This window comes from Alosa alosa, chromosome 18 (assembly GCF_017589495.1).
Source record: "Alosa alosa isolate M-15738 ecotype Scorff River chromosome 18, AALO_Geno_1.1, whole genome shotgun sequence".
NCBI classification, from domain to species: Eukaryota; Metazoa; Chordata; class Actinopteri; order Clupeiformes; family Clupeidae; genus Alosa; species Alosa alosa.
The window spans coordinates 28,770,174-29,058,531 of NC_063206.1; the positions used below are offsets into that span (position 1 = coordinate 28,770,174).

The 288,358-nt window shown below is 41.1% G+C and overlaps 12 protein-coding genes, 3 non-coding genes and 1 pseudogene across 25 annotated transcripts; 4 read left to right on the forward strand and 12 right to left on the reverse strand.

Annotated features, from left to right (window-relative positions):
- Positions 1 to 15,574: 15,574 nt before the first annotated feature.
- LOC125311153 (gastrula zinc finger protein XlCGF57.1-like) lies at positions 15,575 to 20,696 on the reverse strand. Of its 4 annotated transcripts, none has more exons than XM_048268927.1 (5): positions 20,444 to 20,696; positions 18,535 to 18,787; positions 18,237 to 18,289; positions 18,031 to 18,094; positions 15,575 to 17,906 (listed from the first exon to the last, which is right to left on the reverse strand). In XM_048268927.1, exons 1-5 carry the CDS (start codon positions 20,633 to 20,635, stop codon positions 16,174 to 16,176), a joined length of 2,295 nt encoding a protein of 764 aa, XP_048124884.1. In that variant the 5' UTR covers positions 20,636 to 20,696; the 3' UTR covers positions 15,575 to 16,173. The 4 variants fall into 4 exon arrangements, with proteins under 4 accessions (XP_048124884.1, XP_048124885.1, XP_048124883.1 ...); XM_048268928.1 differs by having other exon boundaries at positions 18,719 to 18,790; XM_048268926.1 differs by having other exon boundaries at positions 18,535 to 18,790.
- A 7,187-nt stretch (positions 20,697 to 27,883) lies between these two features.
- On the reverse strand, positions 27,884 to 45,693 carry acss1 (acyl-CoA synthetase short chain family member 1). Of its 4 annotated transcripts, none has more exons than XM_048269772.1 (14): positions 45,136 to 45,684; positions 44,734 to 44,830; positions 43,823 to 44,022; positions 41,433 to 41,608; positions 41,044 to 41,196; positions 39,688 to 39,835; positions 38,157 to 38,294; positions 37,319 to 37,411; positions 36,197 to 36,309; positions 33,475 to 33,601; positions 33,257 to 33,384; positions 33,107 to 33,170; positions 29,037 to 29,158; positions 27,884 to 28,941 (listed from the first exon to the last, which is right to left on the reverse strand). In XM_048269772.1, exons 1-14 carry the CDS (start codon positions 45,476 to 45,478, stop codon positions 28,762 to 28,764), a joined length of 2,082 nt encoding a protein of 693 aa, XP_048125729.1. In that variant the 5' UTR covers positions 45,479 to 45,684; the 3' UTR covers positions 27,884 to 28,761. The 4 variants fall into 4 exon arrangements, 2 of the variants coding, with proteins under 2 accessions (XP_048125729.1, XP_048125730.1); XR_007196496.1 differs by lacking the exon at positions 27,884 to 28,941 and adding an exon at positions 30,346 to 30,433 and having other exon boundaries at positions 29,074 to 29,158; positions 45,136 to 45,693; XR_007196495.1 differs by lacking the exon at positions 27,884 to 28,941 and adding an exon at positions 30,341 to 30,433 and having other exon boundaries at positions 29,076 to 29,158; positions 45,136 to 45,693.
- Positions 45,694 to 59,528: 13,835 nt separating this feature from the next.
- On the reverse strand, positions 59,529 to 61,969 carry vsx1 (visual system homeobox 1 homolog, chx10-like). 2 transcript variants are annotated; one of them, XM_048270039.1, is made up of 5 exons: positions 61,545 to 61,969; positions 61,155 to 61,233; positions 60,915 to 61,038; positions 60,613 to 60,793; positions 59,529 to 60,391 (listed from the first exon to the last, which is right to left on the reverse strand). In XM_048270039.1, the coding sequence occupies exons 1-5, from the start codon at positions 61,936 to 61,938 to the stop codon at positions 60,138 to 60,140; spliced, it is 1,032 nt and encodes a 343-aa protein (XP_048125996.1). In that variant the 5' UTR covers positions 61,939 to 61,969; the 3' UTR covers positions 59,529 to 60,137. The 2 variants fall into 2 exon arrangements, with proteins under 2 accessions (XP_048125996.1, XP_048125995.1); XM_048270038.1 differs by having other exon boundaries at positions 60,601 to 60,793.
- A 21,328-nt stretch (positions 61,970 to 83,297) lies between these two features.
- On the forward strand, positions 83,298 to 95,372 carry entpd6 (ectonucleoside triphosphate diphosphohydrolase 6). Of its 2 annotated transcripts, XM_048269030.1 has the most exons (15): positions 83,298 to 83,387; positions 83,462 to 83,583; positions 83,978 to 84,269; positions 85,247 to 85,323; positions 85,459 to 85,602; positions 87,396 to 87,471; positions 89,426 to 89,461; positions 90,167 to 90,255; positions 91,565 to 91,641; positions 92,572 to 92,636; positions 93,233 to 93,334; positions 93,821 to 93,961; positions 94,167 to 94,223; positions 94,751 to 94,863; positions 95,235 to 95,372. In XM_048269030.1, the coding sequence occupies exons 3-15, from the start codon at positions 84,014 to 84,016 to the stop codon at positions 95,307 to 95,309; spliced, it is 1,308 nt and encodes a 435-aa protein (XP_048124987.1). In that variant the 5' UTR covers positions 83,298 to 83,387; positions 83,462 to 83,583; positions 83,978 to 84,013; the 3' UTR covers positions 95,310 to 95,372. The 2 variants fall into 2 exon arrangements, with proteins under 2 accessions (XP_048124987.1, XP_048124986.1); XM_048269029.1 differs by having other exon boundaries at positions 83,368 to 83,583.
- LOC125311202 (barrier-to-autointegration factor-like) lies at positions 95,186 to 97,800 on the reverse strand. 3 transcript variants are annotated; one of them, XM_048269032.1, is made up of 3 exons: positions 97,684 to 97,800; positions 96,265 to 96,421; positions 95,186 to 95,980 (listed from the first exon to the last, which is right to left on the reverse strand). In XM_048269032.1, the coding sequence occupies exons 2-3, from the start codon at positions 96,388 to 96,390 to the stop codon at positions 95,834 to 95,836; spliced, it is 273 nt and encodes a 90-aa protein (XP_048124989.1). In that variant the 5' UTR covers positions 96,391 to 96,421; positions 97,684 to 97,800; the 3' UTR covers positions 95,186 to 95,833. The 3 variants fall into 3 exon arrangements, with proteins under 3 accessions (XP_048124989.1, XP_048124988.1, XP_048124990.1); XM_048269031.1 differs by lacking the exon at positions 97,684 to 97,800 and adding an exon at positions 97,297 to 97,425; XM_048269033.1 differs by lacking the exon at positions 97,684 to 97,800 and adding an exon at positions 96,762 to 96,902.
- pygb (phosphorylase, glycogen; brain) lies at positions 97,508 to 139,900 on the forward strand. Its single transcript, XM_048269028.1, has 20 exons — positions 97,508 to 97,750; positions 126,509 to 126,610; positions 127,288 to 127,366; positions 127,600 to 127,703; positions 127,871 to 128,002; positions 128,851 to 128,962; positions 129,748 to 129,830; positions 131,886 to 132,029; positions 132,296 to 132,388; positions 133,626 to 133,772; positions 133,930 to 134,093; positions 134,288 to 134,402; positions 134,523 to 134,624; positions 134,713 to 134,860; positions 135,190 to 135,248; positions 135,357 to 135,498; positions 137,713 to 137,920; positions 138,213 to 138,347; positions 138,539 to 138,605; positions 138,922 to 139,900. The coding sequence occupies exons 1-20, from the start codon at positions 97,508 to 97,510 to the stop codon at positions 139,084 to 139,086; spliced, it is 2,544 nt and encodes an 847-aa protein (XP_048124985.1). The 3' UTR covers positions 139,087 to 139,900.
- A 2,781-nt stretch (positions 139,901 to 142,681) lies between these two features.
- Positions 142,682 to 164,295, reverse strand: abhd12 (abhydrolase domain containing 12, lysophospholipase). The gene is made up of 15 exons (XM_048269257.1): positions 164,260 to 164,295; positions 163,133 to 163,311; positions 152,964 to 153,019; positions 151,521 to 151,643; positions 149,514 to 149,619; positions 148,790 to 148,909; positions 148,261 to 148,291; positions 147,831 to 147,876; positions 147,560 to 147,689; positions 147,127 to 147,164; positions 146,169 to 146,248; positions 145,986 to 146,068; positions 145,148 to 145,226; positions 144,702 to 144,829; positions 142,682 to 144,185 (listed from the first exon to the last, which is right to left on the reverse strand). The coding sequence occupies exons 2-15, from the start codon at positions 163,300 to 163,302 to the stop codon at positions 144,152 to 144,154; spliced, it is 1,224 nt and encodes a 407-aa protein (XP_048125214.1). The 5' UTR covers positions 163,303 to 163,311; positions 164,260 to 164,295; the 3' UTR covers positions 142,682 to 144,151.
- On the forward strand, positions 164,059 to 166,453 carry gins1 (GINS complex subunit 1 (Psf1 homolog)). Its single transcript, XM_048269258.1, has 7 exons — positions 164,059 to 164,520; positions 164,701 to 164,765; positions 164,853 to 164,951; positions 165,048 to 165,138; positions 165,297 to 165,413; positions 165,864 to 165,938; positions 166,073 to 166,453. The coding sequence occupies exons 1-7, from the start codon at positions 164,446 to 164,448 to the stop codon at positions 166,139 to 166,141; spliced, it is 591 nt and encodes a 196-aa protein (XP_048125215.1). The 5' UTR covers positions 164,059 to 164,445; the 3' UTR covers positions 166,142 to 166,453.
- Positions 166,224 to 194,498, reverse strand: ninl (ninein-like). The gene is made up of 29 exons (XM_048269259.1): positions 194,257 to 194,498; positions 192,846 to 193,057; positions 192,573 to 192,669; positions 191,024 to 191,217; positions 186,903 to 186,969; positions 186,468 to 186,658; positions 185,304 to 185,459; positions 183,474 to 183,641; positions 182,621 to 182,757; positions 182,016 to 182,156; positions 181,354 to 181,528; positions 180,386 to 180,496; positions 179,920 to 180,009; positions 178,990 to 179,137; positions 178,680 to 178,748; positions 178,466 to 178,587; positions 177,807 to 178,165; positions 176,204 to 177,210; positions 175,469 to 176,108; positions 174,747 to 174,851; positions 174,576 to 174,645; positions 174,152 to 174,436; positions 173,756 to 173,848; positions 173,501 to 173,647; positions 173,067 to 173,216; positions 172,784 to 172,897; positions 172,165 to 172,374; positions 168,395 to 168,508; positions 166,224 to 167,412 (listed from the first exon to the last, which is right to left on the reverse strand). The coding sequence occupies exons 2-29, from the start codon at positions 193,026 to 193,028 to the stop codon at positions 167,221 to 167,223; spliced, it is 5,535 nt and encodes a 1,844-aa protein (XP_048125216.1). The 5' UTR covers positions 193,029 to 193,057; positions 194,257 to 194,498; the 3' UTR covers positions 166,224 to 167,220.
- A 1,893-nt stretch (positions 194,499 to 196,391) lies between these two features.
- On the forward strand, positions 196,392 to 211,378 carry aifm2 (apoptosis inducing factor mitochondria associated 2). Its single transcript, XM_048270576.1, has 9 exons — positions 196,392 to 196,498; positions 196,869 to 197,050; positions 198,849 to 198,964; positions 199,106 to 199,225; positions 199,362 to 199,454; positions 199,680 to 199,788; positions 203,213 to 203,365; positions 204,491 to 204,691; positions 210,770 to 211,378. Exons 2-9 carry the CDS (start codon positions 196,876 to 196,878, stop codon positions 210,919 to 210,921), a joined length of 1,119 nt encoding a protein of 372 aa, XP_048126533.1. The 5' UTR covers positions 196,392 to 196,498; positions 196,869 to 196,875; the 3' UTR covers positions 210,922 to 211,378.
- Positions 211,379 to 214,123: 2,745 nt separating this feature from the next.
- Positions 214,124 to 217,308, reverse strand: elovl6l (ELOVL family member 6, elongation of long chain fatty acids like). Its single transcript, XM_048269849.1, has 4 exons — positions 217,043 to 217,308; positions 216,552 to 216,683; positions 215,337 to 215,488; positions 214,124 to 215,203 (listed from the first exon to the last, which is right to left on the reverse strand). The coding sequence occupies exons 1-4, from the start codon at positions 217,141 to 217,143 to the stop codon at positions 214,758 to 214,760; spliced, it is 831 nt and encodes a 276-aa protein (XP_048125806.1). The 5' UTR covers positions 217,144 to 217,308; the 3' UTR covers positions 214,124 to 214,757.
- A 9,127-nt stretch (positions 217,309 to 226,435) lies between these two features.
- Positions 226,436 to 274,133, reverse strand: LOC125311291. Its single transcript, XM_048269187.1, has 8 exons — positions 273,785 to 274,133; positions 250,244 to 250,288; positions 250,001 to 250,141; positions 246,855 to 247,166; positions 244,721 to 244,861; positions 241,572 to 241,883; positions 240,562 to 240,702; positions 226,436 to 226,816 (listed from the first exon to the last, which is right to left on the reverse strand). Exons 1-8 carry the CDS (start codon positions 274,131 to 274,133, stop codon positions 226,509 to 226,511), a joined length of 1,749 nt encoding a protein of 582 aa, XP_048125144.1. The 3' UTR covers positions 226,436 to 226,508.
- A 10,758-nt stretch (positions 274,134 to 284,891) lies between these two features.
- LOC125312133 lies at positions 284,892 to 285,007 on the reverse strand (annotated as a pseudogene).
- A 342-nt stretch (positions 285,008 to 285,349) lies between these two features.
- Positions 285,350 to 285,468, reverse strand: LOC125312167. Its single transcript, XR_007196578.1, has one exon. It is a non-coding gene; the product is annotated as a 5S ribosomal RNA (ribosomal RNA).
- A 60-nt stretch (positions 285,469 to 285,528) lies between these two features.
- Positions 285,529 to 285,647, reverse strand: LOC125312164. Its single transcript, XR_007196575.1, has one exon. It is a non-coding gene; the product is annotated as a 5S ribosomal RNA (ribosomal RNA).
- A 59-nt stretch (positions 285,648 to 285,706) lies between these two features.
- LOC125312170 lies at positions 285,707 to 285,825 on the reverse strand. Its single transcript, XR_007196581.1, has one exon. It is a non-coding gene; the product is annotated as a 5S ribosomal RNA (ribosomal RNA).
- Between the last annotated feature and the right edge of the window lie 2,533 nt (positions 285,826 to 288,358).

The following is a 288,358-nucleotide window of genomic DNA, read 5'->3' on the forward strand; positions in this document are numbered from 1 at the left end:
GCTTACCACATTAATGACAACATCTCTCCCTTCTGTGGCAATCTCGTTCCGACTGAGGTAAACAGGTCCCTCCAACCTGCATGGGCTCAGGATCCTAGAGAGGTGTAGAGCTTGGGTAGCAGGATGCGGTTGGAGCTTCAGTGGACAATTGGGGTGGACCTTGTTCCCGGCGATGCTCACGCAGTCGATTATCAAGCTGAATGGCCTGAAAAACCAGAGCCTCAAACTCCTTGTGAGGACCTGCAGAAGCCAGTCCTTCCTTTAGGGTATCTGACAATCCATGATGGAACACCAATATGAGGGCCTCCTGATTCCATCCACACTCAGCTGCCAAGGTCTGAAGGTGATGGCATAATCAGCTACTCCCCTGGCTAATCTGCTATGCCCCTGGCTAAATTGCAGGAGCTGTTTGGCCACTTCTTGACCCACTTTTAACTGGTCAAAAACACGCCACATTTCTTCATTGAAAGCCCTGTAGTTAGAGCAAATTGGGCCCTGTTGGCCCCAGATAGCAGTTGCCCAAGGCTTTGTCAGTTGCAAGGGTTATTAAGTAGGCTATTTGGGATCGGTTAGAGGTATACATGGAGGACTGTAATTCAAACATCAGATCACATTGTGTCAGAAACTTTCGGCACCCATCTGGATTACCATCATATGGGCAGCCGTTGCCTACTGGTTAGCACTTCGGACCTGTAACCAGAGGGTTGCTGGTTCGAACCCCGACCAGTAGGCACGGCTGAAGTGCTCTTGAGCAAGGCACCTAACCCCTCACTGCTCCCCGAGCGCCGCTGTTGATCTTAAGTTACCCTGTAGTTTTGTCAATCAACACCACCAGCTGGTTCCGTGAGTCTAAGCTAGGCTAACAGCTGCCGTCTTTTGCTAACAACAACAAAAGTTGTTGTTTTGAGGTTTGTGATATCTATGGTTTTCAATGAGAACCAGATGACCCAACAGTAGAGCTAGATTATTTACAGAGGAATAATTACTGCTTATTACTGCAATTATAACTGCGATTATAAAAAAAAAACTTGTCTACTTCACACAATTTAGCTACCTTGGAGTTAATCTTAGTCCATATGCAGATAGCTCGCTAACAGTATTCTGTCCTGGCTAATACGTGAGCTGTTTATGTAGACAGATAGCTAACAAGAAAACTGCAACACAATGAAATTTACACAATGTTACCAATACAATAAAATATGTGCCACAACACTGTACACTTTCCTTCTTACTTTTCAGGTTATAAATCATGTAAGTAGTAGTACAACACACTATTACTTAAACTAACTAAAACACATCTTTCTCCCAGTAGCTTATGCTCACACAGGTAAGTAGCAGGTAAGTAAGATTTAACAATGGTTCACACACAAACATAGCTTATAGTCTGAGCGAGGCTTGACAATGACCTAGCTGTTTAAATAGCATCCTGCTAACGCTTGCTAACTCGAGATTAGCAATAGCCTAGTTGACACGGTTTTATAACTTAAAATAAATGTCTGGAACACCACCTTGGACATTACAATGTCATAAAACAACTAAAATAACAAATTACATGAAAAACTCACTGTTGGTTCCGCTCCCAGGCTCAGACAACAAACTCTGTGGAGGAGCACTTAACCATGCTTGCACACTGGAAGTGCCTGGTAAATAAAGCTGCAGTAACATAAACCACCACCAGGTGAAACTAAATCCCTCCCATTTACTGACAGGAGTCAGAACAAACAGACTTGATAACTACTAGAAAGACCTGGAACAATGTTGAAAATACCCAAAACCTTGTGTGGCAATAACGTGTTTTATCTATTATATTATCTTATTTTATTATTCCAGGTGCCAAATCTGATGACCCGCTGTCCCCTGATTGGGTTCCATCTGTCTTCTCTCACACCCCTGCCACCAAAAGGAGGAAGAGGGAGAAAGACATGGAAAGCTTGTCCCATCATTTCTATTTTGGCCACAGAGAGAAGAGCTTCGGCTGTCAATGCCCATGATATTTAGACAAACTTACCCTAGATGTGCCTGCATAATTAGTTTATAGAAAAACCACACTGTAACACACTGTAAATAATAATAATTAATGAATATATAACATTTTATAAATTACAATAATACATGTATTACATTTTCACTTTAAATACCTAACAGTACAATTCAAAATTTAGCACTTTTCCTTTGTTTTCTTTGTGCACGCTTGCGTTTTGCCAATTCCTGTTTGCAGACACTGAAATTCAAAACACTAAGATCAGTAGTCTACAAACAACTTCTGTGCATGTACAGTCTCTTACAGATTTCTGATGTACACTACATGTGAGCACACTTCACCTAACCCGGCCATACAGATGCAGTGGCCAAATCGAACCAGTCCCTCCTTTTCCACAGCAACCCAAGCTGTCAGAGGCGATTCATTCGAGCTGTAGAAATTATGTAGCTAACATACAAAAAGGTTTTAGTTAAATAAAGTATATCAAAGCTACACATTTCTTTCCTTTTTTTAATTAGGTTACCATAATGTAACCTAAACATATTATGTTTACATGTGGCATCACATGGGTAGACAAATCAGATGAACTTCAAGCTGTTCGTCCAGCTGGGTTTCACTTCTAAGTGACGGTCATACATTTTCCTGTCATAGAGACAGTTGACGTGCATAATTTCAGACTTATGATTCGCTGATATTATGTTTCATGTCAATCCTGTAATCTTAACATAAACGTGCTTACACGTTCGCCAGTAGGTGGCGAGAACGCGTTATTCTGTACGTGATTTGATATGAGAAGAAGAATACATGGTGAATGAATGACACGTTACTGTTGTACTGCGTCTACTTATTACTTAGTTACTTTGCATGCATACTATCGTACACTTATTACTACTACATTACAACCTAACAGATTGCTAACAGGATGATACGCATTTCGCTGCCCCAACTGCTCTTGTCTGTTGTCTGATGCTATATGTGGAGTGGATAAGCACTAAGCAGGAAGGCTACAATGTTGACATCCTGCTATATATGGTACAGTTGGCATAGGTTTTTTTTAACTACTTATCAAGCTGTCATTCGCCGGCAGACAGGGTGTACATATTCAGATGAAGACTTCATCACACGATGGAACAGATGTCACTTTGTGTAACTTATAGCTTCTAGCTACAAACATGCAAACATTAGCAAACGGGTAACGTTAGCTAGCTAACTAGTAACACTCACCTTTTATGAAGATATTCCTGTTTTTCACCTCCCATACGACAGCATTATTAACCCATCCACTCTTGAAAAAAGATAGTTATCTGTACTTTTGTAGGCTTTCATTTTTTGTGCGGTGTAAGGTGACGGATAACCTGACCCTCGCCAGATGAATTTCGCTCCGCCTAGCTCAACTCATCCATCTGGAACCAATCCATTGAAGTGTTGCTTCAGAAGGCTGGGCCTAATCAAAAAATGCTTGCATATGATTGAATAAGCCACTTGTCCGTCATCTATTGATGTGCTACTTCAACCACTCACATCGAAGCCAACCCATGACGCTGATAACAGTCTCACGGTCGCTTCTCCACTACGTCACATCTATGAAACTCCCGCCCTGCGTCCTGATTGGCTGAACCAAAAAGTTGGTTGCAGAAATCACTTTCAATGGAAGAGGTCCCAGATGGATGTGAGTGAAGCTAGGCGGAGCTAAGCGGAACGAAATTCATCTGGCTAGGGTCAGGTTAGGTGACGGATTCTCTGGTATGAGACTTTGCCAGCGTCAAAGCAATGAAAACATCAGCGGGTGCTGTGTAATGTTATGGATCACACGTTGCGATTAACGTTATGTTAATCTTTTCTTGATATCTATTTTAACATTTGGTGACATATGGTCTAAATAGTTAATTGATTGTAGTATTGGAAATCTGCAAGGCTGCAATTCAATTCCCCTGGCTGGCCACTGTTCGTCACCATTTTGTTAGCGTTTCTTGCCCGCCAGGTATCCATGGTAATCACGTGACTGCAAAGTATGAATTGAGGGTTTGGGCATGTGTGTCCATGGTAGCTACTCCAAAACTGTTTAGAGTAGCCACAATGCATTCCATATCCATGAGATTTGTGGGGGTGGCTCCTGTGGTATCTGCTGAGTCATTCATGGCTTAGTCATGTAAGTAAGTAAGTTCTGACTCTTTACCTATTGAGCTATCAGAAATAGGATTGACTCAAGTGCAGACATGATGTAGACAGTAAGTCTTTATTCCAAACAAGGTATCTTTTTCCAAAACCCACAGGAGATCACAAAATCCAACAAAGGGAAGATGACCCAAACAGTGGCAAAATGGCAACTCAAAATAGGTAACTCCACAACAGTACCTTAACAAAGTTCAGTTCATTAGTTTAGTCCAAGAAGTATCCCTAACAGGGCAATCCAGGTGAATAATCCAAAACACAGTCCGAGAATGAAGAGAACCAAAGTGACAGTACAGTGTTCCGTAGCTAGGCTTGACAGTGTCATACAGCAATGTCAAACAAAGACTAAGCAAAGGGCATGGCAGGAGCAGACGCATGGTCACATGACAGAGACAACAAGACACAGGTGAGTTGAATAACATGGAATTGAGGTTAACAAAGGTACGCAACATAGCATGTATTCTAACAAATGGCCACCAGGGGCTGCCAATAGTCCCAAAAACATGACAAATCCCAAAACCATAAATAAAAACCAGAATGCTACTAACACCAGCAGCACAAAGCAAACATCTGCAGAAGCAAAATAATAACAAAATCAATCAAACTGATAAACACACATCCATGCATCCATACTCTAGAGATTATACTACTGTGTAATATATTTTTTTCAGCAGACGGTCACATAACATAACATAAGAAACAACCATATTGTTGAAGGTGAAGATGCAGGCAGTGAATGATAATATGTTTTATATGACATGTGCCATATGCCACTCTGAGTCTGTTCCAATGAAGAGAGAATATTCAGAAGTGCCTACTCTCACTCAATAACAGGAACTGAGCAACAGTTACAGCGTTCAGGGGCTGAGAGGGAAACTTTAATCACGGCATCTGCTTCTATCATTAATCAAGGCTATAAATATCATTAATCACAAAAAACGGGTTTAATTTAGGCTTGCTTCCACACTAAATATTTTCAAAATGGATTCATTTTTAGCTTTTACTACTGCAGTCTGAGTATGTGGGATCTAATGGCTCCAGTGGATTCATTTTCAAAAAGGCAATTCTCTGATTAGGATTAAGTGAAATCATTTATCAAGTGTGGCTTGTATTGTTTTCTGCTCCACTAATTTACAGGCCATTTAAAAGTGAGGCCTTGCCCTCAGCTACTGCACATAATGGGGTTGTAAAGTACAGCCACAGCCCTGCTAGGTTTTTGGTGTGGAGACAGACCGAGATTAAAGTGAGGGCACTCTGAAAAAAAATGATTATGTATATAAATCACACAATTAACTCGCCATCTTGGAAGATATCAGAAGCCAGAGGAGTTTGGTCTGCATTTATCATTCAGGCTTTGAGGATCCCAAAGGTGAGATCAAATATTTTATCATTAACACACAGCACAGAACTGATAACTGAGACCTGTGTGCTGGTATAAAGAGGATTCCCTATATGCTTTCACTCACACTCATGCTAGACATGATTAGACATTCTAGACATTTTAGATATGATTACAGGTACAGACATTATTGTCTATGCTGTAAATTGTACATCACAAAGATCCCTTCCTACTGTTGTTGCATCACTCCGACCATAATGCACCTGTCTGTGCCATTTTACCATCTTTTTCCATACTTCAAGACAGGCCCTATGCTCACGAAATTCCAAATTTGCCTCGGTGCAGCCACTTTCTCTCCGGTGGTGGGGAATTCTGCACACTCCTCGGGGCTGATTCTCCATGGCCCACTCTAATCATCGGGCCACGTCAACAGAATGCCATCAGGTTCTTGCCCTCCTTTGAGGGAAGGTGTGTCTGGGGTCATTTCACAGCAGAATTTCACCCTTGGTTACACTCCTCACTGTGTGGTTTGTGGCTGCCTGGCCTCTGTACTGAAGGGGGTTTTCCTGTCTCCCACAGTCTTGTCAATGACAGGAGCAAAATACAATAGGCTATTTCACACTCTAGGGACTACAGAAGAGGACTAATAAAACAACAGTTCTACAGAAGAGGACTAATAAAACGGTTCTATATATAAAAACTGGCTATGTTTCAGTCTGTTCATCACTTTTACTATGGGAAACCACAGGCCCAAATCTTGATTATGGGCAGGGGAGGGCACAGATGTGATAGCCAAAGCAGTGAAGCAGTGAAGCAGAGGCAGATAGACAGTCAGACAGACAGACAGAAAGAAAGAAAGCACAGGTCAAAGAAAAAGGCAGAAAATGAGAGGCAAGGAGCATGTAGACAGCTCAGAGAAATAGTCGGAGAAAAAGAAATCTTTCACAGAGGCTGTCATCCAGAGAACCCCCAGGGAAGCAAGAGGCACCCAGCCAGGGCTCCCACTCCTGCATTGTGAATTCAAAGACAAGCTCTCTCTCTCTCTCTCTCTCTCTCTCTCTCTCTCTCTCTCTCTCTCTCTCTCTCTCTCTCTCTCTCTCTCTCTCTCTCGTTGGACTGCAGGAGGCTTACCAATTCTGCCGAACAGACAGAAATAGGAGCTAGATGTCACATAACAGCCATTTCTGACAAGAAGATTTTCATTCAAGTGGTCGCTATCCAAAAAATAGCATTTAGGGGGCATAGTATTATGCTGCCTCCATGGCAGCAGAAGCTGCTGTTCGTATTGGTACGTTGAGAGGAAGAATACAGGTGATTAGAGGTATGGCCCACCAGCTGTGAGATCGACAATGGTAAAATGGTGGGGGTATCGATTGAGTTACGTCAGCAGAGAACAGACACATAATGGCACTTCACTGTTTACCTTTGGCACACACTTACACAAATTGGTCACGCGGGACCTGTCTGGGACTACAATACAAGGTCGACCAAAAAAGTGGACCGATATCAAAACACTGCCGCGTTGTACCCAAAGAGCAGGATCAGCCGTCTCTGACATCCATCCCAACTACCACCCACCCCGGGGAAATCATAACGTTGCTAACAGCCTGCGAGCCAATCAAAAGCCCTCCCTACTCAACAACGCCCAGAGTTCCCCCTGCACATACCATCCAATTAGAGTGAGCGGCTGCATTCTGTCCTGTAACCCCTGGCTCCATCCCCTTTGTCTTTTTAGCGCCCTCTCATCAGACCCGTCTCTCTTTCTCTTCAAAACATCATCACTCTGTCAGTGAAGAAATGAAATGAGAACATGAGAACATCCATCCTGCCTCCCCTCCCTACACGTGCCATCTCAAGGGGCGCTGTTAAACTGTTTGCCTATGCATGGCATTGGCAGGGAACTCAAATTAGAGCAGCAGCAGGGCAATTTTTGAAAAGAGCCCAAATCAATGGAGTGGTTGGTATGCAATGTAGCAGCGAGGTGCAGGTCTTACTGTACATTAGTGACTCTGCAAGCCTACATGTGTGTGAATGTGTGTGTGTGTGTGTGTGTGTGTGTGTGTGTGTGTGTGTGTGAGAGAGAGAGACAGAGAGAGAGAGACCACATTACCATAATATGACAATAGCACACAGGGGAAAAGTTATGGAACAAAAATGTGTTTCACAGAGGGGCAGACTTAGGATCCAGTACATAATACAAAAAGGGTAAGCCACTCTGTCAAAAGGGGTTTCATTATATTGAGAGAGGTAGGGGGGAGAGGTGCTTACACAGTAAGAGGCATGCAGAAGATGAACTGGATGTAACTATAAGGTGTTAAGCTACGCTAGATTCAATCAGACAAATCAAGAAGTTCTCTGTCAAACAGTTTGTGATTAATGGACAAAATTAGAGTGTGGTGAAATGGGAAAGATTGAGCAAACATTTCCATGGACACAGTAAAACCTTACTACAAATGAGTGAAAGTCAATGACAGTATGTAAAATGAAAGAATTCCTAAACCAGTCAATGCTCGATTTTCCTCCAGATAAGAGGTTCTCCTCTGTAGTGAGTGAGGAGTGTAGTGTCAGTGAGGCGTGACTTTGCTTGTCATTTATATTGTATCAAAAGGTCTCCAAATGTGTGTCCAGACTACTTGTTTTTATCACCTCAACCTTCCATGCCCTTCTTCAAATATTAATAATCGCCCAGAGAGTTGAAAGTTGAAAAGTAAATCTGCTGCCTGAATGGACAGATGACACTTGACCCGTATCATTGCTTCTATCATAGAGTCCTCTGACAAAGGCAAGTGCTTGCTATCAACAGGAGTACAGTGGCACTCCCATTGTGCGGCTTTCTGTTTTGCTCCATGTTAAGTAAACAGTGATGGTAAGTGCACAGCTGCTGTCACGAAGCCACAACTCACATGAGGTCAGAGAGGTGGGCCTCTCGTGGAGGCAGAGAGGCAACCACAATGTGATCCAGTAGATAAAACTGATGAAAACACTGATATATCATTAATATGATGCATGTGAATATGTTATGTGTTAGCATACTGTATAGGACGGTGTCTTGTGTAATCCCGCTGGATTTTCTTGTGAAAATTGATTATTTTGCATATTTTGCTGGTATAGAGTCTAAGATTTTGATGTATGTTTATGGATGTAATTTAACATTATCTCATTAATTATGCACTAATTTGCATACATTTCAATTACAGACATCTGAATATTGAATAGTTAACATTGGATGTAGTCAGGTTCAGGTTTGCCTTCAGAACTTTTTCTGGATTCAGAGCCTTATAAAAGAATGGTTTGTTCAAGCGCCAGTCCTCGGTTATGCCGATTTCAGTCGTCCCTTTATCTTAGAGACGGATGCCATGCAGGATTGCCATGCAGGATTGGGGGCAGTTCTGTCACAGGAGAAGAAAGAGTTACGGTGACCAATAACCGTAGGGCTTGTGGCCAAGTGAGAGGAACATGTCAAATTATAGTGCCATGAAACTCAAACTCCTTGCAGTCAAGTGGGCAGTCACAGAACAAATTTGCGAGTACCTCCTGGGCAACAAGTTCACCATGTACACTGACAACAATCCCCTCCAATACCTGCGAAATTGGGCGCTCTGGAACAGTGCTGGGTCTCGCAGCTTGCCCTCTTTGATTACAACATCAAATATCGTCCTGGGACAGCTAATCGCAATGCCGATGCCCTTTCTAGGCTTCCCACAAGCCCCACTAACACTTTTTGGGAAATCTGTTAGCCACTAAGCCTTTGGAGATAATCGCCATTGACTTTACTCTCTTGGATTTGGCTAACAGGACAAGAGAATGTTCTGGTAGTCACAGATGTTTTCTCAAAGTTTACCCAGGCCTTTCCCACCCCTGATCAGAGAGCTTCCACCGTAGCTAAGATTCTAACTGAGAGATGGTTCTATGTGTATGGCGTGCCAAGGAGAATCCACTCCGATCAGGGGCCCAGCTTTGAGGGGGAGCTGTTGAAGCACCTGTGTGACACCTACATCATAACAAAGACTAGAACCACCACTTATCCTCCAGAGGGGAATGGTCAATGTGAACGTTTCAACAGGACACTTCATGACTTGCTCAGGACCTTACCCCCTGAAAAGAAGCGTAAATGGCCCCAGTTGCTCCCTCAGCTCCTGTTCACCTATAATACCACTGTGTACCAGTCCACACAGCACTCCCCATACAAGCTGATGTTCGGTCAGAAGCCACAGTTACCAGTCGACCACCTACTTGGAAATAAATGGAGGTGACCACGGGGACAGTCCACTGACTGATTGGGTGGTGCAACATCAAGAGTACCTGACTTCTGTCTATGCTAGTGCTAGGAGACACTTAGAAGAGGCTGCGGCATATTGTAGGCATGGTGGTCCTGACACCGTACCCAAATTACCACCTGGCACTCTAGTCTTTTGCAAGAACCATTTTCACAGTCGCCACAAAATCCAGGATACATAGGCGTCCACCAAGTATGAAATTGTGGAGTGTCTGGATGGATTTGGCAGTTGGAAACCCGTTTAGGGTAGCCATAGTCCACACTAGGACTAGTGCTTAGCATCACAGTGACCAAGATGGTATCAAGTCTAGCCATGATCAACTGTCCCAGGCTCATTTGGAGGGCGTACCAGATGTCCAACCCTCACAAACAGCGCCAGCCACCCGGCAGTGGCACCATTTAGCACAGACACTTTGGAAGAACCAGAGAGCTGGTTTTCCAATTGTGCGCCCCCTGGAGGAGTTGGGTCTGGACCCTGATCCGGTTCTTTCCCTCCGACGTTCCACTCATAATACTGCCGGACAGCATTCAAACCCCTTCCACCTCCCACAGTCTGTTTCACATGAATTCTCTGCCAGTGTAGCAGAAGTAAATGTTATCCCATCACCTTCAGGCCTTGGCAGTAGATATAGTGCCTATAAAAAGTCTTCACCCCCATGCTAAAGTTGAATAAAAAGAGGAATAAAAAAAAAAAACATCTTTTGGAAATGGATCTTAATGCCTTAATTAAAAAAATGAGGAAAAATCCAACCTTTAAGGACACCAATTGTCTATGTGAATGAACAATGTATCGTAAATAAATAAATGGGCAATTCCACGGAAAATTTACTTTTTGTCACATCCATAACGCCAGTGAAATGCCTTGGCATTTGTATGATGTGAATGATAACATTCATTTTTCGTGCATTTTTTCTCATGTACATTCTTCAGCCAAAAATAGCAAATGCTCAAATTTAATGTAATCATTCACATCATACCATACCATCACATTTTATTGGCGTTAAGGATGTTACAAAAAACATAATTTTCCATGGAATTGCCCAAATGCTTCTTCAGTAAAATACAAGTATTCACACCCCTATGTTTAACCTATGTTAAATTCCCATAGAGGCAGGCAGATTTTTATTTTTAAAGCCCATTTATTTCATGGATCCAGGCTGCTATACATCCTGATAAAGTTCCCTTGGCCTTTAGAATTAAAATAACCCCACATCATCACATATCCTTTGCCATATTTCCCGATTGGCATAAAATCATCTCTCAATGCAAATCAAACCAGGTATTAGGCTAACTGAAATAAAACCATCCCGATCTCTAGGCCACAGTTTGCCTATTTTCCAAACACAGCGTACTGTACTTATGGAGGGGATATTGCATTGTCTGACAGAGAAATGCATCAAACATTTGTCCCTTTCCCCTCATCTGTCTAACCCGTTGCTACAATGAAATGTAGTTACATTAAGAGTGTGTGTGTGTGTGTGTGTGTGTGTGTGTGTGTGTGTGAAAAACGCAAACTCAACGCCTGAGAAACTGTGGGTGTCTTTAGGGTCAGCACCCATAGTGGGCTGATCTAATAGGCTTGCTGTGATGGTCAGAGCCTTTTGCAGAGGTCATGATGGGTACCATCAGCCAGATAAACACACACACACACACACACACACACACACACACACACACACACACACACACACACACACACACACACACACACACACACACACACGTCTCAGTGCAGCTTGCAAGATGGCACATCAGTGGCAGACACCATGAGATGCATCTGTGCAAATACTCAGTTAGGCTGATAAAGGACAGTCCATTCATCTTAGGAGGAGGGGACACCTGCGTGCCTCATTCTTCTGCATACTGTGCAGAGTGTTGTTTGTACCTCTTTCTCTCTATGCAGCTGCTGGTTTAACTTCACTGCTAATGAGCTGTCACACAGTATCAACATCAACAAAAACAATTTCCTTGTTGAAGAATCTGCTTAAACAGACATCTTTGTCATCCATTAAAATGGGCCCTAACATGCTGATATTGAGCAATAGTATGTGCACAAAAGAATGGAATGACATTTACCTCTATTTCCCCTTATACATCCTCGTCCTTAAATAGTCCTACATGTATGTCTGAATCTCCTGTAGCTGGCAATGAAGATGATAAACTGGGGAATGAAAGGGAGAGGAGGAGAGACCAATACGTAGGCCTATTACACAATTACATGTGTTCTTCATCAAGTAAAAAGTAGGCTATATTACCGAGCTTCAGATTCAAAACAATTTTATGTTCCAAATGTTGATTCCACAACAAGTTAACACTGAGACCCTTTCAACTGACAGCACCAAGGTATGCTGTTGAAGAATAACAAAAAAATAGGCCACGGACAGAAAAACACATGAATTTGTTCATTCTGAAGCAACTCTGATATGATCAAAGCCAGCACTGTTTTGCGCTCCCAGCATTAAAAGGCATGCGGGAAATTGCTGTGATTGAATTGAGTCGGAGAAATCACTGGCGCTAATGCCACTAACAATAAGGACGTGTTCCACCAGGAGAGCATGAGAGCCTGACTAAAATATGAGACTTGCAAGTGTTAGCTGAGCTCTGAGGCTGCTTAATGCAGAAATTGGCAGAGACAAGGTAAGATGTATCCCACCCTTTGATCTCCTAGAGACTCGCAGTAAGCTGGTAACACCAGGTTTACTGATTCCTTGAGATGCAAGTAACTGCAGCTCAAAGTGGGACGAGAATGGCACTAATGTGACTGACTCACACAGGAGAGCAGTTTGCATGGCTGTGTCGCTGAAGGCAAGAAGGTAAATGACCTAATGTATCACCGCCCCTGTGATTGTGTTGATAGCATGTCCACCAGACCAATTATTTCACTCTAGTTAAGGCACACATAAATGCTGTGTGCCAGACACTGTGCCTTATGTCAACATTAATTAAAGTGAGATCACTTTAACATTTCCTCTTTCTTAACTTTGGCTGTGTTCCCAAGGCTACCAGCATCAGCAACGACGATCACACTGGCAGTTAGTGGAGTCCAGGAGTGCCACACATCAGCCTGCATGGTGTAAAAACAAAAATAATCTCAAAACCCTTTTAACATGGCACCACATCAAATGATATGCTTGTCTGCCCCAGGCAATAAACTTAATTAATAAACTAATGCAACAACTCATTAGATTTGACTGTTGAAGTGTCAGTTCTTGCTTACTGAAACAAACAGCAGGATTGAAACCAAAAGACTAATGAATAGAGAGCCTTTGGTGTCCTTTCTGGACCGCAAGCCGTGGTAATGACTTATCAATAGGCAACTCTTGGTCTCTACATGTGCAGCTTAGTTCAATTTTCATCAGATGTTCTGAACACGTTTTCAAATTTCAGTGTAATAAAGCTGACATGGGAATCCTCTTGTTGTAGTCTCACTTTAAGATTCTACAGTGTTATATAATTATACTGTATAAGAGTAGGCTACTAGACCCCAAAGTTATAACCTTTCTTTATCTTTATTTTTATATGATGTTGTTTTCCACTGTGGTCTCCACAATGTGGGGTCCAGACAGCTGATATACAGTATTACCATATCTTTGATTTTCAACATCAGATATGCTAATTTCAACTATTTATAAATGTGACAAGCTTCAGCAGGAACAAATCCAAAGCAGGCAATGGACAGCATTTGTAGGCCTGCGGTGCTTCATTTTATGGTAAAATAAGTATCCACATGTCTATCCTACCAATCCTGGGTCCTCTTTTTGTAACCTTAAAGACCATGAGAAGCAGGAAAACAATTTACAACAAAGTTCCACAACCCTGCTTATATAACAGAATATAAAATCTTATCTTCACATTTTTAAACCATGAGAATTTCACATCAGCGCCTCTGAAAACAGTAGCCCATATGCCAACTCCCTTTGTGTGCCTACCTAGCTTCAACTCATCTACTTCTTACATATGAATACAGCTCTCATGACAGTGCCACGCTTTCGTTTTGATTAAAGTTTCATTTTCTTCTTGAACAGATGAAAGTTTTCCTTGCACATTGTGGACCGAGTTACAGAGCGAAGCCTCTCTAATTGCAGCCGGTACACGGCCTCGCACGCATGCTATCTCTGAATGCAGCACACAATCATTGTTCAAGTTAATGGTTTTTGTAAACAGACGGATAATTTCCACCACAAAGAATCTCGATCTCAGTTAAAACCATTTCCTTAAGAGGCAACTGAGCTAAAGGAAACAGCAGAAGGGCTGGAATTCAAAGCACTGTGTCTTAATGGATGAATTGAATTTCTTAGTTTTATTTCAGCACTGTTGGCTGTGAGATGTTTTTTTTACTTCATAGTTTGTTTTAAAAGTTTTTTTTTTTTTTTTTTTTTTTAATAAGCCTAACAATCCAGAAAACAACAATCTGCAGACTGCAGACAGACTGCATGAACTGTATTGGCCTATAATCAAAAACCTAGCTCCATAAGAGCTCTTGATTATATCAGAAGAATGTTACAGCTCTGCACATACAAAAAAAAAAATATGACCGCTTCGCTAGCGGCGGTCATAATAAGTGGTGTGTGAACATTTCTGGCTGATGTGAGTGATAGCTTTTTACTGGCCAGATGTAGTTGGCCAATCAGTCAGTGTAGTCTTATGCTGGACCAGCTACATGTTCAGATTGAGATCAAATACTGTGTTACCGTAGGTTGCATTAAGACACATCATACGAAATGGTGTAAACACTGCAGCCAGTGATTTGCACAGCCTTCCAGTGCATCTCTGTCTCTCGCTGACAACGTGCGGCCATGCCATGAATGAGTGCCACCATAATAGAGCCCATATGCTGCGTGACACGAGGGGATGGCTCACGCAGGGAGAGTGCATGATGAGAAGTGGGCTGCACGAGGGGATGGCTCACGCAGGGAGAGTGCATGATGAGAAGTGGGCTGCACGAGGGGATGGCTCACGCAGGGAGAGTGCATGATGAGAAGTGGGCCGGTCATGGCTGCAGGGGTGGTCCATGTGTTCAGGTTCCTGAAGACTTGCACCACACCACTGTGCCTGCTTTCCATAGGCCTGAATTTAATCACCACTTCTGAACCTAGTTAATTAGAACTGTAGTGCCACGCTCTGCATCAACAGCCTATGGGACATGGCACCTGCAAAGTTCAGAAGTTCAAGTGCAAAACTCTAAGACATCATAATGCCACAGTTTAAAAAAGGTGAATGTGATGAATGTGACACTAAATTGGACCCAACGAGCTACTATTACATGAATGGGTTCCAGGCATTCATCATTGGAGTGAATGGGGGGAAGCGGCCCATGGATCTCAATTACACAGCTCAGTTCTAAGAGTTCAAACTTTCAAAATTTCAGCTGACTTGTCACAATCGTCCACCCAGAAACTCCAACCTGACCATCAACAGAAGGGCAGAGCAGTGAATGAGTTCCAAACTGCGTACTTAGCAGAACCCTCTAGGGTGACTTTCATTTTCCTCAACGACCAATTTATTTGACACAAATTTAAAACCAAGTCACAAAAAAAAACACTTGAGGGTGACATCCTCTCCAAAGCCGTGACTCAATACTGCTCTCTGGTGGTTACCAAGGTTCAAAACAAGCAAAACAGAGTGCAATGAAAATGCATTCAGCAACATAACATGTTTTCACAGTGCTTACAAATATAGCATTCCCAAACTATTTTTGAACAATGACTTACACTCTAATGTCAATCTTATGCCAATGACAATCTTAGCCATCATCAGTGCTCCTCGTATCTTCAAAACACAATAGAAGACAAAATAATGTCAAAAATAATAACACTGTGACTTTATTGCCTCCACAGGGAATAGTAGTAATAATAGAATACAGTGTATTCTTACATGTAAAATCTTATAATCCAAAGTAAATTGACAAAGTGACATCAACTTATTATAAATAAATAACTGTTGACGGTTGATGGTCACACATGTCCAAATCTTGAGTCACAGGCTGTATTGAGTGTCCTTTTTTTTTTTCAAAAGCTTCAGCTTGTCACAGACAGGATTATTCTGGATGAAACTGATCACCCAGCAAAGCCCCTCCAGTTTGCCTATCCCTAGTTGCAGTCCAAAAACTCTGCCTGCTTTCGGTATTAAGAAAATACATTAGCATTTATGTTTTTGCAAACAACTGCATCGGAACCATATAGCGTACTCTTATTTTAAAGAGTAGGCTTATGCCTTATTCATTAATTAAATCATCTCATATAGTATCTTAGCAGGTGGTTGATTGTCTAATACAGAGAAAATATTATGTGATACTGTTGATTACAATGAAATATCTTGCTTGAAAAAAGACCTCATTATCAGACAAGTTTATGTACTAACTTCGGCTCACCCACAGAAACAACAAGCAAGGACTTGCAATAATCACTATTGCAGTGAAACAGCCTTTATGTCACCGGCACACTTGTGATACGTCAGAGTCCTTTGAGAGGCAAAGCTCTTTCCGCAGCGGTCACAGCTAAAGCGCTTCTCGCCCGTGTGGACCAGTAGGTGAGCCTTGAGGTTGTTGGCTTGCGTGAAGCGCTTACCGCACTGGTCGCATGCGAACGGCTTTTCCCCCGTGTGCACCCGCATGTGGCGGCTGAGGTTCTGCGCCACGGTGAAGCTCCTGCCGCACACGCCACAGCTGTGCGGCCGCTCGCCCGTGTGCACGCGCTGGTGGGTCTCCAGGCTGCCCTGCGTGATGAAGCTCTTGCCGCACGTGGGGCAGTCGAAGGGCTTGCCCTCGCTGTGCACCAGCCTGTGCATGTTGAAGTAGCTGAGGGAGCTGTAGCCTTGGCCGCAGACGTCGCATGTGAACGGCTTGGTGGGCCGGTGCACCTGCCCGTGGGCCTTGAGCGCGCCGGGCGTGTAGAACTGCTTGCCGCAGTCCTCGCAGGCGTGCGGCCGCGCAGCGCCGGCATCGGTGTGGGTCAGCTGGTGCCGCTTGAGGTAGTTGGGCGAGCGGAAGCTCTTGCCGCACGTCGGGCACGTGTACGGCTTCTCGCCGCTGTGGATCCGCTGGTGGACCTTGAGCGTGTGCAGCTGGTTGTAGCTGTTGCCGCACGTGTCGCAGATGAAGCCCTTCTCGCCGGTGTGGAGGCGGCGGTGCGCGCGCAGGTGCCCCGACTGCGTGAAGCGCCTCTGGCACACGTCGCAGCTGTAGGCCTTGGCGCCCGTGTGGATCTGCTGGTGCCGCACCAGGTTGGCCCCGATGCTGAAGCACTTGCCGCAGATCTCACAGCTGAAGGCTTTCTCGCCCGTATGAACCCTTTGATGAGTGTTGAAAGCGCTTTTCATACTAAAGCTCCGGCCACACTTCTCGCAGGTGTATGGCCTCTCGCCCGTGTGGACACGCTGATGCGATTTGAGCCCACTTTTTTGGCTAAAGCATTTCCCACACACGTCACACCTGAACGGCTTTTCTCCTTTGTGAATGGTGAGCAAGTGCACATTTAAGCTACGGCGAGCCGTAAAGCTCTTGCCACAGGTGCCACAGGTGTGGGGCCTCTTTCCCGTATGAATGACCTGGTGGGTCCGCAACTCCTTCACCTTGGGGAAAACCATCCCACACAGTCTGCACCCGAACCTCTTCTCTCCTTTGTGATCGGTCCTCCAGTGAAGCTTCAGGCTGCACTTGGCTGGAAAACTGACCCCACAGAGGGTGCAATTGGAAGTGCTCTCCCCGTCAAACACCACCTGGTGTTCCTTCAGGTGACTCTGCGTGCCAAAGATTTTGCTGCAGTAGGCGCACTTGAAGCGCCGCTCGCCCTTGTGCACGGTGAGTTGGTGGACGTTGAGGCTGCAGCGAGTGGTGAAGCCCTTCCCGCACTGCTTGCACTTGAAGGGCTTCTCGCCCGTGTGGACCACCTGGTGGGCTTTCAGATTGCTCCGCTTGCTAAACGCCTTTCCGCAGTGGCTACAGCTGAAGGTCAGCGCTGGTTCGACAGGGCCGAACTTCCAGACCCTTCCACGACCTCTTGAGCGCTGGCTCTTGCGGTTTACAGATGGAGTGTCCTCATCCTGTCTATGCTGGTTTCCAACAATTGCATGGGGAGTGTTAAGCTTATTTTCAGTGTATTCCAGTGTTGGTGCAGCTTCTGCAGTGTTGGTCCTGGACACTAGGGAATTGAAGGGGAGCAAAAACACAGTATTATACTGTTTCACAGCCTTTTTATAGTCCCAAGTTTTTGATCTATGCCCTTCAATACACCTACACCTATTATAACAATTATACAAACATACCATTGCTCAGGTGCTGGGAGGTTTTCTCATTAGACAGCTCAGTCGTTTTCATGTTATCTGAAAACTGATGAAAGAAGATGAAAGTTACTTTGAGGGCAGCCCATCGTGTTTTACAAAAGATCAAGGACAGTTATGGGCTTAGAAGCTAAGCAGTTTGGTCAGAAATGTAAAAAAAAATTTAAATAAAAATGATTAAACAAACTTACTGTGTCTAAAACATCCAGCAGACCTTTATCACTAGATACTGTCTGGCACGTACCTGAAACAAAATGCAAAACACTTAAAAACCCTTAAAACTTCATGGTATATTTTGCATTATTTTGCAGATTACAGTGTAAATCAAATGTAGCACAATTTAACTTATAATTTCACAGTTGTTAGCTCTGGTAGTAAATGTTATTAGCTTAACTAATAATGGAAACTAATGCTTAAAAAAATGTGTGTCGGTAAAAATGGTGACACAATGAAGAATGTCATCGATCTTCATGGTCACATCAGACCTACCCAATGTCAGTCCACTAACTTGGACATCAGAGTTGCATGATTTGACAGTAGATTTGTTTCCATGTAGTCCTTCAGGGCAACATGTTATATATTCTGGCGTGCCTACCAGTGACAGAATCTTTGATCGCAGGGCTTCATATTTTATCTGACAATCCCTTGTTTCCAACTGTAGCATGGCACACACCTCCTGCATTAGAATGATGATTTTGTCCATGGCATCTCTGGATAGCCTTTCCAAAATCGACAACAGGAACTTCTGTTGACACAGAAAACATGTCCATCACAACGAACGATTCAGTGCATTTCCATATAACTGCAATGATGACATCCTAATTTGTTCACCTACATCAGAGACTTTGCCTATACAGTGGCACACTACAACAACAACACGTTACATTTATATTGCGCTTTTCTCAACACTCAAAGCGCTTCACATGGAAAGGGGGACCTCACTAACCACCACCATTGTGTAGCACCCACTTGGGGGATGCATGGCAGCCATTATGCGCCAGAACGCTCACCACACACCAGCTTGAGTGAGGGAGTGAATGAGCCAATTACAGTGGGGCCAGATTGAACGAGCCAGGTTGGAAATTTAGCCAGGACACCGGGGAATCCCCTACTCTTTGCGATAAGTCATTGCGTTACATCTCCATGTTACAAGCTGGTTTTATTTTTCATGATCCACCATTCTAAAACAGGGTTAAAATGTAGTTTGGATAATTACCAGACACTAGTGATGTGCCCAATGAAGCAAGGCTTCGGAGAATGTGTCAAGCAGAAAGGGGCGTGCCAGATGAAGCCCCGGTTCGAGGCTTGTTTCGTTTCCATAAAAATCACGTGACTGATGACAAACGAGGCCACAGTTTGTGAGTGTGACGTCTGAAGCTTCGTTTAGGACACACACCCACGTGACTGCTTCGGAATCTGACTCAAAGTCTTTGAATTGCGCAAACCCGCTCTAGTGTCGGAATGAGTTGTGTTGTATTGCAAGAGTCAGGCGAAATTTGTGGGTAGCCCTGTTTTATATAGGATGTTTTCTCTGTTTGGGAATTTACGTTCTTTTCTTTCCGGAAAATGTCCATAATCCATAATATCATGCACATAGAAATAAAGAAGAAATAGCCTAGGCCTAGCCTAAAGCTTTGCCATTTAGAACAATGACATTAAAACGTGTCTGTGTTGCAATCTTGTCTCAACTTCAATCATGTAATTTTTAAAGCAATACAGGCTAATTATTTCTATGTAGGCTTAACAATACTGGCTGAAATAATATTTTCCTTTTATTGAAAGTTTGATTCATGAAACGTCAAAACATGTCCGGCCATATAGGGTTTGGTTTAATTAGGCGCCTGGTCGTTTCCTTTTCACTCTCGTCCATAGCGTGTTGAGGTTGATAATACTTCGTCCTGATTCAGAAGCTAAGTAGTTTCTACAGCGGGCGTTAAGTGGATGGGAGACCGATTGGATCATTGACTGGGATAACACATGATTTCACGCCTCTACGGAAACACCAATCTTCACGTGATAACGAGTGACGGCATTATGTTGCCTAATCGTATTTTATTGTATTGAATTGAGACAAACAGAAATGCTAATTTCTTGCAACACTTTTAATGTAATGAATGAGAACATTTCGAAGCTTTGGCATTGTGTTGAACGTTGTAGGCATTCTTTTCAATAGTCCGTGGCTGCGATAATTTATGCAAACCACCAGATGTCGCTGTTTTCCTTGTCTTCCATGTTTCGAAGCTTCGGCACATTAGGGAAATGTGTCGAGTAGCGCTCGAGGCTTCATTTACCCATCACTACCAGACACTACTTGCCGTTTTTGGCAAACTCTGCATGCCATTGCCATATGGATCATGGACAAAAAGAAGCATTAAGAATGTTGGTAAAAATAACTCACTGTGAGTTTCTCATTGTCCGACTCCACTTCGGATGATGATGAATGACTTGCCTCTTTTTTGACTTCAAAGCCAGGCATCCCTTTGCATGTAACGTTTCCGACCACATACTTGCCTATTTCAGTAACAGCTGCCTCAACAAATATTTGTATAACGGCGGCTAACTCTCTTCGGAAAGCGCCTAGATGTGACATTTTTTAAACTAATTCTCGTAGTAGTATTTCTATATCTACAGTATGAACTGAACGACTATGTGGTTTGTTTACTCCGATAATTTCCGTAAAAACCGGAAGTACCGCCTTCCCTTTCAGACGTGTAGTGCCCTCTATCGATATGGAGGCATGGGACCTGTGCCATTTAGGCAGGCTTTTATTTAGAGACCGTAATAAAAGTCATCAGGGTATAGAGAAACAGTCAATACACCATAAGGGTATGTGCAAATTATGGAAAAACTAATTTTGGTAGGCTAATAGGTAATGAAGTGTTAGCCTACCATACAAGGCTGTAGGTTAGGCCTATAAATAATAAAAAAAAAAAATCCCCAACTGAGATTATTTGCCGGATGTGAGAATGAAGTTCCACTCAGTTTGCCTATATTATGGAGAATGTTTGTCCATGTTTGAGCAAATTATGAAGTGGCGTGGTATGGAGGCAATCAGCCTGTGGCACTGCTGAGGTGTTATGAAAGCCCAGGTTGCATTGTTAGCAGCCTTAAGGTCATTTGTACTCTTAGGTCTGCATGGTGTCTCTCATTTGCTTCATTGCATGGTGTCTCTCATTTGCCACACATTCTCTGGGGTTCAAGCACAGTAATGCCATAAGCAAACCAGTTACTAGCTGTTTGGCACTGTGTGCAGGTGCCGAGTCCTACTGGAAAAGGAAATCAGCTTCTCTATAAAGCTTGTCAGCAGATGAAATCATGAAGTGCTTTAAAATCTCCTGGTAGAAGGCTGCATTGACCCTGGACTTGACATGGTGGCTCTTGATGCAGACTCCAGCCTCAGTCCACTCTTTGTGAAGTTCCCCCAAGTTCTTGAATTGGCATTGCTTAACTCTACTTTATTCTCTCAAGGCTGCGGTCATCCTGGTTGCTTGCACACATTTTCCTACCACACTTTTGATAATATGCCTTGATATAGCACCTTGCCCTTTCAGCAATGACCTTCTGTGGCTTACCTTTTGAAGGGTGTCAATGAGTGTCTTCTGGACAACTATCAAGTCAGCAGTCTTTACCTACTTTGTGGTTGTGTTTACTGAACAGAGAGCTTAAAGGCTCAGAAAACTGACATTTCTGTATTATAACATATTTATTCTAATATTTTGAGAAACTGATTGTGGGGTTTTCGTGAGCTGTAAGTTGTAATATTTCACTTTATATCTAATTAATCTAGAATAATGAAATATTCACTTTTTTTTAAATAATTTAGATGGGATATTTTACACAATATTCTACATTTTTGAGACCCACCGGTATATTACAATGTTAGACTAACTACAACTACAGTTAGACAACTGTTAAACATGTCATCATTCTGATAGATAGATAGATAGATAGATACTTTATTGGTCTCAAGGGGAAATTCAAGGGTCTCAGTAGCATACAGACATAACACACAACATGCACTTACAGCAGAAATGGTAAACATAAGTATAAGTATAAACATATAACTAAACTCCACTGTACAATAAAGACAGTAGAAGATAAGACAGATAAGAAAACTAACAAAACTAAATACTAACTAGATGTACCGCATAGCGGTACAAAATCCGCTTAGTCCTGTACATCCGTTCCGCGAAAATAAATCACACTTCAATTTGTCTCCATCTTTTACTCCATCCCCCACTCTTGAAACTTTTGTGTATGCTTGTTTGGCATGCCTGAGTGTGTGTGTGCGGCTGCACAGAAAGTAGCCTACTGGTGCTGAAAAGGTGAATAGATTGTAGAATAGCCAAAGAAGATGTAGCATTGTTATAAAACCTTTAAAATCTCTAAACAATCACAAGTAGGGCAGTTCATCACAGTTCATCTATTGCAACTGGATTGATGAAAGGTCACTTACACCCAGGGGTGAAAGTAGTTTTTATTTCTTGGTGGTACTATCATATAGAGTCATAATGCGCGCGCAGAGCCCGCGCCGAAAATTTAACTTAGCCTAATTATTTATTATTTATTTACTTGTTTATTTACTGTATTATAGTCTACTTATCAAGCATTCACTAGGACTTCTTATCACTCTAGTATCACCCTTTAACCCACCTGTATCTGTTTTTGATTATGAATAAATTGCAAACACTTAATTTCAGCCTTTATTTATTTATTTAGCCTAGTTACTCTGCTCGCTCCCACTTCCAATCGTTTTTTTTATATAGGCTACTGTATATCATGAAACACGTTTCTTTGAGTCATGCCTTTTTATTTGGGAGACTGCAACATACTTCTGTCCGCTAAAACACTTTCATTATTGCTGCGCAAGATCTGGTTAAGCCGTACACGCGCTGTCTGTCTCTTGTCTCTCCAGCAAAACACTGCACACATAAAACCAGAATAGGCTATTTAAACATCAACATATTTTTCTTTAGCCTGTATGGGTTTTTTTTATTTGGGAGACTTTCCAAAAAACGTCCGTCTGCTAAAACACTTTGGATACCAGTGCACGTTGGCGCAATTACTGTAGGCTACTGTACGCGCGCTATAGCTTGCTCGTTGTCTGTCCAGCTGCACGGGAGGTTTAGACACAATTCAGATTCAGTTCAGAACAATGTATATGAAATATATTTTGGGGGAAACGTGTTGCTTCTGGTAATTTGACGTTAGCAGTTGTGTTGTCATGCTGAAAGTGCTATATTTTTTCAGAGACAGTATAGTTTTTCTTTCGGATGCGGTACCCTCTCCAAATATTTTAGTGGTACTCCGTACCGGCCAGTACCGGCTTACTTTCACCCCTGCGTACACCTTTAGGCTACATTGTATTTGGGAAAAGCAAAAGGTATCAGCTTAATGTTATTTATTTATTTATTTATTTATTTATTTATAAACAAAAACATCTCTGTCAGTTCCATGCCGTTTTCAACAGCTATCAAAAACAAAGGTAATTTTTGGATGGATGGATTTTTCGTGAGTGTTTCTTCTTCTACATAAGATTTTAGTCATCTTTAGTTCATGTAATACTTTATTGTCAATGCACAAATTAAGTAACAGTAGTCTAAAACGTTATTGTTAATGCACAAATTAAGTAACAGTAGTCTGAAACGAAATGCTGTTTTACATCTAACCAGTGGTGCAAATGACTGACATGTCCAAATGGGCCTTGATGAAATGCGTCGCTAGACTGTTCATACACATTTTAACGGGCCAAAGTTGAAGAGCTGTTGTCCGTTATTGTTCGTGCAAATATAGGCTGATTCATGTTCCCTTACATTGTGTAACTGAGGTCCATGGCTAGTCTGGCTTTCACCAGACCAAGCTCAATCTTTTAAGAAATCAAAAAATATATAGCGGGCAGATCAGGCTGGGTTCACCCAGCCTAGTCCATAGGCACCTGATATTGTTTAATTTTCCGATTGAGATATCCATGCTCTGGCTATTCTAAATGCAAAAATGCATCAGGGGGTTATGACAAAACTGTAACTAACAAACTAGATCCTAATAGAAAGCTGTTAGCTTCCCTAAGCTACAGGTAGGCTTATAAGGTAGGCCTATTTACAACATAAATTGTCAATAGGCTATGCTGGCGACACAAATAAAATCTCGTTTGAAACCAATGGCTTCGCCTTACGGTATCAAGCCGGACTTAAACTGCCATATCATTGGCGAAAAGTTGTAATAAAATTCACGCAGCTCCATGAGTCAAGGAAAGCACGAATGAAGTAGCCACTTCTAAATGGGACCCACTACACAGTAGCTTACAGTTTTTCTCAGTCGCTTTGGTGCTTTTTTCAGATCAGAATGAAAATTCTCATAACTATTAGTTCAACCTCCACAACATTTAGTCATTTGTGCACATCATAGTAGCAATTTCTCCTTTCTCTGAACAAATTGCAAATACTTTTGGACATGTATCAGTTGCTTTCATACAATTCTCTGCTGTTTTTTAACATTATCATTTGCTTATGTCATGTCAGTCAAAATGAACTATACTTATGAATGCTGAATAGTCGTTCCCACAAAACTAATAGTCTTCATTTCATTGCTTGAGTCATTACATACAAAATTGTTGAACTAGTTATCAAATTCTGTCACGGTGCTGTAGAATTGCAAAGAGCATACAGTAAAAATGTATGCATTCAGTGTCTTGTACTCACTTACTCACCTAACTACAGCAATGTGTAACTTTACTGTAGTTTTCAAATGGCTGTACAAGTACTGTATAGTGCTGTCTTGAGCATGTTCAGGTAGTGTCACCGAAGTTCTGACCTTTTTTTTTGCATTGGAAAACACTGAGAGAACTGTCATAATGAAAACATGACAAAGCCATTTGACTATCTTGTTCATAAACGATGGTGTCAAGACTTCTCATTTTGATGACACTGACAGTTTCATTGACATGAATACTTGCTTTTGAGGAATGGACTATCCATTTTGAGCAAGTGACGTGCTTTTGCAGGTCATCCACTAGGTTTTGCAGTTTGCACTAATTGCTTTGAGAATTGCACTAATTTTCTGTGCAAATGTTAATAGTGATGTGAGAAAAGCACCAAAGCGACTGAGAAAAACTGTAAATTAAGAAAGTCCAGGTGCTTGAGGGTGATCAAGCATAATATGCTTGTAGTGACAGGGCCAGGACTGGTGAGGTGCTAAAGGGAGTGAGTGTCATGGTGAAGGTGCAAACAGTAGTCCAACCATAGTCCTTAGTTATGTGTGCCAGGCAAGGTGCTCAAGAGAGTGAGTGTCATGGTGAAGGTGCAAAAAGTAGTCCAACATTAGTCCAACAGTGCAACAGTGCGAGAGTAAGGTCTAGACCAGCATAAATAATATAGACAAATAGAAGAGTAAAGTGTAATGTAGACAAGGTAAAATAAAAAAAACTATTTCAGTGCAAGAACAGGTTGAGGTAATAGGGTTATTATATATTTATTCATTCAGTATTGTATCAGAAGCCTGACCGCAGCCATTGATCATGTGTGCTAATATAGCATGAAAAACAGTGTAGCAGTAAAACAGTAGTGAAAACATTAGGCTGTGTACAATAGTAAAACAGTAGTAAGCAGTAGTGGGCAGTCAGTACTCAAAAAACATGGACATGGAGAGGGTGGAGAGGCAGACAGACTAAGCAGAGAAGTCTATCTCTCCTCTTCCCTTTAGTGAGGCATTGAACAGTTCAATGGCCCTAGGAACAAATGACTTCCTCAGCCTTTCAGTTGTGCATGGCAGTGAGCGAAGTCTCCAGCTGATCAAGCTCTTTTGGTTTTCGATAGTGCTGTAGAGCGGATGACATTCTTTGTCCAAGATGTTGATCAGTTTGTTTAGGGTCCTTTTGTCAGATATTGAAGTGATGCACTCCAGTTCAGCTCCCACTACAGAGCCAGCCTTCCTTACCAGCCTGTCAAATTAAGCCCAGCATCCTTCTTCTTTGTGCTTCCTCCCCAGCATACCACTGCATAGAAGAGGGCGCTGGCCACAACAGACTGATAGAACATCCTGAGGAGCTTGCTGCACACATTAAAGGACCGCAGCCTCCTCAGGAAGTACAGCCTGCTCTGTCCTTTCTTGTAGAGTGCATCAGTGTTGGCTGACCAGTCCAGTTTATTGTCCAGGTGGAGACCCAGATACTTGTAGGTGCTTACCACCTCCACATTGACCCCATCAATGGAGACTGGTAGCAGAGCGGGCTTAGACCTTCGGAAATCCACCACCATCTCCTTGGTCTTTGAAGTGTTTAGTTGAAGGTGATTGAGTTTGCACCACTGCACAAAGTCCTCCACCAGGCTTCTGTACTCCTCCTCTTGCTCGTCCCTGATACACCCCACAGTTGCAGTATCAGGCAAGACAGGACTGAAGAGAGCACAGTTCCCTGTGGCGCTCCGGTGCTGCTGATCACAGTGTCAGAGAGGCAGTTCTTCAGTCTGACGAACTGTGGTCGCTCGGTCAGGTAATCTGTAATCCAGGTTACCAGGTGAGTGTCCACACCCATCTGCAAGAGCTTGTCTCCCAGTCTGAGGGGTTGGATGGTGTTAAAAGCACTTGAGAAATCAAAGAACACGATTCTCACAGCACTTTTCCCCTTGTCTAGGTGAGAATGTGTCCTGTGTAGAAGATAAGTGATGGCATCGTCCACGCCCACTTTCTCCTGGTATGCAAACTGTAGAGGGTCTAGTGCATGGCGTACCTGGTGTCTGAGCATACCTAATACCAGCCACTCCATTGTTTTCATCACATGTGATGTTAGAGTGACAGGCCTGAAGTCATTAAGCTCACTGGGGTCTGGTTTCTTGGGAACGGGGGTGAGACATGATGTTTTCCACAGTGTTGGAACTTGTCCGAGACGTAGACTCCAGTTGAAGATGTGCTTCAGTGGCTCCCCCAGTTCAGCAGCACAGGCCTTGAGCAGCCTTGGACACAGTCTGTCAGGCCCAGCTGCCTTACGAGGATGGAGTTTTTTTAAAAGATAACTTACTTGGTCCGCTGAAATGATGGGGGGGATGAGTAGAGTGGAGGGTGAGGAGGAGGAGGGGTGCTTCTGTGAGGGTTGTCGTGTGGCTAGAGACTGATGGCCATTGGCTGAAGCCATTGCACTGGTAATGAGGTAGGGTGGGGGCTGGGGGATGGGCAATCGAACCTGTTGTAAAAGTGGTTCAGCTGGTTAGCCCTGTCCAGGTCTCCCTCCACAGAGCTGCTGCTCTTCTTAAGGCCAGTGATAGATTTCATTCAGTCCCACACCTCCTTCATGTTGTTATCTTGCAGCTTCTGTTCCATCTTCCTTCTGTAGTCCTCCTTAGCCTCTTTCAGCTTAATCTTGAGTTCCCCCTGTACTCGCCTCAGCCCTGCTATGTCCCCCTCCTTAAACGCCATCTTTTTCCTATTGAGAAGGGTCTTGACATTACTGGTTATCCAAGGCTTGTTATTTGGATAGCAGCGTACAGTCCTTGTGGGAACAACAATGTCCATACAGAAGTTCAGTCAGTAGTGCAATGTGTGACCTCCTCTAAGTCCTCTCCATTCAGTAGTACACTCCAGTCAATGGACTCAAAGCGGTCTCTCAAAGCCTCATCCGCTTCCGGTGTCCACTTCCTGAAGGTGCGCGTGGTAACTGGTAGCCTCTGAACTTTTGGCTTGTACATTGGCTGCAAATGAATGAGGTTATGGTTCGACTTCCCCAGAATAGAACGCTAAAAATTAATTTTAATTAATAAATTATGAAAAATATAGCCTAGATGTTTATTTTCAAAAGTTAGAAGGTTACACCGCATGCCAAGAATCACCCAATTATGTCATTAACATTAGGCAAGATTCCAAGACATTTTATTTAAATACAGAACATCATAAGGCATACAGAAATAGTGTCAAGGGGAGTATGTGCAAAAACTGACAAAAAACTAATACTGTTTTCAGTGAAAAGGTTTGTAGGCCTATAACTGTCCACAGCAGGTTTTTAGAGGTTTAGATTAATCTCATATTCTTTACAATTGTATACTTCATAAAGTAAAAGGTGATCCACGGAATAAAAAAATGTATTCAAGTGTATACAGTAAGCCTATCATCATTACTATAGATTCACTGAGGTCAAGATAACCCGGAATGTGCAGACTACATAGAAAAACGAAAATTAAGGCATTACAAAATTGTTACACGTTAGTGGATTACTGCATAGTGATTTATAAGGATAACTCTGAAATACCAAAGTTCAATCCAAATACATAAAGGCTAGCAGTGGTGTAGTCTACGTGAAATGCAGGACTACACAGTACTTAAAAAGCATCACCATCTCAGTATACCCACTAAAAATAGGCAAGGATACGTATTAACATTTGGAGTGGATCACAGTATACCCACTACAGCTAACTAGACTGCACCACAGTATACCCACTACAGCTGACTAGACTACACCACTGAAGGCTGGTTATGCTTATTAGTAATCCATGGATTAAAAACGTATCACAACTTGTGGTATGGATGCTGTTGGATATCCACTGGTTGTTTTGACGAAAGATTTGTTGGTATTCGGACAAAATTATGAATTAAAACCTGCAGTTGTACATACTGAAAATGTGTGCGTTAGGCCTACATTGTACTTTTCTTAAAGGTATAGGCTACTCTTGGTACACATGATTAAAATTGTGCGCAAGTAATTTCTTTCTCTGGGAAGAAGCTTTGCATGTTCCTTCATTTCTTCTTCGACAGCTGGCTCTTATACTGAATGTGAGTGTCTATAATTTCCTTTACAACTGATGGGTCATCCAGGGTGGACACATCACCTAGATTTTCCGTTTCCTCCATAGCAATCTTCCTGAGGATGCGTCTCATAATTTTACCCGACCGGGTCTTTGGCAGCCTTTTCACTATCTGTTGATGGGTAAGTAGTTACATTTAATACAGATTACAACAGATCAGCTCTACCATTACTTCACATAAACTAGTGCAGGTAGAACTATTCTTACCAAAAAGTGATCTGGAACTGCATATTTTGCTATCTTAGTGGCCACTAGGTCTTTCAGTTGTTTAACAACAGCTGACTGGTCCAGACCAGCAGTCTCTTTCAGGACCACAAAAGCAAAAGGCACTATTTAGAGAGAGGGGAAAGAGAGACAGGATGATCATTTTGCAAGTAGTTATTCAAATAACTATAATACATAAACCGATTAGAAGAAAACACCACAAAACACATAACACATAATAATAATAATTATAATAATAATTATAATAATAATACATATTATATATAATAATATAATTTAAATTAATGATGTTATTTTTACAATTGTATTTTGTAACCATCAACACCTGTGTCAATTAGGATGTTCTGATTTTCTCAGTCGCTTTGGTGCTTTTCTCACATCACTATTAACATTTGCACAGAAGTTAGTGCAATTCTCAAAACAATTAGTGCAAACTGCAAAACCTAGTGGATGACCTGCAAAAGCATGTCACTTGCTCAAAATGGATAGTCCATTCCTCAAAAGCAGGTATTCATGTCAATGAAACTGTCAGTGTCATCAAAATGAGAAGTCTTGACACCATCGTTTATGAACAAGATAGTCAAATGGCTTTGTCATGTTTTCATTATGACAGTTCTCTCAGTGTTTTCCAATGCAAAAAAAGGTCAGAACTCGGTGACACTACCTGAACATGCTCAAGACAGCACTATATAGTACTTGTACAGCCATTTGAAAACTACAGTAAAGTTACACATTGCTGTAGTTAGGTGAGTAAGTGAGTACAAGACACTGAATGCATACATTTTTACTGTATGCTCTTTGCAATTCTACAGCACTGTGACAGAATTTGATAACTAGTTCAACAATTTTGTATGTAATGACTCAAGCAATGAAATGAAGACTATTAGTTTTATTGGGAACGACTATTCAGCATTCATAAGTATAGTTCATTTTGACTGACATGACAAGCAAATGATAATGTTAAAAAACAGCAGAGAATTGTATGAAAGCAACTGATACATGTCCAAAAGTATTTGCAATTTGTTCAGAGGAAGGAGAAATAGCTACTATGATGTGCACAAATGACTAAATGTTGTGGAGGTTGAACTAATAGTTATGAGAATTTTCATTCTGATCTGAAAAAAGCAGCAAAGCGACTGAGAAAAACTGTAACTGTTGTGATGAAAATGTTTATGGGGGAGGTGTGACTGTTATACACCCCTGTTACCACAGGGTGATGCTACAGGGCCAAAGTTACATGTAGTTGAGTGAGAAAAAGGGCAAAGGGCCTTGCAAGGTTTTTATACCTTACATGGTATGCAAAAGGATAAGAGAATATTGTCTTTGTCCTCTTTATGTCTTTCATGTGTAAATGATTCATCCATGCGTCACACAAGAGCCTGCAGAAATATGAGAGTTCAATCATTCACTCAAGTAATGACTGTGACTGAGGGGCTATGGATGGACGATAAGACTTTGTTGCTAGTTGTCAGGGTCAGAAACACCCCCATGAGAAAGGTCCTGTTAAGAGTTTCCAGCAGATAGTGACACTGCACCACAGGGTCCACAACCTAGCTGTACTTGCAAAAAAAAAACACACATATAGTGGCAGCCATTTGTCATACTTTGACATATATGGCACTTTTGGTCATTTTCATGAGGAACCTTCATTCCAAGCATTATAAAGGGAAGCGTATCACTTTTTTTTTGCCATTCTTTTCTCTATGGATATCCACTGTTATTTCCTCAACTTATCTGTTGAGCCCTTTAAGGTACATAGGGTAACTTTTTGAGCAATATTGCTGAACATGACAGGTTATTAATTTTCTGATTGGATGATCAGAAGTTGCCTAATGATGATGAAAGATATCCAGATAAACGTCAGTATCAAAGGGAAAGTGCCCAAACACCACCAGGCAACACTGCACTTCCCAGCATTGCTTTAAACAGGGGTGTGATTGGCAAAGGTTAAAAACGAAGCACGGAGTGCCCCCCTAAAGTACACGGAGTACTTTAGTGTGCTATAGTTTTGGCAACCGTATACCGTATCTATACAACCGTATCTACACTTCATAAAATACATGGGGCAAATCCTATGCAAGGGTGGCACTAGAAAGGGGCCTTAAAGAAAGTATTTTTGGGCAAATACTAGGGGGGTCATTTTGAAAAATAACCCTTTAAATGATGACATCTGATGACTTTTACGGGAAGTATTAATACATTGAGATACATATAATTCAAACATTATAGCATATTACAATACAGCCTATAAGGCCTAAAGAAAACTAATTTAGAGCAAAGTAGCCTAGGCCTACACAAGATTAAACCAAATATGGCTGAAATATATAGGCCATCATGATCATTTTGCCAACAGTGACACAGAACCATGGATTTTTTCCATTTATAACATGGTTTGTTTATAACTTAAACCAACATTGAGTACATTATTTACTATAGGCCTACTTGATGATAATATATAGCCTGCCCCCTAACAGTCCTCTGGGCCTATACAAAATAGTGAATCATGTGATAGGCCTACTGATATTGATGCTGATTGAACAGATTTGTTGATATTTCAGTTCCAAAGAGAATCAAATTACATCGATTCCTCTCCTCCCAAAGTAACACTGTAGGCCCTACACCTCTCCTCCAAAAATAAATGGTAGGCTCTGTTTTAAGCTACTGCACCAGGATTGTGTAGGCTAACCGGCTACAACACTAGTTTTAAAAGCGCACACACTAAATGGAGAGCTAAGGTTAAAATGCGGACTGTGCCTTTAAATTGGCGACTTTTTATCTATCAGCACAATGCTATAGTAGGCTAGTAAGACGTTTACTAAGTATGCCAAAGCTTTGATCTCTTAGCACCGTCACCATAACATTATGTGTTCTCATGGTGAGATGGCATCCTGAAATATGTTTTAGACAAGGGGCGCAAGGTTCACCGAGGTGAACGGCTGGACAAACGCGTAAATGACAAGGTAAACTAAACAATGTAGTAGGCCTAAGGTAGACAGTATAAGTATAAGTATATATACAGTACTCTTTTGATCCCGTGAGGGAAATTTGGTCTCTGCATTTATCCCAATCTGTGAATTAGTGAAACATACTCAGCACACAGTGAGGTGAGGCACAGACTAATCCCGGCGCAGTGAGCTGCCTGCAACAACAGTGGCACTCGGGGAGCAGTGAGGGGTTTGGTGCCTTGCTCAAGGGCACTTCAGCCGTGCCTACTGGTCGGGGCTCGAACCGGCAACCCTCCGGTTACAAATCCAGAGTGTTAACCAGTGGGCCACAGTTGCCCACCCAGGCTTTGTGGTTAAAACTATGAAAACCTGTAAGGTTAGGCTAGTCTGTCACAGTTCTGTCTGTCACAACTTCAAGCACAGTTTACACGCGCAGCATCACAAGATTCTTTAACGGAAAATCCTGACAGCGAACCCGATGCAAAGCCAAAACGAGAAAAAAAAACTTCATACATAATGTCTTTAAATCAATTTGTTGACCTGTACTGTTTCATGGCTTCTGCTGACAAAAACTAGTTCGCCACACACATTCACACTGAGCATTCTTCAGAACGCAGCTGATCAACACGTCCCGACTACTTTCACTTTCAATTAAATAAACGGAATAGGCCCACTAGGCTACTTGCGGCGGCGTGATATTCGGAAAGGTGTGAAGCACAAAACCCGTCGTCATTGTCAGCGGCCTGTTATAACAATGGCCTGACTTATACAGAAATATAGTCTACCTCTCACCCACAGCCCCCTTAAAAAAAAACTCATCGGATCTATACGAATTGTGTAGGTCTTATTTTCAAGTCGAAAAAAAACGGAATTCCGTTTAAAAACAGAATTATCACACCCCTGTTTAAAAGTTGTCCTATGTAATAACTTTACTGTCTTTAAAGGTTTAAATGAAACCGTTCTATACCCACAAGAGCATTCTACAAGACATGTAACAGTTCAAGTGAATTAATGCAAATATTTGTGCCATACATGTTTAATTTCTATTAGCCTATACGTGAATGTCAAAAACACTGAATTGTTGCAGGTTGTGTTCTAACTTCTTACCTTCTCCTTTGATATCGTGTGAAATACCTATGACAGCAGTTTCAGGTACTTCTGGGTGTTCGTCCTTACACAGAGAAAAACACAAGTAACACTCATGCCATCTTTGCTATACATATCACAATGGTAGACCAACACCTAAAGTATGCTCACCAGGGCATCCTCTATTTCTGCTGTGCCTAAGCGATGACCACTGATATTGATAACGTCATCCATACGTCCTGTAATCTGATAGTATCCCTCTACTGACCGGTAAGCTCCATCACCAGTGAAGTAATGACCTGAAGAGTAATGTCACACAGATTAAATATTTCATTTTTTATTTGCAAAGGTGCTCAATCAAAGAGACAAGAGCCCATCCACTCACTTACCAGGGTATGGCTTGAAATATGCATCCACAAATCTGTCATGGTCTCCATATATGGTTCTGGCCATTCCAGGCCATGGCTGACTGACACAAAGTGCTCCAGTGACATCATTTCCTATGATTTTCTGTCCCTGTTGCAAAAGGATAAAATACCTATGTAATTATGTAATAATAAAAAAACAAGCAAAATTACCATTATGTTACAGTAAGGTTGCAATGTTAAAATTATACAGTGTGTGTGTGTGTGTGTGTGTGTGTGTGTGTGTGTGTGTGTGTGTGTGTGTGTGTGTGTGTGTGATTGAATAGAATAGAAATTGTAATGCTATACTAATATGACAGCATCACACACATGACCTTGGGGAAGACAACTTCCTCATAAACTGCTCGGTGAGTCCCAAAGCCTTAGATAAGGCAAAAGAGTAACAGCCTGCCTGAGGTCAAAGAGTGAAAAGGGTACAGTGACCACAACACCCTCAAAGCTGTCTAAAGCTGGTAATCGGGAGAAACGCACAGAGGCCCGTTTTAATTGCAAAGTGAAAGACGTTTGAGGGGAGGGAGGAGGTCCAGCGCAGATGTCAGCATAGGTCAACCCCAAGAATCCAGTCAACTGAATGATGTGATCTAGTCGCAGCAGAGATTAACACTTTATGGTCATTTTCCTAGTACCACAGTTATCTGGAGACTCTGGAGGATGATGGTCAATCAGGAAAACAGGATTTATTTTTTCAGTGATGCGCATCAAGAGAGAGACATATGTTGCACCCAAATTGGGTCCGTATCTGTAACTAGACAAGGAATATTCTAAACTTAAGTACGTGACCTCTTGTTCTAACTCAGAAGGCTGATCCTTAGACAGTCGTTAATCAGGAGGATCCGCACTTGCACTTGGCCAAATGTAAGCAGCCATACATGACAATGGGAAGTGTGAAAGCCCCTCTTTCCTGCTCACCTAGTATCTGGCTACGTTCACACCGCAAGTCGTAATGCTCAATTTGGATTTTGTTGCTCAGATTCGATTTTTTGTTTGGTTGTTCACATTACCTTTTAAAATGTGGCCTATATCAGATTCCAGTGTGAACTGTTTGTGGCTCCAAACTGACCCGCATGCCCAAAAGAACAATAACAATGACATCAGCTAACTCCCGCCGGTGCATAATTGTGATGTAGATTGACGTAAAAGTCAAAACGAGATACACATGGGTAGAAAATCACCAATGGTGAAGAAAGGTGAAGATAATAGACTCAAGTCCTACTCCTCAGACTAACACAAGGGCAGTTTAGTAGAGTTCCCAGGCAATACAAAATTTATGGCTGTTGTGAAACCACAGTTCAAAGTATTGTAAAGGTGACATTCCCAAAGAACAGCTTTGCCAAACGGTCACTGAGATCTTGAAAGAGTAACCTTTAGGACCTAATTAGCCTAGACCTAATTAATGGAGCCAACAGCGATTACTATTTTGTCTAAGCTACTTTATCTAGACATAAAACATTATTAAACAGTATAATTACTGCTACTATAATTATTGTATATAACTACTATATTATATAACCACTGTTACTATTATTACCGTACTATTAATAGTAATAGTATCTAGAATACTACAAAATGTGAGGATTCTGTTTAGTTAATTATACTGATGATCTGCTGTCTGAGCAGTGGACTGACTCTAAGTGGATAAGCATGCAACACCTGGGTGCAGCCAGTGCTTTGACACCATCATTACACCAGTACTGAGACAGAAGCCACAGAGGAATATAACTCATTACATATGCACTAATCGCCAATTCACCAATTTCCCTAATTGTCCTTAAGTTTTAATTAACCAATCAGCCATTCAGTAAGTCTTATGGTCACAAAATCAGGTCAATTTGCAACTGACAAATGTCTGAGTGGAGTAATGGTGACTCAGAAAGAAGATCCTTCAGATTTAGTCTGCCATACTTTAAATTACTAAATATACTCAGCTGTATATAATTCATATACAATATCTGTACACCTGAATAACTATATATGTTTTGTATAAATATTGCATATAAATGATATAACATAAGTATTCTGTAAGCCACCAGACAGCCCTTCAGGGTGAGACATTTGACCCAGTCTGTCGGGTGAACTAATCCCCAAAAACCCTCACTTCTGCCGCCACTGAACTCCCAGTCTCACCCCACAGAGCAGTTGGCACGGGCCAACATATGGGGGGCATTCTCCTCATAAGTCACTTCAGGACGTGGATTATCATCAACTGATTATCTGTCCCAGTTTAATAAAGTCTCCTTAACTCTAACCAACCCCCTCTTACCACCACCCACACCCCCACCATATCCGTCATACCCATCCCCCCACGCCTACTGAACCCCCATCCTACGCACCCCTCCTCTTGATCGACCCTTCTCTAAGCACACCATTCATCCTTCTATTCATAGGGATAAGAGGGGGGTTGGAGGGTGTGGAAACAATAAAAGCTACCATCCTTGAGCATTTTGTCTTTGCAAAACACACTTAATATTAGAGGAGTTCAGAAGAGATACTTCACACCTTAACAGAGATTGTTAAACAACAATTTACATTTGGAGTTGTACCAGTAATAAGATTACATAATTTTAAGTGATAATAACTACTGAACTGGCTGACATGAGCTGAACTATGTGAGAAACTATGTGAGTTCTAACATCTGACTTCTAACTTCTCCTGACAAGGGCCAAGGGTCAACTGTGAGAAAAGTCACCTTCTCTCCCATGAGGGCTGGCTCTATTCCAAAGAAAGGTCTCATCGCCATGGCAGGTCGAATTTCTGCTCCCTCCTCGGAAGGCCGAGGGGAAATGCACACACCGCCCGTCTCTGAGGGAAAGGAACAGAGTACATGTTGAGAAGGGAGGAGAGAGTTGGGGCAGAGGGGAAAAATAACACACTACTTGTATCACCTATATATCACTGGTTTCATCAATGTGCGTCAGTAAGTACTCCCTAGTCCATTGCCGTTTTCCATTAGACTTTGGACAAACATTATCCGTGACACTGTTATACAAAGATATAATGGTGCACTGGGCAGTAAGAGGCTAAAGAATATGATAACTGCTAATCCTGTCTGCTACCATTATGAGAGAAGGCAAGAGGTCCAACACTACAACACATTTCTACAACAGTTTTATTTACAATGTACAGTATATTATAATAGTAGGCTATAGAGATTTAAAAATAATCCAAAAGTTTAGTTTCCTAAAATGGACATTATTTTTTTCTCTGAAGCGTCCGTTTAAGGAGGCACTAAAGGGTTTTTCAAGGAGAACTGACCAAGACTAAGGGAGAGAGAGTGTGCTGGGAGGGGGGAGGGGGTTATTTTAATTCATTTTCAATAGAGGATGCAGATGTTCCACATGCTAATCGCAAATTAGAGCCAAGCCACTGACAAACAGAGTATCAGACAGACTTAATGCATGGCTTCACACGGAACGCACAACAAATTAAGTCAGGCATCTTGAATTTCCCCTGGGGATCAATAAAGTATCTATCTATCTATCTATGGCACTCTTTCTTCAAGTTCATCCACACTTGCTCGCCACCTCTAGTTTCTCTTCCATTTCTTAGCATAATTAGCTTTGTTGATTATGAATTTATATTAGTTTGAGAGAAGCCATCTGCTCTTTTAACTTACTAGCTCCTGCCTTTAATGCCTTTTTGTCAGCCAGTGATAGAGTGCAATTTCTGAGTTGCAGTCCAATAACACAGCTTAGAAGTTACCATGGAAAAAACACGGATTTACAAATCAAACTGATACCAACACTTTCAAAAGTCCTAATGGTAAATAATATTACAAATAACAATAGAAGTAATGAGAGTAAATCTTTACCCGTCTGCCACCAAGTATCCACTAGGGGGCATCGGCCATCTCCAACCACATTGTAAAACCAGTCCCAGGCTTCATGGTTGATTGGCTCGCCAACTAATTACAGTAACAAAGTACACAATCCATTGAGCATACATTAAATACACTTGACATTGTACTGTTGTTATGCACAAATCCATTTCAGAGTGTAGAGATATCATAACTTTGTAGTAGAATGTGAATGATACAATCTGGACGATCAGTTGTTTCAGTGGCTTGTAGTTACAAAGCTAAACCAAATCCAGTACTTTTCCACTGTGTACACAGATAAAATGTATTTCTGTCAAGTACAATGAATTGCTTTCATCGCTTGCATTATAACTGCAGTTTCTTTTATTTTAGTCAAAGTAATTGGATCCAAATACACTGGTTGAGTAGATTCATTGTCCACTGTTTAGTATTTAAGGACCACACTGTTGGCCTCCCTGCTGGCCAAAAAAGCTTTTGCCAGCCTTGAGTTCACAAAACACACGCTAAGAAGTGGCCCAGTGCACTGGCACTGAATCTGCCTTCTCTTTGTTAAATCCAGTGAGCACAGAGCTCATTAAAGCTCATTCCATGGAAAGGTGAACCTCAGATCAAAAACACTCCTGGGTAACTCATTAACCTGACCACAGTCATTTGTTTTGAAATTATTTTTTGATCATGGCACATTCTCTGGCACAGAAAAAATATCTCTTTGGTCCCTCTCTCCTACTGCTCTAAATGTCCCCTGTGTAATTTTATAAGGGTGATAAACAGTAGCTGCTAAGGGTACAATGTCCAAACGCGTGCTATAGTGGTACTTCCTGTTCTGTCTAACCTGAGCCGAGGGTTTTCAGCGAGGAGCGGTCATACTTCTTCACCCAGCTCTCATCGTACTTCAGTAGCAGGCGGATGGCTGTCGGGGCACCATAGAACTGATTTATCCCCAGACGCTGCACAGTCTCCCAGTATCGTCCTACAACAGGCCATCAAGACTTATTACATACATCACTTATCAATAAAAAATTAAGAACAATGAGGGATATAACACCAAAGCATACGATGATAGAAAATATATAGTGCAAAGGAACTCTGAGTATATTGTTCAATGACAAAAGGAAGTAGCTATTGAATCTTGAATCTTGAATAAAATTTGATCTAATCTAATCTAATCTATTGAGATTACATAATAAATAGTGATTACATAATTGGTATACATCGCTAATAGCAAGCAATTAAAGGGACACCAGGCAACGTTTTCGTGTTGATTACTCATCTTCGTAAGTCGGTATATGGTTAAATGACTCATTACAGGGCGAATGAAGACTCTCTCGCCCGCCCCTACTGCCTGTAGGAAGAATATTCCGCTTGCAAGTTCGTACCCGCCGACCGAAGCAGGATCAGTTTATATCCTGCATACAGCACAGAGGCAGGCTAACGAAACGCTAGCGATTGTTGCAAACGTGTGTATAATGGCAGAGCCAGCGAAGACGCAGCGAAAACCCTTGACGGAGGATGCAAAGAAAAAGGAAAAGAGCTTCAGACCGAGCGAGGGGGAGTTTCGTAGAGAAAAAGCATCAAGCTTGCCTGGTGTCCCTTTAATACATTTTTTGATAAAAAGCTTTTGAAAGTTAGGTGTTCTGTTGTGACTAAAATTCAAATTCTGTAATGAATGAAAGCATAACAGCCATAAGTGACAATGGGACGGCTTAAGGACCACCAGTACAACGAAATGCAGTTTAACATCTAAACAGTAGTGCAATCATAAAAAAATGCTTTTCTTTATAACAGTGCTTAAAAAAAAGACATAAAAACACAGATCATGTTAGTCCATTATTAAAGTGCATTAGCAAATAGTGCATTCTGTAGTTGTGAGGGATCAGACAGTCCATAGTCCATCATTAGTAAAGGCAGACTGCAGTATGATCATAGTGCTTTGTTGAGGTGCATTAATAAAGTGCATGGTGGTCAGAAGTAAAAGGAGTGCAAAAGGAGATGGGACGGAGCGGGGCAAAGAGTCTGATTCACAACTCTTTCAACCATAAAGTGCCACTGTCAATGAGTTATTGAGCAACATTGAGGAGTTTATGTCTTCATTGAAACTGAGGCACAAATAACAGCCAAAACTGATAAACAGGCACTATCCAGGCCCCTCAGCATTCGTCAACCTAAATACCACTTAGGCGGTTCTGTCAACTGACTGGCAAACTTTCTGTGACTGTTCAGAGAAATACAGATACTTGATACAAGCTGTGAGGATACATGGAATGTTTACATGGGGAACAGGGGAATAATCCTCTCTGGAGTATATGAGGCTTTTCAGACGCTCACAAAAGCTGCTGTTGACACAACCTGCACTGATATCTCACCTGGGTCTGGGTACACAGGTGTGCTTTCAAAAAGCACAGTGGTAGCACCGTTGCATAATGGTCCATACACAACATAGCTGTGGCCAGTCACCCAGCCGATATCTGCCACGCAGCCAAACACATCGCCTGGTCGGTAGTCAAACACATACTGCAAAGAGAAAGAGCCTGGGTGAGATTACGGTAGAGCAGTGGTCATATTGTGAGTATGATGTACTTTCACAGTCATAGCATTAACTGAAGCATGATAATATGTTGGCCTTATGAAGAACAAATAAGCCATTAATGAGCTCTGAAGGAAATTAGTTACTATCAGTGGAACATTTGTATAGTTCAACAAGCCAGTGTCCCCAAATAAATCAGCTTCATTCAGATCACATTTTGGCCGAGGATAAGAAAGCCCTGAGTCTGTTTGTGTGAGGAAACCTACACATGCATCACCATGGTGCATCTTGCTCATAGTGAGTGAGTGCTAAAAAAAATGCTACAGGTTTACCTGGCCCTCTGCCAAGAAGCCCAGAGTTTCAAGGGGTGATGTGGAATAAAGCAGCTTTGGTCTGTTATTTTATTCCAAATGTGCAGAGTGCCAATGGGACTGAATGAGGATGGGAAGCTAATGTCTGTTTGTGTGCCACTGAGCCGGTAAGCTACTTAGAAATTAGCAGCACATCACATGCGGATTCATCCATGCCGTGTTGTCTAACAGTCATTATAAACAACATCATGGTCAATATTATCATCACACAGCTTTGTTGCTGACAATCCAACCCCCACCCCCACCCATGCTCCCACACCCACACCATGACCTGGAGAGAAGACAGATGTTTCAGCGTGTCACAAAAACAAGCTAATTCTGTTTCAGAGAGGCCTAAAATCTGCTCCCGTATGGTGCATGGATGATGAGCAAGGTTTCTCACAACTAAGGGGGAACATAAGGCTGGAAGAACAAATGCTAGTTGTACACAACAGTTTATCGCTTAATCTGTGTGTTATGATCTGGTAATTCCAAACAGATTCAAAAGATATATCATATGTCACTGATCTGCTGAAGTCTTTCTTATGGTTCTTGCATCACACAACACATTGATGCATTCGATGTAAGATTGTGGAAAAAAAAACACATACAAGTATTGCAAAGCAAACCTCTTTGCATGTCATACATGCTCATGTAAATACAAACATGTTTATGACTGGAACGAAAATACTGTTGACATCATAGCATGCTTATCTTGTTTATGTACACACACAAGATCCATCTGGCTGGAGTCAGCTCAAAACAAACAAACAACACATGCATATTAGCTCAAAACAAACAAACAACTCTCAAAGACAAAGAGCTGGTCGGACAGGTGAACCCACCTGGTGAGTGAGGGATGCATAGAGAAGGTAGCCGGCCTGTGTGTGGACGATACCCTTGGGCTTGCCAGTGCTCCCTGAGGTGTAGAGCATGAAGAGCATGTCTTCACTCTCCATCGGCTCTGGAGGACACTCGGCTGACTCATTGGCCATAGCCTGAAAAACAAACAGACCCATAACATCACAGAAGGCTCAATTGAGTGGTTGGCTTTGAGTAGTTTGTTTTCACTCAAGGACCCTCAGGGGTCAGATTCCCATAAAATGAGCCAAAGTCCAAAGCTCACTTTTGTCTATATTTCAGTATGATCTTTGAGTAGAGCTTAAGCACACTTAGTCCATTTCCCAGAGGCATCTTGCCAGTGCTCTAGGGTTACCCTACAGTCTTACTGTACCTCTTCTAGTGGAATGTCCAGTTCCCCCATGTGGACTGTGTTAGTGGTCCTCTGAGCTACAAACACATGTGTGATAGACGGGCAGCTCTTCACAGCAGCATCCACAGTGGTCTTCAGGTTGATAACACGTCCCCCCCTCACGGCCTGGTTGCACGTGACCACGGCCTTGCACTGGGCTGGGAAGGACAGGCAAACCAAGTGGAGAATGAGTTAGCGCTCAGAATCCAGAGAATGTTCCGTGACATGCTTAAAATGCTCTCTAAGTTGTTCTACACATGCATACTCTGACTGCGTGCTAAATTTAGAGTGACCTTCAGATGGCAGTGGCCCAAAGGGGAATCTGCCTGTTGTCAGACCCCTACAAAGCTAAATTCATTTCCCTTTATTCTCAAACTGTCTGGCAACGAACCCCATACAATAACCCAAGTAAAAAATATATTATGACTGCATTTATCATAAAAACAAAAATCCTTTTGGAGGACGTATACAGTAGCCAGATAATTGTTGCTATGGGTTTAACCCTACATCATCTGTACATCTGTACCTCCCACCTCTTACCTTAAAGTTCCACAGCGGTTCAAATGCATTAAACGAGAGCTGGTTCCTATCTGATCACATCATGTCAGTCTCCAATAGAATTAGTGGGGTAATGCAGCACCTGTTTAATCTCATGCAAAAGCCACAAAAGCTCTGTGGCTAAAGTCAAGGAGGATGTTGCCACAAGCAGGGATAAACCAAGCAGAAAGGCAGGGATACATATTTCTGTTTAATCATGTTTAACCACATAGACATTTCTAGCTTGTAATGCACTATATGCATGGTACTGTACATGTTTTATCATAGTTCTGACTGCCAGTTAAATCAATATATTTCATTCCCAAAGGATTTTCACAGATTTCGCCGGTGATATGGTTGCCTTAAGGGCTAAGACACTAAAAGTCTTCAGTGATTTATTTTGTACTCCAACCCATTCCCCTGCATAAACATATTATGTAAGACTCTACCGTATCCTGCAAAGCGTACAGCCAGGTATTTGCCGACCTTGAGGGCCTGCTCTATTTCATATCCTCTACTGGTTTAGAAGTCTCTGGAGTACAGTTTAGATGCCACTAGGAAAAACTGGTCTTATGTCAGCTTTTCCTTTTCGGGAATAAGCACTGTGTCCAAAACACACCAGAACCACTTTTATCACTGCTTGATGTTCCACTTTAAACATGAACTTCTGGGAAGTGTGTACAGTGTTGACACATGCAACACTTATCACCCCTCTCAAGGTGAGAGGAAGAGTGAACTGTGCTAACTATGGAGATAAAATGTGGAGTAGGCTATATCTCATAAATATGCAGTGACCATTAATCTATTTTTGTAGGCACACATTTCAAGGTAAAAGGAAGTCTTAGTTGTTATGCTTGAAAAGGAGTTTAAAAACCCTGATAAACCTTAACCTCATTGTTTAGCAACTATGATGAAATTCGGTAATCCTATCATTTCGCAACAGCTGACACATTCAACAGAATGTTCCTGCCATTATGCATGCTGAAACATTGTTTCCTGTGCGTTACAAAATGTATTTCCACCGTTAATGTTGTGGTTTAATAATGTGAGGTCACGCTTATGTTTAAGGTTGTCAGCAGTCACTTTTGTCCAAAGTGATTTACAATGACATCAATAAACAGCTGAAAGTAAAGTCATATAGCCTAAATAAAACAAATGCTAATATTAGTATATTAGACTACAATGTAACAGATAACAAATAACAATAACCATAAATATAAACAAACCACAACTCTGTGGAGATACAAGGTAAACAAATGTTTTTTAAGATCTCAAAACTATTGCTAGAATTAGGTTAATCATTCCACCAATGAGGAATCATATACACAAGAGTCTTGACTGTGACCTTACTGTGTTGATGAAAGGCCAACATAGCAGACCCTCATCAGAGGACCACAATCGGCGAAAAGGGGCATAGAGCTGGATCATGGAATTAAGAAAGCAATGCTATGCTATGCTGGCTGCTATAGGAAGACAATGAAGAGTAACTAACAGAGGAGTTACATGTGTCTTCTTTAGCTAAAGATCAGATGTGCTGCTGCATTTTGAGTTATCTGTAATGGTGTCCCTACACAAGCAGATAGGTCAGCTAACAATGCATTGCAACAGTCCAGTTTGGAAATAACCATGGCACAAGTATGTTGTATGCTTATGAACCTGACGAAAACCTGCAACATTGAGATTGACAGGGTGTAATGACTCAATGCATATGATCTCTCTCTCTCTCTCTCTCTCTCTCTCTCTCTCTCTCTCTCTCTCTCTCTCTCTCACACACACACACACACACACACACACACACACACACACACACACTCTCTCTCTCTCTCTCTCCTCACCATCTTGGATCCTCCCTGCCAAAGCCTCTGAGCTGAAGCCAGCAAACACCACTGTGTGCACCGCACCAATGCGAGCACAGGCCAGCATGGCAGCCACTGCAATGGGCGACACGGGCATGTAGATGGCCACCTGGTCCCCTTTCTGAATCCCATGGCTTTTGAGAGTGTTGGCCAACCGGCATGTAGTCTCCAACAGATCCCTGTGGAGAAATAATGGAGATCCCGTATGCACAGGTTTGAAATAGTTGTCATTCGTTGAAGTTTATATACAATGTAATACCCATCTGTGGGTCTTCTGAAACTGTTAAGACCATGTCTTTCTATTATGTAAATCAACGTTGCCCTAATGAAACCCTTCACATTTTTCTTTACAATGCTCTGAGTGCCCAGAAATGATTTCCTTACAAACTTCATTCACAGTGAACATTGTGGGTTCAGCTATCTGTGACAGAGTCCCAAGTATCCTGTTTGTACTCTGAAACAGGAAGTTCTTAAGTAGGCCTACTATAGCAGTTAGCACATTTTTTATCTGCCAGCACTAGGAATGCATAGTGAGGCTCTGGCATGAAAACCTAACCATTCTGCCCCTAATACAACTAAAAATTAGGATCTTACATACAGCATAAACAATGTAGGCCTACAACACAAACATATTATGCTAAATACACTTGTGCTTATGTTCAATGTATTCTGTGACATGGGCTAGAATAGCACTTTGAACATGTAAACAATAACCATTGCCACAGCAGATCAAGCAAGTGTTTGCCTTTGCATAGCATTGCACTATAATCCTACAAGGTGCATCCAACAAATTGCATTAGATCAAGTTTGCATGCATTTATGTCTTATTAGTTGCAAGCAGTGGATTTCAGTTGGTTCTCTGACTGCACTTTAGTTTAACTTTAGTTTACCTGTAGGTCACTTTAACCTCTGTGCCAGGTTCATCTCTCTCCCACACCAGGGCGAGTTTATCGGGATGACTCGCAACGTGTACATCCAAACAGTTCACTGCCGACCAGAATATCACATGGTGAATTTAGCAGCCGTGACAAGTGCTTTGTCTGTTTAAACAGTGAACACAGTGCTAATAAGTTGATTAAAAATGTCCCAGCCTGATGCACTTTGCTAACGATAGATTTGTATTTATTTTGTGGAACCCGATCTTTAATAATGAAACAAAGACATGGATGTTGCGAGTAGTGCATAAAGTAACGGGTAAGGGTGTGGGGTTTTGGCTCGAATTGTGGTTACGTAATCGGGCTAAGAGAACAACTTGTATGGTAACATATCATGCATGGACTTGTTCTTATTACCAGAGACGTTCAGTTGTCCTCCAAGAAACCAGTTGATTCTTCCTTTAGAAATATCACAGTCCTTCACTTGGTCGAATGGCCTGATCCATGTTAACCTCTCTTTAGCGATTGATCCCCAAAATCTCTCTGAATTCTCCACTGACAGCTCGTACAATTCTGTGTATGTGCGACCAGCGAGAGTTGAGCTTAAGCGCGGCAGTAACTCTCTGTTCTTCACGCCGGTGCTTGATACTGTTCTCCTAAAGTGCAGAGGGACACATCTTTGGTAAGAGTCTTTCCTAAAGGAAACAGTCCCTTTGTTAACGAGAAATAAAACACTTGAACGGCTCCTATGTGCGGCCATATTCCGTCATTAATGTGGAGATCGCTGTCCAGTGTGCGTTATCAAGTTTTTACAGGCGGTGTAAGAGAGAGGAAGGCAGGGATAAGAAAGCGAAAGTTATCCGTTGACATCCCCATCTGTACCTCTTCAGCACTTCGTGTTTGAGCAATTGTGTTGCGTAAGAAAGGCGGAATAACTTGCAAGAACCCAGATCATTGAAATAGTCAGTAGCCTATGCAGCTGTAATCTTGAGGAACACCATACTTCTCTGTGCACAACAGCAATGTACTAGCATCGCTATTTTTGAGCAATTGTCAATTTATGCATGGGCTATTTCGTTACTAGATGTGTCTCAAGCAGTAGGCTAGAGCAGGCTATAAATTATGACACCATGTAGGCTACAAAAGCTTTGCAATAAGTATTCGACCAGTGTCACTTTGACTTATTTTGCCTGTAAATGAACATGAAGCCTAAGTAATGGAAAATAAAAAACATAGAATATGCAACCTGTTGCTCAAGCACAATAAAAAGTCATATACGTGGCACATTACTTTACACAACATTCCTTACAACAGAACTGTGCTGTCGCCTAGTGGACAAACATCTTCACTGTAGGCTACTTTCGTTTCTATTTGTGAGCATGTCAGGGAAGGCAGGCTTGGCATAGGCCAGTGTTTCTCAAACTTTTTCAGACCAAGGACCACTTAACTAATAAAAAGAAACTCACGGACCACTTAGCTAAAGATTAGACCTACTTCAACAGTAGGCCTACACAATAGGCCTACTCACTGAACAACCACCTTGCTAATTGTCTTTGCACCTTGCTTATTGTGTCAGAGGATTCATATGATTTAAACGGGCATATCTTACATAGGTAGTGTTGCAGAACTGTTTAGATTTACATACAAGTTGGTTCAATATGGCAAACAACTCATCTATATTATATTTTACCACGTCTGCCCGCGGACCACTTGGGATAGCTTGCGGACCACCATTCATTCTCACACTTTGAGAAACACTGGCATATGCTGATTTGGTACAGTTGTTCTCTAGGGCATGCTTAGAAAAATACCTGATTGGCCACTCGAAAATCCAAGATGGCGTCCATATTTCAAGATGGCCGCCAAAAATTGACCTGACTAGGCCTAAATGGTTTTTCTCATAGAAATGCATGTACTGGCTCAGTTTCACCAACGGTAACAGACAGGGGAGGATCCAAGGATTCCAACCGTACCTTTTTTTGTAGCCTACCGAATTTGGCTGCAGTTCCACCAGAGTTCCACTGGGAGTGATAGTGGACGAGTGCAAAATGAATGGGGGTCTATGGAGCTAGTGGCTAAATTTGTCTCTTTCACCTGATTGTCGTTGAATTGTATTATTGTTTGTAGTTTCTGCAAGTTCAATATAGATTATAGGTCGAAAGGTGTATGAATGAGAACTTATGTCCTTACAGGTTGGGTCATCGTTGCCCATAACACGCTAGCATTCTGCTAATGAATAACGTCATTCACATAAAGGCTTTTTATTTATTATTCTTTTAATAAGTGACTTTAAAAAATATAATACTCAGCAATGTGTATTTTCTTTGCCTCCCCTTTTGAATGCAACATTCAAATTACTAGACAAAAATGTATATCCCGAGAAAAGTGTATTTTAAGGGGTACTGCTCCATAGACTTCCATTCATTCTGCACTGGCCCACAAGTGCCCTCACATGGAACCAGAGTGGGAACTGCAACCAGTTCAGAAACTGGAGGTTTCCCGAGAGTGAAAGTTCTCCCCTTTATTAGATATTCTCTGACCAGACCCTCTTTTAACAGCTGTACTGTGGCTGTACTGCAGGCTCGGAAAATTAGAAAAAAGTTAGAAAAATAAGGCAGGGAAAAGACAAGTTTTCCCATGCTGCTTCCTCATCAAAAAATCTAAAGGATACTTTCTTGTATGTGATTTCTGCAACAGTGGTAGGCCCAGGGGCGCAGGAGATATTTTGAAAGTGTGGGGGACCAAATTGTGAACACAAACCCAAAGTGAGATCAGATTTCCAGATATCGGATCGCCACCTCTGGCCCACTTTCGACCATCATATTTTAAACTTGCCAGAATATTAAGATAATACCATTGATTGTTTTCAAAATATTTTTTGATAAAAATGGTGAAAACTGTGAGATGAGCACAACGCCAGATCTGCCCTCAGACCAGCTTTTTGCTATGTGCAATTCTACTTTTATTTTATTTTTTTAGATTTATTTCACACTACTAGGGCCAATGGTAGAATACTAGTCACTACTTGGGCCAATGGTAGAAAAAAGCAACATGGGATGTTGATATTTTATGAAGCCATGAATGAATCATCATGCCTATGATCCAAACATAGACTACATGATCAAATAGCCTAGTTTGGCCTACTTAAATTGTCTGGTATAAACCAAATCAACTCTCCACTGTGTGTTTGCAGTTAATATTTATGCAACGTTAGAACTTAACAAGTGTTGGCTTAACAAGTTACCAGTCCAGAACACACAGAAAATTGCAACAGAAAGTTGCCTTTATAATCAACTATTTGTTCCAACAGCATTTAAACAAAGCATTTATAAAATTGAAAAAAAATTGCATAAGAAGTAAAATAAAATACTGTTACTGTAGTACATTATCCCAAAGAGCTCCCCACGTCTGTGACAGGCAGACGTGACACCGCAAAATTTTCAGCTTGTTTATACCCCACACTGAACGGATAAGAACGCTAGGCCCATCACTGGGGTGTGGTAGCCTACTCTCTGGGATTTATGCACCAAGGTATGATTCTATTTATAGCAGGACAAATAAAGGCAGGTTCCCATACAAGACGGGGTAACAATTGCCTACCATACCAACAATTGCCATCAGTCCACTAGAAGACATTGTTTCGATTTAAGTCAATGAAATAACACCTCTTCTTAATATTTTATTATATGTTGTATTGTAATGTATTATGTTAGTTGGATTAATAGCCTACGGTTGGCAAAGAGTCATTTTTCCACCATGGGTCTCCAACACATGTTCTCAAGCTCATTCTCTTGCCGTCCCTTTCGAGCTAATTGCCAGAGGCTGAAACACAATTGTTGCGACTCAAGGCATTCCAGCCTACGAATTTTATAAAAAAAAGTACTAAATCATGCATAATTAAACAATAACTCAATTTAGGCTACTTGGCTACGCAAAAAGGTTTCCATTACAGCACAACCCCTATTCAATGAAGGGCTGCCTTGTCTCGCAATAAACAGCAGTGGAATTCCCGACACTTTTTCAACTGCATGAAACTTAACAGTGAACCATCAAATATCTTCCAGATTTCAGTGCCCATCAGTCCCAACATTTAGCAATATAATCAAACAGTCCAAAAGTAGGCTAAATTAAATCCCAAACCAAACCAAAAATGCTTTTGATACCGGTATGCCGCTCCAAACGAAACGCATGTCTAAATGCAGGTTAGAAATATTTAAAAAAGCCTGCTTCGAATACCAGCCTGACTCAAATAAAGATGATGATGAATGATTTATGCTAAGCAAGTAGCCTGGATTATTTTATGATTGTTAGTAGATAAACTTGCTTCAGATATCCAACAGAGTGAATATGAGATTGTGCCGTCTTACAGTAGCTGTAGATGGCTGTGGTTAGTGATGTGATGCTGTTAATGGGGAGTTTTACATAGTTAGCGCAAATCCTATATGTTTATTTAGCGTACCTATAAGGCTTTTTCTCCTTATCAAAAGTGAGGGGGATGACAGTTGTCTCTTCAGCACTGCGGGGGACATATCCCCCACATATCCCTACTGAAAATGTGTTGATAGGCTACTTGTTTTTTGCTGTAGTGTAGACCAATGTCACATAGCCTAGTACAGAAAACACTTAATTGATGTGATATAATGATGACTTGTTAAATGGATGGCAACAATAGTTTATTAAACATCATAGTAATTTATTTTGTAAGTCATCAGGAAGGAAATTTAAACCATATCCAATGCAGACAAAATTCTGCGATATCTTCAGTATGTCACTTCAGCTGGTTTGTCCGGAGTTGTCTTTTCGAGCTCCTCCCAGCTCACTCTGGCAGATCACGTGAACAGTCAGGCACAATAGCAGATAGCAAATCAGATTGGCAGATAGCGGACCACTGGTGGTATGCCGCCGGTGGCGTGCCACTTGTGGTCCACCGTTGGACCACCATCTCTTTAAAGTTAACTTGTCATGAATATTAAGAACAGTTAATAAAACTAGAAAAGCATTTCCTGAAGGAAATACAGTGCATGAAAATGCTAAAATATGATGTAAAATATCATACAGAGTAAAAACAAACTATATTGGTTGCTAGGTAGATGAGGTTTAATATAGTTGGAATGACTGAACAGTTAAATAGGTGGATAGTTTATATGGTTAAATTATTTGCTAGGTAGATGAGGTTTAATATAGTTGGAATGACTGAACAGTTAAATAGGTGGATAGTTTAAATGGTTAAATTATTTAGGTAGATAGTTGACTATAACTGACAGTTGGAATGGCTCTAACGTTTGCTAGCAGTTATGCTAACTACGTTTCTAATCATTTTGTCAAAAAAGATAACTATTCTAACAATGCTAACTAGCATGCTAACTATACTAACCATGTGACTTAGCTAACTTAGCTTATAATTTTTAGTAGTTATGCTAACTATGCTAACTAGAATGTTAACAATGATAACATGCTAACTATGCTAACCAAGTGACTTAGCTAACCTAGCTAATCATTTTTAGTAGTTATGCTAACTATGCTAACTAGCATGTTAACAATGTTAACATGCTAACTATGCTAACCACGCAATTTAGCTAACCTAGCTAATCTTTTTTAGCAGTTATGCCAACTATGTTAACTAGCATGCTAACATGTTAAAATGTTAACTATGCTAACCATGTTACTTAGCTAACTAGGCTAATCATTTTTAGCAGTTTTGTTAAAAATGCTAACAATGTTAATATGCTAACTATGCTAACCATGCTAACTAGCTACAGTAGGTAGGAGTCATAGTTGATGACAAGTAACAGTTACAATGGCTGAACAGTTAAAAAGTTCAGTAGTTTAAAGGGTTAAATTGTTTAACAGTAAAATATTGTAGTGAGGACTTTTATTTTGAAACAGTTTTTGGCAGAGGAAGCAGTTGAACAGGATGTGTAGTCTTAATAGGGCCAGTTTGTATGCTTAAAGCCTGAGACTGGCAGTTGATCCAGGTGGCCGGAACACCTGGCCTAGGATTCTAATTGCTTAACGGCTCTATTGTGATGTCATCAGCCCATGTTAAGTCTATGGGGAAATTTTGAGTAGTTTTTAATTAATAGTTTAAAAAGTATAAAAGTTACAAAGTTGAAAAATACAAAGCCCACATGTCCTAAGTAAGACCTACGTAACATTGTTCGAATGAAGTTTCTACGTTAAACGGTTGAAGCTGCATTAACTGCGTTAGAAGAAGAAGAATAAGAAGCAGAAGATTTTCATGCACTGTAATGATATATGGAGTATAACTGAACAAATGAAAAATATTTTAGACCAATAGTGTCAAAATATTGGACAATTTGTCTGCAACCCGCCAGCGGACCGCCAGAGAACCGATGAGCAAAATGCCAGCGGACTGCCAGCTCAAGTTCAAGTTGGGTTTATTGTCATATGTATTTAGTAGGCTTACAATACAATGAAATGCATTTTGCTCCATCACTCACATGCAGTATAACAGACAAGGAGACATATAACAGACAAAAAAACAGACATAAAGTGTATAGTGCAAGACAGAAAGTGCATCAGCTATTCAACAGTCTGACCGCCTGTGGAAAAAAACTATTACTGAGACGGGTGGTGCTGGATTTAATGCTCCGGTAACGTCTCCCGGATGGTAGGGGAGAGAACAGAGCATGAGCGGGATGATTGGGGTCTCTAATAATACAATCAGCTTTTCTCTTGCAGTGGAAAGTGTAAATGTCGTGGAGATCAGGTAGGTTAGCATCAGTAATCCTGGCTGCTGACTTGACAACTCTTTTCAAATGTTTACGGTCATGGGAGGTTGTGCTCCTATACCACACTGTGATGCAAAAAGAAAGAACGCTCTCAATGGTGCATCGGTAGAAATTCTCAAGTGCTCTGGTACTCAGGCCAAACTTTTTAAGACGCCTCAGAAAATAAAGGCGTTGTTGTGCCTTCTTGAGGGTGCACTTGGTGTTCAATGACCATGTTAAAGTGTCTAAGATGTTTACGCCTAAAAAATCTGAAGCTGTCAACAATCTCTACAGATGCTCCATTGATGGTAATGGGAGTGTGATTTACTCTGGCCTTCCTAAAGTCAACAATGATTTCCTTAGTCTTATTGACATTAAGGAAGAGGTTGTTATTATGGCACCACAGGGCAAGGTTCGCTAATTTCTTTCTGTAGGCCATCTCGTCATTGTTGCTTATAAGGCCCAGTTAGTTAGTTTGTCATCCGCAAACTTTATGATGGAATCTGAGTTGTGAATAGCTACACAGTCATGTGTAAACAGGCTGTGGATAGCTACACAATCATGTGTAAACAGGCTGTAAAGTAAAGGGCTGAGACAGCAGCCCTGCGGGGCCCCGGTCCTGAGCACTAAGTTGGATGAGAGTGCTTTGCCTATCCTTACAGCTTGGGGTCTGCCCGTCAGAAAATCAAATAGCCAATTACAGATGGTGTTGCCCAGACCAAAGCCTCTAAGCTTCAGCACTAGCTTGGATGGGACAATAGTGTTGAAGGCAGAGCTATAATCAATGAACAACATTCTGACATAGGCATTTTTATTTTTATTTTCAAGGTGGACCAGGGCAGTGTGCAATGGAAGTGAAATGGCATCATCTACAGATCGTTTAGCACGATAGGCAAACTGCAGCGGATCGAGGGTATAACCATGAATGAAATAACCAGTTTTTCCAAGCATTTCATAATCACAGATGTCAAAGCAACAGGTCGATAATCGTTTAAACAAGAGACAGGTGTTTTCTTAGGTACAGGTATAATGATGGTTTAAACAAGAGACAGGTGTTTTCTTAGGTACAGGTATAATGATGGTTTCCTTGAAACAGCGGGGGACTACGCACATAGATAAGGACAGATTAAATATGTCAGTGAAGACCGGGGCTAATTGGGCATAACATGACTTAAGGACACGGGATGGAATGCCGTCTGGGCCGGCAGATCAGTCTCTGTTACCTGTAGGTCGACAGCATCGGGTGGCCGCCGCGCAGCTGGTAGGCCGAAAGGGCCTGTCACATTAACCGCGGCTTGCGCTATGAAATGCATTATAGTCAATTGTTTGCGCGCACAAGAACTGGTCTGCTCAGCAAAGCGCAGCGCTCGCCTCTCATTCTCGTCTCGTCTCTGAAAGACTCTAATGGTGCATTCATGCGCATGTGGAAAACATTTTTCCCAGTGAAAACATCATCATAATGTCACCTCATGCAGGAATAAGAGGTTGAAAACTGGGGGAAGATTGATTTTGCTAACTGAGTTGCCCAGTCACTTTTGTCATCACATTGTAGGTCATTTGTAGTCCATGTGGACTTTTATGTTCAACCATTTTAATGTGAACTTGGGAATTGCTGTTTTTGTCACTTGCATATCCTTCTTTCACAAGCATCTTACACCATATTTTTAAGCACTGTTGTTTATTTAAGATTAGTGAGCGTGTGTGTTAACCTTGTTGTGGCATCCATGTTTTTCACACATTCCAGGGTAAAGTACATGAACACTCGTAGTAGGAAAAACAACATAATCATGGACAGTCCCTGATAATCCCAGATGGCATGAACGAACCATAACCCCTTACTGTAAGTTTGGTTTTGATACATGAAAGTGTTGCTGAGACATGACCTCACATCTTGTTTGGCGGCATTGCAGCCATCTGACTCAAGTTTTTTTTCTTTCACTTAGACATACTCTGCCTAGCTAAATAGCTGAATACTGCGTTTCTAGTGGACGAATTGAGTGCTCGTAAAATACAGTTTATCCACAGTTTTTTTTTTGTTCCGTTCTGGGATGATCATTGTCTCATATTTGTTTAATACATTTTCTCAATAAATGTGTGGGCCTATTTGAATCACATCTCAGTTATAGTGCAAGCATCACATTACTGAAGAACATAACGCTAAATGTTATTACACTGACTAGTATTATAGTGACATATTTTTTCATTTATTATATATCATATAGTCATTTTTCCAATTACATTTTAAATGCAAATAACTGATAATGTAAATTCAGATCAGTGCTGCAGATACAGAAAAAAAACAGCCCTAAAAGATTATAATTTAATTCTGTTTGCGTTACATTACATTGAATCACCCATGTGAATAAGGTTATTCAATATTGTCTTCTCTAGAGGATTTAACAATGTACATGATTATTTGCTCTTTTATTTTCTAATAATGGTCAACAATGGTGCCATCATATAATTGTCATTTTGTGAAGGGGGGAGGTAGTGGGCTATGAAAGTGGCTCAAGGATTTGTCGGGTGTATTGTGATTGATGACGTTTTAATAGATGTAATACCCCTCATTCAGAGTGATCAGTCTGTGGGAAGTGGCTTTAATCTCAGTATAGTCTGTGTTTTTGGTTTTTCTTCCTCTTTCTAATCTGTTTTTCTTTTATCCATATAACGAAAACAATAACATATTTTATCTATAGTATGACATAGTTAACAGTAGGATCACCATTTATTATGACCGCCGCGCAGCGAAGCGGCGGTCATATAGGTTTAGTCAGATTTTTTTTTTTTTTTTTTTTTTTTTTTTTTTTTTTTTTTTTTTTTTTTTTTTTTTTTTTTTTTCGCATGTCCAAATTTCCGTCAATGATTCCTGGGACACTGAAAGACCGGGGTAGACAAAACTTGGTGGGCATGTAACCCCATATGGATAGCATGGAACCATCGTTTTCGTTTTGATCTGTAGCCCCCCCGCTGGACTGCACCCCCCGAAAGGAGGGTAGGGCAGACACAGTTTTCTGTGAATATCTCGAGAACCGTAAGGTTTAGGAGGACCATTATTTTTTTGTATGTTGATCTCAAGGGGCCATGTCAACGCATTCCATAACCACTCATTTCATGTATAGCGCCACCTAGTTAAACACAAAAAAGTAAAAATGAGGTGGTGTAATTGAAGGTATCTGTGACCTAACATAGTCAAAACTGCACGAAATTGGAAGTGTAGGATCATTATGACACCCTCTGTATGCACGCCAAGTTTTGTGGAATTCCGTTCATGGGGGGCCACACAATAAATTAATTTATGTTACTATACACCAACTGGCCTGTAGGTGGCCGGAGACAGTTTTCTGTGAATATCTCGAGAACCGTAGGGCCTAGGAGGTCCACCTTTTTTTTTTGTATGTTGGTCTTAAGGGGCATGTCAACCCATCCCATTACCACTTATTTCATGTATAGCGCCACCTAGTTAAAAATTAAAAGCATAAAATTAGGTGTTTTCATCTCAATGTCTCTGGCTGACAAGGTCAAAACTGCACAAAATTAAAAGTGTAGGATCATTATGACACCCTCTGAATGCATGCCAAGTTTTGTGTACTTTCGTTCATGGGGGCCTTACAATAAAATAATTTATGTGTACATTTAGTGACGTACACCAACAAGGATTCGGGACACTGAAAGACCGGGGTACACAAAACTTGGTGAGCATGTACCCCCATATGGATAGCATGGAACCGTCATTTTTTTCGTTTTCATCTGCAGCCCCCGCTGGACTGGACCCCCGAAGGGAGGGTAGGGCAGACACAGTTCTCTGTGAATCTTTTATGGTATGTTGGTCTCAAGGGCCCACATAAACCTGGCTCATAATCACTCATTTGTGATTTGCCCCCGTAAAAAAATGAAAATCAGTAGGATTAAAAAAGAAAGCCAAAATAAATATTCATCATCATCATCATGGCTGCATTTTCAGTATTGGCGAAGTAGTAGTCGTTTGTCCACTAGATGGCGCATCGTTGCAGTGAGGCGTAATTTTGTTGGAAGTTAAAAGGGGTTGGAAAAACAATGGACGCTTCATACAAGGACTGTAATTTACCGCAGCTTAACATCTAATAAGGATAGGGCGATGTTCACATGAAGTGTAATTCCCATTTCTTCTTGAAGCGAAATAAATCTGAGGATGTTTATCGGACATGCTTGGTTTTACTGCAGATACGTTAATCTTGTAATATCAATAAGGACCTAGGTAATGTTACCGTTAGCGTTGGTTGAGTGATGGAGGCATTTGATTTATTGCATTTGTAGAAAACTATAAATGCGGTTATACCAAGCAAATGTATAGCAGCACTGTTTGTATCTTCGACTGTCATTTATTGCACGCGTGCTACAAAATCATTCTGTGCAATGGAAGATTTACCAACGTTATAACCCGGTCTGATGCAGTTTTGCCTATACATCGCATTGAGACTGAGGCGCCTGTTTATTTTGTTTTAAGTGCGTGCAGGGTGTGAGAGGGGAATCGATGTGCTTTGATTACAGCTTGGTAGTTGTAGTCTGTGAAATTAAAAGCACGTGTGTGTGAAGTATCCAAACAATGACACCTTCATTTCATTATGGCTGTTTTAGCAAAACACCTTAAGCTACTGTGTAGTAGGTCCCATTTAGAAGTGGCTACTTCATTTTGCGCTTTCATTGACTCATGGAGCTGCGTGAATGTTATTACAACTTTTAAGCCCGCGATATGACAGTTTAAGTCCGCTTGATACTGTAAAGGCGTAAGCCATTGGTTTCCAAAGGAGATTTTATTTGTGTCGCCAGCATAGCCTATTGACAATTTATGTTGTCAATAGGCCTACCTTATAATCCTACCTGTAGCTTAGGGAAGCTAACAACTTTCTATTAGGATCTAGTTTGTTAGTTACCGTTTTTGTCATAACTCCCTGATGCATTTTGCATTTAGAATAGCCAGGCGTGTATATCTCAATCGGAAAATTAAACAATATCGGTGCCTATGGACTAGGCTGGGTGACCCAGCCTGATCTGCCCGCTATTTATTTTTGATTTCTTAAAAGATTGAGCTTGGTCTGATGAAAGCCAGACTAGCCATGGACCTCAGTTAAACAATGCAAGGGAACATGAATCAGCCTATATTTGCACTAACAATAACGGAAAAAAAGCTCTTCAACGTTGGCCCGTTAAAATGTGTATGAACAGTCTAGCGGCGCGCATTTCATCAAGGCCCATTTGGACATGTCAGTTATTTGCACCACTGGTTAGATGTAAAACAGCACTTCGTTTCAGACTAGGCTACTGTTACTTAATTTGTGCATTAACAATAACGTTTCAGACTACTGTTACTTAATTTGTGCATTGACAATAAAGTATTACATGAACTAAAGATGACTAAAATCTTATGTAGAAGAAGAAACATTCACAAAAAAATCCATCCATCCAAAAATGACCTTTGTTTTGATAGCTGTTGAAAACGGCATGGAACTGACAGAGATGTTTTTGTTTATAAATACATAAAAAATAAATAAATAAATAACATTATGCTGATACCTTTTGCTTTTCCCAAATACAATGTAGCCTACAGGTGTAAGTGACCTTTCATCAATCCAGTTGCAATGGATGAACTGTGATGAACTGCCCTACTTGTGATTGTTTAGAGATTTTAAAAGGTTTTATAACAATTCTACATCTTCTTTGGCTATTCTACAATCTATTCACCTTTTCAGCACCAGTAGGGTACTTTCTGTGCAGCCCGCACACACACACCTCAGGCATGCCAAAACAAGCATACACAAAAGTTTCAAGAGTGGGGGATGGAGTAAAATATGGAGACAAATTGAAGTGTGATTTATTTTCGCGGAACGGATGTACAGGACTGAGCGGCGGTCATATTTTGTACCGCTATGCGGTACATCTAGTTTTGTTACTCTTAGTGTTTTCAGTGCTTATACATTTGGATACAATATATTCGTGGGCATTTGCGTGTTTATATGTGTGTGTGTGCGTGTATTGCTTCAAGTGTTTAATTTCAATAGGCTATATTACACAAGACTATGCACTAGTTGTGTTTGTATATATATGGGCAATTCCGCACAAAACTGTCTCATCTATAACACCAACACAATGCCATGGTATTTAGTTGGCGTTATGGACGTGACAGTTTTGCGTGGAATTGGCCACATATATATATATGTGTGTGTGTGTGTGTGTGTGTGTGTGTGTGTGTGTGTGTGTCATATAAGCCTAGTTGACATCATATTTTGCAATCTTACTTGTTTGATTTTGTATAGTGGTTACAATGTAAATTACTTGATGGTCTCAATGTCACTAGGTCATGAAGGTTCATGTCAGTTGTTATCATAGATAATGTTTTTATAGTGCCATCAATGGTAAAATAACCATGCCATATAAGGAATGGCATTATTAGAGGCTGTATTGTCTAACTAACTATGCAGAAGAGATACAGTCAACATTTTCATTTCAAAAATAAAATGAGATTAAATGCTCTGGGGCATTAGGGCACAATAAGCAAACTAGGGGGCAGGGTGCAATTATGTGATTTGTGGACCATTAAGTGGGAATTATACATGATTATGCGAGGAGGGTTTTAAAGATTAACCTTCACATTTGAAATAACAAAACTAGATGTTATGTGTATCTTAAGGACCATAAACGAACTGGGGCAATGGTCATGGCGGTAAGTGTATTTAATAGCTGGTAAAGCCACCACAATAGGGCTTATGGAGCTCAAAGCAATGTGTCTAATGGTTTTGTATGACCTGTCAACAAAAGCATTCTCTGTGATAAACAATACAAGTCACTAAGGTTGAAAAACATTGTTTTACAAAGACAACCGCATTGTGCAGATTGTATTTGAAGAACAATCTGTATCACTTTTAGATGCACCAAGAGTACAATCTGTAACAATCAAACAATCTGAGCAATTAAATTGCCATTTGAAAATTATGAAAACATCCCTTCTTTCACATAAAAATGAAAGTGTAAACTCTTCTAATTATGGCACCCAATTGTACTGCCCAAGAAAAAACTTCCTTCCCATCAGGCTTGTGCAAAATTCCAGAATTGAATTAAAACTGGCTCTTAAATTCCAATTCAATTCTTGAATTTCACTTGCATTTCAATTGAGGTAGCAAACAGGAAGCAGAATTGCAATTTGAAATGTGCACAACCCTGCTTCCCATATCATTCTGTTCATCAGTTCTTGAAACAGTTTTGAACTTTGCTGTTTGCTGGAGGTTCAGATGGGCCATGACGAGTTAAAGTAGGTCCTCCTAATTGAGACACTAAGAAGGGATCTTTCTCAAAGGGTGCGATGGACCATTTGGATGTGTACATCCCCTGTGTCATTCACCTGCAGAAAACAATTAATTTTTCGTTCACTCGTTGGAGATTCAGACTTTCATGTCCGTCATCTCTGACTAGTCCAGCAATCCATGCAGACTTGATCACCCCTAATGTCCATAAAATGAACTGAGATTGTCCTGTTAATAAACCAAAACAAATGCCCTTAAAAGTTCTAAATGTGGTTGTTGAGATGACGTCTGAATGGCCACACAATGCTTTTAAAACATCAACAATGCTGAATGAGTTTAAGCTAAATCCAGCATTAGGGTGTCATGTAGCCTGGCATCATGGGTCGTGGAATGACCCCATTGCTCATGACAACAACACTTGAAACTATATGCCTTCACAATTATAATTTTTTTGCCTTCAAGGAAAACCCCTTGTTTATTTTTTTAAAGGGGTTTTCCTCGAAGGCACACACATGGTTAATGCTTATAGGGTCACTGAAACCAACAGGAATAAGTTATCTATATCACAAAGAAAATATTGTGAGGATTTCTTTGTGGTGCTGCTGAATTTTACAGGCGTTGTGTCAGATGTCTTTCCTTGTCATTATAAGTGCTCAGTCTTATTTGTGAGGTCCTGTTCTTCCTCCACTCTTCCTCCATAGCCACCCTTCTATTAGGTAACTCAAAAGCTGAAGAAATAACAATAAATGGATTAATGGTTATACTACGGACCGGCTTTTTAAATTAAGATACATGTACAACAAAATGCATAGCATATATATTTTATTTGTCCACATGTGTTTGGTTGATTCTGTTGTTAGTACATTTTTCTCTTGAAATTTTATACATGACATTCAGCATCAACACAATTAAAGTGCTTTAGAATTGGGCTCATGGAAAAGACTTGGAAAAGAAGTATTTGAGGTGCCAGGTGTGTACCCTAAATATTGACAACACAACACAATAAAACAGGTGGCAATATGACTATACCCAGAATTTCCACTGTGTCTTTAAATCGCCAGAGTTGTCTGATTACTTAACTGAAATAACTGAGTCAATATTAAAATGATCAAATATAAAGGGAACTTTAAGAGGCTAAATCCAAACTCTGGAATCAGTAGTGCCCTCACCACTAATTGACAAAACCAGTATGGCTTCTTAAGTACTAATGATTGAAACAAGAATGAATAATAACAATAAACATCAAACTCTCATATTTGAAACAAAGTGACTTGAACAATGACAATTAAAAAACAAAATACAAATACATCTCTAGAAAAGATGATGGGCGACTTGCCCAGAGCTTGAATAAATTAGTCCTCAAGTTGATATCGTTGCTCATAGTCCGTATTCATTCATTAAATAAGAAAAATATTTAACTTTCGTTGTCAGAATCGCTGTTCGTATCATTGATCTGCGGCGTAGTTTTCAAAGTGCTTTTATTCTCCTGTTTGGAAGTGCTCGATAGGTCAATAGCCATGTCCTCCACGTCTTCTGTTGCACTGGCCCTGTTCGACCAGGAAATGTCGCTGTCCTTCCCCTTTGCCTCTTCGCTGTATGAGTCGGAGTGGGTGGACTCCGGAGTACCGGGAGACTTCTTGGTCATTTCCAACGACTTTTTGTGCATTCCTACATTGAAGGAGAAAGTACATTGTTATTTCAAAGTTAAACGTGTATCGGAATATTCTGAAACCACAAATAAAACTGTAGGCCTACTTATTTATTTACCAAAAATGCATTTTACATGGTATACTTGAATCACTTTCACCAGACGTCTCAGCTATGTATTCATGATTAAATACATATTTGAGTCAAAATTATTAATAGAGGTGAACAACCTGCTGGCTCACCTAGAAGCCAGGGAGCACACGAGCCCATCATGCCGCTTTTGGCGGAGTTGATAATCGATTCCGGTAAGGGGATGGAGTGGCGAACCATGGCACCGTAGAGGCCGTACTCTGCCATAACGCTGCTGCGTCCCCAACACTTCTCCCTCTTCCTCCACTTGGCGCGGCGGTTCTGGAACCACACCTGTTTCAAACACACAGGGTAAATTTTAAGCTGTTCAAGGATTTAAGGATTGATTATCTTGCTTGATGTTGTTGGCGCAGTTTGTAGGCCTTTGCCAGACGTGATTTTGACACGCAATTACCTGTATCCTGTCCTCTGGTAATTCTGTCTTCATTGCCAACATTTCCCGTGCGTAAACATCTGGATAATGCGCTTCCTGGAAAGCCTTCTCCAGCTCCTCCAGTTGATGAGAGGTGAATACGGTCCTAAACAAATAAAATCCATTAAAAACACAGTTCAGTGCATTTTACTTTTCAATCCATATCAACACATTAATGACATCTCAGTTTTTGTTCAGAATAGAAACGTGAAGCAAGCATACCTGTGCCTCCGTTTCTTCCTTTTTTGAGAGTTTCCTGAGTTTTTGCCATCGTTTCTATCTCCAGAGAGGCAATCGTCATCTGCCAGAAAAAAAAATAATTGAAATGACAATCCTGCTTTTTTACTTAAAGGGAATAAAATAAACTTCCCAAGCCAACATGTCCTCGCAGACAAACACCAAATAGGCCTACCAATAAATGATAAACACATATATTTGTAGGCTATTTAGTTTCATGATTGTGAAAAACTAATGTTAGATTATGAAACGTTACAACTGGTAGCGAATGCCAGTTTCAGCACCGCTACAATCATGGCTACAGTGGACAGCTCCAAGTATCTCGGTTGACCAAAATAAACTAAAGCGTGTAATTCGATAGGCCAAAATAACTACCAGAATAGGCGTCTCTCTGCTGCTCCAAGTTGTGTATGAATTGACTCTCAGTCCTGGATTGAAGAAGAGGTATGTGACTTGGTAGGAAACACGGAGCGCCAGGTGGTTGCTGAGCCGCCAAACTGCACAGGAACCCCAAACCAAGTGGCAAGGAGCCTCCAGCAAAAGAGAAGCCTCCTATTCCCGAGTTTGGTTCACTGTTGCCGCCACCACCAGGCCCTGACTGATGTGGCTGGAGTTCCGATTCGAGTCCCAGCAGGTCGGTGATGGCAAAACCCTTCGATCTAAATCCTGAGCCATTGAGCCGTGCTTTGTCGATTCCAAAAGATGGGGTTAAAATCTTGACTTTTGGCTTTTCGTCCGCAGCATCCTCTCGTCCCGTCATGGTGGTCATCAGTAAATCTGACTTTCTCTTTCTTCCTTTAAAGCTCAAGTGGATGAGATGGGAGAGCGCATCAGCGGGACAATTTATCCACGTCCCCCAGAATTTGAGCGTCCAATCAGATTCAATGTGAGGTATGTCAACTAAGAGGAGGCGTTTCCCTTTTTCAATCCCAAAGGATTAATTGCCACCAATTTTCCCTTAAATCCGATAAGGATTTTCTTCCCTCTATTTGAATTGGTCCTAAGTAGTTTTTTTCGCTCTAGATGGCAGATTTCACTTAGACGGTAGGCCCCATGGACAAACAGGCACGTTACTTGTTGTGTTGGATAGTCTATGTATGTTTTCATGTTGGTAAATCGTTTATTTTAACAAATGCAGAAGCTCACCTGATTTTTTTCAGATTTAATTAAAATAATGTTAATGTTAGGATAATTTATCATAACATAAAATAGTTAAAGACCTCAGCACTCTGACTTCTGTTTTGAGAAATAAATTCGATGTTTCCCTTGACTAAGAACTCTAGGAAATATCATTTATTTACGAGATAAATAAAAATATCAAAGTGAGTCTTTTCGAGGTTTGCCAAATAAACATTAAATGTAATGTGTGTGCGTAATATAGGCTATAAGAGGTTGCAATATTTGTACAAACAAATGCAGTTATGCAGACTCACACAGAAACCATTACATGTGCCTTGAATAATCTATTTAAGAGATTTCCCATCTACTTACGTGTTTTATATATATATATATATATATATATATATATATATATACATAGCCTAGCACTCATTTCAGTTAAACAATACAGAGAACTCACTGACTATCGTTTATATGTTTAGGTGTGAGGATTGGTGGCTTGACACGTGTGCCCCACATGCACACTTTCGCTCAGGCAGACTAACGCGAAGAGATTCTCCTGTATTAATTAAAGTTGGTAATCCGACCTTCAGCCAAATTTCCTGCGAGACAGATATTAGGATAAAACCTAAATTGTTTTGACGTAGCCATCAAATCAGCTTTATTTCAGCGGTTCAAGTTTAAACCCGGGGTGCCAGGAGAAAATGAAGCTCCTTAAGTGTAAAAGTAATTTGGGAAATTAGGCGCAAGTGGTAACCTCATCGGATTGGTGACCAGAGATGTCACCTGAAGTAGCCCACTGAATGAAACAGTTTCACAAATGCTTTCATTAAACGAGGCAAATGGTATCATCTCTGCTTCCCTGATTTAAAAAGCAATTAGAAAAATCGTCTTACACAAGATAATTAAATGAAATACATTAAATTCGTTTACTCTTTCATTAATCTATGGCTTGAATGAGGAGCTATTAAAAATCTGCTTTTAGGGCATGTGTCCATTAGGATCAAAATCCTTGTTGTCTACTGTGATGGAGAAATGTTCGTGGGACAGTGGTGCAAAGCATTAATTTAACATTTTGCAGTTCTATTGAGCTATTTTATGGCATAAATAATATTTAAATGCTTATCTGAGATTATTAGGGTCATGCACATTGTCTTCGCAGAATTAAAGTATCTAATGTGCTTTGAGCACCAGCATATCTTTAAGTAATATTAATTACAAATACACTAAAGAATGATCATTACCATATTTAAATGTATGATTTTGCTTAATTTTAAATCACAATATTCTATCACTTTGATTGCAGATGGAGTTGATCATATCTAGGATACCAAACGAAATTTGATGGTTTCCCTTTGACATACTTCTAAGGAGGTTCATTTAATTTAAAATTCTATTGGGTACTTTCTTAATTAAAAAATAATAATAATTATTACAGTCCATAAAATGGACTGACACAAATCATATTGTTCTAAATTGTTGACGGACTTCTAAATTAAACAGAAAATAGTACTGAAAAGAAGAAGAAGCACTTAGATAATTAAATGTTTTATCACGTATGGTGATCAAAAAATGACATCCCTCTCCTTCACATGTTGCTTGCAAACCAAGTAAAGCAAAAATTATGTTATTTTAAGGGCCAGATTACAAGGCTGGGTTTCATGGTGTCATCAGATGAGATTATCTGGGATTAAACTAATCAGTAAATGTTTCTCTGCTCATTATTTTCCAGAGAAGATTTCCAGTCAATTCTCCACCGCCAAGATTATTAATCTCTTAAAGAGAGAAACGTCAAAAATCGCTTTTTGGTCTAATTTTCTCCAGTGATCTCCTGGCACATGGAAGCAGTTTGACTAATAGACAGGCCACGTGCCCTAATTCTGAGATGGATCCAGCCACTAGGAACTGGAGAATCATTATATGTAATGCTAGGTTGGTTAAGCGTCCCTCCTGTAATAATCCACCAATGAAAAGACATTGACACAAGCAGGCACACTAAACCTATAATGTGTTGCAGGCTATTAAAAAATACCAGCAAATGTCAGAGATGTAGATGTGGAGATGTAACAGCAGTCAGTTTTGATTGGAGATGTTTTATTTTCTGATTGTTGCAATATTTCTATTGTAGGCCCAACAGAAACCCAGCAAATTATGTGAGTAAATTAAACAAATTAAATGTGTGCAAGCTTTGATGAACTGGAGCAAATTTTCATCCATTTTCAACTGTGATAGTATATTATATATAGTATATTTCTAGCATCCATTTGTTCCGAGCTAGAACTCAAGCATGCTCCAAGACACCAGATCTTTCATTAAACATTAAACAAGATACTCTTCAAGAATGGGACTTGGACTTAAAAAGCTTTGTGGAGACAAGCTTCTTAAAGGCAATGTAAATCTCACATAGAGAGGCTACATGGTGTCCAGTGATCCTCTCCATAAACCATTACCTCCACACAGAGCTCACCACATCTGGCAGATGTTCATGGGCAAATCCTTGAGGGCCGGGTGGGGAGTGGAGCAGACTTGGGTGAAGGACTGGTGGGGTGTGAGGGTGTACACATGTTGTGCAAACAGATGGACACCACTGTGTCCAGATGTTTTGGCCTATCTATTAAGATTCCTCCAGATTTGTAATCACCAGGAACATGGGATACCATTGCTTTGGCCGCCATTGAAATACAGAGGAGCCACTAGCGTTCCCCTCAACCACACATGTCTGTCAGATCAGACCCCCTGCCAATGCAACAGTCATTGGATGCGAGTTGACAATGATCGGCTTGTTTTGAAGAATTGTCAAATCCATGCTGTGAATCTTATCCTTCTGTTTCCACAATTACAGACTGACATGTTTCAGTGATTCCCCGAATGTCCAGGAAAGGCGATGACACACAAGAAGAGCAGTTTGTCAAGCTCCAAAACAGATGCTCAAGCTGGGGTTGTCTCATCCGCCCCACAATCACAAACAATGGACAACCCTCTGACCAGCCAAATTGTTCACATTAGTCATCTTCAATATGAATTGTCCTGACAACATTAATCTGATTTTTGTCCCTATTCAAATGTAATCTTTTATTTAATCATAAAGAAACAACAGACTCAGAAATGTAGAATAGATTCACAAGGGTTCAGGGTAGTTTTAAAAAAAAAAAAACAGCCATTTGCCAACATTATTAAACCTGAACAGGCTTAACATTGTTTGCTATAATAATAAAAAATAGAATCAGGAAGTTTAATTTTTCCAACTCTGATGGTCATTGCATGAGGGGAGGATAATGAGAAGGGGATTTTTCTGGGAACGTATGTTATTGCTTTGTAGATTGTGATTCTGCTATGTAAAAGATTGCCTGATGATGAGGGCGACGTCGCTGAATGAATGTTTGGATTAGTTTTTGGGTTTCTTAGCTCCGCTAGACTGCTTACCCTTACCCCCCTCCCACGCCATTTGACTTATTTATACTATTTTTTCATTTTGCTCATTTTTTTATATCTCCCATTTGTTTGTCCTGATTAATTGTTTCTGCAATAAGTACATTGACCCAAAGGTCACACATTGCCCCTCTAGCCATTTTTTTACAACAGCATGAATACACTTTAAACTATCTAGAGGGTTGTTTTACACTAAATACTAAATATGATGATGATGATATTAATGATGTACTTTATTTGTACATTTTCTAACTATAAGTCAAAATGTGTTACAACATTAATAAAAAACCTATTCAGATCATTTGGAAACTCTAATATGAAGAGAGTGTAACCTCATGTGGGCAGACAAAGGGGGCCCACTTTAAAGCTTGAATAGAAGTCAGTGTTATCTTCAAATGATAATTTGACTAATTTCCTCAATAGTTTTTCCTTTCTCCCTGTTCCTTACGTTCCTCTCCCCACACACAGACATGGACAGACACACACACACATACACACAGTGGTGTAGTCTATGTGATATGCAGGACTACACAGTATACCCACTTAAAAAGCATCACCATCTCAGTATACCCACTTAAAACAGGCAAGGATACCTATTAACATTTGGGGTTGATCACAGTATACCCACTACAGCTATACTACATAACAGTATAACCACTACAGCTAACTGGACTACACCACTGCATACACGCACACGTACACGCACACGCACACACACATGCACACACACACATACTTACTCAACACACACATTCATAATGATTAAACTATTAGTACTGCCATTAAAGTATCACACCTCTCTAGGCCCACCCAGTGGCACATGTCTGTGTCCTGAGAGAGACAAAGTGTGGAGGCCAGTGGGAGAGGGAAAGGAGCGTTGGGACGCTGCGTGCCTCGGCCTCTCCAGAGAATACTGACAAAAGGCATGAACTGCCCACCAGGGAATCAAAAGACTATGATCAATTTAATGAATAATAATAAGCAACCGCGAGAGGGACATTTGGTTGGGTGTTGGATCTCTAGATGTCTGTGTTATTCTCTTGTGGACAGTACAAACTCCAGCTTTAGCAATGTGATGGTGTCTTTCATAACCTTGTTGTTCAATTGTGGAACTTCGTGGAACTTGCATTCAATATACTGTGCATATACTACATAGTATCTATCTATGGCTAACTAAAGAACTAACATATATCTTGCTTCAAGAGAATCTATAAATATTTTATGAAATTATATGCCTAGGCCTGAAAGGTGTCAGTATCAAAACCATGCTGTTGATTACTCTAAACAAGCTCAGCAAAACAGGCACTTAACTGAAAACACATAACACATAACATTCAACCTCATGAATAACAGTCAATAGAGGATTTTTATGTCTAGACCGCACTCTGCCGCTTCACTAGAACACTCAGATGCTCTGCTTTCCATCCCAAAAGTGGTGTAAGTGATAGCAGTAATTGGCACGCTATAATTCTCCACCCAGACAGCGATTATGCCCTGGGTCAACCTGACAAAGCCTGTGCAATACCAGGCCTTATTGGTTGTGTTGTTAATTGTTTTGCTGGTCTATTGTTTATGTAAGCTAAGGACAAGAAAGACAATAGTCTGGCCACGCGTCACACTCCTGCAAAGCAAGCTCCACACCACGTCGCTGTCCTAATTATTCAAAAATGCACATTTATGCAAATAGCCACCCAGTAGATTAACCTAATTCACTCACATAAACAACTCTTGGGGACTAGGATTAAAGTTTTTTGAAAATTAGACAAGCCACTAATGATCTGGTCTGAGTGGCCCATCTTGCATCTGAGAGCAAAAAAAAAAAAAAGAATAACAAAGAGAAGAGAGAAAACAACGTCACCCCAGAAGTGAGGCGATGCTGTGACAAGACACACTTCAAATCTGTCGCAAACATAAACAACACAACCTAATGCCAGCCTCTGTGACTGACACTTGGCCAGATACGAGACACTCTCCCGCGAGTGGCGTCCGCCCTTCTGGATGGCCCACGCGGCTAAGTGGGCCCACGTGCCATATGATGCATTCTGTCTGTTCCTGCTGTCTGCTGCCAACGTATGGATAATGAATATTTTAATATATGCATGCGTGCTTGTGTGTGGCACTTATTATGTACAGTGAAGACAATTATTTGTCTGTCTTCAGGCCACTGATTGTTGTGTTTGGGTGGGAGGGGGGTCTAATAGGCTTCGTGTCTAATAGACAACATAGGACAAGAAAGTATTTCATCTGTTCCTATATGGACCATGGACATCAGGTCTGGCATCATGCAATGGTATGATTTGATTGGAGATTGTTCTTTTAGTATTTCAGAGTGATTCTACCCATCCCCAGATCTCTGAGGATAATTATAGCCACCATCCTGGCACATTTATAGCATTAGCAGAGTTCAATTCCATTCTAAATGACCTTTAAAATGAGCATCAGTGTGCTTGTTAGGGTTTGTTCGGTTTGAATGCATTAGTAATAGTGACCATAATAACCTCCCTCTGTATATGTGCTATCCAGGAATGACCCAGCAGTCTGGTCAGCAGGAAAGGGAGGTTGGACACCAGTAACATGACTCCATGCAGACGGCTGACTGCCCAAAAGCCATCCTATTGGGAGTGTCATGACAACAAATCTTTCCCATCTCTGACCCAGGTCCACCTTGCAACAAAGCACCCCTGTGGCTCCATTTGGTTAAGCAGAGGGCCCACTGCAAATGGCCAGTAGGACTGCAGCCTTGGAAGAAAAAGACAGCACAACAGAAAGGACAAATGGAAAGACAGTGTGGACACCCAGCGTCCACTAAGCAAAGGCTCTAAATGGCGTTGAGTTATTGCGCTCAACCTGCTGATCCACCAGCTCCCTGTGAAAGGGGTGAGTCTGTCCACTTTGATTACCTCAGTCCAACAATGGCGCCATTCTTCGAGCCGTCACAGGCCTGTCGGGATGACTTAGCCTGGTGCAGGATGATCGCTCTCCCTCTCATTCTCAGCCCACCTTCATAAAGTGTGCTAATTAGGGAGAAATCATCAAGTCACTTATGGGGGTACCCTCATTAGGAGGGTCCCAGCCAGGGAATGTCGGGGGCCGCCAGACCATCAACTGTCACTGGCCAACGTTTACGAACACAGAGATAAAGAGCCCAATCATCAGGATGTCTCCTTTGTGCTCCCCTGTATTGTTTTCCCAAAGGGGCAATAAAAAGCCTTTTGTGAGGGGTAAACTGCAACAGACCTCTCAGTCATCAAAAATTGCAATAAATTAGCAAATAAACTCAATAAAGCACCTCAAATTGTTTGACTGGAAGATTCTGTTGTGGTGCAATTTATTTTAGTGTGATGTCTTAAATCTTGTGGGATTAACTCAAGCAATTCAGTATAAATGAAAAGCTAACGTGCCAAAAGCTAACGTGCCAAAAAGTATGTTTTTTATTTTTCAAAATTGGGACATTTCTATGGTTTGTAACTGGATTCTGGGGGCACACCAGAGAGAAAGTTTTGATTTAACTGTGAAAAGACAGATGAAAGTGATAGGGCCGCCTCCTAAGAGTATTATAAAAATGAAAATGAAATCTGGCTTTGATTCAAATAATAACTTTGATATTAAAAACCAGGGGATTAATGTGACTAAAGACTATTGCCCCTTTCTTTGTCATTGGAAAAACCTCACATATGGTAAGAGGCATATGGTCCACGTCATTGGAGAGGTATGCAATCTTCCTTATGGATTAACATGTTATTTCTAGTATCTTTTATTATATCCCCCAAACAAAAACGCATTCATCAGGCTTGGCAAAAAGACAGTCTTGCTTCTTAACTTCCACATCATCCTAAAAGATTTGACTTCTCTAATTATTCCTCCCCCATAAACAGAAAATGTTCATGCTGTTACATTAAAGGATTTATTTCCCTAGCAGATTGTGTGTGTCATTAATTTCTTTTTTTTAATAATACCTGTATCTACAGAAGTATTGACACAGATTACAAGGAGCAGTAGGGGTGTGGTGGGAGTGGGGTTTACATCGGGATTAACGGTAAGCCCAAAAAGAAATATCGAGGAATAAAACAATTCCTTGGTGTAATTAGGGAAATATGGTGTGATCCAGGATGGGTCAAAAGCCCTGTGGCGACCCTGCCACAGCAGCAGATGTCATGTGTTAACATTCAATGATTAAAATCAAGGAGCACCGGGGCCACTCCCTGTCGCACCCCGCCAACACACACACACACCACACACACACACACACACACACACACACACACACACACACCACACACACACACAATCTGGTCCCCCAGTCTGTATAGCAAGAGGCAGGCTGGAGTCACCACCACCACCCCCACCCATCCATTCCCCCACCTACCCTCAACCTACCAGACACTCAGACTGCCCTGGTCAGCCAGCAAGGAGACCGTGAAGCAATTCAGCTCCAGGACTGTGTGTGTATGTCGGTGGGGACATGTTTCAACATCCAGCCCCCCTTTAATACTTTAAAAAATACATTCACATTGGCAGGCACACATGCTTTTGAAACTTTTGAGTGGGTGTTTAAAGAGGATCCCAAAGGTTCAGGGTTGAGTGAAATACTGGTTTAAAAACATGACTACAGCTAAAATGGATAGTGCTTATTTTAACCCCTGCTCACACTCCCCAACACCCCCCATTCAAACCTCACACCATCCAAAAAAGGATGAACATAATCCAGACTAGGTACCACAAGATGTTCAGAGACAATTCGCCATGCCCCTCGAAACATCCCCCCACCCCCAAACACCCCCCTACTGCCCCTAAGGGCAAGTCCCACCATTAACGTTGACCCACCGTCTTACGGGTATGTGCCCGCTTCCACAAGCTATGGTGGCAGGATTAGAGCAAACGAGGCTAAGAACAGATTGGAAGAGAGGGGGGAAAAGGCAAATACGAAGAAAATCGGTTTAAAAACGCAAACATTAATTCACAATGAATGACAATGAATTCAGTACCCAGCCTGTGAGGCCAAGTTTGCCCCACTGATGCCCCCTGACAGTTGATAATTAGTTAGCAGAGGGGTAAATGATTTCCCTACAGTTCTGAACTGAACTTGAAAAACAGCAAAGATGACCACAACACCACAAAATAGTCCTCCAAGCGAGATAAGAACAAAAAGGCCACTGAAAGGGCGATCATCAAATGCTCAAGGAATCCTATTCCCAGAGTGATGTAAATGCTTTAAAACATAGCTCAGAGAGAACAAAGCTTTAGTTCTAACACTGAGATCATTATTTATTTCTGAGATTCACTGGTATGTTTGTATTCACTACTTTTTAAAGGGACACCAGGCAACGTTTTCGTGTTAATTAATCATCTTCGTAAGTCGCTATATGGTTAAATGACTCATTACGGGGCGAATGAAGGCTCTCTCGCCCGCCCCTACTGCCTGTAGGAAGAATATCCCACTTGCAAGTTCGGTGTATCCTACCCGCCGACCGAAGCAGGATCAATTTACAGCACAGAGGCAGGCTAACTAAACGCTAGAGATTATTTGCAAACGCGTGTGTATAATGGCAGAGCCGGGCGAAGAAGCAGTTTAAAACCCTTGACGGAAGACGCAAAGAAAAGGAAAAGAGCTTCAGACCGAGCGAGGGGGAGTTTCGTAGAGAAAAAGCATCAGGCTTGCCTGGTGTCCCTTTAATTTTGATCCTTCCTCACCTCCCCCTAAAACGACAATGAGGTCTGTGTCTGAGACAGCAGGCTTCGTTTAGGGTTCATTACGAGGCATCGGGGGCATGTGGTGCCACGGCCACGCCATGCAGCACAGGCAGCATGGTCCATCCTTCTACGCTCCAGAAAGTTTGCCCTGGAGGTGAAACAGTTGCAGGACCCTGGCTAATTTAGTGCATATGCTCCATGACAACCTCGCGGCACCTCGGCAGATGCCCCAGTGGGGGTGGGAAGGATAGGGCAGTGGATGGTTGACTGACAGCATTACAGCACTGATGATGGTATTTAGTAGAATTTGCAGAGCTAATAGTGTTGAATGTGATTCTGTAAAGGCTTTGGTTGGAAATGTAGTTACGATCATATTTAACATGTGACCACTGTTGGCTTTACAAGCAATGGTGATCCATGATTTTTGATGAGGGAGAATTAGATGACTGGGAGACCTCTGTATGCTGTATGGCCTCGCTTATAAATTCTAGAAACACATTCACACATTTCTTGTCAAGATTCAACCCCTGAAAACCACAGCGTAAAAACTAAAGAAAAACATGTAAATGTATAAACAGACCTGAGAGATGCCATAATGGGAGACATCTTAGTTATTGCTATTACTTAATTTTGCTGCTTATCTCATTGTAGGCCTCAAATCCAAGTTAACGCGGATTAACTCTTATGGAAAAGGCATTAAGAGGCGGATAACCTCTGCTTCCAATGAGTTAATCTACTCCCACGTTAATGAGTCTTGTACTGGATTGCTTGAATTAAAAGCAAATATCAACAGTCAGTGGGGGCTGAGTGCCTGGCCTCAATCATGTATCTGTGGTAATGCATTAAGTGATTTGATTCCCTGGGTAGTTGCTGTAATCATGTAATGTTGGTGAAAAACAATAAAATTAACAGGTTATCAGGAAATTAAACGTCTCCTGTTCAGGGGTGGTTTGGGGGGTAGAGGGGGGCATTAAGATATTTTGTTCAAAGCAGAATTCAAAACAAGTCCAAATATGTTTTTGACTAATGGGGTAAAAATCTTTAGTCCAAAATGACTTAAGTTATTTAAGGACCAATGTTCTGTTTGGATCCTTTAAAGGGTCTTAAACACCATGAAAGAATTGATATCTGCCCCTTCAATATTTATCAATATTCAATGCCTTTTAGCGCTTACGTGGTACCTAGTTCATCCAAAACCGAATAAAAAGGTAATGATTCTACTCGATCAACAATGGTACATAGAGTGCAATATGAACCGTTCCAGACATGCATTGGTAATGTCAGAGACTTTATTCTCAATATCACAAGTTTTGTTACATTCATGACATTAAAAAGGTCATACAATTCTGACAGGCTTAAAGTGGGTTGTTGATTTTAGACAGATATTTGCATGGGTGGATTTGTGTGTATGTGTTTGTTTGTGTGTGTGTGTGTGTGTGTGTGTGTGTGTGTGTTTGTGTGTGTTGGGGTGGGGTGGGGGTTGGGTTGATTGGGTCTTCTGTGCTGATGCTCTTTTCCTAATTTCAGGTCTGTGTGTTGTGTCTGTTTGATTTCAGATCACATCTACCCGTGCATGTGAGAGGGATTTTAGATGTGCCCCATAAATCATCCTCAATACCAAAGACCAGTAATTCCATGACAAATAAATTGTAGCCTAATCCTCATAATTTTATTGCTTATGGTGTACCATCGTTTATTTTCATTTTCCTTGTTGCACAGTGCTATATGATCTTACTCAATGCCAAATCCCTATTTTCTTATCATTTGATAACATAATAAAGAGAGATGACCATCACATGCATTGTGCACTTGTCCAAAACCCAAGTGGACCTTTATACAGACCTGCTCAAGATCTTGGTTCTAGCGTCGGTGACTGCTAAGGTTATATTTATTCCCTGTTCATTTACCGTTCTATTTGGATAGTCCACCTACAGAATTCTAGAAAGTCTGATTTGAAAGACATATTTTATTCAAATTCAAATTCAGCCTTTTGCACTTGTTCACTGATCGGCTTTATGATTCCCATCCCCATAGTCTAACCATAAATTGTAGCTTACAGAATTGAATTGAATTGAATTGAATACTAGGAGAATTGAAGTAGCTTGCATATAACTAACCAGCCCCTTGTGTTGTTCTACTTCACTGTGCCATCCTACAATGATGTAAATTAAACCATAAAAGGTTATAGTTGTGCTCTACAGTGAGTTGTGGACAGAACTGATCCAGCCCAAGACTGAATGGGTTTAAGAATAGGAAGGGCAAGTCGTTCTGTCCACTGATTCAAGTGTTATTTTTTTTCTTTATTTTTTGAGTGTCTTGACTCTGGCTGTGCAGATGGTATCATGTCTTCAAGCAAAATTAGCAGATTGGAATTTGCATTCTAATGTTCCAGGAATAGGCTAAATGTTGTGGGTGAGTTTGATAAACTCTGTCCTCCGTCTGTTATGGACATTCATGAAGTCATTGCTTCTCACCTCATTGATCATCTCTGCCTTTCTTCTCTCTCTCTCTCCATCTCTCCTCTGCCTAATGTAACTGTGACATTAAGTGGCTCTGATCTGACTCATCTGTTCATCATATTTATGCACTTCTAGACTTTAGACACCAAGACGAGAACAGGTAAGCCTAACTTTGCTTATTTTGAAAGAAATATTGTGTTAATAATATAAAAGTAAGTATGATTATTATTTTAAATGAATTACCCATAATAAAGTTATTTTTTGTTAGGAAAATAAATGGCTTTTCCATTATCCCTTTTAAAACTACTCTTTATTGATTACTACTGCACTATGCATAACAGTCATAGACAATATTTAAAAAAATACTGTAAAACATTAAAATAAAAAACAAACTGTTTTAAGACAGGTGTCTGATTCATTCTATATCAAAGATTCTGGCCAAACTGCCTCCACTGACATAATGCAATCAAAACACTGTCAAAAGGGATAAGCCACAAGTTTTTTTTTCTGATTTACTAAACAGTTCTTACAGATTAGCTTGACCAATCAGAACATATTAAGTAAATTGCATTAAATTATTCCATTTATATTATTATATTGTCCTGTCCTCTCTTAAAACATTATATAATAACTCAGAGGGGCATTACGCTCTTATCCCTTAATTTTCCATCTAAAAAGGTACCACACACAGATGAAAATTGGATTGGGCTGAGATAATGCAATTGCCAATAAATGAAACACAAAAGTTAGGCTTTGCGGTTGTGGAGACCAGCCGAGACACTGCGAATCTGGGGGCAGCAATGGCAGCTGAGGACAACTGATGAATCCCTTAAAGGCATAGATATGTGTGCGTGCGTGCGTGTGTGCATGCGTGTGTGTCGACATGATGGCTTTTTTAAAGTATGTAGGTTTTCTCATCAAAAAGAATTCTGTGCTGTAATGAATTTTCTTTCAGTTAGATGGAGGTGAGGACAGTGAATGAGGATTGACCTAGTTATATGGTTGGGGCAGCCGTGGCCTACTGGTTAGCGCTTCGGACTTGAAACCGGAGGGTTGCCGGTTCGAATCCCAAGCAGTAGGCATGGCTGAAGTGCCCTTGAGCAAGGCACCTAACCCCTCACTGCTCCCCGAGTGCCGCTGTTGCAGGCAGCTCACTGCGCTGGGATTAGTGTGTGCTTCACTTCACTGTGTGCTGAGTGTGTTTCACTAATTCACGGATTGGGATAAATGCAGAGACCAAATTTCTCTCATGGGATCAAAAGAGTATATATACTATACGTATACTATATGGAAAGCTAATTTCACTATCTTAAGGTCTTTCCCACAATCATATGTCAAAGTAGGCCTATATGACATGGAACAAGCGATCAGTGGACCATGTGACCACGTCTTCCTGCAGTCCACGTGATTCTATAAGAGGGATTATTAGGAAATAATTTGAAGGATTTATAGGGATATAATTCAGCGTACGTATATTAGAACAATAATTAATGGAAGATTCAACTTACATCTTTTAAGACAGTGGTTCTCCGATAGATTAGGAGATAGTGGTGATCTGGACAAAGCTACCTCTAATTTCTATATCACTGGATAACTATCACTGAGGCATGTAGTTTTAAGTAGTCTGACGTCAACAACTTTGTTGTGGTCTTATATAGTATATAGTTTGAACAAGTTAGTTTTCCTTACAGCACGGTTTGTATGTGTTTATGGTTGCTATGGTGATGATTTGATAGTTATTTTTGTGTTGAAATTATTGATAACATTTTACTTGAAGGTATCTACATAAGAGTGGCATGACTCTGTCATAACCTTAACACTAACCTTAACTTGTCATGACAAAAACTGAATGACATTTGACAGAAGCGAGTGATAGAAGCGTTATGTCAGTTATGTCAGCGTTTATGACTTAATGTTATAATGTTTATGATATGTTCATGACAGTGTCATGTCATTCTTATGTAGATACCTTCAAGTAAAGTGTAGCCAAATTATTTAGTCTTTTGCTATTAGTATGATATTGATGATAATGTTGTATGTCGCTTTGGACAAAAGTGTCTGCCAAGAACCATAACCATAACCATAACCATAAATATAAGTGTTTTCTCTTCAGGGCATAAATATGACAGATCATCTCTTCTTACCCAAGTTTCTTCAAAGACACTCAGTAAATTCAGGAAAGAACAGAGATAAAAAAAACATTCTTATTGGATTATTTACATTGCCATGATGAAGATGTAGAATTGAAATTAGAATGTGTGTTCAATTGGATTTTCCCAGAATTTGCTGTAATGCTCGGGCCTACTTGAAAAAAACCTTTATGGTAATAAGGAACAATGACTAATTCTCAGAAAGTTGATTTATTGTCATTTAATCTGAGGCCCGACCATCCTTGTGGGTCCTGAGGTGCTTTTAGAATAACCAATAAAATCCAGATTAAGCAATTGGTTGTACTTTAGGGGAGATTAAATAGTTTCTTGTTATTCAGGGAGCAATGCTTGTACTATTTAATCTCACTATGTTCATGGGAAACAAGCTATTAGAGAAAGTAGAAATGGGTAAATAGCTCCAGCTATTTTTAGCACTGATCCATGCAAGCTGACAGTACTGCATCAAACCTCATGGAATAGTCTTTGTGAAGCCCATGTCATGCAAAAAAATGACTGCACAACCACTTTGAAGCATATTTGCATTAGGATTTTAATTATGTGACTAATCAGCCGTTTGTGGTCTTTTATGTTGCTTTACACTTGTGGTGGAGGTAACTGGAATAATATTTGGAATTGTTATACGACTATCTTAACTGTTAATACAAATTAAGAATGTGTGTGCGTGTGTGAGAGTGTGTGTGTGTGAGAGAGAGAGAGAGAGAGTGCCCATGTCTATTTGTGCAAGCAAGAGGAAGAAAGAGAGAGTGAATGAGAGATGAGGAATGAAAGTGTAAAACAGAGAAATTGGGACAGATTGGGAGAAAGAGGAGAAAGAAAAGAACACAGCGTCAGGATACAGTCATTGAGAGATGCAGGTCAAATATATGCACTCTGTTTGTCCATCATGTAATAAAAGCTGTATTATTTTAGTGGGACATGACTCCTAACGATCTGTCAGTAATTGTTTGGAAAAAGTCATTTATATGTAAATCTCTATGCTACTCTGGACTGCTTAAAGTTCACCCTGTCCACTTTCGTTATTATATTAAGTTGTAACAAATGTTTTTGCAGGCAAACCATTACGGATCCACATGTACGTGGCCTGACCCATTAACTGCTAAAGAGCCATTAAAGGCTTACAGATTAAATTACATTTGTGAGTGTATCACAGCACTTACACATGAAGTGAATGCATTTAATGTTTATTATTTTTTACATAAGTGCTGCATGCCATCCAAAGGCATATCTAACACAGCATAGCATGTTTCAGCAAAATAAATCAGGGTGTAGCGTATTGTGAATGAGTTGGTGTTGAACAATAACTTCTGATGCCATCAAAATTTCCCACACAAACAGGGCAAATTAGCCTTTAGAGTGAAATCTTTTGAAATAAATCAGCCCTCTTATTTATATTCTGATGAATCCCCCAGCAGCGCTGCATATGAAACCTAAGAACAGCCTGCAAACCGTCACTTAACAAATTAATTGCACTGAACAATGGCCACGATAGGTCATATATTCAGAAGTGGGTGGGGGTGTGGCCTATTGTGCAGCAACTGTTGATGGACATCTGTAATGACTGGTGGGCACACAATGGGCCTACTCGCGTGTGTATTCAGTTGGATGGGGAGGTGAAAACCAGTTCCTCTGATGACCCTGGAGAGCAACAGTTTGTGGGGGCGGCTGCCTACACTAACCCCCTCCCAACTTCACCACCCTGCCCACATTGATCTTTAGGTAACCGCAAAAGGATCTCTATAAAAGCAGTCAGCCCACAAGAGGCTTGTGGCCTAGTTTATGTCACACACACACACACACACACACACACACACACACACACACACACACACACACACAGACACACACACAGACACACACACATAGTCTTTGTGAACATATGGCACATTCAGTGTCATTCAGATGGGTTGAATAAGGAATTCTAATTGAATATCTGAAAACCATCTTCACCGCCTTCCTTTGAATAACTAAGGCCCTTCAATATGGGTTAGTACTTGGTAAACATGAAGTGTGTAGGTTGTTTGTGTGTGTGTGTGTGTGTGTGTGTGTGAGAGAGAGAGAGAGAGAGAGAGTGTCCATGTCTATTTGTGCAAGCAAGTGTGGGTGGGTGGTTCCACATAAAGAACTGCTCGTGTGCATGAGAAAGCAAAGAAATTAGATTGCCCCATATATCAAGCCTAATGATTGTTAATTGAGGTAATGAATGAAGGGCTGAAAAGAGGCCTATGGCTACGGCCTGGTAATCTTTAAAAAAACTGTCGATAGTCACAAAGGGAGGTGAAGTGCTTTTGACACGAGCAGACCAGAGACAGAACAGCTGGTGCCATATTGTCGACAGGACAAAGTGATTGTAATTGCCACCATTGTCTTTCTCACTGGCTGAAAAAGGAGGGAAAAGCGAACAGGTCCCTTACAACATAAGTAGCCATCCATGTTGTATATGATTTTTAGTTAGTTTCAGTTTTTAAGAGATTGTTGTGAACAGATTGGTCTGCTTTGCTCCAATCTCTTATCATTGTCAGCAGGACCTACATCTATGTAAGTCCTAACTTAATTTAGGGGTTAGGGGTGGATTTGTTGATCCTGTGATTAATTGGAGCAAATTCTTTTCAGATGTGTTCAGACAAACACAACACACACACACACACACACACACACAGAGGAAAGTTCTGACAGAGGCTTTTAACCAAAGCGACTTACAAAAATGAGGAATAACATTTAAGCTACAATGTAGCGAATACCTTAGGTAGCCTAAGTAGGGTAGGCTAATTATGACCGCCGCTGAGTTTTTTTTCTTTCAGATCTTTTTTTCTTCAGTAATTTTGTGTCAACGATTCCCGGGACACTGAAAGACGGGGGTGCATGACATTTGTTGGGCATAGCCCCACAAGGATGACACGGAACCATTGTTTTTCGCTTTGATCCGTCGCCATTTCATAGTGCATAGGAAGACCACATTTCTTTAGTATGTTGGTCTCAAGGGGCCATGACAACCCATACCATAACTACTCATTTGATGTATAGCGCCACCTAGTTAAAAATGAAAAAGCTGTAATTGCATGTATCTCATGGCTGACAGGTTCGAAACATGGAATTCTGTTCATGGTGGACCATACAATAAATTCATTCAATTCTGAGTTCTAAGCTGCATAATCAGCATTTTAACATAAAACAGCGATTATTTTTGCTTATTTTTCCCTAAATTGGGTTGATTTCAAAAGTAATCACTAAAACCAAATAAAAGTGTTCTCTAAATACATGTTTGAGCATTAAAGAAGCCATACTATAGTTTATTAACGTATTTAATGGGAACATGATTACAGTTAACATGTAATAAACTCTAATCAAAACACAACCATATTTTTATTGCTAACATAGTGAGTCACTTGTGGTGTTTAATGCATTTCATCACAATAACAAATTGTACAGATAACCTTCAACTCAGAATATACAAGTAAAAAACATTTTACTTCTAGTAACACTGGATTTGGTATGTGTGCTTGCCTCCATACTAGAGCTTGATAATGTGCTCTTCTAATATGCCATTGAGCAGCATCACTTGTTGGTCTCCGATCCTCAACGTTGTAGCGTGACTTTACAAATGTGAAGATGTGATAATAATTAATAATTTGAATCATAATTTGCTATTAAAATATTTTTAGTCATATTACTGCTTAAATCCAGCTTGCTCTAAAACAAATAAAAATGTGCAAATGCGGCAAGATAATGATAGACACCGGTGTGAAACAAGTTAGACTTATAATGTTTAAAAACTTAGAAGCTTAGAATTGAAGTGTGTTTTCTTAATTAAAAGCATAAATTGTTTTTGCTAGAATAACCTGTTATAATTTTGCTTAACTTTAGAGTTTGTTTTTCTTAAACATAGAAGAAAGTTTGCTTATGAAACTTAAAGTATTTTGCTCAGACTTAAGGAATATTTACTTGAAACATAAAATGTGTTTGCTTAGATATAAAAAGGTTGTGTTAGAATTAAAGTGTGTTATGCCAAATGAGATGTGCTTTGAACAAAATATAAAGACAGAATCTAAGAACATAATGTACCAGCTGTAAGAAACTGTTTGTCAGCCAAACAAAAAGCTGACTGGCAAAAGAAAAAAAAGCAGAACCAATATTTCATGGCAAGACATAATACCAAACTTGGACATGTTAAAGAACAGAGAACAGCCCCTTGTTCAGGGTTCTTTGGTTCTCTGTTCTTCTTTTCCATTTTTCTTCGGGTCGAGCCGCAGAGACTTGAACGCATTTTTTTTTCTTTGTATTTTTTATTTGTATTTAATAAAAGTCAAAATCCTAACCTTTGATCAGGAGTTTGTAAAAAGACTGTCTAGCATTTTCTCGTATTTTTCTGCCTCTCCTGTGTTGCTGAGAACCCGGATGCCTTGCAACAGGGCCTCCTGCTCCAAAGACACTGTATATGGGCAAAAAAACATACTGCACTGACATACACAGGAGTAGCGAACTCAGCCCGGCATTCGGGAAGGCTCCAGGGCAGACAAAAAAACAAATAGGCTTTGTTAGCTAATTTATTTGTCGCGACAAATTGTTTGTGAAGCTAAAGTCTAGGACTCGTTGTGGTCTAAATGCACATCACACACCCAAGCGAGGATACGGAAATCTGTCTCATAAATACAAGTGTATTTATGGATAGAATCTAAATTATTATAGATCCGTTGTGGTCAATTGAAGTTCTTATATGTTACAAGAACTGTCATTTAAAAAAGAGCCTTAATTTCAATTTGACAAAGCTCCCAAAATAATAGGGTAGTTGATCTTCCCTCCGACCTATACAGACGAATGTCTGTAGTGAGTTTTTACCCTCTCTCAGATTTTGATGACAAACAACTATGGCAAATACAGCTCTGAATTTCTTCATCTTTTAGTCAAGTTAACCACATTTTGAAGTACAAGTTGAAGGGAACAGGGAATAGCGACTAAGAGATAGAGAGAGACTCTGAAGTGGTCTATTTTCCTTAGCCCCTAAACACAGTCCGAAGACGAACACCAACAGGAGTAGCGATCTCAACTGTGTTAAAGGGAATCCCTTTGGACACCAGAGTAGTTACAAAACGCACACCTCCTCTTTTACCCTGTGAAATCCTCACAGTCCGAAGACGAGCGCACCCACACCTACAGGAGTAGCGATCTCTACTGTGTTATGGGAGCCCCGTATACACCAGAGTGGACACAAAACGCAACATCTAGAAAACAGAGTGGCTCTGGCATAGTGTCACGATACCAAAATTAGGACTTCAATACAATACCTGCCATAAATATCTTGATACTCGATACTGAAACTATATCCAAATCCTAAAATATCTGGAAAAGAAAGGACGCAGGCCTCCTCCAAGTGTATTGACTCATTTGTGTTGAATTTGGTGCACTTTTGGTCAGTTCTGGGTTTTAAACTTCTAAACTTCCTACATAATTGTGTGTGATTAAGTCCTTTATTCTTTGTTATAGCTCATTTATATTGTGTGATGTTTTGGCAATAAATTACCTTTAAATAGGTAAAAGTAGGCTAGATCAAGGTCAGTGTTCAAATTACTGCATGCAAATCACTTAATGCTATGCAGAAGAGCCTAATCTTTAGGCCATCTGATGTAGGCTACCCTAGGCCTTCCTGTGTTTATGGGATTTCTTTGACAGTTGCAAAGGGAAAAAAGTGAAGATAGTCTTCTTTGCTCCCAGTGTAATTTAAGCACGTTTCAACCACTCTTTGGGTCTTAATCAGATAGCCCATTATTACACCATTACTACACCATTATTACATTACATTACATTTGGCTGACGCATTTTTAACCAAAGCGACTAACAACATGGTAACAGTTAAGTTTTAAAGCAATAGAGTACAGTAAGAATAAGTGCATCAGTGAGTGCTGTTTTTAAACAGTTGAGTGTCAGTTCAAGACGGGTGGTAAGTGCTAGGATCAGCAAGACTTGTTGTAAGTGGTGCTATGAGAGTAGATTCTCTAAAGAGCTGGGTCTTCAGGAGTTTTTTGAAAATGGAGAGGGATGACCCTGCCCTTGTAGGAACTGGCAGTGTGTTCCACCAACGAGGAACAACAGATGAGAAAAGTTTGGATTGGCCTGAGCGTATCTGTTGCAATATCTGTGTGCATTCCTACATTAGGTCTATTTCTTTGATAGTCAACATCATTGGCAACCACATAACAAATACCAAATAACAATACAAAAGTTTCTTACAAACTTTCCTGCATACTTCTTAAATGTGCTGCAGTCAGATGGGTGTCCTAAAGACATAACTAGATCTTGAGCATCTATTACCAGTGTTGAATGAGCAGTTTTTGCAGTGATCACTACTGGAAATTCCACATTCCTAGACAGCACTTGAGTGAGGAGGCTTATTTCCACTTCACAAATAACCATCGCTATCTGCAATAGCTACAGTACAGGGACATTAATCAGTTTATAGCTGAGGATTTGTCCTAGGTCTACTTCCCTTTCAGCATCATATGCAGTAATGATGCACTGGAGAATGTTTATTTTTGTTGCACTATAAAGGATATCTTGTCTATTTTTTGTTGTTGCAAATAATGCAATCTCCATAGTACTCTTCAGCAACCCTCAAACAGGCACACTCTTCCATTATTTTGCATGGATGGAATTTGAATGATAGGAAAGAGCACCAGTGATATGTTTTAACTAGGCAAACACAGTCGCCTTTACAGTAAAAGAAAAATACAGTGTCAATCCTCTGTAAAGACTGACAACTGTTCATAATAGTTAGTGACAAAGTACTTTCTACAGAAAAATGAGCAGTCACCTAGGCTACTATTCTATCAATTTATTATCAAGGAATCTATTTTGCTTCTAAACGTCATACTGAATTTTAGCTATTATTTCAATTTATATTTTAATTTTAGCTTATTTTCATTTGCTACTTGAGGGTCATTGGGGTAATTCCTGTCCTGTCCTACAACATATCTGATACATAAAGAGTATATTAATGCCTTATTATTTGCAATTCCTATCTGATGGCAAAACCAAAAAGTATGTGAATTATGCTAATTAGTAAGCTTAAAACTCAAAATTGAGCTTGGTAAACAAAATCATTTGAATTCAGCACCCTCAAATTGTGTGAAATAGCCTCTTTACCGACTTTTCCTCAAATTTGCCAACAGGACTTTTTCTGAACGTTTGTTCGCTATCTGCTCTCCCTCTATAATGCGTAAATACTAGTCAGAACTATCAGTCCGGATCTATGCCCATGCCTATGCTAGGACAGCAGTACCACACACTTCCTCGAACACGTCATCAACAGGAAGTGCCGTGATGACGTAATCAAACAGAGACACGCGTTCAGGAAACCTGTATGTGTTTATGTAAGGTTGAGATTTATGGTCTTCTGAAGTTGTTTTTTCACTAACCACCGTTTACCTTTCAGATGGGAGGAAAATGCGACGAGAATTAAGATATGTTAAGTTATCCAGTCAAATAGATAGACATAAAGACGAACCGATCACTATAGAGTGACAGTGACGCCAAACCCCAAGACAGGACTGTAAGGTAAGAACTTTTAGGTTAAACCTCCTCTCCTTCTATGCCTATGGCATAATTATCCAGCGTCGTACCCTGCTAGAAAGATGGTTGTAGCCTGACAGCTTGCCTCTTACTGTTATATTCTGTGTCTTGTCTGATGAAATAATAGGATGTCTAGCAAACACTTGTAGTTAACTTAACCGCACCATAAAAGTTATTTGACATGCTGAGATGTAAGTTATAGTGCATTGTTAGGTGTCTACATAAGCAGAGATTTCTTTAAGTGTAGAAATGTGGGACATTAGTTTAACTTAATGCCACGTATTCATTATGTTTCTTTGTCCTTATATGGTTAGTATTGCTTGTGTGTTTTACTTCACTTTGGCAGGAGATCTGAAAAGTCTTTCTCTCTAAACCATAGGTAACTGAAAAAGAGAATGAACAATTGAGGGCTGTCATGAGGATTCCAAAATTTGCTCTTGCCTTTCTCTTTGTTGTTTGCGTGGTGGTGTATCTGACCTATGTCAAGTACCACAATGACGACAAGAGGCCAACACTTCTCAAGCAACCGTTATACCATTGGGCCATCGACCACCACCTGAGGCCAACTTCAGCTGAAGTAGTCAGTGAAGATTTCTTGTATGGAATTATGTTTGATGCTGGGAGTACGGGGACGAGGATACACGTCTTTAAATTTCTCCTTCAACCCAATGGTATGAGAATAGTTTCTTTGAAACATTTACAAGTCTCTCTCTCTCTCTCTGTGTATATGCAATGATGGAGAGCACTCCGCATAATCCTCCACTGTCCCTGGGCTGGGTTTCTAAATGGGGAAAAAGATGAATGTGGAGTTGTCATGCAGTAAGCTCAGGGCAGGCTACTTCTGTGGTCTGACAACAATAAACTTGAATTCCAACACAAACTGAACAGGGCATGGTTTGGGTGTGGATAAAATGTTTCTGCTGATTCTTGCCTGACATAAAATGGAATGTGATTTAGCAGTTGTTGAAATAACTTGGCCCTTGTTTGACAATATTTTGTTAGACCTTATTAGGCTTATGCAGCCCACTGCTGCACTGGGGGAAAGAAGTTGACACGCAGCTTTGCTGACGGCTTAGTTATCCCATTTGGAATATTATGCTAAATCACTTAAGTGCTGCTTTGGCTTTATTGTTAAACCTATGATTGTCATATTCTAATGGCCATCAAGCACCTGCCATTTATGTTAATATTTTGCTAAGCTCTTGCTATTTGGCGTGTGTGCGCGCGCGCACATGCACTTTCAAACACACACACACAAATATACACAGAAATAGCTAAGAGGTCGATTAAGATTACATTGTAGTTAGCATATATTTTTTGTCAACAAGATTTGTTTGACTGTATAATCAAAGTGGCATTATGTAACTTTTTGCATTGGAACCGGAGTGATTTTATATGGTGATTCTGTCGGAGTTGAGCCAGAGAGATAGATTCATCATAATGTAATGTATATTTAAGTCCACATGTTGCAGTCCCTTTTTTAACGTGCTTGTACAATGTAGCCTGAAACCTTCCATTTAAATTTTCTTACATTGCCTTAAGACGTGTTGCTTACCATTCTTGACTAATATAAATTAATTTTGTATAACTGTAGATGAACTATCCTCATTACTCTAACCCTTTTGTTTTGTCCATCGTTTTTTAACAGAGTCTCCTAAATTGGCACACGAGACCTTCAAAGCTATTAAACCAGGTCTCTCTGCGTACGCAGATGATCCTGATAAAGTAAGCTGACCAGTAGGCACTTTGCCTAATATTTTCCTCATGAATTAGGCAACTCTGGCAACACATACAGTAGTATTTCTATCCATGAAATGCAGTTGTATCAGTTCTTCATGGTTGTTACTGTTCACTCTGTAGTGTGCGGATGGCATCCTTCAATTACTTGAATCGGCCAAGGACAATGTCCCTGCGCTGCAGTGGAAGAGCACTCCACTGGTGTTGAAGGCAACTGCAGGGCTGCGTCTCCTGCCAGGGGAAAAGGCTAACCACCTACTGACCAAGGTGTGTGTGTGTGTGTGTGTGTGTGTGTGTGTGTGTGTGTGTTTCTAAAGCTCTGTCCTGTCCTTTGTGATGTGGCGCTTTACAAATGTCCATAAAAGGCTTTGGGCCCTAGATTAATGGCTGGCTGAAACAGGTTATTCTGTTCAAGAGGGTTATCTTAAACACACTTGATGAGGTGTGGGTTTTGGATATAGGAGACATATCCAAATATCCAACATGATCTCTGACTTTCACAAATCATTACTGCATGAAGCTGATTTATTTATCTTTTATTCATTTATTTACTTTTTGGAAGAATGGGCCCAGGGCCCAGTTTTACAGATAGTGGTGAATCTGATTGGTTACCAGTGTTATAATGACTTTAAGTGTGTTATGCTCGTGCCATGAACACATGACCTGCTCTTAATAGTACTTAAGGGGTGCTGTCCATGTAAACAGTGCTTTACAAACTTCATAGAACCTACATTTTAACCGACTAAAAGACAGAAAAAATCTGATTAAGTCTGCATAAGTTAATAAACCATATGACACAAAAAGACATATATAATGCTAATGATTTAAAAAGTATATATATTATTTCACTGTCATATTTGTTTGTTGCATGATGTGTGAACATATTAGGTTACTCAAGGCATACAACAAAATGCCTGCTCTTTGGCACTTGTGGGTGTCCCACAGATAGTGAGTTAATGAGTACATAATAGGCCTAAGCACAGTCTTGTACTTGTACTTGTACTTTTTATTGATTTGATAAAAGATTAAACTATTCCACCAAAGACTTTCCTTTCATAACATTGCCAATTAGGTTCCATCACATTATGAGTATGAAACATATCTCATATGTCTAATATCATTATATAATAAAGAAAGAAATAAAATGTCAACATATTTTTTAGTTGTAATTTGTCTGTGAGTCCCACTGTGACCTCAGTAGTTCCTGTTAAGACGTTCTTAGCCATCATCATACTCTGGAACAACCCGTACATCTGAGTGTTTTCATGCCGATCTTACACTACAATGCTTTCGGGAAATGGTCTGAAAAATTAGAAGACATTCGTAAGAGGGACGTCATAAACAATTACACTTACAATGCTTTTGGGAAACCCAGCCCAGTATAATTTTAAGTAAAAAATAAACATGGATATCATTTCAATCTAATTAACATATACTGTAATACCATAGTTTCCTGCTACAAACTGAATATGCTATTGCAGTAAAAGCTTCATCATTTTGCATCACCACACCATACATAGGCAATTAAAGAAAGGAGTGAAAGTAACCTTTCAGTAACCTAATATTTTTTTTTATTATTTCCATAGAAAATAGAGCTGACCACACTGAAGTTGCACTGCAGCCAATTCCAGTATGTCAGCTGAATTTTTACGTTTTAGCAATAATGTAAGCTACACATTTTAACCCAACCTTTCACTAATTAATTTGACACTTTTCCTGCTCTTTGTGGAGCATGCCATTTTTGTGCAACCATCTCCATGTGTTGCCATTTCTGCCATCTGTTTTCAAAGCTATTAATCAAAAGGCAAGTAGCATTCAGTAGTTATGTAATTGTTTTGGCACATATATAAAAAAAAAACATTTTTCTGAACTGAAGGAAATTCTGCTCAGTCGGTGAGTGTTGAGACACTGTCTTCAAGTTTAAACAGAATACCATGAAACTGTCCAGGCCTTGGTAAACATGTCAAGGTATAATGCTACTCTGATAGCTGGATGTCTGACGATTCCATCTTATCACAGTTCATAAACTCTTACTGATGCTGGCCCACTGTTTTCCGTAGGTTAAGGAAATCTTCGGAACCTCCCCCTTTCTCACCAGGGAGGAAAGCGTGTCCATAATGGATGGCACAGATGAAGGTAGGAGATGAGAGCAGTGACTGGATGCAATATTTTGAGCATAGAGCTGTATCCCATTATCTCCAGCTTCATTAGTTGACAGTCACCAGAACTGTTCCTCAAAGACACTTGTTTGCCACTCCAAAAAGTACAGCACCAACTGTATATTGCACTGCATGCGCAAAAGCACTTTAAATTGAGTGCACCCTGTGATGATGGAGGATGACCTAGAGATTACCTAAATGCCCTGCCGTGAGACATTTATTTGGGGTTAGAAATAACTGTGCAGTCATCACAATGACTGACACCCCAAACCTAAATTCATAGAATGCTATTCTTTCTCCATTTTTTTATGCTAGCTCAGATTTATGGCAACAGCAAGAGGTCTTGGTGGGGAGATTTTGCAGACCATTTCCCCTGGGGAAGGGCTCTAAGAGTTTTTGAGAGGGCACGCTAAAGGGATTTCAAGTGGACCAGGCTTTGATTTCCCACTTGCAGTAGACCGGGCTTACAACAGATTACAGCAAAGCAAGTTAAATGTGGAAATGTACAAGTTTGCCTCCATGACCAGTAACAGCTTATTTCTCACACCAAAACTATGCATATTGGTAGGGCTTAACAATAGAGATATAACCCGGTGGCCTGGGGAGAGTCCAAAGCTGTTTGGGAAACTAGCTTAACCAATAACTATCCTATTGGACCAGAGGAGGGGAATTTGTATTTCATACTTGTTTATGAAATAGCCAGATGTACAAGTTCCTGACCCCTGAGTTCTTTGTGGGTAATGGAGGCATTTTGGCCTGAACACTGCACATGTCTTATGCTAGAAATCCATTTGGATCCAGTGATCCTTGGGAGCAAGAATATTACCCCCCCTCTCTGCTCCTTACCTGTATTTTCTCTCTAGTCCATCCAGGACAGCTGCAGTGAGCATACATTCAGAGCATACATTAAAAAAGAATAAGTTGTTTATGTCCATGGCTGTGTGATTTATAGGTCTTCGTCATATAGATGTATAAAGTGACGAAGCAATAATCGTATGAGGCATTTTTTAATCCAATCCTTCAAAGTAGTTCGCACAAGAAATAATGAGTGCAAAGGATAACGTTCCACTTAATCTTCGAAAACGGATTATCTGCCATTAATTTGTGAGGCAACAAATGTTGACTTTTAAAATAAAAATGGGAAAAAAGGTTTTGATTGATTCTATAATCCCAAATGACTTGCCTAAATGCAGGAATTTTTCGGAAACCTTGGATTGGAAATTGCCCTTTGCATTGACATAGTCAAATTCCCAAAATTCTCGCCAAAATCTTAATGGACAGATTTCTTTGGCTCTCCTGTGGAGCTAATGCAGTTGTCCTGTGGGATCCCTAACCGGATTTCACAGACTTATTATCTGTTATATTTTTGCCTCTCTGGCTCTTGGTGCCCAGGGCTTATCCTGGTAGATTACTTTGCTTCTCTGAAGCAGAATGCGTAAAAAATAAGAGGAATTTATGGACTGAGGAGGTGTAAGTGGAGCAACGTATGTGTGTTCGCTAAGCAGCGCCTTGTTCCACACTATAAGCGGTTTTTCCACATTTTTTTATTTATTTCATAAAGTGTTCTTGTTTTGAGTTTTAGATCTCTTCTTAACTATTTACAAGGATAACCATCAAAGATCTGATATCCTTCTGCATGTTTAAAAACGTACCATTACTTTTAATGCAGCACTTTTGCAGTTGTCATGCAAACATTAGGATTATTTTACTTTTAATGCAGCACTTTTGCAGTTGTCATGCAAACATTAGGATTATTTTCACTTAGTAGTAGTATGACGCAGTGTGCAGATGTATAAAATAAGTGCCATATGCTTGAAATGCTAAATCTTGACCTTAAGAGGGTTTTACTGCTTGCCTGGAAACAATTCCATTGATGTGTTGTTCCAATAAAACACTTTGTTTAAGTTTGACCCTGCTTTCTTTCAATACAGGAGTGTCAGCATGGATCACCATTAACTTCCTATTAGGTGAGACATTCATAGTGGTGATGACTCATAGAGAAGACTGTTGTTTTCATGTTGTTTATCTGAAATGGATTTGGCCAGTCAGATTGCTAGGACAATGTCATGGACAGAATACCATGAAACTGTCCAGGATTATGTAAAAATGTCAAGGTCTAGAACCACACTGATGATTCCGTCATATCTTATCACAGTCCATGTAGACGTACAAAAGCCCAGGCATGGTCACTGACGCATATTCCTGACTTACCTCTGAGAGATCTGACTCGACTCACATGGCATGTTATATTAGAAATATTGACACATATAAATTAATTATAAATGTTATAACATAAAATACCATATGAATATGTAGTGTATGTAAGGTAGCATAAGTTTAGCATTTATTAAGTTAATTATTCTGAGGGTGTACATTTGCTTGCTGGCGCTGTCACTGAGTCTGGGGACTCTCATCCTGCACTGACCCATGGCGCTGACCTATCAGTGGCTAGGTCAAAACCCACGAGCCCAAACAGGCTTAGTTTCAGCAATGCAAACAGAGCACTCTTTTTAAACGAGTTGGGGGGGGGGGGTAGAGGAAAAGGGAGAGATTAGTCTGGAGTTTTGTGAGTTTTGTGATTACCTGTTATTGGATTTGAGTAGCATCTTGGCACTGTTACACTAACCCACCCACATCCCACCACACACACACACACACATTCTCTCCCACAGGTGGGCTGCACACCGCTGCCACACCCACCGTAGGAATGCTGGACTTAGGAGGAGGCTCCACACAAATCACCTTCTCCCCAAAAGACGAGGTGAGTATGGACGCTTCTGGACACCCCCCCTCCTCTACGTCCCCACCCCTTCCTCTCCTCTGATAGCAAAGAGCCAGATCTCTTCTTTCAAAGCTCACAAACTACCGGGATGGCCTCCCATCTTAGTGCCTAATCCGCAAATGCCCTGCTAATCCTGTAGGGCTGGTAAATAAATGTTGTCGGACATTAGGACAGGGAGGGGGATTCTTGTTCTTTAACTAGGTCAGGCCTTGTACACGAGGGATTGAGGACCAATTTACCATGTCATTACACTGTTTTTCAAAGAGTTGAGATCTCCTCAGTGCAAGCCCTTGACGCCTTTATAAGTGAAATTGGTTTGCAGATTGGATCTGGCTTCAGGGTTTTTTTCCTCTCCTCTAATGATAGATCTTTTTTTTCTGGCTGGACGGATGATGAACATTACACGTGTGTGTGTGCGCACGCATATACGCTTGTCTGTATGTGTGCGTGTGCACGCCTATGTGAGTGTGTGCATACTTGTGTAAGGTAAGGTAACTTTGATTTATATAGTGCATTTTTGTATGCACTGAGAGCAACCCAAAGCGCTCCACACACAAGACATTGCACACACACAGTGTACCCATGACACCAAGAGATAAACAAACAAATTTACAAAATAACAAAAGACAAAAGATGCCGAACGGAGCAGCGTAATCGCCAGCGTATCTGTGACACCAAGACATACAGGACAGACAACAAACAAAAATAACAAATAATAAAATAAATAAATAAGAAGAAATAATAAAAAAAGAAAATTCCATGTTAACTTAGTCCAATTGATTGCATCTAACCGGCTGCTGTCCGAGGGCAATGATGAAGATGATGGCGCACAGCTGTGTGTGTGTGTGTGTGTGTGGGGAATTGTGTGTTTTTATATGTTTCAATTAGGTTAGTAATGATACTGTCAACTCCCAACTTGGTTCGATGCACGATTCATGGCTCAAGGTTCGATACAATGATTTACCAAAATCCTTTCTGGAAAATAAAAGGAAAAATAAGAATGAATCAGAATGTCTTTAATCACATGTAAACAATGTCTTCACATTCTGTTGCCAAGGCACAAAGCTCTGTTTCTCGAGGTCACAGAGTACTGTCGGTACTACCGACAGCTACAGTGCTATCTATGTGAAAATGTCGCCGGAATTCTCCGATATGATAATGCCATTGTACTTTGTTACACCCCTAGTTATAATACAAGTGTGGTTGCCAGGGATAGTTACTGTAATCATTTAATATATTATAGTATTGAAGTTGGTATTAACATTACCTATTCTGTTCCATTCCCTAGAAAACCATTCAAACCTCACCAGATGATATTACATCGTTGAAGATGTTCAACCTGACCTACACACTCTACTCACACAGGTAAGATCAAACAGGCCTGGTCTTTATGTGGAATATAGAACCTTTTGTATTTTGAGGCATGCTGGGTGGGCAGCCTTGGCCTCTAAGGGTCAGTGTGGCTATGAAAGTATGTTACCTGAGTTAGCACACCTATGTACAGCTCTTAAACATCTGCATAACTAATATCGGATAAAACAACATGAATATTCAATGTTTAGGGATTCCTGTGAATATGTCAAGACCCACTATGCTGCATCTACTTATTTCTAAGTGATATACACTGCAGCTAGAAAGTAGGGAAGCACCATATCGGAGGAAGGGGAGGAGGGCATTTTTGATAAAAATTTAATTGAGACATAGTAAGATTAATCTGACCATGTAAAACACCAAAGTTCAGTTTAGTTCATGTCTAGTTGTCTGATAAAAGCATTCCTCAAAAGTGGCAAATCGCTTGATGATGGTGATGGTGACTTTAAAACACTGTAGGGATGGAAATCACAATGCACCTCCATTAGGTCTGATTTTTGGATCATGATTTGAAAAAGATTGTGTAATAGTCTGCCAGTGAGTTCAGTGCACTTTCAGAGCACGAAGTCCAGCAAACCCAGCCCAGATGTTTTGTATCTGGTGTGTTCTGACTTGGTTGGACTGTAAACTACCCACAGTGGGCCGCAATTGAGGAGATTACCCACCTCAGCTTTAGCCTAATCTGGACTTTCTATGGCACATATGACACTTCCATAGCACATGTTCTTCCTTGAGTTCAAATGAGCCTGGAAAACTATGCATCTGTGAGATGCCCATTTCCCTTGTGCCTGGATAAAATGGCCTTGTGACCCCTGCCATTACTATGTACTGAAACAATCTGAGCATGAGCTCTCTCTCTCTCTCTCTTTCTCTTAATGGCATCCATCGAGCTGTTGTATTTATTCCTGTCACTCTTTCCCCCAGCTACTTGGGCCTTGGCCTGATGTCAGCGAGACTGGCGGTATTAGGAGGAACCGAAGGACAACCTCGTATGTGGTTTTCAATTTATCTTCATCTTTTCCTTTTAAAGACCCCCCTCCCTCCCATAAATAAGCCATTATCTAATCTCTTAATAACATGGGCGAAGATTAATTCCTTGGATGCCAGCTGTTGCTGTGATTTAGTTGGAGCGTGCTGGCTTAACAGGAAAAACTGCCATCAGTCCAACACCATAGATGCAGTCTAGTCTTCTGCAGGAATTTGTACACTTAATTTCTTTTCATGTGATATTTTTCTTTTTTTATTTCTTTTTTTTACCCTTTGGGCATGTGAAACCAAAGCCTCTGCATCCCAAATCTGCTGAATATTGGTTTCTATTCTATGTCATAAACCATGGTGCGGAGTTGTGCAGTCATCAAACATTTGTCATAATGTCAGTACATAGAGTTGACCACTAGATGGCAAAAATACATCAATTTTCAAAGTAACTTGGCCTTTTTGAACCAATGCATTCAGTTTCAAAACACACCTGTATTTGAACTGTTTGACTTGTTAGCTTAATCAAATATGTAAGACATAAGAATATGTCTTAAAATGTAATATTAATTCTAACCAGTTTTGCAACCACTGACTTTTTTCTCCACAGTCCAGGAAGGCCAGGAGCTGATTAGCCCATGCCTTGCTCCTGACTATACAGGCCAGTGGGAACATGCGGAAGTCACCTACACTCTGAGAGGACAGAAAGCAGGTATAGTAAATAAAATAGGTATAGTAAAAAAATATCTGCGTGCCCACTAACAATTCCTATACTATATTATAACTTCATATATATTCATCCTATCATTCCTATACTTTGGGGGCAGCCGTGGCCCACTGGTTAGCACTCTGGACTTGTAACCGGAGGGTTGCCGGTTCGGGCCGCGGCTGAAGTGCCCTTGAGCAAGGCACCTAACCCCTCACTGCTCCCCGAGCGCCGCCGTTGAAGCAGGCAGCTCACTGCGCCGGGATTAGTGTGTGCTTCACCTCACTGTGTGCTGTTTGTGTTTCACTAATTCACCGATTGGGTTAAATTCAGAGACCAAATTTCCCCTCACGGGATCAAAAAAAGTATATATACTTATACTTCATGTGTATGCATTTAGACTAACAAGGTTGCTGTTGTTTGTGAGAGGTTTAAGATGTGAAGGGTATTTGATAGCGGTAAGGAAACCCATTTAAATACTGTTTGTTTCAGGAGAACCTATCTATGAGTCTTGCCTTATGAAAGTGGAGAAAATGCTTTACAAGAAAGTCAAGAAGGTGGAGGACTTCAAAGATATGGAGTTCTATGCGTTCTCATACTATTATGATAGAGGTGTGGACCTAGGAATCATAGGTATGTGATATATATATTTTTTATTTCAGAAAATCAGCCGACTCACTGTTCACTGAATATTCATGAGTAATGGATGTCATGATAATAGATCATGTTAGTAGACTGACAAAGAATGACAAAGCTTACTACTATTAATTACTGATCAACTCAGGTCTTCAGTTCAGCATACTACAATGATTAAATAATGCTGACTCTTGTGGTTTAGATGAGCAAGACGGAGGGTCGATTAGAGTAAGTGACTACATTGAAGGTGCCAAAAAAGGTATGTTTTTTTCCCCCAAGTCTGTTCAATGATGTGGTTTAATATAACTCTTCCCTCTAATATCAAAAATAGAATTTTCAATGATGGAAAAACATAAGAGTTATTAGACCTATTTTAGTATAACAAGATGCATACTTGACAAACTTTGTAAATACCTAACATTAATAAATGTACTTAATTCTTAAGGCCAACACCCACTGGCGGTGTCTGAAGCGCGTCAACGATGCCAAAGTTTAGAACTCTTGTCACTTTGGAGCAAAGCCCACTGGCTGTGTCTGACGTACGTCAATGCCAAAGTTTAGAAAAATGCTCTCTTGAGCGTCAAATCCATAGATGCAAATGTCTCTGCCAGTGGGCATTGGCCTTTAGACCAATTCTAAATATACAATATAGATTGGCTAATGACAAGATTCCAGGTATTGGGGGTGTTTTGCTATTTTGTTTCTTTTAATTTTACTACTGTACCAGTATATATTCTGCTTGCATACCAGTACAGATTCTGATTCTGTTTGTTTGGATTTTTTCAGTGTGCAATAATATGACTTCCAGTTCTGAAGGGAATCCGTTCATATGTCTCGACCTCACTTACATCTCAGTTCTACTACAGGAGCTGGGCTTCCCTGTAGATAAAGTGTTTAAGGTAATGAAAGACCAATGCCAGAAATTGACAATAGTTATTGTACTAATAGACTTGATTGAAGCTTCTGTAAACAAAATTGATTGAAGTTTCAATGAATGAATGTTCAAGTAAGGTATTTTGCCAGATGAACATGAAGAATTGAAGCAAACCATTAGCAAACAAAAAAAGTTCATTCTAAACAAGCCAATTATTGTGCATCTTCCTTAAGTAAATAGGTATGTTGATGTATGCATGTTGAATACTGAACATAACCACTACAATAGAAACTGTTTTCTCTGTAAATTTGACTAATAGTTCCTGAAAACAATGCAAATTCTGTCAGTCGGATTGAAAGCAGCTATTTTTTATTTATTTTTTTGTGTCAATTTCAGCTTTCCAGGACAATTGATGGTGTAGAGACGAGCTGGGCACTGGGGGCAACATTTCACTTCTTAGAGACACTGTGAACCTGCCACCTGACCAGTTCCAGGCTCAGGTTGACATAATAGTTGGCCAGTGAGGATTTAAGATGTTACTCTGGGATAATGTCTACATTGATTGTATTTTCTACATTTTACATGGGTGTCATCATGACAATGTGATCTTTTCATTATCTTGTCAGTTTGAATGTAATGATTATTGTGCATCAGCAGCCTACTGAAGACCGTCTGTAACGGATGAATGAAACACAAGAGGTACTGATGTCATATCTTGACAATGCATGCCTAATGTGTTCAACTGTTTTTACTTTTAAATATATAAATCTAAAAATAAAAGTGTGGGTATTTATTTTCTACTTGTTGTGACACATTTCATCTGCAATCTGATATTAGTTATCAAGTGCTTATTTCCTGTTGCGTCTGTATATTGAAGTGCTAGATAATGACGACAGAAGTAGACAGCCTTTCCAAAAGCCAATTAGGATAGGGATGAGACTGTTGGAGAATAGAACTGGACTGTCTGCTTTTTCCTCAGAACCACAGGGTCGACTTCACAAGAATGCGTCGCACCACTCTTTCAGGCACTGTGAGCAGGCACCTGCTTGTTTGGAATTGGCACCACAGGTATCCTTGAGCCACTCCGTGAACAGCTCGCCATCCTTGCGCAACAGCAAGAACTGCCCTAGGACCACAGACGCCTGCAATACATTTATGAAAATACAGGTTTTCAGATTAGCCCTTTTCCCGAATTTCAAACGTAATATTATATAATTTGAATAGAACAAATGTGGATACACTAGTCAGTGAAACATTTAGAGAAACACACACACACACACACACACACACACACACACACACACACATTAGCCGACCCCATCCAATGTTACAATAATGATGTTATTTGCCGCTCAGATATGGAAACTGGTGGGCGCACGTGCTGTAGGCCTATAGTTCAGAGGCATGAAGCCTATAGGCTACTCACTTTGTCGAAACCTTGACCTTCAAGTTTCTTTCCCAAAACTTCTCCGATTCCAGACAAAGCCGTCACGGGTTTGTCACCCATTGGCTCAGCGACAAAGTCCCTGTGTTTTTGCGATGTGGTCGACATGTCTGTGCTTCCCAGCCACTCGTTCTGTCACCTTAGAAAAATGCACACAGCAGCGCTATTATTAACACTGGTCGATCTGTGCCGCCTAGGCTAATGTTTGACTTAAAATATCAACTGGTGATTGAAGTCACTTCCTTTTTATATTTGTCCTTTTGTGTTAAATTTCCAACAACATTTAGGCCTAGGCTAGGCTATATCCCATTTAAGATGTTTGTTTCCATTGCCTACTAGCCTACTTGACATTTTAGAGACAAGTTTGATTAGGATATAGGGTGTCAGCCGTCACGTGAAAAGCTAATTGACAATTAAAACTAATAGACCAATTAATTTCGAAGTGTCCAGGTGTCCGGCCTCATTGATGTCAATGATACCTTAATTGGCAGGGTAAAACGTCTTCCTGTTTCTGTCTTTCCTGTGGACTTTTCTTTTGCTGTCTATGGGACAGTGCTCTTCCACTGGAAGTTAATTTACACAGCGGCTCCATCTTGTGAAATGGGCTAATTGTAGACTAATGTAAGTCTGACACGCCTTATTGAACGTTCCAACTCTCGGGTATCTGGGTTTGTGCCTGACTCATGTTATAGTCAGACCTATTTAATTGTAGTAGTTGTGGTGCTTAGGTTTATGGAGAATTGTGCATAGTGAAAATGGTTTTAAAATAACCGTAGTTCCGTTGAATAAACCTAGCACTAGGCTAATCTAAGGCTTAGACTATGCACCAAACCTAGCGAAACCCATGTGATGCATTTTACACGACTGAGCAAACATCAACGCTAAACATTTGAACGTAGGCCTAGGCCTACAGTTTAAATCCCCGCAAACCACGACCCTATGGAAGACGCTTGGTAACGATTCTCGTTTTACAGCATGGCCTTGTACTTGACTGCGGTCCGCTGTATCTCTAACCTGTAAAAAAAACTTCCAGTTCGCTTCCTCCAATAAGAGTCGAGAACATTGGCTTGTCTGCCTCTCGTTGCACACTGACTATAAGGGGTGTGACGCTTATATTCTTCCTTTCTCCAAAGTCCGATCCGTCGTCCAGAGACTGGCAATTATCTGTCTCCTAATCCTGCATCCTGTCCGTCCTCGTTTTGCGACGTGAGTTGCCTCTCAAGTCATGGCCAAGCCACTGACCGACCAGGAGAAGAGAAGACAGATCAGTGTCAGGGACATTGCAGGGCTCGGTGATGTCGCGGAAATAAAGACCAACTTCAACAGGCATCTACACTTTACACTGGTGAAGGATCGCAATGTTGCCACCCCAAGAGATTATTACTTTGCCCTGGCACATACCGTCAGAGACCACCTGGTTGGAAGGTGGATACGCACCCAGCAGTATTACTATGAAAAGGACCCAAAGGTAAAAGCTAAATCTTTTCCTGTTCGTCTTCCTGTGGAGGATGGACAACAGGAAGTACCCTGCAGTCTAGGGCCGGTTGGAATACTTGCATGCTATCAGAGTGAAAATGAAATGACAGATAAACAATTAAACGCCTGGGAAAAGATCATAATCATAAATGTACGACCTTCTAAAGTTCAAGGTAGTTATCTTGAAATGTGTTGTCTAACATGGCAAGACCCTGTTCTATATGTAGCCTACAATGCATGCAGCTGTAGTCAAATACATGTCTACTGTCATGTGCAGTAACTAGTCAGGCAGTGAGCTCTTCCCCTTTTGTTCTCTTCCCACACAAACATGTAGGCTAGTCAAAGTAATGGATAAGAAAATGTTTCATTATTATCACATGAGGAGGATTTAGCCTAAGCTACATTTCATGACTATTCCCATAGAACAGGAGTCTGCAACCTTTTCTCTTAAAAGGGATTTTTTTTTTTTACCAGAAATAAAAAATAAATCTGTCTAGAGCTGCAAAGTACGGTACGGAAGCGTATCGCTGCCACACTAAAATAAATAAAAAGGTTCAGTAGCCTATTATAATTACGTGAAAAGTTTCTTGTTATAACAATATCTTTCACGTTTTAACAAGATATGCATCACGTTATTACATGAAATTATCACGTTATTTCATGATGATGATATTTTCACGGTATAACTTGAAAATATCATGTTATTTCAAGATATAATTTTCACGTTTTTACAATATATTTATCACGTTTTTGCATGAAAATACATGTTATTTCAAAATAACGAAACTAAACGAAACGAGGCCACAAGAGCTCATGGCTGGCATAAATGATAACTAGTCGTGTCTGAACTTGCACCCTAACTGCTATTAGGCTTACACAGTGCTGCTTGATGAGTGTTTGTTTTTGTGCATGTGTGTGTAGGCTACGTGTATGTGGTCAATTCCCAGCTGACTGAGGAGCAGCGAAGAGGGATGTGTGTGTATCGGCAGAGAGCCGCTGAAAAGGAAGCCGATAGAGAGGTTCTGTGCAGGATAGCCTTCTCACACAGCCTGATAGCCTAAAGCAGAACTATCTTCTTATCAACACAATAAATAAAACTTTTGCTAACTTGACGCAAGAGGGAGAAAGGACTTTGATAAATATGCGAATCTTCACGCAATGTGGGCAAATGTATAGAGCGCTCTAGCTCGGTAGCCTGCAGGTCATCGCAGTCATTAGGCTGTGGGGAAGGGACGCAGGGAGTGAGAAGTGAAGCGCTGCAGTCGCACAGTGCAGGCTGCTGGAGAGCACAGCAAATTTAATATTCAAACAGCAATAGCATGCGTTTTGAGATCACACTGTAATCAGCCCGGTCCCATCGGGAATCCTCCCGACTCTCTCCGATTGCCAATTGGCTTAGCCTACTGCACACAGGTACAGAATATTCCGTGGTTCAAATGTCTTAAAGGGACACCAGGCAATGTTTTCGTGTTAATTAATCATCTTCGTAAGTCGGTATATGGTTAAATGACTCATACGGGCTTAATGAAGGCTCTCGCCTCCCTACTGCCTGTAGAAAGAATATCCCACTTGCAAGTTCGGGTGTATCCTACCCACGACCCGAAGCAGGATCAGTTTACAGCACAGAGGCAGGCTAACTAAACGCTTAGAGATTGTTGCAAACGTGTGTATAATGGCAGAGCCGGGCTAAGAAGCAGCGAAAACCCTTGACGGAAGATGCAAAGAAAAGGAAAAGAGCTTCAGACTGAGCGAGGGGAGTTTCAGAGAGAAAAAAAGCATCAGGCTTGCTTTGGTGTCCTTTTAAACCGAAGCTTAAAATAGAATTTGATTGAGTCGTGTAAACAAGCATATCCTATTCTTGCCTCTCGCTTCGTTTAGTTTCATTATCTTGAATAACGGATATATATCACGTTATTACATGAAATTATCGCTATTTCATGATGATGATATTTTCACGGTATAACTTGAAAATATCATCCCAGCTGACTGAGGAGCAGCTTAAGAGGGATGTGTGTATCGGGCAGAGAGCCGCTGAAAAGGAAGCCGTCGAGAGGGTTGTGTGCAGGATAGCCTTCTCACACAGCCTGATAGCCTAAAGCAGAACTATCTTCTTATCAACACAATAAATAAAACTTTTGCTAACCTGACGCAAGAAGGGAGAAAAGGACTTTGATAAATATCGCGAATCTTCACGCACGTGGGCAAATGTATAGAGCTCGAGCTTCGGTAGCCTGCAGGTCATCGCAGTCATTAGGGCTGTGGGGAAGGGACGAGGGAGTGAGAAGTGAAGCGCTGCAGTCGCACAGTGCAGGCTGCTGGAGAGCACAGCAAATTTAATATTCAAACAGCAATAGCATGCGTTTTGAGATCACACTGTAATCAGCCCGGTCCCATCGGGAATCCTCCCGACTCTCCCGATTGCCACTCCGCTAGCCTACTGCACACAGGTACAGAATATTCCGTGTTCAAATGTCTTAAAGGGACACCAGGCAATGTTTTCGTGTTAATTAATCATCTTCGTAAGTCGGTATATGGTTAAATGACTCATTCTACGGGCGAATGAAGGCTCTCTCCCGCCCTACTGCCTGTAGAAAGAATATCCCACTTGCAAGTTGATTGTATCCTACCCGCGACCGAAGCAGGATCAGTTTACAGCACAGAGGCAGGCTAACAAACGCTAGAGATTGTTGCAAGCGTGTGTATAATGGCAGAGCGGCGAAGAAGCAGCCGAAAACCCTTGGACGGAAGATGCAAAGAAAAGGAAAAGAGCTTCAGACTGAGCGAGGGGGAGTTTCGTAGAGAAAAAGCATCAGGCTTGCCTGGTGTCCTTTTAAACCGAGCTTAAAATAGAATTTGATTGAGTCGTGTAAACAAGCATATCCTATTCTTGCCTCTCGTTTCGTTTAGTTTCATTATCTTGAATAACGTGATATATATCACGTTATTACATGAAATTATCTTATAAAAATATCATATCTTGAAATAACATGATATTTTCATGTTATAACCCGAAAATATCAGTATCATGAAATAACGTGATAATTTTATGTAATAATGTGATGGGCTACATATCTTGTTAAAACGTGACAAAGATATTGTTATAACAAGAAACTTCACGTAATTACATAATACTGAGCCTTTTTATTTATTTTAGCAATACGCTTTCGTAGTAAAGATATCCTAACCATTTAAAATAAATCAGTTTAAATATCTCTTTATTAGCCAGGCATATGGTATACTCGCCATACTCTGCATTGCTGTATATTTTCACTAACTGTTGGGACAGCTTATGACGATATGAAGTTGTTTTATATTATTATTAAGTGTGCTTGCAAAGCAGCACACTTATTGTTCTTCTTAAGTTTTACTTACATTTTTTGCTCTAGCGCCTAGGCCCTTTGAGACAGAGACACTGTTCCAACTTTAAAACGTCCGTGAAAAAGTACCCGGTGTAAGTTGCTTCGCGAAGATGGCGTCAGGGTGGAAAAACCAATGGTTCGATCCGCCATATTGATTGAACAGAAAGCGAAACTAAATTTTCACAGGTCACAATTTTGGTCCGAACGCCCACGAAACATGACGTACATTATCCTTGGACCAAGCCTCACAAAAGTTACCAGAAGGATTTTTTTGATTTTTGAAAGCGTTTTTCGGGCCACAGCCAAACGAAATCGGTGGCGACGCTCCGAAACAGGAAGTCATCCATATCTCAGGAACACTGTCACATATCGATACCAAATTTTGTATTTAAGTCTGTGACAGTGGCGAGGACTCCTAACTCCTAACGCGATGTTTTGAAATGCGTCTACTATTGTGTACAGGAGCTTCCAATCGCAAACTTGCATTTGTAGGCATAACTAAGGGATGCAATAACACCACCAACAACCAAAACTAGCCTACTTATTGTCAACATGTACATGAAATGTAACATTTCATGTGAATCAAATTAAAATGTTTTCTTTGCAAACGTAGGCATAGGCATATGGTGACAGATTAATTTAATAATGCTGCTGTGTGAATCACGGTAAGCGCGAATGAAGTGGCCACTTCTTAATGGGACGCACTGTATGGAAGTGGGCTAAGTAAAATAGAGATGTTTCAAATAAGAGAAGGTTAATCAGAATTCTACGATATGCCCGCTTGACAACGGCAGAGATAGAACTGGCCTTTGGCCATAGCAACCATCCATTTAGAACGACTGGCCTTCATAGAAACCAAAGATCTGAGCTGTGTTGCATGTAAGGCAAAGTATAGAAAGGTGATGAAATATACAGACAGGTCAAGAAATATAGTGCAATGTAGATGTAACCCTTCCTGTGTAAGACTTAGATTTCACAGAGAGGGAGGAATTTACAGGGTCTTTCAATTTAATTGAATAATAAACAAATAAATTGAATAATATATCTGGTTTCAAGGTGTAAGAAAATATAGAATTTATTAAGAAAAGAGAGAGAGAGATGTATATAGGGTAATATTAAAATATAATTTATCCAGGTAGATAAAGAAAATAATAAATAGATTAATAATAATTAAAATAACTTATAAATATGGCCATTAAAATAAATAAACAAATTATATAAAACAAAATATATACAGCTTATATAAACAACATGTGAGTAATACTAAATTAAATCAGTGTAGTGCTATGCGAAATGGAATTATTTGTCCAGCTGACCAGCTGGAATTTCAACAGTAGCGTTCTGCCACTGAGTAGATCCGTCTTTCTACAAAGTTCTGTTCTGGGCGTTCCTGTGTGTAGTTCGTTCTAGGACAGGCGGTTGTTATATATATATATATATATATATATATATATATATATATATATCTATATCTATCAAGAACAGCAGTACGAAGCACAGCAGAGCTATTGCCTACTCCCTGTGTTGACTCTTGTTGAACTCATTACGATGAAAACACTAAACATTGACAAAATGTTCAGAGGCGAACGGTAACATTAGACAACCAAAACAAAACAAAAACTTGAAACAAATGATAAAAACTACTCTTAAACTTATTTACGAGTCACATTCAAAAGTATTGCAGACATTTCTCATAAATAAAATAACAACACTGTTGTGGCTAGCTAGACGGTAGGCTAGCATAATAACGATAACATTGAGCGGTTAGCTCCAACGTCCATTTTCCCAGTTACCTATTCCATTGTGATTTGCCCAACTTAAGAAACACAGAAAGGAAAGGAAAATAGTTCAGATGCCTACCTGGCGAGAAGATTGGAGAACTAGATGTACCGCATAGCGGTACAAAATATGACCGCCGCTCAGTCCTGTACATCCGTTCCGCGAAAATAAATCACACTTCAATTTGTCTCCATATTTTACTCCATCCCCCACTCTTGAAACTTTTGTGTATGCTTGTTTGGCATGCCTGAGTGTGTGTGTCTTGGCTGCACAGAAAGTAGCCTACTGGTGCTGAAAAGGTGAATAGATTGTAGAATAGCCAAAGAAGATGTAGCATTGTTATAAAACCTTTAAAATCTCTAAACAATCACAAGTAGGGCAGTTCATCACAGTTCATCCATTGCAACTGGATTGATGAAAGGTCACTTACACCTGTAGGCTACATTGTACTTGGGAAAAGCAAAAGGTATCAGCATAATGTTATTTATTTATTTTTTATGTATTTATAAACAAAAACATCTCTGTCAGTTCCATGCGTTTTCAACAGCTATCAAAAACAAAGGTCATTTTGGATGGATGGATTTTTTGTGAATGTTTCTTCTTCTACATAAGATTTTAGTCATCTTTAGTTCATGTAATACTTTATTGTCAATGCACAAATTAAGTAACAGTAGTCTGAAACGTTATTGTTAATGCACAAATTAAGTAATAGTAGCCTAGTCTGAAACGAAATGCTGTTTTACATCTAACCAGTGGTGCAAATAACTGACATGTCCAAATGGGCCTTGATGAAATGCGTCGCTAGACTGTTCATACACATTTTAACGGGCCAAAGTTGAAGAGCTTTTGTCCGTTATTGTTCGTGCAAATATAGGCTGATTCATGTTCCCTTGCATTGTGTAACTGAGGTCCATGGCTAGTCTGGCTTTCATCAGACCAAGCTCAATCTTTTAAGAAATCAAAAAATAAATAGTGGGCAGATCAGGCTGGGTTCTCCCAGCCTAGTCCATAGGCACCCGATATTGTTTAATTTTCCGATTGAGATATACACGCTCTGGCTATTCTAAATGCAAAAATGCATCAGGGAGTTATGACAAAACGGTAACTAACAAACTAGATCCTAATAGAAAGCTGTTAGCTTCCCTAAGCTACAGGTAGGATTATAAGGTAGGCCTATTTACAACATAAATTGTCAATAGGCTATGCTGGCGACACAAATAAAATCTCCTTTGGAAACCAATGGCTTACGCCTTACAGGATCAAGCGGACTTAAACTACCATATCATTGGCTTAAAAATTGTAATAACATTCAAGCAGCTCCATGAGTCAAGGAAAGCCTTGAATGAAGTAGCCACTTCTAGATGGGACCCACTACACAGTAGCTTAAGGTGTGTTGCTAAAGCAGCCATAATGAAATGAAGGTGTCATTGTTTGGATACTTCACACACACGTGCTTTTTAATTTCACAAGACTACAACTACCAAGCTGTAATCAAAGCACATCGATTCCCCTTACACCATGCACGCACTTAAAACAAAATAAACAGGCGTCTCAGTCTCCACGCATGTATAGGCAAAACTGTATCAGACCCGGTGTAGCGTTGGTAAATCTTCCATTGCACAGAATGATTTTGTAGCAGCGTGCAATAAATGACAGTCGAAAGATACAAACAGTGCTGCTATCAATTTGCTTGGTATAACCGCATTTATAGTTTTCTACAAATGCAATCAATCAAATGCCTCCATCACTCAACCAAGCCTTAACGGTAACATTACCTAGGTCCTTATTGATATTACAAGATTAACGCACCTGCAGTAAAACCAAGCATGTCCGATAAACATCCTCAGATTTATTTCGGCTTCAAGAAGAAATGGGAATTACACTTCATGTGAACATCGTCCTATCCTTATTAGATGTCCGCTCGCGGTAAATTACAGTCCTTGTAGGAAGCGTCCATTGTTTTCCATTGGACCAATTTTTTCCGTATGTTTGCCTCCAGGGGTCATGTTAACCCATTCCATGTGCACACATGTGCATAAACAGATACACACGCACACATACATTTACAGTAATCATCACATTATGACACATACTCACACAGTAGACATATATACGCGATGCATGCACATGCACAAACACATCACGCGAGGCAAACACACAAACGCACACACACACACACCCACACACATAAACATAAATTTGTACACGCACACATGCACATAATTCAAAATTTTTCCGTCATCTACTCCCTGAATTTTTGGTCATTGATACCGGGACACGAACCACGGGGTACATGAAATTTGGTGGGTATGTAGCCCCACTAGACTTTTACGGAAAAATTTAATTTCGTCCCCGGGGCCGATACATAATTACAAATTCAGTAGGATTAAAAAAAGCCAAAATAAATATTCATCATCATCATCATGGCTGCATTTTCAGTATTGGCGATAAGTAGTCGTTTGTCCACTAGATGGGCATCGTTGCAGTGAGGCGTAATTTTGTTGGAAGTTAAAAGTGGGTTGGAAAAACAATGAACGCTTCCTACAAGGACTGTAATTTACATGGCGGACATCTAATAAGGGTAGGGCGATGTTCACATGAAGTGTAATTCCCATTTCTTCTTGAAGCCGAAATAAATCTGAGGATGTTTATCGGACATGCTTGGTTTTACTGCAGATGCGTTAATCTTGTAATATCAATAAGGACCTAGGTAATGTTACCGTTAAGCGTTGGTTGAGTGATGGAGGCATTTGATTGATTGCATTTGTAGAAAACTATAAATGCGGTTATACCAAGCAAATTGATAGCAGCACTGTTTGTATCTTTTCGACTGTCATTTATTGCACGTGCTACAAAATCATTCTGTGCAATGGAAGATTTACCAACGTTACACGGTCTGATACAGTTTTGCCTATACATGCGTGAGACTGAGGCGCCTGTTTATTTTGTTTTAAGTGCGTGCATGGTGTGAGAGGGGAATCGATGTGCTTTGATTACAGCTTGGTAGTTGTAGTCTTGTGAAATTAAAAAGCACGTGTGTGAAGTATCCAAACAATGACACCTTCATTTCATTATGGCTGCTTTAGCAACACACCTTAAGCTACTGTGTAGTGGGTCCCATTTAGAAGTGGCTACTTCATTCATTGGCTTTCCTTGACTCATGGAGCTGCTTGAATGTTATTAAAATTTTTAGCCACGATATGACAGTTTAAGTCCGCTTGATACTGTAAAGGCGTAAGCCATTGGTTTCAAAGGAGATTTTATTTGTGTAGCCAGCATAGCCTATTGGCAATTTATGTTGTAAATAGGCCTACCTTATAATCCTACCTGTAGCTTAGGGGAAGCTAACAGCTTTCTATTAGGATCTAGTTTGTTAGTTACGTTTTGTCATAACTCCCTGATGCATTTTTTTGCATTTAGAATAGCCAGGCGTGTATATCTCAATCGGAAAATTAAACAATATCGGGTGCCTATGGACTAGGCTGGGTTCACCCAGCCTGATCTGCCCGCTATTTATTTTTTGATTTCTTAAAAGATTGAGCTTGGTCTGATGAAAGCCAGACTAGCCATGGACCTCAGTTACACAATGCAAGGGAACATGAATCAGCCTATATTTGCACGGACAAAAGCTCTTCAACTTTGGCCCGTTAAAATGTGTATGAACAGTCTAGCGACGCATTTCATCAAGGCCCATTTGGACATGTCAGTTATTTGCACCACTGGTTAGATGTAAAACAGCATTTCGTTTCAGACTACTGTTACTTAATTTGTGCATTAACAATAACGTTTCAGACTACTGTTACTTAATTTGTGCATTGACAATAAAGTATTACATGAACTAAAGATGACTAAAATCTTATGTAGAAGAAGAAACATTCTAAAAAAAATCCATCCATCCAAAATGACCTTTGTTTTTGATAGCTGTTGAAAACTGGCATGGAACTGACAGAGATGTTTTTGTTTATAAATACATAAAAAATAAATAAATAAATAAATAACATTATGCTGATACCTTTTGCTTTTCCCAAATACAATGTAGCCTACAGGTGTAAGTGACCTTTCATCAATCCAGTTGCAATGGATGAACTGTGATGAACTGCCCTACTTGTGATTGTTTAGAGATTTTAAAGGTTTTATAACAATGCTACATCTTCTTTGGCTATTCTACAATCTATTCACCTTTTCAGCACCAGTAGGCTACTTTCTGTGCAGCCCGACACACACTCAGGCATGCCAAACAAGCATACACAAAAGTTTCAAGAGTGGGGATGGAGTAAAATATGGAGACAAATTGAAGTGTGATTTATTTTCGCGGAACAGATGTACAGGACTGAGCGGCGGTCATATTTTGTACCGCTATGCGGTACATCTAGTTCTTCTTTCTAACGCAGTTAATGCAGCTTCAACCGTTTAACGTAGAAAGTTCATTCAAATTTTGTCACGTAGATCTTACTTAGGACACCCGGGCAATGTATTTTTCAACTTTGTAACTTTTATACTTTTAATATATTTTAATATATTTATACTTTTAATAACTATTAATTAAAAACTACTCAATTTCCCCATAGACTTAACATGGGCTGATGACATCACAATAGAGCCGTTAAGCAATTAGAATCCTATGGCAGGTGTTCAGGCTACCTGGATCAACTGCCAGTCTCAGGCTTTAAGCATACAAACTGGCTGCTATTAAGACTACACATCCTGTTCAACTGCTTCCTATGGCAGGTGTTCAGGCTACCTGGATCAACTGCCAGTCTCAGGCTTTAAGCATACAAACTGGCTGCTATTAAGACTACACATCCTGTTCAACTGCTTCCTCTGCCAAAAACTGTTTAAAAATAAAAGTCCTCACTACAATATTTCACTGTTCACAATTTAACCCTTTAAACTACTACAACTTTTTAACTGTTCAGCCATTTTAACTGTTACTTGTCATCAACTAAGACTTCTACCCACTGTAGCTAGTTAGCATGGTTAACATAGTTAGCATTGCTAACATTGTTAACATTTTTAGCAAAACTGCTAAAAATGATTAGCTAAGTTAGCTAAGTAATATGGTTAGCATAGTTAACATTGTTAGCATTTTTAACAAAACTGCTAAAAATTATTAGCTACGTTAGCTGTCACATGGTTAACATAGTTAGCATTGTTAGCATGCTAATTAGCATAACTACTAAAATTATTAGCTAAGTCACATGGTTAGCATTGTTAGCATGTTAGTTAGCATAGTTAGCATAACTACTACTAAAATGATTCGCTAAGTCACATGGTTAGCATAGTTAGCATTTTTAACATTGTTAGCATGCTAGTTAGCATAACTACCAGACATGTGGACTCGAATCACATGACTTGGACTCGAGTCAGACTCAAGTCATGATTTTAATGACTTCAGACTCGACTTGATAAAATTCGGCATGACTTGCGACTCGACTTGGACTTGAATACTATTCACTCGAGACTTGACTCAGACTTTGCCTCTTTAACTTGTAATGACTTGACAGGTCTCGAGTCAAAAAATGAATTTCCTGATCGTGGACCAGTCACCCCAGAGATGCTTTCACCTCGCAACGAAAAAAACAAAATACACATAGTGGACACAAACAGGCAGAGGACAGTGATCAGTGCTGCTGTTACCACCACGCATCACGCACTGTGTGTAGGGCACCAAGAGACAGAGGAAGGACCAATAATAAATAAATATTAGCTTTACTGCAAACTGATTTGCATTTTTGTTAGAGAATGTTTACAATGTCAAAATGTATCAACAGCATGTTACATAAGGATGATTCAACTTGAACGTATGCTAGCGGCCTACTCCATTTAATTGAGAACACGTCTCAGCGCGCACGAAAGGGAGAGAAACGTGGGCCTATGAAGGAAACAAAGAGAGATTAGAGGAGAGATTAGAGGAAATTGCGGATTTATCCGGTATTCACTACTGTTATAAACTGTGAGAGCCAGGGCACTTTGACAGGCTGCAAATGGACAAGAATATGAAGAGTTGTCTTTGCTTTTGTGTAATGGAACTGGTGAGTCTTGAAGTCTTCAATAATTCGTTTACATGAAGCACATGATATTATGCCGATTGAAACGCATTCCACGTAGCTAGGTGGCTACTGGCTATACCAGGCTCATAATTCACTTTTAATTGCAAACAGAAAATGTCTAGCAAGCATCATGTCATTACATGCTTTTATTTCCAAAGGAATGAAAGCTGTTTTTATAACTTAATATCATGCGTATCGTTGTTAATATTGTGCTATACATATGGCACAAACAATGTTAGAGTTTGTGGACTAGCCATAGCTATATTTGAATGGAGCTGGTAAAAAAAATCATTAGGAGAACGTGTGGACAGTGTCACTCAATGGGCTTAAAGTGACAGTGCACCTTTTGCAAATGAGTTAAACAGCATCACATGTATAGTATTTAAGAAATGAATACTTTAAAACAAAATTACTTTGTCATTATTATCCTTTAAATAAATAGAAGTGTTTTACTTTTACCTTTGTGGTTACTCAGTAATTTTGTGATTTATGCTGTATTTAATATGCCATATAAGAAGCTTTAATCGCAATTAATCTAGATTAATTCATTTCAAAATATGAGAAATTAGTTATTTTTTTTTAATTGTTTGACAGCCTTAATAAAAACGTAAAATATTTAACTGCAGCAATTTACTAATGTAGCCTATGTGACGATTCTTCTCATCACCATTTATTGTAATCATTAACCATGACCTTGGCTTCCCTTATGAGTCGCCACTGGCAGACAGCCTAATAAATTGTTTGCAGGCAAATCTGTGGCCTAACATAGTGAAATGCCATCAGTCAAATTAGTACTCATCCTTACAGTGGACACCGCAATTTGGAAAAACAATAAATATTTGCTGCTATGAGTGTCTTGTAGCTATTCGTTTCGTACAGATTACTCAGGTATGCTCATGCGTATATTTCACAGGTATGCGCATGCATATATCGTAAACGATTTCAAGACAAAACCATTGAACATATTTTAATCTGTATTTATAAAAAAAAATACTGTAGATTAGATTGATGTGTTAAAATTATGATCGATAGTATAATAATGGCATTATTAAGTGAAGAGTACCTGATGACTTGTTCAGGACTTGGAAAAAGATTGGGACTTGGACTTGGACTCGACTTGGCTTTGAGGTGACTTGGACTTGGACTCGACTTGCCCTTCTCTGTCTTTACTTGGGACTTGACTTGGACTTGACTGCTAAGACTTGAGACTTACTTGTGACTTGCCAAACAGTGACTTGGTCCCACCTCTGATAACTACTAAAAATGATAAGTTAAGTTAGCTAAGTTACGTAGTTAGCATAGATAACATGTTACTTAGCATTGTTAGCATTGTTATCATTTTTGACAGAAGTATTAGTAAATATTAGCTAAGTTAGCTAAGTAATATGGTTAGCATAGTTAACATAACTGCTAAAAATGAATAGCTAAGTTAGGTAAGTCATATGGTTAGCATGTTAACATTCTTACTATTTAGCATAACTGCTATAAATTATTAGCTAAGTTAACTAAGTCACATGGTTAGCATTGTTTACATAGTTAACAACATTAGCATTATTAGTATTTTAAAAGAAACTGCTAGAAAACATTAGCTAAATTACTTAAGTTAAGTAACTTGGTTAGCATTGTTATCTTTGTTAACATAGTTAGCATAACTGCTAGGAAACATTAGAGCCATTCCAACTGTCAGTTATCATCAACTATCTACCTAAATAATTTAACCATTTAAACTATCCACCTATTTAACTGTTCAGTCATTCCAACTATATTAAACCTAATCTACCTAGCAACCAATATAGTTTGTTTTTACTCTTTATGATATTTTACATAATATTGTTGCATTTTCATGCACTGTATTTTCTTCAGGAAATGCTTTTCTAGTTCATAATTTCAATTCCTCTGTAGGTTACCTGATAGCCCAGTTTGAGAGGCGCAAGACGCATGACGTTATTTATTTTTGCAGCCAATCACTGCTGTCATTTTATTTTATTGACTTGATCTCAGTCATAGAAGCTAAATTCGAAGGCAGGCTACAGGTAAAATCCAACGAACCGCATTCAACCCACAAGCTAATAGTTGAATAGCCCTCTCCTAGAGCTTTTGAGAGATTGCCACTGCTCCAACACTGAAAGGTACTGTTCCAATGCCTGGATCAAGCCAGGTTCAGCATAGAGTATGCCACTGTTTGCTCACGTTGGTGACCGGACCAGGGCAAGCACACTTTCGCAGTTCCCGCCGGAAATGCAGTCTAGTTAGAAATAAACTTCCATTTTAGGGAAAGCCAGTGAGCCACTAAAGAGGCGCTAAGGGGCCGCAAGTGGCCCTCTGGCCGCAAGTTGCCTGCCATAGGAATAGTCACTTGTGAAGCAGTGCTTGTTGTACCAAAACGCGTGCTCACCGAAAATCCTTCCCTCCTTATTTTATGCAGCCACTGCGCGTAGGCTGGGGTTTTTAGGGAAAAAGTGGAAGCTAAAATCACTTTTATAAAGACTTGAAGCCGAGCATGAGTGGCACACAATAATGCTCCTATGACATACATACAGTCGGCAACTAGTCATAATCGTGGTTACCGCCCCCAGTTGCCGTGGTTACCGTGGCTGAAAAGCTCCCGAGGGGAAAAACATTTGTTTTGATTGCATGTAATCTAATGGAGGTGCACTGGCTTGAGTACAGAAAGCACCTATAAAAATATTAAATCTTTTAGCAAACATCACTAAACGGCACAAACACGTTTCAACTGAGAGTTCTCTGTGTGTCAAGGAGGTTAAGGGTAACATTAAGTTCCCTCATTTTGCCAATTCCAGTTAAACGGCCAGAACTGTCTCGAGTGTACTCATTGTAGAACTGCTTTCAATGGCCGGACTGTGTAGCTCGGTTTAGCAAGCTAACCCTTTTGCCTTAACATCACATACTCGTAAGTTGCATCTGAATTTATTCTCACATAAATGGACATTCCCTACAATGGCCGTGGGAAGTTAGCCAGTTAGCAACCTAATGATACTACCATTGAATATAGCTTCCAGAGAAATTTGTCGTCAACAATTGGGCAATCGAGGGTGAATTAAGTTGTTAGCATACACTGGGCAGTTAAGTAAACACAATTCCTTCAAATTATTGCGTTCAGAAACAAGCAGAACTCCACCTGAATGTATAAAGTCTAACTCATACCCATACGGTCACGTGGTTCACGTACGCTTCAACAGTTCCAAACAGCTCTTTGCGTGTCTGTCGTGTCGTGTGTCAATGGGATAGACAGCAGCGAGTGCGTTATTGAACGGGAAACATTACAACAAACCAAAAACGAGTGTTATTACTTGTTAACATGCTTGTATTATAGTGCCAATTACATATTGCGAGTATAATTGGTCTGCAACATCGATCTAAAATATGTTCTTTGGTAGTTCTAACATTGAACGTTTGTTTCCTTGCTGGACATTAAGTTGTTATTGGATTCCTACATTTGCCTGTATCACGCTACATATACTTCACTTACATTGTCAAAACGTAGGCTATGCATTTTGTATCCTTTTTGTGTGTGGTCATTAGATCCAGTGTCCTTTTCAGTTTGTTTAGTGAGATGAAGATGGTGCCCCCCCACTCCCCAACCTACCACACAACTTTGATCAATGTTGTTTTCTAAACAAAGTTCGGGAGGAGCGTTCGGGATGATTGACAGCAATTAACCTCACCCACTGCCGCCGCAGGGTAGGCTTTTTAAGCCGACCTCCTTTTCCATACGTCACACGCTCCGGCGTCCGCGAAATCATTCAGTCTGAGTATCGTTCGCATAGACAAGACAGCTATCATGGAACTGGAAATCCACGCCTCTTCCAGCGATCTGGAGGAAAACTTCGTCCCGCCAACACCCGACACCCAGGGCCTTCCGCCGGGCGAAAATAATCCTACTCGTTCCCCTCGCCGCCAGCGTAGGGAACCCAGGACACAGGGTCAAAGGCTCTCTCCCTGCTCCCGTCGGGGCAGCATCTCTCAGCATCTCTCTCAGTAGCCTCATCTCGCGGCAGCACCAGGACCCAGCGGCAGCAAGGCGACGACCCTATTCACTGGACAGTGGCTGCATCCATAGCACTCTCCATTCCAGCGGCATGCGTTCGTAGGTCGGATAGGAAGTTCCATCTCCTCCGCCTTTTAGCGCCAGTCGGATAACCGGTCTTTTAAGCCCTCCGCTCCCCCCCTTTGTTTTCCTCTCGGAACAGAAGCAGGCTGCTCTTTCTGGCATCGGGTGGTTCCTTCCGCCCGGCCATTCAGCCGGACGAAGCTCACACCACCAGCCACCTCATGAGGGCAGACGCGCCGACAGCACTCTCGGCACCACTGCTTTCAGGCGTATCATTCGCCCGCTTCAGCCACAGCTACTGCGTCAGTGGCTCTCAGGCTCCCTTCCCGCCGACTTTCTTCCCGCGCATCTCACCGTGGTTCGGGTTCCAACCCCACTTCTCCAGGCGGACCCCGGTGGCGACCGGCATCCCCACCCCCCCTTCTTTCCCTCCCCCATCCACCTCCCCTAGCCAGGACTGGGTCAGGGGCTGCCCCACCTCCAGTCGTTCCGACGTTTGCTCCCTCCCTCCCCTCCCCCTCCCCTTTCCCTCCGGGGCCCGCCTGTTCAGCCACGCCTCAGCTCACGAGCATCAGCTCGAAGATTCAACTTCGCTGGCTCCCCATCTCTCTGACTGCGCGAGCACCTGGTCTCAGCCCGCCGATGGCGACGCGTAAACTACTTCCCTAACCCTCTTTCCTTCCCCGTCCCCTCCCCAGCGACCCTGTCCCAGGTTGCTCCACTTGCCTCCCTCCACCCTTTTCCCCTTCCCATCTCTTCTTCCCGCTAGACCAGCCCGCCAGTGCGGGTCGGTCGCGCACTCAGCGGTGCTGGTGGATTCCACCGCATCCGTTCGACTTCCAAGCTATTCACTTGCCACAGCAAAGGCCCTGCCACCGCCTCCTCGGCTGCAGCATTGAGACCACCACCAGTCTGGCGTCCACCAGGAACCTCATTTTGTCAGGTGCAGACGTAGACCTTTCTACCATTCTTCCCTCCCCTCCCTATTCCCTCTCATAACCGGGATTTAGTGTGCGCGTGAACTGGTTTTGTCTTTAAAACATTCTGGCCCACCGTCAAAAAAATTCTGTCATTTCGAGTTCACCGTAGCTTTACCAACTACACAGAAGTCATCTGTTCCGTGTTCCCCAGCCGTCGAAAAGAGTTAAACGACTACCTGGCCATCATCGCCGGCCTAGCCGTGTCCTATGGGGAGCCCATTTTTATACATACCACCGGCTGTTTTCAGCAAAATCGCCTGCCTCTGGAACCAAACCCATATTAGCTCGATATGGAGCTCCATAACAGCGTTTTCCTAGGACTTAAGCCATCTTGTCCCTCTGCAATAGCCCCAGTCCGCGGCCGGGGTCAGTGTCAGCCCGACCATCAACTCCCCAGCACCAGCTCCACAGCCCCGAAATCCTCATCCTATGTTCCCCATCCCGATGCGGTAGGAGAAGCCAGGGAAGAAGAGCGAGACATTCCTGGAAAGGTCGAGAAATCTGCCGAAGATTTAACTTTGCTCAGTGCCACCAATCCTCCTGCCGTTACCTCCACGTTTGCAGCTACTGTGCAGGCGCCCATGCCAAGTCAGTCTGTTCGCACTCAAGAACATAAATAAAAAGTTTAAAAGTACCTCTCTACTCCAGTCATTGTTCCTGCTCTCCATTTCAGAACTCCAGTCCAATCCAAATGGGGAATTTTGCGACTATTTGACTTTGGGGTTGACGCACGGGTTACATCCAGGTATTTTAGCAAGACCTACAGAGTCTTTCGTTTGTAAAACCCTTCTATCGCTGTGAGGATCAGGGTGGTCACCTCACTCCTAAGCAAGAGGTGCGATTCTGGTTTTATGATCGGCCCGTTCACCAAGCCTCCGTTCCAGTCTACAGGATCAACCCCGGCAGCTTCTGTGCAAATACTCAGGGAAAAAAGAGACTTATCATCGACCTTTCAGCTCCGCAATAGTACCACTCCCAGCATTAACAGTTTGATTCCACTAGAAGAGTTTCGCTGCACTACCACTCCGTCGGCGGCGCCTCGCTCTGATTAAAAGGCAGGCAGGCGTTGCTGGCTAGCTAAAGCGGGACATCACCTCAGCTTTCAAAGTCATGCCCATTAATCTTGAATTCTGGCACCTCTTGAGTCAAATGGCATAAAGATACTATTTCGCAGTTAAGCCTCACCTTGGCTCCATAGCAGTCCCAAAAAAAATGTTTGTCAGCTATCAGAAGCCCTGTGCTGGATTCTCCAAAATAATTATAAGCTCCCATTTTCGTTCATCTTCTGGATGACTTTCTCCGTAGATTATCCCCCATTCCTACCCACCCGCCCCTAGGCATTTCTCAGCTAGTTGACATATTCAACAAACTGGGAGTCCCACTCTCAGTGAAAGGCGATGCGGTCCTTTATCCAGACTTCGAATTCATCATTTTAGATGCGAAGAAATTCTCTTCATCTCTCTAAAAAGAAAAAAAGACAATCTCTTTACTGCTGAATGAGTTTATAACATCACCATCTCACACCAAACAAGAAGTTCTCTCCCTTCTAGGCCACCTCAATTTAAGCTATGCAAATCATTCCCCAGGGCGCCCTTTTCATCTTGCATCTCTAAACTCGCCTCAGCAACCCCATCTCTCGAGGCGTCGTATCTCTAGATGCCCAGTGTCTGGCGATCTCAAGCTCTGGAGGATGTTTTAGGCAAGTGGAATGGTCTGTGCATGTTCTCGACGACTGCCAATCATCTCCCAGAAGACCTCCAGTTGTACACCGGCGCAGCCCCCTCAATAGGCCGGAGGTTTTCAAAGGCTGGTTTGCAGCCCGTGGCCACTAGGTTCAGAGAGCTAACAACCTAAAAATGAATGTCGTCAGCGTGTTAGAACTCTACCCGTGGTCATTGCGGCCCTACTCTGGGGAAGGAGTGGACCTCCAAAAGTGTGCTAATCCACAGCGACAATGAAGCGTGGTGCACATCATTAATAACTTCGGCTCAAAATGGCCTCTTTCCCTCTTATTAGGCGTCTAATCTGGATAGCAGCCAGCTACCAGTTTATTATAAGAGCCAAGCGTCCCAGTTGCCACAATGAAATTATCTCTCTCAGTCTTAATTTCCAGAGATTCAGGAAAAGCTTGGCTCAGAGGCGGGACCCCGTACCCTACTCCCTCCCCAGCTTTTTTGGAGACCGTCTTCCTATAAACCACCCCCCTCAGCTACCTTCAGCCCATCCGCGGCCGACCCTAGCCCTTCAAGCCCTGCACCCAGGACCATGCAGTCCTACTGGACTGCTTGGTCTTGCTTCAAACAGTTCCATAGAAGCACTCATTACCATTTCCCCAGTTTCGATGCAGTCACCATAGCATCATTTATCACCCTCGCCCACACTTCTTTCCGGGATCAGAGTCTCTTCCATTGGGGAGTCTACCTAGCTGGCATTCATTTCTTCTTCAAACTCCTCCACGGCTCCGAATGCCCTTCCTTCTCCGACACCAGGATAGGCTTGTTAATTAAAGGTATCCGTAGGCAACAGCCAGTCCCCCAAGACTCCCGCCCAACAGCCGCGCTCAACGGCTTATCGGAGCAACAAATTAAAATACTGGACCGTTGGTCCTCGGATGCCTACCAGTCTTACATCCACTTCAATCTAGCGGATTTACGACTCGCTCAGCGAGCACTTATGTAGTCGGTAGCGGCCTTTCTATGTGATCTTTTGGGGTGCAAGCGGTCATCGCTCTATCGCGATCTCCGCTCCAGGCACTCCAGGACCACGGACAGCTACCTTGCCAAACACGCACTTCTCCCATACATTTAGTCTAGCTGAAGCAATCATATCGAAGGGCGAACTAGTGAATTGTAAGATTAACAATAAACGTCTATCAAATATATAAATACATGAATAGCAATCACTAACAGCTTAAGTTTTAAAAGTTTGATCAATGCATTAAATCTGTTCAGTTCTTATAATAAAGAAATAGCATAAAGGTGGCCACCACACAGCCTTGGTAACATTTTAAGACTAAGCCATAAACATGTCAAAACACAGGCTAAATAACAATCAATAACAACTTAAATGTGAAAAGTTTGATCAATACTGCAAGATAAGACACCCAGTGTTTCAAGAACACTGTAGCTCAATAAGCAATCAACTGTTTCAATAAAATACTTAAAAATTTCAGCCGGCTGGTGAGACTACAGCATGAAAAGGATGACTGATACATAGGTTTTCAATAGATTTTTTTATTACGTTTTTAATGCGTGTTTAAAAAAAACAGGAACAAATGCAAAAAAGACTGGGAGGAAGGTATGGTGACTGTAACATAAAAAGGAGGTCTGACACTCATTTCCAAAAAATAAAAAGATTTCAGTTTCCAAAGTTTGAACAACAATTGTGTGTGAACTACACAAAAGACACAAATGTGGAAGGGATGGGTAGCTCTCCATATACTCTGTACAACTATGAGGGACATGGTAAGGAGGATGCAGGAGATTTCGCTGGAGTCAGGAGTGTTATGGGAGGTGTGGAAGATGCTGGATCAACACACCTCCCTTTGTGTAAGGGCCCCATCGTGTGGACCTCAAACATAAAAAATTATCTTATCTGACCATTCCAGTCATATATCACACACACTTCTTGTCCTGCATCCTTGGTCCTGGATAAGCAGAACAGGCACAGTGATTATGGAGGGAGAGAACAGAGCAGGTAACACTCAGTGTATTCTTGGGACTAGGGATCGACCGATATGGTTTTTTCAGGGCCGATACCGATATCAATTATTACCAAAACAGGAGGCCAATAACCGATATGTAAAATCGATATGTCAGTTGTCAAAAAGGGGGGGTAGGTAGTAAAGGCGATATGCTGCAAAAAAGCATTTAATTATGCAAACTTTTCTTTCTTCTTTTGATACACAATTGTCTATCAACTTGCATCACTTGCAAGTGTAAATCCTGTGTATCATGTTAATCCAAGAGCTAAGTGATAGCAATTATTTTCATAGACTAGGTCTACACAATGGATATGTGCTTGTTAACCCTCTAGGCGCCACAGTCGACTATAGTCGACAAGATGCGGTACTGAATAAAACGGCCGATTTAGTCAAATAGGGTGTCATATTTCGTTCGACTTCCACTCCACTAGATGGCAGACATGTCATCGTCATCCGAGTCGAAAAAAAGGACACGCTTTAAACAAAACTTTCTAGCTACTGGCGCATTGAATCAGTGCATGAAATACGGACTGGCATGGCGTGTGAGCCACTTTGTCAGAGCGATATTGTCAACGTCAGCGAGTATTTGCATTAGATTATCGTCTAATGGCATCAAAAAAAGTTTACCTGAAATGAAGTGTTGGGTCTTCTATTCAAGGACCCTGATTCTGAAGGGGAAATATCTGCCTTCAGAAAATAACGGTGATTCGTTTAGTGAGGCTTCAGATGCGTCCCCCTGCCTTGCACTGATGCAGCTGGACAAAGTGAGAGTTTACTCCATTGTTTAGCTTACACCAAGCACAAGCGTTGAATCGTTTGCCCAATGTCACTGGTGGGAATAATGTTTCCACGGGTTGGTGTTCATCGGGAAGTTAGCAGGGTATTAGTGGTGTGGCGGATTCGAGGCTGGAGGTAGCCTAATGTCCATAGCGCTAGCTTCTGTCTTGTGCCTCCTCCACAATGGGCGACAGTAGCGTGGTGGAGCCTTTGTCTAATGCCACTGGGTATGTTAGGCGAGGTCGAAGTGCTCATAGGACAGTTAGGGGGGGAACGTAGTGGCAGTGTGGGGAGTCGCAATGAGAATGACAGTAGGCCTAGTCCGAGCTGCGCAAAAATTCTCTCCCTTTCGGCAGCAGTAGGCAGATCTGGCCATGCTGCTCGCATGGTGGAGGTGGTGACACGCTCTCTCCCTCTCTCTCTCACACATACACACACACACACACACACACACACACACACACACACACACACATTAGGTCATGCATAGTCTATCACAAGATGATGGGAATGCCGGCCCTGTATGGATAGGGAGTCATTATCTCTACAGCAAAAGGCCTGCTACATAAAAAAAAAGTCAGCCATTTAGTAATGATTTACACTGTTGATTTGCTATCTACTTCCCTGATCATTTAGGACATACAGTACACTATGTGTTCCTTTTTGTGTGTTCATGTCCTTGTGATGTGTGTGTCTTTGTCAGCTAAGAAAAAAAACAAAAAACATCAACAAAAACAACAAAAAGAAAACAAATACTAACATTGTCTCTTGTCTTGTCTCGTCATCTCACTCCTGATCTGTGCCTTGCCATGGCAAATGAGCTTTTGAACTAAACAGGTCTTGTCTACTTGTGTTTGTGTGTCATCTGAATAATATATATGTGCCCCATACATGGAATCAGAGTGCCTATTGTATGTAGTAAATGGAAAATCTCTACAGCAAAAGGCCAGTCTACCGCTACATGCATTTGGTTTGTTTCTGCCATTTATTAGTAATGATTTACACAGTTTGTTCACTACTTACTATTTACCTGAGCATTCAGTATTGTGCAATATAGCATACAGAAGGTGAGGGACATTTTGGGGGGAAAGAAGTGGTGCATTTTATCATTCAAACATGCGACTTTTCATGAAAATTCTATAATCCAAGATGGCCGCCACCATTTGACGTCATAATATGCAAATTAGATAAACATTTAATCTCTACATAAACTTTGGGTCATCCTTAATATTTCTCTAATTTACAGAAAGTCTCTATCTCTTATCCCTTTTAAGATATAGCCTTTTGAAATGAAGATGTCAAAATTGATCGTTTCGGAAAAAAACCTCTGGCGCCTAAAGGGTTAAGGGACCTGTCACAAAGAGGATGCTTTGCCATCGTGTGTGTGAGTGCACGAGAGAGGGAGAGGAAGAGGTGCATGCGTGATGGCAAGTGTTACGGTTGAATAGTTTAACAAAACAGTTTTTAAAATAGTTCTTAAGCTATTTAAGGATGCAATTTGTGTCCATGTGTAGGCTACAAGCTACACTTTTGAGAGCCTAAAGCTCAGGACGCGATTTAGTTCAGGTCGGATTAAATTACGGCTGGCCCTGGGTGCATGTTGTCTTTTCTGACAGTCCGTTTCAAAAAGGAGCAATAAGACTTTTCGACGTTCGCTATCGCATAATTTAGGACTTGTCTGTACTATGTCCGCCGTGGTGTCCCGTTATTCACAATTAACGAACGAGGCGGAGGCAGAGAACTCCCGACACGCAGCACCCGAGTTTGTAGGCTAACTAGTAAACAGCATCAGTAACGTACATCAATCGGGAATTCGCTAAATGGAGGAAGTGGGTGCTTTCCTTATTGATCCGGATCAAAGAGACAATAGCTTACAAAGTGGAGTTTTTGTAACTTCAGTGTAGATGATTGCGATTCATTGCAACTTCAGCAATGTAGGCTACCTTCCTTACCTCCGTAGGCTACAGCTGAAGCCAAGTCTGCCTCAGTGAGAATCCTAAACTTTGTCTGTGTTCAGTCTTCGATCCTGATTGGCTGCATTCGTGCTAACTAACAAATCAGACGGTGTAGTGGGCGGGACAATGCTCTTGACCACAGAGTAGCAAATGCAGGGAGTGAGACGCTTTACAGACAAAGTAGCGCGTTTCATTCTTTATCCATTTCAATATCGGCTTATCGGTGGAAAAAATGACCGATACCAATTATTATAAAAATGCTAAATATCGGCCCTAATAATCGATAATTGGTCGATCCCTACTTGGGACAACACATTAAGTAATTAGCAGAAACCTAAAAGAGGCCATCTCCAGCAAGAGGCCAGCAAGAGTTTTACATGGCCTACCCATACACAGCCATTTGCAAGGCTGGTTGGGGGTGCCACACCTCCACACAAAAACTATAACAATAACAACATGAAGAATGATTTTGTTGGGAATCACTTTCAGAGTGATCTATGCCCCATCAACCTGACTACACTTTTCAGTTATAGCTGGGAAGGAATATGTGAAAAATAATGAAGATTGGGCACTTCTGGATAAGTTTTTGATTTTTGGCAGGGTGTTAGGTATAGGCCTAAGGTTTTCAAAAATTCATGGATACAAGTTGGGGTGGCCCCCCTAGTGGCAGTTATACATAAAAAACAAAATGGCCCCCGCCGAAAAGAGAAAAGGTTATATCTCAGCTTCCTTTCTTAAATTGTTGTATAACGTATTTTCTGTACTTTGTTTGATACAAAGAATCCAATTTTGATATGTTCTTCTTATTTTAAGTCTGTGAAAAATGAAGATGTGTGGTAGTGACATTTTTCACCAAAACGCCAGCGACACATCCTTTCTACACTCACACACACCTCCCGACACGCACAGACACTCCCATTGACACGCCAGCACACTCCCGCACACACACATAGACCCAGACACCTGTTAGAATCTCCTACACACCTTATTCAAACTTTCCTTTTAGCGCGGCTATCGCGAAAATGCACACGTCACAAACGGACACATTTCTCAGTTAAAACATGTACTTACCATCGTTGCGAGCAACGCAGGTACCAGTTGTCTCGTCCCATATTCCACTCGCAACAAAATAGTTCACTGCACTACAAACAAACATTTCTCACTCACCGCTGCCAATGGGTGTTCCATCGGAATGGTCCGTGGGGAAACCGGAGCCCTTGTGGAACCAATGTTCTTAACCACTGTCCGGTTCAGTGGCGCAAACTTTGGTTGTCATGGTGACGTAATATGTGAGTAATTGTTTTGTAGCTTTATTTCATGCATACAGTATACTGAGTAAATGTGGGATGTATGTTTTCTACTTTTTAAAAGCTATTTTCTGGGGATATTGTGGTAATTTGTATGTACTTCCAAATGTGTGTTTTTAAAGGTTTTTGTAATGCCATTTTCTGATTGGTTTATTGTCTGTCCAATCACTGCTCTCGGGTAGATTGTGAGCCCTTCAAAAGGGCAGGGGTTTTCATTTGGGGGGGAGAGAAAGCCAGGGGAAAGCACGCTTGCTGTGAAGCTGTGCAGTGAAGTAAGTGCAAAAGAGAGTGCGATCGTGATCGTTCTCTAAACAGTCTTTTGTTGTAGTTATATTTGTGTTGCCTGATTGAGGCCGGTTTTGTTTTCCGTTTATTCTCAGTTTTTGTTTTCTCTTTTGTTAATCACTTCTACTGCACTGTAAATAAAACTCGCACCCGCTTCACTTTAGTCTTGAGTTGCCTAGTCGTTTTTCTTGCGGTCATCCTGATATGAGAGAGGGGTGGGCAAGCCTCAATCTCACAAAGTCCATTTCCATGTTAAATCTAGTATCATAGTCATATTTAGCTCATAAACTGTTAATATCTCTGAAAAAGTCACATTGAAATATTACTCAGGCCCCTAGACCCATATTTTACCTCAAAGGTATGCTTTTCTTTGTTGGTTGGACAGGTCACTATCACTATAGTGTCAAAAATCACATGTTGTGACCAAAAGGACCATTGTTGAGGCCTTAAATAAACACAAATTCAGAACTATGCCACAGTGAAAAGTTACAGGATATTAGGCTTTTCACCATGTTAAGGATCAATATTATATTTTAGTCAAATAACACAAAAAAACAATTTATACTTAAACCAGAGACTTTCTAATGAGGAGACACACCACTCAAAAAATCCTCCATAGAAATGCATGAGCTTAGTTTGTAACGGCAATATGGCTGTTGTCTACGCAAATCACACCCCTTCCGCGGCAAAATGTTGACATGTGAATACATTGAGCCAATCATGTGCTGTGTTGCGAATACATTGAGCCAATAATGTGGTGTGTTGTGAAGACATAGTGCCAATCATGTGTTGTGATCTCACCGCTGGAGCAAGATTGGTGTCGTGAAGCTTTGCGCACGCGCATTTCTGCCGAAATGGATGCCCGATGAGTGTCCAAAAAGCATTGCAATATGGCCGCCGAGTGGAGGGACTTGCCTAAAAGGACTTTGAATAAATGTTTGTTTAAGCAAAGATGTTTGGTTTCACTCTTCATTATTATTAGTACAGCCTCACACTTACAGTTGCCCATACAGGCAACCACACAGCCACAGTTGAGGAGGAGTGAGCATCCCTTGCTGGCATCTTCCAGATCGGTCCAATATGTCACCCAGACAGAGTGAAAAGAAGCTTCCAGGTTTCATTGACTGACTCGACAACGCAGTTCTTACTATACAGGAGTACAGTCCAGCATTTGAGAACTTGCATGTGCACTGATTCCAGTGTATGGCTGGTTGGGTCTTGGTGATCAGAATGAGGGTGTCTGTGTGAACGCATGGAAAAGGGGCAGTGCTTGGCTTTTTTGAGGTCCCAGCATTTCTGAGATGTGGTGGATTGGAATATCTTTATATGCCTTCCCTGATCCAAATCCAATCCACAGCTCTGAGAGGCCTAACTTCTGGAACTGATGTGACGTATCAGCAATGTATGGAATTGGCAAAAAAAAAGCATGGAATGCGTAGACAGCTTACCCAGAAGTCACCGGGAGTCACATGGGAATGGAATGACAGAACCAAAGTCTGGGTGCCACATTGGACAGATCTGGAAGATGCCAGCAAGGGATGCTCACTCCTCAACTGTGGCTGTGTGGTTGCCTGTATGGGCAACTGTAAGTGCCACTGAGCTGGACTTTGCTGTACCACATTGTGCAAGTGTGAGAGACTGTAATGATGAAGAGTGAAACCAAAAATCTTTGAATAATACATGATGTTTAAGTATGAATTGTTTTTTGTGTTATTTGACTAAAATGTTAGCCTAACGAGCCAGACCCACATTAAAATGTAGGATCTGGGCACTCACCGTTCGCAGTGCTTAGTCCGAGGGGCGGTATAATCGGTTGTCTTTCAAATTCCCTCTGCACGCAATAGGACAGCGTTATGAGTCCCATGCGTTCGCCCACCAGCGGAGCTAGTTGGCTAGTTCAAACTTTTGCCAACTTAAAAAAAGCTTAACTCGTGTTACACTGTTCACCAACAGCAACATCTTCTTTGTTTTCAAGTAGCAGGGAATTCAAGCCAAACCGTTGCAACTCTGCCATCAATCATTATGTTAAGCCGGCCTAACGACTCTATACACGATTTAACCCTTAAAGGAGTACCGTCACACCGGTGTGACGGGAATGTTGAGAAATGAACGTTCTGAAGAATATCTGGGTTCATTGAATTCAACATAGAATTTTAGAACCTTCAATTGTTGCGGAACTTAGAATGTTCAAAACTCTACACCTTTAAGGGTTAACTGGCCTGATATAAGTTTAATTCGAGCTCACAAGCCAACGGAGAGTTGCTAGACTAGCCGCTAGGTTGCGTCTAGATTTCTAGGCTACTAAAATGTAATCTTGATCCTTAACATGGTGAAAAGCCAAATATAACTTTTCACTGTGGCATAGTTTGGAAGTTGTGTTTATTTAAGGCCTCAACAATGGTCCTTTTGGTCACAACATGTGATTTTTGACATTATAGTGATGGTGACCTGTCCAATCAACAAAGAAAAGCATACTGTACCTTGGAGGTAAAAATATGGGTCTAGGGACCTGAGTTTTCAATGTGACTTTTTCAGAGATATAGTTTATGCGCTAAATATGACTGATACTACATGGAAATTGACTTAAAATAAGAAGAACATATCAAAATTGGATTCCTTGTATCTAACAAAGTAGAGAAAATACATTATACAACAATTTAAGACTAGAGGAAGCCGAGATATAACCTTTTCTCTTTTCGGCGGGGGCCATTTTGGATTTTAACTGCCACTAGGGGGGCCACCCCAACTTGTATCCATGGATTTTTGAAAACCGTAGGCCTATACCTAACACCCTGCCAAAAATAAAAAAAACGTATCCAGAAGTGCCAGAAGTTCATGAATTGCATCCTAGCTATTATCCAAAAAAAGACATTTGTCCTACTGACAAAGATCACTGACCCAGTGAAAGGCAATGCCCTCGTAGTCTCTTCCATGTAAACTTCGCTATGTATTTGACAAATTACTTGGCAGACAAAGCAATCGAAATTATTACACCAAGAACACCAACACGAAATGTAAAATTACTGAAAACTAAATGAACTGAAACCTGAAATCGATCATCAGTTGGAGCAAACTGTACTCCTACTGTAGGCTACACTGTCCCACGACCACGCTCGTGCCACACTAGCCTACCGCTTGTGCCACTGTCCCATTTGGAACAGTGATAGTGGCACAGGACTGGGCTGGCAAGGGACACAAGAGCCACGCACCAGTAACAACAACAGTAACTTATAATAGTCTAGGTTTTGCTCCTACGGCTTCCCCTGAAATTCATAACTGAAATCCCCTTGTTCACGAGTCGTGGACACTAGCCTACTTCATGTCATGTTCAGGCCACGGTTCAGTTCTAGCCATAAAACTCGCCATCTAGCAAGCTAATCTATCAGGTTTAAAGTCAATAATCAGATTCATTTGCTCCATTTTCCACCTGAAAAGCGTTTACTGACAAACCCATTGATAACTAGCACATCTGAATACCATGAGTTACCATGCTGAATGAAATGTATTTTATCAAGATAAAGTTCGTGTTCCCCCTCATAGCATGTGTAACGTTAACACGGTGTATGTGAATGAGCTGACTAGCTAACGTATAAGCTAACGCAATTAAGTTTGAAAAATATAGCATTATAAAAACCTGTTGACAACCAACCTATCATCTAAAGTTGCCCTACTATAATAGGCTAACCAAATGTGCTTTGTCTGAAATTCATTATTGACATAGGAACATTATCTTTAAGCTAGCCTCTCACCACATCACAACATGTATCAGTTAAACAAGCAAACCTCAAAGAACAATACCAGTATAGTGCAGTTGGTATAGGAAATGCATATGCAAATTAAAAAAACGTCGTACCTTCGTCTACTTAACACTGACAATATCAAGCAGAAAGTAATGGAAGTGAATGGGGCTAAAGCCGTGAATGTCAAAGTTAGGAACTTTTGAGCTCAGCATAGCGCGGAAGTAGCCTGGTAAAAGCGCCGCCATTGTTTCCTATGAAAGTCTATGGGAGTGTCGCCACTCTGTTTTTCTACCGCTCTGGGTACAAACTAGGAATGATGTGTCAGATTAACCAGGAGCACCTGGTGTTAAATTGGTACTTTTAATCCAATGTACTGGCTGTATGTTGTTGCTGTCTCTCAATGACCGAGAAGTAGAGGAGCCACAGGCCAGATATATATCCTGCTGCAGTGCAATCAAGGTGCTGGTCTAGACCCAAAACTGTAGACTCCAGGAACTCCACTCCATTGCAGCCCCTGTGCTGAATTTCCTGGTTGGGTTTAGTGACTTAAATGCATATTGCACTGGCATTAGGAAATCTAAACCTTCAGGTTCAAGATTTAAAAGTCCTCTGAAGTCAATTTCTGATTTCTGCAAAATATCATCTAGTATTTTTTTTTTAAACACACTTACTCTGTAAAAAGATTTCTGTTTAACAATTCAAAATACAATATACACCCTGATGTATTTTCTTGCAATTTGCAGCGAATCCACTACCTGTCTTTGGAGTTTTATATGGGTCGGACCCTTCAGAACACCATGATAAACCTTGGCCTCCAGAACGCATGTGATGAAGCAATATACCAGGTAAAAATAATTGCAGCAGTTGCAGGTCCATTCATGTTGCACAGGTTCATGTAAGGTTCTAATGATGAACCTTACATGATGAAAGGTTCTTATGATGAACCTTACATAACTGAAGCCTTAAGTCAGGTTCAGTCAGAATTGTGCAGTTTGAAATCATACATTTATAAAAAGAGGGGAAAAAATCATCTCATTTAAGATCGTTTGTCGAGGCTTTGATAATAGGGTTTATGTTTCTTCAAGTTGCCGCCTTTTTAGACTCACTTTGCTCGACCTACTGCATCCAATACTTACCCAATGTTTAATGAACAAACTACAATTTGTTGAATATAAACTCTCTTGTATTGATGTATATGAGCATAATAATTACCGGTATATGGATATTTGAATATATTGGTAGCAGCAAATCGGCTGTTGAATATTCTTAAGCTGTAGTGCAGTTCCCAGTTCCCAGTTCCCAGCTCCTGATCTACATCTCAGTTGTGTCTTTCATGCTTTTGCATCTTAGTTTCCTTATTCCATCAAACCAAGACACAATGAAGTGTATAGTATACTACACCTCAGCACTACCACTACCACACACACACACAGAGAGAGAGAGAGAGAGAGAGGCCTTGTATATTTAGAAAGACAGAAAATCATATCCTGGTTCAAAAATGCATTGCATTTGTCTTGACCAGCTTGGTTTGGATCTGGAAGAACTTGAAGATATAGAGGAAGATGCTGGGTTAGGCAACGGAGGACTAGGGCGTCTTGCAGGTAAGGGATAATGACAAACAATACTATTAGTTTGTATATGTATTTCAAATAATATGTATAGTTATTTGGGTAAGTGATTATTCCCAATATGCATCCATCTTGCTCAATCTGTTTTTTTGCTCTTTTGCCACAAATACATACTTGCTTGCTATTTCGGTATGGCTTTAATCCCACACTCAAGCTAAGGGCTTCCATAGAACAGTTATAGATGTGATCAAACATCTGATCTGCAGCTTGCTTTCTGGACTCCATGGCCACCTTGGGTCTGGCTGCCTATGGTTATGGGATCCGCTACGAGTTTGGCATCTTCAATCAGAAGGTTACCAATGGCTGGCAGGTGAGATATGGGGAAACTACAGATTCTACCAGCTTCTTGAATTTTCAGAGTACTTGTCTAAAAATTAACACTTTTACTGGAAAAGGTAACTGCAATTTGACTAAATAAATTAAAATTCTGGTCATTTGAGCTACCTTGCCATTAAGTATTTATGTCCCGTCATTCAGGTGGAGGAGGCTGATGATTGGCTGCGCTATGGTAACCCTTGGGAGAAGGCACGGCCTGAATACATGCTACCTGTGCATTTCTATGGCCATGTGGAGCACACTGCAGAGGGTGCCAAGTGGATCAACACTCAGGTGAGTCTGACCACAAGACAAATCTTTACTCATGACTGGCTTTACTCAGACTCTCAGATTTGTATTTGAAAGAAAAGGGTGTTCTGAAGAGGTCAGTGAATTTGAGCGTCATTCTGTCATAGGGTGCACAAATCAAGGTTCTTAAAGACATGGTTGGGTGAGTGTGGTGTGACGGGCCTGCGCAAAGTCCTGACCTCAACCCCATCAAACACCTTTGGGATGAACTAATGGAGTTTGTGAGCCAGGTCTTCTCATCCAACATCAGTGTCTGACCACACAAATGCTCTTCTGGATGAATGAGCAAAAATGCCTATAGATTTAGAATGAGATGTTATAAACGTTCCTGTAGGTAGAAGCTAATGGTCAAGTGTCCCAATATGTTTGTCCATATAGTGTATATAAAACATAAAAAAAGAAAGTATATGACTTTTACAGACTTTTCCAAAGAGGATGTAGACAGAGGTTCCTAATTTCAATGATAGGCAAAGTGTTAGACTAAACTAAAGCTATTGTGTGGCATGTGGGAACATTAAGTTGTACCAATATCTGTGCTTTAGATCTTGCTCGTGGGATTAAATTAGCAAATAGATTTTGCCTTATATTAGCTTTAGTTAGACTTTAGACTTTGCACTTTGTCCATCTTTTAAATTAGGTCCCAGTGTGTAGATTATATGCTTATAGTGATCATGAGCTAATGAATGAATATGAGCAGTTGAATTTGACCCAGTGCACTAGGACACTACTGAACTACTATGCCGGTTTTGGCTGTTGCCTATGTGTAGTGCTTAAACAGCTGTTGTCTATTAATGCCTCTAATACTTTGTGTCGCTGCACTCATCACATTCCAGGTTGTTCTGGCCATGCCCTACGACACTCCTGTACCCGGATACAAGAACAACACGGTCAACACCATGAGGCTGTGGTCAGCCAAAGCACCCAACGACTTCAACCTGGAAGAGTGTAGGCTTCTTCTCTCTCTCTCTCTCTCTCTGCCTGCCATGTTCAGCTCCACAGTCTAGCAAACCCACACGATGCACCAGTCACATTCCTGGAACCTGTCAGAGACCAAGCACAGCTGATAATAGCACATACTGTTGTTGTGGCTGGCTATCTTTGGAGAGTCATTGACCTCATCTTCTCCAGTAGCAATTTCTCTAGTCAATCTGAGTGAATGGTTCAGTCCGAAAAGTAAAGCTGAAATATTTTCCAGATAATTTGACCACAATTTTTTGACGAACACACTGAAATGATGTGTAATATGAGTCAAGCTAGGTGATTCAGAAACCATATGGATGTGTTTATATATGGAAGAGAAATCTGGGGTGATGGCTACTTTAGAGTGTGTGTGTGTGCGTGTGAAATACCAAGCAATGCCAGTGTGTCAGCACAATACCCCCACCCCCCTGGCTTACAGAGCGGAGGTGGCTCCAGGCCATGGTCCCCATAGATACACTACACAGGCTAGCTAGTGAGAGCGTGTTTTGAAAAGCTGATGCGCACAACAGGGTATGCTGCCTTACACTTTGTGTTACATACAGTCTCCCACATGTGCGTGCACAGACACACGTACACGCAAGGATGTTTGTGGTTTCTGATTACAGACACACATGTCTATGGTTCCTCACAAGTGTCACAAGTTCAACTTCAAATGTAATGGGAAGATTTAGATGCAGTGGTTACAGCGGTAGTTTGACCAATAATCATTATGCATAACTGTTTTAATTGTTATTGCTTTTTTTTGACAGTCAATGTTGGGGATTATATTCAGGCAGTACTGGACAGGAACCTTGCAGAAAACATCTCCAGGGTTTTGTACCCCAATGACAATGTAAGTCTACTACGCACTTCTGTTGTTACATAATGACTGTCATCATGGTTTATTGTCAGAGGATTGGTGAGTTTGTGTGGCGCACAGGAAGAGTTTATGCATGTGTTAAGCTTGTAAGTTGAGCTTTGAGAAGGGGGTGTGGGGTTGGGGGTGGGGCCTTTTCTACAGTAATGGCCAAATAAGGATGTGTCACTTCTGCTGTGCACTATGTGCTGTAGCCAGTGACCACCGATTCAATATCTATTTGCATATGCAGCACTAGAAACACATTGCAAATACTGTTTTCCCCAAGAGACTCAATTAAGTGAGCTGTCTCCCATTAGACATGAATGTTTTAGTAGAACCAGTCAGCTGTGTTGATGGATATTAAAAGCCTGTGCTAAAATTAACCATCATGCATTGTTATGAGGGTAGCTCGGGTGTGCAGCAGCATTGCCAAATTGTTTATCAGGCTGTTAAAGAATTCTGTTATAATGTGCAGTGGTAATGGGAGAGGGCAGAGGGGATGTTATTTTAGGTCAGCATCAAGCCAGCACCACATATATTTGCTGAATGTACTAGGGTGGTGTGAATGGAATTCAGAAAAAGGATTTTTTAATATACACAGGTCTTGGAACAGGGATTCTTGTCTTTGTTATTGTACTTATGTTCTAAAATCAGATTAAGCTGAGTGAATGATGCCTTAGTGCCATTATTGAGTTTAGAATGAATGTGTTTATTTGTGTCCATACACCTTGTCAAAGAAGCTTGTAACTACGACATCGCATAGGGAAATGCTCAGTGGCTTGGCTCTTAGTGTGCTGTTTGGATCTCTTGATATGTAGCCTATGGAAGAGATTTTCTCACACGGTTTGACACAGTCAGTTTTGTGGTTGCCATTATATATACTCTTTTGATCCCGTGAGGGAAATTTAGTCTCTGCATTTATCCCAATCCGTGAATTCGTGAAACACACTCAGCACACAGTGAACACACAGGGCCAGATGTACTAACGCTTTTGCGCCCATTTCAGGCGTATTTGTTTCGCAATGTGCGTGTAAAATCATTGCGAGGTATGTACAAACAGGCCGCAATGATGTAAAAGCGCAAACTGCCTGTCGCGGGAGCTGAAAGTGGCAGATTGCGATTGTCATGTCATGCATATGCATTCATGGGAGGATCCAGGGGAAAGTGGGAGTTTAGCGTAAAAAGATGGGAGGGGAAGAGTAAAGAGCGCCTAGTTATGTATTCTGCGGTATGTACAAAGACTGCTCCTGAAAGCGCACGTCTATTCTGCGCCTAAATACTTCCGCCTTGTAAAAGCAGGTGTTAATCCAAATTGCAGTTCAATGCGTCAATAAGAGAACCTTTCAAAGACAACAGAATCGCTATTTAGAACACCAGTTTTTGTGGTGAAAGTATGTGTACTACCAAAAGCAACCTTAACTTTCGTTGGCCTTTCGCATGTCTTACTTTCACTTTCACGTCATTCCCTTAAACTTTCCTACTTGCTAGATTTGACCAATCTTCCATAGCCTGCGTGCACAAGTAGTTTGAGTAGAACTACTGATCTTCATTATCTCCCTGCTTGTTGACATCTTTTATCATGTATGGTATTATTTCATGAACGCTAAACGTTTGATTCTTTTTAATGTTGTCATCAGTTAACTTCATTCAACTGCGCTTGTAGGCGCTGCCGTTCAGTTGTGGAGGTTCGTAAATTGCGTTTATGGGCGGAGAAGGGCAGAGAAAGGCGCAGTTTACACTAAGGATTGAACGATTGATAAATACGACGGAAATTTGGGTCTGACAGCGCTCGCAATCTGCGGTGTGTCCATGGCGCTGATAAAGCTACGTTCGCAAATGTACGTACTGTACATCTGGCCCACAGTGAGGTGAAGCACACACTATTCCCGGCACAGTGAGCTGCCTGCAACAACAGCGGCGCTCGGGAAGCTGTGAGGGGTTAGGTGCCTTGCTCAAGGGCACTTCAGCCGTGCCTACTGGTCGAAGTCACAAGTCCGAAGCGCTAACCAGTAGGCCACGGCTCCTAATGTTATGTTTTGTGTGTTGTAGTTCTTTGAGGGGAAGGAGCTGCGTCTAAAGCAGGAGTATTTTGTGGTGGCCGCCACACTGCAGGACATTATCAGACGCTTCAAGTCCTCCAAGTTTGGCTGCAGAGACCCAGTCAGGACGTCTTTCGAGACTTTCCCTGACAAGGTGAGGATTGGTTATCTCCACCAAACCTTGGTATCTCTCAATATCTAAATCTTCTGGCAGTGTTATAGAAAAGGATGTACCAGGACTGTGTGTAGTCTTATACCTGTAGCTGTCTTGTAGTCTATTATGTAGTATGTAGTTTTTTATATTCCTATGAGTCATGTTCATAGTAGTATTTTCTTTGTTGTCTGGGAATCCTAGCCATTCCCTGTTACAGTTGAAGTAAGCCTTCTGTGTCAGTGTCATGATCCTCTCTGCTTCCTCAGGTGGCCATCCAGCTAAATGACACCCACCCAGCCCTCGCCATTCCAGAACTCATGCGCATTCTGGTGGACGTGGAGAAGCTTGACTGGGACAAGGTAATTTACAAACGTGTTTGAGTAGAGCTAGAGATCACGTTGTTGTGATACATGTGAGGCTTATATTAATGTTAATATTGGGTGCACAAAATAATTTAAAAGAAATACCATGACAAAAAGCAGAGCAGCTCTTTTTAGCACAGATTCTTAAACCCTAAGTGACAAAGTTCCTACATACCAGCTAACAATAGACCAGTATGTGGTCTTTAAGAGTAGACATTTTTGCTTTGTCATTGTGGTGCAGAAATGAGGTTTTTAGTTGATGGTATGGATAAGCCTGTCATCTATCCACCACAATAATGGAGTTATTGTTTAATCAGAAAATCTGCCCTGACTATGACCATTTGTTAATTAAAACAAAAGACTCAAAACTCAAAACAAAAGGTGTATTGTATTACAGGTTGATTCTAAATAAAACATTGATCTAATACTTACTCATGGAATAGACTAGGGTTTCTCAACAGGGTTTTTTTTTTTTTTACATTTTAAACTTTCATGGTTTTCACATATTTTTGGTGCAAAAATAGGCTACCTGAAATAAATAGGCTATTTTTTCATTCATGGGTTTCAAACCCCTCTACCGTCCCAGCTACATTTTACTGTTTATCTGTGCTCAGTGGTCATACAGTGCAGTTTGGGCCTGCACACGTCCGGACTCACGTCCCCCAGCCCCGCTCGCTGTTGTTCTGCAGCTGCTCTGAGCGAAGTGTCCACGAAAAGACCGTTGCTAATCAAATACGAAATATATATATAGGCATAAACAGGCCTCACGCGCGGAATCTGTTTTGTGATTGATTTTTGTCCATGATAAAATTACACGTCTTGTTGCCTACATTTAATGTTCCTATTGATTTAAAGAAAAAAATCATTACAACCAATGCTGATGTGGTAGTTTTTTTTTTACCCAACCTCTCCTAGTCTCCTATTGCTTCTAACAGTGGGCTAAATCTGCTTAATAATAAAATAGGCTCATAGGGACATTTTCTTATAATTCCAGAAGAAACCAAAACAGCACAGAAATGGGCTCGTTTTTTATTTAAGCAATATAGCATGAGCGTGAGTGGCCTATAGCCTACCGGGGGTGTAGTTTTTTTGTGTGTGTGTGTGTGGGGGTTGCCAGAGGATCAAAGTAAGGTCAGGGGGGCGTTTGCTCAAAAAAGGTTGAGAACCACTGGAATAGACATTCTTTTAACTGTCAGTAACCGCAGTGCTCCCTTTTTTTTGTCCACATGTTTAGGCGTGGGAGATAACCACCAAGACATGTGCCTACACAAACCATACTGTTCTCCCAGAGGCTCTGGAGCGATGGCCTGTCACCATGTTTGAACTCCTCCTGCCTAGGCATCTCCAGATCATCTACGAGATCAACCAGCGCCACCTGGATGTAAGTTTGGGACATGGCTAAAACAATGCGTCACATTAGTCTCCAGTGATAACAAATGCGACTACTGAGTGGCTGAAATGACTAGGGGGTAAATTATGTCATGTTAATGGAAAATGGTGACCAAATTTTGCATGGGTTGCACTGTTTATTTTGACAGAAAATCAAAGAGCAGTTCCCAGGAGACATGGACCGCTTGCGAAGGATGTCCCTGATTGAGGAAGGAGAGCCCAAGAGGATCAACATGGCTCATCTGTGTGTAGTGGGCTCCCATGCGGTCAATGGAGTAGCTCAAATCCACTCAGACATCGTCAAGAGCACTGTGTGAGTACAGGACAGCTTGAGCACTTTGACATGAGCCCTGTGTGGGCAACTGGGCACTTTCCTGACACATCAGCTTTTCACCTTTTCAGTTTGAATGTGTAAGACCTGAATGATCTTTTTATCTGCCATGTTTTATGTGTATGTGTATGTGTATGTGTATGTGTGTGTGTGTGTGTGTGTGTGTGTGTGTGAAGCTTCAAGGACTTTTATGGCATGGAACCAGAGAAATTCCAGAACAAAACCAATGGAATCACTCCTCGCCGTTGGCTGTTGCTGTGTAACCCTGGTCTTGCCGACCTCATCACTGAGGTAGGCCAGATAGACCTTCATGGGTGTTGCATCTGTATAGTATCACAGCAGGAAATAATTACAGCAGTTTTACCTGTATTCTAAAATTGATTTTATGATTTTTTATTTTTTCTCACACAGAAAATTGGAGAAGACTTCACGACTGACCTTTTTCAGCTCAGGAACCTGCTGGACTTCATTGACGACGAGGCTTTCATCCGTAACTTGGCTAATGTTAAACAGGTGCCAGCCCTGTCCTGTCTCCCACGACTGAATTTACAGTTTCAAACAAAAATGTCATCTTGCCTTGCTCTGTTTTTGTCCCATGCAGGAAAACAAGCAGAAATTTGCAGTGTATCTGGAGAATGAGTACCACGTGAAGATCAATCCAGAGTCCATCTTTGACATCCAGGTCAAGAGAATTCATGAGTACAAGAGGCAGCTCCTCAACTGCCTGCACATCATCACTTTCTACAACCGTAAGTGCAGTTAACCATAACCATGTTGGACGCACCACTTCTCCTTTATATTCAGTGTTATAATTCAGCCTCAGGGGTTGAGCATTTCAGCGTTTTTGTGTGACTTCCTGTTCAAAGTCATTTGGGAGAAAACTGCCCAAGCATAAAATGAGGCAGAAACATGACGGCAGAAAGAATCCGTCAAGCATGTAGTCAGTGGGTATTTGCTGCCCTCTGCCTGCGGGCTTAAGAACTGTGTTGTGTCTTCTCAGTGATGTCTCTACGGGTAACATAGGGAATCCTAATTTCCTTGGAAGACATCTTCACATTTGTTTCTTTTTTGTGTGTAGGCATTAAAAAAGATCCAAACAAGGTCTTTGTCCCAAGAACAATCATGATTGGAGGAAAGGTACACTTGTGCTTTGTCAGCATAACAATGCCTCCATTTGACATTTAATTCTTGAAGTAGCAACTGTGTGCTCCAACTCTCCATTCTGTACCCTCTGTCTTGTCCTAGGCTGCCCCCGGATACCACATGGCCAAGCTGATCATTAAGCTCATCACTTCAGTGGGGCAGGTGGTGAATAATGACCCAGTGGTGGGAGACCGGCTGAAGGTGATCTTCCTGGAGAACTACAGGGTTTCGCTGGCAGAGAAAGGTGAGTGTTGAAGGCAGACCTCAAGCTGTTACAAGTGCATTCAGGTGCAGATTGGCTATTCATGAGACGTATGGAAATGTCTTCCATCTGGCGTTTTCACTTCAACAACTCCAGCATATATAATAACTATTTTTCCTCCTCTGGTGTCTCTTTAGGAGTTTAGTGAAAACACACATTATAGTGGTGCATACGTCCTACAAGCGAAGTGTTACAGGCTTTGAGCAGTTTGTCAGGGTAGGTGTGGGGATGGTTGAGGTAAAGAGGGGATTTTGTGTTAGCCTGGTTAACACGCAGACCTTCTGAATTGAGATTGGGAGTGGGTCTGGAAAAGGTTAATTGACTTACGACTTCCAGCAGGGGCATAACAGTGAAATTAGCAGTGAAATTAAACTTAAATTGGTGCATTAAACTCTTACCAAATCGTTTCAGAAGTACAGCAATCTTGTAAATGAAGGTTTTAAATGCAGTTGTTTACTCAATTCCAAAGAAATACAGGTCCATGATGGATAAGCAATTGTGCTTGCGTGCCCTGTTTTTGGGGACATTGGAAATGGGCTTCAATGGCCTATAGGTCAGACGCAATTGCAGAGCAAATCCTAATTTTGCCAAAGGTTCGTATGGGTATTCCCAGGCTAGTTTTATGTTTAATACAGTACCCTCCAGAATTATTGGCACCTTTGGTAATGTTGACTAAAAATAGGTATAAAAAATAATCTTTTGATTCATTGTACTCTCACAATAAAAACAACAAGGAAAAATCTACCCTTGAAGGGAAGAAAATTTATTCTGAGAAAAAAGAAAATCTCATAAAGAAATAAATATGTTTAACGAAAACACGTTGCTCACAATTATTGGCACCCCTAGAAAATCTTATACAAAACCTAACAGAAGCATTTCCCTATCTAATTTCAACTTCGTTAAGTTAATCAGTGTCTGTGAACTTTCAGAGGCAGTTCATTACTTTGTTTTTCACAGGTATGAAAATAAAGTGACACGGAAGCTAAATCCTCTTGTCATTTTTCAACATCAGAAAGACGAGAGAATACACTAAATTTAAATAAAAAGAAAGTGTGTTGACATTTGTAAGTCAGCGAATGTCTATAAAAACTAGGTACTTTGTTGAAAATGCCTATATTTACAGTTAAAACAATAATTAAAAGGTTCTAATCAACTGGAAATGTATAAAACATGCTTGGACCCATAGGTAATCTCACCCCCACTTACAGTATGGAGGATGGTAAGATAAGCAAAAAATTCCATAAGGACCACTATTGGAGAGTTACAAACAATCTTCAAAAGTGACCTCACTGCTAATAGCTTATTTAGAGGGCATGGTAGGTAAATGCCTGTCCAGTCATTTAATTACCAATATAAACAGCAGGAGTTACTGAATTGTACAGTGACTTTGTCTGCGAGGTGTGGTCTATTGTCAGATGAAATGAAAATTGCGCTCTTCGGCTAGGAACACTTTAGGTGTGTTTTGCCTACATAGATGAAGGCCTTGGGAATCTAATTAAGGTGCCTGGTATCATAAACAACCAGAAATTTTCAAAGTAAATCTGTCAATCTCTGCCAAGATACTAAACGTTGGTCATGATTGGATCATTCATCAGGTCAATGAACCACAACAAACGCCCAGATCAAAACAAATATGGTTTACTGAACACAAAATCAAGCTTCGGCCATTGCCAGAATGTGTGGACCTAGGAAACTGGACGATCTGGGGAGATTTTGTAAAGACAAACAATCTCAATTCTCTTGCTTTGTATTCTCCAACTCTATGGGGTGTCATAGGTGAATATATTACAAGCTATTTTATTGGCAAAGGGAGGCTTAAGAAGATATTATAAGCAGGGGTTCCAATAATTGTGAGCAACGTGTTTTTGTTAAAAATATTTATTTCTTTATGATATTTTCCTTCTTCTCAAAACAAATTTGCTTCCCTTCAAGGTTGAATTTTTCCTATTTGTTTTCATTGTGAGATTACAATAAATCACCAACAGATTATTTTTTTATACCAGATTTTAGTCAACTTTAGCATGAGGTGGTAATAATTCTGGAGGGTACTGTATCTAAGCAGACCTAACCATTGGGGAACCTCACTGTTATAGAAAAATGCTCTTTACTCAATTTATTTCGGTTTTAAATAACAGTCTCTTTCTGTCTCTCTCTGTCTTTCTCTTTCTCTGGCCTGCCTTTCATTCTCATTTTCAGTGATCCCAGCAGCTGACCTCTCGGAGCAGATCTCCACAGCGGGCACCGAGGCCTCTGGGACGGGTAACATGAAGTTCATGTTAAATGGCGCCCTCACCATCGGCACCATGGACGGAGCCAACGTGGAGATGGCCGAGGAGGCAGGCGAGGACAACCTCTTCATCTTTGGCATGAGGGTGGAGGACGTGGACGCCATGGATCGGAAGGGGTGAGTCTAGGGAGTGACCACATCAGTAGTTTCCTTTAGCATTATACACTAGCGAGTTTAGTTTAAAAAATATTCAATATTGAATAAAGTTAATCAAAGATTGTTCAGAGGATTACTGCAGAGGTTGTACATACTGTATCACTAGGAGCAGAATCCATGATGATATCCGTGCAGAAAACAATACTTATTGTAATGGAAAATGTATTGAACACTTTTTCAATATACTGACCTCTTATGCAAGTGCTGCACGACTGTCCTGTATTAGTAATCGTGTCTAAAATTACCTGTGCAGATATAACGCTAAAGAATACTACGATCGACTCCCAGAGCTGCAACAGGCAATTGATCAGATCCGCAGTGGATTGTTCAGTCCCAAAGAGCCTGAGCTCTTCAAGGACGTGGTCAACATGCTGATGAATCACGACAGGTATGAGCAGATGATCAATGCGTCCATGCAATTAATTGTTTACATGTTACAGTCTAGTAATTCAACCTGTATGGTAACTTATTGTAAATGGCAACATAGTGAGGTGAGATATCCTATGGATGAAAAATAAAATGTTTATGTCAGTGAAGTTTGATTGATTTTTATTTTTTACATTTTTATGTTATTTCCAGATTCAAAGTGTTTGCTGATTACGAGGCATACATTGCTTGTCAGGAAAAAGTGAATGAACTTTACAAGGTATGTCACAGGTCGACATGGCAATGCAATGTGAAAGGTCTGTGTCTTGCTGTGAAGACCCAGGGCAAGCAGCCTGGTAACCTAATTTAGTAGCATTGCCATTTTACAAAAAAAAAAAAACAGTTGAAGTTGGTCCATCATCCTGTGTACGTTATGTGAAATAATATAAAGCAATAGTCTTCCTGAAATCCCTTCCTAAAGTAACTGGTTTAATAGGCTCCATTACTCACTTACTCAATATTATGGGCCTGTTTTGTCAATTGTAACAAGTAAATGCAGCATTGTAAAATATCCGTCTTCCTGAAATGTTTTGCAGAACCCAAAAGAATGGACCAAGGTGGTCATCAGGAACATTGCGGCCTCTGGCAAGTTCTCCAGTGACCGCACCATCTCTGAGTACGCCAGGGAGATATGGGGCGTGGAGCCGTCCAACGTCAAGATCCCTCCTCCGAATGAGCCGCGCATCAGCGGAGATGCCTGAGCCGCAATCCCTACACTATCCTCTTCCTCGCTGACTTCTTTCATCACTCCGTCAGTTACCGCGTCAACCCAGCGAGTCGAGGGGATGTCATTAACAGATCCAACAAGCCTGTTTGAAAAAAGTTGCCTTATTGTATCTAACCTTTTGTTCTTTCACTTTTAAAGGTAATGCCCCTTAAATCCACCCTGTGCCCTTAGGCTGTGGGTGGCTGCCGTGCCTCAATCTTTTGTATATCACCCGTCAGGCCAGACGTATTGTGCAATTGTACAAGCTATACATTTGGGATCAATATGAAATGACACGAGTTGTCATATTGTCCTTGGTGTGAATGTGAATGTTAAATAAATTATACAAAAGTGCAAAAAGCAATACAGTAAATCAAACAATAGTGAGAAGTATAATGTTTCTGTATGGATGTCAGTTGGATTTCTTAACCATTTAGTCACACCGTGAATTAGGAAACCTAGAGTCCAGTTTCTAGGCATGTCGTGTGATGCATCTTAAACACATATGGAAATAACAATGTTTGGGGCAGCTCAACAATGTGAGGCATTTCTAGGAATTACTGGGGGAAAAAAACAAAATCCAAAACATCAGCTTCATGTTCAACCTTTACAACTTTTGCTGTATTTGTGCTGTGCATGATCTATAATGATCAGGTAAACCCCAAAGCTACCTTTACAGATGCATACATGTCTCTAAATTGAATGTACAAAGTCTTTAAGGCTGTGTCCCTGAACAAGTACTGTATGAAATCATTTTGATATATTAAAAGTCAGATTTAACTGATACTTAAATAAACACTTAAAAATTACTGCTTGTTTTTGTTTAATAAAACTCCTGGTGTTTTCCTGGACATTTTACCAGTACAGATCAAACCTGTGCACACACCATTACACACACACACCCTTGTCTGTGTATATTCTGACTTAGACCCAGCCCTTCTTTACTCAGTGACTGCATACTTAAAATAAATGTGCTCAGAGGTAACAGTTGACCAGTTCAACCAGCTCAAAGACCCGCATCAACAGACAAATCAGGTTCTCTACTCGAACAGCTCTTAACAGTCTGTCTTGCCAGTCCTGTAATGAGTGGGTTTGGCTGACAAAGGAAGATGGCTTGTTGCTATGAGTAGGGTTGGAACTGAAAGGTAAGAATTGATAGGAAAGAACTGGGACAGATAAGTCACATCGAGAGCCGAAAACTAACTGGACAAATTAATTTGGTTCTGCCTATTCATGCATCATAATAGCCCCTTCATATTAAATTCTCTTTTTGAATGTTCAGTTATGGTTTACAGCATAGACTACTCCTGGAATAAAGTATATATTTATATTTTATCTAAACAATTTTACATTTTGGAATCAAAATGAGGAATCTATAGGAACCGGAATCAATAAGCATAATCAGAATTGGTCAAATTTGAACGACACCCAACCCTACATATGAGATGGTGGTTCTTCATGCAGAGCCCTCTAGAATCTTTGGTTTAGATGAAGTCCAGCCTGAAGATATCCTGGTGATAACTAAACCCAAAACCTTCAAGAGCTTCACTCTTTCACTTCACTCAACTGGGGGTTGTTTAAGTTCAAATATATTAGAGCAAGACCAGACAGTATACATTTTCCCCAAGTCCTTTATTATTTAAAAACATACATACTGTACTGTACATAATTTTCATGTCTATCCAGGAAGGTTTAGCAGCTTAAAAATTATTTGTAAACCACTCTGATATATTAGCAAAAAATAAGATCGAGTTACTCTTAAAATAACAGGGCAGTTTCAGAACATTTAAAAAAACATGACCGCCTTTAAAAATAGTGGGTGTTAATTGTTGTAGGCTCAGAATTCAGTCTTGTTAACAACACACAAAACCAGACATAGGAGACCCAGAGTAGTCAGTGGCTAAGTATTGCTGTCAGAGTTCTACCATCTTCACTTCAATGATCATTATCGGCTGAAGAAAAAATGTGTAGTTTCATCTGTCCACCATGTAAATCAGAAGTTCTGTGTTCACAAATCTATATACGATAAATACTCAAACGATTTCAGTATTGTTTTCTGACTCACTGCTTTTCAGTTTGTAACAATAGATTCAAACATTAGCCTCAAATTGATTGTCAATTGGTGATGAACTCATTCCTTCTTACGCAACACTGCGCTTATCTGAACATCGTGGTCGGGAATGCAACAAGTTAGTATAAACAGTCTGGTCTGTAGCAACCTGGAGCCCCATCATAAAATCAACAAAAAAAAAAAACAATCAATGCTATCCACCAGCCTAGATGAAGAAAATAAATTCATACTTGTGTGCAATGTGAAATGTACAAAAGTACTTGTAGGTGGCGTCTCAATGCTGTCCACTGCTCGCAGCTCTATGGCTGTCCCCTCAAAAAAAAAAAAAAAATAGAAATTAACTGTAGACTTAAAAACTGTACATACAACTCAAGAGTTTATGTAAGGCGTTTACACATTTCTGTTAATGTTGCGTGCAAATGTATTTCCAACTACCTACTGAACCTTTTGGAGACAACTCTAGTGATCTACGGCAGGCTACATTCCACAGGCTATTAATGTGACCACAATCAATAAATATGCAATGAAAGCTATGTGGAAAAAATGCATTCTTTTACAAATAAGTCTTTTTGGAGTGTCAAAGAAAAAAAGCCAAGAAGATTCCTTATAATTTCTGTTGGTGACAGATTTGTTTTAAGAATTAACTTTGCTTTGGTCAACAATAAAGGGAAAGGCAGAAACTGTACCTTATCACAAGTACAACATATATTTTTTATTTATAAATAAAAGTTTTTCCTGTTTTTGCGATGGCTTAAAATGCAATCACTCTGACCTCCTTCACCCAAATCATGATGCGCTCACGTGGCTCCATAACCTCCATCATCAGCCTAACTGACCGCTTACTACACGGGAGGAATGTTAGAAGACTGTAAAGGACGTCTGGACATTTGAATAATAATAATAAAATAAAATAAATTCTCCACACTCTTCAGCAGTAGGTCTTTAAATAGTGCTGTGACTAATAACATTAACATAGGCTATTAGGGAAGTGGGTCATGACTGTTGTTGTTTTTTTTTAAGTGCAAGAGAGCATTAAAATCACCAGAAGAGATGTAAAGATATGAAGTGTCACCACAAGCGCCCGCTGAGCTAATGTGAGAGGATTTGCTGCCACAAGCTCTCTGTGGTTAATGAAGCTCTTTTAAAAGAAAGAGAAGAGGGAGGTGGTGGTGGTGGCCTTCGGCTCTGCGGCTACCAACTAGCCTGTCCGACTGCCAACGCCCACGTAATCTCTGCCTAAAAACAGCAAGGGGAGGCAGAAGGAGGGAAGAGAGGAGGGGAAAAGAGAGAGAAGGCTCTCCTCCCCACATCCCTCTCCCCTCTGAGTCAGCCTGAACATAAACCACAAAAAAGGTCAGAGAAGCAGTGATCCACTCTGAGTAATACCAAAGAAAACCACAAAAAACAAAACAAATCAACACTACTGCCTCAGGCAGCCTCCTCTTCCCCAATAGTTGCAGGACCTGCAGGACCTGCAGGCCGCCACCCCTCTCCCCCTCCCCCCTCCCAAATTGACCCTCCAGCCCCACCCTGACAGTAATCTCTGCTAGATCAGGTTCCAGCGACTGGCAACCATGCCTAGTTATAATGAACCTTAACAGGCTCCGGACGGTCACCCATAGCGCCAGACAAATGCCCATGCCACTCTTCCCAGATACGGTAGGGCTGCCGCTGAATGAACATGGTCAGAAGGCCGTCTAACCAAAACAAATGGTAGGAAGTAGGACAGACAAGACCTCTGGAGTCACTGTTGCATAAGAATGTGCTGCATAGAAGCCATAGCGCTCATCATGGAGACAGTGTCATTGTCTTTATTGGTAACACTAGTTGAAGGCAACCACCATCTTCTGTTGAGCTGTAACATTATTCATTAAAAGTCTCAGAGTATCTTATGAGACTAACTGTGACCAAACAAGTGTGTGGTGCGCGTGTGCGTTTGTTCGTTCGTGTGTGTGTGTGTGTGTGCGCACGCATGCGCATACACAGGGGGCAGAGGGAAGTGCAAAGAAATTTAAACATCAGAAGCAAAAAGGAAAAAAGATAAAATGACATTTCCATACATTGTACAAGTTTAAGTATATGACATACTTCACAAATATAAAGTTTCGTGGTGTCCTTGGTCTTCCACTAGGCGCTTCAGGACAAAATAACATTTGGAGTTCACATTATAGCAAGAGGTTAGAAGAATTTGATTGGTGCGAGCGGTCATTTTAGAGATCTGTTTCAGTTGCAATATGTCCAAGAAGATGTGAGGGTGAATAAATAGAACAAAGCTAATCTGAAAAATAAAAACACACTACTGGCCCTCATCTTTTTTTGTAACCTCCCACTCTTCTACATCTCTGAGATGGCAGAGAGAGTCCCGGGTAGTACTGTAGACATCTCCTGAGACCATATTCACAATTCACCTCATCTTCTTTCTCTCTCTCATAACCCTTTTTTTCTCTCTTTCCTTACATTGTGCAGTTAAAAACAACTTCAGTGGTGACGCCTGATCTGTTTCCTTCTCCAGTGTTGGCTGATGCCACTCGTTCGTGACGAGGTCTCGTTAAGTTGATGCGTGTTTCGTAGCCTTGTGCCCGAGCTCAGCTGCATTCAGTGACTTGGTAACCGGTGAACACAGGGCCATGCAGATTTTCAAAGTTGCTTTGCATTGCGTTTGTTCATTAGTCATCCCTTCCTCCTTTCCTTCTTTCTTTCTCTTCCTCCATCTCTTTATCTCTCTGTCATCCTGCAGGCATGTCAGTAGCTTAAGGGGAAAAGGACTGGGATGGTGCGAGTCTTCTTTCAGTCCATGCTTCTGTGTACAGTACTAGATCTGTTTCGTGTATGCAATGCGTGTGTTTGAGATGTATCCACTACACAAATTTACGAGTGTGTTTATGTTCTTATGAGTAAAAGGTATGTATGCATGTATGCATGTATGCATGCATGCATGTATGTATGTATGTATGTGTGTATGTGTGTGTGTGTCAACCACACTTCTCAGCTACACGTGGGGATGTGTTGTGCCAAGAAAGTCACTAGAGGAGAGACAAACAGGAGAAAAGAACACATGAAAATACACGTACACACACACACACACACACACACACACACACACAAAATAGAACAGAGAATTAAGCAGCGTCTCATCTCGCCCAACTCTGGTGAAACGTGAAACGTCTCCGCTGAAGGACGAGGGAGACAGAGAGCTCATTAACTCATTGTCCTCACAATCAATACTTTAATGAGATAGGTACAGTAGGGTTCAATCCAATTGATGATCATTGACCACAGGTCTTACTGTATGGGACAGTAGGGCCGGGTGGTTCTAAGCTCTTCATCAGAGTCAGAGCTCTGACACCATCAAAGTTCCTTTTAATGGGTAAAGGACCAAATTAAGAGCAGTCTTTGAGTCTATGAGAGTGTTGATTACAAAGCCCAATGCTGGCCATTAGGCTTTGTAATCAACAAACTGTGTTAATGAGGGCATGGGTTACAGGTCCTGCAAGGGCCAAACAGGGTCTGAATGGCCATTTTGCAGCCCTGTGTTGTACCTGAGTATATGTGGCAGCTCGGGACTCCTGTAGATGAATTTGTGTCGGTAGCCCAGGCTGACGGGGAAAGGGATGAACTGGACCTTGTGTCCACTCAGACTCTTGGACTGGGCAGCGATGTTGTACAGCTGAGCAATGGGAAGAAGAGGTAAGGCGTGAGCACTCACTCTCACACAAACAAACACGCACACACGCACACACACACACACGTTTTCCAGCTGACAACAGATGCTGACTGGCAAATGAAATTCAAAGAAGAAACGGTCATCTGAGAGAATGTGTTATGAGCGGCCTCATGTTAGAAATGTACAACGCAGCACAGAGAAAGCAATCATTACAAGAGGGCTTGGAGGAGAAAAACAGTTCCGAATTACTAAGTGGTCTCTGTGTGTGTGTGTGTGTGTGTGTGTGTGTGTGTGTGTGTGTGTGAGCTTGATCACCCATACCTTCTTTCCAAGGTGGAAGGGTACAACTGTGTCGTCCTCTGCATGCAGGATGAGAACAGGGCACGATATGTGGTTCACGCTGAAACAGCAACAGAAACAGAATGAGAGAGAGAAAGAAAAAAAGAAAGAAAGGAAGAAAGAAAGAGAGAGAAAGAGAACGACATAGATCTGAGTGAGGCTTAACTCATATGGGAGCATAACAGAGCTTAAAGGAGAAATCCAGCCAATTTTAACACAGAGCTCAGTTGATCATGTTCACAGAATACTGTTGGTCGGAAAAAACTTGAAAAAAATTGGTGCTGTCTGGCACAAGTTAGCCGGCTAGCGGTTAAAGCCGGCAACGTGCCTATAAGCTGTTCTATGAGGGCATGTTCTAAACTGTACCTTTGGGCCTCCTAACAGACTCATAATGTTCAACCCAATAATTGTGAAAGAACAGTAGAAATCCTGTTTTTTGTAAGCCGTCAGCCTACCTGTTCCCGCACTTTGGCTGCTTTAGCCACTAGCCGGCTAACTCGCGTCAGACAGCACCGTTTTTTTCCCACAATTTTTCCGGCCAACAGTATTCTGTGAAAATGATCAACTGAGCTCCGTGTTAAAATTGGCCAGATTTCTCCTTTAAACTCCACATTTTGCAAAGACAAGGCAGCACCCCAAGCAGCATAACCCCAAAAGTGGCCCAACGTGTACCCCATGAAAACACAACAAAAGTAGCTGTCCTATTCTGTTTACCCCACTGAAGATACTGAATGGCTTTCCCCAGGCTTGGCCTTCTTTTCCTGTGTGCACTGGGGTCATACTCTCCTTGGTGAACTTCACAACATGGAGGCAAACTTACTTCTCATCGCTGGCAAATCGAATGTCATTTGCTGTTATGGAATCCAAAAAGAACCAATCAAATCCAGGTAGGTATCTGTAGACCTGTAGCAAGAGTATGAAAAGGAAATTACTTTATAACCGTTTTACCATTAGAATAATGTTTCAAAAGCTTGAAGAGTTACAACAGACATTACATGTTTACCATTGAGAAAGGATGGCTTTTGGCTTCCTCTCGAATATTGGTGAACGGAGACTCCAGTATCAAAGAATCCGGTGGAGTTCCTGCAAATTGAAAGGGCTGCATTTGAACTGTTATGCTTTTGAATTATGTACTTAATTACCAGGAGATAGAGGAACTGAAACAAATATCAGACTGTAAATAAGATGAAAGGACTACTATATACAGTCTTGTAACTTCCCCCCTCCCACTCACATTGCTATTGACTGGGTCGGGGTAGTGGGGTGGGGGGGGTGTAATGTGTAATGTGTTGAAACTGAGCTGCCCCTAGAGGTGAAGGGAAACCAATACCTCTGGCTGTAATTCAGGAATCAGAAACCTGAGCCCTAGTGTCAGAACAGGACCTGTGGGTTATCAAGGGTGTGTGTGTGTGTGTGTGTGTGTGTGTGTGTGTGTGTGTGTGTGTGTGTGCCTAGAAACCACAAAGGATGATCTAGTTTCTCCTCTGCGGTGTGGCATGCCTTCATAGCCACATACCAAACAAGAATGAACCACTGATAACCTTGACTTTGATCTCCATGCTACTGCTGCTGTTGATATGCCTCATCTCTACCTTTAATTCAAGAGCCTATAGTCACTCTCACCCGCCCACCCTCCTCCACCCCCCAAAGCAGTCTTGCACACAGGAAGGACATTCAGACATAGGTCTGCTACTGCACTGTACTGTATATATAGAAGGTTTTTATGGACAAGCTGAACGCGCACTCTGCTGCCAGTGTCCCTTTCTGCTGACCTCTCATTATTCTGCCGAATGGCGCGGCTAGTGTGGTATAGCGCAGCAGGAGCGTGGGGGGGGGGGGGGGGTCCGAGGGGGAGCAGCAGGTTGAGCTTGAGCCCTGGCTGGGTTAGCAGAGCCTGAAGAACTCAAGGCTACAGGGAGAGAGTGCTAAATTTAGCGCTGGAATAATGAGCACACGCTTACCTCGCTCACACAGATGTCGGACAAGGTTTGTGGCCACGCTGGGGAGGGAAGAGAGAGAGCATCTCATTTGTCACATGAACACATCTTATTAGTCATGATTCAGCAGTTTACCCAGGCGCACGCACACACACACACACACACACACGCTTTTGCACTTGAAACAAACAATTGCCAATTTTGGCTCTTCTTCTGCCTAATTTAAAAATGTGTGTTGCATACAAAAAAATAAATATAAATATAAAAACAGAGAAAAAATAATTTGATCTTGTATGTCACTCTGCTTTTGTCAAGGAAGCAGAAAATACAGCATTTGTTTGCAAGTCATTCGTTCACATGGTCTATCGAGAGCCTAGTTCTCATGGTCCTCATTGATTAGTTTGGAAATGTGGCTCCCTCCCGTGACACCGAGCGACCCTCCAGGCCCACCACTCACCCAGTGCCCAGCGAGTGGCCCCAGATGTAGAGCGGCTTCCTGCCGATCCTCTGCTTCACCCACTGGTAGATGAAGTGGGCATCTGAGGTCATGCCCTTCTCAGAGGGACTGCCTTCAGAATCGCCCCAACCTGAAAAAAAACACACACACACACACACTCATAAGTTCCATTCCTGTTGGGTCATGATACATTATGTTACAATGAGCTGTAGAATTCTGAATGAAAAATATTTAAAAAATAAACAAATAAAAATAAAAATGTCACACTTACCCCTATAATCAAATGTGACTACATGGTAGCCCAATGAACTGAGAACCTGATAAACATAGAATGTAGAATTGGGTTAGCATTCCAGAGCATGCCTTATGCCTTTCATGCTCTTTAAACTAGACTCGGATATTTTTCACTTCTGCCATTAAGCTTACAGAAAAGGCTGAAGAATCAACAACAGACAATAAGCCTGAATGCTCATTTTTACAATAAAATACCATGTTCATGGAACAATCCCCTGATGAAAGCTCACCCAAGGCAACAGCACCATGATGGTATTCTTAACATATGGAACCAACTTTTGTCCATATATGCTTCTCTGTCAGATGTTCAGTTGAGTTGAGTTAAATACAAATGTAAACGACAGCAAACAAATGCAGATGCTTTCCACCAGTAGTGAGATCCAGCAGCTAGGTGTGTCCACACTCACCTTATAGAGCTGCACCCTGTGGTCTCCTCCCCTGGAATAGCAGAGATATGGAACTCAGCACACATGACAGGACAGACGCTGTTAAAGCCTACACTGAAGCCTACACTGTGGGCAGAGGGGGCGGGTGGCGTGTCTCTTGGCAGCCTCGTAGTCATTACCAATTTCAAAAACCAGAGTTGACTGAGTGAGTTCAGAGTTGACAGTTAAGTCCTGTGAGGGCTGAATGTGGGCCACAAAGGGATCACTGAAGCCAAACTTTAATTCAGTACAAAATGGGATCGCTGTCCAGGAAACGTACAAGCCATATTGTGAAGACCCATTTAGTAGGACACTTTATTCAGAGCACGTTCCCAGTGGATCATGTTTGGTGGTGGTGGATTATGTTTTCATTTGAAATTTGGAGTCCAACTACCTAGCTTTTCACACAAGAGAGACTTCAAATCAATGTGCTTATTATAAATACGGTAATACACACTTTTTTTGCTTCCGAATCTTGAGGGGGGGGGGACACTAACGCCCAGTTTCTTACCTGGTACCAGCGTTTCCGTGGAGATAGAGCATGACTGGATGGAAGGACTGAAGCGTGCCCTCATACCACTCGCGGTCCTTTCCCTGAGCTTCCTTCCACATGTGCGTGGGGACCGTGTGCCTGAGAGACACACACACACACACACACACACACACAGAGGAAGATAAATCAGACACTGGAAGAGGACAGGCACAAGAGACAGTAGCAGCCTATTCCTGTATTCCTAGGCTCAGTAGCAGCCTATTCCTGTATTGAACACATTGATGGGTGAAACTTCGATCATGGCAGTTTATTGTGCACACATCACAAGCTTGCACTTTGGATGTGCAGAGGACCCACGAGCCTGCTCTGTCCTTTTCACTAAAACTAAATGTCCCCCAGCCCTGTGGGCAAGATCCACAAGGTCCTCTGTGTCCTCTCCGCAATCACTCACACAGATAACAGCTGACACAAAGTCTCTTTCCTCACACTCACACACACACACACTCTCCCTGGGCAATAAACTGTGCATCGGTGCCCTCAGACTTAAGGCACTTTTCACACCCTTATGGGTGATGGCTCAAGGGTGAACAAGGAAAAGGGGGGGGGGTAAGAAAAAAGAACAGAGGACAGAAAACAAGAACAAAAGCTTCTAATTCTGTCCCTGTGTCCTTCCCCTTGCTCACTCACTAGTGAGGATAAAGGGCACAGGAGCCCTCGAGCATGGGCACTGGTGCCAACGTACCACACGCCGATGTTGATGCCCTCCTCCGGCTGCAGGTAGAAGTTGTGCGTGTGGTTGAGGCCCTGGTCATGGGGCCGCTTCAGGTCGATGAAGTAGGGCATCCGCACTGTGAGGAGAGGAGGAGGAAGAGGAGAAAAGAAAGGAGAGATGGAGAGAGGAAGAGGAGAGGAGAGGGAAAGAGAGGAGAAAATGGAGAAGCGAGGAGAGAAGAGGGGAGGAGAGGAGAGAAAGAATGAGAGGAGATGGGGACAGAGGACAGAACAGAACAGGTTAGTTTACAGCTACACCATTATGGCTGGGGACACAGTAACAGAAACAAATGACCCTTGCTGTGAGGCGAGGGATGGGGGAGGGTGGAGTCTGTGGTGGTGATGAGGGTGGGAGGGGGACAGCAGAGTGGGAAGAGTGTGACTGATGCTTTACCAGATAAGGCACCCAGTTAAGACTTCCTGTGCAGACAGGCCTGTGAAGACTAGCGTCATTCACTTCATTTGATATCACTGGCTGCCTAAAGGCTAGCGCTGCCATCACTCGTTACATCCAGAGCAAGAAAACCTGCTTAAAAAAGCTCAATAGTCGTGGCTAGGAGCAGTTCCTATTTACAGCGCCCGAGGAGAATCGTCCCAATAACTGATCTAGTGGAGGGATGGATTTCATGTTACATAAATGCAGTCTGACATACTGAAGCAAAAAGAACAAAAAAAGATCTCCATGATAAAATAAATAAATGTTTTAATAATGATGCTTTCTGAGTGATCACCATGGCTTGGCTCTGTACATTAACTAATAAAACAGCAGACTATTGTGGCCGTTTGTGTGGAGCGTCATGGCAGATGAGCTGCTGACTGAATGAATGAATGTTTTAAGCGCAGGGTGGCTTCTCCCCGGGCCCAGGCAAACGAGGAGGCTGGGGAGGGCGCTTGGGTTGCAGGTGCCCACAGAGAATATCGGATGGAGCGGCCCGCTTATGCCGCGCCGGCAGATGGAATATCCGCTGCCGCGCTCCACTTCCGTATGGGGTTCCACATAGGGTCCGGTTTCAGGGTCAGTCGACGTGTTGAATGAATGCTCTCACTCACTCTCACACACACACACTTACATGTGCACACGCGCACACACTCACGTACACACATGCACAGCTGAAAGTCACCCTCAGTAATGTACAATAGTCAATTTAAATCAATAGAATCCTATTTTGTGTAACAGACTGGATTCATGGACTGCATTCAGGACACCACTAAAGTAGTGGTTCTTAACTGGTCTGGCCAAAGATCCTTGATTACCGCTTGAACTCTCTCTGGTCTGGCTTTGGGACCCACAATTTCCCATGTTCATCAAATCACGACCCATATATAACTTCTTAGTGTTCAACTCAAGACAACAGATGGTGAGCTACATGCTAAGACATGCAAAGTACCTGTAGTGCAAAGTGCCTGTAGGCCCATTTGTTTGGAACATTCTGATGTTTGTGAAGTCTTCAACTCTAGATGTCACCTTTCAAAGTAGGCTACTCGGCATGTTTGTCTTTGACAGGGGTGCTTGGTTTCCATGTGACATTTTAGTTTAGATGGTTTCATGCCCTCATGTGCCAGCAATTCACTGAACACCACACACTGGGGTTTCTGACTGTCCCATTTTGTTTACTTGTGTTTACCCCTAAAATTATGTCTAACATGACCGGTCACATAAACACTGTCTATCTATGTCCGTGGCAATGATGACATATGAATAAAGTCTATCAAAATAAAGGTCCAATATTAGATTTGATAAGCATTTTAAATGAGCGATTTCTTATTTTTTAACACAAGCTCTGTGACCCACCCAGAACGGTTCCGCTACCCACTTTTGGGTCGCGACCCACCAGTTAAGAAACACTGCACTGCTAAGGATCTGCACACATAGAAATACTCATAGAGAACGCTTGAGTGTGGGATCATATCTCCAGCTTGATTTAAAAAGAAGGCCGTGAATCCTATCTGTGTGTTATGAGAAGACGGCCGAACTCACCAAAATTTAAAAAGACTAGTTTGGCTTGAATGGAGGGGCAGAGCTTGATGATGACCGGGATGGCCAGGTAGAAGCCCAGCAACCACATCAACATCCTCCTGAGTCTCCACAGAAGGCCCCTCCTGGAGAACACACACACACACTCATAAGACAAACCATGTCATTGGCAGCAACACTCCTCATCATCAACAACATTTAAGGCAAACCATATTAGTCGCACCAGGTATTTCACAAAGCAACAACAACAACAAGCTCAATAAAAAAGCAATTGGGCTCCTGGGTGAATGAGCACACAAAAAAACACTGATGGATGACATTTTTATTCCTAACTTGTTTTATTAATGGCATCGCAAATTATATGGAAACAAGCAATCAAACAAATGCGAAAACATTCAGGAAAGGCTTTATGGATTTGTTTTTGGGAAATTCAAAGTCCACCCACCCAACCCAATATGGAATATATGGATATGCAAAAGGCAAACATGTGAAATGTAGAAGGCTGCATGCCTGGCTGGCTGACTGACTCTCTCGCTCTCCTCCAACCCCCCAGGAGTTTCTGCATCATATGATTCCACACCCGCGCTTCTAATTTGATGATAAGAGCTCCTGACTAATGCAGGGCCTTTAGTGCACAGGAGCTGAGCAGTCGACTCATCACTCTACAGCATGACCCTCACCCCAGCACATACAGTAGTGCACGCCGCCCACATACATTACAAATACCTCCTGCACAGACAGAGCCCAAAAGGAAGCCCATTACAGACAGCTAAAGCAACACCCAGCATTCAGACCTTATTTGAAATTCATGCTCGTTGTACTACTAGGGCTTCTGAAGATACCTCATCCACACAAGACTCTAAACCCAAAGAGCCAGACTCATGTCTGGCTGGCTGAATTTGACACAGATACATGATCATCTGTCATCATTACAATGTCATGTTCTGGAGAAGCTCAGATACTCAAAACAACATGTACGTATGCGTGTGTGTGCATGTCTGTGTGTAATTTGAGTGGGGAGTGTTTTGTTCCCAATGAGTTGAGGGCTGCCTGGCATCCTTTGGTTTCCCACTCTCTTTGGGGGTCTGACCTGCTTTTACGCCCTCAGCCACACCTGACCGTCAGCCTGCGCTATCGGCAAGCCTCCCCAGGCACAGTGACCGGAGCATTACATCACCACATTTCTATTTGTGTTGCATAAGCCTCCCAGCAGCGTGTGGCGCATAAGCCCGGCATTATGTGTACAAGTGTGTGCCTATCTGTGTGTGTGTGTGTGTGTGTGTGTGTATCTACAGCCAGCCTAGCGAGCAGCCTAACTAGCAGGGGCAGCCTTGGGGACACAGCGCTGCAGGACAGGGGTGGTAATGACGGCATGGTTGCGGTGACTCAGACACAGTGAACACAGGTTTTTTCTGGGTGGGAGTTATTTTGTGTTGGGGGCCTTACCCTGTGGGAGGCAGCAGAAGGTGATGAGGCCTGGGCCCACGCATACTGCCAAGGCCCTGTTGTGCAAGAACACAAACAGCGGTGACTGCAATGAAGGTTTGTTTAAAAGTGTACTGTGATTCTTAACTGATAGACATTTGCTCCTCGTGGTCCTTTCCGTGTTTGTGATTGTTTTTTAGCATACAACCAGTCCTGGGTCTGCAGATGTGTAATAAACACAATGGCTTGCAAGAGGTCATATACCATTTCAACCGCACAACATGCTGCTTCTTTTTGCCAGAATCAAAGAGAACCAGTAATTCTTTATGTCACTCCTCATGACAATACATTGTCTCACCATACCCCCAGAAGGTGTGTGTGTGTGTGTGTGTGTGGTGGGTTAAGGGGAAGTAAGTTGGTCCTTGATTCAGCAGTCGATGACCTCTTTTGCCCTCCGGTGACCTTTGGGTCCGGTGCAGAGCTGTGGGCACTGACATGTCATGATGAGATGGCTCAACCGTCAGTCAGCCAGGGAGGTAGCACATTGCCATGGCAACCCTCAGGCCACACACTCACATGGACTGCTTATTTCAAACTAAAGGTAGGGCATAACCTTTAGAGCCCTGGCCTCTATATACACATACATAATGATGCATGTGTGAGTGTGTAAGCATGTCATGTGACTTGAGCATGAATAAGCCATATAGGGGTTTGTGCCAACAAGATATCTGGAACTGCATGGTTATTTCTCTGTGAGAAATAATCTATTGGAATAACTAAAGTCTTTGTTTATGTCCAGTTCCTTCCTGTGGTTCTGTAATAAAAAAAGTCAGCACAGCAGTACCTTTGAACCTATAATTATTCCCTATGTAAAAAACACAGAATGTACTTTGTGCTGGACCCAACAGGAGCAGCAGTGGCCTTTCATTACCCAGATCGCATGGTAGCCTTGATATCAGTCAGTCACTGTTGCTCTTGTTTTCCAGTCTTCCTAAGAGAAACGTGATTCTAACTAACAAACATAAACAAAAATATTTGACGCTCTCCCTCTCTGACAGACACACACTCTCTCTCTCTCCACCCCAACTCACTCACTTTATCTCTCTTCCTGTCTCCTGCTCTGTCACACTCAGCTATCTGTACTTACTGTAGATGTGTCTTGTGCAGTGAAGTCTGTGTGAGATGCCAACGCCCTCTGACAGAGTGCACCGAGAGCTCTTCCTTGGCACCATGAATTATGCAGCTCATTTGAAAAGAGACTTTTAGACTCATACAATGCCATTGAGGAGCCGGGGAGAGACTGATAAAGAGAGAGACATGGAGAGAGACAGAGAGAGAGGGTGCGCTCAGAGACACAGGGAGACAAAAAAACAGGGGCAGGTAAAGTGAGATTGAACGCAAAAAGTTAGTGAGGGAATGAGAGAAAGGGGAATGAGACAGGCTGTGTTGGTGTGTGAATCTGTGAGTGTGTCTGTGTCCGTGAGCGAGTGAGTGATGCTAATGTGCAATTGTTTGCCCTCCTCTTCACATCTTAAAAGGATGCCAATAAGACTTTCTCAGGCTTACCAAGGCATAGGCCTACCCAAACCTTCACCTGGTCTGTAACATCACCAGGCTACGCCCCTGATAGAGACAGAAGAGAATCAAACCACTCCACCTACCCTTCACACACAAACCTCTAACTGTGTCCTCATGATGTGAAATGGAAAAGGGACTGAGATCATTGTGTGACAGAGAAACAGGATGGTTGTGGCGAGGCCTCCTGCATCATGACTGTGTGTGTAGGCAGTAGGCAGCATGTCAGCCTCTCTGGGTCCACCCAGCTGAGCTTTGAACCAGGCCACAGGGGAGGACCGCTTCCTGGAGGCCTGCCTATGCTGGGAGGCGTCTCTGCTGCCCTGATGGATTAAACTCACGGGGTTTCTTATTCTAAATGCATGTGTGTGTGTGTGTGTGTGTGTGTGTGTGTGTGTGTGTGTGTGTGTGGGTGGGTGGGTGTTAGGATAACAGTGACCTGCTGCTTCAGCTGTGGTGCATGCTGTAAGTTGTGAATAACCTGATGTCTATTAATCAATTCATTGTCTTTGCATGGACCAGGGGAGCAAATGTTAGTGTTTGTTCCGGTGTGTGTGTGCGTGTGTGTGTGTATGTGCGTGTTTCCCTGGTGAGTGTGATCACTCCTCCACATGGAGTGGAAAGAGGAAACACCTGCTATTCAAAACATGGCTTCACAAAGCCCTGACCAAAGTCTGGCTTGACTGGACAGTCACTGTCCTCCTACCTCCCAACCCACCCTCACAACCCCACCCCCAAAACCAGGCCAACAGATGGTAGCCAGAACTGCGGAGCATGTGAGGTGGAGCCTCCACCTCCGCCAAACACATCACACTCAAATATACACCGCTCATGTTTGCTGCAGCAGAACTAACCTCACATCCACCTTCAGCACAAATCAATATGTCAGCAGCACAGAGTCTTATCAGCTATTGTTCAATAGCCTCCTACAATGAAGGGTCGCCCATGTCCTCATCTGATCTGTAAAATGACCAGGTAATGACTGCCATGCGGAGCGTGGGAGGGAGAGACTAATACAGGAGGGAAGAAAAAGAGAGAGAGAGAGAGAGAGAGAGAGAGAGAGAGAGAGAGAGAACGAGAGCGAGGTGTGATGTGTCTGTGATCCGCTGTGCAGAGTAGACTGAAATACCTGCACGTTTAACACCCTTCCAGCTAATGTATTTAGTGGAGCAGCCAGGTCACACAAATCTTCTGCCATCTGGCCCTTATTATGCTCGTGGACATGAAAGGGTGGGGGTGCTCCACACGTCCCGCCGGATGAGACTTATCAGCGGCTTGGTGCAAGACCACTTAAGGCATCCTTGCATGTCCAAAAAGTCCTCCATGGAGCGGAAAAACAAATACTAAACTTTCTAGGATTGTGTAGGACTTTCTAGTCTACACATTTATCGTGGCATAATTCATTGATATTGACAAACACAAAAAGATATCCTCTTTAACTGATGGTGATGAAGTACTTGTTATTGGTTACTGTTAGACTAAAGTCCTGACTCCCCCCCACCCCACACACACACACACACTCCCGGTCACCCTCGCCCTGGCCAAGGTCAGTGCGGCTGGGAGGACCTTGAGACACCCGTGGCTGGCAGAATGGGTGCAATCAGAGCCGGTGCGCTAATGCACCCTGACAACGGAGGAGGAGGAGGAGGAGGAAGAGGAGAGGGCATTTCAGAGCAGGACTGCCACGGCGGCACCATCTGCCTCCATCATAGCTGGGCCTGAGGATGAGCGGGAGTGGGTAAATGGGGTCTGGAGGGAGCCGGGTTGAAATGCGGTTCGGGGGTCAGATGTTTTATTGGGGGGGTTAGGGTTTGGGGGTGCTGTGTGCAGAACAGTCACACTGCAACTAAAGCCCGACCGATATGGGATTTTTTGGAAGACAGATACTGATTACAATATTTGAGGATTTCAAAAAACAATAAACGATAAATAAGCCAATATTCATTTTTAACAAACATAATGTAAAAATGTACTCTAATATTTAACATATTGAAAAAAGTTCTGATTCCAAATGAAAGGCTCTTACAATAAATTATGAAATAATTATTATAAATGTGGGACATTCTACTAGAAATGTACATTTCCTGTTCTGGGATTGTTTCAGTGAATGAAACTTGTATAATACAAAAATGTAGTAAAGTGACTTGTCGTAAAGTGACTCCTCGATTTCTAGGAGTTGTTCTGTAAAAGGACATGTAATTCATTAGGCTCTCTGATCGTTCACATCAATATATTAAAAACATGAAATTAAACATAAATTCAAGAAATAAATGGAAATGTACAACTGTCTGCAAGTTTTTGTCATGCCCCGTCATGGTTACATAAAACACTACATAAAAAGTTCTCTCATTAAATTATTTGCTTTTAAACTTTTATTTTTTTGCATGCTGTTTTTGAAGTGAACAATCTAAAGGGTCAGGGCCCATTACACTAAAATATTAAAAGGAAATAATGGAATTGTTGTATATCTAAAAAAGGTCACTAAACTCCATGCTTACATGCTAACAGTTTTGATTCTAGCACATTCTCAGGCAGAGAAATGGCCATTAAATTGACTGACTGTGCGGTCCCGTCACGTCAGACCCTGTATATACGTCACGTCAGCCCCACATAACTGCCATAGATGGCGCGTAACGGGGCCTGACAAATATCTTTGACAAATATCTTTTCAAGATATTTGCTTTATGATGCCATTTTTTGTGTTTTTTACATACCATTAGCAGCATTAAACTGGACAGTTTTAAAAATGTAAGGAGTAGAAAGTACAGATATTTCAGTATCCACAGTAAAGTACAGATTAGGCCACACGTACTGGATTTTTACCAGGATTGTTCTTTTTTTTGAGTGACTGTCCCGGATAATTAATAATAAAAAATGAAACGGCTATTCGGTTTTGTTGCTATTCGAGTTTATCATACATCAACTCCTGTGTAGCCTACATACACAGACATGAAAGGCATGCTTTTTGTTGATTGACAGCAGAAAATTGGTTTATCTTATGACCTAGCAACTGATGCGCAACCACAGCTATGACCCCAGACCCCATTTTGTAGTTACACGCGTCTGTCTAGTAGCCTAGTTGCTCTATAATGTAGAAAGGGACAGCAGCAGGGAAAGAAGTCCAAAGCGAGTGTGTGTGTCTGCGTCAAGGAGTGCATCAGAGCAAATCTAGGTAAGAGACAATAGGAAATGTTTCAACATGGTATATAGGCTACTACACAGTACTGCCGCTCCCAACACCCGCATCATGCACAAGGGCACCAAGGGAACAGAGGGCATATGTAGCCAATAAAAAGCTTTACTTGAACTGCTGTTCTCTCTTCGAGGATGTTTACGATGTCAAAATGCACCAACTCCGTGTTACATGGAAGGAAGATACTCTAATTAATTGGGAACGCATATTGTGTGCGCATCTGAGAGAGAGAGAGGCTGGCAAGCTTCAGGTGGCTCGTCATTGTTATTATCTCCTTTTTAATAGATCTGATCATATCTGATTGTAATAACTTAGTATTATGCATAGTATTGTTAATATTGTGACAAACAAACAAGTCTAGAGTTTATGGATTAGCCTTATATCTTACAAGAGCTGTTGAAAGGGCTTTATGATAATCGTTTAGACTGAGTGACCTTAAAGTGACAATGCACCATATAAGTTAACAATGCGAATGTAGCGAATGCATTGTTGTTGTTTTTTCTACTCATAAGCCTCATTAGCTGTGGAGTCCTTGCATCATCGCTACTTACAAGCATTGTCTACTGGAAAATAAGATGGAGGATCAGTAGTTCACATTCCATTACTTAAATTAAAATAGTTATCAGATGATATAAATGGCCATACGGATAGATCGGCAAATAGCACCGGTAATATCAGCACACTGATTGTAATTGTCAAAAATTGTCTCTGAGAAAGCCTGTTTCTGCATCGTTAACGGACACTGTTTGGTAAACAAAGTATCCTTATCCAACTAAGACAGTTAACAGTAACAAGGTGGGGTCACTATAATAATCCCCATTTTGTCAAAGGGGTAAAGATTGTTAAGCAAACATTTCACACATGACAGAGATAAATGAGCCAAAGGAAGACATCAAGATGCTACATACTATTCCTATTTATGCACCAGCATGCAAAATTTGAGCCTCCTACATGGTTTAGTTCTGGCGCTGTGGGATTGTGAACTTTGACAAAAAAAAAGAGAGGCCGAACAAAATCGACACCCCCCACCCCCTGTAAAACTATCTGTATCTTGGAAAGTATTGATCTTATATAAGAGTAATTTTACAGTGTGTCTCCTGGGTAACATAGGTACACCTGGTATTTTTTTCAGAATTTTTTGAGACCTAAGTGCGTGGGCCCTGGTTGAATTGACATGGAATGACCCTACTTATTTCTGCAACAATCAAAGAGATATGTTTGTCTTTTGTAATATGTATCTTACAGTAGCTCAGTACTTCTGCGAGTAATCTTAGATATCTGGAAAGAGCCTTGTTTCTAAAATTGTACAACCGCAACTGGCACTGCACCTCCCCCATGCATGCGTATAGGTGCGCACGCGCACGCACACACACACATGCATGCACACACACACAACAGACACTCCACCGAGGAGCGATGCTGGTGAGCAAAAAGGAAAAAAAAATATCTGCAGTTCATGACACAGCCAATCTACAGGCACAAGCTCAACACACACAGACACAGATTCAAAGAGGGAGAGGGAGAGAGAAAGAAAACAGAACATGGCTCATCAAAACACACCAATTCAGATTTGCTTGAGTGAACAAACAGCTTATTCAAAATATACACTTAAGTCTCTGGCCAACAATGTGTCTCCCTGCTGTGTGTATTGTGCTGGATGTAGCACAATACACGGCTTTATCAGCTGCCTTGGCTCAGGTCAGTCTCCGCAGCAACGTGCTGTTGCACCCACTCCTTCAGAGCGAGCCACTGCTTGGTTATGGTTCTTAGAGAAGACTGTCCTAAGAACTTTTATCAGCTGCTGATCCTTGGGTATAGTTCTAGATAAGACAAAGAACCAATTTTGAGAACTCTCAGGTGATCTGTGGGTAGAATTTTGGATAAAATAAAGCATTGCTGCTAAATAATTCTAAGTTGATCTGTGAGTGTCCAGTACATTGACGGTTCAGGCACTGATTTAACACAGGCTTCTAGCCTGAAGGGCATCATGAGTAAGGGGTTCATTCTGATCCATGAAAAATGACAAGACGGAAACGACAAGAAAAATTGCCGTCTCGTGTCACAACAAGGATGGATGGAGGAAAGCCAATGGGAGATGCTTCCGGAAGAAAAAGGAGCCGTCTCTGGCCCTCACACAGGCTCGCTTCAGTGGGACCTGTCAGGTGTACTAAGATAAACAACCTGCAGCAACCTCCAAACTCTCCACAGAAGTTACAGGTCAGGGAGAGAGAGCGTAAGAGAGAGAGAGAGACAGAGGGAGTGTGTGTGTGTGTGTGTGTGTGTGTGAGAGAGAGAGTCCACACAGTAAGACAGTGGCTGAGCACTTGGCTGGGAGGCCTCTTTGCTGCAGAACAAATCAATCAGCTTTAATAGAGCGATTAAGCATTAGGGCTCTTACTGCCAAACTGTGGCTGAATTTGTTAGTTAATGCATGCACAACAGCACAGGACTGCAAGTCTTCCTATTTCTATCAACAAGCCCCTTTTGATTATGTAACACAGACTCCTGGTTTAAAATAGATGCCCTCTGAGTTTTGTACAAAATGCACAGCCTTCCTGTTTTGTGCTGTATATTTCAAAGCTGTACCGTGGATCACTCTATCAGCAATTGTAAATCTGCAAAGCTGTAAATCATGTTGTCTCAGGGAATCATTATTCAAATTTCCTTCCTTACTATACTTATACTTAAATCAATGACCACAACCACCCGACTGAAAAAGAGGTATCTATGTGACCTAAATATAGGCTAGACAGTGAGTGCAGTGCTGAAAACCATGGAAAAAAAATATATAAAAAGGTATTTCCCCATCTCTGTTGCTTAGCCGCCATAATGCACAATGACAGTGAAGTCAAAGCCACCACATGCAGAGCACAGCCTAAGGGGAGAGGAGAACAGAGTCAGGTGGCAGGGATGCAACCCTGGCAGGCGAGTTCTTCGAGACCCGCTGGGGAGGAGGTAGGGGATACAGTGCCACGCACTTTTAAATCCTATTCAGATGTATGCTGAACCAAGAATGGTTTGAATGGTTTGAGGAAGACAGACAATAAGAGGGTAACTGGAGTAAATGAGCAATCTCTCTCTCTTGCTTTCTCTCTTTTACACAAACATAGACATACACACACAGTTTTTTCCTTTTGTTGAGTCCTCAGCATTCTTCAGTCTTTCGTCCTTCTTATTTCCCCCCACATTCTACCTCTCTCTTCCCCTATTTTTTCATCTCCTTCCTTCTCCATGCAAAAAGAAGAGGGTCAGCTAAAACCCAGTGGCAGATAGCTTTGTACACTATAGCCTACAAAAAAAAGAAACATGGCAACTAACGAAGTAACTTAAAACAGCACTGTTTCTTTCTGCTGCCTTTTAGTGGTTCCAGAATATATTCTAGAGTTCATTGAACTTGAGTGAAAAAGAAACAGGTTACTAGTTCTAACAGAGTTCAAACTGTCCACTATCAGTGAGTGAAACTCAATGAGATCGTCCAGTCCCTGGTACAAAGAGGATGGGTATATATAGTTACTGTCCAAATGAGCAGAGCACAAAGGTGTGCGATTTCACATCTAGTGTCGAATCACAGGAGGACAGTACTCTGTGTCTTCTGCCGGCTGGTGTGTGTGTGTGTGTGTGTGTGTGTGTGTGTGTGTGTGTGTGTGTGGGGGCACAGAAAAGAGTGACTTCCTCCACAGCAACAGTTCAATAAAACTAAATCTAAGACTATCTCTCCTCTGGAAGCCTTTCTGCTGCTTCTTTGCTTTGCCCACATGTGTATGCCGGTCATATCTACAGAGCGGCTGCTACACTTCCAAACACCCCTGAGCAAGCCAGCATATTTGAATAAAGCCTAAGGGTACTGTACATGCCAGCAGGAAACTGTTTTTCATCTGCTAGTAATTTTTTGTTAAATGAGATGAATGACTAGCGTGGAATGACTTGGAAGATGGCTACTATTGCAAATCAGGCCATAAGCTTCAACCTTACGTGATAAAACAGAGGATGCAGGTCATGGGTATGGAGAAGCTTTTTTTGCTGACTTGGCGTCCTATTCACCTAATACCCTGTCTGACGCACTGAGCAGGCGGAGGGCTGCTTCCTCTGAGCTAAACCCAGACTGTCCTCACAAACAGAACAGCTTTGCGCCACACAAGTGCTCTTCACGAGATCTGTGCAGTGTTAGAGTAAGAGAGAGCTGTTTAATGTCACACTATCAGGGTTCCCACTCTAAGTCAAATGTAAAATTCCATGAGATTTCCCTGACTTTCCCTGACAAAAAAATGAATTCCCATGACTTACTATATAATTAATAGTACACTGGTCCTTTTGGGGCGATATTTCAAACCTTACATAGGTATTGGTTTATCAACAACACAAATTAACAGCATACTTCCTGACATAAATGTAACACTAATGTGTTAAATATTTTAAACATGAGCTTCAATTGTCTAATGACTAAAGGAAGTAAAAGTCAAATCAATATCAATGAATTCAACACTAGACACTCAGGACTGTATTAATACCAGACGTTCAACTTAAGACTGGGGATAATTGTGAAATTCCCAGCTCTGAGAACACAGGCCATTTGAAATGACATGAGCAACACAGGGCATGTGAGGCCCCTTTATGTACCACTATGTGCTCCTTATTTAATGACATTAGTGTGTAAATTAGACTCTCTCACAGGACTCACAATTCAGGATCAGGGGTAGTGGTTACACAAACCAGAATCAAAATCAATCAAAGACCACTGCCCATGTAGACACATGAGGAGAAGAGGAGTGGACATTAATCCCACTTAAGTGACACCCATCACTAGCCTATTAATGTAAGTCATTATAAATATCTACAAAACAACTGTGTCATCAAGGATTTTTTAAGTCTCAGATGTAGTAAGTGCCCACTGTTGACCTTTAAGCTTGTAGCATGCAAGCAGCATCAGCGTGCTGTACTCAATGTAAGCACTGGTTAAAGCTTCTTTGGTAGAACAGCCTTCTATTTTTATTGACACCATCTCAACTACCTTTACTGTGGAGTGCAAGTCACCAGACACCCCACCCAGCGTTGTTGCTCCAGACACGAGTGAAATTAGATAGGCTACTTTTTGATTCAAAAAGATGAGGTCGTTTCGAACTTAAGGACTTGGTTCCCCATGAATTCCTCTGCTCTAACTACATCTTAACACCGGGAAAGTGTCAGTAACCTATATGTATGCAACGCATGAGACACAAAACTACATTCTACATTGAAATAACAAGTCTGATTGATCAATACGTTTATTTATGTCTACCCCAAGTGAGACTCCTTTGAGAGCTACTGTGGAGCTTGGAGAGCTACACAACTCGTCTGGCACTGTAGTTAATAAGATTAACGAAATAATTAGCAAGCAAGAGCAGGCACCGAGCAGTTTGTTAGTTACAACGCGTCGATATCTCACCTTCTGAATGCTCTCCCCATCGTCTTGTCCGGGTCTGCAGAATTGTACTGGGCTCCAGAGTCCGTGTTCCCCTCTCCTATCTTGTTACAGTATTTCAGACTGCTGTCCGGCAATGTTTTGGTAACAGAGCTGTCATTATCTTGAGTGGGCGAGTTATTCCGCTTTCGCATCACTGAAATCTGAAGGACCAATTAAAAAATATAAAGCAAATATAACCGCAGCAACAAAGAACGCTTCAACCTTGCTTAATGTCGTTCGCTAAACGATGCCGGTTTGTTCGCTAAAGACGGAGGGAGCTGCTGTTGTTGAAAAACGCTTCGAAGTGCAGGAGGCAGTGTACGCCACCAATCCCTCTACCGTTGTATCCACTCCCAGCGCAACCGACATTCAGCACTTTTTCTACATTGTTTGCAGAAGTCCTATATCTGCAGAGACCAGCTGATCAATTCAACCTTTCCCCTAAGTTGCAACTGCAGCCAATCAGAGAAGACCTGTCAGCCATGTTTGCGACAGTCGTAAAGTTAGCTAAACATGTAGCTGTAATCATATGCTCGTAACGTTAAGTCAGTTTAAATACTACATCTTTAATTTCCCTACATGCTACTTGTCAAAACTACTTGAAATACTGTTGAAGAAAAACTTAGGGTTATCAAGACATTCAAATGTGTACTTGTCTATTGCTTACATCACAAAACGAAGGGGTTAGCTTGCTAGTTAGCCTAGACGGGAGGATCATAGAATTTCGAGTAACTTTAGCACATTTTAAAGTTGGTGGCTCTGGCTCTTTAGTAAGGCAGTTGTTTTCAAGTAAGAGCAGATGGTTTTAGATCTAGAGCTTCAAATCGCCCATACAAACGAGAAAACTTCCACCAATGTGCATTCGCATAATACAAGCACTTACATGTTTAGCCACCAGAGGCAGACACTTTGCTTTATGCACGGTTGAGCTAACCCTAGTTGATTCGGCTTTAATGTTAGCCAACTACTAACGTTCAATGTGTAGATCAGCCAGAATGTTACAAAACGTAATTATGGTAAGAAATCAACTACATTTGTTTAAAGTATACTGACAATATAAATTAGTTTACTTTAGAAACAAGTTAGAAGTAAAAGTGATTTTGAACAACCTGCTCATCTTGAAACTTCAAAGACTCCCCATACCAGTTCACGAATGTCCCTTACAGCGTCCCTTAGTTTGGACATGGTCACGTGATCATCACAAACCTCATTGCCGCGAAATTACTCGTTTGCGTGTTCACTTGCTAAGGCTATTGATCAATCGTTATTGCTTATTTAACTGTTACATTAGTAAAATGTTTTGTGAAAAGGCAGTTGAACTTATTCGAGAACTTCATCGGATGGGTGATGGACAATTACCAGCTTTTAATGTAAGTCTGAGTGTTACGTTTGTTATCCTTCCATGAAAGTGGTCTGCTAACTATTAGCATCAAGCATCATAGTTATTTCTGTAACATTAAGTTAACGTTACTTACATTAAAATCCCTGAATGCTTTGAAATGTTCAAATAATAAGTTCATTTGCCAACATTAAAATGTCAATTGCAATAGGAGGATGGCATCCGACAGGTCCTCGAAGAAATGAAGGCGTTATATGAACAAAACCAAAGTGATGTGTAAGTGATTGACATGATGTTAACAATAGTCGAGTACAACAACCTGTGTTGGCAAATGAGATTTCACTTTTTCCCCTGTCATTTTAGAAATGAGGCGAAAGCTGAGGGCAAAGGTGAACTGATTCCTACCATCAAATTCCGTCACTGTTGCCTGTTGAGGAATCAACGCTGTGTCGCTGCATATCTGTAAGCGTTGTGCTTAATAATTTGTTGACCCTTGCCTTTGACATGTTAGTTTATTTTATATCGGCTTTTTCTTGCCAATAAATCTCTATTCTACAGGTACGATCGCTTACTTAGGATACGAGCCCTTAGGTGGGAATATGGAAGTGTCCTTCCTACAAATATTCGTTTTCACATGTGCGCAGAAGAGGTAAATTCGTTTTGTTTTGGGTATCTGTCTGCCATTAATAACATTAGCTTGCCAGTGATATCCGCATGCATGTTTGAGCTTTAGGGGATCATTATTATTTTTCTGTCCAGATAAAGCTCTCTTTGAAGTTTATGCGTTTGTCTTCAAATGTTAAACAGCTGGAATGGTTCAACCAGTACAAAAAGTCCCTTGCCACCTATATGAGATCAATTGGTGGAGAAGGTGGGCTGGACATAACACAGGACATGAAACCTCCCAAGAGCCTTTATATAGAGGTGAGAAAGATGCAAAGGGCATAGTAAACACTCAGTGGCATTGTGAGGAATGAAGTTGTGTAGAATAAGTGTACGTTCTGTTATGCCTGCTTACTATATTGCAGTTCTTGTTTTTCTCAAGTTTACTTACTTATTCACTCGGCTGACGCAATTGACTAATATGTCAATTATTACAAGGGCTGGTCTCCCCAGAAGTTAAGTGCCTTGTTGAAGGGCACAACATTGGCACCTGGGAATTGAACCTACACCTCTCGGACTACTGCATGCCAGCCCAGCTCTTTAGATATTAGGCTACCACTGTTCTTATTGATCGAGTGATCTAAAGTCATAGCGGCAGACTGCAGCCTTTCCTACTTCATTCAAATCTCTTGCTCTTGCCTGACTTAATGATAAATAATAGGAAATTTGTTACCGTATTAGACTTCCTGAGATATTTTTGTTTGTGTGTAGGTTCGCTGTCTGAAAGACCATGGTGAGTTTGAAATAGATGATGGCACAGTTATCCTGCTGAAGAAAAATAGCCAGGTATGCTCCAGCAACACTTTCCATTCAAATTTGTTTACAAATATTGAATTGATTAATATTTAGGTAAATGTTTCAAGAAAGTGCCATTGTGTATAACCTAGTTTTAACTTGCTCATGCATAATCTTGTTTACAGCATTTTCTCCCACGTTGGAAATGTGAGCAGCTGATTCGGCAAGGTGTCCTGGAGCATGTCATCTCTTGAGGTCACAATAGAAGAGTGTATAAGATATACAGAATTACATGGAAATATGTTAATGTGGGGAAAAAGGTTCTGAAAGCATGTGTTCAAGGGAAGAGGTTTTACTTGGTAAACATTTGTACATTAATTTATACAGTGATGTAGGGCAATAATACATTTACATCCTACTTAATAACAATTACTCTTCATAGAATAATATCACTGTCTGGGGAAAAAAATAGGATAATGTTAACCACCATCTTAAATGTTCTTTCCACAATCTTTTGTGATTCTACAAGCTTGAATTGTACAGTAGTGCATAAAGATTTCAAAATGTGCAAGTGTCAAAATGTAGCACCCGTGTATCAAAACTATACATTATGAAATACTGTACTTTTGGTTGCTATTACAAGTTTATTAAGAACACTTTCATAAATATCATTCATTGTTATGACCAGGCATATGATTGTGCCAAACTTGGATCCATGTTAACAGAAGAACCAGTGGGAAGAAAAAGAAGCACCCTGATTTCCCTGTGATGTTAAGATTGGGACCGAAACCCAAGCAGCACATGGATGTAGCATTCCTACATCCACTCAAACATATACAAAGACAGGGATTGACCTGTGAAACTGGAGGCTTTCAGGGGACAGGTTGTCACTGTAGAGGTGGTCCAGGACTACACTTTATCCATGTCTTTACAACAACTTAGCCATAGGATTATACTATGGGTTTTAAGCAGTAATATTGTAGCATGGTCCGCTGCCGGTCATTTGTCTCAACCCACTTAATCAGACACTATAAAAAGCACAATAATTGAACCTATGATTTAAAACCTGCAACTGGTCTTACCTCACAAGAGGTGAAAAAAATAGAGAGCAAAAATTGTACTCAGTACCCTAGATGAAAATACCAAGTTACCTGCTTGGTTTGTGCTCGAACAATATACATGAGGATCAATTATTGCTTTGAGGTGACTAAGGACAATGCAGCACCTGTCCCACTAAGCTGTAACTGCATCCTACTTGGTTGTGGTGAAAGAGGATAGAGGTATGTCACAATAGTATATATGGCTCGTGTAAGCTTGTAGGGAAAGACGTGCTCTAGGCAGACAGGGATGCAGGAGCAATTTTACGAAGGAGTTTGTTAAGAGCAGCCACTTTCTCCTCGAGTAAGAAGCTCTTCTTCTCAGCACTCTTCTGACGTTGTTCTGTGATCTGCAGTGCCTTCATGAGCTGGGAATTCTCCACGTACAAGTCCTTCAACAGGAGATCGGACTTGGCATTCTTGGTCAACTGTAAAACAAAGATTGATCCAAATATGGTGTCTTCAAAAGCCAAGTTATTTGTGTAATTTCTCCCAAATTATGAGTTTAGAAATTATTATAACACGATAAGAGTTGCTAAACAAGCCACTGCAGACATGGTTAAAAAAACATTACAAATAAGTCAGATAGCTGCTTAGTTTTTACATCATTCAGAAGCCTCAAGTCTGGAAAGTACAACCAATGCCTACACCGATTTAGCTTGGTTTTCAAATAAAACTTTTACATTAATTTACTAAACCTGCAAGTGACCAATAGGCTACATGCACAAAAGGCTCTCAGTGCACTCATTTGTTTCCGGCAGAGCCAGGTGTGTTTGAACCTGCCTGTGTTAGTTAGTGTCAACACGGACCCAGTTGGGTGTTGCACCTAGTGAATCAGCCTGTTACGATAAAGAAGGATTTATGCGTGTGTTAAAATTTTTATTGGGCAAACAAGATATTCAGTATCAGAGTGAAGATGTAAGGAGCAGAATACCACAGAAGATGCCATTACAACACAGCTCCACGGAAACAAACAAGCTACCTGACAAGCCTGTCATACATGTAGCCCATTTAATTTTGATTCAATTTAACATGTACATCAAATGGATCAACTGACATCAGCCTTTGTTGAGGTGAAGAATATGATGTCTCAGTAAGCTGGATGGACTTAACTAGCCAAACTTTTTGTAATCATTTACTCAGCAAAAGCCCCTACCTAATTCAGTAGAACATGGATTGATGCTTACAGGCCAATTACAATTCAATGGAGCATTTCCAGCCAACAAGCAGTTTGGCAGAGCTAGACAAGCTCCCTGTAGCTTAATGATCAGATTAAATTGAAGAGGGCAGTGTTTAGCTTGGCTGATAGAAATCATGAATGTGCATTTCCTTGGAAAAGGATTGTGGATCTCAGGTGCTTCCTGACAGTTTAAGTTTAAGGGTCACTAGGATTGAGTGATAAGAACCCACCTGCTCTTTTAGCTGATTGACCTTCTCTTGTAACATCATCCGAACATTCTTCAGTTTAGCCTCCACCTCCTCCATCCTTTCCTGCATATGCCCCATTACTTTCTCGTATTGCTCCTGGAGGGAAGGACAGGATGGAAAAGATGTTACTATGGACATGTGGACCTGTTAATGCATCCTGGGTGCTGCAGCCTTTGTGTATCAGATATCAATACAGCCATTTATGCCGCACAGGCCTAGTGACTTACTTCAAGAGTTAAATATAATTTTGCCATAATTTGGTCACTTTCACGCTGTACTGCCCACGAGTATCTTTTAAAATGTGAAGGTGAACAATGTAAGATTAAGTCTAACTTTAATGCCATGACCGTCTCAGAACTGAGCTGTTCAAATGACACTAAGGCAGTGGTCCCCAAACTACGGCCCGCCACCTCATTTTGGGTGGCCCCCCAAAACATGTCCGTGGTATATAGCAACCGTCTCGCACGGGAGTACGACATCGTCAAACTATAACCTCCGCAATTTCCCCCATTCATTCTCTATGGCGAGTCTTAACAGTACACGTGTAATATTCTTTTTGTCCACTGGTGGTTATTTTGGCGCTGTTTCACGTTTGCCATCAAAAACGGAATGAAATGTAGGCCTACCTGCAAACAATGTAAGAGGCCTATGCTGACTGCATTAGTGCTCAAAAGTATTGTAAAAGTTTATCAATTAATTGTTAATAACTAACTAACTTCTATTCAAGTCATATTTCTGGGACTTTCTGGGATAATTATTTCTATTTTGTATTCACTCGTTCAAATGTTCATAGGCCTACAAAGAGGTCACAAGTTCAGGTGAGTGAAAGTTAGAATGGTGGTCATTTCAGACCACTTCAGCGCTTCATAAAATTCTCATAGTTTGAGAACTTTACATTTTCAGAGTTCAGAGTTGACCCATTTTTAATAAAATATACTTTTGGGCAGTGGTGGAATGTAACGAAGTACAAATACTTCGTTACTGTACTTAAGTAAATTTTCCACGTATTTGTACTTTACTTAAGTAAAATGTATAGTGCATACTTTTGACTTTTACTTCGTTACATTTTACAGCAATTATCTGTACTTTTACTCCGCTACATTTCTACAACACCATCGTTCCTTTTTACGATACATTTTATGATCAGTTTTTTTTCTCTCTGACAAACACGTTTGTTTTACCGGGGGGGTTGCTACCAAAGATTCTGGAGCGCTACGTGCATTCTTAGAAACATAAGCTTCTAGTCTAGACCAGGCAAAGCGTGAGCTTGTAGCCATCTGCATTCGGTAGGCTATATTCACCAGACCCATGGCTACACTGTACATGCAACTGTGTTCTGTGCTTTTCTCTGTTATCTGCAGCGTTAGGGCCTCCTCTCCGATGAGATTGCTATCTGCGGATCAGCGAAGCTATGCCCATGCTTCTGTCACACGTCTGATCATTTGCGGCACAAATGAATGGTAGACTATTAATGAACCCGGTGGCGGAAAAACGTAACATTTTTCCAGATTAGGAAATATTCCTTAATTGTGTGTGATTAAATAAAGATGCATAGCCTACAATTGGGGGGTAGTAACGTGAGCGCTCATTCAATGTCTATGCGTCTGCGCAAGTGAAACTGAACTTAATCATAAAGACACCTTTCTCAGCAACTTTTCTGTCCAATCAGCATAATTGGCATTACGATCCACCCGACGTTTCCCTTGTCTACCCCGTTAAACTTCAGGCTCTCGTGTTTTGCTGAATGATATTACTCAGCAGATCACCCTAGTAGATAACCAGAATTACAGTCTCTAGAATTGTAGGTCAGAATGTAAACTGGGCCACAGATGGTAAGCACTTAAAACTATCTAGTCGAGTATAACCTAAAACTAGCTTAATTAAAATGCCACAGCCCATACTGATTTTTCCTTTTAGAATATAGATATTAAGAGAATAATTCATTATGCAAATACTTTTACTTTTAATACTTAAAGTACATTTAAAAGCAGGTACTTTTTACTTTTACTTAAGTAAGGTTGTCATTGTGGTACTTTTACTAAAGTAAATATTTCTCTGTGTATTTGTACTTTTACTTAAGTACTGAGGTTCAGTACTTCCTCCACCACTGCTTTTGGGAATGCAAAAGTCTTTTTATTAGTATTATTTAATTTGAGTTACACACTGATATGGCATGGCAATATAAACACAGCTAACAATGGTATTAAATTGCAATAGCCTATAGATTAAATGTAATGGAATATTCGACTAAGGTAGACTGCTGTTGTTCACAGCACTAAGCTATTTATGGTTACTGATATACTCAGAGTCTCTGGCCCTCTCTTAGAGCCAGGCATAGCAAGCTGGCCCTCGGAAGAAAAAGTTTGGGGACCACTGCACTAAGGTATGAGCTACACCAGGCGAGTAACTGAATTGTTCCGTTTGCGTAGTGTCTGCTGGAACAATCAGCACATCAGCGAAGACCTCTCCTGGACCACCAACACTGCATCACTGGCGAAGAGCTCAGCCGCCTGTACTTCCTCGCGGAAACTCAGGCGAGCAAGTGCTCCACCAGCCATCATGACCACATTCTACCGAGGCACCATTGAGAGCATCCTCTCCAGCTGTATCGCTGTGTGGGCGGAAGCTGCACTGAATACAACAGGAAAGCCCTGCAGCATAGTGAACACAGCTGGAAGGATCATTGGTGCTTCACTCCCCTCCCCTGAAGGACATTTACACCACCCACCTCACCCATAAGGCGACCAAAATTGTGAGTGATGCAAGTCACCCCGCTCACAATCTGTTTGATCTACTGCCCTCTGGGAAGAGGTACAGAAGCCTGCGCCCCGCACTACCAGACTCACCAACAGCTTCATACACCAAGCTGTAAGGATGCTGAACTCTCTCCCTCCTCTCCCCTCCACCCTCAGCTACATAACATCCTGGACATTGGACCCACAATGGCGCCTGCACTACTCCACTTGCACACTTGAACACTTGCACACTTGTACACTTTACAACTTGGTGTTGTTGTCCTGAAAACACAACACTTCTGCTGCTCTTACATAACTTGCACCACTATGCCACTTTCTTCATTACTCAGGTCAAACAGAACTACCCAAGCCTCTTATTGGCCTGACTTTTGCACTAGTTTTTTTTATTGACTGTCTATGCACAATTTCAACAAAATTTTGCTGCTCTTATTTTTTCATTATTATATGTGCCCTCTTATTTACTTATTTACTTACTTTTTTGTTTACTTGAATGTTATGTTTGTCTGTGGACTTAAAATTGGTAAAATATGTCTTGTCTTCACCGTGGGATAGTGAGAAACGAAATTTCGATCTCTTTGTATGTCTGGAACATGTGAAGAAATTGACAATAAAGCTGACTTTGACTTTGACAATTAGCTTCCACTATAATCACGTCTGGAAGTAGCTACACCAGACGTGACAGCGGCGCGTACGTTCGAAAAAAATAGACCAGGATTTTACGCGTTGCGAACCGAACGCTTCAGTTACGCGCCTGGTGTAGCTCATACCTAAGGGTATGGGGGTTGGGGAGGCTCACAGCCAGCGCAGACCAGAAGATAAATTAAACTAAACACTAGCTGAAATTGGAAAACTGAGTACCCGGCCAGTTGCTGATTGCCTGAAGTTTTAAATAAAAAAAAATACCACCGTGTCCCATGTGCTCTGTGCATGTCCTTGGCAGTGGAAAAGTGTTCTCACCGATACTGTAGCTCTTAGTGCTGGATGGCTGCCCCTTACCTGCTGCAGTGCCAGTTGTGTGCTAGCCTTCTGCGCCTGCGAACGGAGCATCTCCTCCAGCTGCTGGCCCCGGCGCTGGTGCCCAGCCAGCTGAGCCTGGAGGGGACCCAGCTGCTCCCTGGAGCCCGCACCCACCTGCTCCCGCATGTCCTGCAGCGCCCGCACATGCTGCGCCTGTGCCACGGACAGGGCCGTGTCCGCCTGCAGCGCCTGAGTGGACACGCAGCATCGGGGGGTCAGATACAAGTGCCCAGACACACACTCAGGCACGCACACGCACACACACACACATGCAGGCACAAACATACACTCAAGTCTGGAGTTCTCAATTCTGCCATATGAGCATGGATAACATGTAATCACTGAGGTCAAAGCACCTCTGCATACAATAAACATGAATGGGTCAATGGTTAACCTCACTGATTTTGTAGTAGAGGAGTTTAAAAATGCCTACTTTAGTTATAATAAGACTTAATGGCACTGACTGGAATCTGCATGGATGCAATGCCATCAGTGCTGGCTATTGTTTCTCAGAGTTTAATCATTGCCTGGCATTCTGTGCGTTCTATGACCAAGGGGTATTTTGGACTATGTTAATTTAGAGAGAAGAAAGGCTCACTTGATTCTTGGCATCTTGTGTAGCTGTCTCTAACTGTGTCTGTTTGTGTTTTAGAGTCAGGCACTCTTGAGTCAGCTTCCGCAGTTCCTTTTCGTGAGCCTGTAGCTGTGCCACCTGCCACAGGAAATTAAATTGTGTTTACTCTGATTATTTTCAACATGGATCTGGTTAAGTATCAATCTCTGTATCTCTGTATTTCTGGACTAGAGACATTAAAAAAAAAGAAAAAAATAATTCCATTACCATCGTGTATCATGAGAATGTAAAACAGGGTCATATTAACCTTTTGAAGCAGGTCCTGGTTTTGTTTATGAAGCCTTTGGCATTCTTCTTCCATAGTGCGAGAGGCTTCATCCTCATGCTGCCTTCTGGCCCTCTGCAGTTCTTCCTTCTCTCTGCACAGCTGACCCATACTCATCTCCAGCTCCCTCACCTGAGAGACATCAAGTGAACACACACACACACACACACATTCAGAGTTTAGTCTATAGTACACAGTGCTTAAAGTTCTTAGGCTAGGTCATTCAAGATTTAAGCATAGATAATTATGTTTAGCGGCTTCTGATAATGGAACAAGGCTTTCCATTTCCATTGCTTTAAGCCCCGAGTGCTTCATATGCTGTATGTATTTGACAGAATGAATAACCTGTTCCAGCAATCACTACTTTTTTTACTGAGAGTGATGTGACACGAGGAAAGTATGCATTTGTGGGCTACCTTGTCCTGGGAGTCTTGCAACATTCTCTGCAGTGCTGCAGTTTCCTGGTTGTGCATATGACTCTCCTGGGATGCCGCTTGGAGCTGGGAGCGCAGCTGCTCTGTCTGAGTGTCAACAGCATGGAGTGACTCCTGGAGTTTCTCAACCTGTCAAGACATTAAACAAAGTTATTTTTAAATACACAGAACCACTCGCATGGATTCAGCAAATAGAGAACACGTTAGGAAGGCAACCTGAGAACTGTTCCCCCCTACCTTGTGCTTTCTCTCCTCTGCCTCTTTAAGCAGCCGCTCATTGTCTTGCTGAAGCCACTGGTGCTCTAACTCAACTTCAGACAGCTGCTGAATCTGCATTCCACACAGAAAAGTAAAATATCACAACCAGAGTCACCAACATAGGATAGACATAGTGTAATTTATGACCAGCTGACTGTTTCTCTAACATCCCACACATGAAATATCAGCAAGACAATAGACACTTTAGATCAAAACATCACCTTGTGCATATTCTCAGTAAGTTCCATAGCTTATTATGCTACTATGAAAGAATTTAAGGCTATTCCCAGAGGAGTTTTAAAACCAATGTTCTATCAATTTTACTGATGACCGATGCTTGCATTAGCTCTCAGAACTTGGCCTCCATGAGCATACCTTCTCCTTAGCTGCGGTCAGCTCTCTCTCCAGCCGCTCACGCTCCAGTTTCCAGCTGGCCTGGAGCTGTGCTCCGTCCCGCTCCTGCTGACTGGACACCTCCTGTAGCTGCCGCATGGTGGTCTTCCCGTCCTCCTGCTCTCGGCACACCTGGGCCAGACGTTCTGTCAGCATCTGGACGGCTCCCTGGTCGGCACGGAGACGCGAGCTCAGCTCAGCATTCTCAGTACTAAGCTGGAGGTTACGCGAGCTGAGGTCCAGAACCTCCTCACGGTATTTTGCATTCTGAGCAAAGCGAAGATAAGGAAAGTCAGTCAAGATCACACACAGTTGAGGACTACTAGCTTTGACAAGTTTTAAATATGCATGTTATGTGTGAGTGTCTTTTGAGAGAAAACAGGTCTGTGGAGGGTAAAACATTTACCTCTTTGTGCAGCTTTTCCTCCTCCTGTCTTTCCTTCTCATGTTCTCGCTCCATTTCATCCAGTCTCCTCCTGGCCACACATAAAAGTAAATAATACATATTCATATCATAGCGTTCATATTATACAGCTCTGTAACACTACCCCTTGATCATTCCTAGGTTTAAACTCACCTCTTTTTGTCAACCTCCTCTTCAAGCGATTTCACATCTTGTTGTAGCATAGTCAGTCGGTCTTTTAGGGCACAATTCTCAGAATTTACTTCATCAAGTTTAGCCCTGATGCAAACAGCACATAAACATGGTTAACATCTCCATGATGTGACATCAACACCACCAAGCCAAATTTATGGATGGACAATATGGATTCACACAATCACAGTCAGTGAACTAGAACAATGAAACATAAGGTAAAGGCATTTTTTCCAAACGCACAAAAATGGCTTTCCGTTTTCAAAGCAAATCAATCTAGATTAGTTGTGACAAACTGCAGGCGCACGGCACACAGAGCCAAGACCTTCTGCGATGCTGGTGTTATTTGCAACATCTACTACCATGCAATCAAAAGAAATCATTCAGTTAGTGGATGAAAAATGTTTCGCACAATTGTGAATTCCACAAAGTCTGAGTTGAAACTGTGCAAGACATGCGAGGAGAAAGAGATTGTAGTTAATAATCATTCCATTAGATACAAAACATTCGGAGAGAAAAAAAATAATAATTAAAAAAGTTAGACACACACACACACACACACACACACACTTGAAGCTACAGTTATTCAGTTCATTGCATCCAACAGTCAGCAGGCATAAATGTCTCAGATCATGGCGGGTGTGGGTTAGTCATTGTTTTTATTGCCTCATTTCCTGGGTTGACCAGTCCGCACGGCGACAAACCTGTGTGGACTGGCAGGGTCCATGCCCTCCTCCAGAGCCATGACCAGCTTCTCCATCTCCAAGAGCTGCTCCCTCATCCTTGTCTTCTCCCCATCGAACTCCTCCTCCACCCGGCTCTGCTCCTCTTGGGATCTCTCCAGGGATTTCTGGAGCTGTGTGTTCGCTCCTTCTGCCTCCTCCAGAGCCATGACCAAGTTCTCCATCTCCAGGAGCTGCTCCCTCATGTTCGTCTTCTCCCGCTCAAACTCCTCCTCCGCCCGGCTCAGATCCTCCAGGGATTTCTGGAGCTGGGCGTTAGCTCCGTCCACCTCCTGTCTGACAGCGCTGAGCTCTTTCTCTTTGTCCACCAGCTGACCCCTCAGCTCCTCCACCTCCCCGGAGAGGCTCTTGCCCTGCTCAAACAAGTGCACCTTCCTTTGGACTCCGGCCCACAGCTTTTCCATCTCCGCCGTCTGAGCGTCCAGCTGGGTGCGAAGCTCCTCTACCAGGCAGTCTCTCCTGCCCAGCTCCCGGGTCATACGCTGGACATCCTCCCGGAACCCTTCGGCCTCCGCCTCCATCTCCACAATCCCGGAGAGCTCCGGACCTCGCCTCCATCGAGGCCTCCCGGCAAGCTGGTTGGTCGCCTGAGGCTGGGCGCCTTCCATCTCCATGTCAATCTGTGCCCAGCTCCCCGGTTCTCTCTTGGCTGGTTGCCTTCTCTTCTTTATCCCCGCTCAGTGTTGGTCAGCCCACGGTAGGCCGCGTTTTCCTGAGCGAGGCAATCCCTCTCTTCTTTATCCAGCTCCAGTGTTGACCGGATGTCGGTCACCTTGCTCTGCTCCGATCGAAAGGCCTCCTGCAAGCTCAGCTTGCTCTTCCTCATTTGCTCCAAGTCTGTCGTCAGACTTTGGAGACGTGTCTGCAAATGCTCCATGTCTGTCGTCTGCCTTCTCAGCTGTTCGCCGAGCTTGGTTCTCTCCGCTTGAAGAACTTCCAGATCTGCGACTTGTCTCGTGAGTACTGCCTCTTTGAGCCTTACTACTTCTTGGGACTTCTCCATGTTTGCCCTCAATGCGCTCATCTCCTCGTCTGTCTCCTTGAACTGCGCTTGCTGCAGGGCAAAGGCACTTGACAGGTGGTTACAGTTCCCCTCGATCAGTTCCTTTTCGCTGCGCAGTGCGGCCGCCTCTGCCTGAGCGCTGTCCAGTTCCTGCGTCAGGTGGGAGAGCTTTCGGAGCAGCTCCTCCGCCCGGGTCCTCTCTGCCTCCAGCTCCTTCTCCCTCCGGAGCAGGTCGGACGTCAGGCGCTGGATGGCGGCGTCCTGCGACTTCAGGTGGACCGTGTTCTCTTCCAGCTGCTCGCACATCTCCTCCAGCTTAGCCTCCAGGCGCTTCCGCAGCTCCTGCGCCTCCACCTCAGCCCGCTCCTCCAGCTCCACCTGTGTCCGGAGGCCGTGGATCTCCTCCCGCAGGAGCTGCACCTCCTCCTGGTGCGATTGGTCCAGGCGCCTCTTCTCCAGGGCCGCACCGTGGCAGATCTGGGCCTGCTCCTCGCCGGTGCGCTCCTCGTGGCGCAGGCGCTCCCTGCGCGCCTCCTGCTCCAGCTGGTGGAGGCGCGCTTCCCAGCGGCCCTGCTGGTGGCGCTGCTGCTCGCCCTGCTCGTGCAGGCGGCGGCGCTCACAGTGCAGCTGGTGCAGGAGGCTGCGCTGGGCCTCGCTGTACTGCTGCTTGCACTGACAGAGCTGCCTGTCCATCTCCTCCCTGATTCAGCACACAGTCACAGCTTGTAAAAACGCATACACATTTACAGTGCAAGGGCATATTTTTTTTTCCACCTATGGTATGAATGTGTGTGTGTACACACACAGAGTCTACATGCATACGGTCACAACATGACAGCATTACAAGTTCACACACTCACACACACAGTACTTAAACATTGAAGGAAACAGTGCTGCTGAATGGAGATTCTGTATATTGGTTGGTTATGCAAATGAGTCAAGGCATTTAGGTGGCAAGACATGCATAATTTGAGAATGGCACCTAAATGTTGACTCATTTCTGTATAAAAGGGGAAGATGATGCGTGTTAGCCATCCGGCAAGAAACCCAATTTCATCACGTGCATGGCTTTAACTGATGAACAATGGCTGTTTTAGGGATGCAAGATTGGGATTCAATATTATCTGTGGTCAGCTGAGAAATAGACCAGCAACCTGGTCAAAACACTACAATTATAAGAATTTAGGGAATTCCACTCCAAAAACTGAGACTTCTAGTGCAAATGACCTGCTAACCCACAATAGTCCTCAACAGTCCGTCCTCTTGAAATCAATAAAAACAAGCCTGGCCACCCACCTGACCAGTAGCACTTCCTGATCCATCTTCAGCTTCAGCTCGGCCTCCAGCTGGTCCTTCTCGGACGTGAGCCGCTGCACGATGTTGCTCATCTCACGGGCGTAGTTCTGCTCCAGCTCGGCCCGCTCCCGCTGGAGCCGGCGGTCCAGCTCCGAGCCCCAGGCCAGCCCCTCGGCCCGGGCCTGCAGCTGGGCCTCCAGCTTCTCTGCGCTCTGCTTCAGCCTCTCCGCCCGCTCCTCGGCCTGGGCCTTCTGCTCCTCCAGCTCGCTGATCTCCACCTTGAAGCTCTGCGAGATGTCCTTGCGCTCCACCTCCATGTTGCGCCGCATCAGCTCCATGCTGCGCTCGTAGAAGTTCACCTGCGCGCAGGTAGAGAGGAGACAAGCTCACATGACGTCTGAGGCCTCTGTAAATGTGGCCATTCTCAGTACAAGTCAGTATCTCAGTACGGTTAATATGACGCTCACAAAATCATCTGCCTTTTGTCTCTCCCAGGGAGGCTGATGATGGATACCTGTGTAATGTGTACCCTGTTTATCCATTTTCCTATGTCTGCCTCACTGTGTGCACATCTGTCCCAATTGAAATATTTCTAGTATTTCTACAGATCTCGGACCAGATTTCCACTACTATGTTCTCTGTGTCCGTTTGCTCCATACCTTTGTCTCCAGCTGGATCTTGAGATCCTGCACCTCCTGTTCATACTTCTCCTTCAGCTGCTCCATGGCCAGCTCAGTCTCTATACTGACAGGTGCAGACAGACTCTCCAAGGAGCCCAATGCTGAAACACACACACACACACTCTAAATCCCATTCTGATATAATTCAAGGTAAGTTTATGGTGAGGGTTTTTACACTGTTGCTATTTCTTACCACTTTTATTTTCCACTTCAAGTTTTTTCTTGACTTGAGGAGAACTGCCTTTCTTCATCTCAGGGTCATCTAGAAGTGCAAATCAGAGTGGGAACAGGAGAGGCTGACCAGAGAGACATATGCAGCTACTTCATACAGCAGCAAATAAAAAGCGAAACTACTTCTGTGTGGAGGGGTGTGGCTTTGCGCAAGTGACTTAAAATGAGGGGGTGGGGCTTTAGTAGTAGTACACACAAAACGTTTACGCTACAACCCACATTCTGTGATCCCAATTAGTGCAGGTGAAAATCCTAATGCGCCCTGAGTGTACCTGAATCAGACTCGTTGGCGAGTGCTCGGCGACCAGACCAGGTGGGAGAGGAGAGGCTCTCCCTCGAGCGTCTGGGTTTCCTGGTCAGGGTCTGGTTCTTCAGCATCTCCAGCTCCGAGCTCAACTCGTCGTTCCTGTCTCGCAACTCCTGCATGGCATACATTCCAACCAGTTAACAGTGCTGGTGTCTCATAGACAAAAACACACGGCAAAAAACAAACACACAGACACACACTTCTAGCAACTTTCATCTATAGGTCTCAGCAAAAGGAGAGAACATCCAGCCTTTTTACAAGCTGGCATGCAACTCAATGGCAAATTTCATTCCTATGCCAGCCTCTTAGCACTACCATCACACAGCTATCAGAAAGCAATCAAAGCCCTGTACACAGGCTCACCTTCACTTTCTTAGTCCCCACAGAGAGAGTGCATTTAAATACAAATCACTCAATTAGCGGTGAAACTTTAGGCACTTTATGTCAGTTTCAACTTCCACACGTCAACTCCCACAAAACAATGGCAGACGCTAGGTTTCAACGCAAGCCAAAGCAAGCAGACCATTACATTCTTTTAAAATAACCACACGTGAAACACTTTCGGAGATCATCAAGTCCGCAGAAAGTCTGATCTAATTTCATGCCTGGCCCACACAGACAGCCTGGACACTTAATCTTCTGCTCTAGATGATGAAGACAAAGGGGAAGCACAAGGGGGGCGAGCATCTGCCTGAATCATCACTTCAATTACACACTGACAACAGGCACACAAACAAACAAACAAAATAAACTAACAGGTACAGGTGACCCAAGGTCACTTCCTCTGATATACATCAGTCCCGTTTGGGGAATACAGGAAGACAGACTAAATAGACTTATGTCCCCAGCTGTATATGAAAGTTTTAGTTGACATGCGCATGTGTGACGTACTCACCCTGCACTGGACTTCATACTCCTTAATGATATCAGAGAAACGCTCCTCCTGGTTTTCCAGGACAGCTGGGCTCTGATCCAGGCTGGCAAACTGACAAAAATCCATAATTTTAGACAGGAAATTCATGGAATTATGGTTGGAATTATGATTCTGACGAGGCACGATATGTCTCTCAATCCAACACACAAATATGTTCCCATAGGAATAGAGTAAGGGAGTAATAATGGAATTCAATCTGGGGGAAAACATACATTAAAAATGATTGATTCCATGTGTGTGTATATAAAAGTCCTCCGTTTGTTTCCTTACAAAAGATCTCATAGTCTCTATGAAGTACTTCTTTCGGTTTGTGTCTGTAGGCAGTATGAGCAGGATTTGGGTGCAGCTGCTGCAGCAGGCCCACCTCACCCTCCACCCAGTTCTCACCTCGCGCTGTAACAGGCCTCCTCCCCCAGCCAGCGCTCACCTTGTCCTGCAGCAGGTGCTCCAGGTCCTTCTGCAGCCTGGCCACGGTGCTCTCGGTCTCAGCTAGCTTCCCCTTCAACGTGCTCGCCTCATCCTCCAGCCGAGCGTTCTCCTGTGACAGCGAAGCAGCTGTTATTTAACACCGTGCAAACACACGCGGCAGGGAAACACACACCGGTCAACTACTAGGCAACAACTGCCTCATAATAACTGCCATTAATCTGAGGCACAGAGTGTGTGATGCAGGCAATCAGGAAGTATGGATACGGTAGCTGTACACAGCATGTACACCTAGGTGGTTGCTAAATGGTTGATGGTTTGATGGCAGCTTGACTGCCTAGTCATGTCTCTGTCCCTTTAAATCAGGGGTGTCAAACATAAGGCCCGGGGGCCAGATCAGGCCCCCCAAGATGTTTTGGGTAGGAAGGAAAAATTAGAAAGAAAAGATATTCACATCCAGCTGTCTTCAACAATTTGTAATAAGCAATTTCTGTGATAAATTGATTAAACCTAGCACTACAGACCATCATCAGGAGGAAGAGGCCAAAAAACTGATATGGAAGTAGGGTGTTTCAAGAGAGACAGAGCAGGATATGACGAGTAAACGACGAGTGATTTGTACTTGTTTGCTCATGAGTGGGTATAGTAAAGGAGTACATAATTTAACAACACTCTGATACCAATGCAGAGAAATGAAAATGACCATGACAACGACGGCCCCCATGAGGTCTCATTCCAACAAATCTGGCCCACTGCCTAATATGAGTTTGACACCCCTGCTTTAAATGATGCTTGGAGGTAAAGCCTCCACAAACTAGCAGCAGCAACATGGTAGTCACTAACTGAGAATACAGTGCATGACAGCTACCACATCCAAGCATGTCTGACTATAAACTGCCCATCTGAACTATGACCATCAGGAGTGAGTGGCGCCCAGCTCACAGTGTTGACCATCACGGCTCTCCTCACCTGGGTGACGTTGCACACCTCCTCCTGCAGGCTGACGTCTTTGGCCTGCAGGGCCTCCACCTCCTCGCGGAGTTTGACGCGCTCCCATTCCAGCTGCTGCATCAGCACCTCACTCTCCTGCTCCGTCTCGCTCCGCAACGCCGTCAGCTTCTCCCGGAAATCCTGCTCCAGACCCCTGGCCAATCAGAGAGCAGGACAGTCACAACCAGAGCCTTTTTTGTTGTTCTGATTCAATTTAAAGGCATTTTTAGAAAAGAATGTCACTATATATATAAAAACCTCGATGCAAGCTGAGGGCAGCAGTGCAAAATTAATGAAAGCTGTGGCCTTTGGTAAATAAAATAATTATTAACCTAATATATCTAATATAATTCTGTGTTCACTTACTATACAAATGCTTAGGAAGTCTTACAGCATCAGTCCAAAGAATGTTTGTTTTTCAAAATAATCTCTCTCAAAAGTACAGTCACCCTACTACGTCATTGTGCTTCACCATTAATTACAATGACAACATGAAGAGTGTGACTCTTTGGCATTCTTGCAACCTGAGACTCTTTAACCAGTAAAGCAGGCTGCACTGATTGTCTGGTTTACAGGAATAACTGCGCATATGGACTACCGGTATATGTGTCTTTGGAGGGAGGGCGTGTAATCTCTCTCACTTGATTTTTGTTTCATTGAGTGACTCCATAGTGGCGTGACGGTCATCCACCTCCCTGACCAGCTGCAAGTTCCTTCGGTCAGCCCATTCCAGGTCAGCCTTGGCTTTATCCCGTTCTCGACATGCCTGATCAGCCAGAGTCCTTTTAAAAAAAAAACACACATCAAACAATGGACCACCTCACTGTGTCACTTAATACAGAATACATACCCACTACACAAAAGGCGCACCATTGTATCCACAAGATTTAAAGATTTGAAAAGTGCATGACCCCAGACCAACATGGATGGTGCAACCATATTAATGCCATGCATTTACTACAAAGGCAGTAAAATGGCATGCTACGACACATTGCAATTGTTCCAAAACTGGGAATTAAGATCACTGCACAATGAAACCAGTCCAGCATGTACCAGACAGCATCACAAAATTAGTGCCACCTCTAGATGGAGACAAAATTGAACAAACATGTTCTTTTGATATACATTGGGGATGTTTGGATTTGGATTATGGAGGAGAAATGGGTCAAGCTTTTTTTTTTTGACTGCAGTTGAATGTCATGTTCAAGCAAAGCAAATTAAAGTGAATGCAATGTAGGCCACCCACTGTAGGAAGTGGATCTCGTTCTTGTAGGAGATGAGTGCAGCCTGGTGGATGCCATTGCCGCTGACCAGCAGCTCGTTGTCCAGCGCTAGGGTGAGCTCGACCAGGCTCAGCCGCTCGTCCAGCGAGAAGTCCAGAGTCTGGAAGACCATGACACATTTCAAAACCTTCCTTCAACCTCAAATGTCAACCACAAATATCTTTATCCCAGTGTAAAAAAAAAAAAATCTTTAACCAATTGTAAAGATCAACAATGTTACTTGACAAAATGAAAAGCTTTAAAGCAGTCACCAGTCATTGGACATACTAGCACACACTAGCAGATAAAGCATGCAAGCGCCATGTGTCGTTACATGATAAGGCATAAGGGTTTGAACTCTGGAAAGGACAAACTCATTATATGAGGTTAATTTAGTCCATTAATTAACCACCCGTAAAACAAAAACTCTACTTCCATCCATTACATTTAAAAATGCACACAGTATTAGGCAAGGAGGAGTCATGCACAAGTATGTTATGGAGTACACAAACAGCTAATTAGTTATGAAGAAAAGCATTGGACCCCAGAGAGTTTAAGCACATCAAATCTGTTTAAGTGGTGCAGGGAGAGCAATTACATTTTTCAAGGGCACATCTGAAAATAACTCAAATCACTCACGGTGACCTCCATATCCCTGTCAAAAGGAAATCCAGATAGCCACTAATGAATAACATCCATTGTTGTAACTAAAGACACAATGTCACCTTCACATCTCCTATCAGCCTGCGCAGTGATAGCTGACAGCAGAGTGTTGAAATTCCTAACAGATATACCAGCCTATCAGGGCAGACATGTAAGGGCATGTGACTGACTGACCTGTAGGATGTCCCTGCTGTTGCGGATGCCCTCCTCGGTCCAGAGGGCGATGACCCGCTCTGGACTGGTGCAGCCGCTCCCATCGTCCAGCCGGGTCAGGAGCTTCTGGCCCACGGTGGCCGAGAGCAGAGACGGGGAGGTGGACCGCGCCACCCTCTCATCGAACGCCTGCTGAAACACAGAGCGGGCCATGACATGAGCATGTGTAGCAGGCCGCCCCGAGAAGGATCACGATCTGCCAAGTGCACAGTCGCAGGCGGACTCGACCCCTTTCTCCACTGACCTCCACCTCACGCTGTGCCGTACAAGCCCTCATTGGTCAAAAGATTGGGACCAGCATAAATAAAATTTCACGCACGACTAATAAGTGTCTTTTTTTTTTGCTGGTGTAACCCATAATCTGGCTTAGCCTACTTTCCTTGCCCAGGCGCTTATGTCATGGAGCCAGTGCAATATTCACCATCTACACAGACTCTGGAGACAGCATTGTGTGTTGAGGCGAAACTCTTAACATCTGCTTGTCTACACCAGACAGCATAAGCTATTGTTTCAGAACTTCACAATGAGTTAAATACCCCGATATACAGATTAGGAACTTAATAGTATAAAGCTGAGTGTAGATAAACATTAGGGAATGAAAACAATGATGTTTTATAATATTCACCCTTGGTGAGCCACCACTATCCGCCTTCAGAGAACAAATGTTAACTTTAATTTTGCGCCTTAACAGGCCACAGCTAGATATGAGGCCTGAAGTGCAGTACATCATAAAGATCTTGCTTGCTTCTGAGTGATAGCGTTAAACAGAACTGAGAGTGGGAGCTCCACCCATCTATCAATTAACTCAACTGGTTACAGGCTGAGGTTACATCACTCATCAGGGTTTTTAAAATGTGGTCCTACTCAGCAGGAAGGTAAACACTTGGCTGCCCTGGCTCTGTGCCTGAATAAAAAGTTCTGCCATACATAAATTATGTTTTTATCTTTGATCATCTGTGGAGCTGAAGTCATTTATCCATTCCAAACATTTGATTTGTTTGAGTTTTTACGCAGTTCAGCTCAGTTTGTTTTCATTTTCGCACACTATTTACAGACAAGCCAACAACAGCCAACAGTTCTCGTTGTGATGCAATTACAATATCCCCACCTCAGAAAAAGGGAGTATTGTGCATTGCACAATTTGCCACATACTCTTTATTTGCACTGATTTCAAATGGGCATTTCGTTCAGATGAAAACATTTCATTTACGCAATGTGAGAGGGAGTGGTTTATCAAGGGATACTGGCACTGGTTTGCTGCAATGATAGGTATGAGGTAAGAGATCAACCCTTGTATGACCTCAAACCTAATAATCTATTGTTGCAAGAGCATAATACGATTAAATGTGACTTAAAATATCTCAGTAGGAGTGTTTCTACATATTCCTCCACCTTCAATCTAGACGCTGCTGATAGGCAAGTTTCACATAGGCCAGATATGCTGGTTACGGAACAAATGACTTCACCAATAAATCCACAATGTATTGAGATAATATCACCCATTTCACCAGCTCTGAGAAAAACACAATGGTAGGCTGGAACCCTAGGTTAACCACCAGTTCCCGTTAATCCCCCAGCTGGCCTCCGAGCTCCCCGCTACGAGTCCTCACAGTCTCTAGAGTCCCATCAACAGCCTCCACGTTACCAGCATCCAATAATCTCTCTACAGTCAGCTTTATAGTCAGAAAATGGGATGGGGGTATTTGTGTATTTGTGTGTGTGTGTGTGTGTGTGTGTGTGTGTGTGTGTGTGTGTGTGTGTGTGTGTGTGTGTGCTCTTTCTCTGACTGACCTGTAACAGTGACAGCTGGGCCTTAGGCCTCAGTGGGGTGGACGAGGACTTTGGAGCGGGCAGATCTCCATGGTTGAAGAGGCCTATCTGGAACTCTTGCAGGCTGACTCGGCCATCTTGGTCCTTATCAAGCTTCCTGAAGAGAGCATCCAGCTCCTACACACACACACACACACACACACACACACACACACACACACACACACACACACACACACACACACACACAAGAACAGATTGAATGATGTCCTCAGGGATTTCATACACTCAGGTAATGATGTTCTGGGGCAGAGTGTTTGTTACAACTTGACACTTTATGGCATAAAATAAGCAGTGCAAAAATCAAAGTAACTAGTGTTACAACCAGTAGCACACAAAATACTTGCATGTCATTCTTCAAAATTGGCTTGGGTCCAAATTGGGTCCTGTTGTATAATATTGTTTGTTGGTGAAGGATTTGTGAGTAGCTGTGACTGTCATCCCACCTAACCCTTGAGACACCTAAAGTATAAGTATAGTATAAGTTTTGATCTTTGATCCCGTGAGGGAAATTTGGTCTCTGCATTTATCCCAATCCGTGAATTAGTGAAACACACTCAGCACACACACTAATCCTGGCGCAGTGAGCTGCCTGCAACAACAGCGGCGCTCGGGGAGCAGTGAGGGGTTAGGTGCCTTGCTCAAGGGCACTTCAGCCGTTCCTACTGGTCGGGGTTCGAACCGGCAACCCTCCGGTTACAAGTCCGAAGCACTAACCAGTAGGCCACGGCTGCCCCAGACTGTGACCAGGGGTGAACAACGTCTTCATTGGGAAGCCAAACTGGGGAGTATCTCTAGCTACTGGTTCTCCATACAACTGTCCCACAGCTTCCACAACTTTCCAATATGAGGCCCCAAGGGCGAGCTCAAACCTTCACAAACAAGCAGTCAAGACCTTCAAGACAGGCGCTCAAAGCCTGAAAATGGTTTAAAGTCTGTATGTTTTAGTCTTTAGTCTTGTCTTTATCTTGCCAACAATATTGTATGTTGTCACAAAAGAGAACGGTGATCTTGTCCCATATTAATCATGTAAAAATATGACAATCATGAATCATTGTCATTGTCTTCATTAACGAAATGACCACTGGTGTGTGTGTATATGTGTGTGTAGGTAGCTCTGCTGACCTCTGACTGCAGGTTCTTGAGGCCGATGTGCTCGCACACGAGTGACAGCTCCTGTCGGCTGAGTGAGCCCCCGGCACCGACGCCCAGTTCTTCCCAAACCGCCCTCACTTGCCCATCGGTCACTTTCTCCCGCAGACCCGGTGAGTGCAGGCCACTGCCTGTGCTGTCCGGCTTCCAGCGCTTCTGCTGGCCTGCAGACACACACACACATGTGCGTGTGCACACACACAAACACGCACACACACAGACACACAAACACACAGAAAGACATATGGCACCAGCCACCGTTTTAAATGAATGTCAAAATAATGGGCTTTAAACAAAATATCTGAAATAACGATGCTAGATTTGCAAATTTGTTCTTGAGACTTAAGACCACACAAATAATGTCCAATACCTTTACACCACATACAGTATAATGAAGAACCCAAGTACCTTGTGCTTCAAAAGAAGAGAGAAAGGCCTCCTTGTTGCTCCCAGTCTCTTCATCAGACTTCAGACTCTGAAACATAGACATTGAGGTAGAGTCACCTAAGTCCTTAGACATGGAAATATATGTACTCAAGGGAGCTTAGATAACATCTTTCACTTGCTTGCTACATAATACACTGATAGTGTTTTTGTGGGTTCCCTTTTCCCTGTGTATGCGTGTGTGTGTGTATGTGTGAGTGTGTGTGTGTGTGTGTGTGTGTGTGTGTGTGTGTGTGTGTGTGTGTGTGTGTGTGTGTGTGTGTGTGTGTGTGTGAAAAAAGAGCGGGATAGTGAAAAAGAGAGTACAGGGTACCCCATGTCTGTGCACAGGGTAGTAACAAAAGACAAAACAATGCAGTGACCATAAGGAATTCCCACCCGCCAACATTACTTCCACAACACTGAGCAAGGACAACCAGCAGACTGTAATGTCAAGCTAAAGAGCAGAGCAGCGCCAGCTCACAACATATGGGCCCTGCACTCCTATCTAAGGGGCTTATCATGCACGTGCGTCTGTTTAAAAGAGAGAGAGAGTGAGTGAGTGGTTGTTTGTGTGTGTGCGTGTGTGTGTATGTGTGTGTGGGTGGGGGGGGGGGGGTGAGTGAGTTTATGTGTGTGTGAGAACGAGCGTGTGTGTGTGTGTGTGTGTATGCGTGTGTATCTGTATGTATGTATACATAACACCCGGTACCAATTCCCAATTATCGATGAGAAAATCCATACTGGTGTCATAATTTATTCCTTTAATGGTACATGACATCACGCATGCCATCAAAACTTAAACTAAATCTCTGTGAACATGGCAATGCATGCGTGTCATTTTGAATTGTATAATTACTGTGTCGGTACAGGCTATGCATGTTTGCGTGTGTAGTTGTTGCCATTTTTGGTGTAAAACTGTGATTGTGTTGTGCACTGGCGCCAACCAGTGGGCAATCCTCTTAAGCACATGAGGAAAAACCTAACTAATTACTTGCTGTTCTTCGTTCTTAATTTACATGTTTTACAGTCTTCCACCTTACACACCCTACCTCTATGTTATTTCATTCATATAAATATTATATAAATAAAATCAGATTGACATGGCACTGCATTGTGACATTCCGCCACACAAACAAAAAGGGCAGCACCAGCAACCACAAAGAAACATGAATAACTCTGCATGTCAGTCAAACACAATCACATGAGCAGGTCAGCATGAGCGAACCACATCGACTTAATCCCTAAGTCATGACCAGAGTCAATCAGCCCACAGCCCTGGGCAAACAGCAGGAGAGGAGGAGGAAGGGGGGAAGGATAGATGTGGCACTGCCGCAATGTGGGACAAGCCACAATCAATTTTCATCAGCTTGAAATATTGAACAACATTACGTAATGGCCCACAAAACCAAACCCTACTGAGGGAGGAGGAGAGAGGGAGTAGGACACTTTGTCTTCCTATTGTCTTCTGTGTGTCTGTGGTGGGATCCCCCTTAAGGCCTGGTACACACAGAGAGAGAGAGAGAGAGAGGAGAGAGGCTGGGTGCCAGTGAGAGGCTGGGTGCCTAAATGCACTGGCAGCCTTCACCTGCACTAATTACACATGAGCAAGTATTTATTTCTGGCTCCTGCCCAGTCACACAGTGTCGCTGTGCAGACTGCACTGACATAACACACAAATCTGTGAGCACTGACTTACAGGGATGAACTCCCATTTTTAACATTATGTTAACATTGGATTATTACTCTTCTTCTCATTTTATAACAGAGAGTAGTAGTGGTAGTGCTTCAACAAAAGATTCAACACATATTGACAGCAAGGGGCATTTTTCTAGCTTCAAGCGCATGATATTCACTTCTATTGGCTTTTACCAGTCTTTGCCATGTGACTGGAGAATAAGCCAAAGTAAAAGTTGTCTGCCCCATTTGGCAAATTTAAAACAAAATAAGTTATGCAACACAAAAAAGCATGGATCCAGAAATATACAATATTTATGAGAACTGGTTCAATTATTTACAAAACAAGTGCTCGCTCGGAGCAAAATTCCACAAGAATACCTAGCCCGGAATTTCTGTGTCATAGCAACCAATGTGTGCCCACCCCCTCCCCCAACAAACGTGTGCACACACCCATGACTCCATCATCCAACTTGCCACCCATATTACATGTGCCTAACTGAACTAGCCAGAGATATGTTATGTCAGAAGATTTTATAGTAATGAAATGCCACTTTGTTTGTATGGAAGGCTGGATATATGTATGTGTGTGAAATTTTGCAATTTTATTTTGTCACTATTTATTGCTCTCACTCCAAATCTCTACTTCCTGTTTCCCCTTTGAATCTAGTAGGAATCCAGAGAGGTTTAAGCCTTTTACATAATGTGTAAACAGTTGAAATGTTAAACTATTTAAAAGAGATTACAGACAGGGTGGGAGGGGTTTACAGTTGCAATGAGCAACATGGAACAACTGGATTCGTGGCATGATGCGCCAGACAGAGAGAGAGAGAGAGAGAGAGAGAGAGAGAGAGAGAGAGAGAGAGAGAGAGAGCGGTGGCTTTAAAACACATGTAATCTCCCAAGCCACGGAGGCTGCCAGTACAGCATTACATAAAAGGCCTAAATATTTCAAAGCAACCAGCAAAAAATACAAGGAAAGGAAGACACTCCGGGATAAGAGGATGTGATTCTAAAAACAAGTGATGAATTTTGGCTTGTGGAGCATTAGGGTCAAACATTGTTTTTGTTGTGGTATGTGTGATCTGACCCATATCACGTCTCCACCCATCCACCCACATACACTACTTCTCATTATCTGTGTAATCTTTCTTTCTCTTTCTGTTTCTCTTTCTCTCTCACACACACACACACACACACACACACACACACACACACGTATACTCTAACGTCTGACATCACATTTTCACAGGGCCAAATGGCTCCCCATAAGCTATCAGACATGTTTATGGACCCCCCACTATGACCCAGTAAGCCTGGTCAGCTCTTAACACTGAGCAGAAAATCTTTGTCACTTAGAACAATAGGAAGGAGACCCCCAACTTTTCACACCTCACAGGGGATTGCCTGTGATCCTCCCTACCACTGATATAATAGAGACAATTTGCGACCCATAACAAAGAACACTAGCACACAAGGCCATCCTCTTGCCATTGTCTTTAAGGCCTTAATGGAATCCATAACAATTATATACAGTAGGCATTCTGGCCACTTTTTGCCCTCACTCTATTGTTTTTCAAAAGATATGGACAATTCGAAAGTAGGAAATTGAAACTACTGCTAAGCAGATGCCAAGCTATTTTTCTTTTCCTTCTCAAACTGCATGGTTCATTCCAATGTCTCAGTCGGTCACAAGAAAAGGACAGGCAAAGGGTGAAGTATGCATAAAAGACTGACTAATTTCCTCTCCATTTCCAAAAATTTGAAAAGGGAAGAGGGAGAGGGTGATATAAAGAGAGGAAGAGAAAGAGTAAGAGAGAAAGAAAGCAAGAGGAAAGTAAGAACCCTGCATGAGAAAGAGGACAATAAGGAGGAAATGACAGAGTGAGGGCAGGTAGAGAAAGAGGTACAGAGAGATGGAGCAGTAAGGAAGACTTTAACAAGAAAGAAAACGAAAAGGATAACAGGAGAGAGCGTGACAGAGCAAGAGAGAACGCAGGGCACACAGCTTTGATCTCCAGCCAAGAGCACCACGAAGGGGTGAGGGTGGGGGCGGCTAGGCTAGGCTCAATGGGCTCCCACTCTCACATTCCAAACACCACCACACTTCCTGAGGCCAGGGGAGACCGCCTCAAATTTGCTTACCTAGGGGGTTCAGAGCCTAGACTCAGGTATGTAATACCCTCCGCACACCAAACTGGTCTTACACTCTCCATACCCAAAGTGAATCTAGCACAATGCTTCTGTCTTTTTTTTTCTTTTTCTAGAAGCTTCTGTGGTCCTAGTGCCAGGAGTAATCCATCTAGCTATAGTGGACTCTGCGTGTTTGCCTCTTTTAGAATCCTGCGCCTGGCTGCAATCATGAACTCCAGCCAACCCTCCACAGGCTTTTTCTCAAATGACTCAAGCGGAAGCCGTCGGCCCGTTACCTCCACGCTTTCCAGCGAAGTGGAGCGTCGGAGTTTGGCCCTTCTCACTCCTGTGGTTTCACTCGGGTCGGTGTGGAAAGGTCCTGTCTCCTCGGTATCAGCAGTCCGCTCTGAATTGGGTCGGTCCGGCCGGCTCTTACGCCCATAGCGTTTTGCTCCTTTCACAAACTTGGGCTGCACCTCCTCTGGGATCACTAGACAAATCATGAAATGGGGACAAGGAAAAGAAGGGCAAATACAGCTGTGAGCATAAAGATTTACAAAACAATTGGACAAGGCTAGAACTGTGATCTGCCTGGGTCTCTTGTATGAGCATAGTCCCTCTTAAATAAACTTCAAATAAATAAATGAATATATTGGTTAGAAAAATGTTTTGAGTTCAGAAGAGCACAAAATCTATTGAAAATGACCACCATAGATGTTTTTTACCATACTGGCTGGTCTCACATCTGTTTGATATTATACGTTTCTCTATTTAGGTCTCTCCCCAAATGCAGTCCTTCAAAACCATCAGACCTGACAGGACCTCAATTATACACAACTCTAAGTGTGCTACTGACACAAGCAAAACTAAACGAATTATAAGAGGCTACTGAAATGTTACAATGAAATACATACAAAATGGCCGGTTATACAATAATTGCCCTGACCATATTTGGTCTCATCTTCATACAGTGGTATCCAAATAAGCTGAGTTTGAACAAAATGAATGTAATCAAAACATCAGCCTTCCCCCCTCAGCCCAACCACAGCTAAGATGACCCATTACTTCTTATTAGACCTAGGCGTTTCCTGCATTTCTTTTAAGCATACTTTTTTGAAAAGATGTAACATTTGTAGCCCCTAAAGCATTAAACAGTTCAAGTAAAGAAACAATGTTATTCTGAAATATGCTCTTTTGGATTAAATTGAAAGTGTATATATCTAAACATTCAACTAAATCTAAAACAACTACAGCTAACTGCTGATTACAATGTGGATGACAAAACTGTACTGATATAATAACACACACAACAAGAAAGGAGACTGACTTTCAGATGGTGATAACATATCCAGCAGAAGTCATCACATGTGTTTACCACCACAGCCAGACAGTAAACAGTATACTGTTCAATAACCAAATCTGTTAGGCCTATCCTTCACGCCAGCACAGACCACTGATCCAATCACAGTACTGATTAAGTGTTTACATAAAGCACTCAACAATCTTGAGTACAACATGTAACAAGTTAACAAATCTGACCATTGTTTAACAAGAGAATTTCAGATAAGCTAAACCCAGCTTCCCTGACATTCCATTCCAAAATGTTAATGCATAACATTCATTGTATACACTTAAAGATTCATTGAATCAATAGTATACTGTAAAACAAACAAATTTAAGACAAAGATGATGCTTATTCTGCACATTGTGTCTTCTGGGGGTATCAATAGGTTTATAGAAAATCCAAACAACTTGTTGTTTATTTAGATGTTTATTTAGTTTAATCTTGCAATCTGATAGACACAAAAAAACCTGATACGGATGTTTTATTTTATTTTGTCTTACCTGGCTCCAGATAACTGCTATCCTCCTCAGAAGTACTGAACTCCAGAGAGCGTGACAACACTGCCACAAAGCCCTCTTTGAATTCTTCAAAATTCACCTGAACACAGAGTGTGAAAAGATGCTAATGCGTCACAGGACAACAAAAGACTGATGATCATGTCTCACACATATTGCAAATACCATTTAGGAGGTCTTTCAAGTTTATGTCTCTACATTAAGGGCAAAGGTGCACAGAGTGAGGAAGTTTAATAGGGCATGGTGCATCCCTCTTACCCTGGCATAATGATGTGGCCCCAGCAAGGTATCCAGCATCAGGGGCAGATGTGCATCCAGGTGTAGCTTCTGGCAAAGCACCGAAAGCTCCTCTTTGTCCAAGTAACCGGTGCCAGTGGTGTCACAGCTGTCGAATTCCTCCTTCAGCTGGGCCACATAGCGGTTTTGCTCTTCCTCATCCATCCCACCACATACTGCTGGGCTACGCCGCTCTATCGGTGGGGGTGGGGGAGGTTCAGCGGGGAAAGCCACAATGTCAACAACGGTGAAAGGTGCACGACTTGCACTTGATCGGATGTTGACAAATACTCTGACCTCTCCGAATGTTGTACAAGCGGGGAACTTACACGACGCCCTACTCGGTCGGAGCTCTGTTACCGTAAACTATCACTGGGGAGAGTGCATAGCTGTGGCTAGACTTTTTGCGTCCCTCCAGTAGTGGATCGGTCCTCCGCATTCCAGCGAGGAGTGAGAGGCCAAAATCGTCTGCCTGGGTAGTCATGTCTCGTAGGGGCTACTCAATTCCTTTTGACGTTTTGGAGGTCTCGATTGTGCTTACATAACCTCGAGGGGCACAAAGTGCTACTTGCTGACCTTATTTCGGTGGCAAAACAGACGTAAAAACCAACATTCACACTCTATTTGAACACAGTGACTATTCTTGACAAAACCAACAGCTTTTCATAGAGGATAGGCATAAATTACACAACTCTATAATAAAATAATGCATCAATAGTGATCTTAATCTGAATTTTCTCGACAATGCAAAGTGCCAACTCTCCAGGGATGCTGCACTAATATTTCAAGGCCTGGGGCTTCCCTGATAATCGATGTATTGGTTTGACCCATATTCAGACATCTAGACCAAAACTGACTTCGATTAAACATGTAGCTTCTACAGGCACCGGTTGGGTCAAAGTTCCAAAGATTTCGGAATTTTCGGATCTTCCCCGTCAAACAAGATCATCTTGATGGTCACACACGATTGGGACACAACCTTACTAGGATATAATTTGTCACAACTTTATTGAATGAAAATATCCACTGGTTGATGGCGCAGAATGCATTATGTTGTGTGTCGCTACTGTATACGTAATTCACAAAACAACACCAAATAAACGCATACATGTACGCAGAGCTTATCTTTTGGGTAGCTCTGTAGCTTCCCAGCGGCATGAGTGAAGTACGCTTCACCATGGGAACGGGAAACTAAGCGAAACAAAAGGTCGTACAAAATGGAGAAAAGCGGACAGTAAAAATACAAGTTGATTTCTACCGTCTTGCTGCGTAAAGTAGATTAAAATATTGTCTCTAAGCATTTAACAGATAAGTTCATACATTGTGTTGCCGATTGTGTGACTCTAGTGAACACTCGAAGACGTATTATAACAAAATGAAATTTGAGTCTTACCGTTTCAACTGCACCGTGGTCACCACTGTAAAATTCACGTACACGCTTTACGCCTTAATTGTCCTCCCATTATTGACTTATGAGGTTACAGTAGGGTTACTCTTGGTTTGTTGTAGAACACATCTGCAGAGTGACCAAGTGGACTACATTCTCTGTACATTCTCTGAGCAGGGGCAGCGCAAGGGATTCTGGCGCCTGGCACTAGAGGGTACTGAGAGATGCCGTTCTACACTCATCAGGGAAATGAGCTCCACACAGGACACAGCGGCTCACATCCCCTACTGGTTAGGCGGTCGATCACGATGAGCGGTGTCCAAGTGTGAGTGGTAGTGAACAAAATTGGGTATGGAATGTTGACGGATTTCCGTAGGGCAACTGATGGACAAAATCAATCAATCATACAACTTCTCACTTGAATGTTTGTGCGGGGGCACACATATCAACTATTCCGTAGAATTAGTCGGAAACAGAGCCAGACTATTTAGATTAGAATGTGTATTTAGGACATATGGAGGTGTAACTGCAAGATATTTTTTGTGTATATCCAGAAAAGGTTCACTCATTCTACTAAATTATATGCTCATTTTTAGTAAATTGTGCTCTCATTTTACTAGAATGTGCTCTCAGTTTAGATTGTGCTCTCAATTTAGTACATCGTGTGCACATTTTACTACAACACCAAATCAGAACAAGTTGAGACGTTGTGTAAAATGTAAATAAAAACAAAATGTGATAATATACAAGTCTCATAAACCCATATTTAGCAACAAAAAGGACATAGACAACATATCAAATGTTAATTTAATGAAAATGTGGACTATTTAATGGAAAATAGGCCTATAGGCTATGTTCATTTTGAATTAGATGCCAGCAACATCCAAAAGAGGTGTTGCTTCACCTCTTCATTTAACAAAATTCTGTAAATGTGGAACTGAGGAGACCAGTTGGCTAGAGATTAAATGTTGTCCCATTACTGCCCGATATAGGGTTTCAGTTGCTCAACAGTATGGGGTATTCTTAGTCATGTTTTTCATTCCATGATGCACCTAATTTGACAGGTCTGGACGGCATACAGGCAATTTTAGAACCTGGACTTATCCTCTATGGAGAAATACTGTTTAAATGCAGAATTCATTCTGACATTGTTTTCCTGAAATACATTTTCCAGGTTTTCCCTGGAAAAGACATTGCCTGGATGGCAGTATATGTTGCTCAAAACCTGTATCATTCAGAATTGATTGTGCTTTGCCAGATGTGCAAGATGACCATGCTGTAGACACTAATGTACATCATAGATGTTGGGGTTCGAACCGAGCACTAAAACAAGTTGGATATGTTGGATACTTGGATATAAGGAGAGTGGCTACAAGAGGGGCAGTGAGTGGGAACTGCATAGCATAGGGGCGCAAACCTCTTTCGGCTAGTCATGTTTTTCAGTGATAGGGACCTATTTTTGGAATGATTTACCAACTGAAATAAAAACAAACTGAACTGAAAACATTTAACAGGTGGCTGAAAGAAAACACTGGCTGAAAACCAAACATGTAGCCACTGAGTCAGATCCATAAATATATACACACATCTACCCCTATCTATCTACACCTATACCCCTCACTATCGAGGTGGTTATAGGTGAACGGGTGTGAGCGGCTGGGTGTTTGGGGTTTGTGTTGTTATGTGATCTGCTGTTTTGCGGTGTTCTTTATGTAAAAAAAAAAATGCAAACAGGGAGTGCGCTGCTCATGTAATGTGGTCATGAATCTGTGGAATGTTGATGCAATGTATTAGTATACAATGTATCTGCTGCATGACTGTGAAACTCACTTCATTAAAGACTACTTTCAATTAATCAATTAATCAACTAACAAATCAAACGCTTTGCATTGAACACTGGCTACATTCATAATTTATTTTAAAATTTGTAGGTTGTAGTTAGGACGCAGTCAATCATATCTAGTCAAAATGTAAGGTATTTCATTTCATGCACCAAAAAGAAAGACTGAAAGAAAGAAGAAATGACAGTAGTTACAACCAATCGAGTATCTATTTCCGCTATCTGTACAAATTCTTCTGTACGAATTGTCATTGGCTTAATGCAGACAAGCCCTGCCCACAATCCTCCAGAGTAATCGTACCATTGGACAAAATGTTGTGTAAATTGCCTAGAGAGCGAAACATCTTGGTTACAAAACTAGTGTTATGAAGTGAACATATCCTACTTAGAAGACACTATTCGTCTCACGTAAGTAGGCCTATTCTAATAAAATCTTTCATTTTTATTGAATGGGACGTCACGGGCTACTTTATCTAGAATAGAATGTTATTTCGTTCGTAATGTTCTTGTAGCCAAATGTGAGTCACATCATCAAGTTGTTGTTATGTGATGAGGTTAGTATAATAGCCAAAGTTTAACTGCCTGGTAGCTTATGAAATGCTTAGTCATTCTACCTCGTGGTTCTGTAAACAACTTGTTTTTTTTTTTAAATATATTTTGAATTCTCATAGGAAGAGGTCACTTCCTGTGTTTTTATTATTGGCACCTCATTGCTCGATAGTAGCCTAGCCTACTTTGTACAGATTTTGCGTGTCTGTGTTCAATTCTGCTTTTGCAGGTTAACGATGGGTGCCAGCATATCGGTAGATCCAGATACACATGTCGTAGTGGTTGGTGGCGGTTTTGGGGGTATAGCAGCGGCACAACAACTCAAATCCAATGGCATAAAATTTACACTCATCGACTTGCGGGACGCTTTTCATCATAACGTCGCCGCGCTGCGCGCTTCTGTTCAAAGTGGTGAGCACTGAGCAGAGGGGTATTCCAGAAAGCAGGTTTACTGGCGTAACTGGGTATGTTAACACAGAGTTAGCGGTAAACCTGGGATTTCAGTTCCAGAACACTCAAATATGATCAGGCTATGTAAGTAACTATGGTAACATAGGCTCTGAACTGAACTGGGTATGTAAACCCAGAGTAAACGGTAAACCTGGGATTTCAGTTCCAGAAAGCTCAAAAATGATCAGGCTATGCAAGTAACTATGGTAACATAGGCTCTGAACTTAACCTGGTAGGGGGTAGGTTTTGTTCAGGTTATGTTCAATTATGTTCGGTTATTTCAGTGCATGTTCAATCAGGCCGCTATTTTTACACTTGTCACACAATGGCGTTTCATTTTGACGAAGGTCCGATTGACAAAGAAGCACAAAGTCATGTAATATTCATCCGTGCAATTCACCGTGAGAGGGCGATAAGACCACGACATCACATGATGGCCTATCCATTCTTTTCCAAACGAGTTTTTCAAGAGCGCTAGAGTTTTTCAGCTGAATCCTAAATATAGGCTACTTGAAAAGCAGCATGGTGGATTAGAATAAAATAAATCTTTAATGTAGCCTACACCATATTGGACATTTGTGTTTGGCTCACCAGACAGATGGACAAACAACATCTCAGACACATTGAAGATATAATTAAAACAAGTACAGTACAAAAAAGGGGAAACATAGCCTATAAAAAATTGATAAATAAGTTTAAATATAGCTGTACAGCTCAGCCGGGTATGCATGTTGTCACTAAGTTTGGTTAAGAATGCTGATGGCATTTGGGATAAAATATTTTTTTAATAGGCTACACACACTCTCCGACTGGGAGTTTTTGTAGTGTTGGAGACGCAGAGCATATCGGCAAGCTGTCGGTTGGTGCGTAAAGTTTGCCTTGCGCTAAAGCAGTCCCGGCGCAACTTCATTCGTTTTCCTGGACACAAACCCACGGGGATCATTAATGTGTAGTTTCACCAACTGGCAGGTCAGCATCACTTTATTACATTTTCCAAATGTGCCCAATAGGCTACCCATGCTTTCCGACATTCCCCCTTCCGATGATGGAGCGCAAAAGTCAGCAGCTGCAGAACCCGTGTTAAAATAGAAAATTACATTTGGGATTCTCAAAGAATTCTATGGCCCACTCAGTCTGTGATAAGGTAGGCTAGTTTAAGAAAGCATCATTCAAATCAGTCGATACAATACGTGATGTCCAGTGAATTATTTAATTGTGCTTTTGACATTAAATAGGCTATCCTAAACGTACGCATTTACACGGTCAGTTAGGCTATTCTCTGCCAAGCAAGGTCTCGGACGCAGGCGCTTAAGTATTGCTCTTTTTTTTGTTATTACAGTTCTCTCCTCGTAAGCCTCGACTATACTCCGCCTCTGAAAAATACGGTGCTCTTCGTTTCGCCGGTTTCACTTATTGTTTCGACTCTCAATAGATGATGCCTTTATAAGTTCGCCGTGAACGCGCACAACTCTAGGTTATCTAACACAGGGTTGATTGAACTAACTGGTAACCGGAGCTTTGGAACCGACAGCTCGGGTTTAGTCGCCACAGGTTCAGACAACCCAGAGGTTAAGTTTTATCTCAGTGTTTGTTAAACCTCCTTTCTGGAATACCCCTCAGGTCCTCTAGATACATATTTTGTCGTAGGCATAATAGAGTAATGATAACAATTCTGAATTTTATGGTAGAAACAAGGTTTTATTCTTATAAAACCTTTATTTTGTTTTGAAAGACTTTAATTTGCATGTGCTCCTTACAGGCTTTGCCAAAAAGACCTTTATCCCATACAAGGAAACCTTTGGAGAGAGCTTTCTCCAGGGTCGAGTAGTGAAGGTAGACACAGATGCAAGAGTCATTGTTCTGGAAGATGGACGGGTAGGCTATGGCTATGAAACATGTCCTCAGATGCAAATGAAAGCTTGCAACAGTGCAACCTGTGCATATTTCAAAATGTAAACATGCATGGCTCATTGAGATAAGTATCTGACTAATTACTTGAATGTCTTGGTCTCAAAGGAAGTGTGTTATACACACCTTATCCTGTCTACTGGAACAGACGGCCCTTTTCCTGGGAAATTCAATGCCGTGGCCACCTACAAAACAGCCATTGAAGCTTATGAGAATTTTATCAAAGAGGTACCTTTGTGGTGTTTTTCTTACTAAAAAGTCTTAGTTCCTCCGTCTTCACTAATGTGTGTCAGGTTTGTAACCAAATATCTTAAATGCAGTAACCTATTAATCGTTGTTTCATATTTGTGTCTGCTGCTTTCAGATCCAATCTGCAGAGTCTGTATTGGTGGTTGGTGGTGGTTCGACTGGTGTAGAGATGGCAGCTGAGGTCAAAACAGAATACCCCAACAAGAAGGTAACTTTCAGACCAACCCTGAGTGGTCTCCGTGTTAGTACGCAATCAGTCAAGCAGACTCTATCACACACATAGACCTGCACCCATCTGTACACACACGCATGCACGTGCGCGCGCACACACACACACACACACACACACACACACAGAGAAAGAGGGAGAGAGATAGATAGAGATACGCACACACACACGATTCTAACCACAGATCTAACACCCAACACCCAGGTTATCCTGATCCACTCCCATATTGGCTTGGCAGACCCAGAGCTGCTCTCTAGTGTGAGACAGCAGGCCAAAGATGTGCTGTTGGAGAAAGGGGTGGAGCTTGTGTTAGGTAATATATCACTTCTGCTAATAAATAATTGATATGTAAGTCCCATAAGGAACCTGTGTTGCATGTGGGGCAGAGATATGGCTTATACAGTGATTCCCATACATTGACTTATTTGTGGCGGCCTACCACAATATCAACATTGACCACCACGCAATGATTTTTCAGGTTGTAGCCTACTAAATTGTGCTTAAATCTGGTTAGCATCATAACCACGCTATGCTAATTTGTTAAAAACTGTTCCATTCAAGTTAATTCTGCAAACCAACCACCACAAATGGAATTCAATTCTGTGGGAAACACTGTTATAGGACTTTAATTTTGTGAATTCTTTATATTTGTGGATTTCCTGAGTTAATACTGGTGAAAATGTCTTTTTCAGTACTTACTGAAAAAAAGTGTGCTTTCAATACTTATTTCTCCCTCTGTAGATAATGGGATAAGCGTGGATTATAAGATCTTTGCGGTATGTTAATCTACCGCACCTATGTAGTCATGAGTCATGATTTATGCGTTATATAACCCAATCAATCATGGGGCGAGTCATTAGACTGTACTTTTGCCAAGACTGTGTGACCTTTGTATTTTTGTATTAGCGAACACTTATTCAGTACAGCAAGAGAGGGGACATGTTGTAAACTTGGTGGAGTAAAAGCTGTTTTGAAATAAACTTTGCTCTGCAGTTTCCAGAATAGGGCAGCCGTGGCCTACTGGTTAGCACTTCGGACTTGTGACCGGAGGGTTGCCGGTTCGAACCCCGACCAGTAGACCACGGCTGAAGTGCCCTTGAGCAAGGGACCTAAACCCTCACTGCTCCCCGAGCGCCGCTGTTGTTGCAGGCAGCTCACTGCGCCGGGATTAGTGTGTGCTTCACCTCACTGTGTGTTCACTGTGTGCTGTGTTCACTAATTCACGGATTGGGATAAATGCAGAGACCAAATTTCCCTCATGGGATCAAAAGAGTATATATACTTATACTTAATAAACTAGTGACAGCTTTATCTTGCTTATGTCTAAAATAATCAGCTATTTTGGTAATTATTAATCGGTTTGTGTCCATTTTTAAGAAATTAAGCTCAAATTTCTCTTATTTTACCACCTTAAACTTATTTTTTGATTTACTTAGGCTACTCCTCTATGACAGTTGTTGCATGTGGACTAAACAAGGCATTTGAGGACATATTCTTGGATGGACTTGGGGAAACAAAATTACATTTTCTGTCATTTTATCGATTCAACGTCTACTCAATTAATCAATAAGGCAATCAATAGATTAATTGACTATCAAAAATTATTTGTTGCAGCCCTGAAAATCCATGTAGGGAAAACATTTACTTTGTAAGTGGTTCTCTGCTGCATCTGCCACATATTCCTGATCACACAGCAGCTCAACATGCAGTGTGCACTTTCGTTTCCTGAAGCCCTGTGAGGCTTTTGTTCATTTCACCCAATAGCTACTCCCAGGCTGTGCAATAAGCAGGGTGATATGGCAATGTATGTCTTTCTCCTATGCAAACATTTGAAACTGTTTAGTTGGTAGCAGACTAGAAACAATAAGAGGTTCTAGAAAAGCTAACTTCCGTCACAATCTTGGTATAGTTACAACTCTCGTTTCAGCTGTCGAGTTTTTGATATGCAATACTTGACAGTTGTCTATAATAACGAAATGACTTCCGGAGAGGTCACACCCAACACCTGCCACTGACCATCGATGGTGCTGTGGTGGAGAGAGCGAGCAGCACCAAATTCCTGGGGGTGCACATCAGTGAAGACCTCTCCTGGACCACCAACACTGCATCACTGGCTAAGAGAGCTCAGCGCCGGCCTGTACTTCCTCTTGGAAACTCAGGCGAGCAAGTGCTCCACCAGCCATCATGACCACATTCTACCGAGGCACCATTGAGAGCATCCTCTCCAGCTGTATCGCTGTGTGGGGCGGAAGCTGCACTGAATACAACAGGAAAGCCCTGCAGCAAAGATAGTGAACACAGCTGGAAGGATTATTGGTGCTTCACTCCCCCCTGAAGGACATCCACCTCCCTGAAGGACACCCACCTACACCCACCCCTCCCTGAAGGACATCCACCTCCCTGAAGGACATCCACCTCCCTGAAGGACATCCACCTCCCTGAAGGACATCCACCTCCCTGAAGGACATCCACCTCCCTGAAGGACATCCACCTCCCTGAAGGACATCCACCTCCCTGAAGGACATCCACCTCCCTGAAGGACATCCACCTCCCTGAAGGACATCCACCTCCCTGAAGGACATCCACCTCCCTGAAGGACATCCACCTCCCTGAAGGACATCCACCTCCCTGAAGGACATCCACCTCCCTGAAGGACATCCACCTCCCTGAAGGACATCCACCTCCCTGAAGGACATCCACCTCCCTGAAGGACATCCACCTCCCTGAAGGACATCCACCTCCCTGAAGGACATCCACCTCCCTGAAGGACATCCACCTCCCTGAAGGACATCCACCTCCCTGAAGGACATCCACCTCCCTGAAGGACATCCACCTCCCTGAAGGACATCCACCTCCCTGAAGGACATCTGAAGGACATCCACCTCCCTGAAGGACATCCACCTCCCTGAAGGACACCCAACCAAAATTGTGAGTGATGCAAGTCACCCCGCCACAATCTGTTTGATCTACTGCCCTCTGGGAAGAGGTACAGAAGCCTGCGCCCCAAGACTACCAGACTCACCAACAGCTTCATACACCAAGCTGTAAGGATGCTGAACTCTCTCCCTCCTCTCCCCCCCACCCCTCAGCTACATAACATCCTGGACATTGGACCCAAAATGGCCGCCTGCACTACTCCACTTGCACACTTGCACACTTGTACACTTTACAACTTGGTGTTGTTGTCCTGAAAACACAACACTTCTGCTGCTCTTACATAACTTGCACCACTATGCCACTTTCTTTCTTACTTCTAACCACAACAGAACTACCCAAGCCTTTTATTGGCCTGACTTTGCACTAGTATTTTATTGACTGTCTATGCACAATTTCAACCAAATTTTGCTGCTCTTATTTTTTCCTTATTATATGTGCCCACTTATTTACTTACTTTTTTGTTTACTTGAATGTTATGTTTGTCTGTGGACCTAAATTGGTAAAATATGTCTAGTCTTCACCATGGGATAGTGAGAAACGTAATTTCGATCTCTTTGTATGTCTGGAACATGTGAAGAAATTGACAATAAAGCTGACTTTGACTTTGACTTTGACTTTGAACTGAGATGCAGTTTACAGGTATGGCACAGATTTACTGTGCATTAATCCTATCTTTCAGCATCTATAACTTCATTTGAAAATGATTCTATTAGTACACAACAGAGTTTCTTGCTGTGAGTTTTATATCGCTCCGATCTTATTCAATTGTTTTCATATTGTTTGTTGGCTGATCTGTTTAGGCCAGAAGGTTGCTAACCTGAAGGATCTGACGTTAAATGTGACCCAGAAGGACATGATCATCACAACAGATAAAGGCACAGAGATCAAAGTTGATCTCGTCATCTGCTGCACAGGGAACAAGATCAACTCACAAGCATACAGCAGCACAATGAGTATGTGTGTTTTATGTGTGTTTGCTGTGCACATGGCGGCATGCCTGTCTGTGATTGTGCATGGTTTTGTTTCTCGGGGTGTGTTTGTTTATGAGTATAACCACAGCTATGCCTTACAAGTAAGAGGTCCCTGGGAATTGGCTATACACAGTGACACAGCAGCGCAGTGCTTGTTTACAGTGTGGGTGTATATTGATATAGACCTGTGCCCAGATACGATTGAGTTTAAATTACCGTCAGGCTGGGACAGAGGCCAAACAAATATTCATACCAATCAATCTATATATATATATATATATATATGACATTTTCTTACTACATTCTGATAAATACAAATCCAAAGCCTTTAATGCATTAGTCATTTTTAACTTATTGAAAATAACTTCCTGTAGTGTCGCAAATTCTCTTATATATCCACCAGGGAGAGCCATTGTGTTTAGAATGTCGGCTGGATTTCAGACCTTTCGCAGATACCTTTTGCCAACTGCCACAATAACTGACCACCCCTATTGCTTGTAGATGCCTAATAAGGAAAACAACAAAAATAGTTAACCCTGCTGATGTTCATGACATGAAAAGTTAAGTGTGTTCATGACATGAACAGTTATACAGACATATTCAAGTGGTCCTTCATACCCTGATTATTATTAATGGTTAATGATGATCTAGGATACCTTAATTCTAGCCATATGTATCATCATAACACATCTGCAAACATTTGTCTGGCCCTCATTTCTTTTTTGCTTTGATTTGTCTTGTGCTGTACTGAGGTTTGTCTGAAATCATATGTGATGGAAATATTTCACACATCCTGATTAACATTACATGTACACTTGCTCAACTAGTCAAGCAGGTTTGCTCTCTCCTTCACCCAAGCAGTACTCCCGTGGACGTGACTTTCTTACCCCCTGCTTACTCACAGATTTGCCCCAGTGATGTGTGCTTTTGTTTACGTGAAGCTCATTGTGGGGGGATAGTAATCGTGCACATACACAGATAACATCAGTGTATGTGGAAGGAGTGAGCTTGTGCTAGAGGGGTGATTGGATTGTGTGACTGGCTGGCTGACAACTTTGAACCCTTTCTCATCTGACTTTTTGAGTTTCTTATTGCTGTGTCTTAAAGGTGAATGTCTAGCTCAGAATGGAGCCTTGAAGGTGAACGAGCACCTTCAGGTGAGGGGTTTCGACAGGATCTATGCTGTCGGGGACTGTACCAACATCAAGGAGCCCAAAACGGCGTACCATGCAGGGCTCCACGCCGGAATCGCCGTCACAAACATCATCAACAGCCTCACCGGAAAGCCTCTGGTCTCATACCGCACAGGTGACTAAGCCTGGCATGCAAAGACAGTCATCATTTGTCATTTGGGGAAAAAAGAAAAATGAGCTGTTGTCATTTGTCCCCGCCACATTCCAGAGCCACACCCCACTAAAAGAACTCCTCCCACGTAGGTGGATGTTGTTGATGTCAAGACAGGTGCACCCTGAAGGGGGTGGAGAATGCTTTTTTTCTCAGGTGTGGTAGCATGTGAACTGGGCGGGGTATTATGAGTATGTGGTTTAGTAACAAAAAGTTCCCTAAAAGTAAGAGGTCAGCGTTTTTTAAATATTTCCTAGGAGTGTGAAGCCTGAGGACTCCTGTCAGGAGGGTTACAACTTAATTAATGTTCATGTAGATGTCAGACAGACCGAGCCAACAAGCAGATAGACGATGAATACACACATGTCGATTAATTTTGATACCACAGATGAATGAATGAATGAATACCCCCCTGGACACAAACTACTTATGAATATAAATCTTACTTTCCAATATTCACAGTGTGCAAATTACATTTTAGACTGGTAGATAATCTAATGCAGTGTTTCTTAAAGGTGCTCTAAGCGAAGCAAGGTCTCTGTAGACAGCCCAGAGGGGTATTACAGAAAGGAGGTTTAACAAACACTGAGATAAAACTTAACCTCTGGGTTGTCTGAACCTGTGGTAAACCCGAGCTGTCGGTTCCAAAACACCGGTTACCAGTTAGTTCAATCAACACTGTGTTAGATAAGCTAGAGTTGTGCACGTTCACGGCATCATCTATAGAGAGTAGAAACCATGAGTGAAACCGGCGAAACGAAGAGCACCTTATTTTTCTGAGTAGTCGAGGCTTAGAAGGAGAGAACTGTAATAACAAAGAAAGAGCAATACTTAAGCGTCTGCGTCCGAGATCTTGCTTGGCAGAGAATAGCCTAACTGACCGTGTAAATGCGTAGGCCTACGTTTAGGATAGCCTATATTTCAGGGCCCTAGTCACCATAGACATTGAGCGGGACGTGTGTGTCCCCCCCCCCCAACGTACGTTTACGTAATCACACGTAAATGGACCTATGGTTCCAGAGTAGCCTACTCCCCTGAGTGGTTTGTCCTGGTGATTTAACGTTTTTCGTTAGTGGCGTGCGCTATCAAAAGCTTCCATTTACTGCACTATACTGCGGTGAGGTAGGGCTGTCAACAATATCGCAAAAGTTACTGGTACAATTTTCACAAAACTTCTTGGAAAGGTGTAGCACAGGCTAAGGAAATCCCATACATGTTTGGACCCGATCAGACTGAAAGGGAACATTTTCCATATTGTAGACTATTCTTGCAATGATAGCGAAAGTGAAACGTTTTATTTTAAATGATGAATTTGTGCAAGCCTGTGTAATTTCTTTCACATCTTTCAACATAAATAATGCATTCATATGCTAGTAGTAATGCCAGAAAATACCGTATAGGCCTCTTAGAAATGATTGTTGCATCTTGCATATTATTTAGATCGCGACTCAATCGCAAGATCCATGCAGGCAAAACGTGATAAAATGTGGTTTTACATTTACAATAACGTGATAGCCTACAGTTAATGTGAATCATGCGGACAATAAAAGAAAGGAATTTGCACCTCCATTCACCCAATTAAAGGCTGTAGTAGGCCTAGTGTTTCTACATGTTGGCACAAAACGTAATTTCTGTCAGAAGCCAGTCTATAATGCATACAGGGGTAACATGAGGTGAATCAAGTTTGCAGATGACACAGTGATCTTGGGCCTGATTAGTAACAACAATGAACAGCTCTACTTGGATCAGGTTGATGAGGTGGCACAGTGGTGTCAATCTAACAGCTTGACACTGAATATCAATAAAACCAAGGAAATGGTAGTGGATTACAGAAGGCAGCAGCAGAACTACAGTTACACCCCACTAATGATCAGCGGGCAACCTGTAGAGAGTCACAAGTTTTAAATACCTTGGTGTCCACATTACTGAAGACCTAACATGGACTGTTAACACTCAATATGTTCTGAAGAAGTCCAGACAACGACTCTACTTCCTTCGTCAGCTAAGGAAATTCAAAGTTTCTACATCCATCATGAAGGCCTTCTACACTTCAGCGGTTGAGAGTGTTCTAAATGGTAGCATCATCACCTGGTATGGGAACTCCACAGTTAGAGATTGTAGTACTCTGCAGAGAGTAGTGCGCTCAGCTGAACATACTATAAGAACTCAACTCCCTGCTCTACAAGATATCTATTCCAGAAGAGTACTCCTAAGAGCCCAAAAGATTCTGAAGGACTCAGAAGCAGATGGGCTCCCCCTATTAAGTCAGGTTCTGCTCAAGGTTTCTTCCTGGAATATGGGAGTTTTTCCTTGCCACAGTTGCCATATGGCGTGCTTGTGGGGGTAAGAGGGTTAAGGCTGCCAGTCTTATGGACGCCATTTTCTATATTTTTGATATGTTGTTGAGTATATCATAAACAGCAAAGAAAAGTGATTGATAATGACTGACTGACTATTATTGTGTTACATGCTTCAAATGTAAAGCACTTTGAGCTGCATTCTGTGTATGAAAGGTGCTATACAAATAAAGCTTTATTATTATTATTATTATTATTATTATTTATTATTCTCATCCTAACAATGGATTATTCCTACCGCTGAAATCAAGAAGATGCCTATGTAGTCACAAAGCCAGAACTGAGAGACTCGGGAGAAGTTTTTATCCCCAGGCCATCCGAACTCTGAACTCACACTATACTGACTTTGCACACATTCACTCTTCAGCACTCTCAAACATTTCCCAACTCTGAAACCCCCAACACACACCTACAAGACTTTTAGCACTTTTACATCCCTCACCCTATGCTATAGACCTTTTATTTATTTTCTTATTTCATCACACGTCAAAACACACACACACACACACACATCTGACTTTCTCCAACTTTTGCACATCTCCATAGAACTTTTTATTTATTATTTTTGATTTCTCCTTCATCTACCCATGTCCTTGATTGCCTAGCCTTTCTAACCCCCACCCCACACACACAAAAAACACACACACTTACATCATCACTGTCATCACCTCACATACATACAGCACACTTCTTGCTACAGTAAGCCTCCTCTACTTGCTGCACACTGCCCCCCCTCCCTATATACACAGCACATTGTCTTCAGGATCTTCTCCAACACACCTACCCACACGCACACTACACACACACACACACACAGTCACTGCTACACTCCCCTCCCGCCCACACACACATCTTCATCACTCACATACATCATACATACAGTACTCTGCAATAGTAAGTCCCTTCACCATACTTGCAGTACACTGCCTTTCTCTCCCATACACAGCACATTATTTCATCAGGAAGCTTCTCCAACACACATCCCCAACATGCTTACAGCACACTGTCCCCCCCAATACACAGCACACTGTCTCATGAGGAAGCTTCTCCAACACACATATTGCACACTGCCCTCTCCCCACATACACAGCACACTATCCCATCTCCCCTGTCATCCCCCCAACACACACACCAAGACCCCTGGCAGTTGGGTTAGCCCCTTGAGCCATGGATCTGCCCAAGGTTCCACGGCCCAAGGGAGTTTTTCCTTGCCCCTGTTGCTCTTGGGTGCTCCTTGTTGGTGCCCCCCCCCCCAATCCCTCCCCCACCTTTCTTATGCAGCCCTTGCCACTTAATCTACTAAACCCCTCTTCTACTGCACTTTTTACCCCCCCCCACACACACACACACACACACACACACACTTTGCACAAATAGGCTGACACCAGACATAATTTCACTGCATTTCTTACTTCCAGTAACTATATGCATGTGGCAATAAACTTCCTTGCATCCTTGTCAGACAGAAGAGGGGCCTGTCTTAAGTGCGCCACATACTTGACGCACCCGATCTGTCGCGCGACAATGTGACGTCACAGAAGCGCCGTAACCATTTATACTCGCGCATCGTGGTCACGACACTAGTTGCAATATTCTCCTGAACAGAGGTGTCGCTGTTGTGAAAAGATTAACGCTAACTACGTTACACAGCAGAAGAAGCTGCATTAAGAAACACTAGTAGCAGAGAATGTAAACGGGCTCTGCTATTAGCTAGCCTCTGTGATGGTACTTCAGACTTTGGTTGCTACTATTCACAACTACCACCATCATTATCATCTAGTTTCCAAGGTGTGCGCACAGGTGGATAGATAGATAGATAGATAGATAGATACTTTAGTCATCCCGAGGGAAATTTTAATAATTTAAACAGTTTAGTTAGCTGGCTAGCTAGCTAGCAGCTGGCTGAGTTTGTGTAATTTCCTGAAGTGGAAAGAGATTTTGTTCAGGCCTTAATAGATATCCTTTGTTTGAAAATAAATCGTTTCTATTCTTTCCTCTTAATTCCATGTGTTGCAACTCTCGCTGGTAACTTTATTAACTTATCCAGCAAACTATTACAAATTCACGACTGTAACAAAACACTGCAACTCTCGCTTGCCCTCGAACTAGTCCATCTTCCTGTTTCCGCTTTGTCGCTTCGTCTGAAAAAAAAAAAATGAGTGGTGCGCTACCTCGCGCTACCTGGCTAAAATCCTGGCGCGCCAGCAAGATCTACGTCATTTTGACGTCACGGTGTCGCGCTACCGGTCGGGTGTGTCGAGTATGTAGAACGCCTTAGAGGCCGTTTACACGACACCGCTGGGTGGATTTTCTCTTACCGCTTTCACACCTTTAACGACTCCGGCAAGAAAAAACCTGGTGTGTACACACAGAGGTGTAACCGGCTAAATGTGCTGTAGTGCATATGCCAGACCAGTCGATGGCGTCGCTGTGCAGAAGATTCACGATAATTTTGCGTGAATCGCGTAGAAGAAAACATTGTTGAGTTTGTTAAGCCAGAGAATGTCTAATAAGTGCTCTGGTTAAGCAGTCGCATGAAATAAGGAGACTACAGACAATTCGGTTTTCAATTCAACTGTTAAACTAATAAAGTTCATTTTCAAGGTATGTGACTGCTATGTGAAATTTCAAATGCTTAGCCTACGCATTGCATTAGGTCTAAGCACCACTGGAGAAAACACTAGCATGCAGTAAGCTAATGTTTAACTAAGTTAAGCTAACGTGTGCTTCTAACTTAGCCACTAAAGGCTGATAGGGGAAAGAAAAACATTTTAATATGATAAATAAAAGGTTTGGTTTGTTTTGACAAGCAACATGTCAGGTCGAGTGCCGTGGCTATGTCGTCATAAAAGTTGCCGGCTTCGCACCTACAGGCGTCTACACGGCGAAAGTTAGCCGGGCGGTTTCAAAGTTCCCGCCGGAAGCCGGTTTCAAAAGCTATCGTTTTTTCAGTCTCCTAAACTGCCGGCGTTGTGTACATGCAAGGCGTAACCGTTAACAAAACCTCACCGGTTTCACAAAAACCGGCGTCGTGTGCACGGCCCCTTAGTAGCCTATTCCTGAATCCTGTCCCTTTCAGTTTCAATTGCACGGGAGGGAGGGGCGAGCTAGCTGATGTTACCCAACATCGCTTAGAGCACCTTTAACTGGTGGTTCTCAGAATTGTTCTGGTCCCAGAGCTTGTGGTAAAAAAAATGGGCTATTTAAAATGCTACCCTATCAGCAGATCTAATGTCGGCCCTTTATTTTGATAGACTATTCGTATGACAGTCGTTTTATTTAGCAGTTGTTTCATTTTAGCATTAGGCGGGCCTAAATATGGTGGAACGCAAGTAGCCTATGACCCTGAATATTTGAAGTATTCACTAATGTTGAGGACAAAAAGGAATCCCCAGTGTATGGTGTGCAGTGAATTGCTGGCACATGAGAGCATGAAACCATCAAAACTAAAATGCCACATAGAAACAAAGCACCCTGCTGTCAAAGACAAAACCTGTTGAGTAGCCTACTTTGAAAGGTGACACCAGTTGAGGACTTTGCAAATGTGCCTAACATCAGCATGTCCCAAACAATTAGCCTAGCCTACAGGCACTTTGTGCGACCTAATGTCCAGGGAATGGGAGGGTCGCAAGGCCAGACCAGTTAGGAAGTCTTTACTGACCTAATGTGTTTTTGTATTTGACAGGCAATGTGACCATGCTTCTGGCCATGGGGTGTGATGATGGAGTGGGACAGTTCAACGGCTACAGGCTTCCTCGCTTCCTTGTCATTCAAGGCAAGAGCAAAAGCCTTCTCCTGTGGAAGAGTTGGAAAGACATGGGACAGACATCCCCATAGGATGTGTCAGCCAGAAGTGTAACATTGTCCGTCCATCACATCTGTGGCTATGAACCTTTGTCCTCACAGTTGACTTCTTTATTTGTGTAGAAACAGTGCCTTTTGATACACGACCATAAAAAGGATAGACATTTGTTCTAATATAAAGCCATCTTTTTTCCAGTTTTGTCTTAATCACAGATGGAATATTCCATTTTAATTTGATATGCCAACTGTGCAAAGGTACATGTTATTGCATGTGTGCATCTATCATTTAGCACATTTGTTTAAATTGTATGTTGCTGCCAAATGCCATAATATGCTATGGGGATCAGATTTATATTATGCCATATGTTTTTCCAAATGTGGAAGTGTCTCTTATTCAAAAAAGAATACAATGCAATAATGTTAATATGGTTTACAAGAGATTTCTATTGTATGACAGAACTTACTCAATAAATATGTCAAAATATTGTTACATTGCAGTATCCCAACTGAATATTTATTCTGTAGTATACAGTATAAGTATATATACTCTTTTGATCCTGTGAGGGAAATTTGGTCTCTGCATTTACCCCAATCCGTGAATTAGTGAAACACACTCAGCACACAGTGAACAAACAGTGAGGTGAAGCACACACTAATCCCGGTGCAGTGAGCTGCCTGCAACAACAGCGGCGCTCGGGGAGCAGTGAGGGGTTAGGCGCCTTGCTCAAGGGCACTTCAGCCGTGGCTACTGGTCGGGGTTCGAACCGACAACCCTCCGGTTACAAGTCCGAAGCGCTAACCGGTAGGCCACGGCTGCCCCAATACATACTTATTCTGACACATGGACAGTGGTAAAACACAGCACAGTGTGAACACAGTTTAAAGGGGGTGCACATCAGTGAAGACCTCTCCTGGACCACCAACACTGCATCACTGGCGAAGAGAGCTCAGTGCCGCCTGTACTTCCTGCGGAAACTCAGGCGAGCAAGTGCTCCACCAGCCATCATGACCACATTCTACCGAGGCACCATCGAGAGCATCCTCTCCAGCTGTATCGCTGTGTGGGGCGGAAGCTGCACTGAATACAACAGGAAAGCCCTGCAGCGCATAGTGAACACAGCTGGAAGGATTATTGGTGCTTCACTCCCCTCCCTGAAGGACATTTACACCACCCACCTCACCCCCAAAGGCGACCAAAATTGTGAGTGATGCAAGTCACCCGCTCACAATCTGTTTGATCTACTGCCCTCTGGGAAGAGGTACAGAAGCCTGCGCTCCCCGCACTACCAGACTCACCAACAGCTTCATACACCAAGCCGTGGGATGCTGAACTCTCCCTCCTCCTCCCCCTCCACCCTCAGCTACATAACATCCTGGACATTGGACCCAAAATGGCCGCCTGCACTACTCCACTTGCACACTTGTACACTTTTACAACTGGTGTTGTTGTCCTGAAACACAACACTTCTGCTGCTCTTACATAACTTGCACCACTATGCCACTTTCTTCTTACTTAGGTCAAACAGAACTACCCAAGCCTTTTATTGGCCTGAATTTGCACTAGTATTTTTATTGACTGTCTATGCACAATTTCAACCACATTTTGCTGCTCTTATTTTTTCATTATTATATGTGCCCTCTTATTTACTTATTTACTTACTTTTTTGTTTACTTGAATGTTATGTTTGTCTGTGGACCTAAATTGGTAAAATATGTCTTGTCTTCACCGTGGGATAGTGAGAAACGTAATTTCGATCTCTTTGTATGTCTGGAACATGTGAAGAAATTGACAATAAAGCTGACTTTGACTTTGACTTTGAAAGGCCACATGTGCTCCTTATGGAAAAGGACAGGACTAAAGCTGGAACTGAGCCATATACAATTCCAGCCAAACATAATGTAATATGTTGTTTCAGGAGTAAGGAAGGTAGAATTGTAATTGTGTTAGCTTTTGAGTTTAAAACATACCCATAACAAAAACTTTGAGATAATTTTGGATACAAAGAGGTCTTCTGAATGATTAAACTTTATTACAGATCATGGATTTTCTACCACCTCAGGGTTTCAAACATGCAACATAGGAATTGTATGATTTTTAAAAGATCCAGATTGCAAATCCAGCCATATTCAATCAGAAGACACCAGTGTGTTTTGGATCATTTGAAGGCCACCCAAGTGAAATGACTTAACAATCAAGATATGGTAAAATAGCAGCTTTATTACATTACACTGAATAAGTATTAATGACATTAATTTAAAAATGCACCTGTTCAAACAAACTGATAATTAAACACAATGGCTGAAGTCATCCAAAATTGGCAAGGATTACCTCCAAGAACCAATACAGCCTTGTAACATACTAAAAGCACTGGAACTGTTGGCACACAAATCTTTTTTTTCTGTCAGTATTTAACTATAAGTGATAGGTGAAATACATCTTAACAGTGGATAAATAAAACAAACCCATCACCTCAGTCACTTGAATAATCAAAATAATGTAAACAAATATGATTAAACAGAAAAAAAAACCTGACTGATGCACACAAATCTGAAGGGAAAAAACTAGGCCAAATCCAACACCAGTTCTCAATGTAGAAAAAGAGAAACAATGAAATATTGCAATTAAATATTAAAACTGCCTCCTCAGGAGTAGTCAAGAGAATATGAACCATCAGGGACATTCCAAGTTCTTTCTACTGACATTCCTTAGCAAGACATAAATGAGGTAGAGATTTTTATTTTTAAAATTATATTCTCAAAGAGAAAAAAATATTTGGCTAGATACTATATATGTGTACGTCAGCAATGAATCCTCACCAGTATACACACATGGTCAAAACCTGCCTAGGACACATGCCAATCCCTTAATGTAGAAAAGGCAACATAAACATACAAGCACAAATATTTAAGTACAAACATATATAAAAAAAACACTTGACAGGTGAAACATCGTGGGCAAGACATATCCAGCATGATCCATTAATGCCATCATACAATCTTGTAATAAATACTAAAATAAATAAGTCTTAGAATAATACAGGGTAGGTTTGAGAGAGAACCGTTCAGAGAGCACAGCTATGAACATCTTTACACAAATACCAAAAAAAACCTTTGCAAACCTATTTCTGTCAGACTTCCTATGTACTTGTTACAAGTAGGTCATGTCTCTGAACAGAACAAGCACACTTGGTAAGAGTTGAGAAATGTTGAGAATGATTGGGGTGGAAAAGGGGGTCATTCTCATCCAGTCATCCATGCTTCAAAGGGAGCCTCACAGGTTTCACCACAGAACAAGTCTGGCCAACAAACATCAGAAGATTTCTTGTAATCTCTCTGTCTCAATGTGCATAGATATAGAAAACTAGCAAACATATTCAACCCTTGGTATGCCTGAAGAACTAGACACACATGGTGCTCAAAACTCACAACTCAGCATCAGCATAGGAACTGTTAATCAAAAGGACAGTTTAATTTAAGTCAGGTTAGTTTGGGACACTTGGACAAAAGTACCTGTATCCTGCCAGAATCATAGGTTACATAATGCATGATTGTTATCTGCGCTTGTTTAGTTTAGATTTTATCTGAAATGTTTCCCCTAAATATACAGTTATATGAGCCAGTTAAAGGCCTTGTATTAATATTTATAGTACATTTGGGAGACACAGTGCAGAGGACATCAGAGAAGATTGCCACATAGGCCACAATCTCTCGGCACTTCCGTAATCATTAGCAAGCTACAGAATGATCTATGCACATTGAGGGAGATATGATGCCAGACCAAACCTTTGAGTTAAAAAAACAACATGACACCTCCGAAACACAACAGTGAAGACTCCATTCTCACAGACAAAAAGCATTGCCTAAAAGGTCTACTCATCCTTAGTAGCCTTACCATCCTTAGCCGACTTCCCTTTCAAGCCCTTGAGGTAGGTCTGGTAGAAGAATGAGGCAAAGAGCACCAGATAGCTAAGGTACATGAGCGAGGCCCACACAATGTTGTCCAGGTACGACGGGCAGCCCTCATCCTGCATCCAACGGTAAACCAAGCCGACCACAGTCAGGCCCATGGCCATTTGGGCAATCTGGGCAGACGTGATGACCATGGCGAAGGGCTTGGGAATGCGGTAGCCAGCCGCACGGGCCGCATAGTAGCTGTACATCAGCGCGTGCACGGTGTAATTCATGGTCATGAACCAGCCTCCGCCGGCCACCTGGTCTTTGTAGGAGTACCAGGAGTAGAGCAGCACGGTGATGTGGTGGTACCAGTGCAAGAAGATGAGCCGCTGTTTACGGAGCACTATGAAGGCTGTGTCGCCTGAAGGACATGAGAAAAAGAAGAAAAAAACCCACAACAAACAAGACCATTAAAATTAGTCTAAGACATAAACTCGTGTCCATGTTTGTGAATCTATCAGTGTGTTTAATGGGCTTGTATCAAGTGTGCTTACCCAGTTCCGGAGCTTTGCTAAGAACAAAGGCATAGGCCCAAAATCTGGTGATTGGTCCATTGTAGAAGCTCTGGTCACAGACTGACTGCTTAAAGCCATAGGTGTGAAGAATGTAAAGCATGTATATCCCAGTTCGGACAGCTCCAACAATGCTGTACAAAGAAAATAAAACTATGATGACAAAACTGGCCATAGAGTTTATTTCAGCTGTTGGTGAATCTTCCTGATCATCCTGAAGAGACTGTTTTATACGGTTTTTTTCCCAGAAGGGGAAAAATGAGTTCAGACAAAAATTTAACCTTTACGTTGTGCAACATAAATTTCATTCTCTGACAGACATGTACATCAAACAGGTATATCAGGTTGCTGTTTAGCCAAGACAGCATTTTGGGCTTACAACCACTTGAACCGAGGGGGTAACCATGTAAAGAGAAAGGCTGAGGAAGGCATTTGGTCACCTGTAAAGGGGGAAACCAAACTCCTCAATGTAACAAAAGCGCCTCAAATTTTCCTCCTCTAAACTGGACCGGGCCATTGTTTTAGGTAGTGACACATTCATGTTTTGCTTTGGTTACCTAGCTGTCTGTTTTGGAGGTGGTTCCCTTGGCATGTTCAACAATCAACCATGAAGAAGCTGACATGGTTGCTATGTTACACCCCCTGCCATTATGGGATACTGAAAATGGGTGTGACAAAAATAAAACATGCCGCAATAAACCTTTATGGGGGAAGAGAACAGACAAAATGGGGATTTTGTCCTGCAAGCCTATTTATTTATATGGAATAATGACCCATCAACATAGTACGTCATGAATTGCTCTTTAGTTATTGTCTCTATAACATAACCTTCTGTTCCATTTTATCGGAGTTGTAGGCCTGTTTGTGGATTAGAGGCATGCACTCCTGACGAGCCCTAGTTTGTGGGTCAACCCTGCCAATGGATTAGGATTAACGGACATGGCCACAGGCTGTGCTGCAACTACTTACACACAATATAAAGTCAGAGCCAGTACAGCCACCAATGTGCATGCATCCAGATATCACACATGTACACACTCAAGAATAGCACAAGGTTACGAACATCAGAGAAATCCCCTCATGTCTAGTCAGGGAAACCTTTTGTCAACTCCATCAAACTATTCAGCACCCAGTCTGCCAGCTGATACCGAGTTTCTGACGTGGGTGGGGCCACTTTGCTGGTTTAGATCCACTCACCTGAAAATGGCCAAACTCATTGACCACAGGATCAGAGGTTTGCGGAGGTCAAGTTTCTGTCTGTCCCTCATGAAGTGCTGTCCCCCAAACACCAGCGCCGCATATAGGCCACAGAATACAAAAGCATGACTCCTGGAAAACGTTTGAAAGAAGTCATCAGTTAGGAGAGGTTTTCAGAAAACTTGATATATCTGCATCCACACGGTTAGAATAGTCAGCACATCATACAAATACACAAGTGATTTCAAATTTAGCGATAAGCTAGTGCCTCGTGTTTATTGGGGGGTTGAGGAATGATTGACTAAAAATTCACCTATAACTTGGGAACATCTTAACTAAAAGACGATATCTGTCATTAACAAGCTATCAACCACGGCACTTCTGTAGTTTCATCATAAACGTGATGGGGAAATCAAGTGACACGTGTGATGCGGACACTCTAACTTAGAGCTCCGAACGCAGGGAGGTAAACGCACGGACGCTGGACTTACCAGTTCTCCTGCATCCATTCGATAGCCAACCTTTCATCAAAGTGTCTTTCGAAGTTGTACTCGGAAAGAGTTAACTGTTGATAATTATCCGTTTCATTCATGTTAAACTTGTGTTGGCAGCAGAAGAGTGAAAGAGTAGTTTGAAGCTGTGATCACGCCGATGTTAACTGAAGACAAATTCCTGCCGGTGTGCCTCAATTGGTTTGTCTCTTCTGACCAGAGGAAGAAATATCTGGCACCTGAGAGGTGGCTCAGCCAAATTATCGGTTGTGGCTGATGATGTAATATCTCCTCCCTCCTTGGGGTGGATCTAAGGTTTCTTGGTTTCACTCAGCAAGTATTACTAGAATTTAGTAATGACATCATCGCGGTTAGGCTGTGATCTTTTGAAAATGAACGAATGAATGAATACATAAATAAAATTAACCCCTACTATTATGTTTAATTCATATTTGTAAACGACAAGAGCTATCACAAGTGGTTGAATACACCAGGCTTGTGTCGTGTGGCTAATCTATAGTACAACCTAGTGTTGTTACTTTTCCCAGATTGTGCAGCCTTGGTTGGTTCGTTTTTGGTTTAAAAAAATATATAAGCCTACAGTTTATCAAGAGCAGAGTGATAATTTGTTTGTCTAATCAGTTAAATATTGTAAATTAGGCTAGGTTAAATATTGGCCACTTAACTAGGCCTATAATATATTTTCAGGGTAAAATTATTTTGTCAAACATCAGGTTGAAGAATCTGCTGAAATTGAAGGCATCTATGTGAACCCAGTTGACTTACACAATGTTTGCTATGTGAATGGATGCAGAGATCTTTGTGAAATCTGTGTGCATAGTTTCCCTGAAGTCCTTGCTTAACCTTATTACAGACAGAACAAAATATGTGTATAGGTCCTATACAAAAATGTCATCTGTCCGGTCTGCACATATCTCAAGGCTCAATGGCCGATCAGATTTTCTCTCTCACAACATGGTTTCTGTGGTTCTCCTTCAACTCTACCAATGGCTAGCTTCAATCAGTATCAGCAGCAGACATTTGTCATAAGTAAAGCTACCCTCCCTCAGAACATTCAGCTAATTGGAAAACATGTGGGTCCCTTACAGATGCTGACACAACATCCCTCTAGAATGATCAGACACAGGTGATCTGCACATTGCAATGACACATGCATGAGATTTTGTAAAAGTCCTGCTTTTAGAAGAGATCTTCAACACTGGCTGTTGACCAGGTGAGTATCAGATATAAATCTGTAAATGAAATGTCCTGTAGCCTCAACATGAAATGGTGACATAAATATTTTGGGTCTCCCATAGCTGCCTACAAAGATGTCGATACTCATATACTGTATTTACAGATTGTTCTAACAATGAATAATAGTATGAAATCAAAGGTTGTTTCTGATTAGTCAATAGTTCAGTTGACACAATCAGGGCTTGGTATAATCCACAGGATTGAGAAAAAAGATGTAATTTCATAACAAACAGTTATAGTCATAGCCATGTGTAGGCTAGGCCTACCTTATGGATCTAAAGAGCAATTTCCTCTTGTTTAACTGCCTATGACATTTAAGCAAACAAAGGAGAACATATAAAGTCTGTCATGCAGGTAGTCTTCATGCAACAATGCTTATTGATATTTGGTGATCTTGGACCAACAACATTCTACATAATAATTACAGCTCTGGTTGTTGTCACGTAAAAATATAAACACTAAAATGTGTCTTTTCTATTTGATAAATATAAAAAAATGTGCAATTAAAAAAATCCATTCAGTCACCCTACCGAGTGTGATTTACAGTTGAGTGCCCCCTCTTCTGGACAGATCTAGTACTACAGTTGAATATTTTTAGAATATTTTCTAAAAATCCTCTCCTCTCATCTGGCAGATGCTTCAGACAACCTCTGGTCTAGAGACCTTACAAGTTGAGAATGCCAACCATACTTGGACTTGTTTATATATTTGTTTACACAGTGTGCTGACATCTCATGTTTGTTTGTGTAAAGTGTGTGCTTGTTGTGATCTATCTATGTAAAGTGTCTGTGTAATGCAAGGCCGTAGTTCATGATGTCAACATTGGGGGGCCATGCAAAAATATTCTTAAAAATCACAAACAAGTCATTAGTTAAGTCAGTAAATTAGGGTATTCCAAACTTTTGGCGGGCATAGGCGTGGATGAATTATGAACCCCTGGGCACAGATGCAAAAAGTCCTCCCCAGTTAAGATAGAGGGGTCCGGGGGCATGCTGCCCCGTAAGATTTTTTTAAAAATGACCCTTACAATATACATTTTGGAGACAAATGGAGTCATACCACAGCTCTATGTCCAGGGATGGATTACTGAATGGGCCTACTGGGCCCAAGAGCTCAGGGGGCCCTGAAGCCCAAGACTCTGCGTGAAGTTGCTTCTCCGCCCTTTCCACAAAACTCACCAGAAGTCATCATTTAAAAGAAATGACAAACTAGAGTATCTTTGTTAACCTCTATATTACACAGAATGCAATGGCTCTTTGTCTAATTACTTACGCCTGAAGACTTTTTTAAACTAAGGCTTAGAATCCCCCCTCACAATTAGCACCTGAACTTCTCTCAACTAATACATAAATAGAGTTTTCATCTTTTTTTAAAGGTAAAATTGACAAAATCAGACTCAACATATCTGCTCAATTACTAATTCAACAACCCGAACTTCCAGCAACAAACAGAGGGAAACTTAACTTGATGTCAGAGTTCAGCTTGATAGACTACGAAACACTTGATAAAACGGCACAGAATCACAGGTCTTCCACATGTGTCTTATACACTCTTACTACCAATTTCTTCAAAACTGTTTTTCACCTCATAGCGGCGGATGTCCTTCAAATTGTAAATGTATCACTGCTGTCTGGCACTTTTCCTAAGTCACTCAAAACAGCTGTTGTAAAGCCACTTATCAAGAAGATTAACCTGGATGCCCCCATGCTAAACAATTACAGGCCCATATCCAATCTACCTTTTATTGGCAAAATTATTGAAAAAGTAGTCTTTAATCAATTAACCACCTTCCTAACATCAAATGGGTATTTTGATTACTTTCAGTCTGGTTTTCGGGCAAATCACAGCACTGAAACAGCTCTCATTAAAGTTTCCAATGACATACGCCTCAACACAGATTCAGGTAAAACATCAGTCCTAGTGCTACTGGACCTTAGTGCAGCATTTGACACTGTTGATCACAATATTTTACTACACAGACTAGAACACTGGGTTGGATTTACAGGCATAGTCATCAGCTGGCTAAAATCATATCTACAAGAAAGGAGCTTCTTTGTTGCCATCGGAAACTGTACCTCAACACCAACGTCCTTGACCTGTGGTGTTCCCCAGGGGTCGATCTTTGGGCCACTATTATTCAACCTCTATATGCTCCCACTTGGACAAATTTATCCAAAATAACTTGATTTCATATCATAGCTATGCAGATGACACACAAATTTACTTGGTCCCCTTGAATCTATGTGTCATAGTATAGAACAAATCAACACCTGGATGTCTCAAAATTTTCTTCAGCTGAACAAAGAAAAAACTGAAGTAATTATATTTGGTAAAAAGGAGGAAAGACTTAGGGTTGCCACTCTCCTTGACACAAAAGGGTTGAAGGCAAAGGATACTGTTGAAAATCTTGGTGTATTAATTGACAGTGATCTAAATTTCAACAGCCACATGAAAGTGATAACTAAATCAGCTTTATACCACCTCAAAAATATTGCCAAACTTAGAGGGCTGATGTCAAAACATGATTCAGAAAAACTCATTCATGCATTTATCTCCAGCAGGGTTGATTACTGCAATGGACTGTTCACAGGCCTTCCTAAAAAAGACTATTAAACAGCTTCAGGTGATACAAAATGCAGCAGCTAGGATTCTAACAAAAACTAAAAGAACTGACCACATTACTCCAATTCTTAAGTCCCTGCACTGACTTCCTAGCCTGGCGGGCCATCCTATATCATTAAAATGTATAGTCTGGAATCGAACCATTCACCTCGCTTAATCCCAGTGGTGGAGGAAGTACTGAATCTCAGTACTTAAGTAAAAGTACAAATACACAGAGAAATATTTACTTTAGTAAAAGTAAAAGTACTACAATGACAACCCTACTTAAGTAAAAGTAAAAAGTACCTGCTTTTAAATGTACTTTAAGTATTAAAAGTAAAAGTATTTGCATAATGATTTATTCTCTTAATATCTATATTCTAAAAGAAAGATTAGTATGGGCTGTGGCATTTTAATTAAGCTAGTTTTAGGTTATACTCGACTAGATTTAAGCTAATGCAATTGTGCTTACCATCTGTGGCCCAGTTTATATTCTGACCTAAAATTCTAGAGACTGTAATTCTGGTTATCTACTAGGGTGATCTGCTGAGTAAAATATCATTCAGCAAAACACGAGAGCCTGAAGTTTAACGGGGTAGACAAGGGAAACGTCGGATGGATCGTAATGCCAATTCTGCTGATTGAACAGAAAAGTTGCTGAGAAAGGTGTTATGATTAGGTTCAGTTTCACTTGGCGCAGACGCACATAGACATTGAATGGCTCACATTTCTACCCCCAATTGTAGGCTATGCCTCTTTATTTGATCACACACAATTAAGAAATTTTTCCTAATCTGGAAAATGCTACGTTTTTTCGCCAGCGGTTCTATAATAGTCTACCATTCATTTGTGCCGCAAATGATCAGGCGCGGTGACAGAAGCATGGACATAGCCTGTAACTTCGCTGATCCGCGGATAGCAATCTTATCGCAGAGGAGGCCCTAACGCTTCAGATAACAGACAGAGAAAGGCACAGAACACAGTTGCATGTCCAGTGTAGCCATGGGTCTGGTGAATATAGCCTACCGAATGCAGATGGCTACAAGCTCACGCTTTGCCTGGTCTAGATTAGAAGCTTATGTTTTAAAGATTTAGAAGCTGGGCACGTAGCGCTCCAGAATCTTTGGTAGCAACCCCGCCGCCTGGTAAGAGAGAAAAAAAATCTGATCATAAAATGTATCGTAAAAAGGAACGATGCTGTTGTAGAAATGTAGCGGAGTAAAAGTACAGATAATTGCTGTAAAATGTAACGAAGTAAACGTTTTCAAAGAAAAGTCCAACTCCTCCAACTCCTCCAAAGTCCAACTCCTCCAACTCCTCCAAAGTTGACGCCAACGCCGATTCAAACAACCACTCTTCGTTCGCCATAGCCACCTTCCTTGTTGTTCACCGTCGCTTGGGACTGTCGTTATCCTGTTAAGCCCGCCTTTAAGACTCTCTAACAAAATAGAGAGCTGTGATTGGATGGCGTCCCACGCGTCCAGCCAATAGAAATCCCTATGGTTTGATACTAGACGTACAGGCTGAGCAAATTAATTTGCCGCCGCTAGGGTGCGTCTAGATTTCTAGGCTACTGACTTCCAGTAAGTCAGAGAATTGACTTTAAAGCACTGCTGCTTGTTTATAAATCAGTAAATGGAGCAGGATAGTTTTAAATCTAGACTTAAGACCAAACTGTTCTCAGATGCTTTCTGCTAACTGCGCTGAGTTCTGGCAAATTCTGAATCTGCCTTGATTATTCTACCTTGTTTTTTATTACTTTCATTACTACTTTTGCCTTTTTTTTGTTTTTTTGCTTATTAATTATTATTTATTTTTAAATGATTTTACCTTGTGCGTTTTATGTTTTCTTTTTATTATGATCTTTATTATTATTCTTTACTTTTTAAACTATTCTTTGACTATTGCCCTTCTATGCTTTTATCAGCTATTCCTGTTTGCTTTTGTTTATGTAAAGCACATTGAATGACCTCTGTGTATGAAATGTGCTATATGAATAAAGTTGACTTGATGACTTGACATCAAGTTTGGGGTGACCAGAGGGTCTGGGCGAAAATAATGAAAACGTTTTTTTCACCAATATTAGCTTTTGAGATGTCTTGAGATGAGCTTTAAAGGGGGTTGTCAGTGTTTACACAGAATCAGTGTTTGCATATTTAATGTTTCATACACTCCTTGCAACACTGCATGATTAGCATTTCGGTTGTTACCTTACCAAAATAGATACGCATGCCAGTAACTGACCTGCTGCTTTCCTCCAAAACACCAAAGCTGCTCCAAAGATTATGTTCCAAGGACACTATTTGCCTATTCCGTATCAACAACGCTCAATAACAGTTAAAATGTGATGTGTTAAACACCACATTTCTTCTAGCAATTTGACAAACTAGGCTATTCAACTAGCCCGCTTGCTTAAGAGACTTAGTGCCTACGCAGTGTGCACCCGCTTCCTTATTTGGGTTTTGGGTTGCCAGGTTTTATGACAAAAGGGTTGAAATTGAAAGTAAGTCATTGTGTAGGCCAGGGGTGTCAAACATAAGGCCCGGGGGCCAGATCAGGCCCACCAGCAGGTTTCATACGATAGTTAGATAAGATATTCACATCCAGTTGTCTTTAACAATGTGTAATAAGCTATTTCTGTGATAAATTGATTAAAACAAGCACTACAAACCATCATCAGGAAGAAGAGGCCAAAAAACTGATATGGAAGTAGGGTGTTTCAAGAGAGACAGAGCAGGATATGATGGCAGTAGATGATTTGTACTTGTTTGTTCTCAAGTGATATAGTAAAAGAGCATATCACCAAACAACACTGATACCAGTGCAGAGAAATGATAATGACCATGACAGTGACGGCCCCCACGAGGTCTCATTCCAACAAATCTGGCCCACTGCCTAAAATGAGTTTGACACCCCTGGTGTAGGCTATTGTGTAGGGTGTATATCCTACTCAATTTGGCAACCCGGGAAATGTCAGACTAACAAAAAAAAAAATGGATCCGTGATTTTAAAATTAAGTTTGATGGTAATGCAAATTCCGTGAGTTTCCTGGGAGAAATAACAAAACGGGAGGGCGAGATGACCTTGAAATACGGGAGAAACCCGGGAAAAACGGGAGTGTTGACAGGTATGTGACAAACAGGCAGCATTTTAATGCCTCTGTCATATTTCATATTTGTTAAATAAACCACAGTGAAACATTAACTGCAGCCATTGGTCAATTCCTCTATAGGTTATCTGACAGCCCAGTGTGAAAGGCGCAAGCAGCACAACATTGTTTATTTTTGCAGCCAATCACTGCTGTTGTTTTATTTTATTGATTTGATTTTATTCATGGAGGCTAGATTTGAAGGCAGGCCGGAGATAAAATCCAACGGGCCACATTCGCCCCGCAGGCCAATAGTTGAATAGCCCTCTCCTAGAGCTTTTGAGATATTGCCACTGCTCCAACACTGAAAGGCACTTTTAGAATTCTTGGATCAAGCCAGGTTGAACGTGGCATATTCCACTGTCTGCTCACGTTGGTGACCGCACCAGAGCAAGCACACTTTGCAGTTCCTCTGGAAATACATTCTAGTTATTCCTTTCAGCCCACTTTTTTGGCCAGCTCCTGACCTTAGTCTTTTGAGATATCGACACCGTTCCAGCTCTAAAATGTCCGGCCGGTGTAAGTTGCTCGCGAAGATGGCATCACCGACCTTTGACTGACCATCACTGACCTTATCAAGCAGTGTTCAAGGCACCCTATGACGTCAATTTCCGCCATATTGGATTTTCCGCCATATTAGATTTTAGTGAAAGCGAAACTAGGTCACAAATTTTGTCTGATCTGTACAAACACTTTATACCATCTTCAGACCATGCCTCACAGAAGTTGTATAAAGGATTTTTGATATTTGAAAGCGTACACCCATCACAACCAATCAAAATCAGTCACGAAGCCGCCAAAGGAAGCGAGTTCATATCTCAGCAAAACCTTCAGATATCAAAACCAAACTTCGTACATAGACTTGGGACTCGATTGTGAAGACGAGCAAAAAACGTATGCCATATGACCTTTGGGGGATGCTGCAACTACCAAAAATATATATTGGTGTTTTGGATGTGTCAATGCATAGGACTTTGATCCATATAATAGCCTGATGTTGAAAAATGGATACTATTGGACTCTATTGAGAGGATACACATACTCTATTGAGAGGATACACATACAGTTTAAAAAAAAAAATACAACAACCATAACTCAGTTGACATACCCACTTTTCCATATCAATCCACCTACTGCGATACTTCTTCTACCATGTGACTGCTGTAATGCATTGCCGGTGTACACATTGTCTCTCTACCTTGTCATGCTCTGCAATTCCATGTCCTGCTACAGGCTATGTGAAGGATGTATACATGGATGTATGTGAAGGATGTATACAAGGATGTATGTGAAGGAACACATTCACTATTTAAAGCTGACATAACAGTAATTTTCACAGTCATGGTGTTTAACTCTCACTTATAACTACTCTTTAATTTTCATGATAGAGTATTATTCAAAATGTTACAAGTAGCCTACATAAGTATATGCAAATTCATGTGCCGTGATAGGAGCAAATTTGAGGGTTTTTTTCACAATGATGAGATGTACAAGAAGGCAACAGAGCATTACTTAACCATATGCAGACACCCCATTCTAATTCCGGTACCCCAGAATGACATCTCCTTCAGCTGGAGGAGAAACAGGGGGAAGCATATCTTCATCTGAAGGAGAAACTGCTTGAAACAAGTCTTTTAATTTGTTATCTACGTTATTACTTCAAAATCGTTTTAAAAAGTTATTTTTTTTGCCTGTAATTACATCGTGTGTGTATCGCCGTAAGAAAATGTGTGTGTTCACTTCAGCTGATTTTGGCTTGGTTTTCACTCTGACATACACCATCAACTGTGAGTCCTTAAAGAGATGTGTGCCTCTCCTACTAATGTCCAGTGAATTCATTTAGGCACAGGTGAACTCCAATCAAGTTGTAGAAGCATCTCAAAGACAGTTACAATCCTTGTAAGGTGTTCAGATTTTTTATTACTCAGCTAATGTTGCCAGGTCTGGTGGACCCACTACATTATAAGGTTTTTAAATCAACACAGCCATAACAATGTATCAGGTATTTACTTTAGCTCAATTACCAATGATATAGACATAATTTCCCTTGTGAGATCACATTTATTATCATATGAATGATTTGTTTGTTTTTTGTGAGAAAATGCAGTAAAAAAGGAAATTAAATTTTGAATTCAAATGTTTTTTGATCACACACACACTTTGTCATAGACACACTCACACAAACTCACTCACACTCTCTCTCTCTCACACACACACACACACTCTCTCACAGACACACTCTTACACAAACACACTCAGACAATCAGGTTACAAGGTAATAGAAGCAATTCCCATTCTGTATGTGTGTTTCTTAAAAAAATAAAAAACAACCTTTTTATTTTATTGGTTTATTTTATTGGTAGCCATGAAATCTTACACTGAATTTCCATGGTTTTAATCTTTTTTAAACTTTCCTCCTCTTACAGTAAAGCATCTGCTCTCACAAATCCATCAAATGGTCTACTGTGGTGTAGATGTGGGTGTGGAGTAGAGCAAAAATCCACTGAAAGTATGAATATTGGACTTTATACTGGCTGCAACCTGGTATCCTTTGGGAAGGCGCATGTACACCCTGTCCCCCACCTCTAGCTCCAGTAGTACCGAGTTGGAGGCATAGTCCTCATTGTCACCTTTGTCCTGCCATTCCCAAACCAGCAATACCTCCTCATTGTTCTTCATTAGCTTGACACCGATGTCTGCCTCTGCCACCCAGCTGTAGGTGGTGAAGGTAAAGAAGTAGACTCCTTTCACTGGAGCGGTAAACACACCTGTGACACAGGAGATAAGTTGGCATAGCTAAAAAATTAGTTAAAAGTATCCACTGCAGTTTCGTTTTATTATAAAAAAAAATTCTACTGGGCTCCCTTTACAGTTGCATAGTATTTGCATTTACACAACAGTTGTAAATAACACTTGTGGTCACCTGGTTGACAAGGTAATATTACACGTTTTCACACAAATAGTAATTTGCTCGATTGCTATCACATATTGTTAATTTCATCAGACAAGACAAGACGAAAGATGTTCATCTACGACTTTTTGTGTCGTTGGTGATTGATAATGACTGACTGAGTGATTGATAATGACTGACTGACTCTATTATTGTGTTACATGCTCCAAATGTAAAGCACTTTGAGCTGCATTCTGTGTATGAAAGGTGCTATACAAATAAAGCTTATTATTGTAATAAAGCTTATATTATGACTCTTAGGGCCCTATTTTCGCCCTGGCGCATGGCAGAAAACAGGTTATTTTCTTGGCTTAATGTTTACATTTTGCACGTCTCTTTTTTTTAAGCAACACGCCACGGTGTGTGGCTGGCAACTAACGACCTGAGGAGGGATCTGGCGCGCATTATGCCACTGACCAAGAGAAACCTGGTCAAGTCCATGGCGAGTTGTTTATGTTATTTTAAGAGCGCATTATCCGGGTGCACAACGCACTATGCTTCTCTCATCCACAAACGCACACCAGCACACATCTATGCAAAACATTACACATTACACAATTACAAAGGGAAACATAATTAGAATAAAGATTTTACTAAATATATCTCACAATGAGTAGTTATTCACCATCATTTGCAAATTGGTATTGATGGAGAGGCAAATATGAAGCACAGCTGAAGACGCACTGTCACGAGATGTAAGCAACTCCTTTGCAGGGTAAACGTTTTTTATTCAGTCATTCGAACATTATTGGGGTAGCCTAAGTGTTGCTTTTTCCAAGGCTATGTTTTCAATGGTAACCCATTGTCAGTCAATAGTGAAAGTAATTAACTGTGTATTTACTGTTTTGTCGTTGACTGACACCACGGTGAAGTTAGTTTCACTTTGCCAATGCATGTAGGCTATATGCTAGGTTTTAGTAAACCATTTAGTGGAATAAATGGAAGCGTAAGCGTTAGTTCTGTTAGGAAGACTTAACTGGTCACTCATCATTCATTACTTCCGTCCAATCACCTGTCTGCATCAGTCTTTACAATGACATGACTTTGCACCTGCATGTTGCTTTCAGGTGCCGATTTTCGATGTTCCGTATCCATTCATGGGTAGCTAGTCATTCACTTCGCCAAAACTTTAACTTGTGATGCAGTCACAGATCTTACCTTACGTTCGCTTTCAACTGTTTTGGATGCATCACCAAAGTCTCGGGGTTCCATTAACGTAGGAGGATATCTCTCGTAAACGTCGGAGAGTAGGTAGGCCAAATTGTTGCCACTTGTTCGGGTTGTCCGCTTGGTCTTATCTAGGCTTGGGAATCGGTTCCAGGTATCGGTAAGGAACTGGTTCCAAATGTTCTGATCCATCGGAATCGTACACATCCAAGCGTTAACGATTCCACTAACGATTCCAATACAAAGCTTTGTTTTAGAAATGTTTACTTTTTTAGAAATTTTAAAGTATTCAACTTCTGTATTGTTATTGCACACTTGATATTTATTCTCTAAAACCACTTTAAATTAGACATTCAAAGTCAACAACTCTTTTTTTTTTTTTTTTTTTTCAAAGCCATCCTATAAGTGTTCAGCAAATGGTACGGGAATCGATAAGGGAATCGCATCGACAAGCAGACTCGACAATGGCATCGATATCGATAATTTCGTAACGATGCCCATCCCTAGTCTTATCAACGTAAAGAAACAAGTTCCACGGCTTTTGAAGGTTTCTCTTTTTTACCCTAGTCTCGTTAAGATCCTAGTTGCGTGACATTGAGTGACATTCCCCGTCGTCAATCACCGCCACGTCAACACACACTGGCATGGGAGTCGCTCTAACCACTGAGCTAAAAGCCCAGGCTTCCAACTCAGCGGTTAGAAGCGTTCTTAAGGTTAGGGGTGTGAGGATTTACACGCGCAACTAGCATCACCAGCTAGCATACACCAGCCCCAGGTCAGTTACTGATCCAATATTAGTTGTGCAGAAATATAGCCCGTCTTATACACACCAATTGAATTGAAATAGAAATTGTATTTGTATTGTATTTTTTGAAATTATTCCATATTTAGTGTAGTCATATCAGAACCTGAAGTAGCCTACAATCCAAATGCAAGCATGAAACGTATTACCTTTCATTTGAGGCCAAGATTATGCTTATGTGGGGTTCATATGCAGTAAGCTTTTGATTGCCAGTATGCATTTTGGATAACCCAAAGTCCTATGGGGAGTTTTCATAGGGCATTTTACCAAATGCATGAGCATACCTTGGCAAATAATGGTCTAAAGTACTCATGTTGTCATTCTATATTGATCTACTTTTGCACATAGCATGACAAGACCTAATGCTAGGACTCAAGTCATATCAAGTCAAGACCTAGGGCTGAAATGTGGTCTGTTCAAAGATGCTTGTTATCCGGTAGAAAAAGAAAAGAATCATCTAGCCTTTGTAACTTTGTGACAGTACATCACACAGTTATTCTAATTGTTTTCCAACAGTGCCTCAGCTTTCCAAAAGAGAGCAGACGTTTGATTATTGGCTAAAGTATGTAGGAGCAATGCCCTCCTAAGTCAAATTTGGGCAAAAGTATGATTTATAATTGCTCAGATTTGCAAAAGAAATTATTTGACACATGGCACTGACAATTCAATAATGGGCCTTTTCACCACCTCTAAGCATCCACTAACCTGGACCTTTTAGGGGGCTTTCCTCTCAGGGTGAATGAGAGGATGCTTAATTGCTTTTTACCCGACATTTTTGTATACAGATGCAATGATTAATGCATCCATGGCCAGGATATAATTATATAATATGAAGTGATTTTAAAAGTGACCTATAACAATAGGCTATGCAATACACGTTAATTTGTTTAAGTATAAGTATAAGTATATATATACTTTTTTGATCCCGTGAGGGAAATTTGGTCTCTGCATTTAACCCAATCGGTGAATTAGTGAAACACACTGCACACAGTGAGGTGAAGCACACACTAATCCCGGCGCAGTGAGCTGCCTGCTTCAACGGCGGCGCTCGGGGAGCAGTGAGCAGTAGAATGATTAAGCCTATTTGGAGAGAGAGATGTTTAGAATGTGACAATATGTCAGTCATCATGTGAACGAAAGTATGACTAGGCATAGGCTACTTGTTCTGAGCAAGTGTTGTCAGTGAACAGGCTGTGAAACTGTTGGCTAAGTTACAGACAGTCATGAACAACTGATGCTAATTATCTGGGAAACATTCTCTATAGCAGCAGTCACGTTGTCATTGTTTGTGTCAAACAAGTTGTGGATTTGTTGTAACATTAAAATATGACTTACTCTGTGCTGAAACCATGAACTGATGCTCGAAGCTCCAAGGTGAACGAAACTTGGAAGACGTAGGTAACAGGTTCACGTTCAGTAATTCACGTTCAACAATTCCAGGATACGCGTTTTTCATTGGTTGTTGCGTTAAATCTTACCCAGATGCAATACAGTTATTTTCTGATTGGCTATTGTGTAGCCCCTCTCGTTATTTTTGATTGGCTGATAAGTGGCAGGCTCAAGTCCAGGGGAGACGCCAGGGAGACGCGCTTGATTCCCTGCCGGTTCCATAGTGAGAGCGGCGCGGCCAGAGACATTTTGGGCGCTGCCGCAGCATATTAAATATATAAATAGTTTTTCTGCGTGAGAAATACAATGTGTGGCGGGAGAGCGTGACAAAAGACTGAAATGAGTGACTACCACGCTCAATGCGTAACACTTGAGAGCCCTGCTTAATGATTTTTACGTTCCTATCGCTAACAATGCAATTGGTCGCTAAACCTTCTGACGGAAAACGTCAGACTTATTAGGCTACGCTGTCACCATAAACACACGGAACCCTCTTAAACCTCAGTTATTCCAGTTAGCCTACTGTAGGCCTATCGACACTCGCGATAGTTTCCCTGCTATAACACCTTTGTGGCAAATTGGCTCGCTGGTTAGGCTACTGTTGTGTATGGAAGGCCAACAGGGACAAAAGTAGGCTACTTTCCTTGTTGGCTGCAGTGCACTGGTCTGTTTATGACTGCAGTTCAGGAGACGGGATGTTAGTTTGCATAGATTTATGGTAGGCCTGGAATTGTCTGCAGGGCTATAGGCCTACTATCGTCATTAACCCATAATATTTCCGATGCACCTGAAGGCCATGATTAATCCATTTTCATTCTCATGTCTGGCTGATCATTATTGTGTCATTGTCTGTTACTGTCATGGTTAAATGTGTGTCTACATAATATGTAAGCCCATACATTGTTGATTTAACTAATGGCAATGTAAATGTTTCATGGCTGTTTATTTGCCCGCGTGCTAGGTCCTTTCGAAAATTCTGTATGTATGCTATTCTGTATGTCTCCTCTCTAACCACTCCATTCCTCCTTGCAGGTCTTCAGGCTGTAGGGACTAGTAGCCTACAAGAGCTTTCCACAAACTCTTTCTCTGCCGAAAGAGCAACACCTCTAGCAAGCACAAAATCTTCAGGCCAATACTGCACCCAGTCATTCACCTTTTTTCCAAGCACAATGCACTGTGCTTGTCGTCATTCGTAATCCCCCATTAAGTCATGGCAGCCGCAAGCACAGGGATGACATTACTTCCCAGTTCTTCATTAGGCCTACATTAACATCTTAATCTTTTAATTTCAGGAGCAGCTCCTCTTTGTTTAATGTAAATGCCTCACTCTCTAAGTTAAGGGTATGCATCTGTCGGCAGTGGAGTACTAGTCCCCTAACTCACTGTAATTATCTACTTCACGCATGGATGCGGGGCTGGTTCTCGTAGGCTATAGCCAAAACATTCATTGAGGGACAATGCCTTGGTTCATATTTAATCTTACTTCATCCAGGTCATGTGGTGCCAACTTAGATAAGGAGGTAAGTAAGCTATATCTAACCCTGTACTCTTCATGTCTTTATCCCACCACAGTAGGAGCAGCAGCATAGTGAACTTGCATCGTTAAATCTTTAGATCTTGCATTTCACTTTTAAATATCCATATGTCCCTGGATCTCAATCACATATTTCTCAATCGTCATATGATCAAATCAATTGATTATCAATTCTCAATCATCAATTATTCGGCTACATCACCAATTCACTCTAACTATCTACTTCTTTACAGGGACTGTGGTGCTGGTTCACATATACTAAACATCCATTTACTCTTTGCTCAGGAGCAGTGCATTGTTTAACATTTAATCTTTCACTCAGTCAGCATGATGAGGATTACTCTTCTATTTCTTGTCTTGTTTATTTAAGTTATATGCTAAATCATCCTCAGCGACCATTCATAAGTGCCAGTGTACTCCAGCTATGTATCTGTTGATTTGTATTCTGTCTTGTTTCAAGTTATGTTGTGCCCTTAGGTCTGCTTCTGGTTAGTTAACCCTGGTTCTGAGCTCTGCAAGCATTCTTTCAGCAGCTCTGTGTTTAATGGGTTCAACCAGGTGCTTTGCCTCAATGGTAGTCCTTCTGCATATGGGATTCACGGGAGGTCTTCCCTTATTTACATTCACAAGGTTCTGGTCTCATTTACTAACCTGATGTTACTAATGCACCCCTTCTTCTACCTGCTGTTTGTCTATGTCTAGGCCTAAAGAATGGTTCAATGGTTCATCTGCCATGGCTGAGAGATGTGGCCTCTACAATAGGCCTATACTGGTTGTTCGTTTAGTATTTGTACTGCCTCAACAGCCGCTGCACTAGGATTACCCGCTTCCTCAATCAAGTCGCTCGGGAGATGGTCCTCGTCTTTTATATATAAGACCTCAGGATCGAGTCATTCTGGACGCTCAAGTAGCGCTGTCAAGAATCTAAGGTAAGCTTCTTTGCAAAGGTCTGGTGGTGGTTCAAAGTCTCAGCTAAAGCCTTATCTCGATTGTCCCTAGCCATTCTTGATTTCAGTCACAAGAACTGAGCTTATGCAAGCTCCTGCACTTCGAATCGACCTCTGCATTACCAATGCTGGTTATGCTCATCTTTACACTCGAGAGCACTCATCTCCATGAGCTGTTCTTATTCCTCGATCCCTATTCTAAAGAACTATTACCCATGGCCAATGTCTAATATTCATGTTTTCTTGTCTTGTTTAGCTAACGTTACCCATGCTGCTCATCTTATTTTGGGGGGTTTTCCAAGAGCAAGGTGCAAAAGCATGGCCTCCCTTATTTCACCTTGCCCTTGGGTCTGCTTTAGCTTCATTCTGTTGCAGGATGCGGCTTGCTCACAGAAACGGTAACTTTTTAATAGGAGTCGTCCTTAAATCAGATTTATTCTGTCTTGTAATCATGTACTTTCTCTTGCAAATGTCTGGTGGTGGTTATTATCTCAATTTAATCTTTATTCATCTTTTCTTCGCTTCGTTTGTTCCAGGGCTTTGGCTTGGTGGCATTTATGCAGCTGGCACCTTGTGCACTGGGTCCGGGTGCTTGTGGGTTGTCTCATTAGTACCGCTGCTCGAATAAGGCCAACTCGGGCCACCATGCATCGAATCATGTACCATGAGCTTCTGCAATTGCAGGCTCTCTTTCTTCTGCTCTAACCCTGAGCATTTGCAACGGCAAGCTCTATTTTTGCTTCACTACCCCGAGCATCTGCAACCTCTGTCCCGCTGCACTGACCCCAAGAATCTGCAACTGCGAGCTGAATCCTGCAGCACTGTTCCTGAGTATCTGCAACTGCAGGCTCCATTCCCCTGCTCTAACCCTGAGCATCTGCAACTGCAAGCTCATTGCCCTGCATGTCATTTGGGGGGCAATTGTGGCCTACTGGTTAGGGCTTCGGGCTTGCAACCTGAGGGTTGCCGGTTTGATCCCCGACCAGTAGGAGCGGCTGAAACGTCCTTGAGCAAGGCACCTGACCCCTCAATGTTCCCTGAGCGCCGCTGTAGCAAAGCAGTTCACCGCTTTGGGTTAGTGTGTACGTTTCACCTCTCTGTGTTCACTGTGTGCTCTGTGGTCACTAATTCATGGGTGGGATAAACGCAGAGACCAAATTCCTTGTATACATATGCAAGTATCCTATACAGAGAAACCTGATTTGCATTTAAATTTACATGTTAGTTAATGACATCTGCAAGCTTGACTCCCATCTATAGCACCAAATCAATCTTAAATCTTTGAGTTACAGGTGGTTGAATTATTATCAAATCATGAGTTATCTCATTAATAGTATATTTATTCAGGTCATCGGATACTCTTTCTTGCTTTCTCTGATTCATCTCCTGGGTTACAACATGCACTGTTTAATATTGTTATGCTCTATTTCAGAGAGGATGACCATCTAAACATTTCTGGTGGGTATCTTTATTTCTTATTCTTTGGGGGTAGGCTCCGCCACCTGCCGTTGCATTCCGGCAGGATCTGCAAGGGTCTGCACATTCAGTGACCTATTTTCTTATATAATAATAATAATAATAATAATAATAATAATAATAATAATTAAATCTTATTTTTGCTTATGTATTTTGTGTATCCTTTGATGGATTAAAACATGTGTTAACTTTCATTATACTTCCCTGAGTCTTTCTGATAGAACTGTTCTATACGGTCTCGCGTGCAAGCAGATTCCTTCAAATGTACCACTGACTATGAAAATACCGATGAGCTGTTTAAAATTGCGCTGCGCGCTGTTAAAGGGAAAGACTAATGTCATTCTCATTGGTTTAAATTATGTTATGCCCAAAACACACCCATGACTGATTAAAAAACCTAGGAACGTCTTGTTGCTCTATCCACCTGACGTTTGATAACGAAAACACTCCGAATCTGGACTCGACATCCCACTAAATTTAAATAAGCTTTTCTCCACTGACCATGCGTTTTAGACTGTCATTACCTCGGTGTTAGGGTACTGCATACATGAACAGTGAGTGGAAACTTCAGTCATTTGCATTTACCATGCTAAAAAAACATCTTGCGAGAATCGTCAAACAGGCCTACCTTATCAATAGATATGCCTATAGCTCTTTGGAGAGAATTTCTGCCTGTCAGTCCTTCGCCTCCACAACAAAAGCATTTTCATTATGTACAAGGGGAACAAGCCATGAGTAGTAGGCTATTTGCAAAGTCAAATATAAATATATCGCGACTGTAGGTGGAGCTCTAGAGTCGCCAAAAATACCTGAAACTGATTGCTTTAAAGTTTATAATGTTGGTTTGGCTTTTCATTGATTCACTAATCTGCCAAATTTTGAATTGAAATATTTCATAGCAAAACTGGATGCATGTGATTAATTTAAATTAGTCACAGAGTAGGCCTATGTATTATTTTTTTTAATCACTTGACAGCCATAGTTTTTAACTATAATTACAAAGAGCTATTTCTAATACATCTCACCACATGCTATTTGTTAAATAAAAAATATTTATTTTGTGTTTCTAGTCACCTGACTCTCAGGAAGTACCTACAAGGAGGTAAATGTTTCAATGTTTGAGTGGCTTACTGATGTGGTCTTACATAATATTTTTCTCAAAAACACCATATCAGATTGATTAGATGAATAATTAGTACAACTAGGAACAACAAGATTTTCTTCTGTATTTTCCTGTTAAATTAAATATTTTATGGCGCGATTGCGCTGTACAGCCACCACGCCATTTCACTGCTTGCTTACATCCAAATAAGTCAGCGGCATTAGTTAGAGCACATTTTCAAAGTATTGTTGTGTATGTGTTGAATAGCGTGACAGCGATGACTGTAAGCCTAGGCTACTTGTTTTTGCTGGCAATCAAGCAAAAATGTTCTTCTTTTTTCTACCCCTCCCCACCTCCGTCGTCTCCTTGTCACCACAAACACACAACAACATGGAATACACTACTGGAATACATGCTGAAAGCGGAGCATCTGCAACAAACTTCCCAGAACCTCAGCAGGCAGATGGAGACTCTGGATCAATTTTCAACCCCAACCTCCTTGATTTCCCATCACCACCCACACCCAATCAAACTCCCCCGGCCACACAAACCCCCCTAATCTCCCATCACCATCCCCACCCCGTCATCCCACCACCCACTCAAACTCCACAGGATCCCCTGAATACCCATCACCATCCCCACCCAAGCACATGATATTCCCTGCAAGAATGGAGAGACTGCTACCAGTAGCCATGCAGAGTTTTACTAGCCCAAGATCATTAGCACCAAAGAAGCAAAGGGCACCTCCACCCCCTCGCCCTCCCCCTCCCCGTTTAGAAGGATCTCTTAAGCAGCAGCAACCTCTTAGTTCATTTTCTCAGCCGGCATATAGCATGGAATGTGCAGTGGAAAATACAGATGGCAGCAGCAGGGGACAATTATATGATGACTGTATTGCATGATATTCTCAGGGTCCCTGCAATATAAATGGTACTGACAGTAGTTTTGAGAACATGCCGGGACCCAGTAAGCCCATGACATTCTCTATTCCTGTATTGACAAGAAATAGAACACAAATGCATCGAGCTTATAGGGTAAACCAGTCCAATCTCCTACCTGTACCACATCAACCTCAGATTTCCCCCATGGATAATATTTCCCCAACACTTACAGCAAAACTAGCACTCCTAAATATCAGATCTCTTTCAAACAAATCATTCTTAATTTATGATCTAATTTGCACACACAACCTTGATTTATTACTTTTAACTGAGACATGGTTAGATCAAGCAAACAGTGCTGCTACTCTCATCGAATCAGCTCCCCCAAACTTTATTTGCTCTGGTAGCTTGAGTGCTACCAGAGCAAATAAGAGGTGGGGTAGCCACAATTTTCAAGACGTCTTTTCAGTGCAATCAGTCGTCATTCGGTGACTTTACTTCATTTGAATATCTGTGTGCATGCATTAAGTCCTCTCCTCAGATTTTATTACTGTCAATTTACAGGCCTCCAAAACATTCAGCTAAAGTTTTTCTTGAAGAGCTAGGTGAACTGCTATCAGTTGTTTGCATTGAGTTTGACTGTCTTATTATATCAGGGGATCTAAACTTGCATGTGGATAATCCTGAAAACAATTATGCCAAGGAATTCATTGCACTAATCGATACTTTCTCCCTAACACAGCATGTACAGGGGCCAACACACTCTCTCGGCCATACCCTCGACCTTGTTATCACAAAGGGTCTCGATGTCTCTACAGCTGTTAAAGACCTGGCCTTATCTGATCATTTCTGTGTGTTCTTTGATGTGTCTATGTCCCCACACACTCAAAACACAGCTATGATGGTAAAAAGGAGAATCATAAATGATCAGACAAGTGCTCTCTTTGAGCAAGCACTTTCACTAAAGTCAAGTCAACTGTCAGACTCTGAAGACTTATTTGATCACTTTAATGCAAAAATGGCAAACATTATGGATGACATTGCTCCATTACAATTCAAGAAAGTTAAGGACAAACAGAAAGCACCATGGAGGCAAAATCCAGCAGTTAAACTTAAAGCTAAAGAGAGTGTAGCTAAAGAGAGTGTAGGAAGACTGAAAGAAAATGGCGTAAATACAAACTTCAGATCCACTATGAAATCCATAAAGATATGCTCCGCACATATAACTCTGAAATATGCAAAGCAAGACAGTCTTTCTTTTCTAACATTATCAATAGAAGTTCAAATAACACTCGTATTCTATTTTCAACTGTTGATAAGTTAACAAATCCCCCCTCACAATTAGTGTCTGAACTTCTCTCAACTAATAAATGCAATGAGTTTTCATCTTTTTTTAAAGGTAAAATTGACAAAATCAGACTCAACATATCTGCTCAATTACAAATTCAACAACCTGAACTTCCAGCAACAAACAGAGGGAAACTAAACTTGATGTCAGAGTTCAGCTTGATAGACTACGAAACACTTGAAAAAAACGGTACAGAATCTCAGCTCTTCCACATGTGTCTTAGACACTCTGCCTACCAATTTCTTCAAAACTGTTTTTCACCTCATAGCGGCGGATGTCCTTCAAATTGTAAATGTATCACTGCTGTCTGGCACTTTTCCTAAGTCACTCAAAACAGCTGTTGTAAAGCCACTTATCAAGAAGATTAACCTGGATGCCCCCATGCTAAACAATTACAGGCCCATATCCAATCTACCTTTTATTGGCAAAATTATTGAAAAAGTAGTCTTTAATCAATTAACCACCTTCCTAACATCAAATGGGTATTTTGATTACTTTCAGTCTGGTTTTCGGGCAAATCACAGCACTGAAACAGCTCTCATTAAAGTTTCCAATGACACGCCTCAACACAGATTCAGGTAAAACATCAGTCCTAGTTCTACTGGACCTTAGTGCAGCATTTGACACTGTTGATCACAATATTTTACTACACAGACTAGAACACTGGGTTGGATTTACAGGCATAGTCATCAGCTGGCTAAAATCATTTCTACAAGAAAGGAGCTTCTTTGTTGCCATCGGAAACTGTACCTCAACACCAACGTCCTTGACCTGTGGTGTTCCCCAGGGGTCGATCTTGGGCCACTATTATTCAACCTCTATATGCTCCCACTTGGACAAATCATTCAAAATAATTTGATTTCATATCATAGCTATGCAGATGACACACAAATTTACTTAGCTCTATCACCAAACGACTATGGTCCTCTTGAATCTATGTGTCAGTGTATAGAACAAATCAACACCTGGATGTCTCAAAATTTTCTTCAGCTGAACAAAGAAAAAACTGAAGTAGTTATATTTGGTAAAAATGAGGAAAGACTTAGGGTTGCCACTCTCCTTGACACAAAAGGGTTGAAGGCAAAGGATACTGTTAAAAATCTTCTGTTAATTGACAGTGATCTAAATTTCAACAGCCACATGAAAGCGATAACTAAATCAGCTTTTTACCACCTCAAAAATATTGCCAAACTCAGAGGGCTGATGTCAAAACATGACTTAGAAAAACTCATTCATGCATTTATCTCCAGCAGGGTTGATTACTGCAATGGACTGTTCACAGGCCTTCCTAAAAAGACTATTAAACAGCTTCAGGTGATACAAAATGCAGCAGCTAGAACTAACAAAAACTAAAAGAACTGACCACATTACTCCAATTCTTAAGTCCTTGCACTGGCTTCCAGTAAGTCACAGAATTGACTTTAAAGCACTATTGCTTGTTTATAAATCAGTAAATGGAGCAGGACCTAAATACTTGTCAGACATGCTTCAGCAGTACACACCTTCTTGTCCTCTCCGGTCCCAGGTGAAAAACCTGCTAGAAAAACCTACAGTTAGAACTAAACATGGTGAAGCAGCTTTTAGCTGCTATGCGGCTCAGCTGTGGAACCAACTTTCGGATGACATTAAAAAGGCCCCAACTGTAGCAAGTTTTAAATCTAGACTTAAGACCAAACTGTTCTCAGATGCTTTCTGCTAACTGTGCCGAGTTACAAATTCTGAATCTGCCTTGATAATTATTCTACTTTGTCTTTTATTACTTTTTTTTTACTACTTTTGCCTTTGTTTTGCTTACTAATTATTCTTTATTTTTAAATGATTTTACCTTGTGTTTTATGTTTTCTTTTTATTATGATCTTTACCTTTTAACTATTCTTTGACTATATTGCCCTTCTATGCTTTTATTTGTTATTATTGTTTGGTTTTGTTTATGTAAAGCACATTGAATGACCTCTGTGTATGAATTGTGCTATATAAATAAACTTGACTTGACTTGACTTGACTTGACTATTAAAATGGAGCTGCAGGTGAACACGCTTAGAGGCCTCCTTGTTGGATTTACCATTGTCACGCATGATGTGCGATTATTCGTTCTTAGATTATTTTTCTCAAGACATTGGTTTTATTGCAAGACAGAGGACCCTTTTTTCTAAACATGATGACTGGTGAGATAGCATTTCATCACACTGTAGGTCTACACCTTTTAGCATTCTTCCACGCTGGTTGGAAGATCTCGTTTTTGTTGGAGTGTAATTTTGCATTTGAACTGGATTTATCCCGTTGACTGTGGGACAGGGGTTGCCAAACTTTTCCATGACAAGGCCCCCCAAATACCATGAAGTTCTGGCTAAGCCTCCAGACAAGGTGGAATACCAGCCAATCAGAAAGATTATCACAGAAAATATAATGTTCAGATATGTGACAATTATTATAATGGTATTTTAGAACAATACTCATAATGATGTATATTTGTACGTTTTTTGTTTATTTATTTTTTGCTTTTATTTTTCCTTCCAACTTGCTGGCGTCTCCTCGCGGCCGCCCACTTTGAAAACCATTGCCCTAGGAGACAATGATGTGTTTATTTCCAAGATTTACATTGTTTAACAAGTGTCAGGAGTTTTGATACATCCTTAATTAAGCGACCAAGGTGGTCACAATTTTATTTAATTTGTATCAGTACATGTATTTAATTTAGTCACTGTGTTTTTTCCGTTAAGGTAAAATTCGTCTTAAAGTTCTGAAAATGAGAGAGAGGTTTTCACCCAGCATAGTCGTTACTGTCCTATTTGGTTAACTCTGCTGGCAATGTTTCATGACAGTGAGAAACAAATCCTCCCGCGCCTTAAATATAGCATTTGTAGCTTTCCATGAATTAAATAAGCTCAAATTGTTAAACACTGAGAAGTGCATGTACCTATATTTGAATCATAGGCGCCTCCGACATTAGTCAGAGCTTTGCCGTGGACCAAGGTGATCTCGCTGTCAAAAGGTCCTATTCTCCCAAAACCACTATCATCCCATGATGAAGGCTGAAGAGCTGCAGTAAAGGCCACCTCTGAAAACAAAATCAAGTCAAACACACATTTAGTATGCTACATGGTCCAAAAATCAGAATATTTTAACTTCTTGTTTTGGAAATTACTATAAACATTGTGTCTCATCCCTGTGTGATTAACACTTGAATCACTCCCTCTACTGGCCAAATATTGTTCTACAGCTGCCGACTACCATAATCTGGTGGCATTTAGCTGTATGTTTGAGAAGTAGTCATAAATAGTCTGCCACTGTGTTGACCATTTTAATCAAATCCTATTGCCTTCATCTTGGTGTGTCTTTATCAAGCCAGTCACAACTGACTTTGCCAAATTCATATTAATATTTTACACTCTCAGGCAAAAATGAAAGCAATTCATAAATTGGACTTTATGCTGGCTGCAACCGGGCATCCTGGTGATTTTGTCAATAGTCAAGAACCTATGTAATATTGCAGTGTGTGTGACACAGATTCATGCAACAATTAAAGCAATTCAATTCAATACCTCTTGACTGATCTTCACTGTTGTGAAAAGGGTAGCACTCACTGATGGACTTATTCTTATTGTACTAGACCTATTTTAAATTGTCCTGGAATTGTTGAGAATTGTTGCTTTAAAAAGCTTTAACTGTTAACCATGTTTTTAGTCGCTTTGGTTCAAAATGTGTCAGCCAAATATAATGTAATGTAATTTCAAATGTTCTGATCATTTACATAAAACATGTTCTTCTTAGGCTTGGTGAAGATACACCACTATCAAAATGGACTTGTAAAGCCTTAATTTGCTTTGCCAAATTTTTGTACACTTTTGGCACTTGTATAAGTAGGCAAAAATATCTATGATAATGCAATATGACTCATGCAACAATTAAAGCAATTCAATTCAATACCTCTTGACTGATCTTCACTGTCGTGAAAAGGGTAGAGCAAGAATCCACTGAAAGTATGAATATTGGAGTTTTTGCTGGCTGCAACTTGGTATCCTTTGGGGAGGTGCATGTACACCTTGTCACCCACCTCTAGCTCCAGTAGTACCGAGTTGGAGGCATAGTCCTCATTGTCACCTTTGTCCTGCCATTCCCAAACCAGCAATACCTCCTCATTGTTCTTCATCAGCTTGACACCGATGTCCTCCTCCTTCACCCAGCTGTAGGTGGTAAAGGTAAAGAAGTAGACTCCTTTCACTGGAGCAGTGAACACACCTGTGATACAGGAGATAAGTTGGTATAATTGACCATAAGTTACAGGGAAAGCACTACCAGGAGATCTATACTTCTACAATTGCAACTTTAGTTAAAATGAGAAATCCAATTCCAAGGAATTATCAGTGCATGAAAATGCAAAACATATGATGTACAATATAGTGTTAAAACAGATAATAGATAATGTACATATAGTTACAATGGTTTTGCTTCTGGTTGTTGCGATGCTAAATGGAGCAGTTTCTATGATGGTTGACATTGTATTGGCGGTTGCTAGGTTGTTTCTAGGGTAATTATGATGGTTGCTAGGTTGTTGCTAGGGAACATGTGGTGGTTGCTATGCCAAATAAAACGGTTGCTATGCTGGTTGCTAGGGTAATCATGGTGGTTGCTAGGTTGTTTCTAGGGTAATTAAACTGGTTGCCAGGGTGTTACTAGGGTACATATGGTGGATGCTATGCCAAATAAAGTGGTTGCTATGGTGGTTGCTAGGTTGACATTATAGAGGTGGTAGCTAGGTTGTTGCTAGGGTAAATCATATGGTTGCTAGGGTGTTAACCAGGGTACTTATGGTGGTTGCTAAGGTAATAAAGATAGTTGCTAGGGTGTTGCTAGGGTACATATCATCTGGGTACCCAGAAGCTTGCATGGGCCAAATCCTTCATAACCGGAAGAGGCCTACTTTCAGAGACGCCCACTGATCTCACTTCTACTGTGTTCATGGGGAAAAGTTCCTACTGAAACCAGTGCAAAATGGCTGCCGATACAAACATAATTGAAGCATGATTAGAGTTGATTTTTGATTTTTGAAGAAATTGAAGTTCGTAACAACATTTGCTTTAAACCTCTGCAGAAGTTAAGCAAAGGACAGGACGTATTAGTTTGCTTGCCAACGGTATTTGGCAAAAGCCTCGTCTATCAAACCTGGCTGGTTGTGGCTGACCGGCTAGCCAGAGATGGCTACAAAGGCAAACTAAACGGCATCGTTTTGGTTGTTAGTCCGCTGTCGGCGGTATTTTCATGAAACACCCAGTACATGTGCATACTTACAAGTCCTGCCCGCTCTCAGCGATTGGCTATTGAAAAAAAGCTTTGTTCGAAATCAGAGACATTCCCCCTGCCCTATATCCCCCTTAATCCAGGCGTATTCCTCTAGACTAGGGTACATATTGGCTTTGTTGCTGTTCAAAATTGTAAGTAGCCTACCCTTGGGTGAACTTCGTCTTTGTAATGTGGTTTGATATTCTCTTGAACAATGTGTTTGCTCGACCGTTTTATTGTGAGCCCTGTATGTGTTTAGCTTGGTTTCTTGATGGCTAGCTCGCCAGCTAGTGGGGGTTTAGCGTAGCGTAGCACTTGCTACCGAAGGTGCAGGGGGAGCTGTGTAGTGAAAAATACAAGCCTAAATCTGACGAAAACCCAGAAACAGCGAAGGAATAACCAGACCTGTATAGTGCTTCTTTAAATAGATTAAGAAGGTCATTAATCATAAAATCGATGCCTTGGCAACACTACGTCATTGCTTCGGTACTCTATTACAGTGGTTCTTAAACTGGGGGTCAGGCGCCCCAAAGGGAGGTCGCCAAAAATATCAGAGGGGCCGCAAAATGATTTGCAGCTGAATTAAAGACATTTTTCAAAAAGTTTTTAGACCAACTGGGATATTCAGAGGCCTTAGTTGTAGGCTTTACCATTCAAAGTGTTTCCATAATGTTCTTCCAAAAGTGGATGCTCTGTTAATGCAAACTCAAATCTCTATCTCCGCTAGCGCGTCGTGCCTAACAACACCCCTTAGCTGTTGTAGAATCAGCGTAACCTACGGCCTCTCGGGGCTTATTGCTTAAATTGGACATGCAGTTCAACAATTAAAGCCCTCCTTACACTGACAGACTTTGGAAAGATTTGCAAAGATTTGGAAAAGATTTTTGAAAGACTACAGTCTCAGACCCTCTCACATCTAAAGACAAGTAATAGAGTTAAAAGTCACAGAGTATGATTTTGCAATGACTAGGGATCTTGCAGGGTCACTATTTACAAGACTGCAACTAGATTCCTTTTAAATTATTACCCATCGTGCAATAGATATCAACAGGAACTGAAATGATAGCCTAGCCTACTAAACGCAAAGGCATATTTCCGTGTTTCTGCAGCATTGTTTCATGCGTGACATCCCTAACCGATATAGAGTTGTTCTGTCACGCAGAAGAGCCGACTAATGATATATAAGAAACGAAATAACAAATTATCATATTCAAGGGTTTCATCAGGTCTCTTGCTACAGCTGTCGCCTTCCTGTTTGGTGTTGGAGAGAGGTCACTATTGGTTTTTATATTGTTCACGTCACTGTTTGCATGAGCCACGACTAGAAAGACTTGCGATAATATCAAACATGTTTGATATGGTCGTAACGGCAAAACTAGAAAAAGACTGACTCCGACTGACTTAAAACCGCTAAGATTGGCACCTTACACTTAACGATTTAGTTGACGGGAGCGCGCCGCGATTCCAGTACAACTCCCATGATTTCTGTCCGACTTTGGAAATTTAGTCGCCGACTGTGAAAACAGACCAAAATCGTACAATGTAAGGCCGCCATAAGTCGTACCTCTAGCTTGATCCATTGTGGCGTTAGAGTACTGAAGGCGTCAACAAGAAACAACTAGGTTGTGACCTGGTAAGAAATAGCAATAGCAAAATCTTTTACACTGTACGGGCTGCCACAGACTCCAATGATGTACTAAGAAGTGGAATAATAAGAAAAGGTAGAAACACTATGAGTCCTTCTGCAACATAAGTCATCAAAACAATCATAGTTTCTCAACACAGGAATTGAATACCTATATTCGAATCATATGCGCGGCCAACATTTGTCAGAACTTTGCCATATTCCAAGGTGATCTCAATGCCAAAAGGTCCTATTCTCCCAAAACCACTATCATCTGGTGATGAAGGCTGAAGAGCTGCAGTGAAGGCCACCTCTGAAAACAAGATGAGGTCAAACACATATTCAGTACACAGAGTGTCGCATGGTCCAAAAATGAGAGTGACATTTTCAATTATTCATTATTTTAAATTCTTCAAAAAATAAACATGTTTATTATTTCAGTCTCCAAACAGGTCTCCTTTCACAGAACAATCTTCTGGATCCTAATCAGCCTGGGTTTAACCTGTTGAGGAGTACGGTCACAAATATGTTATTAGAATGTTCGCAATCCGAGAGTTCCATATTATGATGCGACAATTACCCTCAGAGATTTTCCCCATAGACTGCATAAAGAACACTGAAACTATAGATCGTTTGCGTAGAATTCTAGAAGGAACCAGAAAAATAATTCACTCCTCAACAGTTTTTAAAAGCGGCCACTCTACCGAAACAGCTCTACTGTCTGTAACAGAAGCCTTAAAGGAAGCCAGGGCGCCCGCTCGGTCATCAGTACTTATTCTGCTTGACCTATCGGCTGCCTTTGACACGGTTAGTCACCGTATCCTTCTCTCTATACTCTCAAACATGGGAATCTTCGGCTCTGCTCTCTCCTGGTTTGAATCCTACCTCACAGGACACTTGTTTAACGCATCATGGCTTGGATAGCTGTCTGCACCTCACTATCTCACCACAGGGGTCCCCCAAGGCTCAGTGCTAGGCCCCCTTCTCTTTGCTATCTACACCACCTCTTTGGGACAGATTATCCGTTCGCATGGCTTCTCAAACCACTGCTATGCAGACGACACACAGCTCTATCTGTCCTTTCCACCTGATGACCCCCTGGTCTCGGCACGGATCTCGGATTGCCTCTCAGACATATCTACATGGATGAAGCACATCATCTCCAGCTAAACCTCTCAAAAACTGAACTGAACTGCTGGTCCTCCCAGCTAAACCTACCATAAATCATGACATCAACATCAAAATTGACTCCCTGTCTGTTGCGCCTACCAGGACTGCAAGAAATTTAGGAGTCATTCTTGACAACCAACTAACCTTCTCCGATCATGTTGCCTCGGTCGCCCGGTCATTTCGCACTTTACAACATACGGAAAATCAGGACTTACTTGACTTAAGATGCTACCCAACTCCTGGTACAGGAAATAGTCATCTCACGACTTGACTACTGTAATGCCCTCCTGACAGGTTTCCCAGTCTGCACAGTGAAACCCCTTCAGATGATTCAGAACGCAGCAGCATGTCTGGTCTACAACCAACCCAAAAGGGCACGTTACCCCGCTGCTCATCCAGCTACACTGGCTACCTATGGCTGCTTGCATCAAATTCAAGTCTCTAATGCTTGCCTACAAAGTAGTCTCTGGTTCTGCTCCCACTTACTTGAATGCCCTCATACAGGCATATGCTACCTCCAGACCGTTGCGCTCCACAGACGAACGACGTTTAGCTCTGCCACCGGTACGCTCAGGCCAATCCAAACTTTTACATCTGTTGTTCCTCATTGGTGGAACTCACTACCAGTTCTTAGAGCAGAGACATCCCTCTCCATCTTCAAAAAAAACTCCTGAAGACCCAGCTCTTCAGAGAACATCTGCTCTCGTAGCACTACTCACAACTAGTCTTGCTGATCCTAGCACTTACCACCTGACTAGAACTGACTCTCGATTGTTTAAAAAACAGCACTCACTGATGCACTTATTCTTATTGTACTAGACCTATTTTAAATTGTCCTGGAATTGTTGAGAATTGTTGCTTTAAAAAGCTTTAACTGTTAACCATGTTGTTAGTCGCTTTGGTTCAAAATGTGTCAGCCAAATGTAATGTAATGTAATTTCAAATGTTCTGATCATTTACATAAAACATGTTCTTCTTAGTGGTGTATCTTCACCAAGCCTATCAAAATGGACTTGTAAAGCCTTAATTTGCTTTGCCAAATTTTTGTACACTTTTGCCACTTGTATAAGTAGGCAAAAATATCTATGATAATGCAATATGACTCATGCAACAATTAAAGCAATTCAATTCAATACCTCTTGACTGATCTTCACTGTTGTGAAAAGGGTAGAGCAAGAATCCACTGAAAGTATGAATATTGGAGTTTTTGCTGGCTGCAACTTGGTATCCTTTGGGGAGGCGCATGTACACCTTGTCACCCACCTCTAGCTTCAGTAGCACCGAGTTGGAGGCATAGTCCTCATTGTCACCTTTGTCCTGCCATTCCCAAACCAGCAATACCTCCTCATTGTTCTTCATCAGCTTGACACCGATGTCTGCCTCTGCCACCCAGCTGTAGGTGGTGAAGGTAAAGAAGTAGACTCCTTTCACTGGAGCAGTGAACACACCTGTGACACAGGAGATAGACAGACAGGAGAACTGTAATTTCTACTGTATAAAGTTCTATTTATAGGCCTCTATTTTTGACTACTTTTCCATAGTTTAAACAGTTTAAACATATTTGCACATACTAGCACTCTGCAAATTTTCTTATGAAAAAGATGGGATTACTATTTCAGGTGAAATGAAAGACAAAAATAGATGTACTGCAGAGTGGTACAAAATATGACCGCCGCCCAGTCCTGCACATTCTCTCTGCAAAAATAAATCACGCTTGTCAATTCATCTTCATCTCCTACTCCATCCCCTACTTTTGTGTATGTAAATGAGTATGTGTGTGTGTGTGGGTTTTCTTGTGAGTGTGTGCGTGGGGGTAATGGGGTGTGAGTGTGTGTTTATCTGTGTGTGTGTGGGTGTGCCTGCTTGATTGCATGCGTGTGTGTTTTTAAAAGTGTGTATGTGTAGATGTGTTTATGGTTGTGTGTGCGCGTATATTGTGTGGGTGTGGTTATGTGTTATGTGTTATGGTTATGGGATTTGGCAGACGTTTTTGGCCAAATCGACATACAAATACAAACAATACAATAGTTAAATTTAACAGTGAACAATTTCAAATGTTGGTAAGACTACATTAAGGAGAATAGCAATAATATACAAACCATAACTTATAAGAAACGCTTAATTGACTAAGTGCGTGTTGAACAGAGATGCCTTTAAACCGTGATTGAAAGACCCAAAACAACAGGAGACGGAGAGCACTGGGCAACTAATTCCACCAACAAGGAGCCACTGAGGAGAAGAGTCTTGAATCTGACCTAGCGTTTATGGCTGTTATCGACATAACAGACGCTTGAATTGAATTCTGGCCACTATAAGGAGCCAGTGAAGAGTAACTAGGAGAGGAATTACATGTGGAATCACCTGGTATGGGAACTCCACAGTTAGAGATTGTAGTACTCTGCAGAGAGTAGTGCGCTCAGCTGAACGTACTATAAGAACTCAACTCCCTGCTCTACAAGATATCTATTCCAGAAGAGTACTCCTAAGAGCGCAAAAGATTCTGAAGGACTCTTCTCATCCTAACAATGGATTATTCCTACCGCTGAAATCAAGAAGACGCCTATGTAGATACAAAGCCAGAACTGAGAGACTCAGGCGAAGTTTTTATCCCCAGGCCATCCGAACTCTGAACTCACACTATACTGACTTTGCACACATTCACTCCTCAGCACTCTCAAACATTTCCCAACTCTGAACTCACACTATACTGACTTTGCACTCATTCACTCCTCAGAACTCATGACCCCCCACACACACACACACCTACAAGACTTTAGCACTTTTACATCCCTCTCCCTATGCTACAGACCTTTTATTTATTTTCTCAGGACACGCAACTCAAAATCGGGACTGTCCCGGTTAAACCGGGATGTCTGATCACTCTATTCTGTGTGCTAGTTGAATAACTTGCCTTTCCAGATGGCCAAACTGGTTTAAAAAGGCATGTGAACAGTCTCTAAAATAAGGGTAGCTTCTTTAGTATAGTGTCGTTGAAAATGTGCATGTTCTTTAATCTTTTTTTTTCTCTCTCACTCATTTGCTCTGCTACCGGCTTGTGCCTCCACATTGCCAAAAATGCTTGATTGCATTGCATTTTCCACATTTTTAGCTAAATTTTCATGTACCACATCAGTGTTTTTGTCAATGAATCTTTTGTAAATTGCTTTACAATTACCGTCGGGCCTGGGTAGAATTCTCAATCTTTTTGGCCTCTATGTGTCCAGTTACATAGTCTCTGTCTTGGATTTTGTGAAATAAATGTCTAAATAAATGCGACTTATAGTCCGGTGCGACTTGTGTATGTTTTCCACTCTTTGCGACGCATTTTTTAACTGATGCGACTTATACTCCAGAGCGACCGTCCGGAAAATATGGTAAATGAAGAAATACAGAAAAAAAACAAGATATGACCAAAGTGTACATTCATTTATAGGCTACATTTATTTATTTATCCTGTCATCTTTGGTCGTCCATATTCCATTCAGTACCGTGCAGCTGCAGACTCTCATTTGGAGCTTCCATGTTGTAACAGTCATTCATATTTATATATAAATATTAATAATAATAATAATATATATATATATATATATATATATATATATATATATATCGGTTAGGTGGCACAAAGTTACAGTTTAGAACATTCCCCCATAAGGTAGCTTGTAAGCACTTTTGGCTACTATAGCCGCTAGCCGGCTAACTCGCATCAGATGTTTTTTTCTGACCGACAGTATTCTGTGAACATGATCAACTGAGCTCCTTGTTAAAATTGGCCGGATTTCTCCTTTAAGCAAATAGCCCAGAGAGGCCGTAGCTTACACTGATTTAAGAACAGCTACTACATATCTGGCAAGATTTCATAAAATAAAGGCACAGCAACGAGAAATGTAACGATTTATTCATAGATAATCATTCTTCCACCAAGAAGTATATTTCCTCTATCTGAATGGTTGCCAAGCAACGTCAAGACGCAGCTACTCTAACTTTCAAATCAAGTTGTGGTAGCGCAGTAATACAGAGTAAAATGCTTCCTAGGTATATGTTTGTGCTGGATTTTACAACGGCATGGAACGCGATTCAGCCAATCATAATCAAGGACTGGAACTATCCGTTTTAGAATACCTGATAAGAGTGACACAAATGTTGTCCTCCCGAATTTCTGTTTACAACGCCATTGTTTGTTACACCTTACTTACCCAGTACTCTGCAATTGGGCCTAAGCTAGAATTTACATTTTTACTGCAAATTCCTAATTTGATATCATTCATTGAGAATTGAATACCTGTGGTTGAATCATAGGTGCGTCCAACATTAGTCAAAACGTTGCCATGTTCCAAGGTGATCTCCGTGTCAAAAGGTCCTATTTCCCCAAAACCACTATTATCCCATGATGAAGGCTGAAGAGCAGCAGTGAAGGCCACCTCTGAACACAAGATGAAGTCAAACACATTCAGTATACAGCATACAAAATTGTCAAAATATCAAAATGTTAATAGAATAATGGAATATAACTGCAGCAGCTTACCCTCCTTAGCTGTGATCAGTTCTTCTGTTAGCAGTGCTAGTTGAGCTGTACAGGAGTACAGAAATGCCAATAAAATAGTTAGAGTCCTCATCTTTGGCAATATAGGTAGCGGGAAGCTACGTCAAGGGATTTCGGAATGGGCCAGACCTCTCCAGTGAAGTAAAATTGTACACTCTAAAAAATGCTGGGTTATTTTCTCAACCCAAACGCTGAGTTGAAACTGTTGGGTCATTGTGTGGGGTTGTTTTTACTCATGTTGGGTTATTTTCTGTAACCCAGCTTGTTGGGTTGATAGTTTAGGACAGCCCCCCTTCTCTCCCCCACCTGACGTGAGCACACTAGAACTACCCAGCACCAGGGTAACTTTAACACAGCTGCATAGTTATTTGAGAGTTCGGGGGAAATCGTTATTCTTTCAACCGTCCATGCAGTCCAGCAGCTGTCAACATGCAGTGGAAATCAGGCGATTTTGGAAGGTATGTATCTGCTTTTAACTTTATTATTATTATTATTATTATTATTATTCAGACGGATTTTAAAAGTACACAAAGAGATACCCTTCGTGATATGAATGGATATTCTGCCTGCCAATTTCGTTCAGCCTAAGCAGGTTAAGAATTGTGTCATTCAAGCCAGCTAACGTTAGCTAACATTAACTTACAATTACTGCTCATGTTAATGTTAAATCTACACAAAGACAGACTTTTAAAAACATAGTTCTGTGTTTACTGGGTATGAACTGCTGAACAGAAACAAAACAAACTTTTACAACGAACTAAAATTAGCATACCAACAGCTGGCTAGGTTAACGTTAGCAGACGGTTGGTAGCTATGCTAACGTTAATTAAATGCTTCATGGTAGTGCAGCATGTGTGTCAGCTAATGTATACATTCGAAGTAGTCTCTTCACACCGGTAATTATCATGTCAAACAACATATTCATTCATTCATTCAGGGTAGCTTCATATTATAGCCATGTAACTTACTGGGTGGTTTTTGGTGGTAACATTAATGTTACAGACAACTTGAATTTAGCTAACTGAATGTGTTAACATGAGCTAGCTAACGGTAGAACTATCACTGCCACTAACGTTAACATATGTATGTTTGTCAGTCTGCTGTTAAACAACTCCATGAGGTGGTCATGGTTTCCGAGTGTATTGCGCTAATATTTTGTCTCTGGATTTTTAATGTTTGTCAACATCAATCAATGATCATGGTTCATGAAAGTCTTGATATAAAGTTTTGTCAATAGCAGTGATTAATTTACTCTTTTTCTTTCTTTAATTGACAGGGCTGACCCCCAAATGGACCGTGAAATCTAGCTGTCTTCATGGAAGTAACTTATCATGCTGATGCTGCTATTAGAGTAGGCTATCCATTCAAAAATAAAGTAAACTGTCAAATAAATCATTATGTCGAACTGTTTTATTTCATTGCATGGCTATCTGTTGCCCATTTTCTCTCATTGCAACCCAAATACTGGGTTTAGAAAACCCAACAACTGGTTATTTTAACTAGCAGTTCTGTTGATATAACCCAGTGGTTTGGGTTGAATCTATACCCAATAAACGGTGTGAATTTTACTCAACATTTATATACTTATAACCCAGCACATTGGTTACCTTTACCCAGTCACAACTGACGTTGTGTTGATATAACACAGCGTTTTGGGTTAGAATCATACCCAATCTGCTGGGTTTAATAATGTACCCAGACCATTGGGTTAGGATAACTCAATGTGGTGTTGGTCCAATAGTTAACCAGCAGCTGGGTTATATTTGGGTTATTTTTAACCCAACATTTTTTAGAGTGTATAAATCAATCTCATGCAACCAGTGTTAAATTCTGACCCATCTATCTATTATTAATTAACTTTGGCCTGAGTCTGTCCACTTTGTGCGTCTGACTTCGCTCTTCGCCACTGAAAAACAAATACAGACTTTGTCTAAGACTGCAAAATGGTTAATAAATTATTGATGAATTGTGTAAGGGATAATGACTGCAGAGGTTTTGTGGTCACCTCCCACGCAAAACTGTTAAGTACAAGCCCACATGTCTGTGAAAGTGTTCACTTCGTATACCCTTAAAGGAGAAGTTCAGTGTGATATTGACCTAAAGTGTGTTGAAACATGATACCAAGTGTGACGAACAGGGTGTCTTTATGCACACTAACCAGAGAATCTATACTTTACCAATCTGTATGCAGGCTGCCTAATGAAGGAACAGTATTGGAGCTGATGTTATAAGAAAATATAATTTTATTAACAGATAACAGACAGACACACATTAAACAAATAACAAATTTTGGCATTGGCAAACAATGTTCCGCATAAATTACAGCACACAATCTTGAAGAATGAGTGAATACACCACAACACTTGTTGTGTTGTAAGTGGCTACATACCCAATCTCTTGGTGAAGCTATCACAAGAGTTACACGAGTCAGACTACGTGCCTATGTTACATTTACGTCCCCTGAGCCTACGCAGAAAGCCTCGTCGACCAACAGGAAACGGTTGAAATTTGCTTCACCCGCCTCGATTGACGTCTACGTGATGACTCTGTCCATATCTTTTACTGTCTATGGAAGGCACTGTCTGTATAAATCGTAAATAAACTACCAATGCTTTTACCAGGACTTAGAATGCAATCAGGGGCGCAGCTACCCATTTTTTGCGGGGTATGCAACAACAAATTGGCGCCCCCTCAAAAAAAAAAAAAAAAACACAAACAACTAAAATAAAACAAGAAATTCTGCCAATTTCAACTTGAAGTATTGTTAAATGGTGCATTGTCACTTTAAGAGAGTCTAATAAACGGTTCTCATAGCGTCCTTTTGCCAGCTGTTGTTCACAAAGGATAAGGCTGATCCAACTCTAGCCTTTGTTTGCCACATTATCAGCACAATATTAAGCTATTAATATTGGGATTGTTAGGAAATGGAAACATGTAATGAGTTGTTTCTAGCGTGACATTTCTGTTTGCAGTTTGCCATTAAAAGTTCAGTATGAGCATGCCATCTAGCTATCTTAATGGAATAGGTTATGTTTCAATTGGCATATGCTTAGCAAACGCTAGTTAGTCTGTTAACATGAATATTTGCAAGCCTCCAACACACTCACACACTTTAAATCCTACCTGTTGCTTTTCACCATCCACTTATTTAACTACTGTCGCATCCCTTGACATGCCATCTCATTTTCCCCTCTATCTTTTTCTATTTTTAGCCCCCGACAGCTTTTTTGCTGTATCCATCATTTTCCATAGACGAAAACTCACTACTCGTATCTGCTTACTCAGCGCTCACGGCGCCCCTACTTCCTTTCCTGTGTCAAAATTCTATGATGGAATCTTATGAGATAGGGCGCCTACTCTAGCCTGTTAGTCCTCTAAAATGTTATTTAACATTGAGGAAATGCAGAAATCATTTAGAAACGTACAACAGTAGCTACATATAGAATATACCAAATATATTATTATTATTATTATTATTATTTTTCATCGCTTTGGCACCCCCACGGTGCTGCGCCCCTATGCACCGCATATACCCACTTTTTGCACCACTGAATGCAATCACTGCACCTGTGCTCTCTCACTGACTGCAGCAACTTCAATTGAACATCTCTGTCTCTCCATTGAACTAGATAGCTCACATTTCTCTTCCCCACTTTTTCACTTCTTTTTCTTCACTTCATCTATTAAACTATCTGTCTATCAACATCCATTAAACTATCTACCTATACATATCTATTAATTCACTATTAAGACTACTCAACTATTGAACTGTTCAGCCATTCCAACTGTCAGTTGTCATCAACTATGACTCCCGCCAAATATTTTCTCTGCCTAAAACTGTTTCAAAGATAAAAGTCCTCACTACAATAATTCCCTATTAAACAATTTAACAACTTAAACTATTCAACTATTTAACTGTTCAGCCATTCCAACTGTCAGTTGTCATCAACTATGACTCCTGCCAACTGTTTCCTCTGCCTACAACGGTTTCCAAATAAAAGTTTGTTTTGTATTTTAATGCACTGGTAATTCCTCGGAATTACATTTTCTAGTTAGTTATCATGAACTCCATGAAATACTTGGGTGTTTCAAATCAAAATTTGGACACTTTTGCTAAGACAATTGGGTATTGATATGATATCATGATATGTTTGTTACATGTAAAAAATCCTGAGATATTCTATAAGAAAAGAATGCTCTCAAATCTCCTCTATTGTGTTCTAATACTAAGGATCCTATCTTGAGTGAAATGTGTGGTCTGAAGCATATGGTTTAAGCATATTTAGTGCATGTGTGTCCAGTCTGAAATTGCTATCTTGACAGCGTAATAAGTACACACTTTCCATACTATAGTATAGTATAAGTATATATACTCTTTTGATCCCGTGAGGGAAATTTGGTCTCTGCATTTATCCCAATCCGTGAATTAGTAAAACACACTCAGCACACAGTGAACACACAGTGAGATGAAGCACACACTAATCCCGGCGCAGTGAGCTGCCTGCAACAACAGCGGCGCTCGGGGAGCAGTGAGGGGTTAGGTGCCTTGCTCAAGGGGACTTCAGCCGTGCCTACTGGTCGGGGTTCGAACCAGCAACTAGTGATGGGCAAATAAAGCTTTGGTGAACCACTGAACCACAGCAGTGTGAACCTAGCGACACTAGCTGAAAAGCAAAAAGATGGGCGCCACACATACATTTTTCAACATAAAAGTCCTTTAACCAATATTTTTGGTTACATATACTGGTTTGGGTAAGGACTTTTATGTTGAAAAATCTACATGTGGCAGCCATATTGGATTTTTTCATTAGTGTTGCTAGCTTCACACTGCTGTGGTTTAGTGGTTCACCAGAGAATGTCTAATAAGGGGAGAACTGCCACTCTCGGAAAACTTCCGGTTTCTGAACTGGCTGCAGTTCCTTCTGTGGTTCCACATGAGGGCGCTCGTCCACGAGTGCAGAATGCATGGAGGTCTATGGAGCTGTACCCCTCAAAATCCACTTTTCTTGGAATATAATTTTTTTTCAAGTAATTTGAGTATTGCATTCGAAAGGGGAGGCAATGAAAATACACTTGGTTGAGTATTATATTTTTTAAAGTCACTTAATTGCTCTAAAAAGCCTTTCAAATGTGTCAATGACGTCATTCATTAGCACAATGCTAGCGTGTTATGTGCAACAACGACCCAACCTGTAAGAAATCAAAAGGACATAAGTACTCGTTCATTCAACTTTTGACCTATTATAACCCATGTTGAAGTTATACAAACCACAATCAAATCTGAGATTTGTCAACGACAATCAGGTGAAAGAGACCAATTTAGCTGTCTAGCTCCATTGACTCCCATTCATTCTGCACTCATGGCGATCGCCCCCAGTGGAACTCTGGTGGAACTGCATCCAAAATTCGGTACAATGGGACTTAATACGGAGTGGCAAGGCTCTCCGTGGACGGGCTCTGGGTTCACCAAAGTTTCATTTGCCCATCACTACCAGCAACCCTCCGGTTACAAGTCCGAAGCGCTAACCAGTAGGCCACGGCTGCCCCTCAGAAGTACAGATACTTCTGTTGAAAAACACTCTAGTAGTGATTCAAATTCTTTACTCAAGTAAAAGTAACTGAAGAACTATTTTACCAGTTCTTTCTGTTAAAAGAAAATAAAGCCTACAATGATAATCACTGTCCCTGTGGCATTTCATAAAAAATCAAGCAAGCTTGTTGCCTACTACCAACCAAAGGATGAACTTGCAGAAAAAACAAACATGCTGTTTGAGGTAAGATCGCTGGCAGAATAGGCCTAATAAGAAAATGTCAGAATATTTTATACGAAGCCCAGGCAGTTTGCTTCCTCAGATACAGGTCTAATTATATTTTGAGCATTGTCAGCGGTATACATCGTTTGTTTTTTGACGTGCTAGCTGTCCCACTTAGCCTTCACTATAAGCCCATTCATGCAGAAAACAGTCTTGCTCAAAACTCCACCAATTAACGTAATTTTACTCTCAAGTGCAAAATAGCTTAGGCTAGGCCCTACAGCACAAATATTTCCATAAAAATAAGCAAGTCTGACCTCTGAATTTATTTTTAAAAGTGCACCAGATTGATGCATTTAAAAGTTAAAATATACAAACATTTCTTAAATTCTTACAAAACACCCACCCACTTTTTAAAATTGTTAGTTTGGACCCCCCCACTATTGCCGTGCGAAATACCAGTGCTGTTTGTACGCCAAATAAATAATAACCTATAGGTTTATGTAAAACTCCCCATTAACAGCATCACGTCACTAACCACAGCTAGACTGCACAATGGTAGGCCTTCAAAAGCATGACATTTTCGCTTTAGTTTGATATTTAATTTACTTTATCCGCTTTCATGCGTTCATTGAACGTCCGCAGTGCTGTAATGGAAACCTTATTGCGTAGCCAAGTAGCCTATATATTGAGTTATTTTTAAATTATGCATGATTTACTTTTTATTAATTTCGTAGGCTAGCTTTATTTTGTTATATAGAAGTATCTAAATAACCTGGTAAAATGTACCAGAATTCAGGAAATTGCATCTAGTCAAAAAAAAAACCCATACCCCCCACTGAAATGTCCCACCCACTTTCAGAATGCCTCCATCGCCCATGGTCCTAGCATTAGGCTAGATCCCTTTGATACCAATGTTAATTTAACTCTGGGACCCTGGTCCCTACACCTGAGAACCAATGTACTTTTTTTTTACTGTACGGTATAATGCTGAACGAGCCAAACAAAAATTTCCGCAGCAAAATTTTGGTTGGCCCCACCAAATCTCACTCCAAGGTTTTTTGAAAAGTTGGCAGCCCTGGACTTACTATTGCAAGCAGAGTACTGTATGTATGATGTATTTCGCGACCAGTTTGATCCAGTTTGGATTTTCCGATAATGATAGCATCTCGTGATGCTGATATTGAATTTTAAGCTTCTGTGCTTGAAGTTAGCTGTGACAGGCTAGCCTAACGTTAACGGTTTTATAGTTTTAACCACAAAGCCTGTCTACCTTAGGCCTACTAAATTGTTTAATTAACACCTTGTCATTTCGCGTTTGTCCAGCCATTCACCTCCGTGAACCTTGCACCCCATGCCATCTAAGACATATTTCGGGATAGCCATCTCACCATGAGAAATCGTAACGTTATAGTGACAGTGCTAAGAGATCAAAGCTTTGGCATGCTTAGTAAACATTAGTCTTGCACATAATATTGAGCTGAATATTTAGTGGAAATAGCCTACTGTAGCATTGTGCTGATAGATAAAAAGTCGCCTATTTAAAGGCGCAGCCTGCATTTTAACCCTAGCTCTCCATTTACTGTGTGCGCTTGTAAAACTAGTGTTGTAGCCTACAAATCCTGGCGCAGTAGCATATAACAGTTAGAGCCTACCATTTATTTTAGGAGGAGAGGTGTAGGACCTACAGTGTTACTTTAGGAGGAGAGGGAGCAATGTAATTTGATTCTCTTTGGAACTGAAATATCAACAACCTTCGAGTTGCAATCTCTTTAATCAGCATCAATATAGTCCAGTCATTTTAAATTGCAAATTGCAACAGAAGAAAACTTAAAGGAATTATCCGGAGTAAAATGCACTTTAGATCGATTTACGGATGATTGGGAGTACATACGTTGAGTTAACATCCAAATCATGTCATTTGGATGTGTTTTGAGAAAGTTCGATGTTACCGTTTTTAGTCAAAGCTCGTTAGCGTGGAAGTGAGAAGGGCATATTATTTCGCCGCTACAAAACGCTATTTTTATACCTCTTCTACAGTTCCAAACAACATTGCACTTACGTGGTAGTGAGTAGAGGGTCCCTAAAGCCAAACCAAAGTATCCCGAGGTCTTTATGTGGTCGGATAGAGAGTCCAGAATGAATTTCATCAAGCCAGTACCTTTCCGGAAATGTTTAAAAAAAAAAAAAAAACATAGTCCAGTATTTCTTTTGAAATTGAAATGAAGTTGTATGGACTGCGACGAAATTGTGAATTTCCAGAGCACACTTGGCAATCGAGATGGCAACATTTCCCAATCATCCGTAAATTGATCTAAAGTGCATTTTACTCCGGATAATTCCTTTAACTCATTTTGTATCCTCAATATGTCCTGAGTAAGGAAAAAAAGCCCCGAAGAATCCCAATAGGGGAAAGTTTAGAAAAATAAACCATATTCATGCGCCTATACACTATTTTTCTCACGCAAATAGGGGAAAAAAATAACCTTCACATATCACCATGAAAATAACTGAGTTGATTACTTAAATCAAGACAAACGAAAAATGTATTATACGTTTTTTGAAATTGTTTGTTAACATGGGCAAACAGGGCATAATGTAATTATGTATAGCTATAGGCAAAGTAAGGTCTGACCCAAAACTAATTGCAACATTTGACAAAATGTTGACAAACAAATTGTCCAAGGCATGGAAATGATGGGAAATGTCTTAAATGGAGTTATATCTCTTCCAGAGGGTATATGCTTTCAGAAATATATAGTTTAGGGTGTTTAATCTGTTTCCCTTAATAGTGCAGGCCAAAATGTATCAGCTGTTCACTTGATTCGCCTATACATAATAGAGGAGTATATGTTATGCATGGTATGGAGGAAGATGGGAAATGTCTTAAATGGTGTTCTATCTCCTCTAGAGGTATGCTTTCAGAAAATATATAGTTTATGGTGTTTAATGTGTTTCCCTTAATAGTGCAAGCCAAAATGTATCAGCTGTTTACTTGATTCGCCTATACATAATAGAGGAGTATGTGTTATGCATGGTATGGAGGAAGATGGGACATAAGTTGATTGATGCTATATTGCATGTACAGTGCATATGCTTTTAGAATATGTATCGTTTTGACTGTTCTAGTACTTTGGTAAAACCATGACCCATGCATAGGCATGCATTGTTAATTATTAATCTTAAACTATATTTATTAGTATAGCATGCACCTTTTTGCCAGATGTCACAACAGAGTCACCTTTTTGGAGGCTAACTGCAGTTATCCCATCCACACCCTTCTGTCGAATTTGGACATTATCATGTCCATCTTCAACAATTTTCCTGCATTCACTAACATAAACATACTGTGCTGTCTGATTATTGTTTTAGACAAAATTAAAGGGGCATCATACAGGCCCCTCTGATTGGACAGACAGTCTATCAGTCAACCCCTGGGCAAGAGGTCAATTATTATAAGTCTTGGAAAATGATGGACTGATACTTTAGTGTGATATACTGTATATGTTTCAGTGACCTCTAAATCAGATTAAACACCAACAACACTTTCCTAGGCTGAATAATGCTATGATATGAATAGCTATGAATAATAACTATGTGTTTGTACAGCTTGAACATTGTGGAACACTTACATTAGTGTTAATTTCGTCAGACGAGACGAGAGGAAAAATGTTCGTCAACAACCTTTTTTTCCATGACTAAGACGAGACGATGACAAGACTGCACTAATGTCCTGAAACACTGACTAAGACTATCTTAAGATGCATTATTGTTGACGAAAAAAGACGAGACTAAAATGTTTTGCATGAAATAAAAAACTAAGATAAAATTTCTTCCATTTTCGTCTACAAAATGAGAAGACAGAATAGCTGTTACCTTTTCAAAATATTCCGAATGAGTTCATGGTTCATGCGCAGCAGCTTTCCTGTAGGCTAGTCTACGTGCTGTTGCTGCAACCCTGTGGCTGCAGCAGGAAACTACATGGAACAAGAACACCGGAGATTTCTGCCAGAGTTAGGCTTTATGCCACAATGCTACATACCCAGAAGTTGAAGCTTCTCTCATACATATACAAATTAACATCCCCCAGAATGTCCATACGAAAATATTCAGCAAGTAATGTCAACTATTTAACTAGTTACACTGATGATGCAAAGTTTGCTAGCAAGTAAGCTAATATAAAAACACACTGGCTCTATTTATGGTTATGGTTATGGATTTAGCAGACGCCTTTGTCCAAAGCAACACATAAATACAAAACAACATAATTACATTTAAAATTGAACAGTGAACAGATTAGAATGTAGGTCAAATATAATAAGGAGAATAGTTATAATACACAATAATATCAATTCAATCAATAGCCTAATAAAAAAGCAATGGAAAAAAAGGGGAAAGGCAATAATAAAACAATAATGTCCATTCAATTAATAATATAAAAAAAATGACATGCTAAGACTACATTAAGGAGAATATCAATAATAAACAATAATGTCAAATTAATTAACAGCCCAATTAAAATAAAACAACATTATACAAACCATAACACATAAGCGCCTAAACAACTAAGTATAAGTTGAATAGGAATGTCTTTAGACCCCTCTTAAACGACCCAAAACTACCACAGGAACGGAGAGCACTGGGCAATTCATTCCACCAACATGGAACCACTGAAGAAAAGAGTCTGGAATTAGACCCAGTTTTCATGACTGGTCGACACAACAGACGCTCACCAGAAGACCGCAGTGGGCGGTTGGGGATGTAAGGCTTGATTATTGAATTAAAATAACTAGGAGCAGATCCAGTTAGTGTCCTATAGGCCAAAGTGAGAGATTTAAATTGAATTCTGGCTACTATAGGGAGCCAATGGAGAGTAACTAGGAGAGGAGTTACATGTGTCCTCTTTGGCTGATTGAAGACCAGGCGTGCTCCAGCATTCTGAATTAGCTGTAATGATCTTGTTACACAAGCGGGTAAGCCAGCTAATAGTGAATTACAATAGTCCAGTTTAGAGATGACCATGGTCTGAACAAGAAGTTGTGTGGAATCTTGTGTCAGATAAGGTCTGATCTTCCTAATGTTGTAAAGCATAAACCGACATGATTTTGCAATAGAAGCTATATGCTCAGAGAAGTTAAGTCGGTCATCAATTACAACGCCCAAGTTTCGTGCCGATCTACAGTAGTTGGGGTCAGTGAAGTTGAGTCAAGCTGGATGTTAATCTGTTGGGGAATAGCTATTTTAGCTGGAAACACCAAAAACTCTGTTTTGAGAGATTAAGCTGAAGGTGCCAATCTTTTAAATATAGATTTAAAGAGTCAACAACCATTCCCATTGATTCAAAGGGCCAACATGTACAAATAGACACCAATTTTGCAACAAACCAGTCTGAAATAAGCCAAAGAAATTCACTCTTTGAAAATAAAAGAATGCTCCTCAACAATGCAAGATTCTAAAATTCCATGTTAAGTTAGATGGGGTCAGATATTCTTTAGAATGTGTATTTTATATCATTCTAATTACAGTTTTGTCAGTATTTGCTGAAGAATAATGGATAAAACCCTCATTTTAACATATTTCCACCACCTGAATTTTCATGGTCTTTTACTATGGTGTTTAGATCACCAATTGAAATATAAAAATTTGAAAATAAATTCTGTTGCAACTAGTTTTGGGTCAGACTGTGGTGAGAATTACAAATGACGTGGAAGCAAAACCGTGCTGAGATGTGTTAAGAAAGGGAAACGTTCCCAGGTTTATTACAAGCCGGCTCGGAGGATAAACATGAAACAAGTTGCCTGAAGTCACCTCTCGATTGTAGTTTCTCCCAGCCTTAGGGGCCGTGCACACGACGCCGGTTTTTGTGAAAACCGGTGAGGTTTTGTTAACGGTTACGCCTTGCATGTACATGACGCCGGCAGTTTAGGAGACTGAAACCGATAGCTTTTGAAACCGGCTTCCGAAGTGGGAACTTTTGAAACCGCCGGCTAACGGCCGTGTAGACGCCTGTAGGTGCGAAGCCGGCAACTTTATGATGACATAGCCCCACCTCAACTCAGCCACGGCACTCGACCTGACATGTTGCTTGTCAAAACAAACCAAACCATTTATTTATCATATTAAAATGTTTTTCTTTCCCCTGTCATGATTTATGTGCACAATGTAGCCTATCAGCCTTTAGAGGCTAAGTTAGAAGCACACGTTAGCTTAACTTAAACATTAGCTTACTGCATGTTAGTGTTTTCTCCAGTGGTGCTCAGACATAATGCAAAAGGCTAAGCATTTGAAATTTCACATAGCAGTCACATACTGTACCTTGAAAATGAACTTTATTAGTTTAACAGTTGAATTGAAAACCGAATTGTCTGTAGTCTCCTTATTTCATGCGACTGCTTAACCAGAGCACTTATTAGACATTCTCTGGCTTATTAGACATTCTCTGGTTTTCTTCTACGCGATTCACGCGAAATTATCGTGAACTGCACAGCGGCGCCATCGACTGGTCTGGCATATGCACTACAGCACATTTAGCCGGTTACACCTCTGTGTGTACACGCAAGGTTTTTTCTTGCCGGAGTCGTTAAAGGTGTGAAAGCGGTAAGAGAAAATCCACCCGGCGGTGTCGTGTAAACGGCCTCTTATATTCAGTTAGCAGGGTCTTTGTTTGTCTCTGGCTTATTAGACATTCTCTGGCTTATTAGACATTCTCTGGCTTATTAGACATTCTCTGGCTTATTAGACATTCTCTGGCTTATTAGACATTCTCTGGCTTATTAGACATTCTCTGGCTTATTAGACATTCTCTGGCTTATTAGACATTCTCTGGCTTATTAGACATTCTCTGGCTTATTAGACATTCTCTGGCTTATTAGACATTCTCTGGCTTATTAGACATTCTCTGGCTTATTAGACATTCTCTGGCTTATTAGACATTCTCTGGCTTATTAGACATTCTCTGGCTTATTAGACATTCTCTGGCTTATTAGACATTCTCTGGCTTATTAGACATTCTCTGGCTTATTAGACATTCTCTGGCTTATTAGACATTCTCTGGCTTATTAGACATTCTCTGGCTTATTAGACATTCTCTGGCTTATTAGACATTCTCTGGCTTATTAGACATTCTCTGGCTTATTAGACATTCTCTGGCTTATTAGACATTCTCTGGGGCAGTGGAAAAGTTCAGACACGCCCCGGACATATGCATGCTTAATTGGCGGCGACCACCTATGGTGAAGTCTGGCATAAGACAAAAGCTGGGCCGTCGTACATGACAAGACTTGATTTGCAAATGGTCGAGGCAGGTCTTCACCAAGTACAGCAGTTAATGCAAATATGAGGGAGACAGGCTAATGAAGGTAAAATTACATTTGTATACAGTATGTTCTTACAAATAATTTTTACTACAAGACCTTACTTTGCCTGGACTATTAGCTCCGTTGTGGTATTTATACAAATTAGCTAACGTAATTACATTATGCCCTGTTTGCCCATGTTAACAAACAATTTCAAAAAACTTGTAATACATTTTTTGCTTGTCTTGATGTAAGTAATCAACTCAATAATTTTCAAGGTGAAATGTGAAGGTTCATTTTTTTTCCCTATTCGCGTGAGAAAAATACTAAATAGGCGCATGAATAGGGTATAGGTCTTTTTCTAAATGTTCCCCTATTGGGATTCTTCGGGGCTTTTTTCCCTTACTCAGGACATATTGAGGATACAAAATCACCTAAGTTTGCTTCTGTTGCAATTTGTTCAACCTTTTTTCATAAAATGAAAAACTGACTAATATCAGTATGTTAATAGTCATTGACCATTGTGTTTAAAATGATTTCAGAGTCAAAGTCAGTTTTTAGGCATGAGCAAAAAAAGGACGAGTTACCGGAAAAGGTTAGCACAGGATGAAGCCAGGCATGAGGACATCCTTAGGGAGAGAATGAGAAAAAAATATGTTTATAATAGGGAAATTGAGTTGGTGAAACATTCTCTAAGACATACAATTGTATAGAAAACATGTCACAGCTGTCTCTGATCCATCAACAGATATCAAGAAAGCTAAAGGAGAAATTCAACAATGAAATATAACAAGCCTCCCAAAACATAAGAGAGCAAAGCTTCATGAGGACTGGAAGAAGACAAAGGCAAGGAAAACAGGAAGAAGAAGAAGGATCTGGCAGCCATTTTGGATATTACTCCCCATCACCCGAAGAACTTGATGTGTCCTTTAGTCCAGTTCATCTTTCTCCTGCTCATGGTTCTCTTTCCCCAATTAAAAGTCCCCTCCAAAAGGTTTGTCAACCCAAGTTGACAGCAAGCAAAAAAGTGACCAAGACTAAGTGTTTGAAGTGGGAAAGTTCATCATAGTAAAATATGATGAGAAGAGATATGTGGGCCAAGTGTTGAATATTCAGGGAGAGGAAATACAGGTGAACTGCGTGTGCGCAAGGCTTCACGACACCAACCTTGCTCCAGCGGCGAGATCACAACACATGATTGGTACAATGTCTTCACAACACACCATATGATTGGCTCAATGTATTCACAACACAGCACATGATTGGCTCAATGTATTCACATGTCGACGTTTTGCCACAGAATGGGTGGGATATGTGGACAACGTTACAAACTAATCCATGCATTTGAGTGCTGTGTCTCCTCATTAGAAAGCCTCTGGGTCAACATGGAAACAAGAATGCCTTCCAGTGGCCTGACAAGAAGATACCATTTACTACTCGCGAAGTGACATAATTGATAAGATTTCAGAGCCTGAGCCCCATGGTAGAGTTGCGAAGTTAACGAACATGGACTGGCTCATGTTCAACACATAAGTTTGCCATTTCTCCTATGAAATCATTTCTACATCTTTTTTTATATTGGCTCTAACAACTTGTCATGTTTATGAGTCTGATTTGCCGCCTCCAAAAATGGTAATTATTCAGTATGTCTTGTTCACTATGTTTTTAGTTCAAATTCATACACTAAGTAATAAGATTGTACTGATATGTTGCATTTTCATTAATGTTCAAATAGAGATGCAAAAGAATTTGTTTGTTACAAAAGTAGAAAGAGAGGAAAAAGTCTGCAACACCAGCATATGCTCCCAATAGTTATGTTTTTATTACCGTGATGTTTCGGGCCAGCTCAAGCCCTTCATCAGATGTGAGTCAAAATTCAAAGGACACCCATATATATACAATTAAGTGATCACATGATCGAACAGTGTTACACAGGCAAGTAATTAGTAAATCACAGCAAGTGCCAACACATCTTTCTCCTTAGGAGAAATAATAGAGCAGATGGAGTCACATAAGAGATATTAGTTTGAGAAGCAGGAGAAATACGGGAGATCTCTTATATGTTTGAGTGTAGTCTCACTTACAACTTTTTTCTCTTTAGGAGAAATAATAGAGCAAATGAGGAGACATTGCAATGAGAAACTGTTGAGAAGTAGGAGTTACAATTGAGATATCAGTTTGAGGGTAAAAAAAAAATAGGGCACTCCATAGCATTTCAAACTTTTATTTTATAAAACAAAGCAAAACAGTTGTACTTTAAAAATGGACTTTAAGCAATGGGAGCTTGCACAGTTGCACTTTAAAATGGACTTCAAGCAATGGAACCATGTTAATGCCTTGATATGTTCTTTTTATAATGTGTATTCTTATTTTTTTTGTGTGAGTGTGTATGTGAGTATTGTTTTTAAAAGCTGCACAAGCAAATTGCATTGTACGGACCAACTGCACAAAGACAATTTAAGTCTATCTATAAATCATACAACATAGAGAAATAAACTAATGAACAATAACATAAACAAACTGAACTTGTGCCAAAGCGTGCCATACTGTGTACAATGGTGGATGAAAGCGTGGGCTGGTCAATCTGCGTCTTTTATCCTGGTGGTGGAACCAACCAAAGGGAGAAGGGAGAGAAGAGCAGAAAATAGAACATTGTTAGTTTGTGAGCTACTCAAAAATACAAAGTAAGACATTTGTCTGACCGTCTGCTTTCATAACTGTGGGAATTTTTAAACAGCACAATGATCAGACACACCTTATTAATCACTTAAACACAGAATGGGGGATGTGATAGCTACCACTCACATTTGCTATATGTTGCCCCATTGAAAAACAGATTTTATTGATAGTATTTTTTAATCTGCATAATTAAGCAATATAGCACGAGTGAGAGTGGGGTTGGTCATGGATATTCCCACGGGTGTTGTTCGGCCGTAGCCACGAGGCCGGAAACCGAGTGGTGCAGGCAACAACACCCGTGGGAATATCCATGACCAATCCCACAATCACGAGTGCTATATTGCTTTTATACAACAATTCTACCACAAACTAAATAATCTGAAAACACCCCATTATTGTTTAAAAATGTTAATTTCGACATCGTTCTTACGCATCAAAACATAGTTCCCTTTTCAATAGACAGCGTCTTGGTTGCTAGGTAACCAACATTCCAGATCCCTCGTTACGGGTCTTTGTGGTTTAAATGTCTTCTTGAAAGAAATGTTGAAAGTCGGGCTGAAATCACATTTATATCTAGATTTGCTGCATGCATGTTACAAGGACACTGGGCCACGTCATGTAAGGGACATGGTACTGCACCAACAAGGAGCACCCAAGAGCAACAGAAAAACTCCCTTACCAAGGAAGAAACCTTGGGCAGATCCACAGATCCATCAGGCTAGGCAATCAAGGACATGGGTAGATGGAGGAGAAATAATAATCAATAAAAAAAATAAATAAAAAGTTCTATGGAGATGTGCAAAAGTTGGAGAAAGTCAGATGTGTGTGTGTGTGTGTTTTGACGTGTGATGAAATAAGAAAATAAATAAAAGGTCTATAGCATAGGGTGAGGGATGTAAAAGTGCTAAAAGTCTTGTAGGTGTGTAGGTGTGTGTGTGTGTGTGTGTGTGTGGGGGTCATGAGTGCTGAGGAGTGAATGAGTGCAAAGTCAGTATAGTGTGAATTCAGAGTTGGGAAATGTTTGAGAGTGCTGAAGAGTGAATGTGTGCAAAGTCAGTATAGTGTGAGTTCAGAGTTCGGATGGCCTGGGGATAAAAACTTCTCCTGAGTCTCTCAGTTCTGGCTTTGTGACTACATAGGCGTCTTCTTGATTTCAGCGGTAGGAATAATCCATTGTTAGGATGACAAGAGTCCTTCAGAATCTTTTGGGCTCTTAGGAGTACTCTTCTGGAATAGATATCTTGTAGAGCATGGGAGTTGAGTTCTTATAGTACGTTCAGCTGAGCGCACTACTCTCTGCAGAGTACTACAATCTCTAACTGTGGAGTTCCCATACCAGGTGATGATGCTACCAGTTAGAACACTCTCAACCGCTGAAGTGTAGAAGGCCTTCATGATGGATGTAGAAACTTTGAATTTCCTTAGCTGACGAAGGAAGTAGAGTCGCTGTCTGGACTTCTTCAGAACATATTGAGCGCTAACAGTCCATGTTAGGTCTTCAGTAATGTGGACACCAAGGTATTTAAAACTTGTGACTCTCTACAGGTTGCCCGCTGATCATTAGTGGGGGTGTAACTGTAGTTCTGCTGCTGCCTTCTGTAATCCACTACCATTTCCTTGGTTTTATTGATATTCAGTGTCAAGCTGTTAGATTGACACCACTGTGCCACCTCATCAACCTGATCCAAGTAGAGCTGTTCATTGTTGTTACTAATCAGGCCCAAGATCACTGTGTCATCTGCAAACTTGATGATGGAGGTATGACTACTGTTGGCTTTGCAGTCATGTGTGTAGATGTTGTACAGCAGTGGACTCAAAACACAGCCTTGGGGAGCACCAGTGCTAATGGTTAATGAGTCAGATGTCAGACCCCCCACTTGTGAACGGTTGGTGAGGAAGTCAAATATCCAGTGACACAGGGTGGTGTTTAGTACTAAGGCCTTCATCTTTGTGACCAAGGTGAGAGGTACTGGGGAAATCTTGTGCATCGACAGCACGAGGAAGGTATGTATGTACAGCATAAAGTACTTGTGATCATATGGAACAGACTGATGTTGATAAACACCACGCAATGAATGTTATGCTTTGTTTTTATAGTTCTCAAGAAGATCTACAGCGACGGTCATGAGCCATTCCCAGACAGTCTCTGATCCAAGTACTAACTGTCAAGGAAGTGCCTCATGGCGCACAGACAGACGAGCTTAAAATGATAAACAAAGTTTCACTGGCTGAAGGAGAGAAAAGCTTACGGCACCTGGTATTCCCAGGCGGTCTCCCATCCAAGTACTAACCAGGGCCGACGCTGCTTAGCTTCCGAGATCGAACGAGATTTTTTTTTTTGTCTTTTATTTATAAACATTCCATAACAAGTTTTCATAACATTACATTCATTACATTCCTTAAAAACTTTCCTCATGCTTTATAGCATTTCCATTCTACATTATAACATTCTTACATTCCTTTAGTTTACATCTATTTCAATACAGTTTCTTTGAGCTTTCATAAATATGTGCAATAAAGCAGGTTTGTACACATTCCACATTCTATATATCATTAGTATAACCATAATTTTAAAATATTTTAACCTCACAACGGAACATCTATTTAAATACAGTTTAAGTCTTCATAAATATGAGCAAAAAGTATGTTTGTAAGCATTCCACATTTCGTTAGTGTATCTAACACTAGTTATTTTAACCTTACAAAGGAACATCCATTTGAACACAGTTTCTTTTAAGCCTTTTTTAAGTACAAAAAAGCAGGTTTGTAAATATTTCACATTCCATATATCATTAGTGTACCTATACTTTTTAGTTATGTTAACCTTACAAAGGAGTATCTATTTATATACAGCTTCTTTTAAGTCTTCATAAATATGTGCAAAAAACCAGGTTTGTAAACATTCTACATTAATATATCCATACTTTTTAGTTCTTTTAACCTTACAAAAGGAACATCCATTTAAATACAGTTACGTTTAAGCCTTCATAAATATGTGCAAACAAGTAGGTTTGTAAACATTTGTCTCTGTAGTTTCTCTGGGTTCACCCCTCCTCTTAAATTTAAAGAAACAAAATTAAGTCCCAAAAATCTAAATAAAAAACAAAAATGAAAAACTCCCCCCAATGATCTTTTACGTCTTTTTCAACAGACCCTCCGGCACTGGCAATCTTATTCTTCTTTTCTCTTGCTCAGCCAGCACTGCTTTTACATTAACTGTTGGCTTTAACCTAGTTCTTGAGTGTTTGAAACCTATGTTTTTATAGTTCTCAAGAAGATCTACAGCGACGGTCATGAGCCATTCCCAGACAGTCTCTGATCCAAGTACTAACTGTCAAGTGCCTCATGGCGCACAGACAGACGAGCTTAAAATGATAAACAAAGTTTCACTGGCTGAAGGAGAGAAAAGCTTACGGCACCTGGTATTCCCAGGCGGTCTCCCATCCAAGTACTAACCAGGCCCGACGCTGCTTAGCTTCCGAGATCGGACGAGATTTTTTTTTTTTTTTTTTTTTTTGTCTTTTATTTATGAAAATTCAAAACGTTTTTATAACATTACATTCATTACATATGTGCAAAACAGCAGGTTTTTTTTTTTTTTTTTTAACATTCCACATTAGTTCTTTTAACATTACAAAGAAATATCCATTTAAATTCATTTTCTTTCAAGTATCATAGATATGTGCAAAAAAGCAGGTTTTTGTCAATATACAGAACAGTCTGGCAAATCTATTTTTACCCCTTTCCATGTAATCTGAATAAATGGGTTATTATAAATAAACATTTCATTAAAAACCTCCATATCACCCCTATTCCCATAGTATACATACAGTGTTTCCATCAACTTTCTCAATTTAATTCCAAATAATTTACAAATATTCAAACACTTTTGTCTTTTTTTAACTACTGTTCTTCTTATCCAGATCGAATGTCTTGCTACTGCCAAAAATATATTCAATGCTTGATTACTTTTTTTCCTTTATCACTTCTCCCAAATAAAAACAACTTTTCCCAATTTTCTTGTATGTACATGTCTTCTTGTCCAAAACCTTTTGCTATTTCCTTCATCATTTTAAGAAAAATATCCAACTTTTGACAAGTAAAAAACATATGATTTAGACCTTCTTTTTTTTCTCTGCACACTTTACATATTTCATCTTCTGCAAAACCCATCTTAAACAATCTCATTTCATTCATAATACAATTATGTGCCAAAAGAAAATCAAAATTCTCTAAAATTGGACATTTCAAGGTATTTCTTATGTCTTTCCAAATATCTTCAACATTTAAGTCTTCAAACATTTTGGTCCAATATATGTTTGCTCTTGGCTGTCTGAAAGCTTTACCTCTAAAATATCGATAGAAAATCTTCAGTACACACATATCTAGTGCTACTTTTGTTTCTTTTAGAAAAACTTTCATTGCTCCCTCTTCCTTCTTTTTAACATTACAGTTGATTGCCTCCATCCATTCCTTTGGTATTGATTTCTTTACACTTTCAAGTTCTTTTTTGATTTTCTCTCTACCATAATCCTTATTTACAGCCTCTATTTCATCATAGAAAACTGTCAAAGGCAGGAATCCTGTCTTTTACCTCATAGAACAGATCTCCTACTCTATGGAAGCCTGCTTCAAACCACTGCTTTGCAGTCTCTCCCACACATTTAAACATTGGATTGTAAAATATTGGTTGGTTCAAAATTTCTTTTCTCCCTTCAGGTTGAAAGTGTACATTATCTATAAAATCACTCCATGCTCCCAAGACTTCTCTGTAGAACTCTGGTAATCCTATAGTCATATAATCTCTGGTTTTCATCCATAAGATATTGGCTCCCATTCCAAAATGTTTATTTAAAAAGTACAGCATCGTTTTTTCCAATCTCTATCCCCTTGACTCAGAAAAAGCTTTACTGTTTTGATCCGCAATGCCCTCATTCTTGTACTTGGATCCAATAATCCCAAACCTCCTTCCTCCACTCTCCCCATTAATGTGTCATAGGCTATTTTGGATGGTTTCCCATCCCAAATGAAATTTCTGATTATTGTTTTTAAGTCTTTATCCACTGTTTTTGGAAGGCTCACTGATTCCAGGATATACCATATTTTGGATAAATATAATGTATTGAGCACTAAAATCTTTCCTTTAAGTGTTAAGTTTCTCCTTCTCCAAAAATTTAGTCTATTTTGCATTTTCCCAAGCATTTCTTTCCACATTGTCTCTGTATTCTCTTTTTCTTTTGCTCCTACTCTCACACCCAACATTTTAAGATTACTTTGTACCTCTTTAAAGGGAAGTTTTATTGATGAGACATTTTTACCCATCCTCAAGTATTCAGTTTTATTCATATTCATTTTAGCTCCTGAGCCTTTACTGTATACTTCAAAAACTTTTATCGTTTCATTAACACTCTGTTCATCTTTTAAGATCAACGTTGTATCATCTGCATATTGATATATCTTTGTTTCAGTATGATTAAACTCCTCCACCCCCACACCTTTTATCTTATTTTCCGCATTAATTGCTAACCCTAAAGGCTCAGCCACCAAGGAATACAATAAAGCTGATAAAGGACATCCCTGTCTTATTGATCTTGTTAAACAAAAGAAATTCGTTAAAAAACCATTACATTTCACACAGCTTTTGGCCTCTACATAAAGAGATTTCAAACATTTTATTATCTTTTTACCAAAACCAAACTATTCTATAACTGCAAATAAAAAACTATGTTCTACCCTATCAAAAGCCTTTTCTAAATCCGCACTAATTAAGTAACCACTCTTTCCCTCTCTTTCCATGAACCATAATTTATCTCTGACAGAGATATCCCTCCCTATTACTGCATAAGCTTGATTTGTTTGAATAATTGATGGCAGAACCTGTTTTAGCCTTATTTGCCATTATCTTAGCCAATATTTTATAATCGCAATTTAGAAGACTTATTGGCCTAAAATTCTGAAGCTCTTCCTTATTTCCTTTTCTTTTATAAATGATTTTAATGACCCCTCTTGTCATGGTGGGGCTAAGCGCTCCTCCCTCCCACACCTCCTCAAAAACTAATCTCAAAAAAGGCATCAAACAGTGTTTAAAAACCTTATAAAATTCACATGGCAATCCATCTAACCCAGGACTCTTTCCATTTTTCATTCCATCAATTGCTTTTTCAATTTCTTCATTTTCAATGTCTTTGTTACACATTTCTTTATCTTTTTTTCCAACTTTTTTAATTATGTTATTCAAAAGGGATTTCTTTGCTTCCTCTTCAACTCCTTGTTTAGTGAATAGATTGGAATAATAATGTTGTATTTCCCTAAGTATATTTTCTCTATCTATTATCCTTTCCCCATCTTCATTTTTAATGCCTTTAATCTCTTCTGCTTTTTGTCTATTCTTTTCCAGATCAAAAAATAATTTTGTACATCTTTCACCTTCTACCATATATTTAGCTCTGCTTCTTATCATTGCTCCTTGATATTTGTTTTCTTCTATTTTTTTAAGTTCATCTTCAAGCTCTACTCTATCTATGTCTTCTTCTGCTCCATTTAGTTTTCTTATTTCATTCTCCAGTTCTTTCCTTACCACTTTCTCCCTGCTTTTCTTGGTTTTACTTATTTTTTTACAGAAATCTATTGAATAATTTTTAATATCATATTTCAAGTTATCCCACCATATTCCCAAGTTATTCCCATATATGGCCATTTCCCTGCTACTGTTATCAATTATTTCTTCAATTTCCATTTTATACACATTATCCTTAAGAACATCAGTGTTTAAAATCCACACTCCAGGACCCCTTTCCACTTTACTGAGATCTAAACACAATAAAGTCATGATCACTAAAACCACACCTTTTATAATAAATACCATTGATATGGTCCTCAAAACTCCTTTTTGTTAACACCATGTCTATTCGACTTTGTTTCAACTGATCCACTACTATTTGTTTTCTGCTATATTTTTGCACTCCTTTGTTTCTTTCCCTCCACACATCTTGCATATTATAATCATCCATTAAATTGTTTAACTCATTTCTTCCTCTTTCTGCTTTAAAAACCATATTATCAGCAATGTCGTCTTTCTCCAAAACAGTATTAAAATCACCCACAATCACAGTTTCCCCCCAATCTTCTAATAACCCCTTAAGTTTCTTAAAAAAGGAAACCTTTTCTTTATCCTCATTTGGTGCATGTATATTACATATATTTACTTTTTCATTATCTTTTTCAATTCTAACATTTAAGATTTTCCCTTCTTTATCACTATACATTTCTGTTACTTTATCACACACATTTCTTTTAATTAATATAGCAACTCCTCGTCCTCTTCCTTCACTGTTGTTAAAGAAAACCTCCCCATTCCATCTTTTCTTGAAACCCTCCACAACAACATTTGTCCAGTTTGTTTCTTGTAATAAAATAATGTCATTTTTTTCAGTTTCTTTAACCAGCCGTTGTAATTTCTCAGGGTTTATCCCTCCCCTTAAATTCAAGGAGACAAAACTTAAACCCATTAAACAAATAAATAAAAACAAATCTCTAACAAAAAATAACTCAGATAAATAAGAACAACCCATTTTAAGTCAGTTATTCCTCCCCTACTTCTAGAGTAACTTCCAACCTTCTCCTCCTTCGACTTTCTTGGGCTTCTAGAGCCCCTTTAAGATTAACTGTCGGTTTAGGTGCAGATCTAGGTTGTTTAAAAGAAAGAAGTCTGGAGAAAAACCCACCCTCATCTTCTATGTCTTTCTTCCTCTTTTTGTCATAATTAAAATCCATGTCCATGTTTTCACCTTGTGTACCCTGCGTGTTGTTTTCGATCTCCGTCTCTGTTTCCAATACCATCGACATGTCCAAGCCTCTGCCTGCACTTCCCGACACCGAGGACGCCAACTCAACGGACTGTTGAGTGCACGGGAGGCTCTCCTCCTCCGAGCTGGGCCTACACTCCTGCAATGTGGAGACAGCTTCTCTCCCCTCTTCTGCTGCAGAACTGTCGCTGACTTCTCCTTCGTCCTCCACCTCCGATGTTCTGCAGGTGCATCGAATATCCGCTCGACGGCAGTCAGGACATTTTAATGCAGTGCAGTCCCTCGCAAAGTGTCCCTGCTGCAAACATTCTCTGCAGGTGAAGTCTGGGCAGTTTTTCATTACATGACCAGGTCCCATGCACTGCCTACAGATTTTAACCTGGTTCAATCCGTTCAATAATTCCAGCTATATTAAACCTTATCTACCAAGCAAATAATTTAACTATATAAACTATCCACTTATTTAACTGTTCAGTCATTCCAACTATATTAAACCTCATCTACCTAGCAATCAATATAGTTTGTTTTTACTCTGTATGATATTTTACATCATATTTTTTGCATTTTCATGCACTGTATTTCCTTCAGGAAATGCTTTTCTAGTTCTTATGCTTCTTCTTCTTATTATTATAGTGCATGAAAATGCACTGTACTGTTCTTCCTAGGCTTCTTATTCTTATGCTTCTTCTTATTACAGTGCATGAAAATGCACTGTACTGTTCTTCCTAGGCTTCTTCTTATTATTCTTCTTCTAACGCACTTAATGCAGCTTCAACCGTTTAACGTAGAAACTTCATTCAAACTATGTTACGTAGGTCTTAATTAGGACATGTGGGCTTTGTATTTTTCATCTTTGTAACTTTTATACTATTAATAAACTATTAATGAAAAACTAATCAAAATTTCCCCATTGACTTAACATTGCCCTTTTTGACATCACAGCAATTAGAATCCTATGGCAGGTGTTCAGGCCACCTGGACCAACTGCCAGTCTCAGGCTTTAAGCATACAAACTGGCCCTATTAAGACTACACATCCTGTTCAACTGCTTCCTCTGCCAAAAACTGTTTCAAAATAAAAGTCCTCACTATAATATTTTACTGTTAAAACAATTTAACCCTTTAAACTACTGAACTTTTTAACTGTTCAGCCATTGTAACTGTTACTTGTCATCAACTATGACTCCTACCCACTGTAGCTAGTTAGCTAAGTTAGCTAAGTAACATGGTTAGCATAGTGATAGTTAGCATTTTTAGCAAAACTGTTAAAAATGATTAGTTAAGTTAGCTAAGTCACATGGTTAGCACAGTTAGCATATTAGCATGCTAGTTAGCATTTTTAGCAAAACTACTTAAAATGATTAGCTAAGTTAGCTAAGTCACATGGTTAGCATAGTTAGCATGTTAGTTAACATTTTTAGCAAAACTGCTTAAAATGATTAACTAAGTTAGCTAAGTAACATGGTTAGCATAGTTAGCATGTTAGTTAGCATAGTTAGCATAACTGCTAAACATGATTAGCTAAGTTAGCTAAGTCACATGGTTAGCATACTTAGCATTTTAACATTGTTAGCATGCTAGTTAGCATAGTAACTTGGTTAACATTATTATCTTTGTTAACATAGTTAGCATAACTGCTAGCAAACATTAGAGCCATTCCAAGTGCCAGTTATCGTCAACTATCTACCTAAATAATTTAACCATTTAAACTATCCACTTATTTAACTGTTCAGTCATTCCAACTATATTAAACCTCATCTACCTAGCAACCAATATAGTTTGTTTTTACTCTATATGATATTTTACATCATATTTTTGCATTTTCATGCACTGTATTTTCTTCAGGAAATGCTTTTCTAGTTCTGATTCTTCTTCTAACGCACTTAAAGCAGCTTCAACCGTTTAACGTAGAAACTTCATTCAAACTATGTTACGTAGGTCTTACTTAGGACATGGGTGCTATGTATTTTTCAGCTTTGTAACTTTTATACTTTTTAAACTATTAATTAAAAACTAATCAACATTTCCCCATTGACTTAACATTATGATTATGACATCACAATACGGCCGTTAAGCAATTAGAATCCTATTCTAAGCATACAAATTGGCCCTATTAAGATTACACATCCTGTTCAACAGCTTCCTCTGCCAAAAACTGTTTCAAAATAAAAGTCCTCACTATAATATTTTACTGTTAAACAATTTAACCCTTTAAACTACTGAACTTTTTAACTGTTCAGCCATTGTAACTGTTACTTATCATCAACTATGACTCATAGTTAGCATGGTTAACTTAGTTAGCATGTTAGCATTGCTAGCATTGTTAGCATTTTTAGCAAAACTGCTAAAAATGATTAGCTAACTTAGCTAAGTAACATGGTTAGCATAGTTAACATGCTAGCATATTAGCATGCTAATTAACATTTTTAGCAAAACTGCTAAAATGATTAGCTAAGTTAGCTAAGTAACATGGTTAGCATAGTTAAGCATGCTAGTTAGCATTTTAAGAAAACTGCTAAAAATGATTAGCTAAGTTAGCTAAGTCACATGGTTAAAGATAGTTAAGCATCTTTAGTTAAGATTTTGGAAGAAAACTGCTTAAAATGATTAGCTAAGTTAACTAAGTCACATGGTTAGCATAGTTAGCATGTTACTATAGTTAGCATGTTAGTTAGCATAGTTAGCATAACTGCTAAAAATGATTAACTAAGTTAGCTAAGTAACATGGTTAGCATAGTTAACATGTTAGTTATCATAGTTAGCATAACTGCTAAAAATGATTAGCTAAGTTAGCTAAGTCACATGGTTAGCATACTTAGCATTTTAACATTGTTAGCATGCTAGTTAGCATAGTAACTTGGTTAACATTATTATCTTTGTTAACATAGTTAGCATAACTGCTAGCAAACATTAGAGCCATTCCAAGTTTCAGTTATCGTCAACTATCTACCTAAATAATTTAACCATTTAAACTATCCACTTATTTAACTGTTCAGTCATTCCAACTATATTAAACCTCATCTACCTAGCAACCAATATAATTTGTTTTTACTCTGTATGATATTTTACATCATATTTTTGCATTTTCATGCACTGTATTTCCTTCAGGAAATGCTTTTCTAGTTCTTCTTCTAACGCACTTAATGCAGCTTCAACCGTTTAACGTAGAAACTTCATTCAAACTATGTTACGTAGGTCTTACTTAGGACATGGGTGCTATGTATTTTTCAGCTTTGTAACTTTTATACTTTTTAAACTACTAATTAAAAACTAATCAAAATTTCCCCATTGACTTAACATTATGATTATGACATCACATTACGGCCGTTAAGCAATTAGAATCCTATGGCAGGTGTTCGGGCCACCTGGATCAACTGCTAGTCTCAGGCTTTAAGCATACAAACTGGCCCTATTAACCCTTTAGGCGCCAGAGGTTTTTTTCCGAAACGATCAATTTTGACATCTTCATTTCAAAAGGCTATATCTTAAAAGTGATAAGAGATAGAGACTTTCTGTAAATTAGAGAAATATTAAGGATGACCCAAAGTTTATGTAGAGATTAAATGTTTATATGTAATTTGCATATTATGACGTCATATGGTGGCGGCCATCTTGGATTATAGAATTTTCATGAAAAGTCGTGATGTTTGAATGATAAAATGCACCACTTCTTTCCCCCAAAATGTCCCTCACCTTCTGTATGCTATATTGCACAATACTGAATGCTCAGGTAAATAGTAAGTAGTGAACAAACTGTGTAAATCATTACTAATAAATGGCAGAAACAAACCAAATGCATGTAGCGGTAGACTGGCCTTTTGCTGTAGAGATTTTCCATTTACTACATACAGTAGGCACTCTGATTCCATGTATGGGGCACATATATATTATTCAGATGACACACAAACACAAGTAGACAAGACCTGTTTAGTTCAAAAGCTCATTTGCCACGCCAAGGCACAGATTAGGAGTGAGATGATGAGACAAGACAAGAGACAATGTTAGTATTTTTTTTCTTTTTGTTGTTTTTGTTGATGTTTTTTTTCTTAGCTGACAAAGACACACACATCACAAGGACATGAACACACAAAAAGGAACACATAGTGTATGTCCTAAATGATCAGGGAAATGGATAGCAAATCAACAGTGTAAATCATTACTAATAAATGGCTGACTTTTTGTTTTTTTATGTAGCAGGCCTTTTGCTGTAGAGATAATGACTCCCTATCCCTATCCATACAGGGCCGGCATTCCCATCATCTTGTGATAGACTATGCATGACCTAATGTGTGTGTGTGTGTGGGGGGGGGGGGAGAGGGAGAGAGCGTGTCACCACCTCCACCATGCGAGCAGCATGGCCAGATCTGCCTCACGCACGCCGAGTGGAGAGAATTTGCGCAGCTCGGACTAGGCCTACTGTCATTCTCATTGCGACTCCCCACACTGCCACTACGTTCCCCCCTAACTGTCCTATGAGCACTTTGACCTCGCCTAACATACCCAGTGGCATTAGACAAAGGCTCCACCACGTTACTGTCGCGCTGATTGTGGAGAGGCACAAGACAGAAGCTAGCGCTTATGGACATTAGGCTACCTCCAGCCTCGTCCGCCACACCACTAATACCCTGCTAACTTCCCCGATGAACACTCAACCCGTGAAACATTATTCCCACCAGTGACATTGGGCAAACGATTCAACGCTTGTGCTTGGTGTAAAAGCTAAACTATGGAGTAAACTCTCACTTTGTCCAGCTGCATCATTGTAAGGCAGGGACGATCTGAAGCCCTCACTAAGCGAATCACCGTCATTTCCTGAAGGCAGATATTCCCCTTCAGAATCAGGGTCCATGAATAGAAGACCCAACACTTCATTTCAGGTAAACTTTTTTGATGCCATTAGACGATAATCTAATGCAAATACTCGCTGACGTTGACAATATCGCTCTGACAAAGTGGCTCACACGCACACTAGTTCCGGTATTGCACGCACTGATTCAATGCGCTGTAGCTCAAAAGTTTTGTTTAAACCATGACCTTTTCCGGACTCGGGAATGACGTATGACTTGTCTGCCATCTAGTGGAGTGGAGGTCGAGCGAAATATGACACCCTATTTGACTAAATCGGCCGTTTTATTCAGTACCGCATCTTGTCGAGTAAACTCGACAGTGGCGCCTAGAGGGTTAAGACTACACATCCTGTTCAACAGCTTCCTCTGCCAAAAACTGTTTCAAAATAAAAGTCCTCACTACAATATTTCACTGTTAAACAATTTAACCCTTTAAACTACTGAACCTTTTAACTGTTCAGCCATTGTAACTGTTACTTGTCATCAACTATGACTCCTACCCACTGTAGCTAGTTAGCTAAGTAACATGGTTAGCATAGTTAGCATGCTAGCATGTTAGCTAATCATTTTTAGCAGTTTTGCTAAAAATGTTAACTAGCATGCTAAGTTAGCTAAGTAACATAGTTAGCATGTTAGTTAACATAGTTAGCATAACTTTTAAAAATGATTAGCTAGGTTACCTAAGTAACACGGTTAACATAGTTAGCATGTTAGCATGCTAGTTAGAATAGTTAGCATACCTACTAAAAACGATTAGCTAAGTTAGCTAAGTCACATGGTAAGCATACTTAACATGTTAGCATGCTAGTTAGCATACCTACTAAAAATTATTAGCTAGGTTAGCTAAGTCACATGGTTAACATAGTGCTAGTTAGCATAACTACTAAAAATGAAAACATTAAGTAACTTGGTTAACATTAGTATCTTTGATAACATAGTTAGCATAACTTCTAGAAAACATTAGAGCCATTCCAACTCTCAGTTATCGTCAATTATCTACCTAAATAATTTAACCATTTAAATGATCCACCTATTTAACCGTTCAATCATTCCAACTATATTAAACCTTATCTACCAAGCAAATCATTTAACTATATAAACTATCCACCTATTTAACTGTTCAGTCATTCCAACTATATTAAACCTCATCTACCTTGTTCAGTCATTCCAACTATATTAAACCTCATCATGTTGGTTGCCAATTAGCACATCATCTGTTTTAACAATATATTTCACACCATATGTTTTGCATTTTCATGCACTGGTAATTCCCTGGAATTGCGTTTTCTACTTATTATTCTTCTTCTAACGCACTTAATGCAGCTTCAACCGTTTAACGTAGAAACTTCATTCAAACTATGTTACGTAGGTCTTACGTAGGACATGGGTGTTATGTATTTTTCAGCTTTGTAACTTTTATACTTTTTAAACTATTAATTAAAAACTGTTCAAAATTTCCCCATAGACTTAACATGGGCTGATGACATCACAATAGAGCCGTTTTATTAGAATCCTATGGCAGGTGTTCAGGCCACCTGGACCAACTGCCAGTCTCAGGCTTTAAGCATACAAACTGGCCCTATTAAGACTACACATCCTGTTCAACTGCTTCCTCTGCCAAAAACTGTTTCAAAATAAAAGTCCTCACTACAATATTTTACTGTTAAACAAGTTAACCCTTTAAACTACTGAACTTTTTAACTGTTCAGCCATTGTAACTGTTACTTGTCATCAACTATGACTCCTACCCACTGTAGCTAGTTAGCTAAGTTAGCTAAGTCACATGGTTAGCATAGTTAGCATGTTAGCATGCTAGTTAGCATTTAAAAAAAAACTGCTAAAAATGATTAGCTAAGTTAGCTAAGTAACATGGTTAGCATAGTTAGCATGCTAGTTAGAATTTTTAGGAAAACTGCTAAAAATGATTAGCTAAGTTAGCTAAGTCACATGGCCAAAGATAGTTAAGATGCTAGTTAGCATTTTTAGCAAAACTGCTTAAAATTATTAGCTAAGTCACATGGTTAGCATAATTAGCATGCTAACATGTTAGCATGCTAGTTAGTATTTTTAGCAAAACTACTTAAAATGATTAGCTAAGTCAGCTAAGTAACATGGTTAGCATAGTTAGCAAGCTAACATGATAGTTAGCATTTTTAGCAAAACTGCTAAAAACAATTAGCTAAGTTAGCTAAGTAACATGGTTAGCATTGTTAGCAAGCTAGCATGTTAGCATGTTAGTTAGCATTTTTAGCAAAACTACTATAAATGATTAGTTAAGTTATCTAAGTAACATGGTTAGCATAGTTAGCATGATAACATGCTAGTTAGCATAGTTAGCATAACTACTAAAAATTATTAGCTAGGTTAGCTAAGTCACATGGTTACCATAATTAGCATTTTAACATTGTTAGCATGCTAGTTAGCATAGTAACTTGGTTAACATTATTATCTTTGTTAACATAGTTAGCAAAACTTCTAGCAAACATTAGAGCCATTCCAACTGTCAGTTATCGTCAACTATCTACCTAAATAATTTAACCATTTAAACTATCCACCTATTTAACTGTTCAGTCATTCCAACTATATTAAACCTTATCTACCAAGTAAATTATTTACCTATATAAACTATCCACCTATTTAACTGTTGAGTCATTCCAACTATATTAAACCTCATCTACCTAGCAAACCAATATAGTTTGTTTTACTCTGTATGATATTTTACATCATATTTTTGCATTTTCATGCACTGTATTTCCTTCAGGAAATGCTTTTCTAGTTATTCTTCTTCTTCTAACTAGTTAATGCAGCTTAAACCGTTTAACGTTAGAAACTTCATTCAAACTATGTTGCGTAGGGTCTTACTTAGGACATGTGGGCTTTGTATTTTTCATTTTGTAACTTTTATACTTTTTAAACTATTAATTAAAAAAACTAATCAAAATTTCCCCATTGACTTAACATTATGATTATGACATCACAATGGCCGCCGTTAAGCAATTAGAATCCTATGGCAGGTGTTCCGCCACCTGGATCAACTGCCAGTCTCAGGCTTTAAGCATACAAACTGGCCCTATTAAGACTACACATCCTGTTCAACTGCTTCCTCTGCCAAAAACTGTTTCAAAATAAAAGTCCTCACTACAATATTTCACTGTTAAACAATTTAACCCTTTAAACTACTGAACTTTTCAGCCATTGTAACTGTTACTTGTCATCAACTATGACTCCTACCCACTGTAGCTAGTTAGTATGGTTAGCATAGTTAGCATGTTAGTTAGCATTTTTAGAAAAACTGCTAAAAACGATTAGCTAAGTTAGCTAAGTAACATGGTTAGCATATTAGCATTTTTAGCAAAACTGTTAAAAATGATTAGCTAAGTAACGTGGTTAGTATAGTTAGCATGTTAGTTAGCATTTTTAGCAAAACTACTAAAAATGATTAGCTAAGTTAGCTAAGTAACATGGTTAGCATAGTTAGCATGCTACCATGATAGTTAGCATAACTACTAAAAATTATTAGCTAGGTTAGCTAAGTCACATGGTTACCATAATTAGCATTTTAACATTGTTAGCATGCTAGTTAGCATAGTAACTTGGTTAACATTATTACAGTGCATGAAAATGCACTGTACTGTTATTCCAAGGCTTTTTACAGTGCATGAAAATGCACTGTACTGTTATTCCAAGGCTTTTTCCTCTTCTTCTTCTTCTTATTCTTCTTCTTCTAACGCAGTTAATGCAGCTTAAACCGTGTAACGTAGAAACTTCATTCAAACTATGTTCGTGAGGGTCTTACTTAGGACATGTGGGCTTTATATTTTTCAACTTTGTAACTTTTATACTTTTTAAACTATTAATTAAAAACTAGTCAAAATTTCCCCATAGACTTAACATGGGCTGATGACATCACAATAGAGCCGTTAAGCAATTAGAATCCTATGGCAGGTGTTCGGGCCACCTGGACCAACTGCCAGTCTCAGGCTTTAAGCATACAAACTGGCCCTATTAAGACTACACATCCTGTTCAACTGCTTCCTCTGCCAAAAACTGTTTCAAAATAAAAGTCCTCACTACAATATTTCACTGTTAAACAATTTAACCCTTTAAACTACTGAACTTTTTAACTGTTCAGCCATTGTAACTGTTACTTGTCATCAACTATGACTCCTACCCACTGTAGCTAGTTAGCTAAGTTAGCTAAGTCACATGGTTAAGATAGTTAGCATGTTAAGATGCTAATTAAGATTTTTAGCAAAACTGCTTAAAATGATTAGCTAAGTTAGCTAAGTCACATGGTTAGCATAGTTAGCATGCTAGCATGTTAGCATGCTAGTTAGCATAACTGCTAAAATAATTAGCTAAGTTAGCTAAGTCACATGGTTAGCATACTTAGCATTTTAACATTGTTAGCATGCTAGTTAGCATAGTAACTTGGTTAACATTATTATCTTTGTTAATATAGTTAGCATAACTGCTAGCAAACATTAGAGCCATTCCAAGTGTCAGTTATCGTCAACTATCTACCTAAATAATTTAACCATTTAAACTATCCACTTAGTTAACCGTTCAATCATTCCAACTATATTAAACCTTATCTACCAAGTAAATTATTTACCTATATAAACTATCCACCTATTTAACTGTTGAGTCATTCCAACTATATTAAACCTCATCTACCTAGCAACCAATATAGTTTGTTTTTACTCTGTATGATATTTGACATCATATTTTTGGCATTTTCATGCACTGTATTTCCTTCAGGAAATGCTTTTCTAGTTCTTATTCTTCTTCTAACGCTTTTTGTGCATTTAATACAGCTTCAACTGTTTAACGTAGAAACTTCATTTAAACTGCGTTGCATAGGTCTTACTTAAGTGACTTCAGCTATGTATTTTTCAACTTTGTAACTTTTATACTTTTTAAACTATTAATTAAAAACTACTAAAATTTCCCCATTGACTTAACATTAGATTATGACATCACAATAGCAATTAGAATCCTATGCCAGGTGTTCAAGCCACCTGGATCACCATATATGGCTCTGGCCAGGCCACCTGGATCAACTGTGAGTTTCTCAGGCTTTATGACCTCATCGCAATTAGAATATTGTGCCAGGTGGCCACAGGCTTTAAGCATACAGTCTCATTCTATGCTATAAGCCTGAGAAACTGTTCAGTCATTCCAACTATATTAAACCTTATCTATCTAGCAAATAGTTTAACCTTTTAAAATATCCACCTAATTAACTGTTCAGTCATTCCAACTATATTAAACCTCATCTACCTAGCAAATAATTTAACCTTTTAAACTATCCACCTATTTAACTGTTCAGTCATTCCAACTATATTAAACCTCATCTACCTAGTTCAGTCATTCCAACTACATTAAACCTCATGTACCTAGCAAATAATTAAATCTTTTAAACTATCCACCTATTTAACTGTTCAGTCATTCCAACTATATTAAACCTCATCTACCTAGTTCAGTCATTCCAACTATATTAAACATCATCTACCTAGCAAATAATTTAACCATTTAAACTATCCACCTATTTAACTATTCAGTCATTCAAACTATATTAAACCTCATCTACCTAGCAAATAATTTAACCTTTTAAACCATCCACCTATTTAACTGTTCAGTCATTCCAACTATATTAAACCTCGTCTACCTAGTTCAGTCATTCCAACTACATTAAACCTCATCTACCTAGTAAATAATGTAACCTTTTAAACTATCCACCTATTTAACTGTTCAGTCATTCCAACTATATTAAACCTCATCTACCTAGCAAATAATTTAACCTTTTAAACCATCCACCTATTTAACTGTTCAGTCATTCCAACTATATTAAACCTCATCTAGGCTACCTAGTTCAGTCAATCCAACTATATTAAACCTCATCTGCCTAGCAAATAATTTAACCTTTTAAACTATCCACCTATTTAACTGTTCAGTCATTCCAACTATATTAAACCTCATCTACCTAGTTCAGTCATTCCAACTATATTAAACCTCTTCACGTTGGTTGCCAATTAGCACATCATCTGTTTTAACAATATATTTCACACCATATGTTTTGCATTTTCATGCACTAGTAATTCCCTGGAATTGCGTTTTCTAGTTATTATTATTATTTATTTATTTTTTTATTTTTTTCAAAGGGAGGCAGCAAACAGTCAAGGAGGTGCCTCATGGCGCACAGACAAGCTTAAAATGATAAACAAAGTTTCACTGGCTGAAGGAGAGAAAAGCTTACGGCACCTGGTATTAGGCGGTTTCCCATCCAAGTACTAACCAGGCCCGACGCTGCTTACCTTCCGAGATCGGACGAGATCGGGCGTGTTCAGCGTGGTATGGTCAGAAGTTTAAAAGCTGCTCGCCAAAATAGTCTACTTAAAGCTCCTCCAGCCTGGGAGGGAGTCACATCTTGGCGTTAACCGTCTGCCTCTCAGCACCGATAGCGCCACTTAAAGCCAGGTGTTGGCAGTCAACTTGTGCTGTTTTTTTTTCAACCAGTTACTCGCTTAGCCTATATAGCCTATATTTCTTATCAGAAAATAGGCCCTATGTATGCATTTTATTATTATTATTATTATTATTTTTTTTTTTTCAAAGGGAGGCAGCAAACAGTCAAGGAAGTGCCTCATGGCGCACAGACAGACAAGCTTAAAATGATAAACAAAGTTTCACTGGCTGAAGGAGAGAAAAGCTTACGGCACCTGGTATTCCCAGGCGGTCTCCCATCCAAGTACTAACCAGGCCCGACGCTGCTTAGCGTCCGAGATCAGACAAGAGCGGGCGTGCTCAGCGTGGTATGGCCGTAAGCGATTACTCAACCACTCGGACACGTTCATCAACCTCAACCGCTCTGCCTGCACAAGAAAAACGCTTACAGCACCTGGTATTCCCAGGCGGTCTCCCATCCAAGTACTAACCAGGCCCTACGCCGCTTAGCTTCCGAGATCGGACGAGAGCTGGCGTGCTCAGCGTGGTATGGCCGTAAGCGATTACTCAACCTCGGACACGTTCATCAACCTCAACCGCTCTGCCTGCACAAGCAAAAACGCTTACAGCACCTGGTATTCCCAGGCGGTCTCCCATCCAAGTACTAACCAGGCCCGACGCTGCTTAGTTTCCGAGATCAGACGAGAGCGGGCGTGCTCAGCGTGGCATGGCCGTAAGCGATTACTCAACCACTCGGACACGTTCATCAACCTCAACCGCTCTGCCTGCACAAGCAAAACGCTTACAGCACCTGGTATTCCCAGGCGGTCTCCCATCCAAGTACAGTGGGTCCCCGTTAAGTTTGGACGGGTTCCTTCAGGAATCACGATCCCCATTTTCTCAGCAGAAATGGCACAAACTGCAGTTGACACAAACAACCACAAGGTGTCACTTTGGAGTTCTGCCACTACTATTTTTGATGCGACTTGACTTACTGCTTCCATGATGCAGTTTCCAAGTCAGTAGAACAATCAGAGAAAGCTGAGCCATTACCAAACATATATGATAATACAATAGTGTGAGTTTATATATCTTATACCCTATTTGTCACGGTTACTTATAGATTTGATAGTGTAACGATAAGCACATAAGAGCATAAGAGATTTTCAGCGGGGGCTTGACTTAATTTGATCACGGTAGTTTAAGCTTACACAAGTGTAAGCTTAAACTACCGTGATCAAATTAAGTCAAGTGACTTGACAAAACATTCTAATATGAAAATGTAGATGCAATTGTTGTAAGATGGTGCAGCTCCTTTAAGAAAGCACCGTGCAAAAAAGTAGACGTGCTGGAGCGAGTCATATTCAAAATGCAAAAAATAACACCGCAGATAAAACCAATTATCCTCATTCATTGCAACCCGCACGCATGCCTGCTTGCCCGACGTTTAAACAAAAAAGATATCAAAGCACCTTTTGCGTTTGAATGTAACATAAAAAAAAAAAATGTTTAAACAGCTGGACAAATGATTTAGCTAATTGATTATAGCCTGTACACCAGCAATTGTTGAACATTTGGAAAAAGATCGGCTCAGCTGTTGCCACAGTCACAGGCAATGTAGAAACAACATGAGAGCAGTACACACTTCCCGAATGTGGATGTTACACTGTCATAATCTACCACCAGCCTTTTGGCAAGTTGAAAAATAGATGACTTCTGTGAAATCTCTGCTTTAAAGCAAGACCTAAATGAGAGGAGTTGTGTTGGGAATGTCGGTTGCAATGTCCATGCTATAATGGTCTGACAAGCGTACTGCCTTTTCAAGCAGTTCATCATCACCCGCGAAGTTGAAGGATCATAGGGCGTAAAGACTCAACCACATAACAAGTTTCCCGCATGCTTGCACATCTTTGGGAGAGCTGACTGATTACGATGTCCAGAGTTGCATTAAATACCTGCACTTTGAAGTATCTCTCTGCATCGGTTAAGCGTTCATCTTCCGATAGTTAGTCAAAGTGACGCTTCACTCTCCGTGCTCTAACATTTTCAAATGTACTCTGAACCCCCATTTATTTGCGAGTGTCTGCGCTGTAGCCTTGGCCTGGTCAAAGGCACGCAGGTAGTCAGAAAGGACCGGTATAGAATTTTCCAGCAATTGCATTGCGGGGGTAGCGACGGAGGTCACAGGCCCTGGTGCACTGCACTTGCTGCACCTACTAGGCCTAGTTGCCGCACTCGCGGGCGCTAATGTGTCTACTGTAAATCATTCATGTGTGAAAGTCATTAGGCTGGAAGCTAATCTGTCTAAGCTCATTAGTCTACTTTCAATAGGCCTACTGTACAGCCTGAGAGGGGGAACATAACCTATAGCCTAGGCTACTGTAGAGTAGGCCTACAGTAGGCTACTGTAGGCTAAACAATCAGTTGTGAAAGTCTGCAACGAAAGTTTCCTAATGGAAGCTAGCGTGTCTATTGAGCTCATTAGCCTACTTTCAATAGGCCTACTGTACAGCCTGAGAGAGGGGGAACATAGCCTACTGTAGAGTAATCAATCAGTTTACTTAGTTACATTTGTTTAGTTAAATCCAGTTTTCTACTCTATCTCCATGATATGCTTAGCCTATAGAAAGACGAAGTCGGGAAAGTACTTCAGAGAAAACGTATTTATTGAAATAATGAACAGTCTACATTCTACAGTCTAAATTTAAAGCACGTTGAATCCCTGGGAAGATCTGCGTGTTGTCTTGGAGAATTCGTTGATCTTATTGATGCAGTCCTTCAGTTCACTCCTCCCCATAGCAGGGAACTTTCGTTGTAGTGTTGAGACCACAAAGTTTTTCACATTTTGCGGCAGTGCTTGCTTGCCCTTCGCTCCATCCCAGTTGGTGGTTTTGCTCCAGGCTTTATAGTGTTCCTCTGTGACGATGGACCTGAAGAGCAGGCATCCGTATCTGCCCACTTGGCCGTAGCTCTGTTGGTGAATCTTAGCGTGGTCTTCGGGACCAACATCACGCAAGGTCACGTCTGCGTGTTGACTAGGAACTTGGATGCTGTCGTTGAGTGTGACGGAGGGCCAATGGAGACATCTGCAAGGAGGACGTTTCTGGAGCTGGTGTCGAGGTGCACCTGGGGATTGGTCTCTCAGGCGTCGAATAACTTCTCTGCTCACGTAGCGTCGCCTGAAGTTCTCCGATTCCAGCTCTCATCTCCTGTAAAATGTCTCTGTGGCTCTCCAAGTGGCTGGTCTCTCGGAGTTGTTGAAGCTCTCGTTT

Coding starts and splice junctions, on each gene's coding strand:
- ninl (XM_048269259.1), bottom strand. CDS start 193,028: ATGGATGAGGAAGAGCAAAACCGCTATGTGGCCCAGCTGAAGGAGGAA. Junction 185,460..186,467: donor TCAAGAACCTGCAGTCAGAG/GTCAGCAGAGCT, acceptor GTGTGTGTGTAG/GAGCTGGATGCTCTCTTCAG. Junction 174,437..174,575: donor AGGAAAAGCTGCACAAAGAG/GTAAATGTTTTA, acceptor CGCTTTGCTCAG/AATGCAAAATACCGTGAGGA.
- abhd12 (XM_048269257.1), bottom strand. CDS start 163,302: ATGCGAAAGCGGAATAACTCGCCCACTCAAGATAATGACAGCTCTGTT. Junction 148,292..148,789: donor CACGGAAACGCTGGTACCAG/GTAAGAAACTGG, acceptor CTGCTATTCCAG/GGGAGGAGACCACAGGGTGC. Junction 145,227..145,985: donor CGATTTGCCAGCGATGAGAA/GTAAGTTTGCCT, acceptor TTGCTGTTTCAG/CGTGAACCACATATCGTGCC.
- LOC125311153 (XM_048268926.1), bottom strand. CDS start 20,635: ATGTCACATCTAGGCGCTTTCCGAAGAGAGTTAGCCGCCGTTATACAA. Junction 18,290..18,534: donor AGTTAGTGGACTGACATTGG/GTAGGTCTGATG, acceptor ATTTTGTTTCAG/GTACGTGCCAGACAGTATCT. Junction 18,095..18,236: donor TGCTGGATGTTTTAGACACA/GTAAGTTTGTTT, acceptor TTCTTTCATCAG/TTTTCAGATAACATGAAAAC.
- LOC125311291 (XM_048269187.1), bottom strand. CDS start 274,133: ATGAAAAACTGCCCAGACTTCACCTGCAGAGAATGTTTGCAGCAGGGA. Junction 250,289..273,784: donor GATCGAAAACAACACGCAGG/GTACACAAGGTG, acceptor ACTCCTGTACAG/CTCAACTAGCACTGCTAACA. Junction 250,142..250,243: donor ACTGATCACAGCTAAGGAGG/GTAAGCTGCTGC, acceptor TCTTGTGTTCAG/AGGTGGCCTTCACTGCTGCT.
- LOC125311202 (XM_048269032.1), bottom strand. CDS start 96,390: ATGTCGACCACATCGCAAAAACACAGGGACTTTGTCGCTGAGCCAATG. Junction 95,981..96,264: donor AAGGTCAAGGTTTCGACAAA/GTGAGTAGCCTA, acceptor AATGTATTGCAG/GCGTCTGTGGTCCTAGGGCA.
- pygb (XM_048269028.1), top strand. CDS start 97,508: ATGGCCAAGCCACTGACCGACCAGGAGAAGAGAAGACAGATCAGTGTC. Junction 134,094..134,287: donor GACATCGTCAAGAGCACTGT/GTGAGTACAGGA, acceptor GTGTGTGTGAAG/CTTCAAGGACTTTTATGGCA. Junction 134,625..134,712: donor ACTTGGCTAATGTTAAACAG/GTGCCAGCCCTG, acceptor TGTCCCATGCAG/GAAAACAAGCAGAAATTTGC.
- elovl6l (XM_048269849.1), bottom strand. CDS start 217,143: ATGAATGAAACGGATAATTATCAACAGTTAACTCTTTCCGAGTACAAC. Junction 216,684..217,042: donor GAATGGATGCAGGAGAACTG/GTAAGTCCAGCG, acceptor AACGTTTTCCAG/GAGTCATGCTTTTGTATTCT. Junction 215,204..215,336: donor TAGCAAAGCTCCGGAACTGG/GTAAGCACACTT, acceptor CATGTCCTTCAG/GCGACACAGCCTTCATAGTG.
- acss1 (XM_048269772.1), bottom strand. CDS start 45,478: ATGGCCGCACATAGGAGCCGTTCAAGTGTTTTATTTCTCGTTAACAAA. Junction 44,831..45,135: donor AGGACAACTGAACGTCTCTG/GTAATAAGAACA, acceptor TCTGGTCGGCAG/TGAACTGTTTGGATGTACAC. Junction 29,159..33,106: donor ACACGATATCAAAGGAGAAG/GTAAGAAGTTAG, acceptor CTCTCTAAATAG/TGCCTTTTGCTTTTGTGGTC.
- vsx1 (XM_048270038.1), bottom strand. CDS start 61,938: ATGACCACCATGACGGGACGAGAGGATGCTGCGGACGAAAAGCCAAAA. Junction 61,234..61,544: donor GCAGAGAGACGCCTATTCTG/GTAGTTATTTTG, acceptor TTTTTCTGGCAG/ATGACGATTGCCTCTCTGGA. Junction 60,392..60,600: donor GCTTCTAGGTGAGCCAGCAG/GTTGTTCACCTC, acceptor CCTTCAATGTAG/GAATGCACAAAAAGTCGTTG.
- gins1 (XM_048269258.1), top strand. CDS start 164,446: ATGTTTTGTGAAAAGGCAGTTGAACTTATTCGAGAACTTCATCGGATG. Junction 165,414..165,863: donor CCAAGAGCCTTTATATAGAG/GTGAGAAAGATG, acceptor GTTTGTGTGTAG/GTTCGCTGTCTGAAAGACCA. Junction 165,939..166,072: donor TGCTGAAGAAAAATAGCCAG/GTATGCTCCAGC, acceptor TCTTGTTTACAG/CATTTTCTCCCACGTTGGAA.
- entpd6 (XM_048269030.1), top strand. CDS start 84,014: ATGAGGATTCCAAAATTTGCTCTTGCCTTTCTCTTTGTTGTTTGCGTG. Junction 90,256..91,564: donor CCTTCTCCCCAAAAGACGAG/GTGAGTATGGAC, acceptor TCCATTCCCTAG/AAAACCATTCAAACCTCACC. Junction 91,642..92,571: donor TACACACTCTACTCACACAG/GTAAGATCAAAC, acceptor TCTTTCCCCCAG/CTACTTGGGCCTTGGCCTGA.
- aifm2 (XM_048270576.1), top strand. CDS start 196,876: ATGGGTGCCAGCATATCGGTAGATCCAGATACACATGTCGTAGTGGTT. Junction 197,051..198,848: donor GCGCGCTTCTGTTCAAAGTG/GTGAGCACTGAG, acceptor TGCTCCTTACAG/GCTTTGCCAAAAAGACCTTT. Junction 204,692..210,769: donor TCTGGTCTCATACCGCACAG/GTGACTAAGCCT, acceptor TGTATTTGACAG/GCAATGTGACCATGCTTCTG.